Source organism: Dendropsophus ebraccatus, chromosome 4 (genome assembly GCF_027789765.1).
Source record: "Dendropsophus ebraccatus isolate aDenEbr1 chromosome 4, aDenEbr1.pat, whole genome shotgun sequence".
NCBI classification, from domain to species: Eukaryota; Metazoa; Chordata; class Amphibia; order Anura; family Hylidae; genus Dendropsophus; species Dendropsophus ebraccatus.
In genome coordinates, this window is record NC_091457.1 from 162,115,838 (window position 1) to 162,384,210 (window position 268,373).

The following is a 268,373-nucleotide window of genomic DNA, read 5'->3' on the forward strand; positions in this document are numbered from 1 at the left end:
ATAACTGGTGCCTGTGCTGGTTGGCCGTATAACTGGTGCCTGTGCTGGTTGGCCGTATAACTGGTGCCTGTGCTGGTTGGCCGTATAACTGGTGCCTGTACTGGTTGGCCGTATAACTGGTGCCTGTACTGGTTGGCCGTATAACTGGTGCCTGTACTGGTTGGCCGTATAACTGGTGCCTGTACTGGTTGGCCGTATAACTGGTGCCTGTACTGGTTGGCCGTATAACTGGTGCCTGTACTGGTTGGCCGTATAACTGGTGCCTGTACTGGTTGGCCGTATAACTGGTGCCTGTACTGGTTGGCCGTATAACTGGTGCCTGTACTGGTTGGCCGTATAACTGGTGCCTGTACTGGTTGGCCGTATAACTGGTGCCTGTACTGGTTGGCCGTATAACTGGTGCCTGTACTAGTTGGCAGTACAGTGGGAGCTCTGCAGTACAGAATATGTGCTGCCATTTAATTCTGGCATTAGGGAACGGACAAACTAGGAGCCCATCCCTAAAAGTGCCCTCAGAGGGTCCGAGACATTGGCTTTTTTAGAACTGGACTCATTTAGTCATAGAAAACCATGGTACCTCTAATGCCTGGATAACAATGGTCACCGCTTCCTCCGTCACATTGTCCAATCCGTGCTCAAAAGCGGTGACAATCATGCGTCCCTCCAGCTGCCCCCGGGTGGGCAGGGTCATGGTATGAGAACACAGCTTCAGCTCATCGTCCTCCTGAGGATCCCGACTGACAAACTGCTGGGCTCCGGCCAATGGATTCTGCGGCTGGAATCGATGCTGGAAGAAAGTAGGAAAGTATGAAGACGCAGGCGGAGCGCCGAGGCCAGGACGCAGGCGGAGCGCAGAGGCCAGGACGCAGGCGGAGCGCCGAGGCCAGGACGCAGGCGGAGCGCCGAGGCCAGGACGCAGGCGGAGCGCCGAGGCCAGGACGCAGGCGGAGCGCCGAGGCCAGGACGCAGGCGGAGCGCAGAGGCCAGGACGCAGGCGGAGCGCAGAGGCCAGGACGCAGGCGGAGCGCAGAGGCCAGGACGCAGGCGGAGCGCAGAGGCCAGGACGCAGGCGGAGCGCAGAGGCCAGGACGCAGGCGGAGCGCAGAGGCCAGGACGCAGGCGGAGCGCAGAGGCCAGGACGCAGGCGGAGCGCAGAGGCCAGGACGCAGGCGGAGCGCAGAGGCCAGGACGCAGGCGGAGCGCCGAGGCCAGGACGCAGGCGGAGCGCCGAGGCCAGGACGCAGGCGGAGCGCCGAGGCCAGGACGCAGGCGGAGCGCCGAGGCCAGGACGCAGGCGGAGCGCCGAGGCCAGGACGCAGGCGGAGCGCCGAGGCCAGGACGCAGGCGGAGCGCCGAGGCCAGGACGCAGTCGGAGCGCCGAGGCCAGGACGCAGGCGGAGCGCCGAGGCCAGGACGCAGGCGGAGCGCCGAGGCCAGGACGCAGGTGTTGTTATGAAACCACAAGCCTACGATCAGACTTACATCAAACTTCTGGCGGACAGATGTGATTCTCTTCTTTCCCTTCGGTTTGGTTTTGGTCGCACAGGGTAACGCGCCGCCTCCCTCTAAAGCAAGCAGATCATCATGTCACCCATCAGACTGTAGGTAATAAATAAGTATAATAATTCCTTTATGTGAGATGTGAGTTACTCACCAGGAGAAGAAATAAGAATTTGGCATCTGGTAAGAATGGCCAGGAGGAAGTCATTGTGGGAGTGCACTGCAACACAGAAAGATTGCGTTTACCAGACACTGAGAAGGTGCTTCTTCCCTCCATTACACAGTACGTGACCTCCCGCTATGTGTCCATCCCTCATGCAACCAAATCTTAGTAGAAGTCTACTAACCTGGGATATATTATACATAGTGACTAGTGCTGAGGAAGCTTGCTGAGCTGTTCGGGTTCATCAATATTGTCCAAACCCGAACGCTCAGCCCGAACTCCCAGTGGCTGGAGAAGTTGGCTACAGCCTTAGTGAGTCCTGGAAAACGTGGATCCAGCCCTGGGCCATAGACTGTATCCTGGCAGCCCTAGGGCGGCATCCAACTTCTCCAGACACCGGGAGTCAAATGCTCTGAGCGTTCGGGTTCTAAGAATATTGATGAACCCGAAAATTTCCCTCGACACTCCTAGAGACATCTTTGGTCCGGCCCCATCCTGTACATCGTGTGCCCATGTTACCTCGCCTCTTTATGTCTGAAATAATTATTTTTTTTCTCATCATGTCAAAGAACGCTTCCTTTATTTTGGGCTACATTGTACACTTCACTGCAGAGACCCCACTGATCAGGTCACGGAGGACCCCGGTCTTCTGCCTCCTCACACCGGTGGTATAACCATCACACACACAGGGATGAGGCAGCGCTCACCTGTTCCCATGTGTCCCATAGAGTTTATATGCTCAGTCTATACCCCCCCCCCCCAGACCACCATCATGCCTGTTTATACCTGACAGACAAGATGTTCAGATCAAAGCTAGACTATTGACCACACTGGGGGGTAGCAAGCCAGGCCGGGGCCAATGCCCATCACCATACACAGGTAAGGAAGGTCCTTGCCCCCGGACCCCAGGCTCCCCGCTCTCAGGTAATCCAGCTTCTATCTGCCGTCACTTACCATTTTCCTGTGTGAGAAGACGTCGAGCTTCAACATCGAACTCTTCTTTGCTTATTTTCTGCTTGAACCAGAGTTTCAGATTCGCCCAATACCTGAAAGATGAAGAAGTCTATTAACAGGGGTTTGTGGGGAGAATACACATTAAAGGAATTGTTCACTAAAATTTTTCTTCTTTCAGATCAACTGGTCCCAGTAAGTGCCAGAGATTTGTAATTTGTAAAATCTCCAGTACTTACCAGCTGCTGTATGTCCTGCAGGAAGCAGTGTATTCTTTCCAGTCTGACATAGTGCTCTCTGCTGCCACCTCTGTCCATGTCAGGAACTGTCCAGAGCAGGAGAGGTTTTCTATAGGGATTTGCTGCTGCTCTGGACAGTTCCAGACATGGACAGAGGGGGCAGCAGAGAGCACTGTGGCAGACTGGAGAGAATACACCACTTCCTGCAGGACATACAGCAGCTGATAAGTACTGGAAGATTTTTTTTTTTATTAGAAGTAAATTACAAATCTGTATAACTTTCTGAAGCCAGTTAATTTGAAAGAAAAATATTTTTGCCAGAGTACCCCTTTAAGTGCAATATTATAACACTGCGCTAATCCCCAAACTACAACTCCCAATACGGTCAGATGAAAAACATGCTGGGGCTTATCCCTATGACATATCTCTGCATAGGGTGATGTGATGAGACACGGGGGCTCGGTGACGGCTCTGACAATAACAGGAAACATCAGGGGGATCTCTATCTGTCTCTCTGTTCACACTTACATCTCATCTTATAATGGAAACCACAAGACACGGCGGATACCAGCCCTGCCCGACAGACCCCCCAGCGACCATCACACCACCTACCAGCCCTGCCCGACAGACCCCCCCCACCGTACATCACACCCCTCACCCTATGGTCAACGCTTATAGCCTGACCCAGATTCTAATAAAACTAGATACACCTCAGTGTCACTGCTGACGATTTATTCCTTTAGGGCAGTGGGTTAAACTGGCGGCCCTCCAGCTGTTGCAAAACTACAACTCCCATCATGGACAGCCAAAGCTTTAGCTCTGATGAGTCCAATCGTGCGGCATTTGATTACCGGCAGCTGAAGAAGTTGGATCCAGCCCTAGGGAGTCTAGAAAAACAGATACAGCCTATGGGTTCTATTACACAGGCCGATGACGACCCGATCAATAAGGTAAACGAGCGCCGATCTGCTAGATTGGTGCTCGTTTACTGGGCCTATTACATGACCTGATAATCGTTTAGCGAGGGCTGCAGGGACATCGTTACCGATGTCCTTGCAGCCCTTGTTAAACGCCATACTTACCTAAGCATCTTGCAGGTCTTCTCCTGCGCTCCTTCTTTCTCCGGCTCCCGCGTGCAGCAGCTTCAGTGCGGCCTGTCTGAGCTGACAGACTGCTCAGCCAATCACAGGCCGCTGCGGTCCTGGCCAGTGATTGGCTGAGCGGTCTGTCAGTTAAGACAGGCCGCACTGAAGCTGCTGTTGCAAGCGGGACCGGGAGGAAGAAGGAGCGCAGGAGAAGACCTGCAACATGCTAGGTGATGTATGGTGCTTGTCAGATCGTCGGTCGCCCGCCGCGCATCACTATTCCGCGCAGCAAAGCACAGTCAGTGACTGATGATTTTAGGTCTGATCCTAAATAAACGATCAATGATCGGCTGATCGTTGTCTCTATTCCACAGAGGGATAAACGGGCCGATTATCGCTCCGTGGAATAGGACCCTATGGCTCAAGTTGTGCTTGTCTCTAGTGGTCATACATTATCTATTGTTCAGCATTACCAAAACATGAACACTCACTGTGTCCATGTGATCCATATTATAGTGAGGGATAAGCCGCTACCAGGAAGCTCTGACACCAGCTTATCCCTGCAACAACAAAGGAGTCTGGCGGCAAAAATCTAACACCCTTGACCCTTCTCTCTACAAGCCATACACCTTATACAGCAGGTTCAGCAGACCCTACTATAAGGCAAGCTAAAGCTTTGGCTGTCCAGGCATGATGGGAGTTGTAGTTTTGCAACAGCTGGAGAGCCCAGGTTCCTTACCCCTGCATAAGGCATATGGGCATCTTTAGGTGATGCAGCTGCTGGCTTGTTAACGGAGGGCTTGCTGGGAGATGTAGTTTTGCTGTCAGGGGATGCTGGGGGTTGTAGTCTGAAGCACGTAGCTCTGAAAGGTGTCCCCGGTAGCTGTTGTATGATGGATCTATCGCAGTCCGCGATCCAATCGGGAAACAAAACTACAATTCCCAGCACACCATGCATAGTGAGGGTTGTAGTTCTGTAGCGGCTGAAGAGCCCCAGGGTGGGCGATCACTGGTTAACCCCTTAAATGCCACGTTGGAAGATTCATCCCATACAAACCATTGATGATAGATAGATAGATAGATAGATAGATAGGAGATAGATAGGAGATAGATAGGAGATAGATAGGAGATAGATAGGAGATACATAGGAGATAGATAGGAGATAGATAGGAGATAGATAGATAGATAGATAGATAGATAGATAGATAGATAGATAGATATGAGATAGATAGATAGGAGATAGATAGATAGGAGATAGATAGATAGATAGATAGATAGATAGATAGGAGATAGATAGATAGGAGATAGATAGATAGGAGATAGATAGATAGGAGATAGATAGATAGGAGATAGATAGGAGATAGATAGGAGATAGATAGATAGGAGATAGATAGATGATAGATAGATAGGAGATAGATAGATAGATAGATAGATAGATAGATAGATAGATAGATAGATAGGAGATAGATAGATAGGAGATAGATAGATAGGAGATAGATAGATAGATAGGAGATAGATAGATAGGAGATAGGTAGATAGATAGGAGATAGATAGATAGGAGATAGATAGATAGATAGGAGAGAGATAGTTAGATAGATAGATAGGAGATAGATAGGAGATAGATAGTTAGATAGATAGATAGGAGATAGATAGGAGATAGATAGATAGATAGGAGATAGATAGATAGATAGGAGATAGATAGATAGATAGATAGGAGATAGATAGATAGATAGATAGATAGATAGATAGATAGATAGATAGATAGATATACACACCATACAGCTATATACATCACCCACTGATCTCCATGGTGTATACAGCCCTCCATACCCCCATGATAGCCCAATCCCACTGCTATAAGCCGAGCTGTGATGTCATATATATATATATATATATATATATATATATATATATATATATATATATAATGACCAGGGTGGTTATTAGTAACTACCCCCCAGTGACTGTGTACAGGGCCGGGTACAGTGAGCTGGCTCCCCCGGACCCCCCACCACCAGGCCGGGGCGCGCAGTCACTTTAGCCCGGGGATGTGTAGGCCTCCGGTTCTCGGATGGACCAGGCTGCACTCACTGCTTAACGTTCTCTCCCAGCGCCTCACTCAGGCTCTTCTTGGCCGCCTCCAGCTCGCTGACGAAGGTCGCCATTGTGGAGACGCGGAGAAAGAACAGAGATGACGGCTCAGGACCTCATCTGTGCGGGGCCACCACGGGAGCCGCCATTCAGTGCGCCGACAATACCACGAACACATACCAGGGGGCGCGCTCAATACGAAAGGAGGAAAAAGAGACTTTTTTTTTTTTTTTTTTTTTATGAATAAGCTTTATTGGAATAGAGCATGCGAACAAATGAAGCGGGTAAAGGACTGTATGAGCTCCCGGCGGGTCTGACGTCACGAGAAATGTGTAAAAGAAAAAAAAAAACCTGTTGCCTATAGCAACCAATCAGAGCATAGCTTTCAGTTTAGCGGCACAGTGTAAGAAATGAAAGCAGAGTGCTGATTGGTTGCTACTAACACTTTGTTACCCATAGCAACCAGTTACAGCACAGCCTTTTATTTTACTAGAGCGGTTTAAGAACTATAAGCTGAGCTCTGATTGGTCGCTATGAGCAATATGGACGGAACCCATAAAAGTAAACATGGTCGTCTACTTCCAGAAACAGCGCCACTCCTGCCCACAGGCTCTGCCTGGGATTACAGCTCAGCCATATTCACTTCTCTATAATGAAGCGTTTTAGGTTTTACCACACAATAAAATCATTTTTCCATTGGTTAAACCATGTCAGGGCAACTCCTCCCCTGTAGAATGACCTCTATAAAGGTCACTGAGCACACCCAGAAGACTTTTGTCATTTATCTAAACGGGACAGGTCCTGTCTATTGTTGCTTCTGGGCCATGAGGCTTGTTGTAAAGCATATCTCTTAAAGGGGGGAAAAAAAAACATTCTTTCAAATCATCTGGTGTCTGAAAGCTATATAGATGTGTGATTTACTGCTATTAAAAAAAAAACTACTGTCTTCCAGTACTTTCAGCTGCTGTGTGTCCTGCAGGAAGTGGTGTATTCTCTCCAGTGTGACACAGTGCTCTCTGCTGCCATGTCAGGAACTGTCCAGAGCAGCAGAGTTTTTCTATGTGGATTTGCTGCTGCTCTGGACAGTTCCTGACATGGACCGAGATCACCTATTTTGCAAAACTCTAAAAGGTTGAAATTAAAAACTATTGAACTTGGTCTCACTAAAGCCCCTATACCACCGGGCGATGCAGAGGAGCAAACGGGCGCTGTCAACGTTCACTTGCTCCTCGTTCCCTGCTCGCTTCCGGTGCTATTACACGCAATGGCAGCGAATGGGTAAGAGCTGGGGGGGCATGGCGCATGGAGCTGCGGGGGGCTGCCCGGGTGATCGTCCGGGCAGCCCATAGAGAATGGCGGTTGTCTGCTGCCGTCGCTTCTGTTCCACAGAGCGATGGCAGTAGATCGTTGCTATCTTATAGTGCGTTTACACCGAGAGATTTATCTGACAGATTTTGGAAGCCAAAGCCAGGAATGGATGTGAGAAGAGGAGAAATCTCAGTCTTTCCTTTATGACCTGTTACCTGTTTATAGTCTTTTCCTGGCTTTGGCTTCCAAACACACCATTATTCGACAATGATCAGCCGACATTGCTCATGTCCGCTGATCGCTGTCTTCTATTAAACAAGACGATTATTGGTCATAATGGCCGATACCGGCCGAATACAGACGATAATCGTTTTGTGTAATAGGGCCTTTACTTCTAGCTGACTACATTCAGGCCTAAAAAGTAAATGACAAGTAGGCCACCCGCACTCAGCTGTCACATCAGTGTCTGTCTTGTTTCAGCATGACTATCTGGCAGATTAAGCAGACGGTGGGTGACAGTGACGGCCGGCTCACCCTCAGAGACAGATAATAGAAATCAACACAAACAGGAGGCCGGAAACCCTATAATTTAGATTATACCTAGAGACATTTTCATTCAATAACTGAAAAGGCTTAAAGGGATTTTCACATCTCTAATAAGGCTGCAGTTACACTATGTTTCTGCTGTCTGTTTAATGTATATGTTTAAAGGGGAAAAATGCATGGTAAAAACAAAGACTGTTGTATGCCATCCTGCAGGATCCATTCACTGTAAAAAAAAAAAACTGATGAAGCCTGGTAACACTGATCACATGATGAAGCCTGGTAACACTGATCACATGATGAAGCCTGGTAATGGATGATCACATGATGAAGCCTGGTAATGCTGATCACATGATGAAGCCTGCTAACACTGATCACATGATGAAGCCTGGTAATGCTGATCACATGATGAAGCTGGTAACACTGATCACATGATGAAGCCTGGTAATGCAGATCACATGATGAAGCCTGGTAATACTGATCACATGATGAAGCCTGGTAATACTGATCACATGATGAAGTCTGGTAATACTGATCACATTATGAAGTCTGGTAATACTGATCACATGATGGCGCCCAGCAATGCTGATCACATGATGAAGCCTGGTAATGGATGATCACATGATGAAGCTTGGTAATACTGATCACATGATGAAGCCCGGTAATGCTGATCACATAAAATAACTGAACATAATCTTCATTCTCAGTGCCCAATACACTATGGGAACATAACAGAGGGGTAGAGTCTTCTAACCTGCTGTTAGTTTTTAATGGACTATTGGGCGCAGTTTCAGTGTGAGCTCAGCCTTCCCAGCTCTGCCTCTAATTCTCAGACATATAAAACGTGTTTGTCTGCATGAAGTGAGTTGTGTAGGAAGGTAAATCATATAGTGCTGTGAACTTTGTGAATGATAAAGGTGTGCAGGTTATGGTTATTGCTTCGAATGGCACGCCATAGTATATTTATAGTTATATAGGAGATGGAGAACATTTTTAACCTTTTTAGGCAAAAACATTTTCATTGTTCCCTCCTCGCCTTATGGCAGCTTATTTTTTGCAGGGCACTTTGTACTTTTTATTGGATTCCTTTATTGTACCTATAATGGTTTTATTTTTATGGCTTCTGTAAGGATAGGCCATCAATATGAGATCAGCGGGGGTCCGAGTCCTGACACACCTCCCCTGATCAGCCATTTACAGAGGCCAAAGTGCTCATCCACGTACTGCAACATCTTCAGTGTTTGTGCCCATATCATCGCACTATTGGTAGAAGATGCTGCAGGGCAGTGCCATTCACATGAATAGGACAACACTGCAGTACCTTGCATTGCTGTTACTAATAGTGTGCAAATGCAGATACCATTGGGGGATCTATGTAACTTGTAACTTAAAGGGAGACTCTGCAGGAAAAAATATTTTTAAGTCAACTGGCGCCAGAAAGTTACATAGATTTATAAATTACTTCTCTTTAGTAAATCCCCATAGAAAACCTCTCCTGCTCTGGACAGTTCCTGACATGGACAGAGGTGGCAGCAGAGAGCAGTGTGTCAGACTGGAGAGAATACACCACTTCCTGCAGGACATACAGCAACTGATAAGTACTGAAAGACTGGAGATTATTATACAGAAGTAGTTAAGTAAGCTAAATAATTTTCTTCCACCAGTTGATTTTAAAACATTTTTCCTCCAGAGAACCCTTTTAATACCTTTTAATCCATTTTTTAAAGGCACCAAAGTGACCAAAAAGCAGCAGTCTGAGTATTTTTTTACAGGGTCCCCCAAGGATAAATGACGTATATTAGGATTCAGGTCTGGATGCATAATGTTAACGTTCTGTGTGAGGATCAAAAGGACACTAGGGGGCGCTATAAAACGTATATATTCACTGTCTCTATTTTACAAAAAATTACTCCAGGTATGTTGTGGAGTCCTGAGATTTCTAACTCTTTGAGCAGCATTCCATTTTTCGAGAGGTGAAGCGACAGTATTCTTCTCAGTGGAGGAATAAAACCTTTGTTCGAAATGTGTAGTTTTGTTCATTTTTTTAGACAAAGAATTTTACAATGAGAAAAGTTTTTCTTTTGTTAACTTTTAGTTTCTTTTTGTTACCTTGCTTTTTTTAAGAAGTATCACTGACTGACCAGTTCATATATGACATTACATGTTAGAAAAAAATCATATCACTGCAGCATGTAGAATTACATAAGATAGACATACCAAGCGTGCGATCGCTCTATGATCCGCAACAGGGTAACCAGCCTGTGCGGTCTGAAGTAAATGTACTTTATAAAACACACAATAGCTTATATGCTAAGATATAATAGTAACAGCCAAACATCTGTCGCCAGGGTCTCAACGTGTTTCCCCCCAGTTCGGCTTCATCAGGAGACCAGTGATGATCATAAGACACAATCTAGCAGATAAAAGTGCCAATAAGACAACCAGCACCGTGCCAGATGATATCTAGGTTGGGAGGTAACAATCACAATGCAATATTACACTGCATTAATAGAAAAAGATGCCCTGGCACCTGACAATGGTTCCTTATTAGTGGTAGTCCGGACCATGTCGTCAGGGTTATATAGTCTAGATCCAAGCTCCCTTGTCCCTCTAGGAGGTACCCTACCACCCCCACTACCTTTGGTGCTTTTTCCAGTGTAGGGTAAAGTAGGGATAGGTTATGGACAGGGTCACCCTTTTTTGGGTGAGTACTCCGTATTTAGCTCAGTTTTATCTAATAAAGTATATTGATTTTACTTTTACATGCCGCAGTGATATTGCTTTTTTCTAGTCTGTAACGCTGCCGGTCAGACGCACCAGTGCCGTCCTGTTTGCTCTTCTGCTGTGCTCCATCCTCCTCCAGGGGCTGTTGTGTCTTTTTCCTCCTGCAGTGACACCTCTGGCCACTAGGGCGCGCAGGCAGCCACTTGCTCTGGATTTATAGAGGAGGCTTGTCTCCACCTGCTACTGCCGTCTGCCAATCCAGAAACAGCTTGGCCTGCCATTTCCTTTCCTGAGAGTTGTTGGATTCCTGCATTTCCAGTGAAGGTGTCTGCTGTTTCTGCTGTATTCTGTGTATCCTGACCTGTGTCTGTTCTTTGGATTACACCTCCTGTCAGCCCCTCTTCTGTACTGTTTGTCTCTCCTGTTGCCCTGACCCTTCACCTGTCTATGATACCCATCACATCCCTGGTACTGCGGTGACTCTCCGGCTTGCTGACCACATATACTCGGCCTGTTCCCCGGTGCCTTGCAAAGACTCAGCTTGGTCCATTGGAACCAGCTGCTGCTCCCACGGGGACCACACTTGTGGAGCGACCTGGTGTCCTCTGGCTGCAATAGTCCTGCTTCAGTATCCTGGAGTGGGATAAAGGGTGAAGACCTAGAGGGCCCTTAGTCTCCTCTCCATGGTGTGGCTCAAGCCAAACTGGTCAACAAGCACAGTGGGTGCACACTCGTTGTCTGTTATATGGTCCCACTAGGGATATCTTAAGCACTAATATAGTACACTGCAACGCTCCTGTATTGCGGTGTACTATGCTCCTGGCAGGGCCTAATAGTGCAAACTAAGGATGGTCCGAACCTGCTGAGGTTTGGGTTTGTATGAACCCGAACTCTCGGCATCAGATTCCCGCTGTCTGTCCGCTCCGTGCAGCGGGTGGATACAGCAGGAGGACCGCCTGGAAAACTGGGATACAGACTATGGCTATGGCTGTATCCCAGTTTTCCAGGCGGTCCTCCCGCTGTATCCACACTCTCCACGGAGCGGGCAGACAGCGGGAATCATTGCCGAGAGTTCGGGTTCGTACGAACCCGAACCTCGGCCGGTTCGGACCATCCCTAGTGCAAACCCTGGTTACTATTGACTGCAACAGTAGAGGGGTTAATTGGCTGGAATGTGAGTTATCCCAGATCCTGACCACTGCAGCAGCTGTAATATACACTGGTACAGACCCTGCATCATGCCAATCATACTAAATGGACAACCAATGATGAGTTGGGTTATGTTAGTTATGTTTTGCACAATCCAACAGAAAAATTTAATATTTGTAGGTCGACCCATTTACACTACTGAACCCAGACCTGCGGAGGGTCAGTATCCGGCCTCATATACATAGTGTCTGCATGTAGGCTGTACAGTGGCATATGGACTCCTTATATCTCCATAGAGATTCCATATACCATACCGCAGTATACCGCCACACCACTATATTATCCATGCAAAGCTGTACATAAGGAGATAGACTAGTGACATACGTCTGTAAGAATGTAATCACATCCCCCGTATACTGCTCAGATGGATGTGCTGGATGTATATAGATCCTGGGTGTCAGCTGGCAGAAGACACCTGTATGACGCAACATCGTAATGTGATTTCTGCCCTATAAAAACTGAGCAAGCAACATCAACCTGCCGCCTACAGAGATTTACATGAAAGGTTAATAGGCGGCAATGCCCCAAGGATGAGAAATTATCAGTGTGAGCAGCGACATGTCCCACAGCACGAGGGAAGCAGCACGTATGCCAGGTCTCTAGAGACAGACGGTATCATCAGCCTGACTGCAAAAGAGCAAAACATATATAATATAGCTCAAATAGTACAACTACAAGACAACCGGCCAGGTATACTGATATAGTGATATATAGATACAGAGGAGAAAGGAGCCGCACTTCTTCACAGGTGTAGCCGCTGCACTTGGATGCAAATCCCTTGGCAGGGGGGATCCCCAAGTATCACACGAAAATCCAAAGCACTCCAGCATAAGGTGAAAAAAGGTGGTGGTTTATTACAAAAATGCAACGTTCAAGCATGATAATGGTTCTGTGAGAGAACTGAAACGTTGCATACTGTGTTTTTGCACATTTTTGTAATAAACCACCACCTTTTTTCACCTTGTGCTGGAGTGCTTTGGATTTTCGTGTAATAGATAGATAGATAGATGGATAGATAGGAGATAGATAGATAGATAGATAGATAGGAGATAGATACAGTGTCGGACTGGAGTCCTTGGGCCCACCAGGGGAAATCCTTCTTGGGGCCCACCCTTCTGCCACTATACTTATCTATGGTAACATTAATAAGGGTCCAGTTACACGGCGTGATAGGGGGCAGTATATAGAGATGTGCGGCCGACAGCAATGATTATTACACCCGCACAAAAGATCTAATCAGCCGACTATGGGGCATTTGTCAGCTGATCTCTGGCACTGTTACATGGGGCTTCCTAGGAGCGCTTGTTACCGATAATTGGCCGATGTAATTGGGCTATAAGACAATTTTCTTTGCATGATAACACTGTATACTACTGTATGCTACCAATAACACCAGTATATAAAGAGCAAACATCCCCACACATATTACTGCCATACTGTTACTAACCAGATCCTGTATACCAATATTACCAATAATACCAGTATATAGGAGGGAAATATTATCACCATACATATTACTGCCATACTATTACTGACCAGATCCTGTATACCAATATTACCAATAATAACAGTATACAAGGGGGAAATATTACCGTCACACCACAACCAATACCATCTCCACCATATTGTTACTGACCAGAACCAGTATACTAAGACCAATGAACACTGCACCAGATTACAAGTAACAAATACCACCACATACTGACTAATACCATCACATACTGACTAACACCACCACATACTGACTAACACCACCACATACTGACTAATACCATCACATACTGACTAACACCACCACATACTGACTAACCCTACCGCTGCTACTGACTAACACCACCACATACTGACTAACACCACCGCTGCTATTGAATAATCCTCTGTACACAGATCACCATCACCTCATCCAGTCATATAGAGGTAGACGCAGCTCTACACAGGTTCTGTACACCATATACATTACAGTGCAGTTATAGCAGGTGACTCACAGGGGACGTCTTCTCTAATCAGAGTTCTTCCCTCTTCTTCTTCTTCTCCATCTGTCCTGGGCCGTTATGAGAACTTCTATGAGCCACGAATCCACAGAATCTGCCAGAGAAATATATTAGGTTCCTCACTCTGTCACCATCCTCATCTCTATACACACTGCACATCTGTATTGGCCCCTTTATGCCCTCATTTAGTGGGTAGCCCTGACTCTATGTGTATATATCTCCCTTATAGTATATGGTCCCCTCTGTGTAGGCACCTTATAGATGGTCCTTTGTTCAGTCCCCCATATAGACAACTTACAGTGTTGTCCATGCCCCATATAGGTAGACCCCTTATGTTGTCCATCCCCATATATATAGCCCCTCCATGTTGTCCTTCTTCAATATAGATACCCCCTTATGTAGTCCATTCCCCCATATAGCCCCCTCACGTTGTCCATTCCCCCCTATAGCCCCTCATGTTGTCCATTCCCCCATATAGCCCCCCTCATGTTGTCCATCCCCCCTAAAGCCCCCCTTATGTTGTCTATCCCCCCATAGCCCCCTTATGTTGTCCATCCCCCCCATAGCCCCCTTATGTTGTCTATCCCCCCCATAGCCCCCTTATGTTGTCTATCCCCCCCATAGCCCCGTTATGTTGTCCATCCCCCCTATAGCCCCCCCCCCTATGTTGTCCATCCCCCCCTATAGCCCCCCTTATGTTGTCTATCCCCCCATAGCCCCCTTATGTTGCCCATCCCCCCCATAGCCCCCCTTATGTTTTCCATCCCCCCATAGCCCCCTTATGTTGCCCATCCCCCCCATAGCCCCCCTTATGTTTTCCATCCTCCCTATAGCCCCCCTTATGTTGTCCATCCCCCCCTATAGCCCCCCTTATGTTGTCCATCCCCCCCTATAGCCCCCAGTGCTGGCCATCCCCCCTATAGCCCCCAGTGCTGGCCATCCCCCTCCCCTATAGCCCCCAGTGCTGGCCATCCCCCCCCCTCCCTCCCCTATAGCCCCCAGTGCTGGCCATCCCCCCCCCCCCCCTCCCTCCCCTATAGCCCCCAGTGCTGGCCATCCCCCTCCCTCCCCTATAGCCCCCAGTGCTGGCCATCCACCCCCCTCCCTCCCCTATAGCCCCCAGTGCTGGCCATCCCCCTCCCTCCCCTATAGCCCCCAGTGCTGGCCATCCACCCCTCTCCCTCCCCTATAGCCCCCAGTGCTGGCCATCCACCCCTCCCTCCCTCCCCTATAGCCCCCAGTGCTGGCCATCCCCCCCCTCCCTCCCCTATAGCCCCCAGTGCTGGCCATCCACCCCCCCCCTCCCTCCCCTATAGCCCCCAGTGCTGGCCATCCCCCTCCCTCCCCTATAGCCCCCAGTGCTGGCCATCCACCCCCCCCTCCCTCCCCTATAGCCCCCAGTGCTGGCCATCCCCCTCCCTCCCCTATAGCCCCCAGTGCTGGCCATCCACCCCTCTCCCTCCCCTATAGCCCCCAGTGCTGGCCATCCCCCCCTCCTCCCTCCCCTATAGCCCCCAGTGCTGGCCATCCACCTCCCCTCCCTCCCCTATAGCCCCCAGTGCTGGCCATCCCCCTCCCTCCCCTATAGCCCCCAGTGCTGGCCATCCACCTCCCCTCCCTCCCCTATAGCCCCCAGTGCTGGCCATCCCCCTCCCTCCCCTATAGCCCCCAGTGCTGGCCATCCACCCCTCTCCCTCCCCTATAGCCCCCAGTGCTGGCCATCCCCCTCCCTCCCCTATAGCCCCCAGTGCTGGCCATCCACCCCTCTCCCTCCCCTATAGCCCACCCCTCTCCCTCCCCTATAGCCCCCAGTGCTGGCCATCCCCCTCCCTCCCCTATAGCCCCCAGTGCTGGCCATCCACCCCCCCTCCCTCCCCTATAGCCCCCAGTGCTGGCCATCCACCCCCCCTCCCTCCCCTATAGCCCCCAGTGCTGGCCATCCACCCCCCCTCCCTCCCCTATAGCCCCCAGTGCTGGCCATCCACCCCTCTCCCTCCCCTATAGCCCACCCCTCTCCCTCCCCTATAGCCCCCAGTGCTGGCCATCCCCCTCCCTCCCCTATAGCCCCCAGTGCTGGCCATCCACCCCTCTCCCTCCCCTATAGCCCCCAGTGCTGGCCATCCCCCTCCCTCCCCTATAGCCCCCAGTGCTGGCCATCCACCCCCCCTCCCTCCCCTATAGCCCCCAGTGCTGGCCATCCACCCCTCTCCCTCCCCTATAGCCCCCAGTGCTGGCCATCCACCCCCCCCTCCCTCCCCTATAGCCCCCAGTGCTGGCCATCCCCCTCCCTCCCCTATAGCCCCCAGTGCTGGCCATCCACCCCCCCCTCCCTCCCCTATAGACCCCAGTGCTGGCCATCCACCCCTCTCCCTCCCCTATAGCCCCCAGTGCTGGCCATCCACCCCTCTCCCTCCCCTATAGCCCCCAGTGCTGGTAAAAAAACAACAAAACCCAACTCACCTGTCACCACGCTCCCCCGACGGTCGCGGGCCCCTTCTTCTCTTCCCCGACAGACGAGCAGCTCCTGGTCCTGGCAGCATCACCACCAGAGAGCTTTGTGTGCACCGCAGCGGCTGGGACTTCCGGTATGCGTTACGTGAACCGGAAGTCCCCGCTGCCGCACTGCGCACGGAGCTCTCTGGTGATGACGCTGCCCGGGACCAGCAGCTGCTCATCTGTCACAAGAGTGATTGACAGGGCGGGAAGCCAATGGCTTCTCGCCCTGTCAATCGGAACACTGCTACATTTAACTGGAAGCGATCGTTTCGATCGCTTCCAGTTAAAAGGGAAGGTGCGGCAATCGGCGGCTGAGTGGGCCCCCGCTGGGCTTACTGGAGCTTGCTGGAGCACGGGGGCCCCCGCTGGGCTTACTGGGTGGAGACCACATTCTTGTGGTCTCCAGCCCTGTGTCCCCTGACTGGGGGCGGGGCCTACTCCTGCTCGGGGCCCACCGGGGAATTCCCCGGTCCCCCAGTGGCCCAGTCCGACATTGGATAGATAGATAGATAGATAGATAGATAGGAGATAGATAGATAGATAGATAGATAGATAGATAGATAGATAGGAGATAGATAGATAGATAGGAGATAGATAGATAGATAGATAGATAGATAGATAGATAGATAGATAGATAGGAGATAGATAAGAAATAATAGATAGATAGGAGATAGATAGATAGATAGATAGATAGATAATAGATAGGAGATAGATAATAGATAGATAGATAGATAGATAAATAGATAGATACAAGGTAGCAAATAACGCAGCACTCTTCGTAAATGCACGGGTGCCAGCTGTAAACCGGAGATCAGCCGGTATGTATATATCCAAAGCAAAATACTGCAGCACTCCAGATTTCGGTGAAGAAATGTTAAAGTGGTTTATTCAATCCATAAAGCAGGCAATGCGACGTTTCAGTCTCACCATTGAGACTTTTTTCAAGCATCAATGGTGAGACTGAAACGTCGCATTGCCTGCTTTATGGATTGAATAAACCACTTTAACATTTCTTCACCGAAATCTGGAGTGCTGCAGTATTTTGCTTTGGATAGATAGATAGATAGATAGATAGATAGGAGATAGATAGATAGATAGATAGATAGATAGGAGATAGATAGATAGATAGATAGATAGATAGATAGGAGATAGATAGATAGATAGATAGATAGATAGATAGATAGATAGATAGATAGGAGATAGATAGGAGATAGATAGATAGATAGATAGATAGATAGATAGACAGATAGATAGATAATAGATAGATAGATAGAAGATAGATAGATAGATAGATAGATAGATAGATAGATAGATAGGAGATAGATAGATAGATAGATAGATAGGAGATAGATAGATAGATAGATAGATAGATAGATAGATAGATAGATAGATAGATAGGAGATAGATAGGAGATAGATAGATAGATTTTTTTTTCTACTCTCTCGTACGAGCGAACATGGGTACCCCCTATCACCCTATCATGGAAGTCAGAAGTCATTCTATTTAAGGCAAGGTCCAGTTTGGGATCATTCTCGATGATGTGTCGTGCTCTAAGCATTTGACTATAAGGTAATGACTTTATCATCCTCTAGGAAAAATGTAGAGTAGTATTAGTATCAGTGGGTTTTTTGTTATTGTTAGTCAGACAATTAACTGTACGTGTGACCATCACATCTAAGTATTGCATTTCAGTAATTAAAGGGGTTATCCAGCGCTACAAAAACATGGCCACTTTCCCCCCTTTTTTGTCTCCAGGTCAGGTGTGGTTTGTAATTAAGCTCCATTTACTTCAATAGAACTGAGTTTGAAACCGCACCCAATCTGGAGACAAGAGAGGCAGAAAAGTGGCCATGTTTTTGTAGCCTTTAACAGTAAACTGTTGACCTAAGCTTTTGAGTTTCTTAAGCAGAAATTCATGAAAACTCCTGTACTTGTCCAACATTGATTTACCATGGTAGACGCTTATGAATTTGGGGTGGGGGCTTTAAATTAAAAGGGATTTCCAGAAAACGGGAAAAGTCCTACCTCTTCTGCTCTCCGGTGCTCCACTCCCTCTCCTCTGCCCATCCGTGCTTATAACTGCAGATTAGAGGGGGCATGTTGAGGCCCTGTGGGCATTGCGTGCAAGCAAAACCATGCCCATACATAATGTCCACAAGCTGCCAGATGTTGCTGCGACATTGGTAACATTGGGCAGCCATTGATCACTGCGTGCAACATGCAGACGCGTCGCCACGGATAGGCAGATGCAGGGAAAGGAGCGCCGGGGAGCAGAAGAGGTAGGACCTTTCCTGCTCTCCAGATATCCCCTTTAATGCTTTGTGCCTGTTTTTCCTCAAATATTTTCTTCTGCCAACAAAAACTATGAGATTGGTGATCCAGAATGAACAGCCATTTCAGAGAACTTCTCACTTGAGCCAAGATTCCAGCAACTCTGTTCACTGCTGCTAAAGTAAGAGGTATACAGAATTGTCAGAAATCCCATTGACTTGTATTGCACCAAACAAGTCTATGGGACTTACAGCATTTCTGTATTCCACTCAATCCAATGGTGGAGAACACAGTGGCTGGGATCCTGCTGCCTGGCCCACATGAAATTAACCCTTTAAGTGGCACTATTTATCCTTTTATGGTTTTGCATAACTATAATTGTCAGTTTTACCTTTCTAGACTCCACGAAGGCCGATGCTTTTATGTTCTTTGGAGTTTTTGTTTTTCTTGACCTCCTGACCTCAAGCCAGAGGGAATAGATCTACTCAGTGACCTAGGAGGTAAGCAACATTTTGTACCAGGTTCTGCTCCAGTAGAAAAGCTATTTGTTCCTGCTTAAACATGGGGTATTTATTCTGTGTTGTCTTCTCATTGAGGAGTTCCAGGGTCTAAGAAAATATCTTCCCAACATTATTGGTGATTGTCTCTTTCTCGCCATCTCTCTACCTATGTATCTTCCCGTGGTGTTTTTTTTCCATTATAAAACACTTCAGCCCTGATTTACTAGTGTCACCTGCCACAAAAATCTCTAAAAACCAACACACCCATCACTACAGATTTGTAAATTACTTGTATTTAAACATCTCTAGTCTTTCAGTACTTATCAGCTGCTGTATGTCCTGCAGTGAGTGGTGTATTCTCTCCAGTCTGACACACTGCTCTCTGCTGCCACCTCTGTCCATGTCAGGAACGGTCCAGAGTAGGAGAGGTTTTCTATGGGGATTTGCTGCTGCTCTGGACAGTTCCTGACATGGACAGCGGTGGCAGCAGAGAGCACTGTGTCATACTGGAGAGAATACACCACTTCCTGCAGGACATACAGCAGCTGATAAGTATGGGAATCAGCCCCTTTGTGTCTGGCCTTCTGGTGAACTCTGTCCTGTCTGTGCCATCAAGACCTTGGACTCTTCTTTGGATTTCATCACTGATTTACAGCTGGGAGGACTGTCATCTGGGTAGGGACAGATCACTTCAGTCACATGGGTCATTTTATCCCTTTAGCTGTTGTCACTTTAGCTTTACCTTAAAATCTAAAGGCCCCCATACACCTTCAATAACTGACGGCCGAATGATCGTTTAATGGCCTGCTACCTGTCCTTCCCATACACAGGAACATTTGACACGGCTGAGCCCTATCACCAAAACATCCTCTGTCAGCAATGGTTCACAATGGCCCCATAAACACTAGACTGATGTATGGAAGCATTAAAGTGTCACTGTCATTTCTTTTTTTTTTTTTTTGCAGGAATCAATATTCCTGGCGATTTTAAGAAACTCTGTAATTGGGTTTATTAGGCAAATATGCCATTATCTGCATTCAAAAAGACTTTCCCCAGGTCCCCCCCCCCCCTCTCCTTTCTGTCATCCACTGCTCATTATCAGGAAATCTTGACTGTTTTACACCAGTCCAGCCCTGTGTAACCTATGGAGAGGGGAGGGGGGAGGAGGGAGATTAGTCACCAGCAGAGAACAAGGAACACCAGGGAAAGCCCCTATTCAGAGGTCAGAGAGGTCAGTGCTGACCTCAGAGGGGATAGCCTGGTGATGTAGCTGTAAATTAACTCTTTGTTGTCCTGTTTTGGTGCCTTAACCCCTCCCCTCTCCATAGAGAACCATGAAGACAGGGGGGAGAGCTTCAGACTGCTTTTTCATGATAAAAATGCATTTTTCGGCTAATAAACCCAATTACAGAGTTTCTTAAAATCGCCTGAACTGTTGATTTCTGCAAAACTAACTTAAGAAGTTCTTTTTGCACTTGGGAGTCAAATAGTCATTCTCTTCCGCTTTCCATGTTGAGTAAAATGAACGTCCTGAACGTCATACTGTAGACGGTATCTAAGTTGTTATGTGGCCGATACTATTGTGTATTTGCTATAAGTGGCCATCATCATAACTCCTCTCTCTTTTCCATTGTTTGCACCTCTGGTTTTCATCCTCACTTTGGTTCTTTTATTTCTTCTCTGCAGAGATTAGACTCGAATGAACCTGAGAAAATCCCATAATTCCCTGATAGGAGACGTCCTGCCGGGCTTTTATATTCTATAGCTGAGGAGCTGTGGTTTTTTTACCAAATTATTGGTCTCAAATTACCGGCGTCCAATCGTGCTGCACTACATTATATTTAGATACTTACCTGGTGCAGGTGCCGGGGTTATAAAGAGGACGGTGTACCTGGGTATTCTTGTCCATACCGGCTGTTCTGACTCTGCTCTCTGGACTGTTAACCCCTTTTTCTGATGATTTTGCCTTTACCTGCTTTCCTGGCTTCTCACCTCTCTGCTAGAGATGATGGAACAGCGCTGATGTTCAGGTTCATCGGTATTTGACTTCCTGTTCCGTGGGGAAGGTGGAGACAGCCTGAGTCCCACCTGGAAAACAGGAATACAGCCTGGGCCATAGGTTGTATTCCTGTTTTCCAGCCAGGACTCGAGCTGTTACCACCTTCCCCACGGAACAGAAAGTCAAATACCGATGAACCTGAACATCAGCGCTGTTCCATCATCTCTACTCTCTGCCACTACTACCTCTTTATCCTGATTGTGTCCTGACGCGCTCTCCTGATACTGATCGGACTAGACGACCATTCTATTACTATACCGCCCTTCCTGGGATTCCCGTGTAGTTTCGGCCTTATGATCTCGCCCATTATTCCACGTTCGCCCTCTGGAGATGTAAAGTGGGTCCCTGACAGCCAAGTCCGTCCAGTCTCCAGACGCCAGTAAAGTCACAGAGATAGCGGTAGTCTCTGTAAACCAGGGTGTATTATCCTGCTGTAATATTGTACAAAGGTGAAGGATAGGGTGATATAAGACATATACGTAGTGAGACAAGGTCAGTTCTGACACACATGGAATTGGGAAATGATAACCTTTGTGTGTCATCGCTTTGGGAGATTAAAGTGGTACTCCGGAGACTACTAACTTATGTTTAAGACAGTGCTTTAATAAAGTTATTACTTTGCAATATAATTTTATAAAGATGTATAGTTGTTTTTTTTTTTACACATCTAATTCTGTTAACTGGCAGCAGTAAGGGGGCAACACAGCCCCCTCCGTTGCCACCAATGCTTGTGTCTAAGGGCCCTATCCCACGGGACGATTATCGTTCGCATAATTGTTAAACGATAAACGATCCAAACGACCGATATTATGAAAGACCTGAAATCGTTCACCCATTTACATGGAAAGATAATCGTTACTTATGATCGTTCTGCGAACGACCGAATGACGTCTTATTCAGTGCGAACGATTTGCGAACGAGCAACGATAAAAATAGGTCCAGGTCTTATTGAACGGCCAACGATTTCTCGTTCGGTCGTTAGTTGTTAACTGCTATTCAAAGGAACGATTATCGTTTAGATTCGAATGTTTTAACGATAATCTGAACGATAATCATCCGGTGGAATAGGGCCCTAAGCCCTACAGTTCCCTGCTTTGCTCAAGTGTTGATGCACAGTCCTATACAGGGTCCTGTCCCCCCCATGCTCACTATGTTCTTATATACAGTACCTGGGAGGAGGCTGCCTCTGCACAGTGAGAGGGGACTGCAATCACACAGAACACAGAGATCCCAACTGCATCCGCCCCATCGCCCCCTAATTTCACTGCACACTTCTGCACAATTAGAGAAATCAGTGCAACAGCTGCTTCTGGCCGGTCAGAGATGGTGAATCACTCAGGGGATTGGGGGATCCAGCTCCGCCTCTTGTGACATAACACCCTGCCCCCTGTCTGCATCATCAGCCTGTGCTCAGCAAACACACACAATGTGAGACAGAGGCATGGAATATTTGTCTCCTAAGGGGGGAGAGCAGAAGGAGCAGGAGACAATGTGAATTGGCACAGAGGCCATTTTTCTTCACTTCCTGGATTCCTATCAGCTACCAGTGTGGCAGAACCGTACAGATATGGTAATACATTGCATAGACACATCTATATAACTTTTAATGTACTTTTAATAGAAAACAAGTTTTCCTTATCCGGAGTTCCCCTTTAAATCGCAGGTTGCTCAGCCAATCACTGGCCATGGCACTGTCCTGGTGATTGGCTGAGCGGTCTGTCACCTCAGACACTGCGGGGAGTGGGCCGAAGCTACAAGACATCAGGGAGACATCCTTTTTTTCACCCTGTCCCTAACCATCGGCTGCAATGCGCAATCGGCACAAAAGACACGATTAGCCGCTAATCTTTGTCCTTATTACATGGAGTGATGCCTGATTTGACAGATTATGGCTCCATGTAATAGGGCCCTGACTGCTGCCATTCTAGAAACGCATTGTTATTATAGTCTGATACTAATGAGACTGGTGTCTCATATATATTGGTGCGTTTACACAGACAGATTTTTTTAAGCCAAAGCCAGGAACAGACTATAAACAGGGAACAGGTCATAAAGGAAAGACTGAGATTTCTCCTCTTTTCAAATCCATTCCTGGCTTTGGCTTCTAAATCTCTCTGTGTAAACGCACCATAACTGGATCAAGGTTGACCATGAACTGCGCCGATTCCCACAATAATCAATGGGTAATTGAGGAGTTAGGGCGGGTTCAGATTACGGAATTCACGTGGATAAAATCCATAGACACCATTCTATGGGCCGGCTGATTCCGCTATCCGCCGAAAGAATTGACGTGTCAGTTGTTTCGGCGGAATGCGGAATCCGCCCGAGCATAGAATGGTGTCTATGGCAGGGGCGGAGAGGCGCGAGACTGTGAGCTTTGATTTAAGATAACGGGAGTCTGTAGAGTGAGACCGCGGCACAACACTGTAGGATTCCGAGGAAAGTCTCTGGTGTTCAGGATCAGTTGCCCATAGCAACCAATCAGGTGGCTGCTTTATTTTTCTGTTAACTACAAAGTGAAAGGTAGAATCTCATTGGTTGCTATGGGCAACGACTCCACTAGTTCTTTGCGTCACTTGCTACATTTCCGTTACGTGACTGCATCACGTGACACTCAGTATACAGATGGTAGCTGTGCCGATCCTGAACCACACGTCGTCTCTCAGTCACGCCGGGTTCACACCTCAACAAACTCAATGACAGCAATTGACGTCACCATCCAACACGCAGACCGTGACACATCCTATCCCCGCCCCTTTATTATCTGTAGAACACGCCCACACGACAGCCCTATATAGACCACATTGCGTCTAATTTGCATAATTCCCGCCCACCCCCCGCCCCTATAGATGGACTTACCTATTTTGCATAAATACACGCCCCCGTCTCTGAAGCGCTCTTTCGTAATCTACATACCGCCACGCCCCTTTCCCCGCCCCCTCGCTATAATCGGGGCCGCTCCTCCGCTGTCACGAGCCCCGCGATCAGCCGCCGTCATGCCCGGACTACTACTCGGCGAGGTCTTCCCGGATTTCGAGGCCGATACAACAATCGGCAGGATCAAACTCCATGAGTTCCTGGGAGACTCGTGAGTGACCGAGCTGTTACCTGGCCGCATGCGGGGGGATATGTGCTGTATACCGTGTTATTACGGCTGGAGGCTGCCAGACTGGGGCACGCTGGGGGTTGTAGTGCGGTGGCTGGGGCACGCTGGGGGTTGTAGTGCGGTGGCTGGGGCACGCTGGGGGTTGGAGTGCGGTGGCTGGGGCACGCTGGGGGTTGTAGTGCGGTGGCTGGGGCACGCTGGGGGTTGTAGTGCGGTGGCTGGGGCACGCTGGGGGTTGTAGTCTTGTGGCTGGGGCACGCTGGGGGTTGGAGTGTGGTGGCTGGGGCACGCTGGGGGTTGTAGTCTTGTGGCTGGGGCACGCTGGGGGTTGTAGTCTTGTGGCTGGGGCACGCTGGGGGTTGTAGTCTTGTGGCTGGGGCACGCTGGGGGTTGTAGTCTTGTGGCTGGGGCACGCTGGGGGTTGTAGTCTTGTGGCTGGGGCACGCTGGGGGTTGTAGTCTTGTGGCTGGGGCACGCTGGGGGTTGTAGTCTTGTGGCTGGGGCACGCTGGGGGTTGGAGTGCGGTGGCTGGGGCACGCTGGGGGTTGGAGTGCGGTGGCTGGGGCACGCTGGGGGTTGGAGTGCGGTGGCTGGGGCACGCGGGGGGTTGGAGTGCGGTGGCTGGGGCACGCTGGGGGTTGGAGTGCGGTGGCTGGGGCACGCTGGGGGTTGGAGTGCGGTGGCTGGGGCACGCTGGGGGTTGGAGTGCGGTGGCTGGGGCACGCTGGGGGTTGGAGTGCGGTGGCTGGGGCACGCTGGGGGTTGGAGTGCGGTGGCTGGGGCACGCTGGGGGTTGGAGTGCGGTGGCTGGGGCACGCTGGGGGTTGGAGTGCGGTGGCTGGGGCACGCTGGGGGTTGGAGTGCGGTGGCTGGGGCACGCTGGGGGTTGGAGTGCGGTGGCTGGGGCACGCTGGGGGTTGGAGTGCGGTGGCTGGGGCACGCTGGGGGTTGGAGTGCGGTGGCTGGGGCACGCTGGGGGTTGGAGTGCGGTGGCTGGGGCACGCTGGGGGTTGGAGTGCGGTGGCTGGGGCACGCTGGGGGTTGGAGTGCGGTGGCTGGGGCACGCTGGGGGTTGGAGTGCGGTGGCTGGGGCACGCTGGGGGTTGGAGTGCGGTGGCTGGGGCACGCTGGGGGTTGGAAGAACTCCAGCTTCTGCAGAACTACAACTCCCAGCATGCTTTGTCAGGTTATAAGGGTAGTTTTGCAGAAGCTGGGGGCAGTCATGGCATGCTGGGAGTTGTAGTTTTACAATAGCTTCAAGTGGCCTGGGCCTGCTGGGTGTTGTTGTTTTGTGCGGCTGGGGCGTACTGGGAGTTGTAGTGTTTGTGGCCGGGGCATGCTGGGTGTTGTAGTTTTTGCACCTCTTCTAGTATGGTCGGCTCCCTATGTGTAATGTGACCTATCTACCTGATGATGGTTTTGGCCTAGTTGCTGCTCCATGTGAATGAGCGTCTCCTCAGGATACAGGGTTACATGTGGTGCGATGTTACTTCCTGGTCTCCTGCAGATACAATGATTTCTCTGTGTAACTTCCTGCACGGACGCTGCATAGGAGGCACGGACGCTGCATAGGAGGCACGGACGCTGCATAGGAGGCACGGACGCTGCATAGGAGGCACGGACGCTGCATAGGAGGCACGGACGCTGCATAGGAGGCACGGACGCTGCATAGGAGGCACGGACGCTGCATAGGAGGCACGGACGCTGCATAGGACGCACGCTCACCTAATAGATTCTGGAGAGAGGTGTCACCCCCACCCCCCCAGGACTGGAGCAATGGAACATACCGTCTATTCTTCATTATGGGTCTGGAGCAGACCAAGGAATATATACGGGGGAATCCAGTTTTTGATGGATTTTATAAAGATGAGGAGAACAATCTACAGTCCACTGCGTGTACGGACATGGGGATTCCCTGTGTTATAGCGAGGAGACTCCGGGCACAAGATGAAGGCGTAACTGTTGTCTGCTGACTTAATTTTGCCTCATAAGGATCCTGTCCTCAGCTCCGCCATGTCATAATGATGGAGATTAAATGGCGGTATTACCGGCAGAGTCATCTGGCTATTGACCTCTGTGTGCAGCCCCTGACCTTGGGGTCCAGTCCCATACTGCCACATGCGCCACCCCTGCCCACAGGCCCTGTCTGGTATTGCAGCTAGGCCTCATCCTGTTCGAAGTGCCTGACACTACTGGTGGGGCAGGGGGGGGGCGCTGTTTCTAGAAGAAGCCAGCCATGTTTTTCTAGTCTTTGGTGACCAGTTATTATGTGTTGCTGGTCCTATAAGCAGGAGCGCGGCTTGTCTTCTCCTTTGTTCCTATCATCAGTCCCTTTGCTCTTGGGGGAGGTAGCGGTGGGTGTATATACACTGTGCATTACAGGAATGACATAGAAGTTAAATATTCCCCGCTCCGGTATGGCGGTGGTATGTGTGCACGGTCTGGTGGAGGATTACTCAGCTTCTATGTAACCGGTTATGCAATCAATAGGAAAAAACGTCAAGTATCTGGAATGTTCCTCTGAATCCTGTACCTGGTGAATGTGTGGGATGGGGCCCCGGGGGTCTCCTTAGGTGTGTGGGATGGGGCCCCGGGGGTCTCCTTAGGTGTGTGGGATGGGGCCCCGGGGGTCTCCTTAGGTGTGTGGGATGGGGCCCCGGGGGTCTCCTTAGGTGTGTGGGATGGGGCCCCGGGGGTCTCCTTAGGTGTGGGGGTGAGACTGGATGAGAAAAAGAACGGTTACTCGGCCCTGTGAGTAATTACTGGTTACAGAGTCCGTTCTTCTCAAAGCTTTGGCTGTCCGGCCGTGATAGGAATTGTAGTTTTGGAACAGCAAGAGGACCGCAGGGTCCCCATCCCTTTATCAAAGGTTAATGGGGCCTCCCAACTCAATGTAAATAAGCGCCAATCTGCTAGATCAGTTCTCGTTTACTGAGCCTATCACACTGCTCGATAAGCAAGGGCTATATATTCTATATCATTAGCGATGTCCATGCAGCCCTTGCCCTAAACCACTTCACTCTCTTGTGGGAAGATTTATAAAACATGGTGTAAAGTGAAACTGGCCCAGTCGCCCCCGGCAACCAATCAGATTCCACCTTCCATTTTCCAAAGAGTCTGTGAGGAATGAAAGGTGGAATCTGATTGGTTGCTAGGGGCAACTGAGCCAGTCTCACTTTACACCATGTTTTATAAATCTTCACCTTAATTGAATAGACCTTCCTAGGATGGGCTGCTCAGCACGTCATCACCACTGTCACATGACATGATAAATCGTCCCACAAGAGCGTGGAGCGGTTTAGGGCTGCACAGACATCGCTAATCTCCCCTTGCTGTTCTTCAGCCCTCTGCTTCCTCCCCGGCAGCTCCAGCTTCAGAGCGGTGTCCAAGCTGACAGGCCCCTCAGCCAATCACTGGGTGGGACCCTGGTGGCCTGTGATTGGCTGAGCGGCCTGTCAGTTTGGAGACCGCTCTGAAGCTGGAGCTGCCGGGGAGGAAGCAGAGGGCAGAAGAACAGCAAGAGCGTGGAGAGGTAATGTATAACATTTATTCAATCATCAGTCAGCTGCGCATCGCTATTAGACGTAGCTATGTGCGGTCGGTGGCTGATGATTTGGGGGTCAGACCATTGTCTCCATTACATGGCTGAGCTTGTTGGAGGAAAGAAGTTTCAGTCAGGATGTTGTTAATTGTGTGACCGCTCTGTAATTACCAACATGGACCCCAGACTCCAGGCCACCAGTGGTCCGTGCACACAGCCGTATACTGTAAGCAGCATGGTTTGCCTTCCTGTATAAGGGCCTGTTCACACTGAGCAAAAACCCTCATTGCAGGTGACATGTCAATTCTTAGAGCGGCGGCGCGCAAGACATCACATTGAAAGTGTGAAGCAGGCGGGATTCCGAGCAAAGTCCATGGCGCGGGTTCCGCATGGAGTTCCCCCGGTTCTGCTCAGTGTGAACGGGCCCTTAGTCTAGGGGAGAGGCCATACCCTTAAAAGTCCGAGGTTTTACCTCCTGTGTTCTGTAACATGGCGTCTCTGAGAGAAGGAGATGAGGTGACCCGTCTGCTCTGGACTATGCCCGGCTCTCTGACTATAGTCCCGGCAATCTCCATAAGAGCATGCACTTTGTATCCACCGTCTGCTGGAATTATAAGAATTCCTCGCTGTTCTCCCCGGTCGGGCGTAATGCCAGGGAATGTATCATGTGTGCAGAGTTATCACATTGTTACATGATGTAGAATTTGTGTATATTTTTATTTTTTTATGCATTTATGGTTGTGCGGTGTTAATGCAACATGTAGAAGGCAGCAATGGGCCGGCTAATACAGAGCTGTACATGGACCGTAGTATTAGTGTTGGGGATGTTCTGGTGCTCATAGCCTGGTTTAAAGGGGTAGTTTAGCAAAAAAAAAAAAAAAAAATCCAGTACTTTTCAGCTGCTGTATGTCCTGCAGGAAGTGGTGTATTCTCTCCATTCTGACACGGTGCTCTCTGCTGCCACCTCTGTCCATGTCAGGAACTGCACAGAGCAGGAGAGGTTTTCTATGGGGATTTGCTGCTGCTCTGGACAGTTCCTGACATGGACAGAGGTGGCAGCAGAGAGCACTGTGTAATACTGGAGAGAATACACCACTTCCTGCAGGACATACAGCAGCTAAGTACTGGAATAATGGATATTTTTTAGTATTTTAGTAGAAGTAAATTCCAAATCCCTGGCACTTTCTGGCTCCAGTTGATTTGGCATTTTTTTTTTTTTTTTTTTTTTTTTTTTTATATTTTTGCCAAACTTCCCCTTTAAATCTGTAAATACGTCTCCTGTTCCTTTGTCGTCTTTGGTTACCACATATCGTATTTAGGTCGACTTTAGGTAACATTGACCTCATTTAACCTGTATCGCTCTGTTTCAGATGGGGCGTCCTGTTCTCGCATCCGAGAGACTACACGCCGGTATGTACCACAGAGCTGGGACGGGCTGTAAAGCTGGCGCCAGAATTCAAGAAACGAAATGTCCGCATGATCGCCCTGTCCATAGACTCTGTGCCTGATCATCTGGGCTGGAGCAAGGTAACTACTGAGCCGGATGTAGCTGTGATAGATGGTATCCTATGTGGTGAGGAGTATGCTGGGAGCTGACCCTGAGGGGAGTGGTGGCCCCCGGCTTCTCTCCTCAGTCAGGCCACCATAAGGGAGATGTATAACTCTGCTGCTATAATAACTATAACCTTCCTTTCTAGTGTATCACTTGTTGGTCTCACTACTTGCTGCCCTTCAGATGTTGCATAACTACAATTCCCATCATGCCCGGTGTGTAGAGAGGAAACCCACTATGGCTCAGCCGCACATTATGTAACGTGTAGATCAGTGATGGCTAACCTTGACACTCCAGCTGTTGCAAAACTACTATTCCCATCATGCCTGGGCAGCCAAATCCATAGCTTTGGTTGTTCAGGCATGATGGGAATAGTAGTTTTGCAACAGCTTGAGTGTCAAGGTTAGCCATCACTGGTGTACATTGTGCTGTGGAGCTGCAGCCAGATCTGTGCCAGAAATATTCTGCTGTGTAGACCTCTCCTTAGTGTCCCTGCTGTCACTTGAAGAAAAAAAAAAATATATATATATATTTTTAAATTGTCAAAAGTTTTGTTCAAGCTGGGTCTGGTTGTCCCTACCGATAGAGCTGGGAGTAGCGATTGGCTTAACTCTTCACTCTCCATAGACTTACAATGGAGTTGGTCTCTCTTAGCAGGACCGTAGAGGATCTATACACCCAGACCCCAAGTTATCAAAACTTATGATGTCACAGGACCATGTCAAACAAGTTTTATGTTACAGGGACCCTTTTAAACAGCATGCATAATATAATATATATACACACACGTATTAGTAATATATAGAGCTGTAGTGTGTGTATATGTGTAATATATATATATATATATATATATATATATATATATATATATAATATATATATATATATATATATATAATATATATATATATATATTTATACAGTGGTGCCTTGGTTTACGACTATAATTCGTTCTGGGAGCGTGCTTGTAATCCAAATCCACTCTTAAACCAAAGCAAATTTTCCCATAAGAATTCATAGAAATGCAGACAATTGGTTCCACACCCCCAAAATAATGATTTATTTTTCTGAATAACATGTAAAACAGATGAAACATTCAGAAACAGCGGAATATGTGATATTATAAGTTACTGTACAGTAATGGAGAGGATAGGAAACACAAGGGCGGACAGAGACTGCAGGGAGCATGAAGGAATGAGCAGGGCAGATGTGGGCACATACATGCAGCACTCTCTGTCTGGGGAGAGAGGGGTTACAGCTTTACTGGGTTCACACTACGTATATTTGAGGCTGTATTTGTGAGGCTGTATAGCAACCAAAACCAGGAGTGGATTAAAAACACAGAAAGGCTCTGTTCACATAATGTTGTAATTGAGTGGATGGCCGTCATTTAATGGCAAATATTTGCTGTTATTTTAAAACAACGGCTGTTATATTGAAATAATGGAAGTTATTTACCGTTATATGGCGGCCATCCACTCAATTTCAACATTGTGTGAACAGATCCTTTCTGGGTTTTCAATCCACTCCTGGTTTTGGTTGCTATGAGGACCTGACATGAGGACCAAATACAGCCTGAAATATACATAGTGTGAACCCAGCCTTAAGAGATTACCTCCATAGTCCTGTCCCCTGATGCAAGCCCCAGCCTGAAGTGGATCTCCTATGATTTGGTAGATGAGGGAGACTTCCTGGGTCAGAGTACAGTGCTGTAGACCCCGCTATACAGACCATTCATCTCCCCCACTCACGCTCCTACCCAGTACAGGGAGCTCTTAAACCAAAGCAATGCTCTTAAACCAAGTAGCAATTTTGAAAAAAAGTGTGAGCTCTTAAACCAAAACCCTCTTAAACCAAGGTACCACTGTGTGTGTGTATATGTGTAATATATATATATATTTTATTTATATAAGGCTTTTAGGAAGCATATGCTGGGTGTTAGCTGTGACTAGTCCTCAGTCTCTCATTCTGGGTCGGTACACTTGGTTCAGCTTGTGGTTACAGACTCTCATTGTTTCCTGCTCTGTACATTATATCACATTTTGTTCTATCTTCTTCAGGACATCAATTCTTACAACTGCGACGAGCCCACCGAGACCCTGCCCTTCCCCATTATTGCAGACCCTAAAAGGGACCTTGCTATACAGCTGGGTATGCTGGATCCGGATGAGAAGGACAATGCGGGGATGCCGGTGACCGCCCGATGTGTGAGTGTCTATTACCCCATAGGCTGCACAAAGTATGCAACGTTTATTTCCTCTTGGATTAACTTTGGGGCCTACACCAATTAACCATAACATTAGAACCAGTGAGAGGTGAAGTGATAACATGGATGATCTAGTGCCAGTGAAGAGTGGGATATTTCAGAAGAAAGTGACCAGGAAGCATGCCAAATGGGGCAAGTGTAAGGATCTGAGTGAGTAGTCATGTGTAGACGCCGGGGTCGGAGCATCTCCACAATGGCTGGACTTGTGGGGTCCCTGGTATAGAGTAGCTAGTACTGACAGAACATGCTCCACAGTGATGTATTGGGGTGAAGGCTGGGCTATCCGGTCTGTCTACAGCTGACATCTAGCTTCAGATACCACAGGACACCTTCACAGATCTATAGAGTTTAGGCTTCAATGGGTCTTAGTACGTGAGGGAATCACATAATACTAAGGAGGTGGAATCTGCATCTACTGAAGCCCTGTACTCTGCATTTCAGGTGTTCATCATTGGTCCGGATAAGAAAATGAAGCTGTCCATCTTGTATCCCGCAACCACCGGTAGAAATTTTGATGAGATCTTGAGGGTTGTGGACTCCCTTCAGCTGACGGCACACCACAACGTTGCCACTCCCGTAGACTGGAAGGTAAGAGCGGCTGCTGGATCTGGTTGGAGAGATGGCGGCTGGTTAGTATCTGCGGGTAGAAGTAATGTGCGGTAATCGCCAATGTTATTGGTTGGACTCCCAGCACCTCATCCAATAGACCAGAGCGCCTGCGTAGGAACCACCTCCTCTATAATGCTCCTTGTCCATATTGCAGTTGCTGTACTATCTGTAGCTGGATTGCAGCCTTGTCCCTTCCAAGTAAACAGTCTAAGGCTATGTTCACACAACGTAAGTTCTGTACTAATCACAGCCGTAATTGGTACAGAACTTACATTGTGCTGCTGGCCGAGGGAATCCCGGCCAGAGTGTATAGATATGGTATACACTCCGGACGGGATCCCTAGCGGCGCTGTAGAAAACTGACGTGTCAGTTTTCTGCGGCCGCAGATAACCCTGTCAGTGCGCACTGTGGCGTGAGCAGCTTTGGCCGCACGCTCCATAGTGTGCAGTGGGGAGTTCTGATGCGGGCGCGCACGTATGCGCCCACATCAGAACTCTGCGGCCCTAAAGATCATCCGGCGGCTACTGCAGTATCGGCCGGGATGATCTTTTCCGAGACCGGCCGTTCTGTGACCCGGCTCATACGAAGTGTGCACATAGCCTAATGCTGTATTACCGTGCACCACCCTACTAAGGTAAACTCAATAGGTGTTCAAATACAGCCACTCTTTGTTGAGACAATGTATGCAGCCACCTGGTCATGAAAGGGTTTCCCCGGCTGCTCCGTCACAGACGTCCTAGTTACCGACCTCGATCAATACTGTGCAATCTAATCCATTACTATGCAGAACGTAATCCGCTTAATCACATATACTTCCTGCTCTCTGACAGCCTGGCGACAGGGTTATGGTGCCTCCCAATGTTCCTGAGGAAGAAGCCAGTCGGATCTTCAACTGCGGCGTCTTTACCAAAGAACTCCCCTCCGGGAAGAAATACCTGAGATATACAGCACAACCAAAATAAAGACCAAAAGAAGTCTCCCTGTTTTTACGGATGACATCTGATTGTGATCACATGACTACAGATCAGAGGATGGTGACATGTTGTATTTCAGTCCAGACACTTCTGATGAGATCGTTCAGCATTTACCCCCCCCCCCCCCCCCCCCACCCCAAATGTTTGCACTTCACCCATCACCACCAAAGTCTTGAATGTTCAGCCATATGCCAACATCTCGGTGCCTTCCTCACTACAATGTCATTGAAGCCTGTAGTTCCTTAGACACCTATGCACTTATTCTAGTACTCGGCTATGGGGTGTCTGTGTATGAGGTCCTGATGACATCGTTCAGGGATGGTTGCAATATTGTTGAATAAATTCTCTTGAGTTACTCATGTATCTGATCTTATTAGTCGCCTCATAAAATGTGAACCTTAAAGGGGTATATCCATCTGGGACACTAATGGCAAATTATGGCAAGTGTCCCCTAGATATCTCACTCGCTTCATATCGAGGGCTCCCTGACCTCTCTGGCCAAAACAGCTGAATCTGGAGACTTGCACAATATGCATAGACTTTAATGAGCGTTAGGACGCCATAATCCTACTGACACTATCTCAGGGTAGCATAAACTAGTGACAGAGAAGCTGAACAGAATGATGTATCACTTACATTGTTCTGTGCAGCTGATCCAGAGATCTCCTCCTGAATAACACGGACAAAAAGTAGTCCTTTCCATTAGGTGCATGAGCTCAGGATTCCTGGATATTTATGAGAAGCAGAAAACTCCGCCCACCAGCTGCTGATTGGCAGTTATGTATCCATGCTGTGTATAGGCAGTCAGCTGTTAATCAGCAGCTGGAGGGCGGGTGTGGCAATAATACTATTCTCCTGCATATTAGGAGAACGGCTGAACAGAATGATGTAAGTAATACACCGATCTCTACAGTATTTCTCACTAGTTTATGCTGTCCTCATTTAAGGCATTATACACCTAGTGACTGATTCCCTTTTAAGCATGAGCATAGCCTATGAGTTACATGGAACATCAGGTGATATGCAAACAGCATAGTACAGGCTCCATGCACATGATCCATAGACAGCAGTAGAATAAGTAATGCTTTATGATGGATAACATTCACTTTGAAAATACATACATTCTAGGCTAAGGGCACTTTAATTGTTCGTAGAATGACTAAGGATCTAACTTATAATGTAACATTGCCAGATCCGGGTCTCTGATACTGGTTTGTTTCACCAGTCAGATTATTATACACACATTACATTGGTGAGGAAACCTCCATTACTGAACACATGAATTACAGCTCAAGTTACAATAAAGATCTCAACTATTATGTATGGCGGCAGGAAGCGAGGGGGTCTGGATTACAGCCCAGCACTGTGTAATGTCCATATATACAGAGAGATATCTTCTCGGTGAGGTCACGGTTTGGACTTTCCAGTTTCTGCTCCTGTAGGGGGACAAAATAAAAAATAAATAAGTATTGTAAATGAATGGGCGGCACATACCGGATATAAGAGTTCACACGATGGTGTGAAGTGAAACTGGCCCAGTCGCCCCTAGCAGCCAATCAGATTCCACCTTTCATTTTCCAAAGAGTCTGTGAGGAATGAAAGGTGGAATCTGATTGGTTGCTAGGGGGAACTGAGCCAGTTTCATTTTACACCATGTTTGCAAAAACACGGGGGGAGATTTATCAGTCTGCTTTTAACCTAAACGTTTTATGGGGGAAAAAAACGGACGCAATTGTTGTTTTATCACTGACTTCTGTTAAACAAAAAAAATATTATATATATATATTTTTTTTATCGTACACAAGAACCTGGTTGAGGGAAATTGCAGGATCTGGTGTATGAGCGGCTTATTCTTCAGCCTGTGCTATTGGATGTGTCCCATCACACTATGAGGAGGCTACTACTCTGTATGGGGTCGTTCACACGAGGCGCACGCTGCTGTTCTCACAGCGTCTCTCCGTGCTGAAGAATGAACATGTTCATGCTTCAGCGTGGGGAGAGCAGCAGCGTGCGCCTCCCATTATGACAGGGAGGCTAGCGGCATTCTGCTAGTTTTGCTACGTGTGAACGTAGCCTAAAGATGTGTGATGCTTCTTACGTGGGGTATTGAGCTTAGTGAAGATGGGCTGCATGACGTTCTCTAGTTGTTGCTTCTGCTCCATGAAGTCTTGTGTTGTCGGGTTCTTGGCGTTCTGCAGCCATTCATTCTTTGACTTGCAAGCGTTGATCGCCTGATTCTAAAGGGAGCAAAGAAGTAAATCTACATGAGACTTTCACAAAATTATTCACATTTCCTACTTGTTTTGCTCTGTAGTGTCTTCTAAAAGGTGAGATGACTATAAGCAGATGTCTGTGTAAAACATCCCCCCCCCCATATATAACACAGGTCATGTGGGCAAACATTGCAGTGTTTCTCTTCCTGCATTACAGCTGGTGAATGTAATGTGGTTGTGTTCTGGCATTGTACATGGTCGCAACCCAACACTTTCCAGAAAACCATCTGGGGTGGCCATCTTTTAGCAGTTATTTGCGTGCAGCCATGTGACCAGTGTCGTGAAATTCATTATATATACCAAGCCAAGGTTCCCATGTCAGGAACACCCTGATTCACTCAATGGATCATGGTGATTGTGACAATGTTCTCTCGCTATCACTGTCATATATGAAATGTACGCACGGTGTCAGACTGCAAAGAATACAGCACTTCCTGCAGGATATACAGCAGCTGATAAGTACTGAAAGACTGGAGATTTTTAAATAGAAGTAAATTACAAATCTCTGGCACTTTCTGACATCGGTTAATTTTAAAAGATTTTTTTTTCTCTCGCCTGAGTGCCCCTTTAAGGGTTTAAGACTATGTATTTCTTTATGTATTTCTTTAATCCCTCCTGTCTTTTCCCATTCTGTCTGCAGCAGCTATGGTGAGCGCAATACCTCATCCAGACTTGTGCTGTTTGGGGGCGTCCTTCTCAGCCGGTGGTGCTGGCCGGGTTCTGGTGTGGTGTTTTTGGGTCTGGTCCTGTGGCATGGGGGTCGCAGGGCCGTCCCATGGCCCCCGTTCCCTGACTGTGCACGCCTGCGGGGTTGGTAGCCACTGACTGACACGGTGTGGACTTAGTGTAGGGACCCATGTGTATCAGATACCTGCACGATGGTACATGGGGCAGTATGGCTTGATCAATTCATACACAAAATTCTGATGTGTTTTTTATTTAGCCTAGGGGCACTAGTATCAGCCATAGGTGTGAGGTGCAGCACTCTCTTTCTTCCCTGAACCGTATTTCTTTATGCTATCAGCAACTTTTGATACAGTTACAGATGACAGGTTGACTGCATATTTTCATAAACTGCGCCCCTGTTGTCCTCTGTGTGTGGTATTGCAGCTCAGTTTATTAAAGGGAAACTGTCACTAGTTACACTGCCTAAGGTGTTTCTATGCTCCATTTCCGATCACAAACCTTATCGTCTTTATGCATTTTCCCATGAGCCTTTTCGGGGTCAGCGATGATCTGCTGGATGAGGCTGATGTAGGATTTTAAGGCCAATTTAGCTTCTGTAGAAAAAAAAATATATATAAAATCAATAGTAATATACAAGATCATAATACATGAGAAGTGCCCAAAACTCCTGACACACTGCAGCAAAACCTCAGCTATCTGAAACTTCTATTTTTACACAATTTGAAGAAGCAGGAAAGAGTCCAAACTCAGTAACATGTTCCAAGGCTTGTTAGGTAATGGACGGTGTTGCAATGGTCACAAGTCGATCCGCCAGAACAGGAAGTCTCCGCTGCCGCCATTCAAACTGACACCACAGATTTCCTGGTTGCGACATTGTGTTACGCCGTGCAAACATGTATCCCAGTGACGTGTATGATATGGTGACACAAGTAGTGTGGTTATCAGTGCAGCAGCAACTCATAGTAACAGATATACAGTGAAACTGTGCCGCATATGGTGTATACAGGTAACATCTATAATACCGTACACATGTAACTATGTAATACTGTATACATGCAACTATACTTCATACAACTATATAATACCGTACACAGGCAACTATACATTATACAGGTAACGTGTATATAACACACAGGTAACTATAATACTGTATACAGGTAACTATATAATACCGCATACAGCAAACTATACATTATACAGGTAACGTGTATATAACACACAGGTAACTATAATACTGTATACAGGTAACTATATAATACTGTACACAGGCAACTATACATTATACAGGTAATGTGTATATAACACACAGGTAACTATAATACTGTATACAGGTAACTATACATTATTCAGGCAATGTGTATATAACACACAGGTAACTATAATACTGTATACAGGTAACTATACATTATTCAGGTAATGTGTATAAAACACACAGGTAACTATAATACTGTATACAGGTAACTATATAATACCGCACACAGCCAACTATACATTATACAGGTAATGTGTATATAACACACAAGTAACTATATAATACCATACACAGGCAACTATACTTTATACAGGTAATGTGTATATAATACACAGGTAACTATAATACTGTATTCAGGCAACTATACTTTATACAGGTAACTATATAATACCGTACACAGGCAACTATACATTATACAGGTAACGTGTATATTACACACAGGTAACTATAATACTGTATTCAGGCAACTATACTTTATACAGGTAACTATATAATACCGTACACAGCCAACTATACATTATACAGGTAACTATAAGGCCATGTTCAGACCTTGTAAGAGACTGGCCGTTCCGTGATCTTTAGCGCCGAAGAGTTGTGAAGCATCGGAACTCTCCACGTCTGCAGAAAACTGACATGTCAGTTTCTCACGGCGTCGCTAGGGATTCCGGCCGGAGCGTATACTATGTGTTACGTGACGTATATTTTCGTATTAACCACGGCCGTTGTTGCAATCGGCAACAACGGCTGTAGTTTTACGAAAATATATGTAGTGTGCAGCCTAATACTGCATACAGCTAACATCTATAGCGCTGTATACGTGTGACTATATAATACCGTACACAGGTAACTATACTTTATACAGGTAACGTGTATATAATACATAGGTAAGGCTGGGTTCTCACTGCGTTTTTGGAATTTTTTTTTTATTCATCTGTTTTGTGTAAAAAACAGAAGTATTTGTGTACATCTGTTTGATCTGTTTTTCTATTGACTTCTATTATAAAAAAAAAAAAAAAAACGGATTAAAACACATCCATTTTTTTAGCGTACACAAAATCGCAGTCAAGGACTGTATACAGTAATACTATGTGCAGCCACGTCGCAGTCATGTCTGTCAGTATCCGTCTCCTCCCAATTAGCTCCCCCCCCACAGTTAACTTTATTAACAATATAACATCACCTAGAGACAATTTTGGATGATTTTTTTTCAGTCAACTTTATTAACAACACAAGTAAACACACAAGCCATAATAACCACCATCACTCCACTCTTTTCAGTTGGCCCATGGCAGGCATGTAACCCTGTCACTAACTGAACACCAGGGGTCACATGATGTTTCTCATATCAGCCAATCCCAGGGCAGCTTTCAATTTCCAACAGCACTGTGGAAAATGATAGCTGCGCTGTGATTGGTTGCTATAGGCGACAATATCCTCCTTGCTGTAGATACGATGTTTAATATCCTGATGTGGTGCTCAGGTTTATAGGTCATCAGGCCATCCCGGATATGCCGTCCCCTTGTAAGATGACTCGGCCCGGTCCTCACCATTCAGCAGACCCCGGCCGTCCTTTATGGGCGACTATTGGCTACGACTTGTTTCCGGAGGAATTAGAGCGGGACAGTGACGACCCCCGTTGTCTTCTCTCCAATATCTTTACTCACATACAGTGGATGTACAGACAGATATACCCCGCACCCACATCTACAGCCATATATTTTGTATCTTTCACGGCCCTGTTTATATTTTTGCTTTTGGCATGTTATTTTATTAAGCGTTTAACGAAGCGAGAACGCAAGGTGAGATGGTGCTGCGGCGCCCCCTACAGTAAGGCTCTGAGCACTATAAAGGGGGCTTTTTTCCCCATTTTAGGCCCAAAATGAGGTTCTATAAACTTTATAGAAACATAGACGAAGACAATATGGATCCAGTAACATGTTCCAACCTCAGATACCCCCGTATGGTGCCATATATGCCCCTCGAAAGTACCTGACATAAAGATGCCCCGCACCAGCCGCTGCTGCCCCCTCCAGAGCCCAGGCGAAGCTTATTCTCTGCTCCAGGATAGACTTCTATGCTTAAGAAAGTGATAAGAAGGGAAGGAAACTGTTCCATGCCCGGTCTATGACTGCGATACCTATACATAGCATAGCCAGGACGGGCAGATCATTGGTTATAGCTGCCCTGCCATCCTATAGGACTCTCCCCATGGAGGGGTCATTGTCTTGTACAGGGCTTGGTGTCTGATGGTGGCCTACATCTTTGCACTCTTTTGCCCCAGTCTCTGACACTATAATGAACAATTAAATACCCACCTTATGTGATGGCAGTGGTGTCCACTCCATCACTTATAAGACCCCAGTCACATGTATAAACTAGTAGACGGTTTATTGCCCAAATGCAGAAGTAGAATATTGAGTGCCCTAGCCCCGAGTTTGGGAAACCAAACCACTGTGAGAGTACCTAGGGATATGCCAAGGTGAGTGAGGGCTCCCTACCATCACAGGTCTGTAGCTCCTCCCCGTCATCACAGGTCTTCAGCTACTCCCCGTCTTCACAAGTTGGGGCGGGGGGGGGGGGCTGCTTTTAGTGATTTTCATATCTGCATTGGGTCTGTATCTTGCCTATCTATCAATAATGGCACTGCAGTTAGAGAGGATGGCCATGGGTTGTACAATCCAATCCTAGTACAATGCCAGAAGGGCAGTATATGGTATACTAGTATTAATGACATTGCTTTTACAGAAACGACACTTTAGAAGAGAAACAATGGGTACAGGGATCTTGGAAGAACCTTCTATGGAGGACGCCAACATTATCCAGGTATAACCTCCTAAACTGTCACCACCTCTTATGCAAACAATGCCTACAGACTACAGCAATCTCACCCTAAACATGCTCTGCCCTATTCTATCCCTCCCGCCCTCCCAGCACCCAGCCAGTCAGCTTTCTAGCTGTGCGAGGGCTATGCCACATCAATGCTGAAAGTGTGACACGCCCATGCTTATGTTAGGCTCCTCCTTCCTCCTTGTCTGGCCCCCGAGGAAACTCCATTTATCTGACAATCAGGGAAGGACATAGTAGAGGGCTTTAGAAAAAAGGACAGATGTGGAGATATGTGGGATAAATAGTAGGAATCATGGGAACAGGACTGCAGTAGGTATAGCATCATGGGAGTTGTAGTTTTGCAGCAGTTGGAGAGCATTGACCTAAATGAGAGCTCTATAGCCACAGCCATACAGGTGTCCAACCATGAAGGTGTCTCTATACCCTATACACACGCTCCGATCGCACATCCTCTTCACCATCGTCATTGCTGTGACTTCCTGTCTTTATATTACAAGTCATGGTCTAATAATAAAGTAATAAATAGGTCACTATGGCAGAGAAGAGGAAGTGATGCATGCCCTGTATGTAATCTCCATGTAATGTATGTAATCTCTGTGTACTTTACATCCTCTGACAGCGCTCCGCATGTTGCGGTCTTGCTTCCTCTTTGCAGCAGTGAAAGTGAGATGCTCTGCACCATGCCCCCGACTGTTGCGGGCCAGGTACCTACTCAGGCTACATTCACCTGCAGATTTCAACTATGCGTGTGGATGAGATTTTAGCAAATCCTAATTGCATGCTACAAAAATATGCGGAAATAATCAGATATACCTGAAATCTTGTGATTTCTTAGAATTCTGTACAAGCAAAACTGGTTAAAGTGTAAGTTATAACGTCATAGGATCAACAGTTAAAGGGGTATTCTGGCGAAATTTTAAATCCTTTAAATTAACTGGTGTCAGAAAGTTATACAGATTTGTAATTTACTTCTATTTAAAAATCTCCAGTCTTCCAGTACTTATCAGCCGCTGTATATCCTGCAGGAAGTGGTGTATTCTCTCCAGTCTGACACAGTGCTCTCTGTCCATGTCAGGAACTGTCCAGAGCAGCAGCAAATCCCCATAGAAAACCTCTCCTGCTCCGGACAGTTCCTGACATGGACAGAGGTGGCAGCAGAGAGCACGGTGTCAGACTGGAGAGAATACACCACTCCCTGCAGGACATACAGCGGCTGATAAGTACTGGAAGACTGGAGATTTTGAAATTTAAATAAATGAAAAATCTGTATAACTTCCTGACACCAGTTGATTTGAAAGATTTTTTGTACGTCTTATAAGTAAAGGCAGAATGACATTTTAGTGTTTTCATATAGCTCTGGGAGGTACTGGTTCTTATTGAGGAGATCCAACTATGCATTGCACTATGGGATCAAAGTATGCAAATTACCTCTGTTCTATATCTAGTGTAGTCTAGTGTAGTCTTTATATAAATATGAGACTACTTTAAAGGGGTATTCCGCCAAGAGTAAACTGAACATAACAAACAGGCTATTCTCTTACCTTGCCATGCTCCCCTGTTGTTTCCTACATCATGTTTGGGTCCCCAGCTGAGTAATTTGCTCAGCTGGGGACCCGAAGATGATGTAGGAAAACAACAGGGGAGCGCAGAGAGGTGAGAACAGCCTGTTGTGTTCTCTCCAAGGGCAGCAACATATTAAAAGTTTACTTTAGGCGGAATACCCCTTTAATAATCCAGAAACTAAAAATCTGACATCTCTCAGGTTCTATAGATCCTACGTAACATAAAATAAGCATGGACCCGTACATAATACACCATGCATATAATGTGCAGTTATCTCCAGACAGACCCGCTGACTATCTCTCTTGTTCTAGAGCCACATCCGCAGTTCCTGCACCGGGAGCCATGCGCCTGCATTAGACTGTAATATGGACGTGGAGATGGACACAGATGATGCTACCATTTCCCAGATCCCGAGAAGATCATCCGTGACCGAACAGCAAAGAAGACGGGTGTATACGCAGAGGCGCAGGGAGGCGGTGAGGGAACATTTTGGACAATGTTCTTGTGGACACTGACTACAGGAAGGAGAGTCTCTATGTGAATAAAGTATATTCCTGGCAGATAAGATCTCTTACAGCTCTTTAGGTCTGAGAGTCGGAGTTAAAGGGGTTATCCAGCGCTACAAAAACATGGCCACTTTTCCCCCTACTCTTGTCTCCAGTTCAGGTGCGGTTTGCAATTAAACTCCATTTACTTCAATGGAACTGAGTTTCAAAACCTGTACCCAAACTGGAGACAACAGTAGGGGGAAAGTGGCCATGTTTCTGTAGCGCTGGATAACCCCTTTAAATAGGCATCATGTGCACCATGTAACCTGGAGGCGTGCAAAATTGGGGGATGGGTACAACTTTAAAGTGTTTTTCCCACTTTATTAAACATTTGAAACATGTCATCACAGGAGGTCTGGGAGTTCAGATCCCCATCAATCAGTAGAGGGGGGGGGGGGGGGGGAAGCGTGCATCCATATGCTGCCTCTTCCCGTTCTGCACTCATGTCCTATAGACTTTCTATATGTCTCTATTGGTCGCATGGACAGAGTTTAGGCTGGGTTTACACTATGATTTTCCAATCAGGTTTTTTTTTATCCGTTTTTTTTTTTTCTTTTTTTAAATGGATGAAGAACGGATGAAAAAAACGAATGCAACTGTGTGCAATTATTTTTCCATTGACATAAAAAAAACGGATCAAAACGGATCGGTTTTTCTGGACGGACACAAAAATGAGTTTGACCACGTTTTGTGTCCGTAAAAAAAAATGGATCTGTTTTGATAGTTTTTTACTTTTTTTAATAATGGAAGTCAATAGAAAAACGGATTGCAAAAAGGTAGTGTGATGCCGGGCCCCTAGGGGCCACTCTGCTGAGAGGGTGTTGTTGCGGGCAGGAACCGGGGCAGCTGCTAGATGGTTGTCACGGTTTAGGCACAAGGGATCACAGCTGGAAACCGGGCTCCTGACCGAGCGGAGACTAGGCATGCGATTCTTCGTTGTCCTTAGTCAGGGCACCAATTATCACACCAATGCCAAGGCTCAGAAACAACGGTAGTTGTGTATTTATTGTAACGGTGGTAACTAATAGCAACAGTCTCTCCGGATGCAACCGGGTATAAGGCAGACTTGGATAAGGCAGAGTAATGGGTGATGCTGCAATAAGCTATGATGATAGCGTACTGAATGATGGGGGTAGTAGTGATACTGAGGATAAGATGCTGGGTGGAATGGAACTGAGATGAATACTTGCTGTTGATGATTAGAGAAGATGATGAGAGGAACGACTGAAGAACGGCACCCAGATATTGAGAATAGATGAGAATCTTGAGAACTTGAGAATAGAACACAGCCAGGAACACTTCTTGTGGAGCTGGAGTAGCAGAGCACACGTCTCTCTCCTGACAGGGGAGAGAGAACACACACACTTGTCTTCCTAATGGTGGAAGACAAGACTGAGGCAGACAGGAAGTCACATGGTATTCCCCAGCCAAAGCTCGACGGCTATTGGACTTACCATGGAAGCAGGGGCAGTCACGTGACAGATGAAGATGAGGAAAAGCATCCACATCTTCAGGGAGGGCAGATCACACACACTATACGCTCATGTTGCCATCTTCCTGTGTTCAAACAGCCAGTTAGGAAGAATGGACAGTCTTTCACTTCCAACCCCTAAAAAGGGGGGGGACTGGGTCTATTAGGGTAAATCTCAGCAGGGCAGTTGTGTTATGATGTCACAGATGTCAGTGGATACAGTCCAATCAGGGCCAAGAACCCCCGACAAGTAATCCATTGCTATATAAAGAATAGCTGTGACTAAAGTTCCTGTATACCACAGTGATGGTCTGAAGTCACCGGACTGAGAGACACAATGGACGGACCTCACCACTCACTCTGGGTTCCATCAGTTTCTATAGTGGTGTTCCTTATTATAGTAGAAAAAGCTGTATTGTCTGTGGACAATGTGAACGTATACATCTAGAGACACTTTGCACAGATGCAGGCGTGTAACACAATGGATTCACACCCGGGTGTTTCTATAGTTACACAGCGGCTTCTTTGTTCTCCTGCTACAATAGTCGTGGTATGTGACGGCACACAGAGAGCGCGTTACACCGTATACTGTTCAGTGTTACCCTATACCGTAGCCTCTTTTTTCTCTCTCTCTCTCTTTTGTAAAGAGGAGGATTAAACCAAAGCTATTTGTAGTGCGCCTGTATAGATAGAGCAAATACGCCTGATGCATTGCAGAGAAACACTTAAAGGGGATGTTGACCAAAAAATGTTTTCTTTCAAATTACCAGGTGCCAGAAAGTTATATAGATCTGTAATTTACTTCTATTTAAAAATCTCCAGTGTTTATCAGTTGCTGTATGTCCTGCAGGAAGTGGTGTATTCTTTCCAGGCTGACACAGTGCTCTCTGCTGCCACCTCTGTCCATATCAGGAACTGTACAGAGCAGCAGCAAATCCCCATAAAAACCTCTCTGCTGTCCAGACTGCAAAGAATACACCACTTCCTGCAGGACATGCAGCAGCTGATAAGTACAGGAAGGTTTTTTAATAGACGTAAATTGCAAATCTCTGGCACCCGTGTAAAAGTGACAGCGATCAAACGTAGACCGGGAAAATGCCTGATCCTCAGCTGATTGTGTCTTTAGAACGGCCGTACATCGTCCTGTGTAAACAGGGTTACCTGAGGCCGATAACGATAAAAGTATTCAGATCTCCACCATTCTTTAGACAGAGCCAGAAGAGGCGTGCGGCTGTGCGCTTTACTCTTCACCTCTGTCTTACTGCAGGAGACGGTCACTATAGGCTTATTATAATGGAGACATTGCAGCAGGCCAGGGAGTGAAGCACAGAGCCCAGCGCTTCTTCAGGCTCTATGTAACAATCGCTGGAGGTCTGAACACACTTTTCAGATGTCAAAAGTTTTTTTTTTTTAAGTGAAAGGGACAACTGGAGTCCCCCAAAGTATTGGGATCATCATCCAGGATAACTGAAGGGACACAGATTGTCAGGTATAATAACACCGTCCATTATAGCAGGACTATGGCACTATGGCGGGCACTGTACCAACCACACCACTTACCGGCCCATTTCAGGAACTCTGCACATTCTGTCTTGTTGTATCTGGTGGCGATGTCACACGCCTTCTCACCACGGAAATTCTGGAGCAAGATGTCACCTCCTGACTCCACGAGGGCCTTTAGTACATCCACCTGACCCCAGGCTGCCGCACAATGCAACGGAGAGTATCCTGCAATGGTGAGGAGAGAGACATCACAATGGAGTCCTGGGATAACCCGCTCTGGTGAGGAGAGAGACATCACTATACAGTCCTGGGATAACCCGCTCTGGTGAGGAGAGAGACATCACAATGGAGTCCTGGGATAACCCGCTCTGGTGAGGAGAGAGACATCACTATGGAGTCCTGGGATAACCCACTCTGGTGAGGAGACATCACTATGGAGTCCTGGGATAACCTGCTCTGGTGAGGAGACATCACTATGGAGTCCTGGGATAACCCGCTCTGGTGAGGAGAGAGACATCACTATGGAGTCCTGGGATAACCCGCTCTGGTGAGGAGAGACATCACTATGGAGTCCTGGGATAACCCACCCTGGTGAGGAGAGAGACATCACTATGGAGTCCTGGGATAACCCGCTCTGGTGAGGAGAGAGACATCACTATTGAGTCCCGGGATAACCCGCTCTGGTGAGGAGAGAGACATCACTATGGAGTCCTGGGATAACCCGCTCTGGTGAAGAGAGACATCACTATGGAGTCCTGGGATAACCCGCTCTGGTGAGGAGAGAGACATCACTATGGAGTCCTGGGATAACCCACCCTGGTGAGGAGAGAGACATCACTATGGAGTCCTGGGATAACCCGCTCTGGTGAGGAGAGAGACATCACTATACAGTCCTGGGATAACCCGCTCTGGTGAGGAGAGAGATATCACTATGGAGTCCTGGGATAACCCGCTCTGGTGAGGAGAGAGATATCACTATGGAGTCCTGGGATAACCCGCTCTGGTGAGGAGAGAGATATCACTATGGAGTCCTGGGATAACCTGCTCTGGTGAGGAGACATCACTATGGAGTCCTGGGATAACCCGCTCTGGTGAGGAGAGAGACATCACTATACAGTCCTGGGATAACCCGCTCTGGTGAGGAGAGATATCACTATGGAGTCTTGGTGAGGAGAGAGATATCACTATGGAGTCCTGGGATAACCCGCTCTGGTGAGGAGAGATATCACTATGGAGTCTTGGTGAGGAGAGAGATATCACTATGGAGTCCTGGGATAACCCGCTCTGGTGAGGAGAGAGACATCACTATGGAGTCCTGGGATAACCCACCCTGGTGAGGAGAGAGATATTACTATGGAGTCCTGGGATAACCCGCTCTGGTGAGGAGAGACATCACTATGGAGTCCTGGGATAACCCACCCTGGTGAGGACCAGCGCCATCATCATCCCCATGGAGCCCCCCTTCCACAGATTTGGGCTCTTCCTGTTTATTAGTTCTTGGTGTTGTTAGTTTTGTCCCCAACATGATAATGGAGTCCTAGATAGCCAAGGGGGCTGTTACCGCTGCTCTCCATGGTGAGAACCCAGCAGCAGTGACCGCCCTCTCGGCTATTTAGGCCCTCAGATCAATGTCAGACCAGAAAGGAGGACCCTGATTCCTGAGACAGAGGGGGATAGAGGACAGTGAGGATAGAGAGGTCTGGAGAGGACAGAGGAGTCTGGAGAAGAGGGGACAAAGAGATCTGGAGGAGGAGACAATCTGAAGGGGGACAGAGCTGTCTGGAGAGTACACAGGAGTCTGGAGGAGGAGACAGGTGTCTGGAGAAGACATAAAGGTCTGGAGGAGAGGACAAAGGAGTCTGGAAAGGACAAAAGGGTCTGGAGGAGAGGACAGAGGAGTCTGGAGAGAACAGAGGAGTCTGCAGGGGGGCATTCATGGAGAAAGAAGCGGCACATGTTGGTTTTGCCTGGGGCACGATGGTGTAGACACATAAGGATCCTGTTCATCCTGCTGCACTGTACCCGGAGCCTGTTTGCTGTGAAGCAATGTGACTGTAATGTGATACTAGACGCCTCCATTGTCCCATTACTAACATTATAAGGTGCGAAATTAGTGGGAAACACGCCAGCCGGCATCCATGTCACAAGTCTATGATGGTATCATGTGGTGTAATAATATACACAGTACCTGCACAATCACAATCAAGTGTGTAATGAGATCCTGCGGCCCCGGCCGACATCATATCATTGTGTAACATCCAGGACATTGAGTCTATACTGGCGTTACATGGAGACTGTAACAACGGCAACGTGACGGGAACTGTCAGCCCTGCAGTACCTGACATGAACACTGGAGGCAGCAGAGAGGCCTGTGTCACCCCCCCTTACTGCTGCCGCTCACCAGACCAGAAGGGGTTAAATTAACCAAAATGTATACATTTATTTTAATATGGTCCTATTATAAAGTACTCTGTAATATAACTATACTAAAGCAATGTATTATCAACAAAAAGAACATGAGGTATGAATGTACAAGAAAGACAAAAAGCTTTATGAGTTACATGAAATGAGATCCAGGCTCCATCATTATAGAAACACATGAGCGTCACAATATCTCTAGAGAAGAGCAAACTTTTCTCGATTCAGCAGGTTCACCGAACTTTGACATGACGTTCCAGTCTGTCCAGGTCAAACCTTAAAAGTTCACTCATCTATACTTACCTGTCCGTGCCCCCCCTCCAGTGTCTTCCTTCTCCTGTGTCTCCGGTCACCTCCAGCACGCTCAGCCAATCAGCGACTGGAGACACCAGGGACCAGGAGAAGGACACCAGGGGAGCACAGACAGGTGAGCATAGCATTTTTTTTGTTTTTTGATGTGCGGTCGCCAACTTTAAGAACTTGTTCCAAACTTTGCAAAAAGTTTAGTTCGGTACGAAAATCACTTTTTGCAAAATTCAGAACAAATTTCGATTAGGAAGATTTATTTTGAATATCTCTAAATATCTCCTAACAGGAAGAAGGTGGGGATTGCTGTGACTACTAGATAAGGAGGTGGGGGACTGCTGTGACTACTAGATAAGGAGGGGGGGATTGCTGTGACTACTAGATAAGGAGGTGGGGACTGCTGTGACTACTAGATAAGGAGGGGGGGATTGCTGTGACTACTGGGGAAGGAGGTGGGGATTGCTGTGACTACTGGGGAAGGAGGTGGGGACTGCTGTGACTACTGGGGGAGGAGGTGGGGATTGCTGTGACTACTGGGGAAGGAGGTGGGGATTGCTGTGACTACTGGGGAAGGAGGTGGGGGATTGCTGTGACTACTAGATAAGGAGGGGGGGATTGCTGTGACTACTGGGGAAGGAGGTGGGGGATTGCTGTGACTACTGGGGGAGGAGGGGGGGATTGCTGTGACTACTAGATAAGGAGGTGGGGATTGCTGTGACTACTGGGGAAGGAGGTGGGGGATTGCTGTGGAGGTGGGGATTGCTGTGACTACTGGGGGAGGAGGTGGGGGATTGCTGTGACTACTGGGGGAGGAGGTGGGGATTGCTGTGACTACTGGGGGAGGAGGTGGGGATTGCTGTGACTACTGGGGTAGGAGGTGGGGATTGCTGTGACTACTGGGGAAGGAGGTGGGGATTGCTGTGACTACTGGGGTAGGAGGTGGGGATTGCTGTGACTACTGGGGGAGGAGGTGGGGACTGCTGTGACTACTGGGGAAGGAGCTGGGGATAGCTGTGACTACTGGGGGAGGAGGTGGGGGATTGCTGTGACTATAAGTGAATGTACAGTATATACACTCAGCACGTATACAGGCCGGTACCTCGGGCGGTTTGTTGGTTCACGTCCGCTCCGTACTTCACCAGCGCCATCACCACCTCTGTGCGGCCCAGGATACAGGCCAGGGACAGCGGCCTCCTCCCCAGCACATCTTCTTCTACAAGGAATTGGGCGCGGTTCTCATAACGACCATCAGCCGGATCCTCGAAGATGGATTGTAGACCGTCCAGGTTTCCTTCCAGAGTGAACTGCAGCACCGGGTTATCAGGGGTCCGAGAACTCAGCGTCTCCATCCTCTCCTCCTCTACACATTCACAGCTAAAGAGGGAGGAAGAAGAACAGTACAATGGCGGGAACATCAGCGAGGAGTCTGCACGGACACATCTAGTGTACGGAGAATGACCGCTCTATAATGATGGATCCCCCCAAACACAGGGAACATACCACAAACCATACACATGGGGGAGTTTTTTTTTTTAAAGACTGTTCCTAAAGGGGTATTCCAACTTAATTTAAAGGGTTAAATCAACTGATCAACTGATGTCAGAAAGTTATACAGATTTATAACTTGTTACGTCTATTGAAAAATTTCCAGTCTTCCAGTACTTATCAGCTGCTGTATATCCTACAGTAAGTGGTGTATTCTCTCCAGTCTGACACAGTGCTCTCTGCTGCCACCTCTGTCCATGTCAGGAACTGTCCAGAGCAGCAGCAAATCCCCATTGAAAACCTCTCCTGCTCTGAACAGTTCCTGACATGGACAGAGGTGACAGCAGAGAGCGCTGTGTCAGACTGGAGAGAATACACCACTTCCTGCAGGACATACAGCAGCTGATAAGTACTGGAAGATTGGAGATTTTTCCATAGAAGTAACTTACAAATCTGTATAACTTTCTGACATCAGTTGATTTTTTTTTTCTCTGGAGTAACCCTTTAAATTAAGTTGGAATACCCCTTTAGGACCAGTCTTAAAAAAAATCCCCCTATGTGTATGATTTGTGGTATGTTCCCTATGGATTTTTTAAATAGACATAAAATCAAATCTCTGCCACTTTCTGACACCAGGATTTTTTGTGAACAACCCCTTTAAAAAATCCGCTGGCTCCATTCACAGTACCTACAGCCGCCTCTAGGGGGAGCTCCGTGCATTGAAAATATATCCATATCCCAATGAGGCATAAAATCTGCATGCACTGAGCGCCCCTAGTGGTGACTACAGGGAATGTCATGGCTCCACATTAGGAAGCAGGAGGAGCTCGCTAGTCGCACCAGGGGCCCATAGCAGCGGCGCCGTCTACTTCCATAGTGAGTCTGGTTTGACTCTTTATTGCCCCACAATTCCTCCTCGGAGCCCCCATCACCTCACCTCCTGCTCTCCGCTTCCATGCAATGTATGGAGGCCGCTGTAGACGCGTTACCATGGAGACCACTACGCCGCCGGAAGTGCGTGTCAAGCCTCGCTCTGGCAGCCCTGAGTGATTCCCTACAGACGTTCTTCCCGGTGACACAGCCCCGCTAGGGGGAAGAGTTAGACGGCGGACCACTTCCGGTTTGCTGGTAGAGGAAGAGAGAAGGCTCCGTTGAGGAAGCTGCCGCTCCTGGCCGTGCTGTATACCGGTGTGGACACCGAGAGGCGTAGACTAGCGGCAGTGATGGGCGGAGGAGGACAGTAAGCGCCGGTACTGCTGTGTGTGAACGGTGCTTATGCGGCAGCGTGCGGCTCTCTGCAGGTACGTGTGAATGGTTACATGTTATTGGTGATGTGATACATAGACATAGTTATACAGTGTAACCGGTCACATAAGTGTCACACCCATCTGGTGATCGATATCGATGACCGATCAGCTGATATGTGGTGATTATAGTGATGGGCGATCCCCTGATATGTGGTGATTATAGTGATGGCCGATCAGCTGATATGTGGTGATTATAGTGATGGGCGATCCCCTGATATGTGGTGATTATAGTGATGGCCGATCCCCTGATATGTGGTGATTATAGTGATGGCCGATCCCCTGATATGTGGTGATTATAGTGATGGCCGATCCCCTGATATGTGGTGATTATAGTGATGGCCGATCCCCTGATATGTGGTGATTATAGTGATGGCCGATCCCCTGATATGTGGTGATTATAGTGATGGCCGATCCCCTGATATGTGGTGATTATAGTGATGGCCGATTCCCTGATATGTGGTGATTATAGTGATGGCCGATCCCCTGATATGTGGTGATTATAGTGATGGCCGATCCCCTGATATGTGGTGATTATAGTGATGACCGATCCCCTGGTATGTGGTGATTATAGTGATGGCCGATCAGCTGATATGTGGTGATTATAGTGATGGCCGATCCCCTGGTATGTGGTGATTATAGTGATGGCCGATCCCCTGATATGTGGTGATTATAGTGATGGCCGATCAGCTGATATGTGGTGATTATAGTGATGGCCGATCCCCTGATATGTGGTGATTATAGTGATGGCCGATCCCCTGATATGTGGTGATTATAGTGATGGCCGATCCCCTGATATGTGGTGATTATAGTGATGGCCGATCAGCTGATATGTGGTGATTATAGTGATGGGCGATCCCCTGATATGTGGTGATTATAGTGATGGCCGATCCCCTGATATGTGGGGATTATAGTGATGGCCGATCCCCTGATATGTGGTGATTATAGTGATGGGCGATCAGCTGATATGTGGTGATTATAGTGATGGGCGATCCCCTGATATGTGGTGATTATAGTGATGGCCGATCAGCTGATATGTGGTGATTATAGTGATGGCCGATCCCCTGATATGTGGTGATTATAGTGATGGCCGATCCCCTGATATGTGGTGATTATAGTGATGGCCGATCCCCTGATATGTGGTGATTATAGTGATGGCCGATCAGCTGATATGTGGTGATTATAGTGATGGGCGATCCCCTGATATGTGGTGATTATAGTGATGGCCGATCCCCTGATATGTGGGGATTATAGTGATGGCCGATCCCCTGATATGTGGTGATTATAGTGATGGGCGATCAGCTGATATGTGGTGATTATAGTGATGGGCGATCCCCTGATATGTGGTGATTATAGTGATGGGCGATCAGCTGATATGTGGTGATTATAGTGATGGCCGATCCCCTGATATGTGGTGATTATTAGTGATGACTGATCTAAGGTTGTCTGGAAAACATGGATACAGCCAATGACTATATCCATGATTTCCACATAGCCTTAGGGATTTATCCAACTTCAGCAGCCACCGCTGTTAGTGGTTCCGGAAGGCAGTTTGAGAACCGTAGGAAATAATAGGAAATAATGTAAATGTGATTAATTGGTTCCAGCAGCCACCAATAATTCCCTACAATCCTCATTTATTACACTGATAAGTGCTCCGTATAATCACTACAGTACAGAACAGCACTATACTGTACAGGACATTAAACCAGCAATTATAGTACAGTAGTCACCAACTCCTCACCCATCCTTTACTGTATAGCGTCCCCCCCCCATCCAAGCAGTGTAACGTATGGGAGATGGTGGTGCACTGCCTGTACTACTACTGCACTGTATATGCACTCCAGCAGTCTTATACAGTACTGTACTGTATGTGAAGCCTCACCACTGCTTAACTCGCCAGGTACAACCCACCATCCCCGCTCGCAAAAACGTTTGAAAACCGAGCAAAGTTCGAATTCCAAACACTACTTCTGGGTAAATTTTCGTTCGAATACCAAGCAGTTCGAGTTCCAAAGCGTTTGAAAACCGAGGTATTACTGTGTATATATATATATATATATATATATATATATATATATATATATATATATATATATATAAATGCAGAGATGGCGGTGTATATACATAGAGCAGAAAAGATGTCAGTATATATAGAGGAGCAGAGTTGGCTACATATAGGCGCATCAAGTAAACAGTTGTATACCTATACAGTATTGACCCTCCAGCTGTTACAAAACTACAACTCCCAGCAGGCAAACTCTGGGGATCGCCTCTGTATTGTCATTGCATGTTGGGAGTTGTAGTTTTGTAATGGCTGTCTGTAAAGGCACATGTTTAGGAAGATGGCCGACATGGAGGGAGGAGCTGAGGGGCATGCTAGGAGTTGTAGTTTTGCTCTAGCTGGAGAACCACAGGTGGTGGATCTTTGCTGTACAGAGATGTGCCTTATCCAAGTGACCTGATGATTATTTCCGCTGTGAAGGAGTGTAATCCGGGTTTGTTACCGTGGCCTGACCTGCGCTCTTACATATCCATTACTTGGATCAGTGGGTGAATGAGCAAACAGATCAGCAAAAAAATCCCTGCCCACCTGCCTGCTGCTCATCTCCCTGCGTAACAGGATGCGCAGCCAATGGCTGATTGCGGCAGAGGTCAGCTGACTGGGCCACCAGGATCAGTGATCAGCGCCCGGCTACAGAGGAGCTCCGGCCGCCCAATGAGGACGAACCGCAGATTTTATATTGCAGGTTTTCATCAAAAAGGGACTATGATTGTGCAAATCCTAGTGATTTGTTGGTGTATTAATATTGGTTGTATTGTTGGTGTATTGTATTGTATTGAATCGTACAAGTAAACGCGGCGAACGATAGATAAATCGTTCATTTTGATCTTTTAACATGTTCTTAAATCGTTTATCGTTCCGTGTAAACAGTCGTCACGCGATAGTCCGGCCCCCCGCTCGCAGCCCGGCCCCCCGCTCGCAGCCCGGCCCCCCGCTCGCAGCCCGGCCCCCCGCTCGCAGCCCGGCCCCCCGCTCGCAGCCCGGCCCTCCGCTCATCCGCAGCCCCCTGTGCCGGCTCTGATCGCCAACCTCGCCGCCGCCCCGATCGCCACCCCCGCCGGTCTGATCGCATTGATTGGCTGAAGAGGGGAGTCAGGTATTTCAAACGGCTCCTCTTCAGCCAATCAGTGCTGAAGAGGAGCACTGATTGGCTGAAGAGGAGCCGTTTAAAATTCCCGGCTCATCTCTTCAGCCAATCAATGCGCTGAAGAGGGGAGCAGGGGATTTCGAAGACCTGCTACGCGGAGCAGGTAAACTGCTCGTGGCCGGGGCGGGGGGGGTTTGCGATCGCAGTGGCGGGGGGCCGGGCTGCAAGCGCGCGATCGCAAAACGATTTTTCCGTACGATATATCGTACCGTCTAAACGCTGATGGATATAAAAAAAATCGTTACTTCGAAATCATTAATCGTACGATCGGGCCAATTATCGCTCCGTGTAAACTTAGCATTATGGTGCGTTTACACAGAAAGATTTATCTGACACATTTTTGAAGCCCAAACTAGGAACAGACTAAGAACAGAGAACAAGTCATAAAGGAAAGACTGAGATGCATTCAAAATCTGCCAGATAAATCTGTCTGTGTAAACGCACAATTAAGGTCCATTTACACAGAAAGATTATCTGCCAAAGATTTTAAGGCAAAGCCAGGAATGGATTTGAAAAGAGGAGAAATCTCATTACATTACTGATCCTGTATTATACTCCAGAGCTGCACTCACTATTCTCCTGCTAGGGTCACTGTGTAGATACATTACATTACTGATCCTGAGTTATATCCTGTATTATTCTCCAGAGCTGCAGTCACTATTCTGCTGGTGAGGTCACTGTGTACATACATTACTGATCCTGAGTTACATCCAGTATTTTACCCCAGAGCTGCGCTCACTATTCTGCTGGAGGGGTCACTTGTACATACATTACATTACTGATCCTGAGTTACCTCCTGTATCTATGTGCAGACAGTGTATCCCCCTTGGTGCTCAGATACACAGGGAGGTTGTAGATACGTAGTAGATGTTGTTGGGAGAGGAATGTGCAGGATAATTGGAAGCTGCTGCCGGAGCGGCCGTTCTCCTCCTCTCTGGGATCTCGTCCAGCTTCCCCGTTGCCTGTGACATTGCACAATTCCTCAGGACCTATGGATTCTCATTAGGTTTGGCTATGATACCCTCAGCGCCTGACCGCCGCGTCTACTCCTCGTTTCCTATGAATAACGCTGGATTCTTTTTTATAGATGCAGCAAGGATTCCGACACCTGCCAACCCCGAACGCCATAAACTGGAAACCACGTAGATCTGCGAGCGAGAGCGTCCTGGCCACAAGGATCCATAGGGCCCGGAGAGACTCCATGCGTCTAGCCTCCCCAGCACTGGCTTTACACCTTGTGTGAAGGATTCTCTTCACTTTGCATGGACAGAAAGCCAATGCGTAGGTGAGTACCGGAGGAGAGCGGGCCACGCCATGTCCGGTGTAAGGGTATGCTCACACCTGGCTTTTAAGGGGTACTCCAGAAAAATATATATATATTTTTTTAAATCAACTAGTATCAAAAACTTATACAGATTTGGAATTTACTTCTATTTAATCTCAAGTCTTCCAATACTTATCAGCTGCTGTATGTCCTGCAGGAAGTGGTGTTTTCTCTCCTGTCTGACACAGTGCTCTTTGCTGCCACCTCTGTCCATGTCAGGAACTGTCCAGAGCAGCAGCAAATCCCCATAGAAAACCTCTCCTGCTCTGGACAGTTCCTGACATGGACAGAGAATACACCACTTCCTGCAGGACATACAACAGCTGATAACTACTGGAAGACTGGATATTTTTAAATGGAAGTTATTTACAAATCAGTATAACTTTCTTGCATCAGTTGATTTGAAAATGTTCCCGTCCTCTGTCACTTTGGGTTAATCCTGTTGCATTTCCACGGCTGCATGTGAGGAGGGTGGCAGAAACCTCATTCACATGCATGGAATGTGGAATTTATAAATCTGACAAATGTGAACAAGGCCTAAAGCTGTGCTCAGCTGTCTGGTGTGTACACGAGATGTATGACCACCACGCCATATGCAGCTGCATCCACTCCCAATTATTCGACAATGGCAGCCAGCGTGTATAGAGGGCACTAATGCTTCAGCCCCGGTAGTCCTATACATCCAGTAGGTATAAGAAGAAGACTGCTGCGCTCCTTGTACCTGCTTTATGGCAGTGAACACAGTAACGTTTCACCACTGTGTCTTCTCCATGTTGAATGTCGCTGTGTTCAGTACAGGTACATTGCGGGGCTGTGGTTTCCTTCTTATATGTTTCCCATGTTAGGACTTGATCCTTTCTGTATTGTGGTCAACTGCATGTTTCCATACATACCCCCCCAGATATATGCTTAAAGGGGAGCTCCGGTGAAAAATTAACCGGTGCCAGAAATTATTCAGATTTGTAAATTAATTCTTTTAAAGAATGTTAGAGAAACATTATCCTCTCCGCCAGTATAGGTATACTTAGATAGATTTTTTATATTTTTGCACGTACATTTATTAAGCACACTTGTCTCTTTCTCCTGATATGCTGCTCTGCTTCAAGACCAGTGGTCTGGTTGGTATATACATAATCATATATATTATACACAACAGAAAAAGCCGTGGCACTCCAAAATATAGTGAAAAAATTACGTGGTTTATTAGCCCAAATCCGCAACGTTTCGACCTAACGATAAGGTCTTTATCAAGCAGTGTCTATAGTACATATGGCAAAGTGTTACAATTTATATACAACACACAAAATTCACATCAGTGGTTACAAATCATTAATCAGTGTATCACAGCAACGGCTAGTAAACAAAGCAAGTAGTGGTCATAGCAAATCAGGTGTTGTGCTTTCTCAATGTGCACATCTCGGAGTGTATATAATCATCAGAAGGTGGTCACCCAACAGTGTATACAGTAGTGTCCATAGAAAAGTCCAATAAAGTCCTATTTACAAATATCATAAGGAAATTGGAGGATCCTCACTCACCATGATGACAATATCGCCCCAAACACGGAGTAGTAAGCGTGGTGTGAGACCTAATGCTCATGCGCGGAAAAGACCAATAGGAATCAGTGGAAGTCAGTGACGTACACGTTACCCCACGTGATCGGGTTAACTCTATGCGCTACAAGCTCTGACATAGAATCATACTGTAGAAATGAATATCGATGCGTATATTAGAGAAAGAACATACTGGTACTAGAGTCCATGTACACGGCGGGTGTATGTACACCCCATCAGCCTTCTCAGGACATATTCACCGTACTTTACCATATGGTCGGGTTGCCAGGAAACGAGTGACCCTCGCGCCGCAGAAAGCCGCACGTATGGTCCCTCGGTGCTCGGAGACTCCTTGTTCAAGGAGTCTCCGAGCACCGAGGGACCATACGTGCGGCTTTCTGCGGCGCGAGGGTCACTCGTTTCCTGGGAACCCGACCATATGGTAAAGTACGGTGAATATGTCCTGAGAAGGCTGATGGGGTGTACATACACCCGCCGTGTACATGGACTCTAGTACCAGTATGTTCTTTCTCTAATATACGCATCGATATTCATTTCTACAGTATGATTCTATGTCAGAGCTTGTACGCGCATAGAGTTAACCCGATCACGTGGGGTAACGTGTACGTCACTGACTTCCACTGATTCCTATTGGTCTTTTCCGCGCATGAGCATTAGGTCTCACACCACGCTTACTACTCCGTGTTTGGGGCGATATTGTCATCATGGTGAGTGAGGATCCTCCAATTTCCTTATGATATTTGTAAATAGGACTTTATTGGACTTTTCTATGGACACTACTGTATACACTGTTGGGTGACCACCTTCTGATGATTATATACACTCCGAGATGTGCACATTGAGAAAGCACAACACCTGATTTGCTATGACCACTACTTGCTTTGTTTACTAGCCGTTGCTGTGATACACTGATTAATGATTTGTAACCACTGATGTGAATTTTGTGTGTTGTATATAAATTGTAACACTTTGCCATATGTACTATAGACACTGCTTGATAAAGACCTTATCGTTAGGTCGAAACGTTGCGGATTTGGGCTAATAAACCACGTAATTTTTTCACTATATTTTGGAGTGCCACGGCTTTTTCTGTTGTATATACTTAGCACCTGTGGTCGCAAGGGTGCATGCTGGAAGGCACCGCATTTACCCATTTTAAGGAGTGCTGCACTAAAGATTTCATTTACATATATATTATACACTATATTTCTATACATCTACGTTACTGCTAAATATACCCCAGCCTTACTGCTGGTGTTGGAGCAGAGTGGTGGTCGGTAACCTAGACAACAAGCTGTCAGCAATGGGAGAGAGAGCAGCATATCAGAAGTAGACAAGTTTGCTAAATGAACGTATTTGCAAAAATATTTCATTCGAGGAGAACTACAAGTGTAAGTATGTTTGCTGAGACGGAATACCCTTTCAAGTCTTCCAGTACCAGTTGATTTAAAGGAGATAAAAAAAAAAATAATAATAATAATTTTATATATATATATATACACACACACAGTGGTACCTTGGTTTAAGAGTAACTTGGATTAATGGATTAAGAGCATTTTGCAAGAAGAGCTCCCAGTTTTTCAAAAATGTAACTTGGATTAAGAGCATTGCTTTGGTGTAAGAGCTCCGTGTACTGGGTGGGAGCGCGAGTGGAGGAGGGGCATGGTCTGCATAGCGGGGTCTACAGCCCTGTACTCTGACCCAGGAAGTCTCCCTCACCTTCCAAATCATAGCAGATCCACTTCAGGCTGGGGCTTACATCAGGGGACAGGACTGTGGAGGTAATCTCTTCATAGCTGTAACCCCTCTCTCCCCGGACAGAGAGTGCTGCATGTATGTGCCCGCATCTGCCCTGCTCATCCCTTCATGCTCCCGGCAGTGTTTGTCCGCCCTTGTGTTTCCCATCCTCTCCATTGCTGCTATAATGTGCCTGCACTCACCCTGCTATACACACTGCTGCTATAATGTGCCTGCACTCACACTCAGCTATACACACTGCTGCTATAATGAGCCTGCACTCACACTCGGCTATACACACTGCTGCTATAATGTGCCTGCCCTCAGCCATTCACACTACTGTATAGAAAAGTTTCTGTCACTGTCCTTCTGCACAGCTCTGTGATTCTCACTTCCTGATTGGTTCCTGCTGAACCCACACCCCTGCCCATTGCTGTCATGTGACCACACAGACCTCTGACAGCACCCCGGCTCCTCTGTTCTAGCCTGTTGTACTACGTTACTGCATTATGGGGATCTGCAGCTCCATCCTGTATCTACAAACTGCTGCTGTGTTATCAGGGTTATACAGTTACTATACATTATACACCACATGCTGATTGCTATACTGTACAGTAACTTATATATCACATGTCCAGCTGCTGTTATCAGGGTTATACAGTTACTATACATTATATACCACATGCTGATTGCTATACTGTACAGTAACTTATATAACACATATCCAGCTGCTGTGTTAGCAGGGTTATACAGTTACTATACATTATATACCACATGCTGCTATACTGTACAGTAACTTATATATCACATATCCAGCTGCTGTGTTATCAGGGTTATACAGTTACTATACATTATATACCACATGCTGATTGCTATACTGTACAGTAACTTATATAACACATATCCAGCTGCTGTGTTATCAGGGTTATACAGTTACTATACATTATATACCACATGCTGCTATACTGTACAGTAACTTATATATCACATATCCAGCTGCTGCTGTGTTATCACGGTTATACAGTTACTATACATTATATACCACATGCTGATTGCTATACTGTACAGTAACTTATATATCACATATCCAGCTGCTGTGTTATCAGGGTTATACAGTTACTATACATTATATACCACATGCTGATTGCTATATTGTACAGTAACTTACATATCACATATCCAGCTGTTTCTGAATGTTTGTTTCATCTGTTTAACATGTTATTCAGAATATAAAATCATTATATTTGGGATGTGGAACCAATTGTCTGCATTTCAATGGTTTCTTATGGGAAAATTTGCTTTGGTTTAAGAGGGGATTTGGATTACAAGCACGGTCCCGAAACAAATTCTACTCGTAATCCAAGGCACCACTGATAAATAGATAGACATAGAGATCCCCAACTACACTGTGTATTCTGGGCTATATATCTATAGTAATTACATCAAATGTACGCAGCAACCATAGTGTCATCCAGCCTGTGTAGCGGATCATGCAGCCCCAGAGCATTAGTATGTGCCATGATCCCTATCCATTGACTGATATACTACTAAGCGAGATTGATGCCAATTATAAATAAATTCCTTTTTTCTTGATTTGTTATTTAAATAAACCTTGATGCAAAGAGATATTCCCATCTTATGTCCGATCCGGCTGTTGCTAAACTGCAATTGCCATCATGGCTGGACAGCCAAAGCTTTAGTATGATGGAAGTTGTAGCTTTGCAGCAGCTGGGGGTCCTAGCGTTCCCCATCCCTGATCTAATGAAGCATGTTTTTGTGCATGTTCTTGTTTAGTTGCAAAACTGTAACTTCCAGCACTGTCCGTCAGCCTTCAGCCATCAAGGCATGCTGGGAGTTGTAGTTCTGTGACAGCTGGAGAGATCTTGCTGCAAAGCCAAAGAAATCTGCAGCAATCTGTGCAATTTTTTTTGCATGCACAGTTATGAATGGGCCAATTTGCAGCTGTATCTGCGTTGCGTGCCCTCGCCCTTCCGCGTTGCCTTCCCATCGCCCTTCCGCGTTGCGTGCCCTTGCCCTTCCGCGTTGCGTGCCCTCGCCCTTCCGCGTTGCGTGCCCTCGCCCTACCGCGTTGCGTGCCCTCGCCCGTTCAGCGTTGGTTGCCCTCGCCCGTTCAGCGTTGGTTGCCCTCGCTCGTTCAGCGTTGGTTGCCCTCGCCCGTTCAGCGTTGGGTGCCCTCGCCCGTTCAGCGTTGGGTGCCCTCGCCTGTTCAGCGTTGGGTGCCCTCGCCCGTTCAGCGTTGGGTGCCCTCGCCCGTTCAGCGTTGGGTGCCCTCGCCCGTTCAGCGTTGGGTGCCCTCGCCCGTTCAGCGTTGGGTGCCCTCGCCCGTTCAGCGTTGGGTGCCCTCGCCCGTTCAGCGTTGGGTGCCCTCGCCCCCTTCAGCGTTGGGTGCCCTCGCCCCCTTCAGCGTTGGGTGCCCTCGCCCCCTTCCGCGTTGGGTGTCCTCGCCCTTCCGCGTTGCGTGCCCTCGCCCTTCCGCATTGCGTGCCCTCGCCCTTCCGCGTTGCGTGCCCTCGCCCGTTCACCGTTGCGTGCCCTCGCCCGTTCACCGTTGCGTGCCCTCGCCCGTTCACCGTTGCGTGCCCTCGCCCGTTCACCGTTGCGTGCCCTCGCCCGTTCACCGTTGCGTGCCCTCGCCCGTTCACCGTTGCGTGTGCTAGCCCTTCCACATCAGCATCTGGTTTTCTCTTCAGGGAGGTTTATATGGTGCGGTTCCTGTTTGCAGATATAAATCCATGGCGTATTGATTTGTCTCTGAAAGCGAAACCATGTGAAATATTTATTGCGCTTCCAATAATTCTTTTCTTTCACAAATGGACTGCGGCCCCTGCAGCGCCTCCTCCTTTTCCCGTCCACTCTCTCTCTATATATATATATAAATACATTGAATGTTTTTTTTCCTCTGAGTTGCTGAGCCTTCCACCCGCCGGGCTCCGGTTTCACCCTGCAGCTGTTGGCTGAATGATAGGAGAGCCGGAGAGGGCTCGCCTTGTGTCGTCCAGCCGTCCCACTCCTCACTGTCCTCCCCAGCCGCAGCAGAGACTTGTCAGATCCTCAGCACTGGAGGCAGAAGGCTCAGAGATGCCAGATCTCATAGCCTGGTAATGGGGCGCACAGACCAGACATAGGGGGTAGCCTGCATGCTGCATGATGAGGAGCAAGGAAAGACATGTGACGGCTGCAGCGGGAGAGCGCGGAGTGTGATGCATAGATGCTGCATGCTCCTGGATCTGCAGCTTATAATTCAGCACTTTTTTTTTTTTTTTACCCTGCCCTCCAAGAGCCAGAACATTGTCAACTGTCAATCTGCCAGACAGCCGCCATTCATTACTGCACCATAATGGGGGGGAAAACTTTTTAAAACTTTTTTTGTGGAGCAGAACAGAAAACCAATAAAACCATCTTGTAACTCTTTTTCATATTGTGTTTATGGCCTTTACAGGGGGCTGTGTATGATGTGTTTATTCTGTACTGGGATATGAGCTCAGAAATGGATTAAGGTTTTTTTATTATGACTTTGAGAAACTAAAAAAATTCAATTAAAATTTAAATTAAAAATTTTTAGTTTGAAACCCACACCTTATAATAAATGGCCAATGTAGCAATGAATTGTTGTATTTGTTAGTACTTAGTTCTTAGTTGTTTTTTTTTTTGTGCATACAGATTTTTTACTTTTTGTTTAATTTTTGGGGCTGGTAAATTGACCAAAAAACATTAATTAATGCTGTATTTGCTATATATATGTATACTGTATATATACCGTCATTTTTTTTTTCTTTCATACCAACTGGTTTCAGAAAAATATATAAATTTGTAATTGACTTCTATGTAATTGACGTCTTTTTCTTTTTAAAAAAATCTCCAGTCTCCCAGTACTTATCAGCTGCTGTATGTCCTGCAGGAAGAGGTGTATTCTCTCCAGTCTGACACAGTGCTCTCTGCTGCCACCGCTGTCCATGTCAGGAACTGTCCAGAGCAGGAGAGGTTTTCTAAGGGGATTTGCTGCTGCTCTGGACAGTTCCTGACATGGACAGAGGTGGCAGCAGAGAGCACTGTGTCAGACTGGAGAGAATACACCACTTCCTGCAGGACATACAGCAGCTGATAAGTACTGGAAGACTGGAGATTTGGAGATCTGTCCCATTGCAGGTAGATGCACATATTACATATAGAGGGGGTATAACATACAGAGGGGCGCAGTATCACATCGCAGACCTCGGGGCCCATAGAATTATGCTCAATACTGTAAAGATTTGGGATTTGTTACCACTTTATGTGCCGTCACTTTTCATTGTTGTATTTTTGTTTCTTCTTAGGTGTCTCAATACTCGCCCAGGTGAGACTGGAATGGATGTGACGAGCCGTTGCACCCTGGGAGACCCCAACAAGTTACCGGAGGGGGTCCCACAACCGGCCCGCATGCCTTATGTCTCCGATAAGCATCCGCGGCAGACCCTGGAGGTTATCAACCTCTTGCGGAAGCACAGGGAGCTCTGCGATGTGGTCCTCGTGGTCGGTGCCAAAAAGATCTACGCCCACCGGGTCATCCTCTCGGCCTGCAGCCCCTATTTCCGGGCGATGTTTACTGGAGAATTAGCGGAGAGCCGACAGACCGAGGTAGTGATCCGGGACATCGATGAGCGGGCCATGGAGCTGCTCATTGACTTCTCATACACCTCACAGATCACGGTAGAAGAAGGCAACGTGCAGACACTGCTGCCGGCCGCTTGTCTCCTCCAGCTCGCCGAGATCCAGGAGGCCTGCTGCGAATTCCTGAAGCGGCAGCTTGACCCATCCAACTGCTTAGGTATCCGAGCCTTCGCCGATACTCACTCCTGCAGGGAGCTGCTGAGAATCGCTGACAAGTTTACCCAGCATAACTTCCAGGAGGTAAGGGCGATGGAAAATGTGTATGACGGAAAGGTAATACGCTCGGCGGGGTAAGGTTCCCAGCCAGCTGTGTTGTTAATGTCCTTGAAAAATGACGAAAGTGACACGGTGATGACAACGACAGAGCCGCTGCCTCCTCTCACAATGCATGCTGTATTTACAGGTCACAATAGAGGTGATATATATATATTAATATACCCATACTACGTCTGATGACCCTAAATATACATATGCATCCTCAGTTTGGGCTGTCTCCACTACAGATTCAGCAATAGTACAAAGTAATGTAAAAACAATCTTGTAATATATCTTATCAGAGAAAATGACTTTCACCACTTATTAGGCTCCTACCTCCCCAACTCATCACCGACCCTAATAAACTGCTGAAGTCTGATGAGAACAGTGACCTATCAGGTTACAGCTGCCCATAGAAGTCAGTGGAGAGGGGAGGAGAGAGCTGCACATAGAGAAGCTGCTGAAAGTATTATAAGTCACATCAGCTTTGGAATGACAGCTTACGTTATTCAGTACTGATCTATAATGTCCTGTATACTCATATGAGGATGTGCTGTATAGATATAGGTTCCTAATGGGAGACGTCCCAGCCACTAGTCTCAGTCTGCAGCCACTAGCTCAGGCTCCTTGTAGCTCAGGGTACAGACCATAGGCTGCAGCTCGACGTAATCTAGAGCATTTATTACATGTTATATAACTGTAGTCGGAGCGCCCCCTAAGGATTGTTTGCTGTCAATCTTACATTGCCTACAAGAGACTATACATATTATTCGGTACTGTGTCTTTTAAAGAGGGTTATCCAGTGTCAGTAAAATCATAGCTATTTTCTTGCAAAAATAATGCCAGCCGTGTCCTCAGGTTGTGTGTGAGCTGTAACACCACATACCCAACCTGAGGACAGGAGAGCTGCTGTTTCTGAAAGAAAGCGGCCATGTTTTTTCTAGTCCTGGAAAACCTTATAGGAAGTTCAGCTTACAGGTGCCCTCACACTTTAGGTAACTATTAACTTAATGTTTAGCATGTGATTCTGTTCTTACCGTCCCTCCTATAGTCAGTAACATCCCCATTGCTGGTGTGTGCATGTGTTCTCAGTATGGAGAGAGGGATAAGCCGCTGCTAGACACCCCTCATCTCCTGTGGTAGCAATGTATTGGTACACCGATACTCATTATGCCTTTTATTTTAACGTCTGCTGTGACCAGTCTCCTAACACCTCCGTACACATTAGGTATTCGGCCGGTCACACCCAAACCGGTGAGATCACCAAACTTTAAAATCGCAGATATGATTATTTTAGTCCTATTTCGTGCTTGCTGTGGAGATATTACTAAATTCTGTCCTTACAGAGGAAACAAATAGATGGATTTTTAGCTTGACTGAGAGATCAGGTTACAGCTGCCCATAGAAGTCTATGGAAAGAGGAGGAAGGATACTTATTTAGGCTATGTTCCCACATAATGAGTCACATATTGGCCGGTGTCAGAAAAGATCATCCTGGGCGGTACTGCAGTAACGGCCAAATAATTTTTACTGCCGCTGAATTCACATCCGAATTCCCCGCTGCACACAATGGAGCGTGCAGCCGGAGCCGCATGCTCCACTGTGTGCACTGACAGGTTCTGACATGTCAGTTTCTTGCGGTGCCACTAGGGATCCCGGCCGGAGTGTATACTATGTGTGTACACTCTGGCTAGGATTCCATAGAGGGCAGCACTATGTAAGTTCCGTACCAATCACAGCCATTGTTACAACGGCCGTGATTACTACGGAACTTACTTAGTGTGAGCATAGCCTTTAAAGTGTATCTGTCGTTACTAAAAAATGTTGACATGTGATAAAGACATTTTCAAAAGTTTTGATCGGTCCCGGTCTGATTGTTGACACTTGTACCGATCCGAAGAACGACGCGCTGAAAAGAGTCGGGCTCCGCAGAGCTCCATTATTAGCCCAACTCTTACACACAGCGGGGAGAGGATGTGCTGCAGTGCGGTCTTCTCCTGGCCAGTCAGTACAGGTGTGAACACTCTGACATGTCTCTATGACACTATAACCTGTCTCTATGACTTCTCTATGACATGCCAAAAGTTTTTCGTAAGGCCAGTGACCCTTTACGTCCTGCCCCTAAGTGACCAGTAAGTTCCCGCCCTTGGCTCCGTTTGCGGCCCGGCTTTGCTGTCATCAGCCCCGCTGCCAGGTTTACACTCTGTCCATTATTTTATTGCTCTGAATCGATACAATATTTTGTGGAGCCTTTTATTGTCTCTAAATATAAGTGCACATTATAGTTCAGGTTTGTTGTAGCCGTCTGTCCATTGTCCATCAGTCAGTGTGTCCCGGGTCTCCGGCCTCCTCCTCCTGCCGGGATCCCAGGTGGGTTTTGTGTCAGTATCTCGGCCCGGAGCTCACATGCCTCTGTGATGTTCCATGGATTGGGTTTCAGTGTAGATGTGAGTGTCGCTTCCCTCTCCAGCAAATCTATTTACAGATCTAACCAGGATTGTGATCGGCATTTCCAATTCCCCTACCATTTCTGGATGGAGCGCAGCCGGAGACGGTGCAGGCAGCTATGGGGACCCTATGGCTGCTGGTAACTATATTGGGGGGCAGAGGGGTCTCCAGGGGGGACAGTAACTCTATGATACTTGCACTGGCTGCACTTATTGCTGGGTCACAGTCTGTGGCCGCGTCTCTCTTGTTTTTGCAGTTGACTTTATTGAGCGTTTAATTTACGGCCAGTTGTTTTCTTAGGACAAGTTCGCACCGCGCAGATCTGCTGCAGATTATAAATATACTGATTTATGTTGGTTTGGGTGCAGACTCGCTGCTTACCCTGGTGCACATTATAATGCATGCACATCTGGTATAACCTGCAGCTGGATGCATTGCCCAGATCACTGATCACTCGCTGTAAATTTATCAGAAAGGCAAAGATGAGATGGATCAGACTGAGGGATCAGATTACGGCTGCTGCCAATAAAGAGGAGGAGGAGGGAGCAGCTGCATGGAAAGAGACAGTGTGCAGGGAGGGGGGACCCGCTGTCATCACCTATTGACCTCTATGGGAGAATGTGGTGGGTATGCTCTGTAACCTGTGGACGGGAAGGGGGGGAATAACTTAGTGTCACTGTCATTTAAATTTTTTTGCAGAAATCGTTAGTACTTAAAACTTTGTAATTGGGTTTATTAGCCGAAAAATGCATTTTTATCATGAAAAAGCAGTTTGAAGCTCTCCCCCCTGTCCTCATTGTTCTCTATGGAGAGGGGAGGGGTGGAGGGAGATGAGGCACCAAAACAGGACAACAAAGAGTTAATTTACAGGTACATCACCGGGCTATCTCCTCTGACATCAGCACTGACCTCTCTGACCTCATACGACTTTCACACAGCTCCCACTGTGTAATCCTTTGTTCTCTGCTCTCTGCTGCTGACTAATCTCCCTCCTCTCCTCTCCATAGATTACACAGGGCATGACTGATGTAAAAGAGTTGAGATTTCCTGATAATGAGCAGTGAATGAGAGAGAGGAGGGGGGGGGGGACCTGGGGAAAGTTTTTTGAATGCAGATAATGGCAGATTTGCCTAATAAACCCAATTACAAAGTTTCTTAAAATCGCCTGGACTATTGATTTCTGCAAAATAAAAGTATGACACTGACACTTATGAGGTGATCTGGATTCCCTCTTGTCCTTATCGACTATGTAAGTGAGCCGTTACGGTCACCCATAGAAGTCTGTAAGCATTGTGGGCATGCTCTGTGACCTGTATGGAGGTCAGTGTGTAGGAAGTGAGCTGTGACTGTCACCTATTAAATGTAATAGAGGAGTGTTGTGGGCATGCTCTGTATCCAGTGCAGAGGCCATTGTGCTGGGAGCTGTGACCATCACCTGCTGTTAGTAATGGTGGATCCTGTGTTATCCATATATGTGTCACTTATTGTAATCCGGACTGTGATGATAAGGAGGAGTCGGCTGAGAAGTGATCCTTGCAGACCAGGTGGTTTCAGATTGAAGATTTATTTTTTTGTAATGAATGGAGCAGTAATCCAGACTGTGTCCGGCCGTCATCAGTAGGTGCCTTTCCCCGTTTGCAGGCTGTTGTGACCCGGTATTGTGGTTGCGTCATCTCTGTCAGGATACTGGTATACTGGCAGGTCAGCATGGAGACAATGGAGCGCTTGTTTCTGATAATCTTCCACAATTCTGAGCAATTGTATAAGGGAAAAGTTTTCCTGGAGTATACAGCACCGTACTGAGCCCCCATAGTTATCCTGGAGTATACAGCGTAGGGGGGTCCCATTTTTATCCTGGAGTATACAGCATGGAGGGGGGGACTCCCATAGTTATCCTGGAGTATACAGCACCGTACTGAGCTCCCATTGTTATCCTGGAATATACAGCACCGAACTGATCCCCCATAGTTATCCTGGAGTATACAGCACTGTACTGAGCTCCCATAGTTATCCTGGAGTATACAGCACCGTACTGAGCTCCCATTGTTATCCTGGAGTATACAGCACTGTACTGAGCTCCCATTGTTATCCTGGAGTACACAGCACCGAACTGAGCTCCCATAGTTATCCTGGAGTATACAGCACCGAACTGATCCCCCATAGTTATCCTGGAGTATACAACACAGCACTGAGCTCCCATAGTTATCCTGGAGTATACAGCACTGAACTGATCCCCCATAGTTATCCTGGAGTATACAGCACTGTACTGAGCTCCCATAGTTATCCTGGAGTATACAGCACCGAACTGAGCTCCCATAGTTATCCTGGAGTATACAGCACCGAACTGAGCTCCCATTGTTATCCTGGAGTATACAACACTGTACTGAGCCCCCATAGTTATCCTGGAGTATACAGCACCGAACTGAGCCCCCATAGTTATCCTGGAGTATACAGCACTGTACTGAGCTCCCATAGTTATCCTGGAGTATACAACACTGTACTGAGCCCCCATAGTTATCCTGGAGTATACAGCACCGAACTGAGCCCCCATAGTTATCCTGGAGTATACAGCACTGTACTGAGCTCCCATAGTTATCCTGGAGTATACAGCACAGCACTGAGCTCCCATAGTTATCCTGGAGTATACAGCACTGTACTGAGCTCCCATAGTTATCCTGGAGTATACAGCACTGTACTGAGCCCCCATAGTTATCCTGGAGTATACAGCACAGCACTGAGCTCCCATAGTTATCCTGGAGTATACAGCACTCTACTGAGCTCCCATAGTTATCCTGGAGTATACAGCACTGTACTGAGCCCCCATAGTTATCCTGGAGTATACAGCACTGTACTGAGCTCCCATAGTTATCCTGGAGTATACAGCATAGGGGGGGTCCCATAGTTATCCTGGAGTATACAGCACCATACTGAGCTCCCATAGTTATCCTGGTGTATACAGCACTGTACTGAGCTCCCATAGTTATCCTGGTGTATACAGCACTGTACTGAGCTCCCATAGTTATGGGGGGGGGTTCCCATTGTTATCCTAGAGTATACAGCACAGGAGGGTCCCAGAAATCCCATACATTTTACAAGTTTGCTTATGGGCCGTATATCCCGGACGAGATGACAGGGGTTACAGCGAGCGACAGCTGACACCCGCCCGGATCTGTCATTCCTGCGCTGCCAGTGTACAATCCTAAACATGTTTACATAGAACTCTATACGTCGCCCATCCCAGCAAATATCGGGTGTTTCAAAGCCTCTCGGGTTACAGAGATTCCCGAGTGTGCGGACGGTGTATCGGGCCTCAGTAAATGTTTGCCTTAAGCTTGTACTTAAAGGGAATGTCTGATCTGAAAATTATCTAGTGTATAAATAACATTTTTCTGTCAAATTCAAACTTCTGTGAGAACCCCCCCCCCCCCCCCAAAAAAAAATAAAAAATGTCCATCCTATTCTGTATAGATCACCTCTCAGCAGTCGTCACCCATGAAAGGTGACACCAGTGTGTGGATAACACAGACCGTTCATAATAGGTGATGAATACAACTTGCATCCTCAGCTCTAGCATCACATATCACTGAGCATGTCCACAACACTCTCCCATAGAAGTCAATAGCCGATGGTCTCATTCCATCTTAACCTTGCACAGGTGACAGAGCTTGGCCACAACACTCTCCCATTGTCACAGCCCCATCCCTGTAAAGGTCACAGAGCATGCCTATAACACTCTCCAGTAGGAATCAGAAGATGATGTTCACAGCCGCCTTACCCCTCATCCCTGTAAAGGTCACCGAGTATGCCTACAACACTCCTATGTTCCCAGTGAATAAAGATGTCTATGCTATATGGTGGTGCTGCTTACTACTTCATATTAAATTCACAGAGTGTGCCTTCAACATTCCTATAGAGGTCGGTAGGTGATGTCACAGTTCTGTCCCTGTTCTGCACCCTGACCTCTGTACAGAGCATGCCCATAACACTTTTGAGTCCGCTCTAGACCACGGGGGTGGGGGATATAATGGATTTGCCATGTGGATTTGGCCGGATTACGGGACCAACCATGTGAAGGGGATTTCAGTAAGTCCCATCCGCTGCTGAATGCGGCTTTGTTGGATATATGGCATTTCTGGCAGGGTCACTGGGTTTACCATAGATGTGTGTTAGTTTTGCATTTGAGGGGTGAGAACTGCATTTATCTGTAGACAGGAGCCCGTGGGTCATGAGCGCAGACTAGTGGGCTCTCTAACAATGTGTCACACCGATCTCAGGACTCTCGCACATACTGCACGCACCAGAGGAAACCATGTGTAGATCTGTATACCTTTCTGACTCCAATTGAATTTAAAAAAAAAATATATTCTCTGGAGTGTCCCTTTAATGTATATGGCAGAGTTACACTAACCTTGTCTGAACCTGAATATAACTTAAAGGAGAAGTGTAGCAAAAAATTTTATTAACGTATTGTATTGCCCCCCAAAAGTTATACAAATCACCAATATACACTTATTATGGGAAATGCACATAAAGGGCTGTTTTACCTGCACTTACTACTGCATCAAGACTTCACTTCCTGGATAACATGGTGATGTCACTTCCTGGATAACGTGGTGACGTCACTTCCTGGATAACATGGTGATGTCACTTCCTGGATAACATGGTGATGTCACTTCCTGGATAACGTGGTGATGTCACTTCCTGGATAACATGGTGATGTCACTTCCTGGATAACATGGTGATGTCACTTCCTGGATAACATGGTGATGTCACTTCCTGGATAACAGGGTGACGTCACTTCCCGGATAACAGGGTGACGTCACTTCCCGGATAACGTGGTGATGTCACTTCCTGGATAACGTGGTGATGTCTTTTCCTGGATAACATGTCACTTCCTGGATAACCTGGTGATGTCACTTCCTGGATAACCTGGTGATGTCACTTCCTGGATAACCTGGTGATGTCACGATCCGACTCCCAGAGCTGTGCGGGCTGTTTCTGCTGCAGAGGATGATGGCAGGGGGACACATCACCATGTTATCCAGGAAGTGACATCACCATGTTATCCAGGAAGTGACATCACCACGTTATCCAGGAAGTGACATCACCACGTTATCCAGGAAGTGACATCACCACGTTATCCAGGAAGTGACATCGCCACGTTATCCAGGAAGTGACGTCACCATGTTATCCAGGAAGTGACGTCACCATGTTATCCAGGAAGTGACGTCACCATGTTATCCAGGAAGTGACATCACCATGTTATCCAGGAAGTGACATCACCATGTTATCCGGGAAGTGAAGCCTTGATGCAGTAGTAAGTGCAGGGTAAAAAGTACTTTATAAGCATTTCCTGTAATAAGTGTATATTGGGGATTTGTATAACTTTTGGGGGGCAATACAATACTTTCATAAAAATTTTCGCCAGACTTTTCCTTTAATTGACATAGAGCTCAGTTTTGCCATGGTGCTTCTACTATTAAAGTGCTCCATATGGGCAGAAATGATGTATACAGTCCTAAGAGACCACAGAGCACAGACATCCTGGACTGTTTGGAGCAGCTGGGGCACTTGGTGCAGCCGGATTGGGTAGGGTTTGGGGGTCCCTCATTCCAAACATCAGTGTCGGCCCCAGAGGTCTGCAGCCTGCTGTGCGGGTGACGTGCGACTCCACCATGTGTGCACTTACCCTGACAAGCAGCAGCAACAACAAATCAAGGCCGTATCCCCTCTGTGTTTGGGGTAGTGAGAACCTTGCTGGGCTGGGAAGTTGCTGACTGGATGGACTTTAATGCTGGGTGATCGCTACAGGAGTCCCGGGGAGAGGCCGAACAGCTGTGACCAGGAGAGGGTCCGGCAAGGACACGGCCTTATTATAGAGCAGGATGGCCACCACCGGGTTACAGCAGCTGCGGCAGGCCTATGTACACAACTCTATCTCCTCATGTTTTATCCCATTAGATAAATGTTATATATACGTATTTATGTGTCTATCTAGAAAAATATAACGCAGGCAGCACTCAGAGAATGAAGGTGTCTGTATAGATAGATGCAGAAACGACTGCAGCGCTCCCGACCTGATGAGAAAAAACTTAGTGACGGTTTATTTCATACGAACACGCGTCTCTTTCAAGCCAGTGAATACACTTTATCAAAACGGGTGTTTAATATACAACATGCGATCATCAATGAGTGACGTGTGTGGCTGCACGGCATAATTATTATTATTATTTATTTATTTATAAAGCGCCCTTAGTTCCAGAGCGCTAAAGTGATACAAGCAAATATCTCCGGTATACGTGTTACAAATCATATCCAAACTCCAAAGTTATAAGTAAAATAGTATCCAAAAATGATAAAACTTACTGTTTTACCATAATCGGAGCAGTCATGGTCCACTCACACGCAATGACGCGTAGCATCAACCCGGAAGGTAAGTAGTTGGACCACTGGAACGTACAGCCATCTTGGCTATTTGCCTTAGGATTCCAGGGCTGTAATTCATATTTCTTTGCGGTCCAGTATAGCGGCGTTTTCCGCTAATTGCTGATATGCTAATTAGTGGTTTCAGAGCATTTGGGGCGTTCCCCATGCGTCCGAGCACCCGCTCGTCCCGCCCACTATGCATATTCATATATGCATAGCTAGGCTGCTTGTTACGGGCTGCTTCCTGCACATGTGCCGTAACAAGCGGCCTAGCGATGCGTATATAAATATGCATAGTGGGCGGACCGGGAGGAGTCAGGCTAGGGCGCCGGAGCGGGTGCTCGGACGCATGGGGAACGCCCCAAATGTTTCGAAACCGCTAATGAGCACATTATCAATTAGCGGAAAGCGCCACTATACCGGACCACAAAGAAATATGAATTACAGCCCTGGAATCCTGAGGTAAATAGCGGCTGGCTCATATCAGCAGGTTCACTACCTGCTGATAGTGCCGCTTTAAACACCTGTTTTCATGAAGTGTAGTCACCGGCTTGAAAAAGATGTTGAAAATGTCGCTGCTTTTCACCGTGTGTGCTCGTATGAAATAAACCGTCACTACAAGTTTTTTTTCTCATCAAGTCGGGAGCGCTGCAGTGGTTTCTGCATTTATCTATCTATCTACATAGTTGGGTTGTTCACTAAAATTCACTAAAAACTCAGGGGCCACCATGAGCGATGACCTACAGGTCACTCAGACGCTTCCTACTACCATCCATTGTTACAGGACACCCGTGAATTCACCTCTTATCAGGTTTAATACATAATGTGTTCTTCCTCTTCCCATCCAGGTTATGGAAAGTGAGGAGTTTATGCTTCTCCCGGCCAACCAGCTGATCGACATCATTTCCAGCGACGAGCTCAACGTGCGCAGCGAGGAGCAGGTGTTCAACGCAGTTATGGCCTGGGTAAAATACAGCATCCAGGAGCGGAGGCCGCAGCTACCACAGGTGGGGGGTGTATACAGGTGCACAGGTGGGGGGTGTATACAGGTGCACAGGTGGGGGGTGTATACAGGTGCACAGGTGGGGGGTGTATGCATGTGCACACCTCATAGATTGTATGCAGTGCACCCGCACATTCATAGTGACATGAGGTTAGAATTAAAGGGGTACTCCAGCCTCACAGAATGGATGGTAATAGGAGGAGTATCGCCCAGGCTGTGTGCAGTTCAGGCTTACATGACCATTTATCCTGCAGTCTCACATATTTCATGTCACACATCATGTTGGGAGTTTTTCAGGATAACATCTCTTGTATCTAATATTTCTGAGGCTGGAAATTAGGATTTTAGGATGTTAATTTCTGTGTCTGTTCCATTAGGGTTTGTGTAAATGCAGGTGCCTGCTGCCCTGTCTTGTTGCTGGAGGTTGGTTTTGTACTTTTAGGTGATGTTCACACAACATATAAACATGCAAACGGACGGAAATAATTGACTCGATAATTAATTTTGACAGCCATACCAAACAACGGCTGCTGTTCAATAAATTGTGTGATCAACAGTCGTTGTTTGCGTTGACTTCAGTGCAAATCACTTCGCCATGAAAACAACGTCCATTGTTGTCATAAAATGTACGTTGTGTGAACATAGTCTAAGGGTCCATTTACACAGAAAGAGTATCTGACAGATTATCTGCCAAAGATTTGAAGCCAAAGCCAGGAATGGATTTAAAAAGAGGAGAAATCTCAGTCTTTCCTTTATGACCTGATCTCTGTTTATAGTCTGTTCCTGGCTTTGGCTTCAGATCTTTGGCAGATAATCTTTCTGTGTAAATGGACCCTCCGGTTCCTATTAGACAGGCCGATCAATAATGTAAACGAGCGCTGATCGGCCTATAAGGGTTCTTTTAGGGTAGCTTCACACTTACCGCATCGCAGCTGATTTTCTGCTGCGGATCCGCAGCGTATTTTACAGTGCGGATTTAATGCTGTGTTCATTCATTTAGTCAAATCTGCTGCAGATCTGCTGCGGACCCGCAGCAGAAAATCAGCTGCGATGCAGTATGTGTGAGGCTACCCTTACACAGACAAATTTATCTGACAGATTTTTGCAGCCAAAGCCAGCAATGGATTTGACAAGAGGAGAAATCTTAGTCGTTCCTTTATGACCTGTTCTGTTTATAGCCTGTTCCTGGCTTTGGCTTCAATATTCTGTCAGATAATTTGTTAGGTATCTGTGTGTGTAAAAGGATGTAATCGTTTTTATATCGGCTATATCTATCTATCTATCTATCTATCTATCTATCTATCTATCTATCTCCTATCTATCTATCTATCTCCTATCTATCTATCTATCTCCTATCTATCTATCTATCTCCTATCTATCTATCTCCTATCTATCTATCTATCTATCTATCTATCTCCTATCTATCTATCTATCTATCTATCTCCTATCTATCTATCTATCTATCTATCTATCTATCTCCTATCTATCTATCTATCTCCTATCTATCTATCTATCTATCTATCTATCTATCTATCTATCTATCTCCTATCTATCTATCTATCTATCTATCTATCTATCTATCTATCTATCTATCTCTTTAAGCACTTGAAGCATTTGAGGCCTCTCTCATTAGTTTTATATTCCTCTTTCCGCCAGGTCTTACAGCACGTCCGGTTGCCTTTGTTAAGTCCAAAATTCTTAGTAGGAACAGTGGGGTCTGATCCGCTGATAAAAAGCGATGAAGAATGCCGGTAGGTCACAGGTTATATACAGGTATACGCTGAATGGTTTACACCCCCGGGGGTTATTGAACTGTGCCTGACTCCTAGTCAGAGACATTTTAGATTTCACAGTTCTGTAATTGAGTTAAAGGGGTATTCCTGTCAAACTAAACTTTTGGGGAGAACATAACAAACAGCCCATTCTTACCTTTTCGCACTCCCCCAATGTCCTCTGACGTTACCTTCATGTCCCGACTGAGCAGTCCCACCTCCACTCCTGAGACAGACTCGTCTGGAAGTGACAGCCCGCTCAGCCAATCACTTTCTGGGAGGGACAGCACCAATCTTGTCCTCAGGTTGGGTGCGATATTGCAGCTCAGTTCCGTTAAAGTGAATGGAGCCAAGTTGTAATAACACACACAACCTGAGGACAGGGGTGGTGCTGTATTTGGAAGAAAGCTGCTGTTTTTTCTAATCATGGAGAATAACCCCTCTAAGTCCTTACAGTGGAGGTCCAGAGCACAGGTAACTAAGGGTAATATTACACGGGCCGATGGGGGCCTGATCAGAAGTGTAAACGAGCACCAATCTGCTAGATCAGCGCTCGTTTACTGGCCCTATTACACGGCCCGATTGTTACCAATGTCCCTGCAGCCCTTGCTTAAACTGTATACATTCCCTTTCCATGCTGCAGGGCTCCTCTTACGGTCTGCTTCTCCCCGGGTCCTACGCACTCCAGCTTCAGAGCGGCCTCTCTAAGCTGACAGGCTGCTCAGCCAATCACTGGCCGCGGCGGTTCTGACCTGTGATTGGCTGAGCGGCCTGTCAGCTGAGACAGGCCAGTCTGAAGCTACAGCGTGCGGGACCCAGGAAGAAGCAGACCGCAAGAGGAACCCTGCAGCCTGCATAGGTAATGTATTCTGTTTGCAAATCGTCAGCCGCCGGCCACGCACCGCTATTACACGTAGCGGTGCACGGTCGGTGCCAGAAGATTATAGGTGCAAACCTATATCAACGATCAGCCGATGATCGCTGTCATTGGCTGATTGTTGTGTCTATTTCATCTATTAGGGCCCTAACCCAGGTCCTTCAGCTGTTACAAAACTACAATTCCCTTCATGCCCGGACAGCCAAAGCTTTAGCTCTCCAGGCATGATGGGAATTGTAGTTTTGCAACAGCTGGAGAACCTGGATTTGACCTCCCTGATCCAGAGGATGTCCCTGTCCTGAGAGAGTTGTCAAACCAATACCAGGGTATTTCCAGCATAATATGCGGGTTTATAAGAGTGGATATACACATGGTCATTGTTATACAGAGAAAGCCGTCATTTCACTTGTGTTTTCATTTTTCTTTTAGGGATTTGGTGGATGAAGCCAAAAACTATCTTCTGCTTCCTCAGGAGCGTCCACTGATGCAGGGTCCAAGGACGAGGCCTCGCAAGCCCATTCGCTGTGGGGAGGTGCTGTTTGCAGGTACATTGGGCTGATCTTCCTTAAAGGGGGAATGTCTAAAAGAATAAAGTCCAATAGTAATTTATCCCTATCCACAGGGTAAGTGATATAGTATTGGGGGATGGACTGCTGGGAGCCCCAACTCCCTAGTCACAAATTAGAGATGAAAGGACTGCAGCGATGTTTGGTCATCTTTCCGTTCACTCTCCATGTGACCCCTGCCTACAGTTTAGGTCCTCATACATAACCCCTTGTTGTGCCGTTCCTGTATTATTCCTCCAGTAAATTTAGGGAACCCCTGAACCTGTGTAACGCATCCTCATCTTTTCCTTCCAGTGGGCGGCTGGTGCAGCGGAGACGCCATCTCTAGTGTAGAACGTTACGACCCGCAGACCAACGAGTGGAGGATGGTCGCCTCTATGAGCAAAAGGCGCTGCGGGGTGGGGGTCAGTGTATTAGATGATCTACTGTACGCTGTGGGCGGCCATGATGGATCCTCATACCTCAACAGTGTCGAAAGGTATTTTACGTTAATTTTTTTTGTATATCCGGAACGATCTATGTATTTATGACATTGGGTTACATGTATTATTGTCTTCTCTCCCTAGATACGACCCAAAGACCAACCAGTGGAGCAGTGACGTGGCCCCCACCAGCACTTGCCGGACGAGTGTTGGTGTCGCTGTCCTGGGAGGGTATCTGTACGCTGTAGGGGGTCAGGATGGTGTCTCCTGTCTGAACATTGTAGAAAGGTGTGGATGCGTGTTTAATAATTTAAAGGGGTACTCCTGCATAAATCTTTTTTCTTTTAAATCAACTGGTTTCAGAAAGTTTATATAGATTTGTAATTTACTTCTATTTAAAAAATTCTTTCCATATTTATCAGCATCTGTATATCCTGCAGGAAGTTGTGTATCCTCTCCAGTCTGACACAGTGCTCTCTGCTGCCACCTCTGTCCATGTCAGGAACTGTCCAGAGCAGGAAAGGTTTTCTATGGGGATTTGCTTCTGCTCTGGGCAGTTCCTGACATGAACAGAGGTGGCAGCAGCGAGCACTTATATGTTACAGGAGATCATAAAAGGTTTTTGGCTTCTAGATCATAAGTGTCAAACTCAGGTCCTCCAGCTGTTTTAAAACTACAATTCCCATCATGCCTGGACAGCCAAAGCTAAAGCTTTGGCTGTCCAGGCATGATGGGAATTTTAGTTTTGTAACAGCTGAAGGGCCTGAGTTTGACACCTATGTTCTAGTAGATTATGATGGTTCCTGATCATTCAGTAATCTAGAGAAGAGCGAGGAGTTAAACACAGTATGGCGGTTCATTGGCCTTTCTCTATACTAACCTATATCTGTCGTCCGCCGTACAGGTATGACCCGAAGGAAAATAAATGGACTCGCGTTGCCTCCATGAGCACCCGAAGGCTCGGCGTGGCGGTGGCAGTCCTCGGTGGGTTTCTGTATGCAGTGGGGGGATCAGATGGAACATCTCCCCTCAATACCGGTGAGTGCACTGAGAGGCATCAGTCAGGATTATTGGAATCTTCAGTAAATCTGTTTCACGTTCAAGGTAACACATTACAGAGAAGGTTACAAAACACTCGCCCAAACTTTACTTAGTTTTATTTTGTGTTTTTATTTTTTTTATTGTAAAGTCCCTCAGTTAGCTACATGGCAGGTAAATGCAAGGTGTGTCTGATTATTTCCAGGTCCAAGAAATGTTTGACAGCTGTCGCATTTACCTGCCATGTAACTTTACAAGTGTTTAAAGGGGATGTGTCACCTAAGTTATATTTACTGATTAGAGTCAGATACTAAAACTTGTTCTTTTATTCTAATTTTTTTCTATTTTCTAACTTTCATTTTTTTAAAATTTCACTATTTGTACATTGTTATGGGGGCAGCCATATTGCCTGGTCTGTTCTTAACAGCATTTAGTGACATGATTTACAGCAAGACTCATTGACATAGACGACATAGAACCTATCACCCCTCCCCCTTCCCTGTAACCATCCCCTCCTTGGTTGAACTTGATGGACATGTGTCTTTTTTCAACCGTATTAACTATATGTAACTATGACAATACACAGACTCTGTCCCCTTCGGATGAATGTGAGACATTACTGAGCGCGCTCTGTGACCTGTGAAGATTCCATCTGCTATTGTCTCCTCTATCTACTGGTGTCACATGACGCTGCAATGCTGTACAGATCACTTAACAGCAGCCTCCTCTTATCACCACAGACACAACAGGAAGTCTCGGCTTAGTTTTGGATCTCACTTAGGAGCACATGAGGTTTTATTGTTCTAATACAGCTTACATTCTATTTCCACCTATTGTGATCATTATATATTGCAATGACAACACCAACTGGTTGCTGCGATTTATTTTATTTTTTTCAAATTTAAAAATTAGCGCTGCTTTGTAATGTTATGTGAAACTGGTGCGTCAGTCCAATGTGTATAAAGTCTGATTCCCATATATATGTAATGTCTAATTCATATTTTGTGTTCTCTCATTTTTAGTTGAGCGGTACAATCCTCAGGAAAACCGCTGGCACACAATAGCGCCCATGGGTACCCGGCGGAAACACCTGGGCTGCGCTGTGTACCAGGACATGATCTATGCAGTAGGTGGAAGAGACGACACCACCGAGCTGAGCAGCGCTGAACGGTACAATCCCAGGACCAATCAGTGGTCGCCAGTCGTTGCAATGACATCACGCCGGAGTGGGGTAGGAGCACATCTGCTTTACAGTCTGCTAATATGTCTCTGGGTGCAAATGGTTCTTACTAAAGAAATACAGCTGTATATGACATCTTATGGGCAGTTCAGCTTAGAAAAAAGTAGAATAGTAGAAAAATATCCAACTCCAGCAGGTGCAGTAAAATAAAAGTTTATTCCAAGAAGTACAAAAACATGAAGTTAAAAATTACATTGACGTCCATGAAAAATAGAGACTCGTTTCAGAGCAGGAGCTACTTAATCATGGCTGACTTGTGTAGACTAACCACCAGAATATATAAGGAAAATAATTGTAACCCCGGCAGTCCCTGCAGATTGCGGCACTTACATCAGTGGCAGGAGCTGTGCTCCTTTCACTGACCGATCGCTCTCTCTGACTGCCGGAGGTCTCTTGCCTTCCTTCCGGCAGTCAGATCGGCGATCACTGTATAGATATATGGAATGATAGCACAGAAAACACTGATATGCTATGACATAGCAATGATCAGTGTAAGAAATCCAATGTAAAAATGTTAAAGTTCCCTAAGGGGATATAAAAAGTGTAAAAAAAAAAAAAAAGTTTTGAAAAACACACCATAGCCCCTCCCCCAATAAAAGTTTAAATCGCCCCCCTCTCCCATTTTATAAATAAAACACATAAAAATAAATAAACATAATATAGCGTAGCATGCTGATCGTCTGATCTAATAAAATAAATCAATATTGTTCCCGCACGGTAAACGGCGTAAACAAAAAGCGCTTAAAAAACGCCAGGATTGATTATTTATATTACATTTTATTTAAAATAAAATGAATTAAAATTGATCAATACATCTCATCTACACAACTATGGTATTAATTAAAACTAGAGATCATGGCGCAAAAAATGACACTCCAAACAGCCGCGTACGTGAAAAAATAAACGCTAAGAGTTAAAAAAAAAAAGGGCCATTGTAATCACACCTATTTGCAAAAAAAGTTTTACTGTTAATAAAAATAATAAAACATTAGAAAAGCTGTATAACCCGCATATCACTGTAATCAGACCGACCTATAGAATAAATATAACATTTCAGTTTTACTGTAAAGTGCAATACGTAAACACGGAACCCCCCTCAATTTGCAGCATTGTATTTTTTTTCCCCACTTTCACCCCATAAATAATTTTTTGGGGGGTTCCATCATACATGGTAAGATAGACCAAAAGGCGCCTTTACAAAGTACACCTGTTCCTGAAAAAACCAAGCCCTTACAATACCCTGTAGATGGAAAAATAAACAAGTTATGGCTCTTAGAAGGGGAGGAGGAAAAAACGAAAACGCTAAATTGAAAATTGTCCCGGTCCTTTTTGGGCCATTTTGGGCTCCGTCCTTAAGGGGTTAAAGGTGGCTTTTTATTGGCACTGCAGTACCAGCCATAGCCCATGGACAGGAGTGGTGCTGTTACTGGTTAAGAATCAACCCGACATCACATTGGATAAATATGCTTGATGGTAAACCAGGAATACAGAGTGTATACATATATACTGTGCTGTGTTATATAGGTCGGTCTCGCTGTGGTCAATGGACAGCTGATGGCTGTAGGAGGATTTGACGGCACAACGTACTTGAAGACGATAGAAGTGTTTGACCCAGACGCTAATACCTGGAGGTACGTGTCGCCTTCATGGCTCTGATATCAGCTGTATAAAATGGTGATTCCCCATGATACAATATTAATTGTACAACCATAGTAACATGTAACCAGAGCTGTATGTTGGGCTAGTAATGGTCTCCCCCTAAAGCAGGGGTGGGGAACCTCCGGCCCGCGGGCCGCATTCGGCCCCTGAGACATCACAATGCGGCCCGCGGCTCCCCTGTGATGCGCGCTGCTCTGGAGGAGGAAGGAGCCGGTGCACACAGCATCCTCCTGTGTCTGTGACAGCTGGCGGACGCAGGAGGATGTTGTCTGTGCCGGCTTCCCCAGCAGCGCGTGTCTTCAGTCTCCTGCGGGCCTCGCGATGACGTCATTTCATCGCGCGCCGCCTGCAGGAGAAGACCAGCACAGAGGACCTGGGACAGAAGAGGACATGGGCAGCGTGGGAGCGGAGGTAAGGTGAGTGGGATGTTTATTTTTTTTTATTTGGGGGTTAACTAGGCCACCAGGGACATGCCTGATGGGGGTTAACTAGGCCACCAGGGACATGCCTGATGGGGGTTAACTAGGCCACCAGGGACATGCCTGATGGGGGTTAACTAGGCCACCAGGGACATGCCTGATGGGGGTTAACTAGGCTACCAGGGACATGACTGATGGGGGTTAACTAGGCTACCAGGGACATGCCTGATGGGGGTTAACTAGGCCACCAGGGACATGCCTGATGGGGGTTAACTAGGCCACCAGGGACATGCCTGATGGGGGTTAACTAGTCCACCAGGGATATGACTTGGGGGTTAACTAGGCCACCAGGGACATGCCTGATGGGGGTTAACTAGTCCACCAGGGATATGACTTGGGGGTTAACTAGGCTACAAGGGGCATCACTGGGGGTAAACTACAATAGTAGGGGGATCACTGGGGGTTAACTACAATAGCAGGGGCATCACTGGGGGTTAACTACAATAGCAGGGGGATCACTGGGGGTTAACTACAATAGCAGGGGCATCACTGGGGGTTAACTACAATAGCAGGGGCACTAGGGGAACAATACTTTGCCTTGCCCTGGGTGCTGCAAACCCACGCTACTAACTGCCGCGCACGGTATGCGGCCCTCGAATGATTTTATTAATGCCCGACCGGCCCTCAACATTGAAAAGGTTCCCCACCCCTGCCCTAAAGTTAGGAAAACTTCTCTGCGCTCTGCTCTCCTCTGTATAACACTTCTATGGTGGCAGAATCGCTGAGGATTTTCTATCCTCAGGTTGAACAATTTGTTGTCCTTTGATTCAAAGGGGTTTGTGGGTACAACATTTGTTCACAGATGTGAATATGTCACTATAAAACCCTTTTATTTACCTCTTTCCTTCCGAAGTTCCTGCCGATGGAGTCCTAACATTTGGTCCATGAGAAGATAATCAGAATTATTTTGTTAGGCTGACATCTAGTGGCCAGTGGTGGAAACTGCAGTATATGTAATAATCCATCTCCAGGCAGATAGACCCAGCGGTTCAAAGACTCGTTTATAGAGTAAAACTAAAGTACCTCAGTCTGAAACCAAATCTGATGCCCCTGCATATTCCTTACTGCCTAAACGATCAGGGCACATTCAGAGTGGGAAACCCCTAAGCAAAGCGAGAGCCATCATGTTTGGTTGTAGACCTGTAGTTTCGCTCACCTCTGGTCACTGCCTTATTCTTTCTTTGTGATATTTCTTCTTTTCCTCTCCACACCCTTTTCTTGTATATTACATAGATGCACATTACATTACATACAGGTGCAAATATGCTGTTATGTATCATTACCAGCATAGTGTATACGCAGACAGCATTAGACTTCCCCACGCAGCACTGGATGTACATAGTAGTAGGTTACTTCACTGTTTTTAGGGCTTGTCTTTGCATTCTGGTATCTCCAGTTGAATGAGGAGTCCTGCTCCATCGGTCGGTCGGTCGGTCTGTCTCTCTCTCTCTCTCTCTCTCTCTCTCTCTCTCTCTCTCTCCCTCTCTCTCTCTCTATCTATCTATCTATCTATCTATCCTTTTCTCTCTCACTATCTATCGCCCAGCTCCTTGCTGTGATAGCCATTGCTGTATACTGGGATTAGTCTGTTATCACAACCCCTGCCATGTATAAATATATATATTTCACTTGCACAATGTAGACATGTAAGCAGAGCTCGCTATATACGATGATGACTATATTTCCAGTGTCTGCAGGCTGTGACGACGTCTTGACATGAATAAATGGCCACTGTGCAATAGTACAACTACAGTCCACAAGTTTGGAGCCATTGAGAGTAATGTTTTGTGTCTTTCTTTTTCCAGGCTGTACGGCGGTATGAACTACCGGCGACTTGGCGGAGGGGTCGGCGTTATCAAGATGACACACTGTGAATCCCACATCTGGTAGCGTTTCTGACGTCAGACAAAGCCTCCGTCCACGGACACTGCCTGAGACTTCCCTCGTGCTTGGTATCTCCACCAGTAAGACACCAAGGAATATGTTATCGTAAATAATAACCCTCTCTAGTAAATGAAGTTTTGTTCCCGTCAGTACATCCCAGAAAAAATTGCAAGATTTTTATCGAGTCTTCCTAATCTTTTACTTTGGAGGAACCTGTACGGAAGACTTGACTTTGGTTCTGTTCTCACCCGGGACACCAGTTTCTTGGGTTTCAGTAGGTGACATTGATGGGATGTCACTCGTGATGGTGACATTGAAGGTGAGGAACGGTTACTTGCATGTTACCGGGACCGAAATAGATCGGTGCTGATCCAGGAACCCACCTCATCACCCACTGATATCAGTATTCACGGTATCCGCATGGCCAAATGAGAATTTACAGCTTGGGGATGTTGAACAAACAAGACTCCTGAATGGTCTTCACCCCCTCATTGGACGTCCCTGGTAGCCCCCCACATAAGATACACGAGCCTCTTCCTCCCATAGTAAGATGCTGCAGTACACGCTTCGTACAGCCACGTGCACTAGTGTCTCTCCCTGTTTCCTTGTGCCTCTAAAACCTGCTGCACTGAATGCTACCGCGTCTACTGGTCCCGGCCATGACTAGGCTGCTCCTCCTGTAGCATCGCCTTGTGAAGATGTAGCAACAATTGTACAGATTGTGTATAAAATGAGAATATTGTGGGTCAAAAAGCAGTCCGGTCCAGACATTACCGAGTATTACACACCTCATCCACAGCCTGGCAGGGCCGTAAAGGGACTAATACAATGTTTGTGCTCCTTCAAATCATCTGTGCTACGCGGGGTGGGGGATGGACCGTGGTATAAGGTGCTCACATCACATCCCAGGTTTGTATAACATTACTGAGGGCTTCGCCAACATTGTTCATTGAGTCTTCTGCGTCATTTGCGGTCAAGGAAAATCATTGCTCTTCAATGACAAAATATGGAGAGAGTCAGGATTGTTATATGGGAGACTTTCTCCCGATGTGGAGCTCACGTTTTATTGTGTCACAATCAGCATTTATCCTCTATACTCCGGAGAGGGAATAAGTGGCATCACAGGGGTTCAGTAACTTGCCCCCTCTTGTCCCTTCATTTGGCGTCTGTCCCATAGACATGGAGTGTCAGTACAGATGTGACCACCGTTGTATTCTGGAGGCAAATCAGGTCCCCCTATTCCTGTAACAGCAGGGCATCCTGATGGTCGGCCTATCCTGTAGATGGAAGATAAGTGTTCATGGTGGGACAACGCCTTTAAGTAGTGTTGCTTGTCTTACAGGCTTCCTAGATGATCCCATTGATATAGACAATTTGATTCAGCCAAGTTCACATGTAGCGGAAATTGCTTATGAGATTATCTACAGGGAAGTTTGCAAGACAAAGCCGCAAGTTGTGTGGATTATGGAGCAGAGTTCTCTTGGGTTAAGCATCTAATGAGGGAGGGGATACGTATCTGATACACTGACAATTTTGCAAGTTTTCCCACCTATATAAAATGAAGAGATGTGCAATATTTTTGGTCGGTAACTTCACCTGTGAGATACGGAATCCATAGAACCTTCCAGATAATCACATTGTAGGATTTGTAAATAATTATTCTGCATTTTATTCCATGAAATAAGGATGTGATACAATAGAAGGAGAGAAGTTGAGCAGAAACCTTTGTTTGCAGTTACATAGGTCGGACGTTTCCTGGAGGTCCTGGCCAGGTTTGCAGGGATTGTGTCCTCCTCCTCCATACACATCTTCTCCACAGCTTTCAGGTTTTGGGACAACATTGAGTCTCAGCTCCCTCCAATGATTTCCTGCAGGATTCAGGTGTAGGGACTGGCTAGGCCCCACCAGGACCTTGTAATGCTTCTTACAGAGCCGCTCCTTAGTTGTCCTGGCTGTGTGTCTCCTCCTTAGTTGTCCCGGCTGTGGGTTTCCTCCTTAGTTCTCCTATGTGTTTCCTCCTTAGTTGTCCCGGCTGTGGGTTTCCTCCTTAGTTGTCCCGGCTGTGGGTTTCCCGGCTGTGTGTTTCCTCCTTAGTTCTCCTATGTGTCTCCTCCTTAGTTGTCCCGGCTGTGGGTTTCCTCCTTAGTTGTCCCGGCTGTGTGTCTCCTCCTTAGTTGTCCCGGCTGTGTGTCTCCTCCTTAGTTGTCCCGGCTGTGTGTCTCCTCCTTAGTTGTCCCGGCTGTGTGTCTCCTCCTTAGTTGTCCCGGCTGTGGGTTTCCTCCTTAGTTCTCCTATGTGTTTCCTCCTTAGTTGTCCCGGCTGTGGGTTTCCTCCTTAGTTGTCCCGGCTGTGTGTTTCCTCCTTAGTTCTCCTATGTGTTTCCTCCTTAGTTGTCCCGGCTGTGGGTTTCCTCCTTAGTTGTCCCGGCTGTGTGTTTCCTCCTTAGTTCTCCTATGTGTTTCCTCCTTAGTTGTCCCGGCTGTGGGTTTGCTCCTTAGTTGTCCCTTCTGTGTTTCCTCCTTAGTTGTCCCGGCTGTGGGTTTGCTCCTTAGTTGTCCCGGCTGTGTGTTTCCTCCTTTGTTGTCCCGGCTGGGGGTCTCCTCCTTAGTTCTCCTATGTGTTTCCTCCTTAGTTGTCCCGGCTGTGTGTTTCCTCCTTAATTGTCCCGGCTGTGGGTTTGCTCCTTAGTTGTCCCGGCTGTGGGTTTGCTCCTTAGTTGTCCCGGCTGTGGGTTTGCTCCTTAGTTGTCCCGGCTGTGGGTTTGCTCCTTAGTTGTCCCGGCTTTGTGTTTTCTCCTTAGTTGTCCCGGCTGTGTGTTTCCTCCTTAGTTGTCCCGGCTGTGTGTTTGGGTCATTGTCAGCGGGAAGACCCGGCCTCCACCCATCTTCACTCCTCTTACTGAGGGAAGGGGGTTGTTGTATCTGGTAATACATGGCCCCATCCATACTCTCTCCTATACGCTGCAGTTATCCCGTTCCCTTTGCTGAAAAGCCCCCAGAGTATGATGTCCCCCTAATGCTTCACAGTTGGGACTGTGTTCTTGGGGTTGTCCTCATCCTTCTTCTTCCTCCAAACAGGAGTGGAGTTTATATCAGTAAGTTGTATTTTGGTCTCATCTGACTACATTACGTCTCCTTTGGATCATCCAGATGGTCATTGGTGACGTCACACGGGCCTGGACACATGCTGGTGTTAGCAGGGGAACCTTGTTTGCGAGTGTGTGAGACTGTGGTCCCAGCTCTCTTCAGGTCATTGACCAGGTCCTTCCGTATAGTTCTGGGCTAATTTCTGGCCTTTTTCAGAATCATCCTTACCCCACGAGGTGATATTCCAGACCAAGGTAGATTGACAGTCATGTTGTGTTTCTTCCCTTCTCTAATAATTATGCCAACAGTTGCCGTCTTCTCACCAAGCTGCTTGCCTATTGTCCTGTGGCCCATCCCAGCCTTGTGCAGGTCTACATTTTTGTCCCTTGTGTCCTTAGACACTGTCCTCGCCATGGTGGAGAGGTTGGCGTGTGATGAGTGTGTTAACAGGTGATTATTATACAGGTAACGAGAGGAAACATGTGCAGGTAATCCAGGTAATGAGGGCAGAGGAGGAGGAGCTTCTTATAGAGACACTAACAGCTCTGAGAGGAAGAATTCCTGCTGGTTGGTCGGTGACCAAATCCTTTCTTCATGTCATAAAATGGTAGATAATTAATTATGTGATTATCTGGATGTTCTATAGATTCTGACTCTTAAAGGTGAAGTTACCGACCAGAAATATTACCCCCGCTCTTGTGTAGGTGGTCGGGAGCAGATTATATACCTATTAACCTCCTGTATATACCTCCACCAGTACCCTGATCCTATCTGGTCTCCTTACCGGCCTCCATTGGTGACATATTGACTCGTGACCGTTGCAGCTTGTGTTTGACTAAATACAACACCTCATTGAGTCCGGGTGTCTGCAGGCAGGCAGGGGATCAGGGAGACAATAGGATGAGTATAGTGGTTTTTTTTTTTTGTTGTCTGGAGAAAAATTCCTGAATGGCATGGGGTTAAATTGTTTGCATATCATCTGGATTTTTCATGCACAAAATCCATAATCCGCAGCATTTCCGCCACATGTGAACTTTGAGAGAGCAATCGGCCATATACTCACCTTGAATCTGCCACATGGCGGCACAGATCAGGCCTCTTGTTTGTTATGCGGCAATGGTTACCCCTGACCCATCAGTCCCGGCCCCTTCTTATGTGCCTACACAGATGTAAAGTGACTGACGTATAAAGTTCTGTACATTTGTATGAATGTTTTTTAGTTAATTTATGTGTTCTGTAAATATAACTTATGGCCTGTACAACGAGACGCGGCGTCCGCACCTTCATTTTCCAGGATTCGTTGTATTGCGACTTCCTGGCCTTTAAGGGATATAGCGGGAATACGGATTTTGTTAGGATGTTGTCACTTCTGCCTTAAATTTTAGTAAATTGGAGTGAAAATCGATCTGATGAGATGGAATATATTCTGTATGGGACACATGGGGGCAATGCTCATGAGTCGGTAGAGCGGGGTTCTCCCATCTGTAGCCACATGTAAGGAGCTGTGCTGTAATGCATATAGAAGCATGCCGCAATTGGTGTTGGTATTTACTGCAGTGGGGATGAGCTGCAGTACCAGACACAACCCATAGAGCGGTGCTATGAATGGACATCTATTGTAGTTGCAGGAATTGCATTTGGAGCTGTAGATTTGGGGGGAGGTTAAAGGGGGACTCCAGTGGAAAAAAATCACTGGGGTTCCCCTTTAATGTCACTAATCCTGTATTACACTAAGTTCTGCAACCAGCATAAAGACAATGATGTAAGTAAGTTTGTGATTAACACTTAAAGATCACATTTAAAGGGTTTTTCATCTCATCCTCCTCATAAATCTGAGTTTGGGACCTGGCAATGTGTAGAATCATCTATAAGTCTGAGAAGCGTTGTATTTAGCCTCCGTGTCAGGTACGTTGTATTGTCCTATACATCATGTGTATGTGTCATGGCTCCCGCTCACAATCCTATGGATCTGAGTTACCAATGTATTCTGTATGCTACATCTTGTTGGCCAGTGTAGTGTAAGTTACCATTGAGAGGCCGGACTCAGGATTCCATAAAGCCGCTCTGCTATATTGCCTTGTATGTCGGTAGAGATGTTACGTTACGTTCAAGAATCTGAAGCAATGCCCCCCCCTTGAAGTGCCCATAGACTGTAAAGCAGGGATGGGGAACCTACAGCCCTCCAGCTGTTGCAAAACTACAATTCCCATCATGCCTGGACAGCCAAAGCTAATGATGGGAATTGAGGTTTTTCCAAAGCTGGAGAGCCAGAGGTTCCCCGCCCTGCTGTAAAGTGCTGACCTCTGGCATGAAGGCTTGTCACGTGATCCCGGAACACCATGAGATGTACGACAACCGTCATCCCTGTTAGATGTTTACAATCCTCCTCGGCCGTCAGTTTGAACGTCCATTACTTACCACAGTCTTGCACCCCCATAACCCGCTCCTTACCCTGGGAACTACCCCAGTCTGAAATCTGAGAAAAGGTGAAGACGACAACTCCAGAGAATTTGCACCTTTTTATAAAGTGTTGTGTAAATAAATTGTTTACTTGGTTATCAATGATGTTGTTTTTTTTTTGTTTTTTTATATAGCATGTGTAAAGAAAAATTTTGCGTCAAATAAATGTCATTGCTTTTTTTTTTTTTTTTATAAATAACTTGCTGTTCTGTTGTCACTAATCCGACCATGATGTCCCATCGGTGAAACCCAGATACGCAGACTGTATTCTGTTTTACACGGGGCCCGACCACCTCTATAGAAGACCACTTTTGGGTAGGCCCAGGGAGCTTTCACTGTGTAATTCGAAGGGGTCACCTCTATGTGTAAGTGTACCTGTTTGGATGGAATGGCGGACAAGTATGTTCAGTATTACCTTATACACACTATATAGGACTAATAAACATAGCCCAGGCCTGTACTCTGATTTTGGTGGTCCCATAAAGATTGAATAGTGTGCACTCAGAACCGCCATTCTTATGTTTGGTGGGGGTCCCAAAGGTCACAACCATTCCCCATTCCCTCTAGGACTAGAAGACTTGACCTGTGTTCATACTTACATTGAAGGCTCCGCAACTGTAGCTGTATGGATGAAGTTTGTTACCAGCGATAGCCGAGCTTTCTATTGAGAAGATCTTCAATGTTTCACAAACGTTGACGGAGAAGATCAAGTGGCTGCGTTGTAAATCCAGCTCCTGAGGTTGCTATAGATTGTGTACAGTAAGGTCGTGGTCCTCCAGTTAAGAAGATTGGAAATTTTTAATAGAAGTAAATTACAAATCTATGTAACTTTCGGGCACCAGTTGATTTGAAATAATTTTTTTAATGAACAATCCCAGCTTTTACCTTCAAGAAGGCGGAAGTATGTTTCCTCCCATTCTGAGGGTAAAGACAGATCTGACATCCAACAAGTGAAGGTTACTGTGGGCGTCTTCCCGAAAGTCAGAGGATAAAACTTGTAGGACCATTTCCTGATTTAGATTGGAATTCCAGGTATTGTTCTAAGAATAATTGGTGTAATTAAATATGGCGGCTAACATGACCGGGCCCGTCCCTGCTGAGAGGATGGATATACTGCGAGAGAAGACGCCGGCTGCAGAGGGAGCTCAACAAGGATACTGCAGGCCGATGCTGAAAGCCCCTGCTACACAGACGGTTATCGCGAGACGTGTGGATATTACAGCTCCTTCCACAGATAATCGGTCCGTGTAAAAGTCTCAGTGATCAGCCGAGGAATATGTCCGATCTTCGTCTGATCCTTAGTTGATCGCATCATTTGTGTGGCTTCAAAATTCATCGCTATCGGCTGCAGATCTCCCAATGTAATCACTAGCTGGGAGGATGACAGAGACCTGAACTCACCCATCCCCATGGCTCCGATGGTCCGCTCCCAGGTCCCATTCACGTCATCTTCCCGGCTTCACCAGCTGGAATATCACGGCCCGGCTGAGCGATCACCCGGTGTGCCGCCCCACTCACTGATTGGCTGGGCCGACAATCACTCAGCTGGGGTCGGGAGGTTGCAGTTAGCAGAGCTTCATGTCACTGGCTGAACAGGACCTGGGACAGGAGAGTGCAGGTCTTTATTATTTTCCTCCCCCACCAGCCTGCACTTTTTGTCCTTACATGGGACTTCTCCTTTAAATGGCGGCATGGTTAATTGTTCCTTCTAAGGACACTGCATACGAGTGCCGATCCCATTTGTTCCGTCATATGTCTGTATACTGTCAGGTGTAATGACTGTAATAAGCAAGACAACAATGGGATAACAGGCCGGTAGGTAGTAACCATCTGAACGCATTCTACATGGTAGGAGCAGGTATGTCAGTCGTGGTGCAGACCTGTAGGGATCAGCGAGTGGGTCCTGCACCCAGCTTCATGAATGAAACTTTCCCAGCTCTAGGAAATGAATGTGTTAAACTATTGGGTTAGTATGAGGACAACGGGAGCATTGCTGAGTCCAGTCGTTCGGCATTTGATTACCGGTGGCTGAAAAAGTTGTCTGCAGCCCGTGAGAGTTTTGGAAAACATGGAGACAGCCTATGGCTCGGGTCGCACTCATCTCTAATGGCGACTCCTCTCCAGTCCATTCACATTGAGGACTATGAGTTCCACCTTGTAGCAGATAAGCCAGGACTCCCGCAGATCATTCTGCCGTGGTCCGAGGTGCTGAGGTGGTGTTATACAGCAGGTGGGCTTGGTGTTTCTCTGGCTCACTTGTCACTGGCCAGAAGTGGTGATACCCACCCCCTGATACGTTGCGCTGGCACTTGAAAAGGGAGAACAAGGTGCAGGTGCAGTGACCCAAAAATAGGACGGAGTCCAGCACTTAACCAAAGGTCACTTTTACTAGAGGACTTCAGTGCAATGCAAAATAGTAAGGCAGAACACTTGACAGGTGCGGATGACTAGGGTAGAATAATGAACAGAGTTGACTTAGTGCAGGTGTAGGGGCCTTGTCCAATATAGACCTTTACTCTGGCGGGATTAGTGTAGAAGAAGAATACTTGTGCTCACGTATAGATACCTTGTAACTGATCGCCTTCTGCCCAACCAGATCAGAGAGTGCCAGGTTGGATAGTACGAGCCCCAGCCCTTTGGGAGACTGATGTAAGTCAGTAAGATACTTCGGCTTTTACGCTCTTTGTCTTACTAGGGATCAGTTCCTTGCTGTAGTAGCTGTCCTGAGAATAGTGGAGAAGGATCCCTGGCGTGGACAAGGTGTGCCCTAGAGGACGGTTACCGCTCCTGTGGGTTTAGCCCCGCATCTTGCAGAAATCTTTCATAACAGAATAATCTCTCCTTCTGTCTCTTAGTTCCTCCTACACCAACAAACTAGCTGTAAACCTCTTACCAGGAACCAGCTACTCTTATATGGGGGACCGGGTCCAACTATTGATGGGGCTGTGTAAGGGTATGTGCACACTACGGAATCGCGATGGAAAACCCGTTGCGGATTCCGCAGCTCGCACCCACTCGTGGACACAGGTGGCCGCGTGCATTTCTGCCCGTGCCATTCTATGCACGGGCGGATTCCGCTGTCCATCCAAAGAACGAACCTGTTCATTATTTGGACGGACGGCGGAATCTGCGGAAATGCGCGTGGCCGCCTGTGTGAACAAGAGGTTGCGAGTTGCGAAATCCGCAACGGGTTTTCCGTCGTGAATTCCATAGTGTGCATGTACCTTAAGAAAGAGGAAATGTGAGTGGCCAGAAGTAGTGGAAAAGAGTGAGACATCTAGTGGGGAAAACACAAATAGCACCTTCATCCCCTTAGTGTGATACCTGACAGATACTTTATCCAGGTGGTATAAAGATTTAGTAAACCGCGGTCGATGATTTTAGACCTAAAGAAACGACCAGCCAGTGACCGTTTCATTGTCCAATCGTTCTCTCTATTACACAGAGTGATAATGATATAGTAATAGGGCTCTCACTCCTTCACTTCTTTTACTAATGTCGCCAATAATTGGACATATCCAGCTCATTACGTGGCAGAAAAGAGAACATTTTCCATTGTCTTATACGGAGTCACCGACCGCTTCCCATGAATCCCCGTACAGCAGCCGCCGTGCGCCTGATAAAAGGAATTTCAGGGAAGAAAAAGTAATCTATCTCTCTCTCAAAAAAAAAAAAAAAGTAACAACTCCAAACCGGTCTTGTCGTCTGGCACACCCTGACTTACACAATGCTGAGGCCAAATTATACCTCACAGCAGCGGCGGCGGCAGAGTATGAGGATCTGCGGGGATCATGCAGGCGGCCATCTATCTCCTGACTTTACTGTCAGTGCACTGGAGGTTACAGCCTGGACGGTGTCTGCGGCTCAGAGACCACGGCTACCAGGATCTCATCATAGCTGTCCACCCACAGGTGCCCGAAAACCCCCAAATCATCTCCGCCATTAAGGTAAGGGGGGGGGGGGGGGTCACATACATGGAATACACGCACAATTGGCTGTACACAAGTTCTTCACCCTCCAGTACTTGTCAGCTGCTGTATGTCCTGCAGGAAGTGGTGTATTCTCTCAAGTCTGACACAGTGCTTTCTGCTGCCACCTCTGTCCATGTCAGGAACTGTCCAGAGCAGCAGCAAATCCCCATAGAAAACCTCTCCTGCTCTGGACAGTTTCTGACAAAATGTTTTTTTTTCTTCTTCAAATCAACTGGTGCCAGAGATTTGTAATTTACTTATATTAATCTTAAGTCTTCCAGTACTTAACAGCTGCTGTATGTCCTACAATAAGTGGGGTATTCTTTCCAGTCTGGAGAGCAGGAGAGGTTTTCTATGGGGATTTGCTGCTGCTCTGGACAGTTCCTGACATGGACAGAGGTGGCAGCAGAGAGCACTGTGTCAGACTTTCTGACACCTGTTAATATGAAAGAAAAATAGACTAGAGCCTACAATGTATATGTTTAAAATCTATTTTTGAACATAATTATGGGGATAGTTTTTAACAGCATTTAGTAATATACTTTACAGCTAGCCCCATGAACACAGACAACAATGGACAGGGTCTGTCCCATTGACATGTATGGGAACTGGTCATACTCTGTGACCTTTGACATTACTAGACGTCATGCTCCGCCCCTTCAGGCCCTGCACAAACCATGAACACGTCATCAGTCTTCCCTTAGAGTGCTCCTTTAAATATGCACCCTTCCCGCTTATTTAACAATGGTGTGGACTGCTGTCACTGCTAGAACAAAATCTTTTATAAAACAGGATTAAGGTTGGTGACTCACGATATTTTATGAGACATAAAGCCGCTATAATTATAGAGTCCGTCACCTCCGCTCTCATGCGGCTGATGGAACCACTGCAACTAGTATTACAGAGTTTTGTATATCTTTTGCTATTGGTAATCCAACCTTAAAGGGGTAATCTAACCTTAAAGGGGCATTCCGGTGTTAGAAAATAGATTCCTCTGATACGGAATTTCTCACTCACTAATACAGTGTTACTATGAAGTTCTGGCTTCCGACGGTTTTAGGTTGGGTTATCCCTGACAGGAAGTTGTGTTGTTCTCTTATTTTCATTGTGGTCTTGTCTCCAGCTCCAGACTCCTCCTGTTTCCTGAGACAACAAATCATCTGCTCTCTCAGGAGGCTTAAAGGGGTTGTCCAGGATAAAAAAAATCATAGTTAAGCATGTAGCCGGGACTGTGGGGGACATGTAATGTATACTTACCTGTCCTGTTCTCCCGCCGCTGCCTGATCCCTGGCTGCCCGCTCATCATTTTGATAACATACAATGACGTCTTACTCCCACCAGAAATGGCCCCTGAGCCAGGGATCAGACAGCGTCAGGGGGTGGGCAGAGCCAAGGATCAGGCAGCGTCAGGGGGAACAGGACAGGTAAGTATTAAGGATGAGCGAATCTCGAGTCCATCCGAACCCGAACCCGGCATTTGATTAGCGGTGGCTGCTGAAGTTGGATAAAGCCCTAAGGCTATGTGGAAAACATGGATATAGTCATTGGCTGTATCCATGTTTTCCAGACAACCTTAGAGCTTTATCCAAGTTCAGCAGCCACCGCTAATCAAATACCGAACGTTCGTGTTCGGATGGACCCGAACCCGGTTCGCTCATCGCTAGTATACATAAGTATAAGTATACATTACAGACATGTCCCCCGCAGCGGGCAGAGCCATGGATCAGGCAGCGTCAGGGGGAACAGGACAGGTAAGTATACATTACAGACATGTACCCCGCAGTGGGCAGAGCCAAGGATCAGGCAGTGTCAGGGGGAACAGGACAGGTAAGTATACATTACAGACATGTCCCCCGCAGTGGGCAGAGCCAAGGATCAGGCAGCGTCAGCGGGAACAGAACAGGTAAGTACAAATTACAGACATGTCCCCGCAGCGGGCAGAGCCAGGGATCAGGCAGCGTCAGGGGGAACAGGACAGGTAAGTATACATTACAGACATGTCCCCGGCAACATGCTAAATTCTCAATTTTTCCCAGACAACCCCTTTAACTGCCTCTTGTCTCTGAGCTGAAATCCCTCCCCCTCACTGATGTCACCACCTCTGACCGGCCCCTCCAGCCTACATCACCATCTCCCTATAATATACACATATACATACATGTCTTTATTAAGACATTTAGGGAAGAATGAGGAGCGTTTACAACATGCTTTCTTGTGCTCAACAATGCCACAGACAGAGGAGCAAACTGAATAAATACAGAAGCTTTTGTATAATATATATATATATATATATATATATATATATATATACACACTTTAATCTACAAAAGCTGCTGGGGGGAGAGATGGCCTCCAGTCCTGGCTGTTTAACCTCTTAGATGCTGCGGGCAATTCTGACTATGGCACCTAAGTGGGTTATGATGTCCCTGGAGATGCTCTTCAGTGACTGGACCTTTCTTCGTCATTGGGTCCCATAATAAGTCATCAGGGTTAATCCGTTATCTGGACCTATAGTTCAGAGTTGTAGATTTCAGGTTTCTCGATGATTTGTCTCGGTTTTTCAGGATACGGTTTCTGAAGCGTCATTTTACCTGTTTAACGCCACGAAGAGGAGATTCTTCTACAGAGAGGTGAAGATTCTTATACCGAGTACATGGCGGTCGCTCAGCTATCAGAGGCCGCGATATGAAGCACATCAGGAGGTATTCTGCTCTTACGTTTATCCCTTATGTTATATTTACAGGTGTATGTGGATAATGCCGCCATACTGTACACGTCACTAATGCCGTACACAGACATCATTGACATTTAAAGGGATTTTTCAGGCATTATTTTTTTTTTAAACCCTTGGACTAGTTGAATGGTGTGGCAGTGTATAACGCGCGTACCTGTCCTGGGTCTGTGGACGTAATCCTATTCATCAGGACTAAACTGTCTTCTAGGGTATGTAAAGGGGTACTCCAGCGGAAAATAATTTTTTTCAAAAGTTATATAGATTTGTAATTTACTTATATTGAAAAATCCTCAGTCTACCAGTACTTATCAGCTGCTGTTTGTCCTGCAGGAAGTGGTGTATTCTCTCCAGTCTGACACAGTGCTCTCTGCTGCCACCTCTGTCCATGTCAGGAACTGTCCAGAGCAGGAGAGGTTTTCTATGGGGATTTGCTGCTGCTCTGGACAGTTCCTGACATGGACAGAGGTGGCAGCAGAGAGCACTGTGTCAGACTGGAGAGAATACACCACTTCCTGCAGGACATAAAGCAGATGATAAGTACTGCAAGACTGGAAACTCCTAAATAGAAGTAATTTACAAATCTGTATAACTTTCTGGTACCAGTTGATTTGGGGAAAAAAAGCTTTTCCCACGGAGTGCCCCTTTAAGGCAACTACATAAAAGTTAGAGCAGGAAGGTAACCTCCAGAAGTTGTGACATCGCCCCATGTAACATAAAATCCATATAAATGAGGTGATATTATACCAGCATCACCCTTGCACTTCTTGCGGTTTTTTGTGGCCACTGTTCAGTGGGATTCTATGGAATTCTTTGTGTGCACTATATGGCGGTATAATATTATTATCTATTTACTTTACCAGGCGAGTGTGCTCATCAGCAGCCCGAACCCGAGCTATGGGAATGATCCGTACACCGTACATTATAAAGGATGCGGGAACAAAGGAAAATACATTCACTTCACCCCGGAGTTTCTGACGGATGACGGCCTGCTCCCCGTCTATGGGCCCAGAGGTCAGAAATTTGTACAATTTGCTATAAGTATAATTTTAGATGCTTTTTGTATAGATTTCTCTAGGTTCTTGTATACGGGACAGGTATATAGTTTTATTCCCTTCCACCTCTATGGTCTCCATCTTCTTCAGGGAAGGTCTTCCTCCATGAATGGGCCCATCTCCGCTGGGGCGTATTTGATGAGTATAACTACGCGGAGCCCTTCTTTGTCTCGGTTGACAACAAAATTAAAGCGACTCGGTAAGTTGCGGAGGTTTTCTATGATGTGGATGGATGGAGAATAGGGAATTGTTCGTCTCATGGTGATTCAGTTTTCTTTTAGATAACAAATATTAAGCAATTGACATTGGGCTGAACTAGTAACACCCAACACCTCACCGCACAGCGGCAGAAGAGCGTATACTGTATTATTAGATGGAGAGATGAAGAGGTGGGCGTTGGTGAGACATATATATATATATATATATATATATATATATATATACACACACACACACACATATATATATATATATATATATATATATATATATATATATATATATATATGTATGACGTTACTGCTGTAACAAAGTCCCGACATGTTTCCCTATGATTCTCACCTAAATTAATCAGGGACAGAAACACAAAAAAGATCAATACTGTAGAGCCCAGGTGTAAGGGTAGCTTGTGGATATTCGGTATAATGGAAGGCCATCACCATCTCAGTTTATTGTATGTCATGTGTCTTTGTTATATTCCCTGTAATTGCATTGTACCTGCTAAGGATGGTCCGAACCTGCAGAGATTCGGGTTCGTATGACCCCGAACGCTCGGCATCAGATTCCCGCTGTCTGCTTGCTCCGTGCAGCGGGTGGATACAGCGGGAGGACCGCCTAGAAAACAGGGATACAGCCTATGGCTATGGCTGTATCCCAGTTTTCCAGGCGGTCCTCCCGCTGTATCCACCCTCTCCACGGAGCGGGCAGACAGCGGGAATCATTGCCGAGAGTTCAGGTTCGTACGAACCCGAACTGAACTCGGTTCGGACCATCCCTAGTACCCGCACCATACTCTGAAGGGGTTAATATAAAGCGAGCTCTGACACAAGAAGCTTAAAAGCTGGTAGTTTCCCACTGTTGCTGTGAGATAGTCTGCAGGCTGAGTTTCGGGAGGGAAAAAACAGACATGCTGAACTTTTCAATGTTGTTTATTATCTAGAAAGAAACTGCTGTGTCATTCCCATAGACTTGTATGGAAACTCAATACAAGTCTATGGCAGACTAGAGTTGAAACAGTGGGGGAGAGTTATCAAACATGGTGTGAAGTGAAACAGGCTCAGTGGCCCCTAGCAACCAATCAGATTCCACCTTTCATTTTCCAAAGAGTCTGTGAGGAATGAAAGGTGGAATCTGATTGGTTGCGGGGGCAACTGAGCCAGTTTCACTTTACACCATGTTTGATAAATCTCCCCCATTGTACCTGCTAAGTCTGTGCTTTTGCACTCCACCCCGCCCACTAGGAAGTTCTAGTTTTCTCACAAATAATATATAGGGACGGATTAACTTTACCATAGACCCCGGGCTGTTCACCAAGCCTGGGCCCCCCCAACCGCACTGTAACTATGGCAGCACTAGCCTGGTGTTCATAGTACAGGATAGATGTCATGATGCCCCCCTGATTTGTGCAAAATTGCGGGGGGAAAAAGCAGCAATTTTTTTATTTTTATTTTTTATATATCATGGCAGAAGAAAGACAATACATCACTTAAAGTATTAGGCCATGTTCACACTACCCGGCTGGTACGTAAGTTCTGATACGGGCGCACGCCCACATCAGAACCTCCCACAGCACACAATGAAGCAAGCAGCCGGAGCCGCTCGCTTCATTGTGTGAACTGACAGGGTTTCCTATGGCCGCAATTCGCTGACGCAGAAAACTGACATGTCAGTTCTTTGCGGCCCGGCATGGGATCCTATAGAAGGAGAGGCAATGTTCCACACTGCATTAAGTACGTCCGTTGTTGCCGATGGTAACAACGGCCGTACTTTTACATAGTGTGAACATAGCCTTAGGCCGCATTTACACGTTATGTTTTCCGCCTGTAACGGACTTCTCCCCCCACCCGGGCATCTGTGAAAAGATGCTGGGAGCAGGGGAACAGTACAGATATGCGCCACGCTGTAATGAATCAGCCGCAAGGGGCTTTCATTACAGCACGACGCATATCTGTACAGTTCCCCCGCTCCTAGCATCTTATCACTGCCTTGGCTGGGGGAGAAGACCGGTACAGGCGGAACACAGAACGTGTGAATGCGGCCTAAGTCTTTTTGGGTAGCCATGGGCCCCCCAGGAGCTCAGGGCCCCGGACTACCGTCTAAAACAAACCTATTATAATCTGCTACTGACAGTATAGAAGGAAGAGTCAGTCAGTAGCCTGTAGTTTTGCAGATAGATACTAGAGAGGTGAAGAGACTTATAGGCCATGTAATGCTTCACTGGCAAAATATATGCAAAGTAGCTGTCATCCAGAAAGAAGAAAGCCAGCTCTCTGCTGCCACCTATTGGACATAGCATTTTATTTACTTGCAACCTCCACTAGGTGGCACCAGAGATCAGCCTCTCATTGTTCTTTTTCCCAGTGGTGCCTCGCATGGCCTGTAACACTCCACACATCTTTATGGGTTCCTCCCTGGTCTTTTTTTTTAATTTACAGTATATATATATATATATATATATATATATATATATACAGATGCAGGGATCCCACAACACCAGTCCTATTCTAACAAATAAGAGACAACACCATATTAAAGGGGTAGTTCACAACAAAAAATTACTTTCTGTCAAATCGTTTCGTGGCCGAGACCCCAGAGCTTCCATGTGATTGTTTTGCACTTCTTTTTTTTTTTTTAATTCCATTTCTTATTGATAATTTTTACAGTTTTTGCACAGCACTTTCTTTAGGCTCGTGATTTTGTTTTTTTTTTTTAAATGTTTTTATTGTGTTTAATTCTAGTTGTTCCTCTGAGATGGGCGGCATGTATATCTGTAAGAAACGCTCCTGCTCGGATGGAGAATGCATCATCGACCCCCAGACTGGGAACTTAGAAGAAGGCTGCATGTTCTTAGTGAACAACACTCAAGAAGTGAGCTCGTCCATCATGTACATGCAGTCTCTCCCCTCAGTAAGTCACAGCAACGTATGTGGAGGGTTAATACTTACACAGTCTCCTTTCTATCATGTTATGAAATCTCAATTAAAGGGGTTCTCCAGCAAAAACATTTTTCTTTCAAATCAACTGGTGTCCGAAAGTTATATAGATTTGTAATTTGCTTCTATTTAAAAATCTCCAGCCTTCTGGTACTTATCAGCTGCTGTATGTCCTGCAGGAAGTGTTGTATTCTCTCCAGTCTGACACAGTGCTCTCTGCTGCCACCTCTGTCCATGTCAGGAACTGTCCAGAGCAGCAGCAAATCCCCATAGAAAACCTCACCTGCTCTGGACAGTTCCTGGCATGGACAGAGGTGGCAGCAGAGAGCACTGTGTCAGACTGGAGAGAATACAACACTTCCTGCAGGACATACAGCAGCTGATAAGTACCAGAAGGCTGGAGATTTTTAAATAGAAGCAAATTACAAATCTATATAACTCTATAAAGAGTCCCTCTTTAATTCTCTTCATTACTATAAAAAAAATTGGTCACGTTCAGCCGACTTGCTTTCACCTTGGTGGACATGTTCTGAATATACTGTACCAAGGATAAACCACTATATACAGCAATAACACTATATATTAGGACTGAACCAGGGATATATAGTCACCATCCCCTCTCAGGATCCCTTCCGATTAGATAAAAAACAACTTCCATTTAAAGGGGTTGTTCACAAAAAAAATAAAAAAAATTCTTTCAAATCAACTGGGGCAAGAAGGTGCCAGGTATGTAAAGGGGTACTCCAGCGGAAAATAATTTTTTTCAAAAGTTATATAGATTTGTAATTTACTTATATTGAAAAATCCTCAGTCTACCAGTACTTATCAGCTGCTGTATGTCCTGCAGGAAGTGGTGTATTCTCTCCAGTCTGACACAGTGCTCTCTGCTGCCACCTCTGTCCATGTCAGGAACTGTCCAGAGCAGCAGCAAATCCCCATCGAAAACCTCTCCTGTTCTCCAGACTGGAGAGAATAAACCACTCCTTGCAGGACATACAGCAGCTGATAAGTATTGGAAGACGTGAGATTTTTTTTTTTAATAGAAGTAAATTACAAATCTCTGGCACTTTCTGGCACTAGTTGATTTTAAAAGAAAAAAACATTTGGTGAACAACCCCTTTAAAAAGAAAACGAACATAGACTGTGCAGAGGTCGTCATGGCTTTTAGTCTCTCTCTTTTTTTCTCTGCTATCGCTGTGTGTTCTTGTTCCAGCTTTGACCTGGCACGACCTTAAAGCAGATTTAGATTGGTTTAACCCTTCATTGTCTTGTTAGAGTAACCCTTCAGGAACTGTCCAGAGCAGGGGAGGTTTTCTATGGGGATTTGCTGCTGCTCTGGACAGTTCCTGACATGGACAGAGGTGGCAGCAGAGAGCACTGTGTCAGACTGGAAAGAATACACCATTTCCTGCAGGACATACAGCAGTTGATAAATACTGGAAGACTGGATTTATTTATTTTTTTTAATAAAATTAGAAATCTCTGACACTTTTTGACAAAAGATCCCCTTTAACAAAAAAAAAAGTCATATAGGAGCTCCCCGCTTTAATGATCAACAATGTAAAAAAATGAAAAACTAAAAAAAATTGCTTTTTTCCCATTCCCCATTCCCAAAAAAACCCTATTAAAATGAAATGCTGCTGTGTATTTTACATGAAAATGGCTGAAATAACAATGAAGTCCTAGAAAAAAAATAAACCTGACGGACTGTGAGGAGGAGCGCAGTCCTTCGCCCCCTGAGAGATGAATGTTTTGTACATTTTCTCCTGTTTTGCAGGTTGTGGAGTTTTGTTCTGACCGCGACCACGATAAGGAGGCGCCAAATATGCAGAACAGGATGTGCAGCTATCGCAGCACCTGGGACGTTATTAAAGGTTCGGCTGACTTTCTATCCACAGGACCGATGCCAGACACCCAACGTCCACCAGCCCCTTCCTTCTCTCTGCTGCAGCCCAGGGCGAGGGTCATCTGTCTGGTCCTGGACGTCTCTGACAATATGGCCACGGTAATTACCAGCTGGTACTTCTGACCTGTGTGCAGGGGCGTAGCTAGCATTCATGGGGCCCCATAGAAAAAAAACTGTACGGGCCCCACACACGCATGCACAACACAAGGCACTGTATATCTATCTATCTATCTATCTATCTATCTATCTATCTATCTATCTATCTATCTATCTCCTATCTATCTATCTATCTATCTCTCTTTCTCTCTCTCTCTCTCTCTCTCTCTCTCTATATATATATATATATATATATATATATATATATGCCCATTAGCAGCCCTTATGGTTAAATACATAGGTGCAGGAGCAGACTACCTTCTGCTTAAACCCTTATGTACTGCAATAGGAGGGTTATAAGTGACACAAACCTCACTTACATGCAGCACAAAAAAGGGTTAAAAGCAGAGGAGAAGGAGATGGCTAGTGCACTGATAACCTCTGACCTCTGCAGGAGCTTAGAGAACAGAGGTCAAGGGTTATCAGAGCAGTGAAGGAGAGATCTCCTTCTATTCTACTTTTAACCCTTTTTTTGTGTTGCAGCATGTAAATGAACACTGGGTCACTTATACACAGCAGTACATAAGGGGTTAAGCAGAAGGACACAGGACACATACTCAGCCGGGAACGTATGGAGGGACATTTTCCGATTTGAGTAAATCTACATTCATAAGTACAAGAAAACCTGAAATACCCCAAACATCTGGTCCTGGGAAAGTGTAAAAAATGGGGTAAAGGCGGCTTTTCTCACAGTATTATTGCCTTGTCGCACAAACATGTCGGGGTCTAGGTGCTGAGCCCCCCCAGCTCGCTCTATATAACCGGGAGAAGCTCCTGGCTGTCCTATTCACCCCATCTGACTTGTTGGAATGGATAGGCTCCATAGACTTCATCGTTCGTTTGGTGCTGACACCAAAATCATCATTGACCTGTGGGGGGCGCTGTACTATTGACTAAATGTAGCAGCCTGTAGTGTAGTAAGGGAATGAGGCAATGTGTGTACAGTATATAGACGACATTTATACTTTTACTAACTTTCCTAAAACCCTTCACCGTCCTATAAGTAGGGTCAGCAATTCCACCGACTACGACAGGCAGCAGCCATCTTCATCCAGCAGCTGGTGGAGCCGGGCTCCTATGTCGGCATCATCGCCTTCAATGAAACAACAGAAGTGAGGAGCCCCTTACGTCAGGTTGTGAATGACGACGTCCGGTGGAATCTTACATCCAGCCTCCCGGGTACATATAGCGGGGGTCTGTCCATCTGTGAAGGCATCTCAGCCGCTTTACAGGTAAGTATGTCGAAAGTATAAGTGTATCTATGTGACAAAACCAGGTGCCTTTTTTTGCAGTCCCATCTCCATCCAGTTATCTATTAGAATCAATTTTTTTTGGGTGGAGTCAGCAGACCCCCTCAAATTACACTGACAGACAATCTTCTAGAAGGAAGGTCCAGTCAAAGACCATGGCCAGTATCCAAATCTATCTTCTCTAAAAGAGTAGTGTTGAGTGGAGTTGCCGAACTGTTCAGGTCTGGCAATGTTCTCTGAACCGGAACACTCCACATTTAACTTCCACTGTCTGGAGAAGTTGGATGTCGCCCTAGGGAGTCTTGGAAAACATGGATACAGTCATAGGCCATAGGTTGTATCCATGTTTTCCAGGACTCCCTAGGGCAGCATCCAACTTGTTCAGACCCAGGGAAGCGAAAGCTGAATGTTCTAGTTCAGAGAATGTTCCGGAAATTGAACTTGAAGAGGTTTTTGTTGTTTGTCATGTCTGGTTATCACCTATGGTGCATGATCAGTCATAGAAGGTCAGCCGGCTGCCTTTGAACTTGTGCTGCTCCACGCTGGGTGCCTGGAAGTGCTGGGTCCGATCCTGGGAAACTTCTCCCATTGTCCTAGTCCTGAGAAACTGGGAGAAGTTTTCCAGGACTGGATCCAGCTTTTCCAGGCATGCAGAGTGGAGCGGCACAGACTTCAAAGGAAGCCGCCTGACAAGCCGACCGCCAAGCCTAGCGAAGTGCTTCCCTAGTAAATTCACACATTCCTAGCCATAACGTTTCTCCTTAAAGGGGTACACTGGGCTGGGGGGCCTATGGCCGGGGAGGAGGTGGATGAGGGCAATAACGTCTCCTTACCTCCCCGGTTCCATCGCCGTGTCCTGTATCGCGCTACTCTGGTCCGCGCTTCCCGGTCGTTTCCTGATCTCTGCAGGGGCTTGAGACGTGACGTTTCAAGTCCGCTCAGCCAGTCACTGCCGCTGAGCGGACTTGAAACGTCACGTCTCAAGCCGGCGTCAGAGACCAGGAAGGGGCCGGGCAGCGCGGACCAGAGTGGCGCGATTCGGTATACGGTGCTGGAACCGGGGAGGTAAGGAGACGTTATTGCCCCCATTACAGCCATAGGCAAAAAAGCCCCCCAGCCCAGAGTTCCCCTTTAAGGGAAGTGTCAGAAAGACGTGTAGAGAGTTATGGGCCATCCATACCCAGCTGTGAAGAAGGAAATGCAAAGCAGCTCCCTCCATTCAGAAGGTGACATCAGAGAGCTGCTTTGCATATCCTTCTTTTTGGATGTAATATGATGCAAATATTCAGGAATTTTCGTATATATATAGAGAAGTGAGACCTTCACCGATATTCTCTTATTTTTACAGGAGATTAAAGGTCTTGATGGAAACACAGAAGGATGTGAAATTATCCTGGCCGTCAGCGGAAGGGACGTGGGTCTCCGTACGTGCTTCTCCGCCGTGTCAGGGAGCGGCTCCATCGTTCACACCATTGCCGTTGGACCCAATGCAGACCCTGAGCTGGAGTCCTTGGCGGAAAGCACCGGTATGTTGGTAGATACAGATGAGTAGATATGAATGGGCAAAAAGATAATGACGGAATAACGGCATCACCTACATTTCAGTGTAATATATCAGGGAAACATATTATATTAGTTATATGCAGGCAGGAGGAGCCGAGCACATCTATGTATAGTTTTCTGGGAATTAGTTGGGCGTCACTTCTTGTTTATTGATCTAAACCTCTGATTATTCTGAGCTTATGAGTTCAATAGGCGGTCCTACTCAGTGATAGCTGTCAGTCATTGATTAGGACCACCCACTGGACTCCTAAGCTCAGAACAAGCATTTTTTGATCAGTAGACAAGAGCTGGTGATAAATCTTTTCTTACAAACCTGTATATTAACCTGCTCAGCTCCTCCTACTCCATAACCTGGAACCTGTTTATTAGCCAAGTGGGAGCACACCATTCTATGCCTATTATATTCCCTTTACTACACCTACTATGGGCCCTTTTAAGTGGGAGCACACCATTCTACTCCTACTATCATACCTCCCAACTTTTGCAAAGAGCAAAGAGGGACATGTGCGCTGCGGTCCCCATAGCCACGCCCCCATAGCGACCCTCCATAGCCACGCCCCCATAGCTACCCTCCATAGCCACTCCCCTACAGTCACCACATGCTGCTGACTGAATAGTGCCCTATACAGTATCCAATCCCGCCAAAAATGCCCTATATAGTATCCAATCCCCCATTATAGTGCCCCACATAGTATCCAATGCCCCCATATAGTGACCAACATAGTGTCCAATCCCCCACATAGTGCCCAATCCCCCACATAGAATCCAATCCCCCCAATAGTGCCCCACATAGAATCCAATCCCCCACATAGTGCCTCACATAGTGTCCAATCCCCCACATAGAATCCAATCCCCCCAATAGTGCCCCACATAGTATCCAATCCCCTACATAGTTCCCCACATAGAGTCCAATCCCCCACATAGTGCCCCACATAGTGTCCAATCCCCCAAATAGTGCCCCACATAGAATCCAATCCCCCACATAGTAGCCAATGCCCCCATAAAGAGCCCCACATAGTAGCCAATGCCCCCATATAGTGCCCCACATAGTATCCAATGCCCCCATATAGTGCCCCACATAGTAGCCAATCTCCATATAGTGCCCCACATAGTAGCCAATCTCCATATAGTGCCCCACATAGTAGCCAATCCCCATATAGTGCCCCACATAGTAGCCAATCCCCCCCATATAGTGCCCCACATAGTAGCCAATCCCCATATAGTACCCCACATAGCAGCCAATGCCCCATATAGTGCCCCACATAGTAGCCAATGCCCCATATGGTGCCCCACATAGTAGCCAATGCCCCATATGGTGCCCCACATAGTAGCCAATGCCCCATATGGTGCCCCACATAGTAGCCAATCCCCATATAGTACCCCACATAGTAGCCAATGCCCCATATAGTGCCCCACATAGTAGCCAATGCCCCATATGGTGCCCCACATAGTAGCCAATCCCCATATAGTACCCCACATAGTAGCCAATGCCCCCATATAGTGCCCCACATAGTAGCCAATCCCCCATTATAGTGCCCACATAGTAGCCAATCCCCCATTATAGTGCCCACATAGTAGCCAATCCCCATATAGTGCCCCACATAGTAGCCAATCCCCCATATAGTGCCCCACATATTATCCAATCCCCCATATAGTGCCCCACATAGTAGCCAATCCCTCCATATAGTGCCCCACATAGTAGCCAATCCCCCATAGAGTGCCCCACATAGTAGCCAAACCCCATAGAGTGCCCACATAGTAGCCAATGCCCCCATATATGCCCCACATAGTAGCCAATCCCCCATATATGCCCCACATAGTAGCCAATGCCCCCAAATATGCCCCACATAGTAGCCAATGCCCCCATATAGTGCCCCACATAGTAGCCAATCCCCCATATATGCCCCACATAGTAGCCAATGCCCCCAAATATGCCCCACATAGTAGCCAATCCCCCATATATGCCCCACATAGTAGCCAATCCCCCATATAGTGCCCCACATATTATCCAATCCCGCCCATATAGTAGCCAATCCCCCATATAGCGCCCCACAGAGTAGCCAATACCCCCCATTAGTGTGGCCCCAGCGGAAAAAACAATAAACCAGTAACTCACCTGTCCTCCGGTCCCAGTAGCTCCTCTCCCAGCAGAGTGCGCACTCCCGTCATCCTCCGGGGAGGGCAGCAGGGTACAGAGACACTGACTGTACCGGAAGTGATTCATGATGGAGGCTGCAGGTCACTTCCGGTACAGTCAGTGTCTCTACCCCGCTGCCCACCCCGGAGGATGACGGGAGTGCACGCTCTGCCGGGAGAGGAGCTGCTGGGGCCGGCGGACAGGTGAGTTACTGGTTTATTGTTTTTTTCGCTGGGGCCACATATAATGCGGGACACGGGGGGGGCGTTCCGGGACCGCAGGACAGCACCCCAAAACGGGACTGTCCCCCGAAATCCGGGACGGTTGGGAGGTATGCCTACTATGCTCCCTTTAAGTGGGAACACACCATTCTACACCTACTATGTTCCCTTTAAGTGAAAGCACACCTACTATGTTCTCTTTAAGTGGGAACACACCATTCTTCACCTACTATCATAGGTGTAGCTACCATAGAGGCAGGGAAGGCAGTTGCTATGGGGCCCGTGGAGGGAGGGGGGGGGGGGGGCGGGGATGCACAGGGAAGATAAGAGTCTCCTGTGTCCTTCTTCTTAACCCTTTATGTACTGTAGTGTGTAAGTGACCCAGTGTTCTCTTACATGCTGCAACTCAAAAAAGGGTTAATAAGCTAAAGACAATTAGCTCTCTGCCTCACTACTCTGATAACCTCTGTTCTTTGAGCTCCTGCAGAGGTCAGGGGTTATCAGTGCAGGAGTAGTGAAGGAGAGAGCTAATTGTCTTTAGCTTATTAACCCTCTTTTGTGTTGCAGCATGTAAGAGAACATTGGGTCACTTACAAACTGCAGTACATGAGGGGTTAAGCAAAAGGTAGTCTGCTCCTGCACCTATGTATATAACCAGGAGGCTCCTAATAGGCTGTTATAGTTAAAAACAGTGGATGGACAGAACAAGTAGACCTTGGCTTTCTCCTCTGCCATGCCAGTCACTGTTGTGGCTGCACCCAGGATTCTGCCACAAGAGATTTATTTTTTGGCCCCATCACTGAGTATGTGTATACACACACATATATATATTTTTTTTATATATGGCATAGTGTGTAGGGGTGGGGGGCCCCATACAGTTTTTGCTATAGGGCCCCATGAATCCTAGCTACGCCCCTGCCTACTATGTTCCCTTTACTAAACCTACTATGTCCCCTTTAAGTGGGAGCACACCATTGTACACCTACTATGTCCCCTTTAAGTGGGAGCACACCATTCTACCCCTACTATGTCCCCTTTAAGTGAGAGCACACCATTTTACTGCTACTTTGTGTAGAATGGACTTGAAACTAATTTTTGTTTTATATTTGTGAAATTTAAGGAGGAAAAATGTTCTTCGCCTCGGACAGAAATGATTCGGACAATCTGATTGGAGCTTTTACCGAAATATTTCCTGTATCCCGAGACGCCCTGGATCCACTTATAAAGGTGAGATTCCACATTAGTATTGGACCCATTATGTTGTCTTTATGTTATATTAATGGTTCCTTTCTCCGGTTGCAGATAACGAGTGTCCAAAGACTTATCCCGCCGGGGGATCGGTTATCGGGTTCCGTCATTATGGACAAGACGGTGGGAAATCAGACAGTGTTCAGTATTACCTGGCAGGCGCCTGATCCGCCTAATGTTACAATCCAGGACCCATCTGGATACAGATACAGCAATGAAAACCTCGACCATGATGTAATATCCCAAGTATCTTATCTAAAGGTCCCAGGAACTTCAATGGTACGATACCAAAAAATAAAGCAAAAACCAACCCAAAGGTTACACTAACTTAAAGGGGTATCAGAAAATGGCTTTTGTGAAACTTACCCCGGACAGGAAGTTGTGAAGTTCCTTCTTCTTCAATCTGTATTGTCTCCAGCTCCCCGGCTCCTCCCTCTTTCCCGAGACAACACATCCTTCTCTGATGTCACAGGCTGTATCTCCTCTCAGCTCCGCCCTCTGAGGGATGTCACCGTCTTTGACCAGCCCCTCCAGGCTACACCCCCTGTCATATAAACAGATATATCTTTATTGGGACCTTTAGGGAGGGAGAGGCGTGATTACAGCTCGCTGCCTTGTGCTGAATGATGCTACAGAAAGAGCAAACAGGGAGTGAATGCAGCAGGTGCTGCAACCTCACTGATAGTCTGTAGTGTAGGGCAATGGGAGTGCTGTGGGAGGGGAGCAGACAGGGAGGGAGGATTGTTACAAATAGCTGCAGGAAAGCAATGCATTGTGGGGATTGTAGTACTGAGCAACTGCTCAACCAGGAAGTACAGGACTAAAAAATGGATTTTGATCAAAAACATCATCCCCTTAACTTTTTTATGTCTTGGTCTTTTTCAATACATTTTTTTTTTTTATTATTCAGGTTGGCTCATGGTCATATATAATAGAAAACTCCTTAAACAGCAGCCAGGTCCTTGGCATCCTAGTGACCTCACAACCATCGTTGCACACCTTACCTCCCATCACCGTCACTGCTGAGCGGATGGAGGGGAGGATCGCTTTCCCACAGCCGGTGATTGTGTTTGCAAATCTTAAGCAAGGACACGCAGCAGTACTCGGAGCGAACGTGACGGCCGTCATAGAACCACAATCTGGAGATCCGATCATGATGACACTCAATGACAATGGTGCAGGTACTTACATATAGCTATATAAGGGGAGCAAACATTGCAGTCACTTAATGGGGTGTTCCACTCAAACATAACTTTTCATATGTTGCTGCCCATGGTGAGACTAACAATTCCTTCCATACTTGTTATTATCTATTCAGTCTCCTTCCCTCAGTTCTCAGCTGCTGCTTTCTACTGAAGACACAAAAATCTGTGTGTGAGCCTTTCTCTGTGTCTCCCCCTCCTCCCCCCTCCCTTCTGAGACGGCTGATGTAAACAAGTCCCTGGCAGGCTGTATCTGCAACATTTTAGCTCCTTTGTAATACTGGGAGGGTTATTCTGAGCTCAAGTTGACGGTGAACTCACTGCAATTAACATTATGGAAGAATTTTTTTTTAATATTTTTGAGTAGCAGCAGTAAAGGATGAACAGCCTCTCTGCTGCCTCCAATGGCTGTGTCCAGAAATGCAGGGCTTCAGAAGCCCTGGTCCCGAGGCGCCTGTCTGATGAGATGAGCACTGTGCTGTACTATGGCATCAAAGAGGTTGTGTCATCTCTTATTACTACCAGTCAGTGTATAACCGGAAAAAAAAATATATTTTATAAATTTATATAACTTTATAAAAGAAATATTTTTTTTATTTATACATTTTTTTGCCGGAAGTTGTATTGTAAGCCATGCAAGCTGCAGAACACATCCTGTCCAAACTTTTTAATCTAAACTGATTCTGAATGGTTTTTATTAAAATACATACACAGTAATAAAAACTGTTGGCACAGGTGTCCATAGCCTTTAATAGCGGTGGGTCTGGCGCTGTTCACATGTAGCTTTTCTGCTTATAATCTAGGAGCCGACGCTGTCAGGGATGACGGTGTATATTCCAGATATGTTTATCGGTTTCCTATAAACGGCCGATACGCTCTGAAGATTCTTGCCGCGTGGACAGACGCTACGTCCCTGGTGCCTGCAGTGAACAGCCGAGCCATGTATGTTCCTGGATACATAGAGAATGGTGAGCACTGGATGCTTCTGCCATAACCTGGGGTTGCTCCATGTTGTTAGCAGTGGGTGAGGTGTGGTGGTTAATACCAGGCACTTATCACAGTGGTCAGGAGTGGTGATGCCCACCCCTGGGTATACAAGCAATGGGCTTTGTGAAAGTAGGAGCACAGAGTCCAGTCCTTAACAAAGGATATAACTTTACTTGAATACTGCAATACAGCTTATTACTTATCACAGCAATACAATGTCCTTACACTGTCCTTTTGATTTGGGTGCAAAGTGCCAGGATGACTGGTAGTGACTTTGTATAAGTGAAGAAGACTCTTGTACTCTTGGATAGGAGAAGAAGACCGCCTTATGTCAAACAAGTCCACAGAGTAAACAACTGGGCACAGCTAGCCTTTTAAGATTACCAAGCAAAGTTCAATAGAGTACTTCAGCTTATGATATTTGCTCCACTGCAGATCAGTCCCTCCCTGGTGGATTGTCCTGAGTATATAGGAATCCCAGGTGACAGTTACCCCACCTTTGGGTTCAGCACTGCCTAGTTTCTTTCATTCACAAACTCTAACAAAAAAACTTCTGCCTCTCTCTACTACTGACTAGAAGCCAAGACCCTCCCACCAGGAACTAACCTTCCTATATAGTGGTGACCGGGACTAACCTCCTATTGGTGGAGAAAGTGCTAGAAAGAGTGAGGTGTAAGAATATGAAAGTAGACTAGGGAGAGTGGGACACCAAGTGGTGATGGTGTGGAAAGGCACCCATCATCCCAGAGGGTGACACCTGACAGAGATATCGTATACAGATGGAAGGACACAGGACTTAATGGCACATCTATACTGGGACACTACACTATGAACCTTGTTTCCCGATTTTTTTTTTTTTTTTTAGGAAACATTAATTTGGTACAGTCTAAAAGATTTATAAAATCGAGTAAAAAGATCAGATGACTGTGTAACCTGGACACCCCCCTCCCCCACCTATATTATATGTTATCTGTGTTCCTCGCAGGCACCATCAACATGAATCCTCCTAAACCCCTGGTCGGCAGTGAAGTGTTCAGCTCCAATGAATCCTTCAGCAGAATCCACTTTCTTGGTAGTTTCACAGTAACTAATGTCACCGAGAAGACATCGAGTGCAGATGTTTTCCCTCCGTGCAGAATAGTCGACCTCGAAGCGAGGCTGGAAAACGACCACGTAATGTTATCCTGGAGCGCGCCGGGAGACGACTATGACCAAGGATCCGGTAGGTTCTCCTTAACCTCAGTTTTTTATGCTAATTGTATAAATCGGTATATAGGATCTGAGACTAGACAAGACAAGATTTTAGCTACTGTATGTTCCCACAAAGTAAAAATTAGGGCAAATGACGGCCAATATTTGCCCTTATTTTTACATTGTGGGAGCTTAGCCTTTAGGTGAGCAACCATCATAAATGTGTAATAAGGCAAAGTACACTGACAGGGGCGTAATGACCACCATAGCAGCCATAGCGGCTACTATGGGGCCCACTGCATCAGGGGGGGCCCGTGGCCTGTTCCTGCAATACACGGAACCCCCTGAGCCCAGCTGAATACAGTAGCTGATAACCCCCTTATCGTGAGAGGCACCCCCTTTAAACAGAATACTGCTGTCCACCAGTGGTGGCAGTAGAGAGCAGAAAGTGGGTTTAAAGGGAAAGTGTCATCAGAAAATGACTTGTATAAATTATATTTTTATGTAAAACATATTAAAAAAAAAAAAATGGTGACATTTTTTCAAATTTTCCATTTTTCTATCCATATTATAAAATAATCCTGATATCTTGCAGTTCTCATTCTCACCACTGGGGCTAAAACTAAGCTGAGACTTCCTGTTCTGTCTGTGGTGATAAGAGGAGGCTGCTGTAAAGTGATCTGTACAGCATTGCAGAGTCATGTGACACCAGTAGATAGAGGAGACAATAGCAGCTCCCTGTGGAATGACCTCTTCACAGGTCACAGAGCATGCTCAGTAATGTCTCACATTCATTTCAAAGGGACGGAGTCTGTCTATTGTCGTCTATGTCCATGAGTCTTGCTGTAAAGCATGTCACTAAATGCTGTTAAAAACATCCGAGGAAATATGGCGGCCTCCATAACAGTGTACAAATAGGGAAATAAATAAAAATTACCAACACACGTGGACTCCATATTGAATCTCTTTGCTCTGCTTTCAGCATTTAGTTAATCGATATTATTGTATCTTCCCTCGCAGCGTCCGCTTATGACATCCGAATCAGCCGCAGTCCATCAGAATTACATAAAGACTTTTCCAAGGCGGTGTCCGTCAACGCCTCATCTCTACAGCCAAAACATGGCGGCAGCGCGGAGACCTTCTCCTTCCGGCTTCACAACATGACTGCTGACGGCGGTATCATCATTTACATTGCAATCCGCTCGACCGATAAAGTGTCGCAACAATCAGAAATATCCAATATGGTCCACGTGACGAGACGCGTCCTCCAGGAAGGAGATATCAACTTCTCGTATTCATCGTCAGCTGCGAAGTTTAACACGACGTCCGTCGTTGTGATCAGCGTCTCCCTACTTTCGCTATGTGTTATCTTTGGCGCCGGCCTGTACTGCTGGAGGAAGCACGCCGCCCTGGAGACGTATAGACCGATACGCGAAACACAAACCGCCGAAGAGCTGCCACTGCGTGTGATGTCCAAGGGCGATACTTCAGACGACACCATAATAATTCTGGAGGAAAGAACGGACCTGTAAATAAAGTGACCGAGGTGCCGTATACTGGGGGAGTTTGGTTTACAGATGGTTTTCTTACCGTAACACAAACTTGTCCACATAATTTCCTCATTTCATTCGTTTTTTAAAAAATTTTAACTAATTTTTTTAGGCGACATTGTGCTGTATTCAGTGCCCGGAAGACCGTGTTGATTGAATGTAAAGTAATTGCGGAGAGAAACCATGTTACTTATTGCTTTGCAGACGACAACGAACCTGACATCATAGGAAAGAGTCAGAAGACTCAAAACTCGGAATATTGGCCCAAAAATAATAATATGAACGTTATGGATCGGTCAACTTTGGGTTCCAACATTTATCTGAGAATTTTTGGCTGAACCTGAACATAGTTCTTTACTTATAGGCTATGTTCACATTTCCTTGAAATGATGTCTGTTTTTATTGGACGGCCATTATTTAATGGAAAATTACGTCCTTTATATTATAACGACGCCCATTATTTGCTGTTAAATGATGTCCGACCTTTAAAAACGGCCATCATTTCAACGGTTTGTGAACATAGCCATAAACTGGCCATGTACATATGTTGGCTGTCGGATGAATGCTCATTAGGCCAACACATGTATGTGTCCTGAATGGGGAAAGGAGGGAAAGTTGCTGCCAGACACCTCCATCCTCACCAGAGTCTTCTGGGAGTGATTTATCTCCCATAGAACAAAAAATATTGAAATCCAATGTGCCTGACTATTCTCTGACATCAACCATTGGGGAAAGTCAGGGGTCCCAACCCACTTTAGATTGTTGTGTAATCCCACCACAGCTGTCTGGTTCAGTCAACACTTATCTAATGTGTTTGGATAGCTTTAGGGTAGGGTCACACACCAGAAATGCTGCAGCAAAGTGAATGAGAGTCTAAAAAAAACTTAGTCCAATGCTGTGAAAAATTTTATGTAAAAACATACAGCTCAATTAAAGGGCCCAGGCTATGATTTAAAGGGGGTACTGCAGAGACAAAAATGTTTTTAAATCAACTGGTGTCTGAAATAATTTACAAATCTGTATAACTATCTGTTTAAAACGAATATACAGTCTTCCAGTACTTCTCAGCTGCTGTATGTCCTGCAGGAAGTGGTGTATTCTTTCCAGTCTGACACAGTGCTCTCTGCTGCCACCTCTGTCCATGTCAGGAACTGTCCAGAGTAGGAGAGGTTTTCTATGGGGATTTGCTACTGCTCTGGACAGTTCCTGACATGGACAGAGATGGCAGCAGAGAGCACTGTGTCAGACTGGAAATAAAACACCACTTCCTGCAGGACATATAGCAGCTGATAAGTACTGGAAGGCTTGAGTTTGGGTTATCCTACAGCACAAGTGTCATACTGTGGCCTTCCAGCTGTTGCAGAACTACAATTCCAATCATGCCTGGACAGCCAAAGCCAATGCTCTTGCTCTTTTTTCATTGGTCTTTCTCATGTATACGCTGTGCACACGGCCGGCTTCCCCTGTGGCAGCCAAACAGAAATTAAGTGGGTGTTGTTTTTTTTGTTCACAAAGTTTTGATCAATTGAGGTCTCTGTTTTCAGACTGCGAACAATCGCAAACAATCGAGCTGGAAAAAGTGCCAATAAACATGATCTTTTTCCTCATCTTCCATATGACTGAGATGGACTCCTAATGTCAGTCTATTGGACCCTCCTGTGTTGTGTGCACAGACAGAGGGGGAGAAGGGCTTACACTTATTCTAGCAACTGGTCACAGTCTCTACAAGTCTTTATGTTCTAGGGATTGGTCAGGGCTGCTACAAGTCTCTTCTTCTAGTAAGTGCTGAGGTTCTATACAGGTCTCTACATTCTAGCGATTGGTCAGAGCTGCTATAGGTCTCTACGTTCTAGTAAGTGGTCGGGGTCTCTACATTGTAGCAATTGGTCAGATTCTCTACAAGTCTCTACATTCTCTAACGTTTGGCCAGTCTCTAGGTTCTAGTGATTGGTCAAGGTCCCTACATTCTAAAGTTTCATCAGGGTCCCTACAAGTCTCTAGGTTCTAGTAATTAGTCAGGGTCCCTACAAGTCTCTAGGTTCTAGTGATTGGTCAAGGTCCCTACTAGTCTCTACATTCTAAAGTTTCATCAGGGTCCCTACAAGTCTCTAAGTTCTAGTGATTAGTCAGGGTCCCTACAAGTCTCTAGGTTCTAGTGATTCGTCAAGGTCCCTACAAGTCTCTACATTCTAAAGTTTCATCAGGGTCCCTACAAGTCTCTAGGTTCTAGTGATTGATCAGGGTCTCTACAAGTCTCTAGGTTCTAGTGATTGATCAGGGTCCCTACAAGTCTCTAGGTTCTAGTGATTGGTCAAGGTCCCTACAAGTCTCTACATTCTAACGTTTCATCAGGGTCCCTACAAGTCTCTAGGTTCTAGTGATTGGTCAGGGTTTCTACATGTCAGAAGTGTGTATACATGTCTAACAGATCTAACTATAGATGAGAGAAGAGAGAGGCTCTTTATCTGGAGGACCCAGCTTATCCATATGGTACAAGGACGGCCACTTATCTGCAGGGGAAAAGTAAGCACCATTTGTCCTGCTAGGTAGGGATCACTGTTTGGCCCGCTCTCACCCTTGCCATTGTCTTTACCTACTCGGATGATCCACCCTAACTGGCATCCATCAAACTATAGAAGAGTCCTTGCAGTGGAGAACTGGCAGCCATAGTACTACTACTACAGAAGAGTCCTTACAGTGGGGACTTAAACAATACAAGGGATATTAGACAAACCGGGTCAGAATCAGATGACAGAGACAAAATCCAAAACCATAGACTAGGCAAAGTACAAGCTGGGGGAGGGGGGTCAGAATCAGCAGAAAACCAAAGCCACCTAAAAACTCCTCAAAAATCAAGGGTCAAACCAGAAGAATAACGTCAAGTCCCAACAGCAGGGGGGGTCAAGATCCAAAGCAGAGTACTTGGTACTCTTGGTGCAGTAGTAAAGACTGTAGAAAAAGCACCAGGATGCCACGCTGACCCTACCTGACCTGGCACTCCTGCACTCTGATTGGACGCTCCGTCCCAGCATCTGCTCCGAACTTTGGTCCTGATTGCAGAGCAGCCAAGCAGCTAATGCCATATTGCTGGTGGTGCCCCATAGAGGATGGAGTCGTCACTACATCGGGGGCAGGTAGTCCTTTCATTATACACCGAAGCATTAAATGGCTCCAGAACAACTAGGGGTCTGCAATGTATAAATGTGTGTTGTCGTAGAAGTAAATGAACCTCATGTAAATGGCTTCATCATGCAGATACTGTACATCTCCAACACTGTCGCACAACAAAGCTGGGGTCACAAGTGTCCGGCAATCGGTTGCCATGCTGGGTAGGAATAGATAGGAACTCCGGATGCTGCAAGCTGGATCTTTTGCATTTGACTTGTCCTCTGTTGTCCCATTGGGCTATGGTCCACATGACATTTTTGCCATCTGGAAATCATTTGCAGAATTAAATACTTTGCATGCACTTTTTCCCTCCTTTATTTATTTATTTATTTTTTTTATAATTGCTGTACACGTAGGGAAGATGGCAAATATGCCAGAATGGGATAAATAGAATTCAGGCCTAACATCTGTTGGATTAGGATACTGCTCTTCCTAATCAATGCACATTGAAAAAGAACATTTAACACGATCTAAGGCCGGGTTCACACTACGTATAAGACCTGCCGTTGCAGTACTGGCTGGATGATGTTCACTTCTGGTGAATTTGGATGCTGGCACACCCGTGTGTGCTCGCATCCAAATTCACCACTGCACACAATGGAGAGTGCATCCGGAGCCACACGCTCCATTGTGTTAACTGAGATGTCTGTGCGGACGCTTTTTAATGAATAGTGGCCGCAGATAAGTGACATAAGTGCCGGATGGAATCTCGGTTGGAGCGTATACTATGTGTATACGCTCCAGCCGGGATTCCATTCATTCCAATAGACCGTGTGTTTTGCAAATTGCAAAAACGGACATGATTTATACAAAACATACGTTGTGTGAACATGTCCTAAAGAAGAACTTACAATCAATGAAGAAAATATATTATGACAAGACGGATTAGCCATTCACCTGACCTATACGAGGTAAACTAAAACAACCACAGAGTAATAAAGATATATAGCATTAGAACATTTGAAGCTTAATGAGCATTGGTATCACTGTTATGAAATAATAAACTAAATACACAAATATAAATGAAACCACAGAAAAAATAAAATAAAGAAATAAATATAAACCATCTTACATCAATAAGTTACTTGGAAGCTAGAGCGTCTCTTTTGGATATGATTTAGCAGCCATCATTCTCTCCTTGCTAGGAAATGGTAAAATAATAGCAAATATAAAATCTGAACAAATAAATAGAAAAAATAAAATGTGAGAGTGTAAGCCATTTCAGCTTCAATAAGTAACTTGGAAATAAGTGTCGGTCTTTTGGGAAAAAAACGATTTCTCATCCCTACTGAGCAATGTTCCGTAAATATTTCCCTCTCTTCTGTAAAGGAAGATTTAAAGGGCGTTCCCAGGGGCAACTTTTCCTCTAAGGTATCATTGTAAAAATTAACATTTAAACTTAGCCGTATCTCAGCTTTATGTATACTCTCCAGGTATAGGAATATCTACTGCTGGGATCTGAACAAGAAAAGTTTCTGATGGTAACTTCTATACTAAGAAACTTGTAATCAACTGATTTTATAGAAGTTTTACACTAATAAAGGGGAACTATGAGCAAGTTAGACAAATCTAACCTGCTAATAACTCCCTGGTGGGCACGGGGTGCTAAGGAGGAATTTATGTCTCTTAACCTTATGCTCAGTGCCGTTCCTGTACTGTTGGTTGTGGCTGGTAAGCAGTAAGGAGCACTGGGGTTTGGCTACAGCCCCTCTGAGTGCTGATCCGTCCCGCCCCTGTCCACCCCCCTATTGAAAATTATTAGATAGGGCAGGCCAGCCAGAGGCTGTAATGATTGGTGCTGGAAGGGATGGTAGCCACACCCCCTGGAGCTCCTAATGGCTTATCGGGCACAGCCAACAGTACAGGAACGGCACTAAGCATAAAGGTAAGAGGCATACCCCCTCATCCTCAGTGCCCTGTACCAATTAGGGAGCTATCAGCAGGTTAGTCTCTTCCCCTTTAAAGTACTCCACTATGACACAGAAGGAAGACCAACAACTTATATGAAGTCTATCTACCTGTCTATCACAGTGCTGATAAACTGGAGTGCAATCAATAGAGTAGAGAGATCACAACATCTTAGAACTCCATAAATGAATAATACTGCCCAGATAAAGCAATGCTAATAGAAGTATTCAGAGTAATAATAGAAGAATACATTCTGGAGATGAATCCATGCATCTGCCCCCACACTTGCCATCTTCATTGGAAGAAATAGAATTAGGCCCTTTACCTCCACTAAACATTAATAATCATATTAATCATACACATATGCATAAGAACAACAACTATCTGAAATATAGATTTTCACATTAAGGCCATGTTCACACAACCTATGTTCTGCATAAATCATGGTGGTTTTTGTAATTTGCAACAATGGCCGTGATTTATACAAAACATTCATTGTATTTTAATGAGTGGAATCTCGGCGGGAGCGTATACACTTAGTACATACAGAATATACAGTACATACACATAGTATACCCTCTGCCCGCATCCAGACCTAGTGTGGTTGGGGTAAGGAATAGTGCCCTCCTGTCCAAACCTGTGACACTAGAGTAAAACACTTTTACCTAGGTGTAAGAAGAAAAGAAAGACACGTAGTGGGACAATACATACTCCCCCACTTAGAAATAAGCTGTCCCCAGTGTAACAGCGTAACACCTGGGAAAAAGTGGAGACAATACACAATAGCAATATATACAATAAGGCAAAAGTCCATACAATAGGCAATAATGAAATTGTCCATAATGCAGGTAAGAACACCACAAGATAATGGTTAAATGGTCCATATTAGGGCACAGGGAATAGAAGACAACACTACAAGGCAATGGTTAGATCGTCCATAGCAGGACACAAACATATAGAGGGAAAACAATAATAATAACCACATGACGCTGTAGGTACAGGTAGAGTCTTTCTCCATTAAGATGGAGAACACCATCCCACAAAAGCTCTGGTAGTCCTTGATGAGGTAATAACATGGCACCTAGAAGCGGTACCTACAGTAGGGTCCTTCTTCAGTGGCCCACAACACTGCACGGTACAGGCTCTGGGTGTGCCAAACAAAAACACGCCGGGATGCGGGCCGCACTGTTTGTGTATATAAGAGGCTGTGCTGTGTGCACTATGGCTTCCTTCCCCAGCATGCTGCCTGTGTGATGGAGGGACAGACCTAAACCTGACTGAGGGTCTCCCCTCCTGGTGACAGAGTCAGGATTTCATTTGTTTAACATTCTCCCATTTCCTGTCTGGTCTTTTCAGGAACTTCTATTCTACATGAACTATAAGAGAAGAATGATCATATCCTTTATACCAGTGCTTCTCAAATCCAGTCCTCATGCCTCACCAACAGGTCATGTTTTGAGGATATCCCATACAAAGAACAGCTGTGAGAATACCTGAGTATAATTATATCACCTGTGAAATACTAAGGAAATCCTCAAAACATGACCTCTTGGTGAGGCATGAGGACTGGAATTGAGAAGCACTGCTTTATACAGAGAATGCTCTGTGTCATGTTAGTACTTGTAACATACACTGCGTATATAATGTATATACAGTGGTTCCTTGGATTACGAGGATAATTCGTTCCAGGACTGCGCTTGTAATCCAAATCCACTCTTACACCAAAGCAAATGTTCCCATAAGAAATCATAGAAATGCAGACAATTGGTCCCACACCCCAGAAATAATGATTTATTATTCTGAATAACATGTAAAATAGATGAAACAAAGATTCAGAAACAGCAGAATCTGTGATATTATTAGTTACTGTACAGTAATAGAGAGGATGGGAAACACAAGGGCGGACAGAGACTGCAGGGAGCATGAAGGAATGAGCAGGGAGATGTGGGCACATACATGCAGCTCTCTCTGTCCGGGGAGAGAGGGGTTACAGCTATGGAGAGATTCCCCCCACAGTCCTGTCCCCTGATGTAAGCCCCAGCCTGAAGTGGATTTGCTATGATTTGGAAAGTGAGGGTCAGAGTACAGTGCTGTAGACCCCGCTATGCAGACTATGTCCCTCCTCCACTCCCGCTCCCACCCAGTACAGGGAGCTCTTAAACCAAAACAATGCTCTTAAAACAAGTCACAGTTTTGAAAAATTGTGAGCTCTTAAACCAAAAAACCAAGTTACTCTTAAACCAAGGTACCACTGTAATATGTAGCCATGATGCTGAGTTTGTATTTAATGACCATGTGATCCTAGACCCTGGTGCTGCCCACTTACCTTCACTGCTTGTTTTCTATCACTGCTCTTCGCACACTTTTATGCAGTTTTTGTATTTTGTGCAAATGATAATTATATAAATATAGCACCGTAAACGCTTAGTCTGGCTATGGACCAACTGCGTGATTTCACTCAATCGTGAGCAATGCTTCGGATACAGCCAATTCCCACTTCCTTGGCTCATACAACTTCATTCATAGTGTATCCTGTACTGACTTGGCACTTATTTATGTCAGTGTATAGTATATGAAAAACGACAACTCACGTTTAGTAGTCTTCACTTCGACTTGGGTTTATTGTTGCTTGGTCGCAAAGTTTGGCTGCGTGTGATCAGAGCACTTTAGCTCGCTAGAGGCTAGGCGTCCTCTCCCTGCCGCGCAACGTTTCGGAAGGCGTGGCTTCCTTACTCATGCGCACAGGTGAGCGGTACCTGCTCAGCTAAGTACCGACGTCTGAAATCACATGTGACCTCTGACAAAAAATGAAGGAAGATTTGATACAATACTTTGTTAAGTCTACTGATAAGAACAACTTGCTACATCGCACAAGTCACCACCCACCACAAGTATTTGATAGCATTGTAAAAAGTCAGATGCAGAGAATAGAGAGGATAGTCAACACGAAGACAGAAAAAATCGAGTGCCAAAATAAAATGAAGAAGAAGTTCGAACAAAGAGGGTATAAACACAAACAGATAAGCCGAGCAATAGCGAAAAATAAAAGGGTATACCCACAAACATTTAATGAACAGAGACAAATTTTTGTGACAACATATGATCACCACATACCAGTTATACGTAAAGCAATTAAAAAATTTTGGCCAATAATGCAAAAAGAGCCCAAATTTGGCAAACTTTTTCGAAATATACCCATGTTAGCTTTGAAGAAAGGCAGAACCATAGAGAGCAGAGTCATAAAAGGTGACATCAGAAAGAGAAAAATTGAACAAACAAACGTTCTTAAGATCACAAAGGAAAGGAACATATGGGTGTTTACAATGCCAAAACTGTACATCTATCATAAAAGGGGAATATATCCAACATCCCACACAATGTTACAAAATTCCAATTAGAGGGTTCTATACGTGTAGTACACGAAGAGTTATATATATATGTTGAAATGCCCATGTGGCAAGACATACGTAGGGCAAACTATGAGACAAGTGAAGGTGAGGATAAATGAACACAAGTCTATGATCAGAAAACATCTAAAACAAGAAGACATAACAGAATCGAAGTATGGAGAGACGAGTGTAGCCAAACACTTTAAACAGGCAGGGCATCATATGTATGAATTAAAATGGTGTATTCTAGAGGAAATACAGACGACAGGGTCAGAGAGAAGAGACAAACAGCTGTTACTACAACGGGAGACATACTGGATAAGAAAGCTAGAGAGCGTAGAGCCATCCAGTTTAAATGAAGTGTGTAGCTTTAAGGCGTACCTATAACAATAAACATCCCCGAGTAGACGACGTTATGCATATAATAATATATAGTCAATCATGTAAACTGTGGATTTATAGTGTGCCATGTACAGAATAATAATACTCCTGTATTTGTATGTTTATCATTTATATCACAAGAGGTCACATGTGATTTCAGACGTCGGTACTTAGCTGAGCAGGTACCGCTCACCTGTGCGCATGAGTAAGGAAGCCACGCCTTCCGAAACGTTGCGCGGCAGGGAGAGGACGCCTAGCCTCGAGCGAGCTCCAGTGCTCTGATCACACGCAGCCAAACTTTGCGACCAAGCAACAATAAACCCAAGTCGAAGTGAAGACTACTAAACGTGAGTTGTCGTTTTTCATATACTATACACTCACATAAATAAGTGCCAAGTCAGTACAGGATACACTATGAATGAAATGATATAAATATAAACACCTGAAATCATAAGATTTTGTAGCTGACGTGTCCCCTATTGGGATTCTATTCTTCGTTGCACTCACTGTCATATTTGCATTAAAGATTACTGACAGTTTTCAATGTATTTAATTCTTCTACTTATTTTGGTATATAAACATTCTTACAATTGGTTTTAGTTAAAACGGTAGCTCTTTTTTCCCCGCTAAAGGTTGCATGTATTCACATACATTTTAGAATCAATTAAACACAAAAAGGTTCAAAAGCAATAGGAAATCCAGGAATATGCTATACCCCTATTGTGCCACTAGGTGTCAGTGTCTACCGCTTATGTTATAGGAACCCAACTACACATTTACGAAGACCGTTGTACTTATATTAAGCCCCGCCCCCTTTTCCCAGGCAGGATTCGCTAAGAGGCGTACGCCTCTTAGTCAATCCAGCCGGGCACCCGAATCTGTGTTTCCAGATGTCCCAAACAATTGGAAAGGGGATTCATCAGAGAAAATGACTTTACCCCAGTCCTCAGCAGTCCACTCCCTGGACCTTTCCCCCAGTCCTCAGCAGTCCACTCCCTGTACCTTTTGCAGAATATCAGTCTGTCCCTGATGGTTTTTCTGGAGAGAAGTGGCTTCTTTGCTGCCCTCCTTGATACCAGGCCTTGCTCCAAGAGTCTCCGCCTCATAGTGCGTGCAGATGCCCTCACACCTGCCTGCTGCCATTCCTGAGCAAGCTCTGCACTGCTGGTAGCCCGATCCCGCAGCTGAAACACTTTTAAGAGCCGGTCCTGGTGCTTGCTGGTCTTTCTTGGGCGCCCTGGAGCGTTTTTGGCAACAATGGAACCTCTCTCCTTGAAGTTCTTGATGATGCGATAGATTGTTGACTGAGGTACAATCATTCTAGCTGCGATACTCTTTACTGTTCGGCCATTTTTGTGCAGTGCAAGGAGGTCTGCACGTGTTTCTTTAGAGATAACCATGGTTAACAGAAGAGAAACAATGATGCCAAGCACCAGCCTCCTTTTAAAGTGTCCAGTGGTGTCATTCTTACTTAATCATGACAGATTGATCTCCACCCCTGTCCTCATTAACACCCACACCTGGGTTAATGGAGCAATCACTGAAACAATGTTAGCTGGTCCTTTTAAGGCAGGGCTGCAATGATGTTAAAATGTGTTTTGGGGGATAAAGTTTATTTTCTAAGCAAATATTGACTTTGCAAGTAATTACTGTTAAGATGATCACTCTTTATAACATTCTGGAGTATATGCAAATTGCCATTTTAAAAACTGAAGCAGTAGACTGTAAAAATTAATATTTGCATCATTCTCAAAACTTTTGGCCATGACTGTACGCAGGGCCGGATTAAGGTTGGTGGAGGCCCCGGGCAACAATCCCCCCCACCAAAAAAAAATAAAATAAACTATACCGCGATCTATACAGATGGCTGCTTACTGTAGGTGACTTAGCACAGACCCCTCCTCGCTCCTGGCTGTATGGGTGAGCATCCTCCTCTGTTATGCACGTGGTCACTAGAGGCTGCAGTGCAGGGGAAGATGCCAGGCCCTAGAGACAGGAGGGGGGGGGGGGAATTGGACTAAGTATTAGAGTGTATTCCCACATTGTGTATGTGTTAATAACGCAATGTGAGAACACAGCACTTTCTGTGCGCTGTTGCCCACTGTGTTAGGGCCCTATTACATGGCCTGATATCCTGAGTAAGCAGCACCGTTCTGCTAGGGTTCGGGCTGGTGGAGGCCCCGGGGCACGTGCCCCAGGTGCCCTCCCTTTTATCCGACCCTAATGCAGTAAGATGTGTATATAAGAGGCTGTGCTGTCTGCACTATGGGTTCCTTCCCCAGCATGCTGCCTGTGTGATGGAGGGACAGACCTAAACCTGACTGGTGGTCTCCCCTCCTGGTGACAGGGTCTGGATTTCATTTGTACATTGGCATTCTCCCATTTCTTATCTGGTCTTTTCAGTGACTTCTATTCTACATGACCTATAAGAGAAGAATGATCATATCTTTTATACAGAGAATGCTTTGTGTCATGTACCTGTAACATACACTGTGTGTATAATGTATATAATATGTGGCCATGATGCTGAGTTTGTAGCTAATAAATAGGGATTTAGGCCCTGGTGCTGCCCAGTTACATTCACTGCTTGTTTTCTATTACTACTCTTTGCACACTTTTATGCTGTGTGTGGTGTCCTATTACAGGTGTTGCTATTGGTTGCACCCTTCACAAAAGTCTGTACTTATATATGTAAGTGGTAATGTAGTAGTACCAGAGTTACTATACAGAAAATGTTTTGTACTTACCTCTGCTTGCTCCCCAGTGTTCTCCTAGCTTTTCTCCACTGTCAGGAGCCACAGTGGATACTTCTATACCTGTCTCTGCAGTGACAGGCCGCTCAGCCAATGACAAGACAGCACCATGGCCAGTGATTGGCTGAGCAGCCTGTCACTGCAGAAACCGGCTCAGAAGTTCCAGCGACGGCCGCAAGCAGCAGACAGAGGGCAGAAGCCAGGAAGATACCGAGGAGTGTGGACAGGTATGTACAGTATAAATTATGTTATTTTTTTTTTCTTACATAGCCTTCCATTACTATTACACATATTTTTCAGCAGGTTGAAAAACAAAGAACAATAATCTTTCGAATCGGCCTGATATTTATATATGGCATACAGCACCATCCATTCTTACCATCTGTTAATGTATCCTGAAATGCAGCGTAAACCTGGCCTATGGGCTGCATCCATATTCTCCAGTCACCTAGCCATCGGCTTCACACTAACCCAAACTTACTGTAAGTTGGCTCATCTCTGAAGACAACCTAGAACACATAAGTGTTCAGCAAAGAAAATTTTCTTTCAAATCAACTGGTATCAGAAAGTGCCATAGAGTCTCTCTAGTCTGTCACAGCACTCTCTGCTGCCACCTCTGTCCATGTAAGGATCTTTCCAGAACAGCGGCAAATTCCCATAGAAAACCTCTCCTGCTCTCCAGACTAGAAAGAAAACACCACTTTCTGCATAACATACAGTAACTGATAAGTACTGGAAGACTTCTTTATAGAAATAAATTACTAATCTCTGGCACTTTCTGGCACCAGTTGATTTGAAAGAAAACAAAAATTAGCTGAACTACCCCTTTAATCCTTTCATGTTACTGAACTGACTTTTTATGTCATTGACGTGAAGGGGAAGTGTACACTGCGGGTGGTGACTGTTAGGTATAGCTGACACTTACTGCTAATAACTGATACCAGCTATAACACTGATGCCGGTCATTTAAAAGATCTGACATCAGCATTTAAGTCAGGGATGGGGAACCTTTGGCCCTCCAGCTGTTGCAAGCTTTAGCTTTGTCTCTCCAGGCATGAGGGGAATTTTAGTTTTGAAACAGCTGGAGGGCCGAAGGTTCCCCATCCCTGATTGAAGTTGTAGTAGTTCTAAACAACATTGGTGATGTAGTTTGTCATGGAAGCCTGAAGGCTTTTTTTGGCTGCAGTAACTGATCTATACGGTCTGCCATAGGCCCACAGGATACCGATAACATTTCAGTTTTACTGTAACTTGCACAGGGTTCATTTTGTCGAAATGAAAGGTAACATTAGAAAGTGCAAATGGTCCTGTGAAAAAGAGCACTGTTATGTATACAGGAAAATATAAGCATTACAACTTTTATAAGGTGAGGAGAAAATGTTAAAACTGCAATATCAGTTTGCTAAGAAGTGAAAAAAAGTAATATGTCACCTGCTATAAGCTTTCCAAAACAGTGACATAAGAAGACAGCTGCCCTGGGTGTTCACAAAGCTTGCCTCTCCCCACACTCAAAAAACTATGGCCTCACTGGTATCCAGGCAACCACAGGTAGTATCACTGGTACCCAAGTAACTACAGGTACTAGGTCCCACTGGTATCCAGGCAATCACAGGTAGTATCACTGGTACCCAAGTAACTACAGGTACTAGGCCCCACTGGTATCCAGGCAACCACAGGTAGTATCACTGGTACCCAAGTAACTACAGGTACTAGGTCCCACTGGTATCCAGGCAATCACAGGTAGTATCACTGGTACCCAAGTAACTACAGGTACTAGGTCCCACTGGTATCCAGGCAACCACAGGTAGTATCACTGGTACCCAAGTAACTACAGGTACTAGGCCTCACTGGTATCCAGGCAATCACAGGTAGTATCACTGGTACCCAAGTAACTACAGGTACTAGGCCCCACTGGTATCCAGGCAATCACAGGTAGTATCACTGGTACCCAAGTAACTACAGGTACTAGGTCCCACTGGTATCCAGGCAACCACAGGTAGTATCACTGGTACCCAAGTAACTACAGGTACTAGGCCTCACTGGTATCCAGGCAATCACAGGTAGTATCACTGGTACCCAAGTAACTACAGGTACTAGGCCCCACTGGTATCCAGGCAATCACAGGTAGTATCACTGGTACCCAAGTAACTACAGGTACTAGGCCCCACTGGTATCCAGGCAATCACAGGTAGTATCACTGGTACCCAAGTAACTACAGGTACTAGGCCCCACTGGTATCCAGGCAATCACAGGTAGTATCACTGGTACCCAAGTAACTACAGGTACTAGGCCCCACTGGTATCAAAATATCTAAAGGTACTAGGCCTCACTGGTATCAAAATATCTAAAGGTACTAGGCCTCTCTGGTATCCAGGTAACCACAGGTACTAGGATTCACTGGTTTCCAGGTAACCACAGGTACTAGGCCTTACTGATATCTAAGCAATACCAGGTACTAGGCCTCCCTGGTATACAGGCAACCACAGATAGTAAGCCTCATTGGTATCCAAGTAACCACAGGTACTAGACCTCACTGTTATATAGGCAATCACAGGTACTAGGCCTTACTGGTATCCAGGTACATACAGGTACTAGGCCTTACTGGTATCCAGGTAACCACAGATACTAGGCCTTACTGGTATTCAGGTAACCACAGATACTAGGATGGAGCAGGGTGAAGATGCAGACTGTTAGGAGAAGGAGGAGTGGATGGAACAGGGTGGAGATGCAGATTGTTAGGAGGGGGAGTGGGGGGGGGGGAGCAGAGCAGGGGATGCAGACTGTTAGGAGGAGGAGTGGAGGGAGCACACGGGATGCAGACTGTTAGGAGGAGGAGTGGAGGGAGCAGGGTGGAGATGCAGACTCTTAGGAGGAGGAGTGGAGGGAGCAGGGTGGAGATGCAGGGTGATAGGAGGAGGAGTGGAGGGAGCAGGTTGGAGATGCAGACTGTTAGGAGGAGGAGGAGTGCATGAAGCAGGGTGGAGATGCAGGGTGATAGGAGGAGGAGTGGAGGGAGCAGGTTGGAGATGCAGACTATTAGGAGGAGGAGGAGTGCATGAAGCAGGGTGGAGATGCAGACTGTTAGGAGGAGGAGTGGATGGAGCAGGGTGGAGATGCAGACTGTTAGGAGGAGGAGGAGTGGATGGAGCAGGGTGGAGATGCAGACTATTAGGAGAAGTAGCGGGAGGGAGCAGGGTGGAGATGCAGACTGTTAGGAGGAGGAGTGGAGGGAGCAGACAGGGGATGCAGACTGTTAGGAAGAGGAATGGATGGAGCAGGGTGGAGATGCAGACTGTTAGGAGAAGTAGCGGAAGGGAGCAGGGTGGAGATGCAGACTGTTAGGAGGAGGAGTGGAGGGAGCAGACAAGATGCAGATGGTTAGGAGGAGGAGTGGAGGGAGCAGGGTGGAGATGCAGACTGTTAGGAGGAGTGGAGGGAGCAGGGTGGAGATGCAGACTGTTAGGAGGAGTGGAGGGAGCAGGGTGGAGATGCAGACTGTTAGGAGGAGTGGAGGGAGCAGGGTGGAGATGCAGACTGTTAGGAGGAGGAGTGGAGGGAGCAGGGTGGAGATGCAGACTGTTAGGAGGAGTGGAGGGAGCAGGGTGGAGATGCAGACTGTTAGGAGGAGTGGAGGGAGCAGGGTGGAGATGCAGACTGTTAGGAGGAGGAGTGGAAGGAGCAGGGTGGAGATGCAGGGTGACAGGAGGAGGAGTGGAGGGAGCAGGCTGACTGGGGCAGCCGAATGCTAGAGGACAACTGACCCTTCTACGACCAGGAAGGGCACAGTGGAGAGAGCTTTAGCAGAATTAATAGGAGATGAAAGAAAGCACCAAAACACATTAAGATATTAAAATCTCTTTATTATGGATATATCCACATTTTGTATAAATTTTTGACTTCTTAATGTCCCAGAAAAGCCCTTTAAGAAACCTGCCCTACAGGTGACCTGTGGAGTGTGAATGATATATTTGCAGTATTTCAGGTAGATGCTTATGGCAAATACATTGATGATGATGACATAGACATATTAGGGGGGAGGGGATTTATGATTGATTCTAATGGAGCCATGTCACAGAGAGTAAGACCGCGCCACCGGCTGATGGTACATTGGCCATGCGGCATCAGCACTGGAGCTGGGAAGATGAGAGCACGTTATTTCTTTCACCCTCACCCTCCCCGGCACTTTTACAAAAGATCGCCCTGTCCGGAGTTGTCCTTTATTCCTGAAAATGCACTTTATGCAGAATCCACTGCAGAACCGCGACAGAGATCAATCCCCGTGCCACAAATCATACTCCAATGACTTTATGGTGAGCAGAGACAAAGCCGAGGATGATGTCCGAGCGGGTTATTTCTACTGAGATGAGGCACACTGGTTTAGTGTCGGATATCGCTGAGATATCATATAGTCATTTAGAGATCGTATAGTAATGCATCAAACCCCTAGAACGTGAGATGGTGGAGGCGAAACACTATGGAGCCTATAGACCTTCCCGAAGCCAAAAAATGATGAACGAGGAGGCAAAGCCAAAGACTGTACAGGTGTTACGTATCCTCTTTGGACAGCGATGTCTGGAAGGTTGTTGGTCTCTTCTTGGTATGTGGATGACGTTTCTCATGGTATATAGACGACGTTTTTTTATAGCCATTGTAATTCCCCATCGACTTTAGTAATTAAAAGATTGAGTTCTGCTGCGTTTTTCTTGTGGAAAACACTTCACAGAATACTTACACCATCTGAACTGGTTGGCAGATTGCTTTAACAAGATACCACCTCCATGCAGTCGGTGTTCCGGAAGAGTCCATGATGGCGGACGTTACCTTTCATGCTGAGCCTTTCAGGAGGGATTCTTGTTGTTATAGCTGTGAAATTACATAATAGAATGAGAATAAATTATATTATGTTACTATAAAGCTATGATCACAATTATTTATGCAGTGGTATACCCCGGGACATATACCATGGTGTACTGAACCAATGTCTTGTCTACCCCATTTTTTCAGTCCTGTAAGAGATTATACCTGGTGTATAGACCAAACCAGAGTCAGACCGACTTACCGCAGGTCTCTTCTGCGCCATTCCCTTGCTGTTAGCTGTGAAATCCTCTGCCTGGTAAGCCGCTTGGAGCACTGTGGACGTGGCTACCACCCTGAGCACCAATCGGGCCTGGAGGGGGCTGTAGCTTTGCCCCCCCAGTGATCTGCCCCAGCTAGCCCGCCCCCTAATGGTTATCCATGGAGAGGGTGGGCAAGATTGGTGTTGGGGGGATGGTAGCAACACCCCCAGTGCTCCTAATGGCTTACCGCGCAGAAGATGACACAGCTAACAGCATGGGAACTGCGCCATGGATGAAGGTAACAGACATACCGTCATCCTCAGAACCCCGTGCCCACTAAGGAGCTATTAGTAGGTTAGATAAGTAGTTAAGGATCTTCCTGGAGACCCTGGCACTGACTGATTTAAAGGCTGCCTCCTAGTGGTGAAGTGGAGGTTACAGGCTGATTATTTTTCCACCTTCACCCAACAGCTCATAAGTTCGGGTTGTGCCACAGAGGAGGCAGAAGCTTGTGAGGAAAGAGGTCAGAATGTCGGAGGATAGTGTAACCTGGGAAAGCCGGGAGAGGGGAGATTTCTTTTATTTGGTTGCTGTTATGGTTGCAGTAAACCCATTTATATGTTTTTATTAACACTTTTACAGAATAAACAACTTTTCATTGGTAAAAAGGTTTCTTAGGTTCATACCACCTTGAAGGGCTTGTCTGACGTTAGGTAACTTTTAATACGTTGCTGCCAGTATATATATAGAAAACTATAAAGGGCCTATGCTTACCTGTCCACGCTCCCCCGGTGTCCTGGTGTCACCTCCGAAACAGCTCGCTCAGCCAGTTACTGGCCACAGTGCTGTCCCGCCTTAGTCAGTGACTGGCTAAGTGGGCTGTTACTCTAATGATGAATTTGTCTCTTAAAGGAGAAGTCTGGTGAAAATATTTATTGAAGTATTGTATTGCCCCCCAAAAGTTATACAAATCACAAATATACACTTATTACGGGAAAGGCTTATAAAGTGCTTTTTTCCCTGCACTTACTACTGCATCAAGGCTTCACTTCCTGCATAACATGGTGATGTCACTTCCTGGATAACATGGTGATGTCACATCCTGGATAACATAGTGATGTCACTTCCTGGATAACAGGGTGATGTCACTTCCTGGATAACATGAGGGACACAGGGCACTGTAGGGACACAAAGCATCCCCCTGCCATCATCCTCTCCAGCAGCCACAGCCCGCACAGCTCTGGAAGTCAGGTTGTGACATCACCATGTTATTCAGGAAGTGACATCACCATGTTATCCAGAAAGTGACATCACCATGTTATCCAGGAAGTGACATCACCATGTTATCCAGAAAGTGACATCACCATGTTATCCAGGAAGTGACATCACCATGTGATCCAGGAAGTGACATCACCATGTGATCCAGGAAGTGACATCACCATGTGATCCAGGAAGTGACATCACCATTTTATCCAGGAAGTGAAGCCTTGATGCAGTAGTAATTGCAGATAAAAAAGCACTTTATAAGCATTTCCCGTAACAAGTGTATATTGAGGATTTGTATAACTTTTGTGTGGCAATACAATACTTTAATAAAAATTTTCTCCAGATTTCTCCTTTAAGTGGAGGCTCTGCAGTCAGCTGAGCACACCAGTATTACCACAGCAGGACACCAGGGAGCCTGTAGTGGTGTATCCTTGCAGCAATATAGTTACCTTAAGACAGACAAGGCCTTTATTAGTTCATGGACATTGTTTCAGCCTGTGAACTTTTAGCGGGGCAGTCATCACTGTTCTCAATGTGGCACAAACCTCAGGTTCTCCCAGTGGAGACTTGGACAGTGGTGACTGCTCAGTTAAGAGTCTGTAATAAAAAGTGCTGACTGTGTGCAAATAGCCCCCCACCCCCATCAAGGGGCTAAATGGGCTCCAGGCTCTCTCAGCAGTCCAGGTCTTGTCAACACCATTACTTCTCTGCAAACACACGTGGCTAGAAACCCAGACACTTCACGTCACGTGTTCACCCTAAATAACCTCGCTACAACCCTAGCAACAGAGATAGTGGGAAACTGGAACCTCTACCTCATCTATCAGGTTCCTAAACAACACCTAAAAGGCTGGTCACCCAGGTGTCAAGGCCGGAATTCACCTGTCACACCCAGCAGTGCCGGGTTACATAACAGCACCTGTCTGTTCTGTTTTACAAAAGTGCAATAATAAAATATGCATATGTATATTTAAAGGGGAACTATCAGCGAGATAGACGAATCTTACCTGCTTATATGTCCCTATTGTGCAGAAGACGCAGAGAATGAAGCTATGTCTTTTACCTTCATCTTCGGCGGCATTCCTGTCCATTTGGTAGTTTAGCTCATGGTCCAGTGGGACCTTTATTAGCACTGCCCTTCCCTGAGGGCCCACTCCATTGATTATCATTAGAAGGGATGGGCCAGCCGGGGGAGGATCGGGGCTATGGGGAGCGAGCAGTGCTCCTACATGTCTCAACATAACATATGCATCTCCCCAGGTAATAAGCTATGATACTCAATTATGGACATTTTATATACTGTACATACATCAGCCTTAGGTACAATAAAATTTGTGCCAGTTAAACCACATAGCAGTAAAGTATAACATATAATAAACCCAAACCCTTGGGGCACAGGAGCGTGTCCAGCACGTCAGGTGACTAGTGTGCCTCTCTGCTACCTTACAAGTTTATGCCCTTCTTTTACAAATCTGATGCTGAAACTAACAGCGCCATTTGCTAATGAATGGAGACTTAAGACCCTATTCCACGGCCGATATCGGCCGTTACAGCCTAAAGTCGTCCCGTGGAATAGGAGGCAACGATCAGCCGACATGTTAAAAGACAAATGACTGATATAGCAGTGATCTGCTGCCGGCGCTCCGTGAAATAGGAGCAGCGCCAGCAGCGATCACCCGGGCAGCCCCCCCTGGCAGCTTCCTCCGGCCCTCCCTGGACTCACTTGCTTACTGCTGCTGCGTGGAATAGCGGCGACAGCAAGTGGGGAACAAGGAGCAAATGAGCGCTGACAGCGCTCATTTGCTCCTCTATGTCGGGCCGTGGAATAGGGCCTTTAGTGTTCTATTATGGTGCGTTTACACAGACAGATTTATCTGACAGATCTTTGAAGCTAAATCCAGGAACAGACTATAAACAGGGACCGGGTCATAAAGAAAACACTGAGATTTCTCCTCTTCTCACATCCATTCCTGGCTTTGGCTTCAGAAATCTGTCAGATAAATCTGTCTGTGTAAACGCACCATTAAACAGCCCGATCAATAATGTAAATGCTTGTTTATTGAGCCTATTGATGACCCAATGATCGTTTGGTAAGGGCTGTGTGTGTGTGTAATATATATATATATATATACAGCGGTACCTTCCCATCCTCTCCATTCCTGCTATAATGTGCCTGCCCTCACACTCAGCCATTTACACTGCTGTATAGTAAAGGTTCTGTCACTGTCTTCCTGCACAGTTCTGTGATTCTACCTTTCTGATTGGCCCATGCTGAACAACCCCCCTCCTCCCCCTTCCCTATTGCTGTCATGTGACCACACATACCTCTGACAGCAACTATTCTAGCCTGTTTTACTACGCTACTGCGTTATGGGGATCTGTGGCTCCACCCTGTATCTACAAACTGCTGCTGTGTTATCAGGGTTATACAGTTACTATACATTATATACCACATGCTGCTATACTGTACAGTAACTTATATATCACATATTCAGCTGCTGCTGTGTTATCAGGGTTATACAGTTACTATACATTATACACCACATGCTGATTGCTATACTGTACAGTAACTTATATATCACATATCCAGCTGCTGTGTTATCAGGGTTATACAGTTACTATACATTATACACCACATGCTGATTGCTATACTGTACAGTAACTTATATATCACATATCCAGCTGCTGTGTTATCAGGGTTATACAGTTACTATACATTATACACCATATGCTTATTGCTATACTGTACAGTAACTTATATATCACATATCCAGCTGCTGAGTTATCAGGGTTATGCAGTTACTATACATTATACACCACATGCTGATTGTTATACTGTACAGTAACTTATATATCACATATCCAGCTGCTACTGTGTTATCAGGGTTATACAGTTACTATACATTATACACCACATGCTGCTATACTGTACAGTAACTTATATATCACATATCCAGCTGCTGTGTTATCAGGGTTATACAGTTACTATACATTATATACCACATGCTGATTGCTATACTGTACAGTAACTTATACTGTATATCACATATCCAGCTGCTGCTGTGTTATCAGGGTTATACAGTTACTATACATTATACACCACATGCTGCTATACTGTACAGTAACCTATATATCACATATCCAGCTGCTGTGTTATCAGGGTTATACAGTTACTATACATTATACACCACATGCTGATTGTTATACTGTACAGTAACTTATATATCACATATCCAGCTGCTGTGTTATCAGGGTTATACATTTACTATACATTATATACCACATGCTGCTATACTGTACAGTAACTTATATATCACATATCCAGCTGCTGCTGTGTTATCAGGGTTATGCAGTTACTATACATTATACACTACATGCTGCTATACTGTACAGTAACTTATATATCACTTATCCAGCTGCTGTGTTATCAGGGTTATACAGTTACTATACATTATACACCACATGCTGATTGTTATACTGTACAGTAACTTATATATCCCATATCCAGCTGCTGTGTTATCAGGGTTATACAGTTACTATACATTATACACCACATGCTGATTGTTATACTGTACAGTAACTTATATATCACATATCCAGCTGCTGTGTTATCAGGGTTATACAGTTACTATACATTATACACCACATGCTGATTGTTATACTGTACAGTAACTTATATATCACATATCCAGCTGCTGTGTTATCAGGGTTATACAGTTACTATACATTATATACCACATGCTGATTGCTATACTGTACAGTAACTTATACTGTATATCACATATCCAGCTGCTGCTGTGTTATCAGGGTTATACAGTTACTATACATTATATACCACATGCTGCTATACTGTACAGTAACTTATATATCACATATCCAGCTGCTGAGTTATCAGGGTTATGCAGTTACTATACATTATACACCACATGCTGCTATACTGTACAGTAACTTATATATCACATATCCAGCTGCTGTGTTATCAGGGTTATACAGTTACTATACATTATACACCACATGCTTATTGTTATACTGTACAGTAACTTATATATCACATATCCAGCTGATGCTGTGTTATCAGGGTTATACAGTTACTATACATTATACACCACATGCTGCTATACTGTACAGTAACTTATACTGTATATCACATATCCAGCTGCTGCTGTGTTATCAGGGTTATACAGTTACTATACATTATACACCACATGCTGCTATACTGTACAGTAACTTATATATCACATATCCAGCTGCTGTGTTGTCAGGGTTATACAGTTACTATACATTATATACCACATGCTGATTGCTATACTGTACAGTAACTTATACTGTATATCACATATCCAGCTGCTGCTGTGCTATCAGGGTTATACAGTTACTATACATTATATACCACATGCCGCTATACTGTGCAGTAACTTATATATCACATATCCAGCTGCTGATGTGTTATCAGGGTTATACAGTTACTATACATTATATACCACATGCTGCTATACTGTACAGTAACTTATATATCACATATCCAGCTGCTGCTGTGTTATCAGGGTTATGCAGTTACTATACATTATACACCACATGCTGCTATACTGTACAGTAACTTATATATCACTTATCCAGCTGCTGTGTTATCAGGGTTATACAGTTACTATACATTATACACCACATGCTGATTGTTATACTGTACAGTAACTTATATATCCCATATCCAGCTGCTGTGTTATCAGGGTTATACAGTTACTATACATTATACACCACATGCTGATTGTTATACTGTACAGTAACTTATATATCACATATCCAGCTGCTGCTGTGTTTTCAGGGTTATACAGTTGCTATACATTATACACCACATGCTGATTGTTATACTGTACAGTAACTTATATATCACATATTCAGCTGCTGTGTTATCAGGGTTATACAGTTACTATACATTATACACCACATGCTGCTATACTGTACAGTAACTTATATATCACATATCCAGCTGCTGTGTTATCAGGGTTATACAGTTACTATACATTATACACCACATGCTGATTGTTATACTGTACAGTAACTTATATATCACATATCCAGCTGCTGTGTTATCAGGGTTATACAGTTACTATACATTATACGCCACATGCTGATTGTTATACTGTACAGTAACTTATATATCACATATCCAGCTGCTGTGTTATCAGGGTTATACAGTTACTATACATTATACACCACATGCTGATTGTTATACTGTACAGTGACTTATATATCACATATCCAGCTGCTGCTGTGTTATCAGGGTTATACAGTTACTATACATTATACACCACATGCTGCTATACTGTACAGTAACTTATATATCACATATCCAGCTGCTGTGTTATCAGGGTTATACAGTTACTATACATTATATACCACATGCTGATTGCTATACTGTACAGTAACCTATATATCACATATCCAGCTGCTGCTGTATTATCATGGTTATACAGTTACTATACATTATACACCACATGCTGCTATACTGTACAGTAACCTATATATCACATATCCAGCTGCTGTGTTATCAGGGTTATGTAGTTACTATACATTATACTCCACATGCTGATTGCTATACTGTACAGTAACTTATATATCACATATCCAGCTGCTGTGTTATCAGGGTTATACAGTTACTATACATTATACACCACATGCTGATTGTTATACTGTACAGTAACTTATATATCACATATCCAGCTGCTGTGTTATCAGGGTTATACAGTTACTATACATTATACACCACATGCTGATTGTTATACTGTACAGTAACTTATATATCACATGTCCAGCTGCTGTGTTATCAGGGTTATACAGTTACTATACATTATATACCACATGCTGCTATACTGTACAGTAACTTATATATCACATATCCAGCTGCTGTGTTATCAGGGTTATACAGTTACTATACATTATATACCACATGCTGCTATACTGTACAGTAACTTATATATCACATATCCAGCTGCTGTGTTATCAGGGTTATACAGTTACTATACATTATACACCACATGCTGATTGCTATACTGTACAGTAACTTATATATCACATATCCAGCTGCTGTGTTATCAGGGTTATACAGTTACTATACATTATACACCACATGCTGCTATACTGTACAGTAACTTATATATCACATATCCAGCTGCTGCTGTGCTATCAGGGTTATACAGTTACTATACATTATATACCACATGCCGCTATACTGTGCAGTAACTTATATATCACATATCCAGCTGCTGATGTGTTATCAGGGTTATACAGTTACTATACATTATATACCACATGCTGCTATACTGTACAGTAACTTATATATCACATATCCAGCTGCTGCTGTGTTATCAGGGTTATGCAGTTACTATACATTATACACCACATGCTGCTATACTGTACAGTAACTTATATATCACTTATCCAGCTGCTGTGTTATCAGGGTTATACAGTTACTATACATTATACACCACATGCTGATTGTTATACTGTACAGTAACTTATATATCCCATATCCAGCTGCTGTGTTATCAGGGTTATACAGTTACTATACATTATACACCACATGCTGATTGTTATACTGTACAGTAACTTATATATCACATATCCAGCTGCTGCTGTGTTTTCAGGGTTATACAGTTGCTATACATTATACACCACATGCTGATTGTTATACTGTACAGTAACTTATATATCACATATTCAGCTGCTGTGTTATCAGGGTTATACAGTTACTATACATTATACACCACATGCTGCTATACTGTACAGTAACTTATATATCACATATCCAGCTGCTGTGTTATCAGGGTTATACAGTTACTATACATTATACACCACATGCTGATTGTTATACTGTACAGTAACTTATATATCACATATCCAGCTGCTGTGTTATCAGGGTTATACAGTTACTATACATTATACGCCACATGCTGATTGTTATACTGTACAGTAACTTATATATCACATATCCAGCTGCTGCTGTGTTATCAGGGTTATACAGTTACTATACATTATACACCACATGCTGCTATACTGTACAGTAACTTATATATCACATATCCAGCTGCTGTGTTATCAGGGTTATACAGTTACTATACATTATATACCACATGCTGATTGCTTTACTGTACAGTAACCTATATATCACATATCCAGCTGCTGCTGTATTATCATGGTTATACAGTTACTATACATTATACACCACATGCTGCTATACTGTACAGTAACCTATATATCACATATCCAGCTGCTGTGTTATCAGGGTTATGTAGTTACTATACATTATACTCCACATGCTGATTGCTATACTGTACAGTAACTTATATATCACATATCCAGCTGCTGTGTTATCAGGGTTATACAGTTACTATACATTATACACCACATGCTGATTGTTATACTGTACAGTAACTTATATATCACATATCCAGCTGCTGTGTTATCAGGGTTATACAGTTACTATACATTATACACCACATGCTGATTGTTATACTGTACAGTAACTTATATATCACATGTCCAGCTGCTGTGTTATCAGGGTTATACAGTTACTATACATTATATACCACATGCTGCTATACTGTACAGTAACTTATATATCACATATCCAGCTGCTGTGTTATCAGGGTTATACAGTTACTATACATTATATACCACATGCTGCTATACTGTACAGTAACTTATATAGCACATATCCAGCTGCTGTGTTATCAGGGTTATACAGTTACTATACATTATACACCACATGCTGATTGTTATACTGTACAGTAACTTATAATATCACAGATTCAGCTGTTTCTCATTGTTTCATCTGTTCTACATGTCATTCAGAATAAAATTTGCTTTGGTTTAAGAGTGGATTTGGATTACAAGAGCGGTCCCGAAACTAATTATACTCGTAATCCAAGGCACCACTGTGCATATATATCTTTAGCGATGTCCGTGCAGCCATTGCCCTAAATTGTTACACGCCATCTGAAAAGCCACTCAGCCAAGCACTGCTCCTGACCGCTGTGGCCTCTCAGCTTGGACAGACCAATCTGAAGCTGCCGCCGCGGCTCCGGGCAGCGAGCAGAGGGAAGGAGCGGGGAGAGGTATAACAGTTTATTCACTCATTAGCCGGTCGGCAGCCGATGATTTTAGGTCTGGACCTAAAGACACGATCAGCTGATGATTGTTGTTATCGGCTGATCGCTGTCTCTATTACATAGAGAGATAATCGGCCTGATTGGTCCGATTATTGCTCCGTGTAATAGGCCTCTTAGCAGAATAGCGTCCAAATTTGGCAAAGCAGTAACTTTATGCCAGTGGGGACATTGCTGGATTTTTACAGAGTCTTAAATATTTATGAATCCCCACTATGGATTGTCACAGTGATCTATTCTGATCATTGGAAGAATGCTTAGATTACCAATGTATAATAGTCTGTCAGTAGGAACAGGAAATCCATAATAGTCATGGCAGGCCTTGATGCCTTTCTTAAAGGGGTTATCCAGCGCTCCACAAACATGGCCACTTTATTCCAGAGAAAGCCCCACTCTTGTCTCCAGCTTGGACAGGGTTTTTCTGCTCAGTTCCATTGAAGTTAATGGAGCTTAATTGCAAACCGCACCTGAACTGGAGACAAGAGTCGTGCTGTCTCTGAAAGAAAGTGGCCATGTTTTTTTTTTAGCACTGGATAACCCCTTTAAGGCCTTTCTTGCCATAGCAGAGCCCCATCATTGTATTGACCCATATACTGAACCACTAGGGATCGTCTGAACCCGATCGTGCGACATTTGATTACCAGTGGCTGAAGAAGTTGGATGCTGGAAAACATTTAAACGAACCTGAGTGTGCTCATCTCTATTAACCACTTAGATGCTGCAGCAGCTCCCTGCCCCCTGCCCCCGATGATCCCCCCACTTACGGCCGATGTCCATGTACCATATATACTGAAAAACATTTTGTCTCTGCCCTACCTTTGGCTTTGGTCTGAGTGTTACGAGTGAAGATTCAGTCGGTACAAGTGACCTAACATACTGACTTAAAGGTGTCACCAACTTTCACTTCCTCTTTCCTGTCTATTCCATTGGAGATGTGCTCCACCCCTTCACTACCACAAGCCATGAAAGATGGGCCCCTATAAATCAGAGAGGTTTGTTATTCATATATATATATATATATATATATATATATATATATATATATATATATATATATACATGTTTTTGTTCCGGGGGCGGAGGAGGATTTCATTGCTCACCGCAGGAGTCAAGACGCACACTGACCACGGCTATGTTCACACTACATTCAAAAAAGTGAAAAGGCGTCGACTGACGGGCGGCCAAAGAGCAAAATAACAGACATAATTTTTTCTTTGAGGGTGTGTTCACACCTACAGGATCTGCAGCAGATTTGATGCTGTGTTCAGTTATTTAAATGAAATCTGCTGCAGAAAATCAGCTGCAGATCCTGTAGGTGTGAACGCACCATTAAAAAACGCAGAGGAAAAAACTTAGTGTGAATATCGCGCACCAAAGTGTTACATACGTGGCACAACCCGCTCATAATTTTACGAGAAGGAAAAAGAAATAATTATAAAACACAATACTCACAAATTATAACCTCTCCTCCACTTCCTTCTTCAGGTCTTTGGTCCTGGACAGCTGTAATGTGTCGACTTTTTCCTCTCGTTTCACGTTCTGCCATTTTCTATTGGTATGGCTGACATCTTTGTGAGAAAGGTGCCGAGAGATTTTGCGGGCTAAGCGGGCCAGCGTTCCATCCTTGGCGGTGTAATCCTGTTGTAATTCTTCCAGTGATATTTCAATGTTCCCTGTGTACCAGAATATCCAGCCGATGAGACTCAGGAAGACCAGGATGGCTCCGGTGTAGATCAAGAGGTCGCCGAAATCCTGCCCATTCAGCTGCAGTTCTGCAAAAATCCCAACAAGCAGGGAAGTTATACCAACTAAGTCCATAAAAACAGCAAAAAGAAGAGCGAGCCGGCAGCGCTCCAGAGCCATTTGTTATTGCACCTAGGAAAATGGTGAAGCTGCAGGAGGGCTGGGCGCAGAGAAACAAGCCCCATTCGATTGTGAAAAGTCAAACAGAACTAGTCCGACTGGTTTCAGGAGGGAGACGCAGGATGTCGGAGATCAGTTTTCATTTTGCCTTTGTTTTAACCTCTTCCTGGCTTTATAGGTAAGCTTAGGAAAACAACTCAGTGTTTGTATGGGAAAACCAACGTTTTTTTTTTGTTTTTTAACAGTGTTTTTTAACAGTTTAGTGTTTGGATCATAAATTAGTCTAATACAAGTAAAGATAAAAGATCCGAATATTTGTCTATGATGATTTAAATGTGACAGTCCTTGTGGAAAGTTGTTTCTGCATGTTTTGCATGAACTATAACTTGCACTAACCAGTCCGGCAGGTAACCCTATTCCCATATGTTTTCTCAAAATGCCCCCCACACTCCTAATCACCTTTAGCCTATAGTCAAAAACTACTGTTTTTTTTTTCTCTATTAAAAATAAACTACTTTTTTATTTTGTATTTTAGCTGTATTTTCAATTATAGCAAAAGCTTAAAAAAAATTCTTTTTTAATTTGATACTACAGGAACAAGCAAAGACAGCGCTCCATGGTGTAAAAGTATCATATAGAGGAGTGCAAATGGAAGTAAAGGTGGACTTCCTCACCTGGTGGAGTTGTGTAGATCGAGGAACAACGCTCACTACAGCCTATGCGGGACTATGGGACTGCAGCCGTCCTCTGAACCCACGATGGGGAGAAACAGCAACCACACCTCCAATCCACTTGATCCAAAGCACAGGTGAGTAGGCGCAGGTCATCTACCAAAAGGGCCAGATATTATAGGATATAAAATTTAATTAGCAAAACAATAAAATACATAAAAGGGTAAAATCACAACGTGTTTCCAGGCCGGACCAGCGTCTTCCTCAGGTGCATGAGATGAGGGTACTGCACTTTCACACTCTATATTTCTCTGAAGGAAAATGTGATAGGTACAGATAACTAATAAATAGAGAGACATACTGGATTTTCAGATTGTGCACACTAGCTCCAAATGGTCTCAATGAGACCACTGAGAGTATAAAATAAAAATTGTTTAAAGAGGATGTATCATCAGGTACACTCTCTTTAAAATTACACATGAATCGTGCCGGCTCCACTGTCCTCTTTTTTAACCGCGGCCCGGTTCCCGCATGTGGCGCCGCTGTATTCATGGTTATCGGGCCGGGGGTGAAGCACTGGTGGTGAGCTGACCCGTCCCCAGTGGGAGGAAACCCCCGCCCCTCCATGACGCAGCTCCATTGATTGTAATGGGGGTCAAAAAAAGGACCGCGGCACTGGCTTCCCCGTGGCGGCGCCATTCCATTCATGTGTAATTTTAAAGAGAGTGTACCTGATGGTACATCCTCTTTAACATGTCCAGAATTAGTTACATATATTGGTTTAGTCTTACATTGGTTATCCTTATGTTCGTTATATTGTAACTTTTGTTATTTGTCAGGTTGTATATATATATATATATGTGTGTCAGTATAGAGTGTGAAAGTGCAGTACCTGAGGAAGAGGCAGGCCCAGGCCTGGAAACACATTGTGCTTTTACCCTTTTATGTATTTTATTGTTTTGCTAATTAAATTTTATATTTTATATTATCTGACCCTTGTGGTGGACGACCTGCGCCTACTCACCTGTGCTTTGGATTAGAGGTGTGGTTGCTATCTTAATTTGGGGCATACACTCCTTAACACGATCCATAAGGTTATACAATCTGAGGAAATAGCAGGTGGCGCCAAGGTCTACAAATGATCGCATTCTCAAGCATTGAGCTCCAATTTGTGGCTTCGTGGATTGAAGGCCCATTTTGTAATTTTGCCATATGTAAGACCAAGCCTAGGGCCTCGAACAGTCTACACAAACCATCAGAAGACGCTTGCACAGCATTGGGCTGTGAGCCAGATGTTCAGTTCCAGCTGTTACATTCATCCCTCACGCCTTATCATGGACAATGGAATGTAGGTCGGTCTTTTTTAACCCCTTTACATCAGCAATAAGTAGATATACATTTCTGCTGCTCATACTAAGTTCAGCAGGAATGTATATGCACGTTCCTGACACTGAAGGGGTATGATGTGTGCGGGACCGCTGTAGTGAGAGCAGTCCCACACATATCAGTGTCCTGGGAACTGAAGGTAATGAGAGGTAGCTGCCATCCCGAAGCTGTGTCTCCTCAACTCCTTAAACGCGGCAATCTATAGCGATCGCGGCATTGAAGGTACTTAGTAACAGGACAAGCATCTGTCACTGAGTGATCGGAAGGGGGCCCCCGATCACATGTACCGACGGGCGGGGGTAAGCCTCTTACATCCATCCTATCGGTTCGGCGATCTGTGCATAGAGTCTGCTCTCAGGCTCTATATGTAGATTGTCTGCTCTCAGGCTCTATACATAGATTGCCGATAACACTGATCTATGCTATGCTATTGTTATGCTATCTTATGATTGCATGTTTTACTGTGAAAAAAAGTGTAATGAAATTTTTTTTTTAAAGTATTAAAAAAAAACCTTATATCCCCACCCCCAAAAAAAGTTTAATATACCCCCCTTTGCCCATTATAAAAATATTTTTTAAAAAATAAAATAAACAAACATAGTATATATCATAGCGTGCCGAGTTGTCTCATCTATTAGGATATTACATTATTGTTTCCGCTCGGTGAACGGCGTAAACAAAAAAAATAAAACACACACCAGGATTGCTGTTTTTTTCAATTACATATCAGAAAAAAATTAATAAAAAACAATAAAAAAATTTCTGTTACACCAATATGATCTTAATAAAAACTAGAGCTCATGGCGCAAAAAAGACACCCCGACCAGCCCTGTAGGTGGAAAAATAAAAGCGCTATGGCTCTTAGAAGGTGGGGAGGAACATTGCATTAATTTGACCTGGACTTTTGTGCATCAATGGGCTTGAAGGGGTTAAGAAAAAGTCCGGCGACCATGTGGGCAACCCCATGAAGAGGCCTTCACAAGGAAATGACACACCGGTCCTACAGCCGGGATTATAATGGACAGTGGCCAGACCCCTGGACCAAGTGGTTATTTATTCAAAAAGTGCCAGAAGCTTTTTTTTCAACCTGACAATGAAGTTCGCATATTTCTCCTGTTATTGTGAGCAGCCTACACGGCCTAAACATGCCGCCCTGACCCGCAGCCACTTCAGACATGTCTCCCATCTAGAACGTCATTGATCACAATTGGAAAGAAAGCTGCCACCAGTGGATCTTCAGCGTGGCAGAGCATTGCTCAGACAACCATTAACTCACTAGTGTGTGAGGGCTTGTACACGCGTGTATTTCTGAGCCTGATGCTCATACACAATACTGAACACATCAAAATGTTTTGCATATTGTTTCCATTTTGTATCACTTGCATATATTTTGCATGTCTACCGATCCTGTGATTTCCATAATTCCACAACTTTACCTTCTTAGTGTTACAATGTTGAGAAGTGTATTTTGGGCATGACTTTATGGCGTGTGTTTAAACAAGAACTCAATAGTAAAAAAGAAAAAAAAAAACTAGTACACTGATGCCGCCCCTGTACCAGTCACACACTGATGCCCCCCCTGTACCAGTCACACACTGATGCCCCCCCTGTACCAGTCACTACACTGATGCCCCCTCCTCCTGTACCAGTCACTACACTGATGTCTCCTCCTGTACCAGTCACTACACTGATGTCTCCCCCTGTACCAGTCACTACACTGACGTTTCCTCCTCCTGTACCAGTCACTACACTGACGTTTCCTCCTCCTGTACCAGTCACTACACTGATGCCTCCTCCTGTACCAGTCACTACACTGATGTCTCCTCCTGTACCAGTCACTACACTGATGTCTCCTCCTGTACCAGTCACTACACTGATGTCTCCTCCTCCTGTACCAGTCACTACACTGATGTCTCCTCCTGTACCAGTCACTACACTGATGCCTCCTCCTGTACCAGTCACTACACTGATGTCTCCCCCTGTACCAGTCACTACACTGATGTCTCCTCCTATACCAGTCACTACACTGATGTCTCCTCCTGTACCAGTCACTACACTGATGTCTCCCCCTCCTGTACCAGTCACTACACTGATGCCTCCTCCTGTACCAGTCACTACACTGATGTCTCCACCTGTACCAGTCACTACACTGATGTCTCCTCCTCCTGTACCAGTCACTACACTGATGTCTCCTCCCCCTGTACCAGTCACTACACTGATGTCTCCTCCTGTACCAGTCACTACACTGATGCCTCCTCCTGTACCAGTCACTACACTGATGTCTCCTCCTCCTGTACCAGTCACTACACTGATGTCTCCTCCTCCTGTACCAGTCACTACACTGATGTCTCCCCCTCCTGTACCAGTCACTACACTGATGTCTCCCCCTCCTGTACCAGTCACTACACTGACGTTTCCTCCTCCTGTACCAGTCACTACACTGATGTCTCCTCCCCCTGTACCAGTCACTACACTGATGTCTCCTCCTGTACCAGTCACTACACTGATGCCTCCTCCTGTACCAGTCACTACACTGATGTCTCCTCCTCCTGTACCAGTCACTACACTGATGTCTCCTCCTCCTGTACCAGTCACTACACTGATGTCTCCCCCTCCTGTACCAGTCACTACACTGATGTCTCCTCCCCCTGTACCAGTCACTACACTGATGTCTCCCCCTCCTGTACCAGTCACTACACTGATGTCTCCTCCTCCTGTACCAGTCACTACACTGATGTCTCCCCCCTGTACCAGTCACTACACTGATGTCTCCTCCTGTACCAGTCACTACACTGATGTCTCCTCCTGTACCAGTCACTACACTGATGCCTCCTCCTGTACCAGTCACTACACTGATGTCTCCCCCTGTACCAGTCACTACACTGATGTCTCCTCCTGTACCAGTCACTACACTGATGCCTCCTCCTCCTGTACCAGTCACTACACTGATGTCTCCTCCTGTACCAGTCACTACACTGATGTCTCCTCCTGTACCAGTCACTACACTGACATTTCCTCCTCCTGTACCAGTCACTACACTGATGTCTCCCCCCTGTACCAGTCACTACACTGATGTCTCCCCCTGTACCAGTCACTACACTGATGTCTCCTCCTGTACCAGTCACTACACTGATGCCTCCTCCTGTACCAGTCACTACACTGATGTCTCCTCCTCCTGTACCAGTCACTACACTGATGTCTCCTCCTCCTGTACCAGTCACTACACTGATGTCTCCCCCCTGTACCAGTCACTACACTGATGTCTCCCCCTGTACCAGTCACTACACTGATGCCTCCTCCTCCTGTACCAGTCACTACACTGATGTCTCCTCCTGTACCAGTCACTACACTGATGCCTCCTCCTCCTGTACCAGTCACTACACTGATGCCTCCTCCTGTACCAGTCACTACACTGATGTCTCCCCCTGTACCAGTCACTATACTGATGTCTCCTCCACCTGTACCAGTCACTATACTGATGTCTCCTCCTCCTGTACCAGTCACTACACTGATGTCTCCTCCTGTACCATTCACTACACTGATGTCTCCTCCTGTACCAGTCACTACACTGATGTCTCCTCCTGTACCAGTCACTACACTGATGTCTCCTCCCCCTGTACCAGTCACTACACTGATGTCTCCTCCTCCTGTACCAGTCACTACACTGATGTCTCCTCCTGTACCAGTCACTACACTGATGACTCCTCCCCCTGTGCCAGTCACTACACTGATGTCTCCCCCTCCTGTACCAGTCACTACACTGATGTCTCCTCCTGTACCAGTCACTACACTGATGCCTCCTCCTGTACCAGTCACTACACTGATGTCTCCTCCTGTACCAGTCACTACACTGATGTCTCCCCCTGTACCAGTCACTACACTGATGTCTCCTCCTGTACCAGTCACTACACTGATGCCTCCTCCTGTACCAGTCACTACACTGATGTCTCCTCCTGTACCAGTCACTACACTGATATCTCCCCCTGTACCGGTCACTACACTGATGCCTCCTCCTCCTGTACCAGTCACTACACTGATGTCTCCTCCTCCTGTACCAGTCACTACACTGATGTCTCCCCCTCCTGTACCAGTCACTACACTGATGTCTCCTCCCCCTGTACCAGTCACTACACTGATGACTCCTCCCCCTGTGCCAGTCACTACACTGATGTCTCCTCCTGTACCAGTCACTACACTGATGTCTCCCCCTGTACCAGTCACTACACTGATGACTCCTCCCCCTGTACCAGTCACTACACTGATGTCTCCCCCTGTACCAGTCACTACACTGATGTCTCCCCCTCCTGTACCAGTCACTACACTGATGACTCCTCCTCCTGTACCAGTCACTACACTGATGCCTCCTCCTGTACCAGTCACTACACTGATGCCTCCTCCTGTACCAGTCACTACACTGATGTCTCCTCCTGTACCAGTCACTACACTGATGTCTCCTCCTCCTGTACCAGTCACTACACTGATGCCCCCTCTGTACCGGTCACTACACTACAAGTAATTTTATGATGACACAATCGGCAGCTCTGTATTATCAGTATCTTTTGTTCTGGAGAGGAAGCGGACCGCACACACACCCTAGGGAACATGAGGGGCAGGATGACTGGAGAGCAGGGGAGTAGTGCAGGCCCTGATATCAGTGGCAGCAGAAGAGAGAGGCAGCCATGGAGTGCACACACAGGCATAGATGATCGGAGAGGAAACCAGGGGAAAGACAGGTCTGTCGGGGGGAACATTGCGGGCGAACCCCGTGCCTGGACTGTGGTACTGTCCCCTTTTCTATCTTGCGGAAAGGGTTCACCAAAGCATAGGCTGATTTTCCATCTCACCATGCATTTTATGGTAAAATAAAAGGTGTAATTACAAAGTAAATTTAGTTTTGCAAAAATAAGTCTTTGACTTTTTTGATGAAAAAAATTAAGGTGTTATGAATTTTAGAATGCAAGGAGCGAAAACCAAAACTGAAAAATTGCTGTGTCCCCTAAGGGTTAACAAAACACAGCAATCACTGAGCTCAGGGAGATCAAATCCCTAACAAAGTCCAATAAAGTACTCACCCTGGAGTCTCCACTGATACATTGCCCCCTATCAATTTTAAATGTGCAAAAAAAGGGATTCTTGGGTCCTCAGTTGCGAGTCTCAAAACTCGGGAATAGCCAGATATCCCTCCAGGGAAGGAAAACCTGTTGCCAAGGGGGAGGAGATCACCAAACCACCCTGATACATTGCAACATGACAAGGGTTCACCAAAGACATCCATCCACAGACAGCTGTTCCAGGGTATTTGCCCCTCATCAGTGTGGAGCTTATTGATTATTGTGTTTTGTTGGTCTACTTTTCATTGCCTCCGTTAGCCAGAATCCTGCTCCACACTGTCGAGGGGCAAATACCCTGAAACAGCTGTCTGTGGATGGATGCCTGTCTTTGGTAAACCCTTGTCATGTTTCAATACTCACTACAGAGTTAGACTTTGACACAAAGGGGGCCACACTGGTATTTCCCTATTTATGTTCCAATACTCACAATCAATTGGGACTGGGAGGCAACAGGTTTCCTTCCCTGGAGGGATATCTGGCTATCCCCTAAGGGTTAAGTACAATTTTTAGATACTGGAATACCCCTCTAATACTTATATACACTTATTATGCGAAATGCTTATAAAGTGCTTTTTCCCTGCACTTACTACTGCATCAAGGCTTCACTTCCTGGATAACATGGTGATGTCACTTCCTGGATAACATGGTGATGTCACTTCCTTGATAACATGGTGATGTCACTTCCTGGATAACATGGTGATGTCACTTTCTGGATAACATGGTGATGTCACTTCCTGGATAACATGGTGATGTCACTTCCTGGATAACATGGTGATGTCACTTCCTGGATAACATGGTGATGTCACTTCTTGAATAAAATGTTGATCACTCCCCGACTTCCAGAGCTGTGCGGGCTGTGGCTGCTGGAGAGTATGATGGCAGGGGGATGCTCAGTGTCCCTCCAGTGCCCTGTGTCCCTCAGTGTCCCCCTGCCATCATCCTCTCCAGCAGCCACAGCCCGCACAGCTCTGGGAGTCGGGTTGTGACATCACAGTGTTATCCAGGAAGTGACATCACCGTGTTATCCAGGAAGTGACATCACCATGTTATCCAGGAAGTGACATCACCATGTTATCCAGGAAGTGACATCATCATGTTATCCAGGAAGTGACATCACCATGTTATCCAGGAAGTGAAGCCTTGATGCAGCAGTAAGTGCAGGGAAAAAAAAGCACTTTATAAGCATTTCCCGTAATAAGTGTATATTGGGGATTTGTATAACTTTTGGGGGGGCAATACTACACTTTAATAAAAATGTTCGCCTGACTTCTCCTTTAAAAGCTCCATCTGTCCTATCAGTCCACAGGTCAGAGAAATCCCCACAATTGTGCTGCTAAGAGTATGTAAGGGAATAATGTTGGTTTAATAAACTTCGACAAGTCCCTCTTGTTTTTTTTTTGTATGTGAAAGCAGAAGGATACTAAGCTTTTTTATATATTAAAAATCTTGTTCTACATACCCTTGTGGTGTAATTAGCAGATTCAGCCTCAAGATGTCGCTGTGGTGCAGTAATATCATTTCTACAAAGTCTGGTAGCCTGGTAAGCAAAGAAGAGACTGAGATAAGCACTGCTGTCCCTTTAAAGAGCACCTGTGGTTCGTAACAAAAAAATGTAAAATTATAAAGGTGCTTTAAATTTGTTTTTATGTTCCCTGACATATTCCAGAAACATTTCAGAGTTTCAGAGTGTTGTGTAATACCTGATTTATATTAAAAGCCACAGAGGGACCTGAACAACTGCAGCTGTACTGTCATTTGTCATCAGACATGTCAGTAGTTACTGATCGTACCGACCGTATGATACCACCGGGGGAGTGAGTGACAGCAAGCATCTCTCCTTAGTAACCAATCAAATCTGTCTTATTCGCTCCATAGAAAATAATGTTGGGATCAAAGCAGGTCTCAGGAGTGAGATCCTATGCGATCAGTAACTTTTAAAAGAAATGATAACTACAAATGACATTAATGCCTTAATAAAAGTAAAGCAAAGGAGACATCTCTGTGATGTGACAAAGGGGCAATTGCGTGTTACTTGTATAAAGTGGTTGAAAAAAGACCCAAAATACATTACATCTATTGTCAACTACTTTTACTTATCTCAAGAGCCGGTTTACTTTCACTTTTGTGTTTTTTTTTTTTTCCTCACACTTTTATGTTTCCACCTATAGGGAGCTTGTTTTTTGCGGGACTATTTGTACTTTCCCATCACCCCTTTCATTTTACCATAAAATGTACAACAAACAAAGAAAAATATTTGTAGGATGAAATGTGGGTATTTGGAGGTTGGGGCAGTTTGCTCCTGTGTTATGGAAGTTACGGTAAATTGTGTTATCCGTAGTCTATGGGTCAGTGCGATTACAACAATATGCAATATTTATAGCTTGAAATTGCTGCATTTTGACACCATCATTATCGTGTTATCATGTAACTAAAAATCGGTAATTTTGTTTTTGTTATTGATTCTATTCACTTTGCAGGATATTTTTAACATTATACAGGTAGTGGCGCCCCCTACAAGCAGAATCCTGCAACTATCTCTACCCAACAGATCATCTTCTACCTGCAGTTTCTGATTAGGGAAGAACATATGAAACAAACTCAATAGCAATATAGGGCAGCAAGACACAAATTTTCTTTGCCTTTTTTTTTCAGGCCACCAAAAAACTGCACCTTCTTTTTTCACCGCTGTTAGGCCGGTTTTACACATGGCAGTTTTTGTGCCAAAGCCAGAAGTAGATTCAAATGTGATCAAAAATAAAAAGGGAGGTTCTTCTCTTTCCTGTTGGATCCTTTTCTGGTTTCCCTTTCTCAAACACTGCAGAGACATTTAAAAAAAAAAAACTAAATAAACCTGCCATGTGTGAAACCAGCATCATGCAGTTTTTATGGTGTTAGTTCCAGAGAGATGTATTAGTATATATGTTTATTTTCTTTTATTACCCCACTCCAACTTACAAAATTAAGTGATTCTTTCTTCATGTAACGTAAAGCAAGGCTATGTTCACACTGCGTAAAAGTACGGCCGTTGTTGCCGATGGCAACAACAGCCGTACTTTTGGCGCGGTGGAACAATGCCTTACTTTCAATGGGATCCCGTAGGGGGCCGGAAATAACTAACATGTCAGATTTCTACGGCCGCAATTCAATGAATTGCGGCCATAGGAAACCCTGTCAGTTCACACTATGAAGCGAGGGGCTCCGGCCGTTTGCTTCATAGTGTGCAGGGGGAAGCTCTGATTCGGGGGGGCGCGCTGATGCGCCCGCATCAGAGCTCTGCGGCCGGACAGATCATCCGGCTGGTTCTTAAGTACCGGCCGCGATGATCCGGGCAGAGACCTGCCATTCCGTGACCCGGCCGGGGTCACGGAACGGCCGGTCTCTCATGCCGTGTGAACATAGCCCAACTCTGTATTCACCAAACCACCCCACCGAAATACTAGTACCATCTGTTTGGTGAGAGTAAATCCTTAACGGTCCTTTTAAAATGTGCCCGAGGCCTTGGTTAAAGTAAAAAAGATCACTTAAACTTGCTGCCCTGTGTCATACTGGCGTGGCCTAGAGTGTCTGTGTCCCAGGTCTGCAACGCCTCTCCTTTCTTCGTCCCCACCCTCCTCATCATTAGGGATGCCCCCCAGCAGGATTTATTGCTGGTCTAAACAGTGTACCTGTGTCGCTGTGTTTAGATAGGTGATGAATAGAAATCTTGCTTGGGGGAGGAAGATGAGGAAGGAAGTAGAGGAGTCGCAGACCTGGGGCACAGACACTCTAGGCCAAGTCAGTATGGCACAGCGCTGCAGATTAAAAGATTATTTTTTGTTCTAACCAAGGCACGGGGCTCATTTTAAAAGACACAACCAGTAAGGATTTACTCTAATCAAACAGATGGTACTAGCGGTTTGGTGGGGTGGGTTGGTGGATACAGAGTCGCTTTAAGCATTTGTATTGAAGCATTGGGAAAAAATGTTTTTTTTTTTTTATAAAATCCATAGCCAGAGCGAGCTGTGATTCTGAAAACCAGTCACTGAGCCTGAAAAGAACAAATACCAAGAAACAACATATGGCTATGTTCCCACTATGCCTTTTTTTCACAATCGTGACTGTTATTTGCCGTGAAAATGACGGCCATCATTTTGACGGTGTGTTAACAGCCTATGGGATCGGCCTATCATAGCTCACTGCTAACACACTCTCATAGAGCAGCTTCTGCATTACCGGCAAAGTCCACAAGATGGCGACCAGTGTCCGCACTATACTGCCAGGAAAACTGGACCATGCCAAAGCCAACCATGAGTAAAGTTTTGTGCAGTAAACTACACTGCCGTAAGCAATATGTTTGGGTGGGTGGGTGGGTGGGAGCGAGTTTCTACAGAAGGGTCTAGTTTAACTAGACTGCCTAAATGTCTACTAGAAACAGAAGAGCTGCATAGATTACCACTAACAACACTGAAATAAATAAATGCATTGATTTAAGCATGTTCTTATACTGAATTAGAATTATTGTTTTTGTACCTTACAAGGTACTCACCTGTTCCTTGAGAGCTATATAGGAACATACGTGAGAGGGCGAAGGAGTGTCTGAAGAATCACGCATGCGCGTGGGAAACAGCTGTCACACAATCAGTTGCTGAGCGGCGTCCCCGCCTGACTGCTACACTCTCTGTATGGTTTTTAACGAAGATTACGAATAAAGAAGATTTTTACACGGTGAGTGCCTCCACCATTCTTTTCCTTATGATATGCTATGATTGCTCCTATTGCATTTTCGCGGAAGAGCACCCGAATCTTACCGCATGATCTAGCCCAGATTCACCATTGTATGCATGTTAATTGTGCCGCTCTGCTGTGCCATCACTGGGACTAAAATAATTGCAGTTGGAAAATTTTAGGTTTTTTCACGTTTCACGCAAGTTTCGTGAGTCCACAACATACAGGGTCAACCAACCACAATGCCAAAGCTGCCATACCTAGTGACTACCACCCTCAGCTGCCTTACTACTCTACCTATCACCCGTCTGAGGGTACCACACTTAGGGCTCCGTAATTTACCGACCTTACGGAGTGTGAAGCTGCGCAGTAGACTCGGCGTCGTGTATCAATATGATTCCGGAAGAGCCAAAAATCAGGACTGTAGTGTCCAATGTTATCGCTGGGGTCTTTATTGGTTAAATCTTTCCTTGCTCGCTCGATGGGTTTTGGGTGGGCACTGTCTCTTGCCAGGTTTGTAGTTGTCCCATAATTTTTTGCTTTTTGTTATAATTGATTTTATATTTCTCCATTGTGTGGATAATTTTTTTTCCCAAATGGACTTTGATCTGTACTCTGCCGCAACTTTGGGTACTATTACATGAAGCGATTTTTCGACGATCAACGATAAACGAACGCTATGGCAAACGACCTGAAATCGTTCACACAATTACACGGAACGATGATCGTTACTGCGTTCGTCCTGTCGTCGCTACTGCGAACGACGTCTTATTAAATGCGAACGATTTGTGAACGATCAACAACAAAAATAGGTCCGAATTCTATTAAATGACCAATGATTTCTCGATTTAACGATTTTTCAGTTGATAATTGTTCCGTGTAATACCACCCCTTTTTCTCAGATGTTTGAAGGTTCTGGTAATTACATATGAGGTGTATATATAGAGAGAGGTTGCTAAGGGCCCCGTCATACAGTCAAATGTGCATCCGTGTATGGCCCAAATGGGCAACAATCCGTGAGATCGATACTCATTTGCTTTGCTTCTACAAGGCTCGATCATTATGCGGCCAACCTGCACGAAAGACCTCTAGATTGTTCGTGCAGCCATTTGGATACATTATCAGATGCACATCCCTGTTTAGACAAAGAGATGTGCAGCTGACAATGATGTCACCGGCAGCATAGAGGAACCATCATTAACTATAATTATAAAGAGACTCTCTCAGCAGGTGTATCGTGTATGATGTCCTATCTCAGGGTGGTATAAACTAGTGTAAGAGAAGCTGAGCAGAATGATGTATCACTTACATTGTTCTGTGCAGCTGATCCTCCTGAATAACATGAACAAAAAGTAGTCCTCTCCATTATGTGCATGAGCCCAGTAGTCCTAGATATTCATGAGAAGCAGAAAACTCCGCCCACCAGTGCGGGTCAGTTGCAGAAAAAATCGGAACTACTTTACTATGTTCATTATTATTATATCATAAAAATCTAAATGATTCTACATCTTTATTCTCAGCTGTAATGCAACAAAACAGAAGGAACACCAAAGGGGTGAATACTTTTACAAGACGCTGTAGTTGCCTTTTTATATTTCTTTAGCACTGTTACAGATATAACTTTATGGTACTTTACAATATCAGTTTGTACAATACATACTATATTTCTGCAGTATGTTTTATATCGGCATTCACCTGAAATGGTCCTCGTAACATGTTCACACCTCTCACAGCAAATCTATGGCAGGAAATGTATCATCCATTTTTCATTTATATTTTCCAATTGTACTTTTTTTTTTTTTATTCAATATTATGTGGGCGGCCATCTTACCTAAGCTGTTTTATCAACATTTTATGATATGCTTTACAGCAAGAGCCATGGACATAGATGGCAATAGACAAAACCTGTCCCACTGACATGAATGAGAAATGCATACTCTGTGACCTTTGTAGAGGTCCTTCCACTGGGAAGGGGAGGCTGAGCTGTGAGCTTCATCTATTTTCTCTTCTGTCTCCTGGTGTCACATTTAACTGTGAAGCGACCGGGCAGCGCGGACCGGTGTGATGCGATCCAGGACCCGGTGCTGAAACAGTGGAGGTAAGGGGATGTTGTTGCCCTCATCCACCTCCTCCCTCAGTCCGGAGTACCCCTTTAAAGAATGATTCCCTAGTGCACAATCTTACGTAATAGAGGCCATTTGGAGTTCACAGCAGACCCCAGTTTTCGGAGATTGCATGATCCGCTTAATTTTGTTCTGACCACTTTGGATTGCCTCCACTCCTTGCTCTGGTGTTACCGTGTTGTTTTACAGTTTACAGTTTACAGTTTTGTACATTGTTTTATGTGTATACTGTTTTTTATTAGATTATTTCTGGGATAGGTGGTGTATTTGCCATCGCCTTGATTGCCTTGATTGCCCTTATTCTCCAGGTCGTTCTAGTACAGAACATTCTCTGAAACGAAAGGAAGTTTCACTGCCATAAAATCCTTTAAAGGGAATGTGTCACCTAAATTTTCTTTTACTGATTAGAGTCAGATACAAAAACAAAAATTTCTTTTATTCTAATCTATTTTCTGATTTAGATTTTTTTAATTTTTTTTATTTCACTATTTGTACATTGTTATGGGGGCGGCCATATTGCCTGGGCTGTTCTTAACAGCATTTATTGACATGCTTTACAGTAAGACTCATGGACATAGACAACAATAGACAGACTCTGTCCCCTTGAGATGAATGTGAGACATTACTGAGCGTGCCCTGTGACCTGTAAAGAGGTCATTCCACAGGGAGCTGCTATTGTCTCCTCTATCTACTGGTGTCACATGACGCTGCAATGCTGTACAGATCACTTTACAGCAGCCTCCTCTTATCACCACAGACACAACAGTAAGTCTCAGCTTAGTTTTAGCCCCAGTGGTGAGAATGAAAACTGCAAGATCTCAGGATTATTTTATAATATAGATAGAAAAATGGGAAATTAGAAAAAAAAAAATCACCAAATTTTTTTTTAAAATACATAAAAACATTAATTATACAATAAGTCTGATAACACAAGTTTCAACCAGTGCAGCAGAGTACTAAGATATTTAGTAAAGAGGAGAGAATATATTTTAAAACATTTTTTTTAGGTAAATTCGCCCAAATTGGGTGTCTGATGCGCAGTAAGGTGTTCCTCCCCGCCTTCTAAGAGCCATAGAGCTTTTATTTTTCCACCTACAGGGCTGGTTGCGGTGTACTTTTTTTGTGCCATGAACTCTAGTTTTTATTAATATCATATTGGTGTAATAGAAAAATTTTGATCGCTTTTTATAATTTTTTTTCTGATATGTAATAAAAAAAAAAAAAAAAAAAACAGCAACCCTGGTGTGCCCCCCCCTTCCATTTACGCCATTCACCGCGCAGGAACAATAATGTTAAATTTTAATAGATCTGACAATTCCCCACACTACGATATGTAATATGTGTATTTATTTATTTATTTTTTTTTTTTTTGTAATGGGCAAGGGGGTATTTTAAACTTTTATTAGGAGGGGGGTTATAAGGGTTTTTTAAATACTTTTTTAAACACTTTTAAACACTTTAAAACATAAAATCATTAGATTGCATATACTGATCTATGCTATGCCATAGCACAGCATAGATCAGTGTTATCGGTGATCTGTGCATGGAGCCTGCCTGAGAATAGACTTTATACATAGATTGCCCATCCGACAGGACGGAGGCAAGTGACTACAGGGGTCCTGATCACTCCTTAAACACCATGATTGCTATAGATCGCAATGTTTAAGGAGTAAATGGCAAGTAGCTGCGGGATCAAAGCTGCCTGTCATTATACTGGGCTCCCCGGACACTGATGTATGCGGGACCGCTCTCACTGCAGCGGTCCCGCACACATCTACAGCCCCTTCAGTCAGGAACAAGCATATACGGTCCTGCTGCACTTGGTATGTGCAGCAGGAACGTATCACTGAGTATTGCTGATGTGAGGGGGTTAAACATAGGCCTATAGGCCATAAGTCATATAAATTTTTATCGCATGATTACAAAATTTCTGTTGAAGAATTCAGGCAAAATGGCAGTGTTCATACAGACATGACTTTTTTCCCCCTGACATTTTTACCCCCTATAGAAGTCTATAGGGGAAAACAAAGAAAAAACTGAGACCAAATAGTTTTCTGTTAATGTTAAAATTTATAGATCTCATATCGGCAATCACATGGGGGATTGTTTAAAATGATGGCGAGCATTTAATCGGGTTATCCAGCGCTACAAAAACATGGCCACTTTTTCCCCTCTCTTGTCTTCATATATATATATATATATATATATATATATATATATATATATATATATAGTACAGCATATATAAATAGCAGTAATTGTGTGTGTCAAGCCGTTCCCTTAGAGACAGTGCTGTATTATGCCCTAAATCTGACCTTTATAGACAAAACTCTAACTTTATAAGTATGATGACTTTAATATGTAACTAAAGTATCTCAAGCACAAAAAGTGCTATAACAGACACATAAGTCATCTCTATGGGTGAAGAGAATAAACAATGGAAATTACCATCCGAGCCCTCGGCCTTGTCGTCATGCTGTGGCTGATTTCTATTCCTAGACATATAAAATTCTGCAATAGGGAACTTCCTGCACAATCCTATAAGGTCGCTGTCACACACAGAGTTTTTTGGAAAAATTGCACATTTTTGTGTTTTTTTTTTGGTTCAGTTACATCACCAGTATTTTTATGCACTGATTGTTAATTAGATATTTGTACACAGACATATTACTATAACCAGCAGCTAATATCCAGAATAATGTAATGTGCGGCACGGACAGCAGCTTGGCGGATGGGGAGTGACTCCATAAGGTCCCGGTAGGTGTCACAGGTATCTGAAGCCATGTTGACTGCATCCCACAGCTGCAGGATGGCCCATACAGCCAACAACACTAGAGATCAGGGCAAATAGAGCATCTTGAGCATCTGTGGGACCATCTTGATTGTTCAGCATTTGATTACCAGTGGCTGAAAAAGTTGGATGCAGCTCTAGGCAGTTCCTGGAAAATATGGACATAGCCTATGGCTGTATCCATATTTTGCGGGACTTCTAGGGCTACCTCCAACTCCTTCAGCCATTGGTAATCAAATGCTGAATAATTAAGATGGTCCCACAGACAGGGCCGTCTTAACAAAACTATGGGCCCCTAGGCACAGCTGTGAACTGGGCCCCCTGACCCAAGATCAAGTCCCCGCATCCCCCTCCCCCCGACCTCCTAACGATCACCTCAAACATTGCTCCCCAGCTAAGTCTTCTTCCTTCAGGAGCTCCGGTGCCCAGCAGCTGCGATGGCTCCTGGATCCTCAGCGGCACGTCCAGGAAGTGACGTCAGTCGCCGAAAGGGACGTCAGGGAAGCAGACGTCCCTGCGTGTGGCACGCCTGCTAGGAATTTAAAAGTCAGTGGTCCATAAGTGTCAGGGCAGTTTCTAGGTCATTTTGACAACAGGGCGAATATTGATAAAAGCGCCCCCCCCCCCCCCCCCGGTCAGTTCAGCCCTGGGGAAGGAAGGGGCGGGTTACTCGGGCTACTAGGAAAAATATAGTAATAATGCTGCTTACTGCTGTACCCTCCATATAGTAATAATGTCTCCTGCTGTGTGTTTCCCCATAGTAAAACAGTAAAATGCCTCCACTGCTGCGCCCTATGCCTGTATAGTAATAATGCGCCTGCTGTACCCACCATAGTAATAAAGTTCCCCCCCTGCCTGCAATAAACCTACCCCCCCCCCACACACAAACTATCCCACCTGACCCCCCCTATACACATTATCCCACCTGCCCCCCCCCTTCAAACACTATCCCACCTGACCCCCCTATACACACTATATCCCACCTGACCCTCCCATACACACTATCCCACCTGACCCTCCCATACACACACTATCCCACCTGACCCTCCCATACACACACTATCCCACCTGACCCCCCTATACACACTATCCCACCTGACCCTCCCATACACACTATCCCACCTGACCCTCCCATACACACACTATCCCACCTGACCCCCCTATACACACTATCCCACCTGACCCTCCCATACACACTATCCCACCTGACCCTCCCATACACACACTATCCCACCTGACCCCCCTATACACACTATCCCACCTGACCCTCCCATACACACTATCCCACCTGACCCCCCCTACACACACTATCCCACCTGACCCCCCTCACACTACCCCACCTGACCCCCCTACACGCACTACTCCACCTGACCCCCCCCCCTCACACTACCCCACCATCCCAACAGACACACTACCCCAACAGCCCAGCCTTACAAACGGCCCTGAGTCACGTCTGTGCACAAGCCGCTCCACAGTATCAGGAGATAGAGATATACTACAGGGTGGCAGATGTAGCAGAGCTCAACTCCCTGAGACCTGCAGTCCCATGGAACACCACAGATAACACAGTAATAACTCTGAGTACAGATAATGTAGTAGATGTCCCCTGCAGTCCTATGTAACAGCACAGATAACACAGTAATATCTCTGAGTACAGATAATGTAGTAGTCACCTGCAGTCCTGTGTAACAGCACAGATAACACAGTGATATCTCTGAGTACAGATAATGCAGTAGTCACCTGCAGTCCTATGTAACACCACAGATAACACAGTCATATCTCTGAGTACAGATAATGTAGTAGTCACCAGCAGTCCTATGTAACAGCACAGATAACACAGTGATATCTCTGAGTACAGTTAATGTAATAGATGTGTCCTGCAGTCCTATGTAACACCACAGTGATATCTCTGAGCACAGATAATGTAGTAGTCACCTGCAGTCCTATGTAACAGCACAGATAACAGTGATATATCTGCAGTCCTATGTAACACCACAGATAACACAGTAATATCTCTGAGTACAGTTAATGTAATAGATATGCCCTGCAGTCCTAGTAACACCACAGTGATATCTCTGAGCACAGATAATGTAGTAGTCACCTGCAGTCCTATGTAACACCACAGATAACACAGTGATATCTCTGAGCACAGATAATGTAGTAGATGTCACATGCAGTCCTATGTAACACCACAGATAACACAGTGATATCTGAGTACAGATAATGTAGTAGTCACCTGCAGTCCTATGTAACACCACAGATAACACAGTGATATCTCTGAGTACAGGTAATGTAGTAGTCACCTGCAGTCCTATGTAACACCACAGATAACACAGTGATATCTCTGAGTACAGGTAATGTAGTAGTCACCTGCAGTCCTATGTAACACCACAGATAACACAGTGATATCTCTGAGTACAGATAATGTAGTAGATGTCACCTGCAGTCCTATGTAACACCACAGATAACACAGTGATATCTGAGTACAGATAATGTAGTAGTCACCTGCAGTCCTATGTAACACCACAGATAACACAGTGATATCTGAGTACAGTTAATGTAATAGATGTGTCCTGCAGTCCTATGTAACACCACAGTGATATCTCTGAGTACAGATAATATGGTAGATGTCACCTGCAGTCCTATGTAACACCACAGATAACACAGTGATAAATCTGAGTACAGATAATGTAGTAGCTGTCACCTGCAGTCCTATGTAACACCACAGATAACACAGTGATCTCTCTCTGGGTATAGTATAGAAAATGGGGACAGGAGCACAGTATGGGGGACACCCTGCACGACCCCCTTAGTAAGAGACCTCCTGCACTGCCTCAACACAAGAAAACAAAACAAACCAATATACTCACCTAATCCTGGCCCCGGTCTTCCTCTCTTCTCCTTTCTCCTTTCCCGCCTGTCAGCTGCCGCACGGATCCTCCAGCAGGCCCGATGACGTCATCACTGACCTGCTGCAGGATCTGTCTGGGAGAGATGCTAGTGAGATCCGCGCAGGGGGAGAGGAGGCTGGCAGCTTTCAGGAGATCATCAGTGAGGTCTGTAGGGGAGGCGGAGGAGGCGCCAATTACTTGGTCAGGGCAGGAGCTGGGCCTGGAAACGGCCCTGATAAGTGTTCATGGGGAGAGGGGGGCACAGCGTGGCTCATCAGCTTCCCTGAACATGACATGTCTGCAGAGTAGCAGAATAAGCCGCGGCCCATAAGTGTGTGTTTGGCTGCGGGGTACGCGACTGCCACAGGGGCCCCCCATGAGTCATGGGCCCCCGGGCAGCCGCCTACCCTGCCCAATGGGAAAGACGGCCCTGCCCACAGATGCTCAAGATGCTCTATTTGCCCTGATCTCTAGTGTTGTTGGCTGTATGGACCATCAATGATGCTCAATTGGATTCAAATCTAGCAAATAAGGGGGCCATGGTCATGGTCATGCTCTCCCAACCAAAGTCAGACATTTCTAGCTGTGTGACATATCACATTGTCTTGCTGGAACATCCAGTCCACCTCAGGGAAGACAGTCAGCATGTACAGGATAGATACATAACCCAGATCAGCTGAGAGCGCCTCCATATAGATAAGTGTCCCAGAGAACACCACAAGAACATCCCCAAGACCATAATGTTGACCCCACCAGCTTGTGTTCTTTCAGCTGGATGTTTGTTCTCTGATGTCCATCGCCACCGAGCCACTCAACACACCATCTTGTTGACCTGTCATGGCTTTTGTGGCCTGGAGGCTGGAGCCTCTTGTCTATGATATGAGAATTTTATGTGAGTGTATTGTCAACCTTGGAGAGGATAGCCCTTGGGAGAATAACATAGTCCCAGAGGGAACTAGTGAGGGGTGAGAAATGGTCTCCTCAATGCCAGGGAAGCTGTGCTGAGGGCTTAGAAGACTTTTAGAACTGGAAAGGTCAAGGTTGTAGAATAGCTGAGGAATGGTTACCCTTGAGGACTGAAATGGGGCTTGTTTGGTTATTTCTGAAGAATCGACTGGTTCTTTGTTGTTGAAGTGTAAGGGTCCTTGTAGACAAACCAACTCCATTCCCTACACAAGTAACATGAGTGCTGGCAGAGAACCACAAATCATCACTGTATTATTTGTGAAACTCTTCATTTTCATCATTGTCAACTGCACATCCCATTAAAATGATTCGAATGGCTACCAAGCAGGTGTTCTCTCACTGATCACTGGGCTTATTACACGGGCAATATCAGCCTTATTAGCTTGGAATAGTCCTATGTAACACGGCCCTAACAGAGTCATCTAATTATGTAGTCAGAGGGGTGGAAAGTGGTAGTCCTTGATAGCAGGACCCAAGGTACAAAGTCAACCCCCTGATCAGATAGATGGGCCTTGAAGTCAAGGTATGGTCCAGTAAAGGTCAACTTTCAGAGCAGATAGAGAGTCCCTTAAAGATAGGGTCTGGGGTAATGGAGGTCAACCTCCTAATCAGATAGAGCGTCCTTTAAGGACATGGTCTGGGTTAATGAATGTCTCTTGATCAGGGTCTAGGCTAATGGATGTAAACCTCCTGATGATAGTACGGGGCCTATGAGGTCAGAGACTGGACTAATAGAGGTCAACCTCCTGATCAGATAGACCGGCCTTTTAGGTCATTATCTTTGCTAAAATATGTCAACCTCCCAATCAGATAGCTGGGTCTTTGAGGTCAGAGCCTGGAACACAAAGATTAGTGTGTTTCCCTAGAGGTGAAAGAGTTCTATTAAGAGACCTGTGTAAAGCAACATGAGCACAAGGTTGGGATCTGTTAGGGTATGTGCACACTATGGAATTTGTGAGGATAACTTCCACCGGACATTGACATGACAATTCTTTGGGTGGACGGCGTAATCTGCTTGCGCATAGAATGGGGTCTATTGGACCGGCGGAACTTCAAGTGGGAGCGCAGATGGGTGAGTATTGAAATCTGCTGGAAGTTATCTGTGCAAATTCCGTAGTGTGCACATACCCTTAACCCCTTAACGACATCGGGCGTAAGTGTACGCCACCGCAGGGTGGGCTTTAACGCAAACAGGCGTATACTTACGCCCGATGTTTCCCCGATCGCTGTATATCGGTGATTAACCCCCCCCCCCCGTGCCGACGATCGCTGCTATATGCTGATCAATACAGATCAGCATATAGCAGCTAAATTCAGCTTTCCGGTTCATCGGTGACCCGGTGACCCGGAAAGCAATGGCGATTGGTGCTGTCCGAGATGGCGAAAGATGCCACCCCCATGTCTTTGGACAGTGGGCGGAATCCGCCCGTGCATAGAATGGAGTGTGACACGAGCGGAGACGCGCGCCTCCATCAGTCCGCCGGCGGGTACCAGCTGCGGAATGCACGAAGGGTTATCCTTCTCCATTCCGCAGTGTGCACGTACCCTTAGAGTGTATGAAGGAAGGGACACCCGAATCCAGCCCCCAGATGCCTCCCCCCATCCTCCGAATTAGTGGGAAGGTTGTTCGGGAACTGATCTTCCCACTGCTGGATAAAGGTTACCACCTGTACGGGGATAACTTTTATACCAGCACCCCCTCTTCCGGTCCTGGCTGCCCGAGCTACTGTAGCTTGCGGCACAATCCAAAAATATCAGAAGCAGTAATAAAGCCCTAATATTTAGCAGCCATGGAGCGGACCCAGCACTTCTGGATGTGAGGGACCCCGTATCGCACCAGGACAACATTTTCCAGGTGACGTCCCCCACACTGGAAAACAGGAGACCCCAGAAGAAGTGCAGAGTGTGGCGTAACAGGGGGATCAGGAAGGACGCCATTTTCCAGTGTGACAACTGTCCTGATCACCCCGGCCTCTGCATACTGGATCGCTTCAAGGCGCACCACACGTCATCGGAGTTCTACATTTTCTAAATTCTGTCCCTTATTCCTATTTCAGGGGTCACGTTGATCCAGGGATTATTCTGATCGCCATTATGGAGTCGGGAAGGAATTTTTTCCCTGTGATGAGGCTACTGTCGTCTGCCTTACGAGGGTTTTTTGCCTTCCTCTGGATCAACACAGGTTGAATTTGATGGACACCTGTCATTCTCAACCTTATAAACTAATAATTGCCCTAATACCCCTAAATAAATTAGAATTGTCCCTTTTCCCCAGCTAAATAGCTATGGCCACCATTCCCATTAGAGGATGCCATGATGCAATTACAAAGCCTCTGTGCGGCCAGGACAGTGGAAACCACAAGTGACCCCATTCTGGAAAATGGTATTTTTTATTTTCACGGCACATGTTCTACATATGTGCCCGTCACCAGTGGGGTCCATATGCTCACTGTACCCCCTTGTTGGATTCCTTATGGGGTGCAGTTTACAGAATGGGGTCACTTGTGGGGGGTTTCTACTGTCCTGGCAGCACAGGAGCTTTGTAATTGCGACATGGCCTCCATCCTCCATTCCAGCCTCTAAATGGCGCTCTGTCCCTTTGGTCGCTTGCCCTGTGCCCATATGGCACATTATGCCCACATGTGGGGTATTTTCGTACTCAGGGTAAATTACCCTACACATTTTGCATTCATTTTCTTTTTGCAACCCCTTGTGGAAATGGAAAAAATCAAGGCTAGACCAACATTTAGTGTAAAAAATGTTTAATTTTTACACTAAATCATTGATCTTGTCTTGATTTTTTCATTTTCACAAGGGGTTAAAAGATAAAAAAAAACACAAAATGTGTAGAGCAATTTCCCCCGAGTCCATAAATACCCCACATGTGTACATAAAGCGCCATGTGGGCGCAGGGCAAGCCTCCGAAGGGAAGGAGCGCCATTTGGATTTTGGAGGCTGGATTTGGCCAGAATGGATGATGAACGCCATGTCGCATTTACAGAGCCGTCGTGCTGCCAAAACACTGGAAACCCCCACAAGTGACCCCATTCTGGAAACTACACCCCTCAGGGAATCTAACAAGGGGGGCAGTGAGGATAGGGACCCCTTGATGACGGGCACATTTGTGACGTGAAAATGAAAAAATGAAAGTTTTCACTTTCACGTCACATTGTTCCACATTTGTGCCCGTTACCAGTGGGGTCCATATGCTCACTGCACCCCTTGTTAGATTCCTTGAGGGGTGTAGTTTCCAGAATGGGGTCACTTGTGGGGGGTTTCCAGTGTTTTAGCAGCACGAGGGCTCTGTAAATGCAACGTGGCCCTTGAAATCCATTCCAGTGAAATCCAGCTTCCAAAAGCCAATTGGCGCTCCTTCCCTTTGGAGGCTCGTCCTGCGCCCGCTTGGCACTTTATGTCCACATGTGGGGTATTTCCGTACTCGGGAGAAACTGCGCTACACGTTTGGTGTTTTTTTTTCTTTTATGCCCTTGTAAAAATGAAAAATTGAAGGCTAGAACAACGTTTTAGTGTAAAAAATAGAATTTTTCCTTTTTTACGCCACATTGTACTGAAAATCTGTGAAGCACCTGTGGGGTCCAAATGCTCACCGCACCCCTTGTTACATTCCTTGAGGGGTATAGTTTTCTTAATGGTGTCCCTTTAGGGGTGTTTTTTAAGTTTTGGCACCCCAGAGCCTCTGCCAACCTTAAGTGGTACGGTCAAAAATGACCAAATATAACGGAGCCATTGAAATTCACTAGGCGCTCCTTTGTATCTGAGGCTTGTGGTTGCGTCAAACAATGCAATAGGGCCACATATGGGGTATTTCTATAAACTGCAGAAACGGAGCAATCAATATTGGGGTGCATTTCTCTGCTAATGGGTTTATTATTATGAAAAATATTGGATTACAATACAATCTCTGCACAGAAAATTAAAATTTTCAAATTTCTTACACACTTAGCTTTTATTTCTGTGGCTCCCCTAAAGGGTTAAAAAACTTTCTGGATCTGCTTTTGCAGAGTTTTGGGGGTGCAGTTTCTGAAATGGGGTGCTTTGTGGGGCTTTCTAACATACAGTCTCCTCAAATACACTTTAACCCCTTGCCTCCGCAGCCTGTTTTGGCCTTAATGACCAGGGCCTATTTTTCAAATCTGACCTGTCTCTCTTTATGTAGTGATAACTCTGCGGTGCTTTTAACTATTGCGGTTATTCTGAGATTGTTTTTTTCGTGACATATTCCTCTTTATTTTAGTGGTATACTTTGGTTGATACACTCAGTAGTTTTTTGTAAAAAACACTATTTGCGCAAAAATTTGAAAAATGTACGTTTCTGTATATTCAAAACTCTCTTTTCCTAAGAAAGATAGTCATGCCACATGAACGAATTACTACTGCAACATCTACAACATGTCTGCTTTATGGTGACGTCATTTGGTGAACGTCCTTTTACTTGTTAGGATGTTAGAGGGCTTCGAAATTTTGCAGCGATTTTTCAAATTTTCAGGAAAATTTCAAATTCTGATTTAATTAGGGACCAGTTCAGTTCTGAAGTGGATTTGTGGGGCCTGTATGTTAGTTACCCCCATAAATCTCTCTACTATAAAAACTGCACCCCTCAAAGTATTCAAAGTAACATTTCATAAGTGTATTAACCCTTTAGGTGTTTCGCTGAAATTTAAGCAAGTTGGAGGGGAAATTTAACATTTTTTATTTTTTTTGGCAGATATTCCATTTTAATCCATTTTTTTCCTCTTACACAGCAAATACTAACCGAGAAATACCACTCACTATTTATTCCCCATATTCCAATGTTTCTAGAAATCCCCCATATGTGGCCGCAGTGCGTCACCTGACTCAACCACAGGCCGCAGACATGACAGAGACCTGGGGAATTTTGGGGTTCTTTTTTATTTCAGAGTTTTTTTTAGCCATTATACCATGTCACAGAGGCCTTGTGGTGCCAAAATATTTGTGTAAGACAAGTTGACATTTCCATCGGTACCATTCTGGGGGACATGTGATACCCTGATCATTTTTTAATTATTTTTTTATGAGGTGGTATGAATAAAAAACACAATTTAGCAGCTGTTTTTCATCATTTTTTTTGTACGCCCTTTACTATACGTCACATATGACATGTTATCATTATTCATCAGGTCGGTACGGTTACAGTGATATCCATGTTATATAGCTTTTTTTTTTTATAGTTTATGGCATTTATACTATAAATACTGTTTGTGTCTTGCATATTGTAAGAGTGGTAATATTTAAATTGGAGTTATGTGAGGGCTTTTTTTTTTGCGGCATAAGCTGACATTTTTAGTGGTACACCTTTTGGGTACATGTGACTTTTTGATAGGTTTTTCCTTAATTTTTTAGGGGGCGGGATTAACAATAATTAATTAATTAACAATAATTTATTTATTTTTTTATATCGTTAATCGGGTGGAATAATTAATGTAACGGGTTAATAGACGGTGTCATTACGGACACGGCGATACCAAATATGTGTATCTTATTTATAGGGGATCATTTATAAAGGGGGGATGGGGAATGTGTGTAATATATATATATATATATATATATATATATATATATATATATAATTTATTATGTATTTATTTAATTTATTTATTGTAATTAATTATTTCTTTAATTATGTATGTATGTGTTTGGTGTTTTTTTTTTTTTTTTTTTTTTTACTTTCACTTTTTCACATCTATAATGCATTACAGCACATGATCAGTGCTGTAATGCATTATATATTGAATGATCTGTCAGTGTTACACTGACAGATCATTCAAATGATCAGGTCCCTGCCTCAGTGGCCTGATCATTAGAAATCATAGCAGCCCAGACGCACTGGAAAGCGTCTGGGTTGCTATGGATACCCTCCCGTAGTCGCACGATTGCTCACGCGGCTCGGGGGGGGGGGGGGGAGATTGCAGAGGGAGCCGGGGGAGCACGGGGAGGGGGCGGCCACACGGGGGGGCTCTACAGCAGAGAAGGGGAGCCTGGGGGAGCACAGCAGCATGTGCCGCAGCCTCCCCCCAGGCACCCGATTGGCAGGAGGGGCCGGCTAAGGATGGGGAAACATGGGGGGGGGTGGCCACATGGGGGGGCTCGACAGCAGAGAAGGGGAGCCTGGGGGGAGCGCAGCAGCATGTGCCGCAGCCTCCTCCCAGGCACCCGATCGGCAGGAAGAGCATACCTCCCCATAGACGCAGCGTCTATGGGGTTAACTGCTTGGGGGGAGCGCGGCTCCTCTCTGGGCAGTGGCAGCAGGAGGAGGCTGTGTGACACAGCCTCCTCCTGCTGCTCAATCTCAACTAGGGACAGAGGGGGGAGGCAGGAAAATCATGACGTCCCGGGACGTCATGATGCGTTCTGGCACTGCTTTTCATGACGTCCCTGGACGTCATATTGGGGGAAGGGGTTAAACCTGAACAGGTCCCTAAAAATATCTGATTTTGAAATTTTACAGAAAATTTGGAAAATTGCTGCTAATGTTTTAATGCTATTTAATATATAATTTATGTGGCATAACCATTTTCTGTATAAGCAGAAAAGTTTCAAAGTTGGAAAAATTCAATTTTTCACATTATTTTGTTTTTTTTCGTTATAAGTATCGACTCCAATTTACCAGAAATGTAAAGTACAATATGTCACGAGAAAACAATCTCAGAATCAGCCGGATAGATAAAAGCATCCCGAAGTTATTAATGAATAAAGTGACACAGGTCATATTCATAAAATTTGTCTCTGTCCTTATGGCCATTTCAGGCTCTGTCCTTAAGGGGTTAATATAACTAGGACCTGGGGCAGTAGGAGTCAGTTTAAGCACATTGTGGACTCAACAGATGCTTGTAGAAAGGATTGGTAGGGAAAGGGCTCTTGACATCAGGGCTGTCATGTTGTGTTCCAGAAGGTTCATGTGTCATTAACGCCAGATATGACCAACAACCACAAAGCTTTACTGAGCCACCTAATGTGAACTGCAACCATCACACTTTTTATGCCTTTTAAATTTAAGTATACTCCTCATGCTTTCTGTGAAAAAGAGAAAAAAGTAAAGAGATTAAAGAGGTTGTCCAGGGAAAATCAACTTGTCCCCGATCCACAGACTAGGGGACAAGTAAGAGATTGCGTCCAAACTCCGTACCCCCCACGATCTCCATATCGGGCCCCCGACTACTTTGGTTTGAATAGAGCCACGGGTACGGCACGTAAGAATCTGCTAACTACCTAAACACCATGTTAAACGCTGACATAACTTCTACTCTGGCTATTTTAAGTATGTTTTATAATCTTACATATTGTGTAAAATCCTTAAAATAGAAGAGGTTAACGTATAGACACCATTGGAAAAGCTAAACTTTTGTTTATTCTTGAAGATAATTAAAGAGCAGGATAAAAAAGTCCATATTATGTAATATTCTATAAAGTTGTTTGTTTAGATGTCCCATAACCTCATGAACCAGCGTTATAAAGGGATACGTCCGCCTTCGTGTTGTATTCACCAGTAGCCAAAGGCAGGAGTCATCACTTGTGCAGAAGCCGAGCAGCGGGAAGCACTTCCACTGTGACAATGAGGAACACGTTCAGGTTTATCTTACTCCTTCACCTCGTCTCAGTAACGGTGACTTCATTCATCCGGCTGAATAATGGCAGCTATGAAGATATTGTCATTGCCATCAACCCTGCACTACGAGAAGATGTTGGGCTTATTGAAAAAATTAAGGTAGGATGGATATTTTGGATAGAATTTTGGAAGAAATCTTTTGCCACTTGGGCAATCTGCTCCTGATTCTGCCTGCAGAGCAGAAATGAAAATGCAAAATTTTAAGTAATGTAGAATGCCCATCGAAGTAATTCTACAGCTCATTTGGGTGCATGCCTCATTTTTAGCTAATGAACGGCAGCAGTGATCACAGAACCCACCTCAGCCAGGTCAGGGTGCATTTAAACGGGCAATACTGTAAAAAAAAAAAAAAAAACTTTTGAAATGTCAAAAAGTTTAATAGTTCGTGGGTCTCCATGGATCAGGAGAATAAGCCTTTAGAAACTCCACCTATGCAGCACTATGATAAGTCTATAGGGCTAGCTGGACCAAGATGTTTTTTAGGGGGGAAGTACAGTGTGCTGCCACACTGCTCCCCACTCATTCTCCTAATGATGGGGGTCTCTGTAGTGTCTCATTTTTTATTTTTTTTTAATGATGGGTGAACTTTAAAGGAATTGTGTAAAGGAGAAACTCCCTTTAATAGAGTCAAACTGTCTATGGCTACTAGGGCCTATGGCGAGAATGTATCAAAGCATAAAAATTGCACATTTTTGTCCAAATGTTGCACAAAAATAGTGCAACTTTTTAACATTCCGTGTCCTTGATGGAAGACTTCAGCATTTTACCAGGTGCCCCTTACTCGACAGAGTGGAGGGTGCCTGGTTGACATGGGAACAATGGTTCTGAGTTATATTTCAATTTTTTTTCCTAATTTTTGTATATTTCTTTTTTTCGTGTGTGTGTGTGTGTGTGTGTGGGGGGGGGGGGTGTTTAAACAAAATATACAAAGATTAGAACAAAAAATGTAATGGCCGGCAATCCAGCTGAACTTCTAATGTGTTTTGCAGAAAGCTATTACATTTTTTCGTTCTAATTTTTGTATTTTTGTTTAAATATTCCATGGAGGAACAAAATATACAAAAATTAGAACAAAAAAAAAAGAACGATCATTTGGATGTTATTCGAGCAGCATCCTAGCGTGCTCGCCCAACACGCTGGAAGATATGTGCAACAATAAAAAGTTTTCAGTAAAAATAAAAGTGGACATGCACATGTTCTATAGGGGTGAAAGGTGAGATCTCTGAATTACTGCATGCTCTATGAAGCTGGCCATACATATAAGACAGCTGTAGGACACATGCTTGTCCCTATCCAACCATACGCATGCACACTTGGTTCGGTCAAGCTTGCATGTGATCTCCAAGGGCAGATGGGAAAATATTGCTGGCAGACTTATTCTGAAGACAGCTAATCTCCATGAAAACAAGGCATCTGGCAGTGGAAATTGATCATGTCTGAGCTGGGACATCCACCAGATCAGGGGTACTCAACAACTTTCAGTAAAGGTCCACTTTCAGGGGTATTGTCAGGTGAAGGTCCGAGCTGAACATCAGTAGTAAACGTGTTTTGTTAACTTTTCACTGTAACGCCCGGAGTAGTGGATCCACTGGACCGGCACCAGCGATGGCACAAACCTCACCAGGGAGCGGAGTCTAAGGGGCCGCTGGTTTTCACCAGAGCCCGCCGCAAGGCGGGATGGACTTGCTGCGGCAGGCGACCCCCAGGTCGCTACCCCTGGCTTGGTTGCTGGTGACGGCAGGCGAGGCGTGACAGGAGCAGGTACTGACAGTGGCGTGTAAGCGTACCGCAGGTGACAGGCTGGGCACAGGAACAGCAGAGAGACGGGAAGCAGGAACCAGGGACTAGGAGTAGGGACCGGGTAGCGGACAGGAATCAGGAACAAGGACTAGGGACCAGGTAGCGGACAGGTATCAGGAACAACAGGGAGCTGGGCCAAACGCTATGGGAAGCATGTAGAGGCTCCAACACTAAGGACAGGGCATGCTGGGATTTATAGGGGAGTGATTGGGTGCAACTACCAATTAGGAGCGCACTGCCCCTTTAAATCTGAGACAGCCGGCGCGCGCGCGCCCGAGGAGGCGGGGACGCGCGCGCCGGCCGGCACAGCGGGAGACAGGAGCGTGGAGAGGTGAGGCGCCCCCCGGGGCCGAGGTGACAGCAGCGCCGGGTCCCCGACTATGGACACCGGCTGCTGCATAGGGCAGGTAGCGGTCGCGGCGGCGGCCCGGAACGCGGGACGCCGCCGCGGCCGTAACAGTACCCCCCCCCGTTGGCCTCCCCCTCTTTCTTGCCTGCAAATGGCACAGGAAGCCACAAAGTCTTTGACATCTTGGGATAGGCTGGGCCACCAGTAGTGGCGAGAGATCCGTTGGCCGGTCTTACGGACTCCCGGGTGCCCGGCCTCCAACGAGGAATGTCCCCAGTTCAAAATACCTCTTCGAAGCGCAGGGTGAACATGAGTCTTTCCGGGGGGTACTCTCTGAAGAGTGGAGGTGACGACTGGTACTAGGCGATCAGGCGGTATAACGTGGCAAGGGACCTTCTGTAAGTTCTTCCGGTGGTGAGAGGATACGACCTTAGTCTTGGGTACGGGGAGAGGGTACACCTCGGCAGAGAAGGCATCCGCCGAGTCTTGGTCTTCTGCCGGTAGGCCGGATAGAGGCTTGGCCGGGACAGGAAATGACATAATACACTTGGTCTGAGGTGACTTGAGACACTGGTGGGAACAGTCCTGACCCCAACTGAGAATCTCCCCGGTTCTCCAGTCCAGCTGAGGGGCATGTTTTTGTAGCCACGGGAGTCCCAGGAGGACCGCGGGGGAAGAATGGGGCAGGACGTAGAAGGATATCTCTTCTTGATGTGAAGGACCCACCTGGAGGACTAAAGATGCGGTCTGGTAGTACACACGGTCGGTAAGAATTTCGCCTGTGACCGAGGAGATAGTCAGGGGCCTGGCTAGTCGGGTCACGGGTAGCCGCCATCTTTGGACCAATGTTGCCGCAATAAAACTGCCTGCTGACCCAGAATCGAGGAAGGCAGTAGTCTGATGATTTTGTCCAGAGGGAGTCCGGATGGAAACTGGCATAGACAGACTTGGAATGGTGGCATTCACACCTAGGGACACCTGTCCCACCGGACCTAGGTGCGAGCATTTTCCGGATGTTTGGGGACGTAGGGGACATCCCAGCCGGAAGTGATCGGAACCACCGCAATAGAGACAGAGATTCTGCTCCAGGCGCCGGATTCTTTCATCAGGCGTCAGGTGAGCCCGTTCCACCTGCATAGGAATCTCAGGAGAGGGTTGGGACATCGAAAGGTCAGGATTCTGGAAAACTGGCGCCAGCTGGGGATGGCGACGGGAACGGGTTAGTAAATGTTCATGCCGAACCTCCTCCTCCCTCTCCGAAAAACGAGTATCAACTCGGGTGGCCAGTAGAATGAGTTCGTTCAGGGAGGTAGGCAGGTCTCGGGCAGCGAGCACGTCTCTCACACGACTAGACAGGCCCTTCTTGAAGGTGGCCAATAGGGCGGCCTCGTTCCAGTCCAATTCGGCTGCCAGGGTGCGGAACTGGATGGCGTAGTCACCAACAGAGGAGCTGCCTTGAGAGAGATTGAGGAGAGCAGTCTCGGCTGAAGAAGCACGGGCAGGTTCCTCAAAGACGGAGCGAAACTCAAATAGGAAGGCCCGGAGATTGGCAGCAACTGGATCATCACGGTCCCACAGTGGCGTGGCCCAGGCCAGGGCTCTACCCTCTAATAGGCTGATGATGAAAGCCACTTTAGAGCGCTCGGTGGAAAACTGACTACTCAAAAGTTCAATGTGCATGGTGCACTGAGTCAGGAATCCTCTGCACAACTTAGAGTCCCCAGAGTACTTGCTTGGGAGGGCCAGTCGGAGTGAAGAAGCAGCGTCAGGAGATGGTGTGCGCTGGGCAGTAGTCTGCTGCTGTAAGGCGGCAGTGAGTTGCTGGATCTGCTGTGACTGTTTCTGGATTTGTTGAGCCTGTTGCGCGACCACTCTGGCGACGTCACGGAGATCTGGCACCTCGCCGGGATCCATGGTTGGAGCCTACTGTAACGCCCGGAGTAGTGGATCCACTGGACCGGCACCAGCGATGGCACAAACCTCACCAGGGAGCGGAGTCTAAGGGGCCGCTGGTTTTCACCAGAGCCCGCCGCAAGGCGGGATGGACTTGCTGCGGCAGGCGACCCCCAGGTCGCTACCCCTGGCTTGGTTGCTGGTGACGGCAGGCGAGGCGTGACAGGAGCAGGTACTGACAGTGGCGTGTAAGCGTACCGCAGGTGACAGGCTGGGCACAGGAACAGCAGAGAGACGGGAAGCAGGAACCAGGGACTAGGAGTAGGGACCGGGTAGCGGACAGGAATCAGGAACAAGGACTAGGGACCAGGTAGCGGACAGGTATCAGGAACAACAGGGAGCTGGGCCAAACGCTATGGGAAGCATGTAGAGGCTCCAACACTAAGGACAGGGCATGCTGGGATTTATAGGGGAGTGATTGGGTGCAACTACCAATTAGGAGCGCACTGCCCCTTTAAATCTGAGACAGCCGGCGCGCGCGCGCCCTAGGAGGCGGGGACGCGCGCGCCGGCCGGCACAGCGGGAGACAGGAGCGTGGAGAGGTGAGGCGCCCCCCGGGGCCGAGGTGACAGCAGCGCCGGGTCCCCGACTATGGACACCGGCTGCTGCATAGGGCAGGTAGCGGTCGCGGCGGCGGCCCGGAACGCGGGACGCCGCCGCGGCCGTAACATTCACAAACGTTGTTGAACTATTTACATACAGAATTGATGCTTATTAGTTGGAAAACTGGAATTTTTTCTCTCCCATCAGCCCTTATATAGTCCCCCTGTGCACTCACCCAGTAGTATATAGTCCCCCTGTGTGCTCCCCCAGTAGTAACCAACAAAACACACGAATTACTGAACTCAAGGAGAACAGTGAAAAAAACCAATGGAATACTCATTTACGAGTCTCCGGATTGCCCCCTACAAAATTTGAATATGCAAAAAAGGGGTCGGTGGAGCCTCAGTTGTGAGTGTCAAAACACGGGAATAGCCATATATCCCTTTCTCCAGAGAAGGAAGCCTGTTTCCAAGGGGGGCCTCCTAGTGGGGAGAGCACCAAACCACCCTGATACGTAGTCCCTCAGGCCCTCTTTGTTGCGAGCTTTGGGACCTAAATAGGGAAACAGAGGCATACTGTATATGTTTTTCATTACTGTAACTGGGTCATGTGATCACCAGCCTGACCCACAAAAAATGACTGTGTTTAATGTGTTAGAGGAAGTGGTCTTTCCTGGGTCAGCTGACTTCCTGTGAACTACAGGAAGAACTATGGCTCTGTCTATGAGATCTATAAAATCAGGTGTGCAAATCACACAAATACATGTAATTTATGCAAATATTTAAGTAAATATATAAAACAGAGAGATTATTTAAAAAAATTACATCTATCAATTTCACATCGAATACTGGTTCATAAATACCACTTAGATAAAAAAAAATGGGCGCAACCAACACTTATTCACCGAAAAATAGGCACAAAACCCTTGATAAATATAGAATATAATTGTAAAAAAAACGTGTGCCCAGACTGACATTTTTTCCATAGTCTTTATTAAATTCACACACTTTATTAAATTAAAAATACAGCTGCGTTTTATACCTATTGTGCTGTCTTATTTTATTTTTTTGTGAGCATACCCTATAATAATAATTAAAAAAAACTTCAGTTCACTTCTGATGTGCATCGAGTTTCTTTTCTGTTGTTTGCTAGGAAATGGTGAAAGATGCATCGATGTACCTATTCAATGCTACGGAGAAGCGTCTGTCTATAGGAAATGTGAGGATTCTCATCCCATCAAACTGGACAGCAAACAACTATAAAGCTCGAACAACAGAAACTTATGAAAAGGTAAGAATAAGAAACACTGGCCTCATCCACGCTAGATTCAGACTTATTTTTAACAGGTGGCTATGTTGCGCACGTTATTACCAGCCATGTTTTACCTTTGATCTGTTTTTTAAGTTTAAGGGTATGTTCTCACTAAGGAATAGGAGAGGAATTGTAAAGGAAAGTTTTTCTGCTTGAAATTCCTCACCTATTCAGCTCTGGCAGAATTTGAGCGGAATTTGAGTGCAATACAAGCGGAATTCAAGCTGAATTCAGCAGAATTTAAACCCCAATTGACTTCTATAGGATTCCTCTAGCATTCCTATTCCTCAGTGTGAACATACCCTAATAGTTAAAATAAAAATTATCAAAATACGGTGTGAGATCATAGCTTAATGATAAAAAAAAATAAAATCTCTATGGAGGGAATTTAACAGTGTCTTTGCCCTTACATTTGGAAAAGTTCCTGATAAATAACATCCCGCGGCGTGGTTTGCTGGTAAACAGGAAAGGAAAAGTAATTTTTTTGTTTTTAGAAAGATAAATTACAGCTAACAGTTTTTCAAAAATGTTCAAGCAGTGTGTAGCATTTTTCAGTCACCCCCCCCCCCCCCACACACAGTTTTTTATGGCTCTTTTTTTTTTTAAGAAAAAAAAACATGTGGAGAAAAATTTCAACCTTATGCATTATTATTAGAGAAGACTGAACCGAACATCACAAACAGAGATTCCTTCCTGAACTATTTGGTTCAGTTTGTAACCAGTTCATATGTTCATATTTTCATTCCAATGTTACTGTTTTTGTTTCCAACACCAACATTGGAACAAAAAACTAACTGAATGCCACAGCATAATCCTCTGAAATAATAATAATTTATTATTATTTCAGGGGGTTAAGAAAAGTTTAGGTTTGCTTAAAAGTTTGGCGAACCCGCCTTTTGATAAGTTCGCTCATATTTATTTATTTTGTTAACTATTCATTAGGGTACAAACACACACACCGTATATGCAGCAGATACGCAGCAGATTTGATGGTGCAGATTTGATTCTGTGTTCAGTTATTTAGATTTAATCTGCTGCACATCGCAGCAGTAAATACGCTGCGTATACGGTGTGTGAGTTTGCACCCTAAGGAGCATTTTTCTAAAGGATTTTGTAGAAACAAATTTGTTCCTTAATACGGAGCTATTATTTCTGAAGATTAGCATTGCTGTCAGGAGTCGACCAGCTCCCAGAACCTACAGAGTGTGCGGTTGGTCTCCTGACTATGGTTTCCTTGACAACCGAATCGGCTTGGTGCAGGGAGCGCTCCGATGGCTTCCTTAGCTACCGGCTGGCCAGGTTGCTAGGAGCACGTTGGTGCCTTTTGATCATGCCACATTCAGGGCTGACTGCCTCCGGCTGAGCGGTGCAGGTGCACTGAATTTTATTATAGTGAGTGGTGGCAGCCTCCGCCAGTTATATGGTGTTCTGTGTCCTGGGGTTGGAGTCTCAGCCCTAATAACGCCTGGGGCTGGGACTCCCACCCCCATAAGTATTCTCCCCTGTGCTCAGTTCCTTGCCTGCAATAGTGCCTAGTTTACTAGTGTATCTTGATATAGCATTTATCCTGCACTCTATTTCTGGTTATCTGGCTTCTGACTTTTTGACTACCCCCCCAGGACACATTTTTGTACTGCACCGCTCGGCTGTTATTGACTCGGATTTCTGACTGCGCTTCTATTGTGTTGTATCTGTCTTGTTTTGTTCTGTGTTGCACTTTGGTACAATCAGGGACTTCCGTCCAGTTGTCTGTTGCCGCTTAGGGCATCTGAGGCAAGTAGGTAGGGGCAGCGGGTGCCAGGGTCAGGACTCACCTGTCCTTGTGTTACCCTGTCCCTGTCCTAACAATTGCTGTGTGGTGCACCAAACATTCCATAAATGCCAAATAATAGAAAACATTGTCTACTCTGGCTCCTAAGTGGAGCAGTAAAGAATAGTAAAACCCTTGAGCAGCACTGAAATATAACGTGACTACTAAAAGTGCAATAGTAAAAAAAGAGACTGATAAAAGGCACAGACACATTACAATCACATACTATATATAGAAGTATATAAACATCCAGCGTCACCAGCTTCATAACAAAGATATAAAAAACATTCATACATTCTTGCCCTACTCGGCTGCTGTTTGGTGAAAATGTTTATTCTGTTTCTTAGTTACACCGGCTCCTGTTTACCAGTAAGCCAATTCCACGGGATGTTATTTATCAGGAACCGAGCGCAGCTTGTTACGACGGGTTGTACCTGTGGAACGTTTGAAGTGCAGAGTAAAATACAACCACAAAAAAAGCAAAAAAAAAAATGTTTTGAATCAAAAATTTGATAGTAAGGTAGTTTTTGAACACTTTAATCCACTTCCTTCTTCATGGGGAAATCTTTTACTTATCATTGGCAAATAAAAGTTCAGTTTTCAGCAATGGTTCCATGTTCCATACCCCATTGGGATCATTTTTTGCAGGATGAGATATACTTTTTTATTGATACTATTTAAGTGCACATTAGACTTTAGAAATTTTTTTCAGATTTTTTTTTCCATAGATTTTTTGAAGGGGTATTCTGTCTGACAAATTTAACATGAAAAAGTGGCAGGTGTAATATGTAAGTTTCATCCCATCCTCACATAAAAAGGGGTATGTGACAAACTTTCTGGTTGTCACCTGACTTTTCCAAGTACAAGTAAATATAACGACAAAGTAACGGAAAACCTGCAAAGACGCCTCAGAACTCCTCCACTAATCATCGTTCATGTATATTGTGTTCCAACAGGCGGATATTATCATCTCCAATCCTAATAAGAAATATGGTGACAGCCCATATACCGTCCAGTACAGAGGCTGCGGGGAGCCAGGAGAATACATTAATCTAACACCCAATTATTTGCTGAATACAAGTCTGTCCTCGGTGTACGGACCTCCAGGTAATGTCCCCATGCACCATGTGGTTTGTTTTTTGCTCTGATCTCATATTTTGCAATAATAAGAATCAGTATCTGGATGGGCAGTACTAGGCTATTATACTCCATAGTGTAGCTGCTTTTTGTCACTGCTGTAATTTTCCCAAAAACACATCCCCAGAACTGAATTTGACTATACAATCCCTGACATTCTATGAAGCTAATCTGTCACATATGGGTTGATTTAAAGGGGTTGTCCAAGGCTCTAAAACCTCACTCTCTTCCAGTTCTATGTTTATATTGTCTAATTCTCTTCCAAATACTTGATGGGAGCAGACCGTGTTGTTGTGGTATATGAGGAGGTTTCTAGCTGCAATGTCGGCATGGAGGTGGAAGGCTGGGGATCCCTTTGACAACTCTTTCAAAGGGTCATTAAGTTTAGAAAAAAAACTTTGGACATGTCCCTTTGATAGGATACATGTAGTCCAGCAGCATTCGGGTAGATCAAGTCTTTATTGAGAAACCACCCTAGCTCGTCAGGTTCAACACTGGAGGGAAGTCACCCAGTGGCATAGAGAGGCTGTGACATCAGGCGGGTGATCCATGTGGTGAGCCTCCCTAAAGTGACAGGCCGCTGCTGGGACCATGGTTGTCATGGTGACTAGGATGATGATGGAGCTGTCCTAGTGACTAGTCCACACTAAGCACCATCACTTCCGTCCCTGTACCGGCTGACAAAGATGGGATTATAATGTAATTCTATGGGATTGTCAAGGGTCATGTATATAGAGTGGGGAGAAGCAGCGCTCAGCTGCACCCTTCAACGTCTAACAAATTGCCCCCAGCTCCATTCAGTAGGGTTTTTAGGGTCTCAAACTTAAAGAAATCTGTCACTAGGTATATATAGTGGAGAAAAAAGAAACAGGCGACAGGCAGTGCCTCGTGTGATACCGTACAGTAAGGAAAAGGAAGGTGAGGTTGGTAGGAGGCTCACCTTGTTGCCCCTTGGGCTTAATGCATATCATCCCTGAAATGGGGTACCGATGTAGAGACCGAATAATCCTGGTGCCGAAGACTGCAAGCTAGTATGGAGTAGCATGCCGGGATGCTCCCTGAGCGGGCGCCCGTGTAAAATTGCATCTGTATCTGATAAAGAGAGCTTAGGCTCTTGAAACGCGTTATATATTTGTGCTATCCTAAATAAACGCTTTCCATTTCTTTCACCATAAAACTTTGGTCCCATGACTTTGTGAAGACAGCGTTGGTGTTTCCAAGGAATTTGGCAACTTTTTCTTTTTTCCGTTTCACTAGGTTTATGCCACCTTAAATAAGGGAAGCATAAACTATTGACAGAAATGCTGGACAGATCGATGTTTTATTTGTTAAGCTGCTCTCCTATTATGCAGGAGAATAGGATTCTTGCCACACCCCCTGCCCTCCAGCTGCTGATTGACAGCTAACTGCCTATACACAGCATGGATAGATAACTGCCAACAGCAGCTGGTGGGCGGAGTTTTCTGATTCTCATGAATATCCAGGACTACTGAGCTCATGCACATAATGGAGAGGACTACTTTTTGTCCATGTTATTCAGGAGGAGATCTCTGGATAAGCTGCACAGAACTATGTAAGTGATACATCATTCTGTTCAGCTTCTCTGTCACTAGTTTATGCTACCCTGAGATAGGACGGCAGAAACCTACTGACAGAGTCTCTTTAAGACTATTAGTTATGTCTCCATACTGTGGATATTGTGGATAGGGCTTAACTTGTCCTTCAATTAAATGAAATTTAAGGATGGACACATCTGTAAATTGCATGTGGGGTAACCCATTCAATTATCTCTAACTATATATAATTATATATGACTTTTATTATTTACAGAGTTTTACTTTGTCTAAACTGATATTTGCACTGCAGTATTTACCCAGCATGCCTCAGTGAACCTCTAGCAGTCACTCTGGGAGCCTATATCACTAATGCCCAGACCACAAAATACAAAGCTCCCTGTAGATTGCTCAGATGTAATCCAGGATCCAGGTTCCATATTCATAGGGTTTTTGTTTATTTATTTAGGAAGAACGTTTGTCCATGAATGGGCGCACCTCCGCTGGGGGGTCTTTGATGAATACAACACTGAGATTCCCTATTATATATCTGGAGAACTAAAGGTAGAAGCTACCAGGTAATGCTAAGGACATGTTCACACAATGAATTCTGTTACGGATTTGCATGTTCTGCAGGTTTGGGTGTAGATTAGCCCTATTTCCTTTTATTATGAACTATGGCTGGGTTACCATTAAAATGTGGATTATAAGTACTATATATACTGTACTGTATATGTAAATACTATATATGATATATGTTGACTACGTCTATATCATTCAGTATAGACCCTTGTTCAATAGACGAGAATATTTGACGGATTACTTTATTATATCCAGAGACAAAACTTTTCCACATGTTGAACTAAGAGAAGGACGTTTGTGTCCACACCCTCAGCTAGTGTTAGATAAATATACAATGTGAGAATTATAAGCAAACACCATGTTCTTTTATAGAGCATCATATTTTATCACTGGTTTCTTCGGGAATGTTTTAGTTAAAATACAACTAACAATGAATCCTCATGTACACAATAGAGTCACGTGACTCTAAGTACGACAACAAACTGAGCTCCTACATCCATGGTGGGGAACTTGCAGCGGTCCAGCTGTTGCATGATGGGAGTTGTAGCTTTTCAAGAGCCTAGAGGCCACAAGTACCCTACCACTGCAATACATATTCGTAATATCAGTACATAGACAATCCTAGAGCAGCCATATTGTGCATCTCTATGGTGCCATATTGTCAGGAATGTGCCTTTGCGCTCCTCTGTTAGGGGCCTAAAGCGCAGAAGGCGCTGAACATGGTGTGATCAGGGCTGTTTTATCTGTTTAGCCACATCTGTATTGCCTCTCTGGCTCTGGAAAGGATAGGGTTACTCTGTTCTCTGCTAGCTGATTCCTGCAGCTGAGCAGTCTTGTGTTGTTTGCTATCTGAGTGCCAGTCCAATGGGGATCTGGACCGGACTCCTTCATCTCATAAATAGTCTGTGTGGTCAGCAGCAAGGCTATTAGTTTGTCTTGACAAAGCATTTTCATAATGTTTCAAACTATCCTTGACCTCTGCTTGATTCATTCTATTGTTCTGTCTGACCTCGTTTGCTTGACTCTTGTGGTGTCCCACCATGGGTGTTGCTACTGGTTACACCCTTCGCAAAGGCCTGTACTTTTAAGCATCAGTGGTGATGTAGTAGTACCAGAGTTTTACCACAAGATGTCGTTATTGCAAGTATGTACTGTATACTCAGTTATTGCACAGCTGTAGTACTCAAAGGGTTATTGTTTATTTGTGTACCACAAGGATCTGTACGCCAATGAGAGTTCTTTATTCTTCTCTCCTCTCATCTCTCTCTTTACTTCTCACATACGCACTCCTCACTCACTCCCAGCACACCTTACATGTGCTGTAGGAAGGAGGTCACATGGGTAGAGGAAGTGTAGGGTCTTTTGTCTTTGGACTCTGTAGAGGAAGGACACAAGCCAGAATTCTCTCTACAGTGGTCCAGTTGGGCCCTGGCCAGGTCCCCAGTCTAAGTTGTGGTCTAGATGCAGTACACAAGTTCCTAGACACAGTTTTTTCTCCAGTCACTCCACTCAACACTACGCAATGTTAGGCTTCCACTAGAGAGGACAAGTCAGGGATCATCCTAACCCACGCCGTGGACAAGGAAAGACACAGTGCAGGACAGTATCCATAGAAAGTAAAGGAACTGATTCGGATAGAGCAAAGTTGCTAGACGCCTAGGAACTCTATCTCGCAGCGCGGGTGTAAGCAGGGAAGGCTATATCTTGGCCAACAACCATACAACTGGCGTCACACCTAACCAGCTGGCAAGTGACCCACCGTGCATCCACATGAGGGGTGTACACCACACTCTGACCATCCGACTGTAATCCGATCTTGTACCTTTGCTGTCCGCTGTTATCAACCCGATCCGATCACTTTGGCTTATTGTATTGTCTGTCTGTCTCCGTTGTGTGTATTCACTTTAGTAGATAGGGACCATCACTGTGGTTGCCCGCAGGTGTTTAGGACTGTCTTGAGGCAAGCAGGTAGGGACAGTGGTGGGGTCCAGTTCAGGGCTCACTGTCTTGTCCTGTCCTCTACCTGGCTAACCGTCCCTGACATATATTGTGCAAACTTCTTCCACACAAAAATATATATAGTGGTTTATAACCAGGATAGAGCAGATAAAAGTTTATGCACCAGATTGACTAGAAACTAGAGGCAAATGTATTGTGACCAGTAACCAGGTAATCCCCACTGTAAGGGGTATACGTTTTTGATGATCTTGCAAAACAGTGGCTAAGGTGTCACTGTCGTTTCAAAAAACGTTTGGTATGTTATAGAGACACGTCAAAGGTTTCGCTTGGTCCAGGTCTAAGGGTTTAGACCTGTACTGATCGAGAGAATGAGCCGGGAGAAGATGCACTCCAACTCTTCTTTTCTTACACAGAGCGGGTCGTTCTTCTGATCGGTACAGGTGTGACATGTCAAAAGTTTTTTTGAAATGGCAGGTACACTTTAAGCCTAAAGTGATACTCCACCGCTCATAGAAGTTTTTATTTACCAGTCTCCAACATTTTTTGAATTTTCTCAACCCAGGTGCTCTGTGAGTCTTAAGGGCAGTGATGTGATAGAAGAATGTCAAGAAGATTCCTGTTCATTTAGAGACTGCAACATTGATCCTTACACTGGTCTCTATGAACAAGGATGTCTCTTTTTGCCTGAGAAGGTCCAGAATGTGCAGGAATCCATTATGTATTCTGCAGCCTTTCCTTCTGTAAGTATCTAGACTGTATATACAATGTATTGGTATATATTAGGTAATTTGGAATCCATACATCTAAAACCATGTGTCCTAGTATCTATGTGTTCTAATACACAATAACCAACATATATAGATACTTATTCTTCACCATTTACCTCCAGGGTGAACGTATACATCTTGGTTCCTCATTGGTTACCCATAATCCCTTTGTTTCCTATTGTAGATAACGTCTTTCTGCAATGACAGCAATCATAACGTCGAGGCTCCGAGTCCACAGAACCAAATCTGTAATGGTCGCAGTACATGGGACGTTATCATGAGCTCTACAGACATCATGTCTACACCTCCAAGATCTGACGCTGATCTGCCGGGCCCTACATTCACACTACTGCAGGATAAGAGAAGGGTCATAACATTGGCGTGTGATATTTCTGGAAGTATGGATAATGTACGTGCATTGTCGAAAATAAGGATTATTGATATTATTATTTATGATGGGAACATTAAACCTCCTCCAAAGTACTGTTGTACCAAAGAGACAGATTTATCATCTACTGGTGACCCCAGAAAGTCCATATAGTTCCGGCTACAGAGACCCAATATAGTATCAGCCACAGAACCTCTATGGTACCACATACAAAGATACCATCTATCTCTAGCCACAGAAAGTTTACTGCCAGCCAATGAGCCCTCATTGCCAGCCATGGTGCCCGATTGCATGAAATTCTCACACATGAAATTCTCACACATGGCCACAAAGTCTTCAAGCCAGAAAAAGAAACCCCATATAGTGACAGACCCAGAACCCTCATACAATACCATATACATGTACCATGTAAATACTTTGTTGCAAGCAAAGGCCGAATTCACACGCTGTAAAACACTGGCCGTTCTGTGACACGTGTTATCTTTTTTTTTTTTTTTTTTTTTACCCTTTAGTACAATCGTATTGGTCGGTTACACCAAGCAGCTGAATTTTTCCTCTCTCAGCTTGTCGAGATCGGCACTTACGTCGGGATGGTTGAGTTTGGTACTTTAGCATTTCCCCTTTCTAATCTTGTTCGTATAAAAGGTGAAGAGGACCGTGCAAAGTTAATCTCAGCCATTCCCTCAACAACCATAAAGGATGTTGGGGATATCTGTCAGGGAATTCTCGAGGCACTAAAGGTATGTTACATTACCAACAAGGCCAACGTAATACCTAAGTCCAGAAGCCTCGTTGTACATGGTGGGATTTGTCCTTCTTGTTGTAGGTAAATAAAAAGTTGGACGGCTCGGCTGTCGGCACTGAAATAGTATTGGCCTCAGATGGTGAAACAAACTTTGCAAAGTGCATTAGGGAAGTCTCAGCTAGTGGAGCAATTATCCATACAATATCACTTGGATCTGAGGCGTCAATGGAACTCCAGCAGATTGCAGACATGACCGGTAGGTGCAGATCATTGATGCTCTCAAAAGGTTGCATTGGAGTCTTCTAGTTAAGAAAATTTTGCCTCTTTCTAGTAATACTGATGCCAGTCTTGTAGTGCAATAACTACATAGTAGTGTTCTAATGCAATGATCCCCAAATGTAAACCAGAGCTCATTTACAAATAAGGTTCAACCTGATGCTTTTTCTGGAGACAACAGCTGAGAGAAGCCAGTGCTACAATCAGATGTTTTAGGAAGGGTTTTTTAGAGGGAAAAACTTTTAGGGTGCGCGCACACTACGGAATTCCTCTGCTTGAAGTTCCCCCTGTTCCATAGACTGAATAATATTTGCCGGCAAATTCTGCCGTCTGCCCAAAGAATTGACAAGTAAATTCTTTGGGCGGACAACGGAATCCGGTGTCAAATATCATTTAGTCAATGGATCAGGCGGAACTTTAAGAAGAGGCCACCTGGTGGAATCTGCCTAAAGTCTCTGCAGAAATTCTGCAGTGTGCACGTACCCTAATTGGGTAAAAGTCATGTTGCTGGGACCTTTTAAATTTGTATCCCTGGTCCTTGGCTGGTGCGACCAACTCTGGTTCTCCTTCTTCTGCTCCCCTGCCACTTTTCTCTGCAGCCTGGGGGCATGTCCTAATGCCACACCATTCTGAGATAATGGGGCCCCAGTGGTGGGTCCCTCCATTCCTGAGAATAGACACTCATCCCTTATGCTGTGGATAGAGGATAGTTGTTAAAGGTAGGATAAAGGAGTCTTTACTTTAAATCATAGGAAGTGATAAGTGACACTGTTAATGGGATAAAGTATCAGTGTCAATCACATGATATGAAGGATGTAGGGTTCCTCTTCCTTAAACACCAGGAACACCCCTTTATTGATTGGTGAGGGCTAAAATATCTAAACATAGAATACTAAACGAGTCCACCATTATCTTTCAGGAGGACAAAAACATTATATAACTGATAAATCTATTGGAAATGACTTACTCCATGCCTTCAGTGCAATCTCCAGTCAGAATGGTGATGTCAGTGAACAGTCTATCCTGGTGAGACACGAGATACTTGTTATTTGCTATTTTTGCTTTAATGGATAGTGATCAGAAAAAGAATAACTAACTTTACACAGTATATGTCCAAGTGTTAACAACATCCTTTCTGCTCGGCTCTCCTTGGAGAATTGAGCAACCAGTTTAAAGGGAACCATTCACCCCGTGGCCCCCGGCAGAAACTGACATACAGTGACATAAAGTTCAATATACTTACCACATCGCTCCCGGTCCCGTCCCGAAGCCCGTTGTTAACACGGAGAAATCGACGATTCTTCTTCTCGCGCCCATTATGGTAATGAGCGCCGCCGGGTCCGAAATCCAGCCTTCTCCCCGCCTCCGGCACTTGATTGACGCCAGGTCCTCTTCCTCCTCGTCTTCTTTCTTCTCGCCGAGTCCCGCGCAGGCGCCGTGACAGTCGTTTTCGGCGCATGTGCAGTTCACAATTGAAGCCGCTCCGCAGCTTCACTGTTTACTGCGCGTGCGCCGATTGGCTCGAACACGTATCCTGTTTACCGCGCAGGCGCAGAAGAGGTGACGAGACCATCGCAGCGGCGCCTGCGCGGGAATTCGGCAGAAGACTGAAGACTGAAGACGTCAATCAAGTTCCAGGAGGCGTGGATGGGCGGCGACGAGAAGAGGACCTCATGAATAAGTTGGACTCGTCTGTCGTTTCCTATGGACGTTGGACTCATCTCAGCTCATTACCATAATGGGCGGGAGAAGAAGAATCGGCGATTTCTCCGTGTCAACAACGGGATCAGGGACGGGACCGGAAGCGATGTGGTAAGTATATTGACCTTTATGTCACTGTATGTCAGTTTCTGCCGGGGGCCACGGGGTGAATGGTTCCCTTTAAAGCTTCTATACAATTTCTGTGATTCTGTACACCGCCTGCTTTACTCTCTTAGTGTATGTGCACAGTAAAAGGTTCATTCTTTGGATGGACGGCGGAATCTTCTCGTGCATAGAATGGAGTCTATGAAGACACGCGCAGCCGTCAGAGTCTGTGAGCGGGTGCGAATCACGGAATCCGCAACAGATTTTCCTTCAAGATTCCGTAGTGTGCAGAAACCCTAAAGAAAGATTTGTTTCCTTAGATTCCAATAAGTACAATATAGAATATCCAGTGTATTTTCAGCTAAAACTTTATTTTATTTTTAAAAAAAGCCACTAAAAACACCCAAGTTTCATCCAAGTGTCTTTGCACACCAACATGTTTTGAATGCCATCTGCGCTCTTGGGGACCTTGCGGTGATAGAAACATGCTGGTGTGCTAAACATATCTGAGGTAGAATTTGAATGTTAAGTGGCTTTTTGAATTAAAAGTAAAAATTAAAAATGAAGACGTGCTGGTCATCATTTTCTGTAGTTACTTGCATTGAATAAGTCTTCTCATTTGACTGTCCTGTAAAATTTGCCGGTAACTTTTTTTTTTTTTTAATTGCTTATTGGTGCTGCAAAAAAAAAAAAAAAACAACAACAACAAAAAAAACTTACCTGTCCAGATCTATGCTGCTGCATTGAAATTGCTGGACAACTCCTTTAATTTTAAAAGTTTTAAAAGTCTCATCTATGGTTTAAATCCAGATTATGGCTATGTTCACACTACGTAAAAGTACATCCATTGTTGCATCGGCAACAACAAACGTACCTTATGCGCCTGTGAACACTGCCTCTACTTCAATGGGATCCCGGCCGGAGTGTATACACATTGTGCGGCGCCCCGAATAACTGACATGTCAGTTTTCTGCGGCTGCAATTCAGTGAAACCCTGTCAGTTCACACAATGAAGTGAGCGGCTCAGGCCGCTTGCTTCATTGTGTGCAGTGGCAAGTTCTGATGCGGGCACACGCTGATGCGCCCGCATCAGACCACTACGGCCAGAAAGATCATCCGGCTGGTATTACAGTACCGGCCGAGATGATCCGGGCATAGACCGGCCATTCCATGACCCGGCCGGGTCACGGAATGGACGGCCGTTCACGTAATGTGAACATAGCCTAAGTGTTGATATAAATGAGTCACTTTGAGTTGTTGTCTATTTAACACTTTTTAATATGTTCTTTGGTTTATTACTCTCATGTTGTAACAGCTGGAAAGTAGAAGTTTAGACATCGTGCCCGGAGGTTGTGTGAACAGCACCGTTTTTATTGATGCCACAGTTGGCACGTCCACTTTTTTCCTGGTAACATGGCAAACTACCGTACCCAGCATCCATCTACAAGATCCCAATGGGAATACTTACACCGAGGCTCAATTCGCCAATAATACAATTTCAAATTCGTCTAGACTTCAAATCCCAGGAAAGGCAGAGGTAATATACACACTGGAGATGATAAGGATGGCGTTGTATATTGATGCATAACTCATCTATATACAGTTTATTTACTTAACATTTTTGTGCATGCAATTTTGTTACAGTTTTGTATATAAAAACACATTAAAAATCACAATTAGGTTGAACCTAAAAATAAGTGTTCTCTCCCCTTTGCCTGCATGTAACCCCCCACCCCTTGTGAACATTGCTGGACTTTTGCATCCCAGGGGACACCCTGTGAGCTTTATATGCTAATTTGCACAAAATTCCAAAACTTATAGCTCAGCACTGGCACAACACATGAAAATAAGAGTTATATCTCCTGATTCATGGTAAGAAGCCCTCCATGAGAAACTCCATGAGTTTTACATTGGCAGCTATTTACACAGAAGCATTGCAGTGTCTTATACCAGCAATCAAAATATACAGATGTTTTAGTCCTAAAGCTATCAGATCCCTTATCAATTTAGTTGTTAAAAGGTTAGAAAGGTTTACTTATAAGTAATCACTGTGTCAGTGATGAACAAAAATAGCAAGTTGGGATATTCAGTGAAGACCTAAAAAAGAAATAATATTTTTAATAAATAATTCCCAGGAGACAATGCACCTAAGTTTTCAATGTCTTGAGCACTTTTACTAGCACCCTACAGTGCTGGTCTTTAGCTGGCCTGCCTGAGATCAGTAATTGTTTTACTGTGCTGGTCTACAAGGTGCTGCCTACTCCACACTGATGAGGGGCAACTCCCTGAAACAGCTTGTAAATTATGTTGAATATTAACTGAAAGGAACACTTAATATGTTGGTTTTAGTCCTAGTCCCGTGTTTGAGACTCTTACATGAGGCTCCATAGACTCTTTTTGCAAAAAGTTAAAAAGCTATGCTAATAAGCAATCACTGTGTCAATGTTAAACAAAAATATGAAGTTGTGATATTCAGTGAACACCGGAAAAAAAGAAATAAATAAAAAATTAGAATTGTTTTTTTGTAACACTGACCAACAACAAAAAAGAACAAAGGAAAACTTGCATGTACCTCAAAATGGTAGGGGCAATGCATCAGTGGAGACTCTTCAGTAAGTACTCCATTCGATTTTTTCGTCGCTGTTCTCCCTGAGCTCAGTGATTGCTGTGTTTTGTTGGTCTATTTTTCATTGCCCCTGTTAGCCAGAATCCTACTCCACACTGACGAGGGGCAACTACCCCAAAACGATCGTCGGTGGATGGATGCCTGCCTTGGTAAACCCTTGTCATGTTGCAATACTCGGCACAGAGTTAGACTTTGACGTAAAAGGGGCCACCCTGGTGTTTCCCTATTTAGGTCCCAAAGCTCACAACCGAGTGGGACTTAAGGGGCTACGTTTCAGGGTGGTTTGGTGATCTTCCCACTGGGAGGCACCCCCTTGGCAATAGGCTTCCCTCCCCTGGAGGGATATCTGGCTATTCCTGTGCTTTGAGACTCGTAACTGTGACTCCACGGACCCTGTTTTTGCATATTTAAATTTATAGAGGCAATGTATCAGTGGAGACTCTTCAGTGATTACTCCATTTGATTTTTTTGTCGCTGGTATCCCTGAGCTCAGCGATTGCTGTCTTTTATTACCTCAAAATTGTACCAATCAATATGACAAATTACATTCACTCTTATTACCAGTGGAAATCCCAGTGGTTAGACCCCCCCCCAATTGATCAGACACTAATCACCTATTCTGAGGAAAAGGGGATCACCCTTTTAAAGCTTAGAATAAGAAGGCCATTGAGAGGTTAACAAGGCAAGCATCTTTGACCAAAAATTACAATGTTAACTTTCTTTATTTTTTAATTTGAATGATTTCTTTATCCTATAGACTGGGGCCTGGATTTACACCATTTGTAACAGCCTAAAAACCAATCAGGCAGTGGGTATGATCGTGACATCCAAGGCCGCGGCTGATAATGTGGCTCCAATCACCATAACTGCCCATATGAACAAGGACACCAATGACTACCCCGACCCAATGATTATATACACGTCGGTGCGCCAAGATCTCCTTCCTGTGACCAACTTACATGTGACGGCAATTGTTGAAGCAGAAAGTGGCCGCTCTGTGACTGTAGAACTTCTCGACAATGGAGCAGGTAACGTAGACCTTTTCAAGGAAGCCTTTGGCATTCTGTTTTTTTTTAACATTATTCATAAATAGCAATGGTTTTTGTTTTTTTTTAATCTTTGAAATCATGCCTTTGTTATATCAGGTGCTGATATCTTCAGGAATGATGGTGTCTACTCAAGATACTTCACTTCTTTCTCTGGAAACGGAAGGTACAACTTAAAAGTGCAAGTGGAAAGTCAAGAAGAAGAAAACAGATTAGCGCTGCCAAGAAATAGCGCTCTTTACATCCCTGGATATGTGGAAGATGGTAGGTCATTTTATATGTACAATTTGATAGGTAACTTACTTTTCTTCAGAGTAAAGAGAGCTGTGTACAGGAGGCTGTATGGCTGCACATGGAAGCTCTATGAAGGTACATGGAGGCTGTATGGCTGCACATGGAGGCAGTATGATGGTATATGGAGGCAGTATGATGGTATATGGAGGCAGTATGATGGTACATGGAAGCAGTATGATGGTACGTGAAGGCAGTATGATGGCACATGGAGGAAGTATGATAGCACATGGAGGCAGTATGATGGCACATGGAGGCTGTATGATGGTACATGACGGCAGTATAATGGTACATGGACACAGTATGATGGCACGTGAAAGCAGTATGATGGTACATGAAAGCAGTATGATGGTACATGGAAGTAGTATGATGGCATGTGGAGGCAGTATGATGGTACATGGAGGCAGTATGATGGTACATGGAAGCAGTATGATGGTATATGGAGGCAGTATGATGGTATATGGAGGCAGTATGATGGTATATGGAGGCAGTATGATGGTACATGGAAGCAGTATGATGGTACATGGAAGCAGTATGATGGCACATGGAGGCAGTATGATGGTATATGGAGGCAGTATGATGGTACATGGAGGCAGTATGATGGTACATGGAGGCAGTATGATGGTACATGGAAGTAGTATGATGGCATGTGGAGGCAGTATGATGGTACATGGAGGCAGTATGATGGTACATGGAGGCAGTATGATGTTACATGGAGGCAGTATGATGTTACATGGAGGCAGTATGATGTTATATGGAGGCAGTATGATGGTATATGGAGGCAGTATGATGGTACATGGAAGCAGTATGATGGTACATGGAGGGAGTTGATGGTACATGGAAGCAGTATGATGGCACATGGAGGCAGTATGATGGCACATGGAGGCAGTATGATGGTATATGGAGGCAGTATGATGGTACATGGAGGGAGTTGATGGTACATGGAAGCAGTATGATGGCACATGGAGGCTGTATGATGGTACATGACGGCAGTATAATGGTACATGGAGACAGTATGATGGCACGTGAAAGCAGTATGATGGTATATGGAGGCAGTATGATGGTACATGGAAGCAGTATGATGGTACGTGGAGGCAGTATGATGGTACGTGAAGGCAGTATAATGGCACATGGAGGCAGTATAATGGTACATGGAAGCATTATGATGGCACATTGATGCTACATGATGCTACGTGGGCTGTGTATGAGGGAACCTGGTGGCTGCATGAGAGCAGGTGAAGCCCTGTACTATAACTCTGCTGCTGTATCATTCTCCTTTTAATGTATCCCATGGGAGATATTTTGAAGAAGAAACCCAATGTATTTCAGCTTCCAGTGGAAAAGGCCCATGACTTATGGCCCTATTCCACGGGTCGTTTTAGAGGAGCAAACGAGCGCTATTAGCGCTCGTTTGCTCCTCGTTCGCCGCTCGCTGCCGCCGCTATTCAACGCGGCTGCAGCGAGCGGGTGAGTGCGGGAGGGGCGGCGGGGAGCTGCGGGGGGGCTGCTCGGAGGATCGCTGATCGTCCGGGCAGCCCATAGGATATAGCAGCATCTGCTGCCGACGCTCCTATTCAACGGAGCGACGGCAGCAGATCGCTGCTATATCAGTCGCTTGTTTTTCAACATGTTGAAAAACAAGCGACTGCAACGATCAGCCGACATGAACGATGTCGGCTGATCGTTGCACTCTATTCCACGGAACGATTATCGTCCGTAGCGGTCGATATCGTCCGAAAACGAACGATAATCGTTCCGTGGAATAGGGCCATTAGTAGAAGCTGCTGTGCACAATGTACAGCAGCAGAGACTAAACAAATCTGAACTGAATCACAACATTTTGGATCCTAACAAATCAATTTTTTTTTATGCAAAATTTAGACTTAATGTAATTTGTTGCCAATTGTTTTGCTCATTTACCCATAATACCAGGGTAACCCAGGACACAAGGCAGCAATGGTAACCACATATCCGCCACACCCAGTGCTTAAAAAGTTTTTATCAAAAATAGAGAATAGAACTTTTTAAGAATTTTGTGCCAATATATCTATAACCAAAATAATTCATTGTCCTGTTTCACAGGCAGAACATCTCTGAATCCTCCACGATCATCGGTTAATGCTGCAGATCTCCGTATTACTGTCGGGCACATTAGTAGGACAGCTTCGGGAGGGACTTTCATGGTCAATAAGGTGCCAGCCTCCCCACCTACCATCACCCACAAACCTAGTAAAATAACTGATTTAGAAGCAAATGTTCAAGGAAACTCGATCATCTTGTCTTGGACAGCAAGTGGTGGTGACTTGGACCAAGGCCGAGGTATGTTCTCTGCTTGGGGACTATGGAAGTTAATTGGATGGCAAGGACTGTAAAACTATAAAACTTTGAAATAACTTACATTATTACCAATACAATTCCCTACCGTTTAGTCATCATCGCTAAGTAAAGCGAAACACAAACCAACAAGGCTACTGCCTTACCCCTGTTTATTGATGACTATGAGCTTCTGTAGCTGATCCTCTCCTATAAATGGTAGAGAACGTGACACACTGTGCAATGTTCTGCCTGCCAATCCCATTCCACTTTTATCTCAGTTCCAAGTAGTAAAAGCCGATGCCAAATAGGTGCGCTCACTCGTAATATTTTTGTAGTCTTTGATGCCAATGTTAGTAGGAGATCTTCAAGGGAATGTGTCAGCTAGAATTGCTTTTACTGATTAGATACTGGAACATGGTATCATTTCTCATCATTTTATTTTTTCCAATTATAATTTCATTTCACATTTAGTACATTATTATGGGGACTGCCATCTTGCCTAAGCTTTTTTTCTTTTTTTAACAGCATTTATTGACATGCTTTATGGCAGGCCCCATAGACATACACACAATGAGCATCTCTACGTCCAATTTTTTTTGTATAGGATACATTCGAACCTGAACCCGGTTCGCTCATCTCTAGTAAAATAGAAAATTAGAATAAAAAAAAGATCACCAAAGTTCATAACGTAACATAAAAACTTGATTTAGACAAAAGTTCATTTTCTGATAGTAAAATGAAGTGGAATTAGATACGAGAGATTCTACTTCTCTCTGTTTTTAATTCACTCCTAGTTTTGGCTTAAAAAATTGCACCAAAAAACAACAACAACAAAAAAAAACACCATCAAAGGGGCTCTTGGGAGAATAACCTTGGGCTGCAATTACACATGAAGTTTTGACTTGTCCCTGAAGAGACCTCAGAATAGACACAGAACCAAGATCAGATCTCAAAATAGACCTCAGAATGATTGCAGATATCAAACCAAACTCAAGCCTAAAAACAGCCCCTTATGAAACCCCAAAGTAAATATTGACCCCATAATAGCTACAGACCAGTGACTAGACACTCCCTGGCCATAGTGGAGAATAAATACTTACTCCAAATCCTTAAAACCTCAGACTGTGCTGTTCTGATATATACCAGACTGATAGTGGCCAAAGGGACCCTCTTCTGGCCTCCATCAGCTGAATGGAAACCTATGGAGGTCTACTACTAAACACTGTTATAGATGGGCTATAATTCTGAATTTGCTCGACCCTCTCATGTAGCTATCACAGTCATGAGTAATAACTGTAGGTATATTCACTCTTCACGAGTATGTACTATCTTAGGTTCCAGTAGGATGATTCTCCTATTCTTGTGATGTCCCTATATCCTGCACTCGGTTGGATACATTAGGATCCATGCGCCGGGGAGAACACACCACATGGCCAACCTTTCTCCTAAAAAAGAGTTTGACTTGTGCTGAATGTTCTGTCCTGAAGACACCTCCATACTTTTTTACACTTCTAGGTTATAAAGGTCGTATTGTTAAGAAATCAGATGACACATTGCAGTTAGTGCCTGATAGCGTTAAGGTTTTATTGCAGCTATTCTATCCGCAGGTTCTCAGTCCTTATATAACCCACGTCCACATGTTTCCTTTCCAGCTGCAAGATACGACTTGCGGATGAGCACGAACCCGAGATATCTCAGGGACAACTTCACCCATTCAGCTCCAATAGATATCTCTAGCCTGACGCCACAACTGTTTGGATCCCGGGAACAATTCACTTTTCAGCCAAGCAGTATAGCTGCCCAACATGGGATGGTTCTTTTTTTTGCTATGAGCGCCATTGGTCAGGACAATCAAGAGTCGGATGTTTCTAACATAGCACAGACTGTGGTCTTCAACAGCACTACTCCAGAAACGTCCACGACTACTGACAGTACTACACTTCTGACTAGTTACACAGTGCCAAGCAGCTCTCCGTCATCTGTAAGCAAAATCTCTACCACTGAGGATAAGCCACCATTCACTGGAACAACCATGCCACCAACTGGAAGCCCATCATCACCAACTCCTAATACTAACCAACCAAACCCTGGCACAGGCACGTCAAATGTCACCCCAACATATAGTACTATGCTCCCCACAGATAATACATTGTCCCCTGGTAGTGGTAAAGTGCCATCTGTAAGCATATCCTCTACCACTGACAATAAACCACCATTCACGGAAACAACCATGCCACCAACTGGAAGCCCATCATCACCAACTCCTAATACTAACCAACCAAACCCTGGCACAGGCACGTCAAATGTCACCCCAACATATAGTACTATGCTCCCCACAGATAATACATTGTCCCCTGGTAGTGGTAAAGTGCCATCTGTAAGCATATCCCCTACCACTGACAATAAGCCACCATTCACTGGAACAACCGTGCCACCAACTGGAAGCCCAACATCAACACTTTCAATTTTTTCCCAAACAATTCCACCATCTAACCTCACCCAGCCACCAGATGGACAAACCCCCACGACGACTGACAGCTCTGTGACACGAACAGACACCACAGCTGGCCAAAGTGACTCGACTAAGACCCCGCTAACGAACAGCACAATCACCGTTCCCCAAGTTACTACAAGTAACTCGTCTCCTACTAACATAAACGTGACTGTTGTAGTAGTGGTGGTGTGCGTGGCCGCAATCATAGTCTTTATTGCTATATGTCTTACCGTCTACTTTACCAGATATGTCAAAAGAGGCTCATACTCATCCACCTTAGCTTAAAATTAGATAAATCGTGTGAAATGATAATCTAAAAAACCAAAGTAGCAATATGTTAAAAAATCGATTAACCTCTGAAGGATCGGGAAAATATTTATTTTTCAATTTTTGTCTCCTTGTCTCTTAAGAATCATAATTGTATTTTCAAATGACTTTCCCTTACCATAAACTATACTGTGAATTCAAGAAGTTTTTTCATAAAATATGCTGTGAATAAAAAAATAAAAATAAAATAGAAGTGAAATTGAAAAAATAAATAAATAAAATGTGATTAGGTAATTTAAACCACATTATGGAACCAGTCTGTTTACAAGAATAGTGGATTTACATTGTTTTTATATTTTAATAACTAAAGAAAAACTTGCTTTGAGTTGCCCTTTTCTGACCTCCATAACCTTTTTTTTTTTATTTTTCAGTCCATAAATGTTTTTTTTTTTTATTTTTGTAGGGTGAAACTTAAGATTTAATAATGCCATTGTGGGGTGGATGCATTTTTTTTTATCACTTTGTAATCTGTGTTTTTATTTATAGCTAATTATATTATACATAACATTATATCTTATTTGGGACATTCATAAACGCTGTCATTTTATGTTTTTTTTTTTCCGTTTCATATGAGAAATAGGAACAGTACAGGAGTGTTGTGACTTTTTATTTATTGTGTTTATATAATATTTTCATTAATTTTAGTCGTGGTGGAGACTTGTACAACTAATCGCTTGATTGCTTTCATGGTACACTGCAATTCTAATGTATTGCAGTGTATAGCAATTTGCCTTCATGCTATTCACTGTGCAGTAAAATGTACATGTTATTTGTATAGTGCACAATTTGTATAGGTTTTTTTTATATTTTCATATTTTATAAAAAGGTTGAAATAAAAAAACTAAATATAATAAAATCACCATTTTCTCACCCTTTTATCTTTTTCACTTTTCTCTCTATGAAGTTGTGTGAGGGCCTGTTTATTTATTTATTTTTGGATATACTATAGTTTTTATCAGTATTATTATTATTTTAATTATTGAATATGACCAAAAACTACAATAAAAAAGTAATTTTTTACATTTACACTATTACTCTGATTACTTTTGATTTATATAATATATAGATTATGTTATATTTGTTCATCATCTTTACCACCAGAGAATTGATGGTACACTCACACATATTGCCACGCTGTGTAATTTCATTTTATTTGTATAAGTGTATATTTGTACATTGTATAAATTTAATTTGTTCATTTTGAATGAAACTTTATTGCAAAATAGAATGTGAATCCTAGATTTGAAGGATGTGACCCCAGGAAACTATGTGACAGAGCAAAGGGGGGATTATTACTATGGGGACAGCACAGGGGGGATTATTACTATGGGGACACAGCACAGGGGGCATTATTACTATATGGAGACAAAGCAGGGGGCATTATTAGTATATGCGGGCACTGCAAAGAGCAGGGCAGGGGTCATTATTGCTATATTGGGATTCAGCATGGGGCATTATTACTATATGGAGAGCACAGCAGAGCAGGGGACATTATTACTATAAGGGGGTACAGTAGGGGACATTATTACTATATGGGGCACAGCAGGGGACATTATTACTACATGGAGGCACAGCAGGGGACATTATTACTATATGGGGCACAGCAGGGGACATTATTACTACATGGAGGCACAGCAGGGGACATTATTACTATATGGGGCACAGCAGGGGACATTATTACTACATGGAGGCACAGCAGGGGACATTATTACTATATGGGGGGCAGAGCAGGGGACATTATTACTATATCGGCACTACAGGGGATCCTACATCCTGCTTTACTGCACATGACACAAAAAAAGTGGAAGGAAGCGCGGAGCCTAAGATGTTTGTCTGGCAGGTTCAGAAGAGATAAATTGTAGCTGCAAAAAATCTTCCTGGTGGTTGGGGTCGGATGGAGAGGAAAGTGATGCCTCGGGTAAAAGAAAAGGTCACATGTGAGTGATTAAATGACTTTTTTTGCCTCAAGTTGAAAAAGGTTGGGTAGCACTGCTTTATGCCATAATACACACACAGTTTCTTTGTTGCAACAATCCCTTTTATCAAGATTCACCCTGTAATCAAAATGACGTAGAAACGGCCCTGGTTCCCGCTGCTCTCCTCCATCTGACATGTATTCCTTCCCATCTACTAGAAGATGCAAAACAAACCACAACAGGGAAGGATGGAGGAGAAAATAGGTCACAGCGAGAAATGTTCCTATAAAAACTTGTGCAAGAACCAAAGATTTTTATGATTTGTTGGTTTTGCGATTTATAAAAAGAAAACCTGCTGGGAAAGAACCCGATTAACTATTAGGCTAAGTTCACACAATGTATGACAGCGGCCATTCTCTGACATGGCCGTGTCAAAGAACGGTCGCTGTCTGTGAAGTGGATAAACTTCATTTCTTTAAAACTGGGCACATTGAGGTGTACATATAGGTGCGCCCGCATTCCAACATGCCATAGCTGCCAAAGTAAAGTGCGCCGGAGCCGGACTTTACTCTTTCAATGAATAGCAGCTGCACAAAACTGACATGTCAGTTTTCTGTGTGGCCGCATGGAATCCCAGCCAGATTGTATACACTGCAGCTGGGATTTCAAAGAAAACAATGCAATGTATTTTTTCAATAAATCTGCAACAACGGCCATAAGTATTTAAAAAAATATGTGGTGTGGACCTGGCCTTACACTAAAATATGGCGTTAAGCACAGAACAGGTTACAATAGTGGTGACTACTTCTCTATTCTCTGTGGCTATTTGTGTTGGCAAAGACTTCAAAAGAGAAGGATTTAGGGGTAGTGATTTCTGACAGCCTTAAAATGAGTCACCAGTGCAACCAGTCGGTGGGGAAAGCAAATCGTATGCTGGGCTGTATAGCTAGAGGCATAACCAGTAGGAAGAGGGAGATTGTGATCCCGCTGTATAGAGCTCTGGTGAGGCCACATCTGGAATACTGTGTCCAGTTCTGGAGACCTCACCTAAAAAAGGACATTGATAAAATAGAAAGGGTCCAAAGACGGGCTACAAAAATGGTGGAGGGTGTGAGGCATAAACCATATCAGGAAAGTCTTAAGGATTTGAATCTGTATAGTCTGGAGGAAAGAAGAGAAAGGGGGGACATGATGGGAACCTTTAAGTATGTTACAGGACTAAATAAGGTTCAGGAGTAGTGATGTCACAATATCAGAATATTGAGTTAGATACCAATACCAACTTTTTTTTTATCAATGCTCGATACCAATTCGATACTGAATAAATTATATAAAAAAATAGAAATGCCCCCCCCCCCCCGTCAGGTCCCTACAAACCAATTCACAATCCTTTAATTTTATTACTTTTTAAAAAAGTTTCCATTATTTAAAATAAATGTGCTTTAAAAAATTGCCCTATTCTCACTCCTAACACTGTTATCTTTTAGCCTGTCTGGCTGTGGTGTGAGGAGTCTTTTTTTTGTGCCATGATCTGTAGTTTTATTTAGTACCATGTTTTTATGTGCTACTGAACTTGGTGTTTTTTTTTTTGCGTTTGCACTGTTTACCGTTTGTGATCAGGAAGGTGATAATTTTATAGTAAGGACAATAACACTCCAACTATTTGGGGACAATGGGTTGTAGTCATGTAACACACTTCATCTATCAGTGGGATGATATGGGTTGTAGTCATGTAACACTTCAGCTATCTGGGGGATGGTGGGGGTTGTAGTCATGTAACACACCAGCTATCAGAGGGATGATATGGGTTGTAGTCATGTAACACACACACACACACTTTAGCTATCAGGAGATGATTGGGAATGGAGTCATGTAACACACACACACACACACCAGACATCAGGGGGGTGATGGGGGTTGTAGTCATGTAACACACACACACACACACACACACACTTTAGCTATCAGGAGATGATTGGGAATGGAGTCATGTAACACACACACACCAGACATCAGGGGGGTGATGGGGGTTGTAGTCATGTAAAACACTTTAGCTTTAAGGGGATAATGGGGATTGTAGTCATGTAACACACACCAGACATCAGGGGGGTGATGGGGGTTGTAGTCTTGTAACACACACCAGACATCAGGGGGGTGATGGGGGTTGTAGTCATGTAACACACACCAGACATCAGGAGGGTGATGGGTGTTGTAGTCATGTAACACACACCAGACATCAGGGGGGTGATGGGGGTTGTAGTCATGTAATACACTTCAGCTTTAAGGGGATGATGGGGATTGTAGTCATGTAACACACACCAGACATCAGGGGGTCGATGGGTGTTGTAGTCATGTAACACACACCAGACATCAGGGGGGTGATGGGGGTTGTAGTCATGTAACACAGACCAGACATCAGGGGGTTGATGGGGGTTGTAGTCATGTAATACACTTCAGCTTCAGAGAACATGGCCGGCGCTCACATAGCCGCTGACCATGTTCTCTGTATTATACTTTATGTTAAACTGCGCTATTATGCAAATTAACATAAAGTATCGATACCAAAAAATCCTCGTATCAAAACGTTTTTTTGCTCCGGAATATCGATAGTAGTATCGATATTTCGGTGCATCGTGCATCCCTATTCAGGAGGGAAGTGATTTAAGTAAAAAAAAAAAAACTGAGCTCAAGAACAAGAGGGCACAGTGAGAGGTTATCTGGGGGAAAGATCAGAAGCAATGTGAGAAAATATTATTTTACTGAAAGAGTAGTAGATACTTGGAACAAACTTCCAGCAGAGGTGGTTGGTAAATCTACAATAACACAATTTAAACATGCCTGGGATAAACATATATCTATCCTAAGATAATAAGAATGGAAATACTAAAAGGGCAGACTAGATGGACCCAGTGGTCTTTTTCTGCCGACAATCTTCTATGTTTCTATCTGCGGGGCAGCCTTAAAAGCCAGTGTGGTGCTGGAGTACAGTACAGCATCATGCATACTAGCAAAGCAGAACTGTCTTTTTAGGCTGTTACAAGGGGCGTGGCACTGCGTCTGTAGGGAGACCATCACCACTGTAGGTCTATATCATTTTAGCAGTGTTCTCATCTATTCCACTCTGCATAGGAACCAGGTAACTTCTGCAGGTGTTTCCTTCATCCTGGACGCCGCATGAGCCAACTGGTCGGGGTGATGAGTAGTAATACAAGATGCAAACATTATGGCTAGCCGGCTGTATGCTGGGGTCTGGTCCAAACCTGGCTTCAGGGCCCATAAGACTATATGGAGCCGTCTATAGCATCAGCAAGGTATTATGGACTCCTATCACAGAGCTAAATGTTTCAATGATATTTTTTGTTTCATTTTTCTGAAAACAATAAATATCAACAGTACAAGCGATTTTAAGAAACTCTGTAATAGGTTTTATGTACTAAAAGAGTTTCCTTCTGTAGTGAAAAAGCAATCTCCCAGCCTCCCCCCTCACATCAGATGAAGCAGGATTTCTGTCTCCATTATGTGGCTATGGAGAGGGGAGGGGCTGTTAGGAGTGACTGAGCACGGAGCAGTCCTGCACAGCACAACACCCTGCAATCTTCTCTCAGTAAGTTCACAAATAAGCACTGACCTTTCTGACCCCAGAATCCAGCATCTTAGGTGCCCAGAGAGTCTACAAACAGCTGACCTTCATGTCACCTCTTCCTGCTCCCTCATCTCCCTCGGCCCCTCCCCCCTCCATAGGCTTACAATGGAGAGAGCAGAACCCGTCTTCACTGGCTTCTCTGTAATGAAGACGTGTTTGCCTGATAATTCACAGATAAGAAGTCAGGGGGGGAGGCTGGGAGATTGCTTCTTGAGGACAGAAGGAGGCTTTTTTGGCTGATAAAACCTATTACAGAGTTTCTTAAAATCGCTTATACTACTGATTTCTGCAATAAAAAAAAACATGACAGTTACGCTTTAAATTATCCTTGTGGTTACCGCTGCTCTCCTCTATAAAACTTGTGCAAGAGCTGAAGATTTTTATGATTTGTCAATTTTGCCATTTATAAAAGTGGGTCAAAGGGATAGTGACTCTCCTTAAAGCGGCACTATCAGCATGTTCTTCCCAGAGGACCTGCTGATATGCCGCGGTAGCTGTGTCCCTCAGTAGTATATGGCAGTTAGTTTCACCCCTCTCCTCCCCAGCATTGTTTCTAAAATCGCTAAAGGCTCTTATGCAAATTACTTGATTAAGAGCATTTAGGGAGTTGCTCGGGCCGGAGAGCATTGCCGCGCCCCACCCAGCCTGCCCCCTCCCGTCCTGCCCACCATGCATATTCATACATGCATAGTGGGCTCTATACATAACGGTTGCACAGGGAAGCAGTCCCATCGGACTGAATCACCGGGCCACTGACGATCCTCCCGGACGTCCATCGGAATGTATATATAAGATAGACTTTATACTTACGTCTTGAGGGACCTCCGGGAGGATCGGCGGCGACCCGGATTCATGCATGTGCGGGAAGCAGGCAATCCCTGACAGGACTGTTTCCCTGCGCAGCCGCCGTGTATCGAGCCCTCTATGCAGTTATGAATATGCATGGTGGGCAGGACAGGAGGGGGGGCAGGCTGGGCGGGGCGCGGCAATGCTCTCCGGCCCTTGAGCAACGCCCTAAATGCTCTTAAGCAAGTAATTTGCATAAGAGCCTTTAGCGATTTTAGAAACAATGCTGGGGAGGAGAGGGGAGAAACTAACTGCCATATACTTCTGAGGGACACAGCTTCTGCGGCATATCAGCAGGTTCTCTGGGAAGAACTTGCTGATAGTGCCGCCTTAAGGAGAGACCGTCATAAAGACATGTGGAGACTTACAGACCAGATTTTCCATCTGCAGACAGCTGGTTTTGCCCCTCATCAGTGCAGAGCAGGGTGTTGGCTGGCTAGTGAGAGGTCTATCCACGTTGGTCAAAGGGGTAGTGACTCTCCTCTCCAAGAGGTGTGAGAGCTATTTTTCATATCCTTTCTTCCTGCCATTTATAAAAACATTGCAAAGAAGAGCGCTGGGAAACAACCGGAGTGTATACACATAGTATACGCTCCAGACGGGATTCCTATGGGCTGCAGCAAAAACTGACATGACAGTTTTGTGCAGCCGCTATTCATTCAATGGCAACCGCACAACCCTGACAGTGCACACAATGTAAAGTGCAGCTCCTGCTGCACTTCTCATTGTGTGCTATGGTGATTTGGGATGCGGGTGGACATGAATGCGCCCGCATCCCAATTCAATAGAAATTAAGCTTAAATAAACTTCTCCCTCCCCGTCAGTCACTCTTCTGGCAGCAGCGGTCGCAAGAGGCCGATCTGTTCTGTCTCTGGTTTCGGCGCTCGAGTGACATCACTGGAGCGCCGGCACCAGGAGCGGCCTCTTGTGACCGCTGCAGTGCGGCCACAAGAGAGAGAAGAGAAGAGGAGACGCCTGTGTTTTATTTTTTATATTATATGCTATATGGGAGAGGGAGCACAGGTGGCTATATACAGTAACTGGGAGACAGAGCGCACAGGGAGGCTATATACTACTGGGGGAGCACAGAGGGACTATATACTACTGGAAGAGCGCACAGGGGGGCTATATACTACTGGGGAGCACAAAGTGGGGGTCTATATACTACTGGGGGAGCACAGAGCGGGGGGCTATATACAACTGGGGAGCACAAAGCGAGGGTCTATTTACTACTGGGGGAGAGCAGGGGGGGCTATACGGGAGGGGGAGAACACAGGGGGTCTATATACTACTGGGGAGCACAAAGCGGGGGTGTATATACTACTACTATACTACTATTATGTAAATTATTTATAAGATGGTGCTGAGATTTACTGAAGCATTTTGAGAACCATGGATGGAGCCTTCTTCAGTCATCAAGTATTTTTCTACCTTGATTTTATCTATACTATTAGAGACAATACTACTGCAGTGCCGTCCAGTTATGTTAGTACGAGATGCCCTCTAGTGGTTAGAGACAATACTACTACAGTGCTGTCCAGTTATGTTAGTATGAGATGCCCTCTAGTGGTTAAAGGCAATACTACTGTTGGGCCACATAGTTATAGTAGTTATAGAGATGCCCTCTAGTGATTAGAACAATAATCCTATTATAACTCATAGGTTTGCATGGAAAATGTAGGGGAAATAAGTGTCAGGATATTTCGATTATATTAGATTGTATTGGTGAAGTCTGTGATTTCAGACACCACAGATATCCAGATCAATAAGGGTCTATAGAAAACTATAGGGTCACTGTTACACCCACTCCCCTCTCTGTGCTATAATGTTCTGCTGCCACTAGAGGGTGCTGTGCTGCAGAGAGAGACACAGGCTGGGGAGCTGATAGCCCTCACTGAGCATACACCGCTATACCCTAGAGGTGTCCTTGTTGGGCTCCTATTAGCGGTAGTAGAGAGGTTGGTCACTGTGCATATAGTAAAGTACCAGGACATTCGTGTTTGCTGGCTGGAGCGCTCTGCCATTGTATAGTATATGTGTCTTCCATAGAAAGGTGATAGGGAGGAATTATAACCCAATGGATGAGCAGCATTAGTGGCTGTGCTGGGGCCCCAGGAGATGACACATACATCAGACTTTGCACAGTCATAAAACTAACTACATTACAACCTACTCCAATCCTACTGTTCTATTTATTAGAGCCGGAATATTTATAGACTCTCACCAACAATGATCACCGACGTCTGTGAACGGACAGATACAGTAATAGGACATCTGGGGTGTGATGTACAGTAGTAAGGATTTCTTCTCTAACAATAAAAAACCGGGGTAAAGCACTACAGAGGTTATAATTTGTGAAACTACAGCTCCCAGTATATTACCGCATACTGTGACCTCTGAATATAATACTGCCACATACTGTACTCCCTGATTATTATACTGCCCTACACTGTACCCCCTGATTATTATACTGTCCTACACTGTACCCCCTGATTATTATACTGCCCTACACTGTACCCCCTGAGTATTATACTGCCGCACACTGTACCCCCTGATTATTATACTGCCATACACTGTACCCCCTGATTATTATACTGCCCTACACTGTACCCCCTGAGTATTATACTGCCGCACACTGTACCCCCTGATTATTATACTGCCATACACTGTACCCCCTGATTATTATACTGCCCTACACTGTACCCCCTGAGTATTATACTGCCCTACACTGTACCCCCTGATTATTATACTGTCCTACACTGTACCCCCTGATTATTATACTGCCCTACACTGTACCCCCTGAGTATTATACTGCCACACACTGTACCCCCAGATTATTATACTGCCACACACTGTACCCCCAGATTATTATACTGCCATACACTGTACCCCCTGATTATTATACTGCCGCACACTGTACCCCCTAATTATTATACTGCCCTACACTGTACCCCCTGATTATTATACTGCCCTACACTGTACCCCCTGAGTATTATATTGCCACACACTGTACCCCCTGATTATTATACTGCTGCACACTGTACCCCCTAATTACTATACTGCCCTACACTGTACCCCCTGATTATTATACTGCCCTACACTGTACCCCCTGAGTATTATACTGCCACACACTGTACCCCCAGATTATTATACTGCCACACACTGTACCCCCAGATTATTATACTGCCATACACTGTACCCCCTGATTATTATACTGCCGCACACTGTACCCCCTAATTATTATACTGCCCTACACTGTACCCCCTGATTATTATACTGCCCTACACTGTACCCCCTGAGTATTATATTGCCACACACTGTACCCTCTTGCGATGCCCTGGCCCCTGGGGGCCACTTCCGCAGTGCTGGTGTTATGAGCGGGCAATGACCGGGGCAGCTGCAGGGGTTATACTTGTCACGGTATAGGCCTGAGGGCAGCACAGCTGTAGGGCCGGTCTGTGGAATCTGCGGGTGATGATGGGCATGCGATTCTTCGCTGCACTTAGTCAGGGCACCAGTTAGTGGACACCAATGCCAGGGTTCAGTAACAGCGGTTTTATTATAGATGAGGTAACTAGTAGCAACAGTTCTGTCCGGATGCAACCGGGTATATAGCAGGCTTTGACAAATAAAGCAGGAGTGGTGCTGCATAGGCTGTGAGAATACGTGCCGGATGATGGGAGTAGGAGTATGAGAGAAATAGCGTTGCTGGGTGGATTAGCTTGAGAATAATACTTGCTGTGAGTCCTTGCAGCGATGAGGAGAGATAACGGAATGACACCCAGATGAGAGAGAAGAATCCGGTCATTCGAGCAGGCAGATACAGCCGAAGACTTGAATACTGCAGCAGACTCAGTCACTCTTCTGAGGGAGAGGACAGAACAACACAACCTCCTTGCTTGAAAGCAGGGGCTGAACTGACTTGTCAGCAGGAAGTGGGAGGTCACATGGTTGCTCCTGGCCAGAGCTAGTCGGCCATTGGAGGAACCATGGTTACAGGTCACGTGATCAACAGCCTTGCATACCACTGTACAATGCAATAATACACAGGAATACATGAGAATACACATGAGAATGCACATTACTAGAGAATACTAGGGGAAAACCAGCAGCAGTTGCAGTGCAAACACTTACCAGAACAGGCATTGACACAGCAAGAGAAATGGGCATAATAGGAGTAGTAGTCTGCATGTTCTGGGACACTGCATACCTCCCTAGCAAATTTGAGCCGACCTCGGCGAATCTAGAAGGCAGCAAACATGAATAGACTGGACAATCAAACAACAGGAATGAATGATGAGAGTGTGTGTGATGAGGTGTGTGTTTCCCACGCCCAAGGCACAGGTGAGAAGAGAGAGAGGATGAGAAACCCTAGTGGCAGGACTTCACCTAGGGGTGCCTAACGTACTCTGGCGACCAGGTAGCTAGTGCGTGAACCATCTGACGTGTAAGCCAGGACAACTTAACTGCTGGCGGGTGACCCTCCATATTCCAGCCAGTTAGACAGTAGGTTTTCTGTTAAATGTGTTACCCTACTGGAGGAGAACGTGAAGACCTGTGTACTATCTTGGCGTGTTTGTGAAATGTCTTGGATACCTGAAAGAGAATAGAACAAAATAATAAAAGCAAGCATACATCTGGGCGCCCATGCATACGGGTCAATCATACAACACAATTACTCAATAGGCCAAACACACGAAAGGGTATCCAAGGTGCAATATGTATGGACCAGTGTGAATATTAGGTAAGACTATGTGTGATTACTACTGTGTTGGGACAAGACAGAGGTGAACAAATACTGGAAAATAAAAGGAAGGGAAACACAAGGGACAACAAATACTGCGAGGTCTTGAGGAGAACTGGCTCACATGAATCTGAATGAAAATCTGAGAAAAATCTGAATGAAAATCTGAGAAAAATCTGCATACGAACTGGCTCAACTAAATCTTTCCAGCTATAGATACGATAATAATACACAATACTGAGACTGGATGAGAAAATACACTCCTACATAAACTGGACTTTCTCTGAGGTATATGTAACCTGACTTCTCTTACTCAGAGGAGGAGCTATCTGACTTAGACACTGGAAAATATACTGTTTTACAAAAGAGGCGCTCTACTCTGAGGCAATCTATGTAACCTTGTGCTTACTCAGAGGAGGAAATACAAAGACTTTGATAACACTGGAATACAATAGTACAATAAGTGCAATAATGAAATAAGTGCAATAATACCCTGTGTGGAACACACAATCAAAGGAAAGTGCATTAGGAAGGAATGGGTTAAGTGTCTCTGTTAGGTAGAGTCTCTTTTAGGCAATAAGAACATCGTCCATGTAAAAGGCTCTGGGACAGGCACTAGAGAACTTTTTGTTATGGTAAGTGTCCATCAGCTCATGGCTGGTTAGTACAGGGAACTTGGTCAGGAGGACCAGGCACGAACCTTGAACGTTGCATAGCAGGAACCTGAAACAATTAAACAGTCAGTTAGACAACAGAAACAGTTTAAGGACTCTGGTCTCTGTAAGGATACTTAGCAGAAATGTCCTGGAGGACCCTGAGTAGGCTTCTTCTTTTTCTTCTTCCACGGATAGCGATAGCGTGAAGGGCCTGGAGCAGAAGCATCACTGGATGCCGTAGTGACTACAATGCTGGGCGTCACCGTGGTGATAGGAGAGATAATGGGGGCCACATGATAGGTGACGGTCGTGGTAGAAGAGGCAGCCTTAGCCACAGCAGTGGGGGCAGTAGAGGGGACTGCGGTAGTAGACGGGCCCGCTGTAGTGGAAGCTGCAGGAGTAGCGCTAGGCATAGCGGTGGCAGCTGTAGTGGCAGGCGACAGGGCAGCGAGTGCCTGCTGAATGTCCTCGATCAGCTGCATAATCTTAGGCCCCGGCCCGAGCATCCATTGCGGCAGGGGCGGCGAATCACGCCCTGGAGGTTGCCACAGACCCGGGGATATGAAGGCCTTAGCAGAGTTCTCCCCTTTAGGGCCAGGGACTGAGGACAACAGAGTCGGTCCACTTACAATCTGTTCGCTGTCCGGTGATGAGGACTCTCCGGTACAAGAAGCGAGGTCAGCGGTGCTGGAGTGACCGGGTCCCGGAGAAATGCTGGTCTCAGGTATGGGCCCCTCATTCTGATCAGCAGAGGCCGGGATGAAGGCCCGGCTAAGACGTCCGTCGTCCGACGGGGCAGCGGCCCAGCTGGTGTCGCTGTAGGATGGGAGCGGTGCTAGCAGGCAGGCAGGATTGCTCTTCGGCAGCTCCGACATCCCTGGTGCTGCGGCTGCAGGCAAACGTTTCTCGGGGGCCACCATCTTGCCACGCTCTGGCCGGAACTTGTAGCAGGAAGGGGAGGAGCGCCAGGCTGGAGGATCAGGTTCCAGAATCTGCCCAGCAACAGTGACGTCATCCGGCCCAGGCAGCCAATCAGGAGCAGCCAATGGAAAGTCTATGGCGCCGGACGATTCCCGCGCTTTGGCAGCATGGCTGTTAACCCCCTCCTCTCCGGGGTATGGCGCAGCCAGAAATTGAAGAAGACAGCGGCCATCTTGTGTACTGTTTAGGGCCCGAAACACCTCAATCACCCCCATAGTAATCGGCAAAGTCTCTGGGGGGTAGCAGTACAGTTCTGGGGACACTGACAGTTGGCACAACACAGTCTGTATCCTGTTCGTGATGCCAAGAATGCGATGCCCTGGCCCCTGGGGGCCACTTCCGCAGTGCTGGTGTTATGAGCGGGCAATGACCGGGGCAGCTGCAGGGTGTATACTTGTCACGGTATAGGCCTGAGGGCAGCACAGCTGTAGGGCCGGTCTGAGGAATCTGCGGGTGATGATGGGCATGCGATTCTTCGCTGCACTTAGTCAGGGCACCAGTTAGTAGACACCAATGCCAGGGTTCAGTAACAGCGGTTTTATTATAGATGAGGTAACTAGTAGCAACAGTTCTGTCCGGATGCAACCGGGTATATAGCAGGCTTTGACAAATAAAGCAGGAGTGGTGCTGCATAGGCTGTGAGAATACGTGCCGGATGATGGGAGTAGGAGTATGAGAGAAATAGCGTTGCTGGGTGGATTAGCTTGAGAATAATACTTGCTGTGAATCCTTGCAGCGATGATGAGAGATAACGGAATGACACCCAGATGAGAGAGAAGAATCCGGTCACTTGAGCAGGCAGATACAGCCGAAGACTTGAATACAGCAGCAGAATCAGTCACTCTTCTGAGGGAGAGGATAGAACCACACAACCTCCTTGCTCGAAAGCAGGGGCTGAACTGACTTGTCAGCAGGAAGTGGGAGGTCACATGGTTGCTCCTGGCCAGAGCTAGTCGGCCATTGGAGGAACCATGGTTACAGGTCACGTGATCAACAGCCTTGCATACCACTGTACACTGTAATAATACACAGGAATACATGAGAATACACATGAGAATGCACATTACTAGAGAATACTAGGGGAAAACCAGCAGCAGTTGCAGTGCAAACACTTACCAGAACAGGCATGGACACAGCAATAGAAATGGCCATAATAGGAGTAGTAGTCTGCATGTTCTGGGACACTGTACCCTCTGATTATTATACTGCCACACACTGTACCCCCTGAATATTATACTGCCACACACTGCACCCTCTGATTATTATACTGCCGCACACTGTACCCCCTGATTATTATACTGCCACACACTGTACCCCCTGATTATTATACTGCCATACACTGTACCCCCTGAATATTATACTGCCACACACTGTACCCCCTGATTATTATACTGCCACACACTGTACCGTCTGATTATTATACTGTACCCCTGAATATTATACTGCCATACACTGTACCCCCTGAATATTATACTGACACACACTGTACCCCCTGATTATTATACTGCCCTGCACTGTACCCCCTGATTATTATACTGCCATACACTGTACCCCCTGAATATTATACTGCCCTACACTGTAAACCCTGATTATTATACTGCCATACACTGTACCCCCTGATTATTATACTGCCACACACTGTACCCTCTGATTATTATACTGCCCTACACTGTACCCCCTGATTATTATACTGCCACACACTGTACCCCCTGAGTATTATACTGCCACACACTGTACCCTCTGATTATTTTACTGCCACACACTGTACCCTCTGATTATTTTACTGCCATACACTGTACCCCCTGATTATTTTACTGCCATACACTGTACCCCCTGATTATTATACTGCCACACACTGCACCCTCTGATTATTATACTGCCGCACACTGAACCCCCTGATTATTATACTGCCACACACTGTACCGTCTGATTATTATACTGCCCTACACTGTACCGTATGAATATTATACTGCCCTACACTGTAAACCCTGATTATTATACTCACGCACACTGTACCCCCTGATTATTATACTGCCACACACTGTACCCCCTGATTATTATACTGCCACACACTGTACCCCCTGGATATAATACTGCTACACACTGTACCCCCTGATTATTATACTGCCACACACTGTACCCCCTGGATATAATGTTGCGACACACTCTACCCCCTGAATATAATACTGCCACACTGTACCCCCTTGATATAATGCTGCCACACACTGTACCTCCTGATTATTATACTGCCGCACACTGTACCCCCTGATTATTATACTGCCACACACTGTACCCCCTGATTATGATACTGCCACACACTGTACCCCTCTGGATATAATACTGCCACACACTGTGCCCTTTGGATATAATACTGCCACATACGGTGCCTTTTGGATATAATACTGCCACACACTGTACCCCCTTGATATAATGCTGCCACACACTGTTTCTCCTGAATATTATACTGCCACACACTGTCCCCCTGATTAATGATACTGTTACACACTGTACCCCCTGATTATTATACTGCTACACACTGTACCCCCTGATTATTATATGTTCCAGTCATCTCATGGTGAGTAGTTATCCTTCCTCACCTGATGTTGTTGTGCAAGTCCAAGGCACAACTCTCTACAAAACATGGAAGGAAACTCCCAGGTACACCCACGCCAGGAGCCTCAATGTCCAGGGAAAGACAGGCGCAACTCCTCCAATAGTAATAAAATCGATTTATTGGAAACATAAAAATATATACAGCAGGGCATTAGCACAACATGTTTCCAGGCTGACCCGGCCTCTTCCTCAGGTGTTTAATTAGTGTCAGTTTGCAGCCACATTTAAATGCCCATTTGACCTGTCCTCTGGCCTCGAGTCTACAGAGGCCGGAAATCACAGTGCTCTCTGCTGCCACCTCTGTCCATGTCAGGAACTGTCCAGAGCAGGAGAGGTTTTCTATGGGGATTTGCTGCTGCTCTGGACAGTTCCTGACATGGACAGAGGTGGCAGCAGAGAGCACTGTGTCAGACTGGAGAGAATACATCACTTCCTGCAGGACATACAGCAGCTGATAAGTACTGGAAGCCTGGAGAAGTAAATGACAAATCTATATAACTTTCTGACACCAGTTGATTTAAAAGAAAACCATATTTTGCCCTTTGAATAACTATTCATACTAATCTATATTAAAACGAGAACGGATTGTCCTCCAGCTGTTTTGTTGAAGTCTGATGTGGCCGGTACAGAACATTATATTACATGGAGGACGGGAGATGATAAGGAAGACTGTAACCGATGGATAACAAGTGAACTATTGCCCCAGTTAGTATGACAGGTCCCCGGGCTGATAACTTTCCTGTATATCAGAAGAAGACAAGGAGCAGAGAAGGAAATAGGTGAGAATATTCCCTTACTGTCATGGAGTTCTCATTACTAGTGTAACCTCCCTGCACAAAGGTCACAATCTGTCTAGCGCCATTTCAGCACTTTACAGATGATAACTCGATGAGTCAAGACCCAATATCCTGGCAGGTTTAGGATTTTCAGTCTTGTGAAATCACAGCTTCTGCCTTCTGTCTTCTGCATTTCTCCAGAGAAGCATTGGTGTTTTCCCCATAGATGTCTATGGGGGGGGGGGGGTTCCAGATCACACAGCAGCACCTACTTACCATACGAGCTGCTTGTTATACGGCATCTGCGTCTGCAGTCCACCAGCCACTGCTGTATCTTCAGACTGCCACCTCCTCCAGAATGATTGACAGCCAGAGGAGGCGGGGCCAGAAGACTTAGCGGCTGGACGGGAGAGCCGGAGAATAGGAAGCCAGAGCAGACAGCAGCACACTTGGTAAGTATGTACTGCTGTGTGATCTGGAAACTGACATCACAGATATAGGTATATCCGTGCGGGCAGTTTCCATGGCTGCATAAAGGATACATGGATCGTTCGTGCAACTCGGCCACTCAATTTCTCATGTTATGCAAAGGCACTGCAAAAAGTAGAGCAGTTAAAAAAAAAGCCATACGCACAGCAATGGCATTTTTGGGACAACTAGAACAATCCTACTGAAGTAGTCTATGGTAGAAAAAAATGCCACCCCTCAGCATGTTGTGTTTTGGAAAAACTGCCACAGAGGAGAGAAAAACGCCAGAAAGGAAAGAAAAATGCCATCCCAAAAAATAGCACGGGGGTTGGGGGGGGGGGGGGGGGGTCACGCTTTGAACCTGTGCCTGCTGTACCGAATCTAAGATTTGGATCATGATTTACACGCCTCCTCCCCACCTTGCCCCCGGGGCCCCACTGCACATCCAACGGGTGAGCTGGGGATACGGAAGACATATGCTAGGGAGAAGGGGCGAATCTGTACCTTCTCCCTGGCCTACGCCCCTGCCTGACCTTTCATAAATCTTCCCCTGTATGTAAGCAGGTCATAAACTTTCGTTGACCTCCAACTAACATTTGGCCGCTGATGTTTTTACAAGATTTTAAGGCAGTACGAAGCCGCCTTATGCTGTCTGCTCCAACCAATCACAGCTCAGCTTTCAGTTCTCATATTGCCCTGGAAAAATGAAAGCTGAGCTGTAATTGGTTGCTATAGGCAACAGAGGGAATCTTACTTGTAAGACAGCGCCATAAATCTCCCCCAGAGCTCTTATAACAATATATCAATAAATGAATGACTACAGACTTTTGAATCGCAAAAACAACACACGATAATTAAAGGACAACTCCGGCGAAATTTTTTTTTGGCTTATTTAACACACATTACAAAGTTATATAACTTTGTAATGTGGTTAAATACCCGGTCTGGCCCCCCTCCCCCACTTTCCGACCCCCGACCCCCCACCCCGGAAGTTAAAGCATGTATACATTACCTATTACGGTCGTCACGGTCCTCTTCTCTGGTGTCGGGTGACGTCAGAGCCGAGGGGCGGTCCGGGTCTTCTTCCTCTTCGGCGTCTTCATTGAGAGTGAATGGGAGAGAAAAGGCTGCTGGTGCACATGCGCACCAGCAGCCTTTTCATTGGCTGGAGCGCATCACATGGCTTCCAGCTTGCTCAGCCCTGATTGGCTGAGCTTGCTGGAAGCCATGTGATGCGCTCCAGCCAATGAAAAGGCTGCCGGTGCGCAAGCGCACTGGCAGCCTTTTCTCTCTCATGGACCCGGAAGCAAGAGACATCGCTGGACGGCGGACGCAGGTGACGGTGAGGCGGACGGCGGGCGAATGGAGTGGCGATCGTCACCGGAGGGATGGTGAGTATGGTGTCTGTGTGTGTCTGTGTTTTTTTTTTGGGGGGGGGGATCCCGCCGGAGTTGTCCTTTAAGAAAAGAAAAAAAAAAATTATAGGGAGAGATCACTGTCTTTTTTTTTTTTTTTTTTTGCCCACAGCAACCAGACACAGCTCCCATAGCAACCAGTCACAGCTCCCATAGCAACCAATCACAGCTCAGCTTATAGTTCTCACATTGCTCTGGTAATATGAAAGCTGAGCTGGGATTGGTTGCTATGGGCAACAATGGGAATCTTACTATAACACAGCGCCATAACCCCCCCCCCCCCCTTCCCCCATGTGAGGCATGTATCTATTAGTGAGAAGGAACATGGTATACATTGCACCTTTCCATTATTAAAATACACTTTCATCCCTGAATACAGTGCCATGCTTTTCCTAATCTACATCTTATGTACTTAGTCCCCATTACTTATCACTATTGTTAATCACTTGGCCATCGAGGGTAATGCAGTGGCTGCGTCTAATGTCGGGCACCATCGTTCTAGCACAAGTGCCCTGTGTTTATGGCTCATGGCCTTTGCGCTATTACGGCACACCAGGTATAATACCATATGAGCGCCATTCCTCTGCTCCATTCATTCGGGGGATAGTTTTCCTGTCCTAGTGATTCATGGGGGGTCCCGGCAGTCGGATCCCCATCAATCAGCTTTTTATCCCCTATCGTTAGGTTTGCCCATACAGTATACAGTATAGTGCAAGATATGGAAACCATATATTTTATGACTGTTTCTTCCTATCAGATCTAGATTGACCTGTTTCCTTATTACAATTACGCGCTGTCACTTACCGTCATTAATAAGTTACAAAAAAAATGTTCCCTACCGTAACAAAGTCCATAGGGATCTGATAAGAAGGAGCAGTATATGTATATATGGTTTTGCAAGAAGACGGCGTAGCCTTAGCGTTTAGTGTAAAGGAAGAAGATGGGACTCGGCCCCCTCCTACCCTTATTCTTACTACTCCCATTGCTTGCTATAAGCAGCAGTTCTCAGGTGAAGCTTAATAATGGAGGATACCAGGATATCGTCATTGCCATCAATCCTGCCGTACCCGAAGATCCCAAAATCATTGAGAATTTACAGGTAAGAATCAATTAATATTACTTTACTGAAAGAGTAGTAGATACTTGGAACAAACTTCCAGCAGATGTGGTTGGTAAATCTACAATGACAGAATTTAAACATGCCTGGGATAAACTTATATCTATCCTAATAGATATATAAGAATGGAAATACTAAAAGGGTATAATAACACCGATCTGTATATAGCGGCAAGGTAGTCTACCTTCTCTCATACATTGCTGGCCGTTGTAATGGTGCGTTTACACAGACAGATTTAGCTGACAGATTTTTTAAGCCAAAGCCAGGAATGGATTTGAGAAGAAGAGAAATCCTGTTCCCTATTCTAGTCTGTTCCTGGCTTTGGCTTCATAAATCTGTCAAATAAATCTGTCTCCATAAGGCTATGTTCACTCACAGTATTTCTGTCAGTCTTTTTTTTTTTTTCAACCAAAATTTTGCCCTGCCAGTTGTAATCCTGGTTTTGGTTGAAAAAATACTGACCAAAATATATGCAAAAATTCTATGGGGGACATTTATTCAGTCCGGCGTTTTTTACGGCGGACTTAAAAATGTCCCCGCATCACCGGCGCTACGGAGATTTATGTAGAGGCGGACTGCCTCTACATAAATCCCGTGTGCTCCGGTGCGCACGGCCGAAAACCTACGCCAGCTGAGGGCTGGGGTAGGTTTTTGGCTTATCTTTAAGAAACAAAAATAATTAATCCCCTGTTCCGCCCCTCCACACCCCTTCCTCGCCCCCCCCCAGCGCACCCGTCGGCAAGTGCAGATTTGCGAATATCTTATTCGCAAATCGCCGATTTGCGTTTAAAATCATTCGCAAATCTGCGCTTTCCGCCGAAAATACACATTCTGCCACATCATACATGTGCCCCTATGTGTGAACATAGCCTAGGCCAAAAGAATCACAAGCCAATTAAAGGGGTTATTCAAGATTAGAAAAACATGGCGGCTTTCTTCCAGAAACAGCACGACTCTTGTCTCCAATTTGGATGGGATTCTACAATTAAGCTCCATTCACTTAAATGGAACTGAGTTGCTAAACCCAAACTGGATCTGTATCTGGAAGAAAGACGCCATGTTTTTCTAACCCCTTTAAGACCAATCTGCATTATAGTTAAAAGAAAAAAAAAACTTAAACCAAAAATCAAAGAGTAATAGAAATCAGTTACATCTAGAGGAATTATCGTCATTAGCGCTAGCAAATGACCCCCGGCCAACAAGAAGAGACAAAATACGGGGCGTCATAAAGTCTCAGCCTGAGGTAAATGTGTGCGGGTGTCCAAGTAGCCAGCTCAGTGACACTTGAATTTATTTAATTATTTATTTATTTATTATTTAATTTATTAATTTGATTGCAAAAAAAAAAAAAAAACTAAACCAAAATATTTCTTTCACATGGTTTCTGCAGTCTCAGTTTTTCATATGTTGCAGGCTCATCTGTCATTTTCACAGTCAAATCTGACAGAGATGCTGCCTGACTGCTCAGTCTCCAGCCCCTCTCTCTCCTCTCCTGATGGATCAGTCTCCAGCCCCTCTCTCTCCTCTCCTGACTGCTCAGTCTCCAGCCCCTCTCTCTCCTCTCCTGATGGCTCAGTCTCCAGACCCTCTCTCTCCTCTCCTGATGGATCAGTCTCCAGACCCTCTCTCCTCTCCTGACTGCTCAGTCTCCAGCCCCTCTCTCTCCTCTCCTGACTGCTCAGTCTCCAGCCTCTCTCTCTCCTCTCCTGATGGATCAGTCTCCAGCCCCTCTCTCTCCTCTCCTGATGGATCAGTCTCCAGCCCCTCTCTCTCCTCTCCTGACTGCTCAGTCTCCAGCTCCTCTCTCCTCTCCTGATGGATCAGTCTCCAGCTCCATAATATATTATGCAGCCTTTTGCTGAATAATGCCACAGCAAGAGGAGCAGACAGAGAATGAATACAGCTGGTGCAATGTTCTGTAGAAGCTCTGGACGGGGAACTGAGTGCTGTGGGAGGGGAGTGAATAGTCATTAGAACTGTAACAGTCATTTCCTATGAGCAGAGGCGTAGCTGGGATTCATGGCTCCCCACAGCAAAAAAAAAAAAAAAAAAAAAACTGTACAGGACCCCCTCAAGTAGGCAACCTCCTGTGTAAAAAACTAAATAATAAACACATACTTACCTGGTATCTTCTTCTCTCTGCTCTGCAAGCACATGAGTGATGTTACTTGTGGCCGAAGGCAGAATGCTGCTTGTGGCCATTAGAGAGGTTGGCAGAGCGGGGAGCCAATGGCTCTTCGCTGTGCCAATTATGGTGCAGTTTTTAATTACCAGTGTGGTGCAGCCCCGGTGTGAGGCTTGACCGGTCACCAGTCGTGGTGAAGTGTGACTCCACTGCAGTAGTTGTTGGTCGGGGAATAGCTCAGCCAGGTGTTAGATTGTCGTGGCGCCATTGCTGGTTGGGCACACAGGTATGGTCGCACACCTGCTTTTATTTTAGGGAGGCTACCCTTTCCCCTGTGGTCGGTGACCTGCTGGGCTGTAAGAAGGTCCCTTGGGCACTTATCATGGTGATCCGGAGTGGAGTTGTGACCCACCAGGACTATCAGTATCACCACCCACAGAAAGGGGAGATGACCCAAGGAAGGTGCAATTACTGTGTCGGTGCTTGCTTAAAGGGGTTGTCCAGCAAAAAAATGTTTTCTTTCAAATCAACTGGTATCAGAAAGTTAAATAGATTTGTAATTTACTTCTATTTAAAAATCTCAAGTCTTCCCATACTTATACACTGTTGTATGTCCTGCAGGAAGTGTTGTTTATTTACATTCAGAAACAGTGCTCTCTACTGACATCTCTGGCGGAGTCAGGAACTGTCCTGAGCAGGAGAGGTTTTCTATAGGGACTTGCTGCTGCTCTAGACAGTTCCTGACTCCGCCAGAGATGTCAGTAGAGAGCACTGTTTCTGAATGTAAAAAAACAACACTTCCTGCAGGATATATAGTAGCTTATAAGTATGGGAAGACTTGAGATTTTTAAATAGAAGTAAATTACAAATCTATTTAACTTTCTGAAACCAGTTGATTTAAAAGAAAAAAAAAATTTACTGGACAACCCCTTTAAGCAATATTCACTGAATCCCGTTACAATAAATAAACTTTTCTTTACTCCAAGAATACTTGATACAGTGGTACACAACAGACTTCTGACTTGACAATAAACTTTGGACTTGATTGACAAGACTTGTGCTGAGAGCTTGAGAGGTAGGATAGCCGTGCTGGCTTCCTTGCGTGCAGAGAAGAAGAGTAAGTTCAGAGAAGTGGAGAGGAGAATGTCGAGAGAGTCCCAACCCAATGTAGTACTGTGCTCTGCCGGAACTTTAGAACTAGAATAAGTAGAATACTTGAGAGTAGAGAGAATACTTGTGCCTGCGTTTTGACTTCTTTGGTCTTTACACCACCTATTGCCCACCAGTGTCGGTTGACCCATCCTAGAGGGTGACACAAGCCCCAGACCTTGTTACCTGGGTTGAGCAGAGTGGCCAAGGTTTCCTGTTGACACCTATGCTGCGAGATAGAGTACATAGGCTTCTAGCAACTTTGCTCTATCTGGATAAGTTCTTCTTTGTTCAGGATCCCAGACTTATCCTCTCTGTGAGTGTCTAACACTGCATAGTGTATAGAAGTGTTGCTTTCAAGAAACGAGTGTCCTTGTCTCCCACTTGTGTCTGTTCACTACCACACCTCAGACTACACGGGATACACACATTGACTACGTGTGTCACGCCTACTCCTCTTCCCATGTTACTACCTTCTACAGGGTATGTAATAACTGCTGCGAGTGGGTGAGAAGAGAGTGCAGAGAAAGAAGAAGAAAAGGGATAGGTAAAGAAAATAAAAGAGCGCTCATGGGTGCACAAATCACAAACAACAATAACCCCTTCAGTACTACAGCTGTGCAATACTTAAGTATACAATATACATACTAGTGACATCTAGTGGCACAACTTAGGTACAACTACATCACCACTTTTACTTAGAGTACAGGCTTTTGCAAAGGGTGTATACACTAGCAACACCCATGGTGGGATACCACATCAGCACTCAGGAGTGCTTACAGTTAAAAGGCCCACTGCTCAGTAGACTGATGTGTGAAGGGACCCCTGGATAAGCGGGGGTTTCTGTGAATATGGAAAATAAGGCCATGGGCTCCCTGGTCGACTGAACTGCCTGTGTTATAATACGCCACTGGTCGATTGGGCCCCCCCTTAGTGCATGGGCCTCCTAGCAGTTGTGTGGTCTGCCTTCATAGTAGCTACGCCATTGCTTGTGAGGATTCCTTGTTTGGGCCCTATGGTTCAGACACTCAAACTCATAATGGGACTCTCCCCCAATCTAACTGTGGTCTAAAGTAGAGCGTGCTGTAAGTATCCTCAGCCATATTTTCTTCACATCCTAGATACAGGGGATAAGTTGCATAACAAAACATATTATATAATGTAATAAGTTATATAGTGTCAGAAATTTTAACACGCATTTGTCTTAAAAGGGCATGCTGAAAGAGGCCACAAGTTATCTATATTCTGCCACGAAAAACAGAGTCTTCATACAGAGTGTCAAGATCCTCATCCCAATTACCTGGAAAAAAAACGCCGGCTATCTCAAAACGAAAACTGAAACCTACGACAAGGTAAGAAACTAGAACCACTTCCCTGGTTGTCAGGGGTGGAACTACCACTGTAGCAGTCATAGCGGCTGCTATGGGGCCCCGGGTCCTGCTCCTGCAATACACTGGGCCTCCTAAACCATTGCAGCACCAGATGGCCAAGCAGGCCACCCAGGATCAGCAAATGTCCCCTCAACTGAAAGCACCCGCTGATGAACACTTGCAGTTATGACTACACTTAATGGCTTAGTGGTCAGTCGGGAAGGGGGCAATCAAATATTTGATATGGGGCCCAGCCATTTCTAGTTACACCCCTGCTGGTTGCTGTAATAAATGATACCTATCATTCTACTCGCCAGTGCCATGGTCCATTTTTTCAACTGCGCCTGGTTCCCGCACACGTCACTGGTCTATTACCAAGCACCAGCTCAGCATGAAGCCTTGGGGGCGGGCCCACTGGCCTCCAGTGTTATGAAACCCCCTCCTCTCTATGAGGCGACTCCATTAGAATCAAGAAGGGAGGGGAGATCGTCACAATGGGTCTAGAGGGACCTCCAATGCTTCTTGCCTGGTCGGTGCGCGGTAATAGACCGGCGGCGTGCGTGGGAACTGGGTGGCGGTTCAAAAAGGGGCCGCTGCACTGGTATCCCCGCACCGACACTGGTCTGTTTATTAAACTTTTAATATGTTGCTGCCCTGGCACTGAACATGACAACCAGGTTATTCTTACCTTTCCACAATCCCTTGGAATCTCCTGCATCATCTTCGAGCTAAACAAACCTGTCTCAGCAGTGACTGTCTGCTCGGACTCAATGGCCGTGATGCTGTCTGTCTCAATCAGTAATTGGCTGAGCGGGCTGTCACTGCCAAGACCAGTCCGTCTCGGAACTGGAGGTGGGGTCGTTCAGCCGAGACTACCTTTTAGCTGCTACTCGAAGATAAGTCAGTCAGAAACTTACAGATCTTCTGGTCTCTCAATGACATTACAACAGAGGAGGAGTTGCACAGCAGCCCAGATAGAAAACAGGGGGGTGAGAAACCCTGGAGGACAGCTCACACAGGCTGGTTAGAAGAGAACAGATACAGGGAAGTCCACAGGGGAAAACTTTATAGATTGTACAACAAGCTGCAAAGGCTGTAGAAACAGAACTAAGAAAAGTCTTTAATGGAGAAAAAAATACAAGTACAAAGCCAATAATAAATAAATGCAATTCTGTTCTCACTTTTTATTTGTATGCTTTGTAAAATTAGGCGGATGTCATTGTTGCCAGACCCCACCTGAAGTATGGAGATGACCCCTACACCTTACAGTACGGCCAATGTGGGGAGAAAGGCGTTTATATTCATATGACCCCCGAATTCCTGCTAGATGATAAACTACTGCCAGTGTATGGACCCAGAGGTAAAAAAATATCAAAGATTATTTCTGTGTATTATATTCTTTGAACACTTGTGTAAGCAAATTCATAAAGTGCATTGCAGGTACATATATATATATATATATATATATATATATATATTAGACAAACCTGTCAGCAGTTCTGGCTATCAGAGGTCTTGGAGGGGAGCCTAAACACACCTCATTTTATCAGGTAATGCATGACAAATATGTACAGTACTTTGAAGTTCTTAAAGGGGTTATCCAAAAAAAAACACATCTCCTTTTTTGCAAAAGCATCACCACCAATATTTTCAGGTTGATATTACAGTTCAGCTCTTTTTACTTTATGGGAACTGAGCTGCAAAACCCGCACCCAACCTGAGCACAAGAGAGGTGCTGTGTCTGGAAGAAAGAGACCATGTTTTGGGCCAATATTCGAAATAAATACATAGTACACAGATCTTTCTAGTGATCTCTTTATACCAAAACCTGTAACCATGATGAGGTGGCATCCACTACGTATAGAGAGGGAAAAAAATCACAGAGGTGGATTCTTGGAGCTTTGAGACAGGATAATTTTTTTCCCGCTGGTAGTTGGCGTCCACTCTATGAGGGTTTTCTGGATCACAGTACAGTTATAGGTTGAACTTGATGGACTTTTATGTTTTTCAACCTTATCAGTAGAGATGAGCAAACCTTTGAAAAGTTTGGTTCAGCAGGTTCCCCAAACTTTAATGTAAAATTCGGTTTGTGCCAAACCAAACTTTAAGGAACCGCAATAAATCAGCTAAAGGCCTTTAGGTTTTCAGCTGTTTTAATGTGGTTTCTGAAGGCCGCTCCTTATACTTACATGTCCGCGCTCCCTCTGGGTCCTTCTTCTACAGTAAAGGCTCGCTCAGCCAATCACTGGCTGACAGGACAGCATCGCAGCCTGTGATTGGCCAAGTGGGCTGTCACTCTAGAGACAAAAGTGACAGCCCGCTCAGCCAATCACAGGCTATGGTGCTGCCCCGTCCTAGTCAGCCTGTGATTGGCTGGCAGGGCCTTCACTACAGAAGTTGCTGGGACGGGACCAGGAGACACCAGGTGACCGCAGACAACTGAGAATATGTTTATTTTTAAATTTATTTATTTTACATGAGCAGCGTCATCTTCCCAAACCCCTCTGAACTTTACAGAGAGTTGGGTTTGATAGTGAACCAAGCTTTTTGCAAAGTTCGAAACAAATCTGGGTTCAGGTGGCTCGGTTGGCTTCAGCCATAAAACCATAGCATATCTTTATTTCTCACATGGTAATATTGATGATTCGTTAACGTTTGACTTTTCTGATCCAATAGATCTGTATATAATACCCAGGACACTTCCATGTCTGTGGTTGTTTTCCTTTAGTTCTCATGACTCTTGCTTTCTTGTTACAGGAAGGGTCTTTGTCCACGAATGGGCTCACTTCCGATGGGGGGTCTTTGACGAATACAATTCCTTGTCACCATTCTACATTGATAATGGTGGTAATCCAGAAGCTACACGGTACAGAAACCTTTGTTACTTTTATTATGTACCAGTAGATAAGTTATCATCTGATTAACACATACACTAGTTACAGTAGTTGTCCCACTCCTCTGCTGTCAATCACAAAACTAAAAACACGATTAAGTCTGGGGCAATAAAAAATGTTCAGTATAGAGAGGGGGTAGGGGGAACATAGTTAAAAATCTATACTTACTGGTGCCTGTGCCCTCGCAGCACAGCACCCTGCTCCTGGATGGGAATCTCCATCTTTTCCCCCCCAAATTGTCATGACTCGGCTGATTGATGCCATGCTCACTCAGTGACTGGGGCAGGACACAGCTGCAGTCACTGATTGGCTGAGCGGGCTATCTTCTACCCTTTCCCACCGAGTTGTGACATATCGAGAAAAGAAGAGAAGATGGCATCTTCTGAGGCCAGTTTATGCAGCGGTATGAGCTTGGATGGTTTTAGATACCCACCCTCTAAAACAGGCCATAAATGTCGAAGGTCCAGAAACTGGGCTAGAGGACCTATAGGTTCTTTATTAATTCCCCCCGCCCCCCCCCCCCCCCCCCCGGCCGCAGTGTTATTTTCATTTTTGCTGGACTTCTCCTTTAAACTGCTAGGGAAGGGTGGGTGAAAGTGCTGGTGCCTACAGTGCCGGGCTCTGGTCCCTGGCTGCTTCCTGATCTGAGTGTGGTCCTTGGACGTGATGTGTTAGGTTCCCTTAGCCAGTCGGTGGCAGATGTGGGACATTGCTTCAGCCGCTGACTGTCTGAGTGGGTCTAGAACATTACGCCCAAAGGTTTGGCTCTAGACCAAGAAGCTGATGGGGGCGAGAGTGGACTGTGGGCGCCAGAGCTGGACCGGGGAGGTAAGTGCATGTTCTTTTTTTCACACCTCCCCTCCCTGGCAGTTTTGAAACAAAATGTTCATATCCGGAGATCTCCTTTAAGAAGGCTACAGTAAAACAGTATGGTAAGGCTTGGGTCACACATACTCTTCTATAAGCATGTGATGCACAAGAAATACAGTAGGTAGCCAAATGTTTGCCTCGGAAAAAACATGAAGTACAAAACACTAAAGATGAGCGAATACGATTTGATTGAGATGGTACTCGATTGAACATTGCGGTATTCGAAAGATTCGAATTCAATCGAATAGTGTGGCGAATACGCGGGAAACATTCGAAAGCCCTCCCATCGCAGTTGGCGCTTTTTTTTTTTTAATCCAATCACCATGCAGGGAGGCTGTGAGGGACCCTGGGAGTTGGATGGCTGAACCACATGACCTCAAATCTTTAATACTTGACTTTCATTTCTCGACCGTAGATGCGCTTTCAAACTAGCCAGGGAGAGATCTTGGAGCAGGGAGAGATAGGTTTTAGTAGCATTTTGGTCAGGCAGGATTACTACAGAACCCAAATGTCCTCTTCAGGGCTAAAATCCAGCGAAAAAGTCATCTCTGAATCCAAAGCTCTTCTCAGTGCTAAGACATAGATGATATAACAGCATCAGCAGGTGTATTCATTCCAGTACCCTGTGTGTACAACTGACTTATAGTGTCACTGGTTTAGCCCACTAAGGGCACGTTATACATATTGTTCCAGTAGCCCAGAAAAAGGCAAGTCATACATACATTCCAGTAGCCCACTAAGGGCACGTGATACATACTGTTCCAGTAACGTTCATACACGCGATACGCGCGAATAACATGACGCTCTACGGACGCACATTAGAATCATGTATGTAACGCTGCTTAAGAAATACGAACGAAATGTGTGAACATTGCCGTAAACGTTTGTAAAGCGTTCGCAAATATTTTTCCTTCGCAACTGCGGAGAGGCACGCTCGCCCTGATGTCCCAGTGTCATTCAGGAGGTGTTGGCATCATTTAGGGAGGTTTTATGGGGGACTTGGTGACCTCCAAGTAGTCGAATTTGGATTTCCAAGTGCCGAGAATTTTTTCCCCATAGACTATAATGGGAGAGAATATTCGTTCGAATAGTCGAATCTCGGTGACTATTCGGGTTCAAACCCACTTGGCGGGTCTGCAGCGAGTCTCCTTGCTGCGTTTTTGCAGGGAGACTCGCTGCAGATCCCGGCCCTATACTTTCATTAGCAGAGATGTACATCCCTGCTGCGATTTTGTCTGCAGCCCTCCCCATTAACCCCCTAGCCTCCGGACATTATACATTACCGGGTCCCCGTTCCTGCTTGCTTCGGGGCTCCCGGTGTCTTCACGGCCCGCCCGGCCAATCAGTGCGCTGCGGCGGGGCAGCGCACTGATTGGCCGGGCAGAACGTGCCGGGAGCCGCCGAAGCAAGCAGGAGCGGGGACCTGGTAATGTATATCCTGCCCGCCCTCCCTGCAGCCCCGATCGCCCCCGGCCGCATGATCGCCCCCCGCACCCCCCGGTCGTACGATCGCCCCTCGCACCCCCCGGCCGCATGATCGCCCCCCCCGCACCCTCCGGCCGCATGATCGCCCCCCGCACCCCCCGGCCGCACGATCGCCCCCTGCAGCCCCGATCGCCCCCGGCTGCATGATCGCCCCCCGCACCCCCCGGGGGATGCGGGGGGCGATCATGCGGCCGGGGGGTGCGGGGGGCGATCCTGCGGCCGGGGGGTGCGGGGGTGCGATCATGCGGCCGGGGGCTGGGGGCGATCGGGGCTGCAGGGGGGGCGGGCAGGATATACATTACCAGGTCCCCGCTCCTGCTTGCTTTGGCGGCTCCCGGCACGTTCTGCCCGGCCAATCTGTGCGCTGCCCTGCCGCAGCGCACTGATTGGCCAGGCGGGCTGTGAAGACACCGGGAGCCCCGAAGCAAGCAGGAACGGGGACCCGGTAATGTATAATGTCCGGAGGCTAGGGGGTTAATGGGGAGGGCTGCAGACAAAATCTCAGCAGGGATGTACATGCTGCGAGTTTCTCTGCTAATGAAAGTATAGGGCCGGGATCTGCAGCGAGTCTCACTGCAGATCCGGCAAGTGGGTTTGTACCCTTCAAGTCGAATATTTCACTATTTGCTCATCTCTACAAAACACCACAAAATGTAAATTCAAACATTTTAAGTAAATTCAACATTTTAAATGTTTGCAGTTCCCTGAAGACTAATATGATTTAAAATAAGTAAATCTGGGTCAGTGAAATTACTTTAATCCACAAAGTCTAAGAAGTCAGATCTTGTTTTCCTTGCACATGTAGTATTAGGCCTTCTCTGTACCCTCATATAGAAGTTCAGTCCCTTTGTACACCCATAAAGTAGTTGGGCCCCCTTTATGCTGCCATATGGTAATAAGGTCTCCTTCTGTGCCCCCATATAGTAGTTAGGTTCCTTCTGTGCCTTCACAGAGTAGTAAGGTACCCTCTGTGCATTTACATAGCAGTTAGGCCTCTCTGTGCATCCATATAGTAGTTAGGCCCCACACAGTAGGTAAGTCCCCAGTATAGTAATAAAGCTTCCCCTGTGCATCCATATAGTAGGTAGGGCCCCTCTGTACATCCATATGATAGTAAGACTTCCTGTGCTCCCACATAGTATAAGGCCCCTCTTTGCCTCCACATAGTAGATTCCTGGTTTCAACGGGTGCTGATGCCTGCCCTGACTGTGTCTATGGGCACCGGCGTTGCAGGAATAGTGGTCGCTGCCTCGAACTAATGCGATGCCCTGGCCCCTGGGGGCCACTTCCGCAGTGCTGGTGTTATGAGCGGGCAATGACCGAGGCAGCTGCAGGGGTTATACTTGTCACGGTATAGGCCTGAGGGCAGCACAGCTGTAGGGCCGGTCTGAGGAATCTGCGGGTGATGATGGGCATGCGATTCTTCGCTGCACTTAGTCAGGGCACCAGTTAGTGGACACCAATGCCAGGGTTCAGTAACAGCGGTTTTATTATAGATGAAGTAACTAGTAGCAACAGTTCTGTCCGGATGCAACCGGGTATATAGCAGGCTTTGACAAATAAAGCAGGAGTGGTGCTGCATAGGCTGTGAGAATACGTGCCGGATGATGGGAGTAGGAGTATGAGAGAAATAGCGTTGCTGGGTGGATTAGCTTGAGAATAATACTTGCTGTGAATCCTTGCAGCGATGAGGAGAGATAACGGAATGACACCCAGATGAGAGAGAAGAATCCGGTCACTTGAGCAGGCAGATACAGCCGAAGACTTGAATACAGCAGCAGAATCAGTCACTCTTCTTATGGTGAAAAGGCTGCAGAGAAGAAGCCCAACTCCTCTGAGGCAGGAGAGGGACGACACACATCCTCCTTGCTTGGGAGCAGGGGGAAGACTCACTTGTTAGGAGGAAGTGGGAGGTCACATGGTTGCTCCTGGCCAGAGCTAGTCGGCCATTGGAGGAACCATGGTTACAGGTCACGTGATCAACAGCCTTGCATACCACTGTACACTGTAATAATATACAGGAATACATGACAATACACATGAAAATGCACAATACCAGAGAATACTAGGGGAAAACCAGCAGCAGTTGCAGTGCAAACACTTACCAGAACAGGCATTGACACAGCAAGAGAAATGGCCATAATAGGAGTAGTAGTCTGCATGTTCTGGGACACTGCATACCTCCCTAGCAAATTTGAGCCGACCTCGGCGAATCTAGAAGGCAGCAAACATGAATAGACTGGACAATCAAACAACAGGAATGAATGATGAGAGTGAGTGTGATGAGGTGTGTGTTTCCCACGCCCAAGGCACAGGTGAGAAGAGAGAGAGGATGAGAAACCCTAGTGGCAGGACTTCACCTAGGGGTGCCTAACGTACTCTGGCGACCAGGTAGCTAGTGCGTGAACCATCTGACGTGTAAGCCAGGACAACTTAACTGCTGGCGGGTGACCCTCCATATTCCAGCCAGTTAGACAGTAGGTTTTCTGTTAAATGTGTTACCCTACTGGAGGAGAACGTGAAGACCTGTGTACTATCTTGGCGTGTCTGAGTAGTGTCTTGGATACCTGAAAGAGAATAGAACAAAATAATAAAAGCAAACATACATGGGGGCCCCTTACATACCGGTCAATCATACAACACAATTACTCAATAGGCCAAACACACGAAAAGATATCCAAGGTGCAATATGTATGGACCAGTGTGAATATTAGGTAAGACTATGTGTGATAACTACTGTGTTGGGACAAGACAGAGGTGAACAAATACTGGAAACACAAGGAAGGGAAACACAAGGGACAACAAATACTGCGAGGTCTTGAGGAGAACTGGCTCACATGACTCTGAATGAAACCTGAGAGAAATGTTAATGAAAATCTGAGAAAAAATCTGCATACAAACTGGCTCAACTAAATCTTTCCAGCTATAGATATGATAATATAGACAATAATGAGACTGGATGAGAAAATACACTCCTACATAAACTGGACTTTCTCTGAGGTATATATACATACTGACTTCTCTTACTCAGAGGAGGAGCTATCTGACTTAGACACTGGAAAATATACTGTTTTACAAAAGAGGCGCTCTACTCTGAGGCAATCTATGTAACCTTGTGCTTACTCAGAGGAGGAAATACAAAGACTTCGATAACACTGGAATGCAATAGTACAATAAGTGCAATAATGAAATAAGTGCAATAATACCCTGTGTGGAACACACAATCACAGGAAAGTGCATTAGGAAGGAATGGGTTAAGTGTCTCTGTTAGGTAGAGTCTCTTTTAGGCAATTAGACATCGTCCATGTAAAAGGCTCTGGGACAGGCACTAGAGAACCTTTTGTTATTGTAAGTGTCCATCAGCTCATGGCTGGTTAGTACAGGGAACTTGGTCAGGAGGACCAGGCACGAACCTTGAACGTTGCATACACTAGAATGGTGAAACAGTTAAGGACTCTGGTCTCTGTAGCGAAGTGGAGGAATTCCTCTGGTAGAGCGCTCAGACCGTCTCAGCGGAGGATCCTCTTCAACAGTGATTGGTGCAGGTACAGGTGGAAGATCACGCCCAGTGTCTGGTTGTAGAGCTGGAGTTGTTGGAGGCACAATTGGAAGTGGAGGGGCCACTGGAATGTGTACAGGGACCGCTGGATAGCCTATGGCCATGAGGAACGGTTCAACTTGGAACATTTCTTCCAGAGAGAGAGGTTTAGCTGGAGCTGCTGGGGGAGCCGGAGGTGTGGATGCAGGTACCGGACACGGTGCTGTAAGGCCCTGTAGGTCCTCCTTAGTGCAACGTTTTATCCTATTCCGGTGCACCGTCTGCGGGGCTAGCCCTGGTTTTTTTACTTCATACACATCAGTCTCTGGGTAAGGGATAGAAGAGATGACGTAGGGCTCAGGCTCCCAAAGGCTTTCAAGTTTGTGAGAGCGATGATATTTCTTTAGCCAAACTTTATCTCCCACTTGTAGTGGTGTGGCATTCGCCCTTTGGTTGTAGGCATCCTCTTGGCGCTGCTGAGCTTCCCCCATCCTCCGGTCAACAATTTCCCGGGCATCCTGGATTCTCCTCTGATGCTCCCGAACCCAGTCAGTTTCAGGTAGGGGGTTGAAGGTGTCAGGAGCTTGGACTCCCAGAGCACGGTCCTGAGGAAGTTGGCCTTGGCGGCCGAACATCAGGTAGAACGGGGAGTAGCCAGTGGAACAATGAGTGGTATTGTTATAGATCTCCACTAGTTCATCCAACAAGTGGGGCCACTCTACTCTCTTCGTCACTGAAGCCGTTCGGAGCATGTTGATAAAGACCTGGTTAACTTTTTCACACAGACCATTCCCTTGAGGGTGATAGGCCGTGGTACGGAGCTTCTTACATTCATGGTAGGCACACAGCTCCTGGAAAAGTTGCGACTCGAAGGCCGGTCCCCGGTCCGTCAGCAGAGACTCTGGGCACCCATAGTGCTTTACATACTCCTTGTAAAAAGTAAGGGCGGTGGTCTTGGCGGTCAAGTCCCTGACAGGTACCACGACTACCCACTTGGAGTAATGGTCGACCATGGTGAGGGCGTAGGTATACCCGCATCTTGTAGGGGCCAGCTTCACATGGTCCAGGGCGACTAGCTGATTCGGCCGGTGGGAGGTGATTGGATGCAAAGGGGCCCTGACTTCTCTTCCCCCAGCTTTGGAGATATTACAGGCAGGGCACTCGGCACACCAGTTCTCGATGTCAGCCCTCATCCCGATCCAGTAGAACCGCTGTCGGATAGTGGCCTCCGTCTTGTGTACCCCGAAATGACCGGACCGGTCATGGTAGGCATCTAGCACCATCTTAGCGTCTCGTCGGGGAATGAGGATCTGGTGGCACCTCTCCCCGGAGACCGGGTCAAGAGAGTTCCGCAGGATCAGTCCCTTCTGTAGGAAGAGCCTCTTTCTTTGCCTCCAGAGTCGCCTTAGCTCGACATCAGGATAGGGCCTCTTTATCCGCATGGGGACCCGACCAGTAGAGAGGTAGTCATAGATCTCCCCCAGGATGCGGGACTCTTCCTGGATGGTCTGCCACCTGGCCAAGTCTTGCGGGGCCCTAGGTGGAGGCGAAGGCGTTTCAGGCCTAGCTGCATCAATAGCACTCTGGGTAGCGAACCTTTGGTAGAAGGGAGGCATTTCTACATCTTCCCAATCGCTGTCCTCTGGGGCCTCTTCGCCCTTGGGTAGTCGGGACAGGAGGTCTGCATTGACATTAGCCTTGCCACTGCGGTACTTAATTTCAAACTGGAAATTGGCCAGTCGAGAAGCCCACCGCTGTTCCAGGGCGCCCAGCCGAGCAGTGTTGAGATGCGCCAACGGGTTGTTATCCGTATAGATGGTAACAGGGGTGGCAGCCAGGTAGTCCTTGAACTTTTCGGTGACGGCCCACACTAGGGCTAGTAACTCCAACTTGAAGGAGCTATAATTGTTGTCGTTCTTTTCAGCGCCCCGAAGACTCCGGCTGGCATAAGCTACAACTCTCTCTTGGCCATCTTGAACCTGGGACAGCACAGCTCCCAGGCCTTGGAAGCTGGCGTCCGTGTAGAGCCGGAAAGGAAGGTTATAGTCCGGGTAGGCCAGGATAGGAGGCGTAGTCAACAGGCGTTTCAGGGTTTGAAAGGCAATCTCCTGCCGTTCGGACCACTCGACGGGGAGCCGTCGGTTGTAGCTTTCTCGAGGGCAACCCCGGAGTAACTCATTGAGGGGCTCGGCCACTTGGGCAAAGTGGGGAATGAAGCGGCGGTAATAGCCGGCAAATCCCAGAAAACTTCTCACCTCCTTGACTGTCTTAGGGGTATCCCAGTGTTCCACAGCCGAGATCTTCTCTGGATCGGGTTGTATCCCCTCAGCACTCACAACATGCCCCAGATAGTTCACTTGGGGTTTGAGAAGGTGGCACTTGGAAGGCTTGATTTTCAGGCCGTGATCGATTAGGACCTGGAACACTTCAGCCAGATGATGGACGTGATCTTCGTAGGTACGTGAATAGACAATCACATCATCTAGGTAGAGCAGGACACTCTGAAAGTTGAGATGGCCGAGACACCTTTCCATCAACCGCTGGAAGGTAGCGGGGGCGTTGCACAGACCGAAGGGCATGCTGGTGAATTCAAAGAGCCCCATGGGGGTGGTGAAGGCCGTCTTCTCACGGTCTTCGGGTGCCATGGGCACCTGCCAGTACCCACTGGTGAGGTCCAAGGTGGAGAAGTAGGCGGCTGACCCCAAAGCAGCAATAGACTCTTCGATCCGGGGCAAAGGATAGGCATCCTTGTGGGTGATTGTGTTTATCTTCCTATAGTCCACGCAGAACCGGATGTTACCGTCTTTCTTTTTCACAAGGACAATAGGGGCAGCCCACGGACTCTGACTTTCTTGGATAACGTTAGAGTCTTTCATCTCCTTGAGCAGTTTCTTGACCTGCTGATAGTTGGCAGGGGGGATTGGCCGATGTTTCTCTTTGATAGGCAAATGGTCCCCAGTGTTGATCCGATGCTGGACCAGATTGGTCTTTCCGAAATCGAGAGAGTGTTTGCTGAAGGCCTCGTGATACCTTTTGGCCACCTTGAGGATGCCGTGGAGGTATTCAAGTGGGGTATTGGCATCGCCAATATGGAGCTCGTCCCACCAAGGGGCGAGAGCCCTGTTTGAGTCCCTTTGAGTGCCACGGATGGATCTCTGATAGGCAATGGTCTCCTCACAGACGATGTCCTCAGGATCGAGTTGGTATAGCATGGCCACGGTGGTGAACTTGGGTAGGTCAGCTGGGGAGTCTCCAAGGTTCACCAGACGGACAGGGACCTGACCATTGGAGACGGTCACCAGGCTTCTAGCGGCCCTGACAAGAGGTTGCCCCTCAATTTCAATAGCATCCAGAAGGGCCACATAGTCAGCATTGTTAAGGCCCGGACGGACCCTGCACCAGATGAGGAACTCACTGTTAGCTGGGATGATGATCGGACGAGCATCTCTAGTGCGGACACGGCAGATTTCTCCTCGAGGATTGGCAAACTTCCGCTGAGCGGTGAGCACTTTAATGGTCTTCTGGACGGCTTGCCTGTACTGAGGAGAAGCACAAGACATAGAGGCATTCAAGGCATCCAACACTTCAGTGAATACATGACGGATAATATTCATGCCTAATACCACGGTCCTACTATCTCCCTGAGCCTCAGTAACAATGATACCCTGACGTGCTAGCTCTTGCTTCCCTATGCAGACAGTGGGTTCCCAGTAACCTAGTTGCACAATAGGACGACCATTACTAGCAATAAGTTTCAGACGGTATTTCTCAACTGGACCTAGGGTTCTCAGATCCCAATGTTCTTCAAACACATGCCTCGGGATAGTGGTAACCTGGGAACCCGTATCTACCAGAGCCTCCAGGGGGACTCCGTCCACCCAGAGAGTCACATGCGGGCATTGTGGGAGGAACCTTGAGAACCACTGTGCTTCCTGCGGGCCTGGATCTCGACCTCCTGGGTATTGGCCCTCGGACCCAGGGGTAGCCCCGTTTAACTGATAGCATTGGGAGCGGTAGTGTCCATGTCGCCTACAGTGGCGGCAATAGGGGCGCTCAGGGGATCTAAGTCTCTGTGGAGGAGGCCGATCGGGAACTGCATACTCAGGGCAGGGGTCCTGTGGTGGTGGAGGTGTTGGATAGGCCCCTTGTAGCCCCCTTAGGGCTTGGCAGAGAGAGTCAACCACTTGCGTAAGGAGAGCAAGGATCGCTGGTGAGCTAGCCGGGATAGACTGTTGGGCAGCTTGTATAGCGGAAACCGGCGGAATCATATTGGGCACTGGAGGTGAGGGTATAGATCCCACCGGGTCCGGGCAATCTGAACCTGGAGTACAGCCGGCACAGGGATTGTCAATGCCAACCACCCTCAGAGCCAGAGTCTTGAAGTCCAGGAAAGGCATTGTAGGGTTTTGGGCAGCTAGCATACGCAGTTGGCTCTGGATGAGTCTAGAGTCCACCCCCTCTATGAAGCGGTCAGTGATCATACTCTCCACAGCCGAGGGGGCTATGGTATCAACCTGTCTCAGGGCCCGGTAGGCAGATTGGAGGGCTAGTGCATAGTCTCTGAGGGTCTCACCTGGCCTTTGTCGTCGGTCATAAAACTTAAGGCGGACCTCCGTGGGTGACTGTACCTCAAATTCTTTACTCAGCCGGGCCAGGATCTGTTGTACATTAGCTTTCTCCGTAGCTGGCCACGACCGCACCTCCTCTGCAGCGGGACCCTCAAGTTGTCCTAGCAGCAACTGCACCTGCTGAGTGGGAGAGAGTGAGACAAGTTCAAGGGTGCGGGAAATTTTTTCCTTGAAATCAGCCAACGTGTGGGGTTCCCCTTTATAACTAGGAAGATTGTTGGGCCCAATGAAGAACGGGACCGCTGCGGTAGCCATAGCAACGGGAGCCGCGGGAAGTCTTCGCCGGGCCATCGGCGGACTGCCGGACCCGTCAGAGTCACTGTGATGGCCGGTGGACATGATGAGGGGTTCTGGAAGAGAGCAGAGGTGAGGAGAGCTTGCGGGAACAGCAGGCACCGATAGGCAGGGTGTCCGGGACCGGAGAGGGATAGGGCGGAAGTCAGCACCAACACTTCCGGCGGTCCGGGCACAATCTCCTTCCCTCCTGCAACAGAGGCTTGGATACTGCAGGGCCGGGGCGGAGCTTGAGTGGAGCGCGCGCGCGCGAAGACAGTGCGTCACAAGCTGACTTGACCCCTTAGCAGGCCGCAGCGCGGCAATAGCAGAGTCTCTGAGGATGATGAGGGGTAGCAGTACAGTTCTGGGGACACTGACAGTTGGCACAACACAGTCTTCAATCCTGTTCGTGACGCCAAAAATGCGATGCCCTGGCCCCTGGGGGCCACTTCCGCAGTGCTGGTGTTATGAGCGGGCAATGACCGAGGCAGCTGCAGGGGTTATACTTGTCACGGTATAGGCCTGAGGGCAGCACAGCTGTAGGGCCGGTCTGAGGAATCTGCGGGTGATGATGGGCATGCGATTCTTCGCTGCACTTAGTCAGGGCACCAGTTAGTGGACACCAATGCCAGGGTTCAGTAACAGCGGTTTTATTATAGATGAAGTAACTAGTAGCAACAGTTCTGTCCGGATGCAACCGGGTATATAGCAGGCTTTGACAAATAAAGCAGGAGTGGTGCTGCATAGGCTGTGAGAATACGTGCCGGATGATGGGAGTAGGAGTATGAGAGAAATAGCGTTGCTGGGTGGATTAGCTTGAGAATAATACTTGCTGTGAATCCTTGCAGCGATGAGGAGAGATAACGGAATGACACCCAGATGAGAGAGAAGAATCCGGTCACTTGAGCAGGCAGATACAGCCGAAGACTTGAATACAGCAGCAGAATCAGTCACTCTTCTTATGGTGAAAAGGCTGCAGAGAAGAAGCCCAACTCCTCTGAGGCAGGAGAGGGACGACACACATCCTCCTTGCTTGGGAGCAGGGGGAAGACTCACTTGTTAGGAGGAAGTGGGAGGTCACATGGTTGCTCCTGGCCAGAGCTAGTCGGCCATTGGAGGAACCATGGTTACAGGTCACGTGATCAACAGCCTTGCATACCACTGTACACTGTAATAATATACAGGAATACATGACAATACACATGAAAATGCACAATACCAGAGAATACTAGGGGAAAACCAGCAGCAGTTGCAGTGCAAACACTTACCAGAACAGGCATTGACACAGCAAGAGAAATGGCCATAATAGGAGTAGTAGTCTGCATGTTCTGGGACACTGCACTAAGCCATGTAGGCAAGGGACCCATTAAATCACATGGTCATGAAGTGGCCAGTGTACTTGTGCAGTTTGATCAAAATGTATAGAAACTCCTTAAGTTAGTTATTTGAATTTTGCAGAGAAGCATAAGATCAATGTGTAATACATGAATACGTGCCCATTACTTTTTTTTTTCTAAATTTGTGGTCCATACACAGCTAAGATGGATAGACATTCAGTATATACTTGCTGACTTTTCCCCCTTCTTTTTCAGGTGTCCGGCTGGACTACCAGGTGTGCATAGGAAAGAAAAATGTACAGAAGGCGACTGTCAGTGTAACAGGGATGTAGACACCGGACTGTATGAAGACGGATGTGTGTTTATTCCTGACAAAAATGCTGCCGCCGCACAATCCATTATGTATCTCCAGGCCGTGCCGAGTGTAAGTCACCATCATAGATTGCATGGGATCCAACCTCAAACCAGCATAGGCTGCCAGAAAAATTCATATTAGTAAAAACATTTCCGTGTGTTTGCTGCTCCTTATTGTAATGACACGTGAGGAATCACACAGGTTTTTCCATGGAATTTATCACAGGTTTGCCATAGATTTCCCACATTGCAAAGTGGGAATTCTATGGAGAAAATTATAATATTTTGGGTGCGCAAGTAGAGCTTTAAGAATTACCAGAATTGCTGATCTCAATATCCCACAGAGATCCATGCAAGGAAAAATGTGAAAGTAGATGAAATACTGTGAATAAATAAAAAAAAAATTATATATATATATATATATATATATATATATATATATATATATATATATAAAAATTTTAATAAACAACAACAAAATAATAATAATAATAATAAATTAAATGACACATTTGACAATACAGTAAAATAAAAAAAATCCTTAAAAAAAAAGCCCTCATTCAATTTTGTAGGATACAATGTAAAAAATTACACACACACACACACACACACATGCACGCACACATATATACAGTGGTACTTCGGTTTAAGAGTAACTTGGATTAAGAGCGTTTTGGTTTAAGAGCTCACAGTTTTTCAAAATTGTGACTTGGTGTAAGAGCATTGCTTTGGTGTGAGCTCCCTGTACTGGGTGGGAGCAGGAGTGGGGGAGGGGCATGTTCTGTATAGCGGGGTCTACAGCCCTGTACTCTGACCAAGGAAGTCTTCCTTACTTTCCAAAGCATAGCCGATTTGTCAGCCCTTGTGTTTCCCATCCTCTCCATTCATGCTATAATGTGCCTGCACTCACACTCAGCTATACACACTGCTGCTATAATGTGCCTGCACTCACACTCAGCTATACACACTGCTGCTATAATGTGCCTGCACTCAGACTCATCTATACACACTGCTGCTATAATGTGCCTGCACTCAGACTCATCTATACACACTGCTGATATAATGTGCCTGCACCTACACTCAGCTATACACACTGCTGCTATAATGTGCCTGCACTCACACTCAGCTATACACACTGCTGCTATAATGTGCCTGCACTTACACTCAGCTATACACACTGCTGCTATAATGTGCCTGCACTCACACTCAGCTATACACACTGCTGCTATAATGTGCCTGCACTCACACTCAGCTATACACACTGCTGCTATAATGTGCCTGCACTCACACTCAGCTATACACACTGCTGCTATAATGTGTCTGCACTCACACTCAGCTATACACACTGCTGCTATAATGTGCTGCACTCACACTCAGCTATAAACACTGCTGCTATAATGTGCCTGCAATCACACTCAGCTATACACAGTGCTGCTATAATGTGCCTGCACTCACACTCAGCTATACACACTGCTGCTATAATGTGCCTGAACTCAGATTTTCTCGAAAGCATTTTGTTTGAAAGCATTTTGTTACATTAGAGAGCACCATGGACCAGTTGTCTGGGAATGGATGAAGTGTCTGAATATAAATAACTTCCGTGCTAAAAAATGTGAATATTCTCAGGTAACTGAATTCTGTGACGCTACAAACCACAACACAGAAGCTCCAAATCTACAGAACAGAATGTGCAACTATCGCAGTACCTGGGAGGTCATCATGGACTCAACTGATATCAAGAATACTCCATCATCTACTATTAATATCCCGGAACCCACCGTCACTCTTATTCGGGCATCAGACAGGGTGGTCACCTTAGTGTCTGATATCTCGGGAAGTATGGCGGGCGTAAGTGTTTTGATCTTCTCTGTTGTCTATGTTATATCGCCTTTCCCCTCTTTCACCACATATACATTTTGGCCAGAATTTTGAACCAGGAAGAGATGGATGTAAAATATTATAATCTCCATTCTAGTTTTTCTCTGATTATCATCCACTATGCAAAAATTACCCCCAAAAAATGACCCCAAAACTGCTATGTGAACTGGAAAAAACACCGATATGCATAAAGGTATGACTTTTTTTTCCCTGCCATTTTTTTTTTCCCCCTTTATAGAAGTCTGTGGGGGAAAAAATACCAACGTTTCTGTGTAAAAAATGTGAATTCAGGCCACGATTTCACACAACTGTATATGCACTAAAAAAAGCCAAACTGCCTTAAAGCGTCACTGTCGTTTGGGAAAACTTTTGACATGTCATGGGCACATCATATAGACATGCCAAAAGTTTTGATCAGTCTGGGTCTGAGTGTTCACACCTGTACCGATTGGGAGAATGAGCGGGGAGAAGACCGCGCTACATCACGTCCAATCCCCGCTCTGTGTAAGAAAAAAAGAGTTGGCTCCATAGACCCTTATTATAGACCATAAATTATGAGCCCAACTCTTTTTTTCTTACACAGAGCAGGAGAGAACGCTCTGCAACATGTTCCTCCCCCGGCTCGTTCTTCCGATCGGTAGAGGTCTGAACACTCAGACCCGGACTGATCAAAACTTTTTTCATGTCTCTATGACTTTTCCCAAACTACAGTACTTTCATAGCAAAAAACATCCAGTGGGCATTGCATTTATTTTGTCCACATTGACATCTGGCTGGAACATTTTCGACCCCCCCTTAAAAAAAAAAAAAAACAATTTGGTATTTTCAGATGTTTTTATTCCAGAAAAATGTCTAGTCTTACAGTTGTAGGTGTGACCCCTGATGACTGACGCCGTAGCTTCTGCACCACCATCAATTTCTAGCTGCCTGTTTCATTACGTTTTTTTTTATTTAATATTAAACCTTTGCAATAACTGATTAATTTTTAGAGTGAACGAGATCTGCGTCTGGTCCAGGCGGCAGAAGTCTTCATCATGCAGATAGTTGAAGATACGTCGTATGTTGGACTTGTGGAGTTTAGCAGCGCTGCTACAGTCATTTCCCCCCTGGTGCAGATATACAGCCCGGCCCAGCGGCAGCAGCTGAAAAACCTCCTGAAAAGGAAAGCCAGCGGAGGAACAAACATCTGTGCCGGAATTCGGAGAGGGTTTGAGGTAATGAAAAGTTTTTCCATATATGCGCTATGTTCACGCATAGTATTTCCGTAAGACTTTTGGTTGTTGTTTTCTTAATCAAAATAAGGAACTGACAGAGCAAATTGTAATTGGTGCCCATATTTTGGCTATGTTCATATACAATATTTCCGTCAGTCTTTTAGTCAGTTTTTTTTAACCAAAACCAGAAGTTGGTTGAAAATACAAAAACTGTGCAGATGGTTTTTGTTATAATTTTGATTTTGGCTGAAAAAATACTGCCCAAAATACTGAGTGAAATACTGTGAGCATAGCCATAGAGTGCACTGTATTTTTATTTTATTTAATTTTTTTTAAGTACTTCTTTATTGTATTGTTACCAGATGAGTTTATTTCAGAATATTAAAGTGTCTTATTGATGTAATGAGAAGGAATGTATTATTTTAATGTCTTGTGTACGTGTGTATGTGTGTGTGTGTGTGTGTGTATATATATATTATTATTTTATTTTTTTTATTTTTTTTTTCTTTTGTATGGCTATGTGTGTAGAAGTCATTGTAGTTGTGTGTGTGTATACTGTCACACCTATGTCAACTGTCCAGCCATATACCTTCACAATAGTGTAAACATTGGAGGATACAGTTGTTTGTTGCTATTGTTGTTTGGCTGAAAGAACCTTGTAGCTGTAGTTGTAAAACTGGGTCCCCATTGTGCTTGGTAAATATGTACAAGGCCGGGGAAACATCAGATAACTTCCATTCATAATCATCAGTGGCCTACACAGACATTTCTAGAAGCACATCACCCCCACCCAAACTTGCTATAAAGGGTCGGGGTACGTAGCTTCTAGTCAGCCTCAGCTGGGACCATGGAAGGAAGGTGCCCAGCCCCCTTATGGTCATCGAGGGAGGTGGGGTATATTAGCGCATAATATATCGTTTTAAGATTGCTTAAGCCTATCTCACACATAGGGTGAATCGGTGAAAGACTGTTTACACAAAGCGATCTGCAAATTTTTAGCAAACGACCAATGACGATTTGAGAACATGTTGAAAGATCAAAATGAACGATTTCTCGCTCGTCGCTTGATCGTTCGCTGTGTATCGTTCAAATGCGATAGAAATTTGAGCGATAATCGCTCCATGTAAACGCACCATTAGTTTTGCTTATCACAAAAAAAACCCAAAAAAACCTGGAAGACCGCATAAAATATTTTTGTATATATAAAAGAAAAGAAAGAAGTCGGAGCATCTCATAGGCTGCATAGTCCTTCTTACCTCCCTGTGGAATAGCGGTTACTCTCCAGTCACTCTTCTGGACGGCTTTCATGTTTCATTCATTTGCATTGTCCTCTTGTTGTTGTTTATTTTTGCTGAAAAATTCTTGAGCAAAAAATCGCAAGCAATGACCACTCACACGATAACGAATAAATGTACCTAATTTCAGGTAAACCAAGGGACCATCGATAAATCGACATATGGCACTGAAATAGTCTTACTGTCAGATGGAGAGGATAACAGTTTCCCCTCAGCTTGTTATAATGAGATAATAAACAGCGGCGCCATCATTCACGTCATCGCTCTGGGACCGAGTGCAGCAGCCGCCCTCGAACAAATTGCAACAGCAACAGGTAAGTCGTATTTTATATATATATATATATATATATATATATATATATATATATATATATATTTTACATCAAGATATCAGGAGTTCTCAGCACCATGTTAAGCCTATATTCTGGACATTTCATATCTTACCGTATAAAGGATTTCTTGGCGGTCTCTCCCCTCAAAGATTCATGATGTTATTGGTGGACAGTGCCGTATGGGCGGGGCTTTGAGGTCGCCATGGCCCATATCCCCGCCTAAATTGGCCCTGTAGATACTGCCTGCCAATGATGTGTTTATATCAGTCGTCTTGGAAGGGAGGAGGGACAAGGGGAAGACGAAGAAAAAAACTCAGACAGAGATTCTTTGTCTTCAGCAGCTGAGAACTGGGGGAAGGAGACTAAATAGATAATAACAAGTATGGAAGGAATTGTTAGCCTCACAATGGGCAGCAACATATCAAAAGTTATGTGTGATCAGAATATTCCTTTAAGCTAGACAGCCGCTCTGGACACAACCTGACTCATGGACCAACGGAATATAGCGCAATGCCCAATATAAGTGGAAAACATTTCAAGAAACTTACATAGTTACACAGTGTGGTTGAAAAAAGTCTTATCCATGAAGTTTAGCCAAGGGAGGAGGGAAGATGATGATGAAATGCAGTGGGGTGGGGAGGGGGGTATCTAGGCTTATTTAGTGCAAGAATTGTATAGTTTTACATAGATATTAATATTATTGTTTAAGTATTATTGCAATCTAAGTATTGTCCCTTTAAGGGCCCTATTAGACAGTTCTGATCTTTTAGATCAGTGCTTGTTTAAAGTGACTTTATGCTGCTCCTGCATCAGGTGTGAGTATGGGTGTGTGGGGGGGGGGTTCTTGGGCCATTTTCTGCAATTAACTCTCGTGCCTCATATTAACTAGTAGAAGGAGAGAGGTGCTTCCATATTGGGGAAACCATGGAGAGATGGAGATATATTGCCATGGACGTGGAGGCCTCTGGACCACAAGGGTGTTGATATACAGGGGTGTAGTTATATGGGTTCCACCACATAAGAAGACAGCAGTATTATACATGTGAGGTCTTTGATCATCTACAGTAGACAGATTACCAATACATATTGTAAATATTAATATACCAGTATACGATCACTTTCTTCACTGCAATATTATAGTCCTTTATCCGACCCAACCTCTATTTTCCAGGCGGCTTAAAGTTTTTTGCTACAGACAGCTTTAATGCTCAAGGTTTGCTGGATGCTTTTGCCTCAATCCCATCTGGAAGTGGGGACATCAGTAAGCAGACTATTCAGGTATTGTATTACTCATTACTGCTTGATGAGTCCTTATTACGTGTGATTTTTGTTGTATATCTGTATTCTCTTTAAGTCTTACTGACATTTGCAGTAGGTTTTGACATGTCTTCAGGCACGCTAAGAGTAGAGATGATCGAACAGCGGAAAATCTTAGGTTCTATAGAACTCAAACTTGAATTTGATTCCCGATGCCTTCCCGGTCCGTGGGAAAGGAGGAGACAACCCGGGTAACGCCTGGAATTCCGGGATACAGCCCATTACCTAGGTTGTATCCCAGAATTCCAGGCGGTACCCGGGCTGTCTCCTCCTTCCCTACCGACCGGGAAGGCATCAGGAATCCAATGCGGAAGGTTTGACAAGGTTCGAGTTCTATAGAACTGTTCAATCATCTCTAGTTAAGAGTAACTGATCATTTTGGGTCTCACTTGTTTCAATCTAAGATACCTGCAGACGTACGCACACTGACTTTAACTGTCCCATCCTGGCAGCAGGGTACAGTCAGAGTCAGCTAATGCAAGCTGCCATCTGATTGGGCCTGGGGGCATCAGTCAGACACTTAGCTTACCCAGCCAGATAACAGTGAATGCTGGGCCCCCTGTTCCTGGAGCCCCACTCACCGGCCAGGTGCTTCACCCAATATCTTTTTTACTGTATGTAATCCTGATAACTGCATACAGTTAAATGTACCATAGTGAATGACAGGGCAAGGAGCCATTCACTGCCCGTCCTGTCGCAAACTCTTGTGGCCACAGGCAGCATTAAGGCTCTGGGCATAACAGGCCACTCTTTTTCCCTCCACCCTGATGCATGAGGGATGTCGCTTGTGTGCTCCCAAAGTGGGATGGGAAATGAGATGGAGTGCTTTATCTAGGTGACTGGTTTTTTTTTTTTTTTTTTTTCTTATTAACTTTATAGGGATGGGAACACTAACTACAGGGACCTACAGAGGGCTACCTACTACATGGAGGATACTATCTATTGGGGGACTATCAGAGGGAATATGTAACAGAGGGATTACCAGCAGGGCATACTACCTATTGGGGGGGGGGGGGGTGGGGGGTGGAACTACTGAGGGGCATTTCCTACATGCGGATGCCTAAAATGGAGGATACTATCTACTGGGGAAGAGGGGGGAGTTGAGGATGGATGCACAGAGGGGCACCTAACTACTATATGGGGGCGCAGAGATTACGACTATATTGTATGAGTGAGAAGCCTATAATCTCTATCAGTTTCATAAGTGTAGGGCATTCTGAGTGTTGTAGTTTGACTGACTCGGTCAGTATGTTGTTTCTCACAGGTTGGTCATTTTCTATGGTGGCCCCCTAGGTACCCCAGTCTAGAGACTCCAGAACTGGGGTAATTTCTGAACCTCTTGTCCTACAAAAAAATGTGACAACCGGCCCATTCATAATGTTTCCAGTTTGATTGTCCTTGTATGATGACCGGCTTTTATGTGTTTTCCCCCATATACAGCTGGAGAGCACGGCGTCAACGCTTACCAGCAAGAACTGCTTAAACGGCACGGTTTTCTTTGATAAAACTGTGGGGAATGACACCTTCTTCCTGGTCACCTGGCAATCCGCCGTGCCCAATATAAACCTGGAGGATCCGAAAGGAAAACTCTATACACAAGCACAATTTACAAGTGACTCGGCCACCAAATCCTCCCGACTTGAGATTCCAGGGTCTGCCGAGGTAAGTCATTGTGACGGCCACAAATATAACATAAAGTATGGACGGTTGGATTAAAATGGCTTTCTGTAATCTAAAATGACGAGATAATATTTAAAAAACGCCATCACTTTGCATCTATAGCTTCTGTGCACACCTATGCATCTCCATGACAATCCACCTCTTATCCTAAAATCATACTCTTACCCCTTCATAGGCAATACTTAAGTAGGCAGCCCCCCTTTTATGTAGGCATCCCCCCCTGAAGGCAATACCCAATGGAAAGCCCCCTCCATGTAGACATCCCCCCCTCCATGTAGGCACCCCCCTGCAGGTAAACCCTCTGTTAAAAGCCTCCCTCCATGTAGGCATCCCCATGTAGGCAGCCCATTTCCCATGTAGGCATTCACCACCTGTAGGCAGACCCCTCCTTATGTAGGCACCCCCTTACCATGTAGGAATCCCCTCTGTAGGAAGCCCCATCTCAATGTTATCATCCCCCCGTAGGCAACCCCCTCCTCGTGTAGGCCCCCTATGTAAGTAAAAATCACTCATGCACTGCAGTGCTGGGGGAGGATGTAGCTTTTTGTGGCTGGAGGCAGAAAGCTGCCTGAGGCCACAAGGGTTATTGGCAGCACAATGGGCCGATGGATCCTTCTACTGCTGCTTTAACTGTGAAAACTCCTTGCGAGTGCTCATAGTTAAAGAGCTAGATAGTTAAAGTGCTGCCGCAGCTCCTGCCGCCCCCGTTCGAACAGCATGGGGCCACGTATCAAGTGTTCCATGGCAGAATCGCCCCTTTGTCCTCCTGTCTCTATACTATATGCTTTGGGACAATAAGAAGCATGTGGCTACATAAAATGGACAAAAAGCTAATACATCTTTTTTCATTGAATATATAGATTGTCCAGGATCAATGAGCCTTTATGTGAAATTCAGAACTGGGTTACTTTTTATGGCAATGTATTATCTTAAAGGAGAAGTCAGGCGAAATTTTTTATTAAAGTATTGTATTTCCCCCCAAAAGTTATACAAATCACCAATATACACTTATTAAGGGAAATGCTGATAAAGTGCTTTTTTCCCTGCACTTACTACTACATCAAGGCTTCACTTCCTGGATAAAATGGTGATGTCACTTCCTGGATAACACAGTGATGTCACTTCCTAGATAACATGGTGATGTCACTTCCTGGATAACATGGTCATGTCACTTCCTGGATAAAATGGTGATGTCACTTCCTGGATAACATGGTGATGTCACGACCCGACTCCCAGAGCTGTGCAGCCTGTGGCTGCTGGAGAGGATGATGGCAGAGCGATGCTCAGTGTCCCTCCAGTGCCCTGTGTCCCTCAGTGTCCCTCCGCCATCATCCTCTCCAGCAGCCACAGCCCACACAGTCGGGAGTCGGGTCGTGACATCACCATGTTATCCAGGAAGTGGCATGACCATATTATCCAGGAAGTGACATCACCATGTTATCCAGGAAGTGACATCACCATGTTATCCAGGAAGTGACATTACCCTGTTATCCAGGAAGTGACATCACCATGTTATCCAGGAAGTGACCTCACCATGTTATCCAGGAAGTGACATCACCATGTTATCCAGGAAGTGACATCACCATATTATCCAGGAAGTGACATCACCATGTTATCCAGGAAGTGACATCACCATGCTATCCAGGAAGTGACATCACCATGTTATCCAGGAAGTGAAGCCTTGTTGCAGTCGTAAGTGCAGGGAAAAAAGCACTTTATAAGCATTTCCTGTAATAAGTGTATATTGGTGATTTGTATAACTTTTGGGGGGCAATACAATACTTTCATAAAAATTTTCATCGGACTTCTCCTTTAAGAACGGTCATTTGAAAAAATATTTATCCGGCAGGGGTGGAACATCACAAACTTCCTTCTCCCCATGCCATAGCTGCAATGGATTGCTGCTCCGGGACCCCCGCTGGGCTCTGGGATCTCCTGCACTGCCAATGTCACAACCCGGTTGATGCCCAGCCAGTTGATGTCAGTAACTGGAGTGGGATACCAATGCAGTCACTGATTGGCTGAGCGGGCAACCATAAGCATTTTTCCTCAAGTTGTGACCTCATCAGAACTCAGGGGATAATGCCTGAAACCTGTGAAATGGCACTTTGCGGGCCGGAGGAGAGGTAAGTAGTAAATGTCTGTTTTTTCCCCCCCTCCCCCTGCAGGCTGTGAGATTTTTTTTAAATGGCCGGACTTCTCCTTTAACTTTGATTAAAGCTCTTAAAAAGACTTTACAGAGTGTCCTTAATCTTTCCTTCTAGACGGGAGCCTGGCAGTACAGTCTATGTAATGGTCTGTCATCATCCCAAGCAATAGGAATCACTGTAACCTCCAGGGCTGCGGCTGCAGATATTCCACCAGTAGTGGTAAATGCCCATATGAATCAGGACACCATCAACTATCCCAGCCCAATAGTGGTCTATGCCTCTGTTACTCAAGGACTGGTGCCAGTGACTAATGTAAAGGTGACCGCCATCATTGAAGCAGTTAATGGACAAACGCATACCCTAGAACTGCTGGATAACGGAGCAGGTAATGTGGTAATAAAAATATATATATATACAGCTCACTATAAAAGCACATAAAGTAAATGATGTACAATAATCTAACACAATATAATCAATGTCACCCCTTTAAAGTGTCTCTGTCATTTGTTGTTGTTGTTTTTTTTTTTTTTGCAGAAATCAATAGTACAGGTGATTTTAAGAAACTTTGTATTTGGGTTTATTAGGCAAATATGCGATTATCTGCATTTAAAAACACTTTCCCCAGGTCCCCCCCCCCCTCCTCCCTCTCATTCACTGCTCATTATCAGGATATCTCGACTCTTTTACATCAGTCGGGCCCTGTGTAACCTATGGAGGGGGGAGGAGGGAGACTAGTCAGCAGCAGAGAGCAGAGAACAAAGGATTACACAGTGGAAGCTGTGTGAAAGCCGTATTCAGAGATCAAAGAGGTGCTGACTTCAGAGGAGATAGCCCGGTGATGTAGCTGTAAATTAACTCTTTGTTGTCCTGTTTTGGTGCCTCATCTCCCTTAACCCCTCCCCTCTCCATAGAAAATCATGAAGACAGGGGGGAGAGGTTCAAACTGCTTTTTCATGATAAAAATGCATTTTTCGGCTAATAAACCCAAATACAAAGTTTTTTAAAATCACCTGTTCTATTGATTTCTGCAAAAAAATAAATAAATTAAATGACGGTGACACTTTAACCCTTTAAGGACATGGCCCATTTTCGTTTTTACGTTTTCGGTTTTTCCTCCTTGTGTTTAAAAGGTCATAGCACTTGCATTTTTCCACCTAGAAACCCACATGACCCCTTATTTTTTGCGTCACTAATTGTACTTTGCAATGACAGGCTGAATTTTTGCATAAAGTACACTGCGAAACCAGAAAAAAATTCGAAGTGTGGTGAAATTGAAAAAAAAAAACGCATTTCTTTTATTTGGGGGAAATGTGTTTTTACGCCATTCACCCTGGGGTAAAACTGACTTGTTATGCATGTTCCTCAAGTCGTTACGATTAAAACGATATGTAACATGTATAACTTATATTGTATCTGATGGCCTGTAAAAAATTCAAACCGTTGTTAAACAATATACGTTCCTTAAAATCGCTCCATTCCCAGGCTTATAGCGCTTTTATCCTTTGGTCTATGGGGCTGTGCGAGGTGTCAGTTTTTGCGCCATGATGTGTTCTTTCTATCGGTACCTTGATTGCCCATATACGTCTTTTTGATCGCTTTTTATTAAATTTTTTCTGGATTCGATGCGACCAAAAATGCGCAATTTTGCACTTTGGGATTTTTTTGCGCTGACGCCGTTTACCGTACGAGATCAGGAATGTGATTAATTAATAGTTCGGGCGATTACGCACGCGGCGATAGCAAACATGTTTATTTTATTTATTTGTTTACTTTTATTTAAAACCTGGGAAAAGGGGGGTGATTCAGACTTTTATTAGGGGAGGGGGCTTTTTACTATTAACAACACTTTTTTTTTTTTTTTACACATATACTAGAAGCCCCCCTGGGGTTAGGGTTATTCCCCCTGGGGGACTTCTAGTATATACACTTGGATCTCTCATTGAGATCTCTGCAGCATAGATATGCTGCAGAGATCCATGAGATCGGCACTCGTTTGCTTTCGGCTGCTGCAGCCGAAAACGAACGAGTGCCGAGCCGAGGACGGCGCCATCTTGGACGCGTCCCCGGCCGGCATCAGTAACGGAGATCGCTCCTCCGGGACAAGGTCCCGGAGGAGCGATCTCCCCCACTAGACCCCAGGGAAACGTTGCCTCCGGTAATCGGAGGCAGCTGTCAACTTTGACAGCTGCCTCCGATTAGCTAATTAGCTAATAGCGGCGGTCCCGGGCTACACGCGGCACCCGGGATCGCGGCACTTCAAAGCGGGGCCGCCGCGCGGCCCCGCTTTGAAGTGCAAGTGAGGACATAGGACGTACCGGTACGTCCTATGTCCTTAAGAGGTTAAGTCATTATCAGGATTGACAGTCATACTGGATGTAAGGTGCAGGTGAATGAGTGACAAATAGACTTAGAGGGAGTTCACACTTTCCGTGCACGGTCCATAATTATGGACTTGCTATTTGGACAATGAGTTATTATGGACAATGTGCTGTTTAAGTGTTCACACGACTGTACTAACATGCAGTGTCAGTACAGTTGCGCAAAGATCTAAACAAAGGTTAAGTCTGCATCGGGTCTCAGCCCTTAGACCCATGTGATTGTGATTGTCTGGCTTATGACACATGATTGCAGTGGGTCTCAGGACTGAAGGGAAACAACAGCTAAAATGGAACTCAGTAACTCATTTTCCCCCGGGTTCCAAAGTCGTCACTTCCCTGGTGAAAGTATCCAAACCCGACAGATTGCCCACTTAGCCAGTCCAGTCCGCAGAGCAGGAGAGGTTTTCTTTGGGGATTTGCTGCTGCTCTGGACAGTTCCTCACATGGACAGAGGTGGCAGCAGAGAGCACTGTGTCAGACTGCAAAGAATACACCACTTCCTGCAGGACATACATCAGCTAATAAGTACTTGAAGACTGAAGATTTTTTAATAAAAGTTAATTACAAATCTCTGGCACTTTCTGGCACCAGCTGATTTAAAAGAAATGTTTTTGATGAACAACCCCTTTAAGTGATGGAATGGGGTTTTCTGTGACAGCTTTTCGTCACAATATCATGCAAACAGAGCAGTCAAAATTGTCAGGAGTGGAAATAATGGAAACCCTACACATCCAAGATGGATAGCCTATCCCAAGTATAGGTCATCAATATAAAAGTCACAGAGAAAAACCCTTTAAACAGCATTAGTATGGACAGTTCTATACTTAGATTTATTATGCTATAAATGTTCTGTATTTTCCAAGGTCCTGATATTGCTATGTATGACGGCATCTACTCAAGGTACTTCACAGCTTTCACACTTAATGGAAGATACAACTTAAAAGTGCGAGTTGAAAGCAGCAAAACGAAGGCTCGTCTGGCTCTTCCCAGGAATCGGGCTCTCTATGTACCGGGATATGTGGAGAACGGTAGGAAACTCTATAAATATTACCAGATCTTTGCTAGTATTCTATGTATTTTTATATATTTTGTTGGAAAGCATGTATTGTTTGCCTCGCTGCTCACTGAACACCCACTGGGCCAGGTGCAGAGTTTCCGATCCAGCCAATATATCCAATAATGCTTAAACGATCCCTGAATTTTCAAACAACCTACCCCCCTGTGATTCCTAACGTTTCCTAGAGTCCTTACTACAGGAAAACAGCTAAAAACCGTGGCCACTAGGTTCCATCCTTCCCTGCAATCTGCCATCAAAAGTCAGGGGATTTCTGTCTCTAGCAACAGAGATCAGGACAGAATACAGGAGCAGGACTTGCCCACAGCTTTGTTCAGGAGAGGGAGGGAGAAAGACTGTGTACTTGCAAGCTGTGTCCATTCTCCAGAGACACTGCACTGTCCCGGAAAGGTAAATCAGGGGTTCTCGTCATCTCAGAAACAGTGGCAGCTTCAGCACTTAGTGTAACTCCCTCCTTACTGTGCTGCTGCTCTACTGTATGTAACAGTCCTGGCTTGGCCCCTACCATCCTCTTTTAGTTTGCAGACTTAGTGTAACCTCTTAGGGGCCAAATAATGGCAGTAGGAGGACTAAAATTGCTTTGTCGCCACTCTAAAGGGCTAATGTAACGAAACCATGCAGATTTTTAAAGGGAAACTATCAGCAGGTTAGACGAATCTAACTTGCTCATAGCTCCTCAGTGGGCACGGGGAGCTGAGGATGAAGTTATGTCTCTTACCTTCATCCTCAGCGCCATTCCCGTGCTGTTAGTTGTGCCTGGTAAGCCCTTAGGAGCACTGGGGGCGTGGCCACTGCCCTTCCGGGCACTGATCTGGCCCGATATTTGGATTGCCTGGCCCAGCCCTTCTATTGATAATCACTAGCTCCCACTAGGGAGCTATCAGCTAGATTAGTCTAATCTTCTGATATTTCCCCCAAGAAACTGTTTTAGTTCCCTTATCCGTGTTAAACACCAACATGGCCACTACCAGATTCCATAAAAATACAAATACAGTAAATGAACTGCAAAGACCATTCCTACAATGTGCATAAGGGGGGCACTAACACAAACACCATAAAAACAATGTAACCCATAGATGTATTCTTTGCTTTCTTTAGGAGTGGTCTCCATGAATCCTCCAAGACCCGTAATCGATGAAGAACAACTGGTGGTGGATACATTCAGCAGAACTGCATCGGGGGGAACGTTTGTGATATCTAATATACCGGCGAGCCTTCCCACAGACATTTATAAACCAGAGAAAATAACTGATTTAGAGGCAAAGATCGCCGAGGGAGTTGTTGTTTTAGCCTGGACCGCCACCGGAGACGAACTGGACCAGGGAACCGGTGAGATATTACTGTGCAATATATCTGTTGTGTAACAAAGCTAATATTCAAGTCACCTAGGCAAATAAATGTACTCATTTTTTTAAAATATACTTAGTAAAATAGTAAATTAAAAAACAAAACTATGATCCATTCCCTTAGGGTGCCTTCACACGCTTTCACAATTCCTCAGCGAAATCCACTGCGATACTGTGTATTGTTCTCCTTTGCCCCCTTAACCCACTGCTGCCCCTTAATACATTACCCGTTCGTGCTTCAGCCTGCTTCTCTGGCTCCCCCTTCCCTGATGTCCTGCTCAGCCAATCAGTGCGCTGTCACGCCGCAGTTACTGATTGACGGGTACCATTTGTTATTTTCCTCTTCCCTCTATGAAATTTATAATTCATACCTAAAGAAGTAGCAAAAAGTTTCTTAAAGTGATACTGCCATCCTCCTTAACCCCTTCAAGACTGAGCCCATTGATGCGCGGATGTCCAGGTCAAATTAATGTAATGTTCCTCCCCGCCTTCTAAGAGCCATAGCGCTTTTATTTTTCCACCTACAGGGCTGGTTGAGGTGTAATTTTTTGCGCCATGATCTCTAGTTTTTATTAATATCGTATTGGTGTAACAGAAAAATTTTGATCTCTCTTTTTTTTTCCTGATATATAATTTAATAAAATCAGCAATGCTGGTGTGTTTTTTCCCTCGTTTACGCCGTTCACCCTGCGGAAACAATAATGTTATATTTTAATAGATCTGACAATTCCGCAAGCTACGATATGTAATATGTTTATTTATTTATCTTTATTTTTACAATGGGCAAGGGGGTCTTTTAAACTTTTATTGGAAGGGGTGGGGGTTATAAGTTTTTTTTTAATACTTTAAAAACCTTTTTTAATTAAACTTTTTTTAACGCTTTTTTTCGCTGTAAAATATGAAATCATTAGATTACATGTACTGATCTATGCCATGCCATAGCAAAGCATAGATCAGTGTTATCGGCGATCTATGTATAGAGCCTGCCTGAGAGACAGCATGGCTGCGGGGGTCCCGATCACTCAGTGACAGAAACTTGTTCTGTCACTGAGTAGCTTAAACTCTGCGATCGCTATAGATTGCGGCATTTAAGGAGTTAATGAGACGCAGCCGCAGGGTAGGCAGCTGCCTCTCATTACCTCCGGCCCCGTACGCACTACTGTGTGTGGGACCGCTCTCACTGCAGCGGTCCTGCACACACCAGAAGCCCCTCAGTCAGGAACATATATGTACATTCCTACTGCAGGGGGTATGTGCAGTAGGAATGTATACATACATGTTACTGACGGTAAGGGGTTAGAAAAAATTTTAACGTTAGACAAGACATGTCCTCAGGATCACAATGACTTCTGACTGCACATGACGGACATGGGATCTAGATGAATATTCCAAGAGTTTTAGAAAATGCTCCCTCCAATGTAAATGGTTTGCACTGAACAAGAAGTTTTGAGATTGTTTTGAGAAGTTTTGAGAATATTTGACTAGATATATTGTTATATTTCTGTCCCCAGCTACGAGCTATGACCTGAGGATGAGCGTCAACCCTAAAGACCTCAGAGACAACTTTGATGGATCAACTAAAGTGAACATTTCCAGTATTTCCCCGCAAGAGGCTGGAAACCGGGAAACCTTCTCCTTCACACCAGAAAACGTTGTGATAGAAAACGGCACCATTCTTTTCTTTGCTTTAGTGGCTACTGATAAAGCCGATAAGAGATCAGATGTGTCCAACATAGCCCAGGCCGCTCTGGTCATCCCACCGACACCGGCTCCGACAACACCGGCTCCAACAACAACACCGTCTCCAACAGTTCCAACAAATGGACCTATAGGTTCAGATGGGGTGGATATAACTGTAATCACATTGATAGTGTGCTCATCGGTAATCCTCATCTGCATCATTATAAGTATCACTACCTGCATCGTCAGCTGCCAGAGGAAGAAGAGCAAAGAAATCAGAGTATGAGAGCATGAGCATCGTGTGGGCTAATGCGTTAACATTAAACCCACAGAAAGTTATAGTTGTTTTTCCCTCCTCTCCATCAAAGAGACATAACTCTTTTCATTTTCCCTCTACAGAGGCTTGTTTTTTGATGGGCCAATCGTATTTGGTTTTGACATTATCATAAAATACACAGCAAAACAGTAAAAAAATGTGTAGGGGGAATAAAAACAAATTTAAATTAGCAAATTAGGAGGGAGTGTGGTACAAATTTTTATACCATTCGCTGTGTAGTAAAATAAATGTACTGTACGTATTCCGGTTTGCACAATTACAATACCCAATGTGTCTACATTCCGTCATCTTTTACTACTTTTAGAAAAAGAAAACATTAATAAAATAACAAAAATTGTAATTTTCTGACCCTTATAACTTATTTTTTTTTTTAATTCATGTTCTATGAAGCTGTATGGAGGCTCCTTTTTTTGCATCATCTGTAGATTTTATTGATATCATTTTGGTATTAATCAGAGTTTTGTTGTTTTTTTTTTTTTTTAATGGAATGTAGTGTGAGAAAACAAAACAAAACACAATTCTGACTTTTTTAACCAGCTAAACACCTGCAATAATTTAGATACTTGCTGTTTTTAAAAGCTCTGTTCGGATGAACAAAAACTTTGCTTTAAAGTTCAGGGAATCTGCCGAATTAAACTTTTAGTTTGCTCATCTCTAGCCCCTATAATTACAGCGATATCAGATGATTTTGTATAGATTTTTTTTTAAAGTGACACTGTCACCCTCTTTTTGCATTATGACTTCTCTACACAGGGTAAATTTAGCAGTTTTCCAAAGCACCACTTAGCCACGCCCACATCGCCACTGTAAGGCCCCGCCTCCGTCCCGTGACATCATCTGCGCATAGGCTTGGGACCCAGACCTTTAGGCTGGCCTATACCAATGGCCATTGAGTGTGCGGGACCTATGGGCTGATGACGTCACAGGGGCAGGCCTACGGTGGTGATGTGGGTGGGGCTAAGTGGCGCTTTGGTCGTGAAGCCCCGCCCAGGTAGCACAATCTACAGATAAAAAAAGATCACCTTTTACTAGAACATGCACCATGATTTATGATATAAAGTATGGTATGAAAATGGCAAAATTTGCCCTTTACACCTGTGCAGAAAAGTCATAATGCAACAAGTTCTTATAGTGACAATTTTTACATATATATATATATATATATATATAAAATATATATAACATAATTTACATATAAACAACAAAAAAACAACATACCAGTATTACCAACTCTCCATCTGAATCCAACCTGCTGATAGCCTCCTAGTGCACAGAAGATGCTGAGGAGGAAGGTATGTCTCTTACCCTCCTCCTCGGCACCGTTCTTGTGCATTCCGGAACTTACTCAATGGTCCGGCAGGACTGTTAGGGGCTCTGAGGGGCCCTTAGGAGCACTGCCCTTGGCAGGCTGCTTCTAATGATAATCAATGGAGTGGGGATGGGCCGAATTGGCACTATGGGGGGCAGGGCAATTCTCCTAAGGCCCCCCCAGTGCTCCTAATGGTCTTTTCTTGGAGCAAGCGCTGAACTGCTCAGGAATGGTGCCAAGGAGGAAGATAAGTGACATACTTTCCTCCTCAGCGTCTCCTGTGCAATAGGGACATATCAGCAGGATAGATTGGGCTAACCAGCTGATAGTTCCCCTTTAATAAATATTTTATGGCTTACCTTGTGCTGTTAGCTGTTAGATGTGCTGTTAGCTGTTCTGCATCCTATGGGCAATGTGTCCCATTGTGTGTGTCGCTGTTTATTAGATTAAAGGGAATAAAAAAATATATAAAAACAAGTATAGGTAACTGGGGCACCTCGGACACCTAGCTACACCCAGAAAACCACCTGCTGGGACTTGTACTACCCTACTGGGACAGGTTCGACCATACCAGGGGGCAAAAGGTCGTCAGACTAAGTCTATATACAAGTAAAAGTGGCACTTTGATATTGAAGATACCTCCAGGTTCCGGCAAAGTACATAACTACACTGGGTTAGGGCTCCTCTCACAAACTCCTCTCCTATACAAGCACTGCTATAACTACCTATCTCTCTTGCTACTCTCCAGCACAAAGGTCAAGCACACGAGTGTGTAAAAATGGATTTACTTGTGAAAATGTGTACTGTTATATAAAAGCCTTACAGTAAAACTGTTATATTTCTTTACTATCGGGACTCTGTCAACTTCTATATGCATCGGCACCTATACACACACAACCGCACACCTATGGTTAATTTCCCCCCTTTTGGGTGGGTTAGTTGCCACTCAGGACTGCCGTGACAAGAGCCCAAGGGACAATCACAGCCCGGCAGGTTACCGACCATTTGGGGAACACAACCAGCCACACAACAAGCACTGGAGTCACGACACTAGCACCTCCAGCTGAGCTGACACAAGCGAGCCCAACACACATGCAGCTTGGAAGTAGATGAGATTGATCCAATGAGAGAAGATAGTTCTCATGAGCAGGAGACTGGAACAAGTCACAATACTCAAGAATTATGAGAAAATGCCCCAAACAGGAAGCAAGATGGCTTCCACACGATTCACAGTGACCATCTTGGAAAAGGGCAAGGACAAGGGCAAAACAGCAGCATCCAGCCCTAGGGTGTGGAACTGCAGCACCATTATTCAAAGCTTCAACTGGCGGCCTCTAGTGGTCAAATAATAAAATATCAGGGTCCTGACCAGTGTTAGTGTTATCAACCAGGAAAAAAAATGCTGTAACAATTGTAACAACACTAGTTGGTCACAAGATGGCAGAATTCCACTTCACCTAAAGCATTCACTTTTCCATGGCTCCTGATAGTCAAATACCCCCAGGACTTAGAGTAGGCCTAATTGAGCAAACACTATAACCTAAAATATGCCCCTGAAAAACGAGTCAGGGATAGAAGTGTGACTGAACAGTTTAAATCATAACTTTTTGAATATCTGTCCCTCAGGTATAGGTGTTTGGTTGTTTTATGTACTATGGTCTATGCCCTGATGTTTATACAATGCCTGAGGAGAAGTAAACTCACCCATCCCTGTTTCTCATTGTGCAGCTCCAGGATCCTGTTGACAGACGCCGGTTGTCATCCACAGCTGGAAACCAGATACATCACGTACCTGGTTTTCTTAGCTGAAACGTCATGGCAATGTCCCACCCCAGTCACTGATTGGCTAAGAGGACAATCATTTAGTTGGGCACGTCACTGGCGGCTATCAATGAGATGCCAGAGCAGCGTTATGGGGCATGAGGATACGTAAATCTGCTTTGTTTTTTATTACACACACACACACACACACACACCTACCTTCCTGCTGTTTATCAGTTTGGTGGGACCTTTAAAGGGGTACTCCAGCGAAAAGCTTTTTCCCAGTAATTGAAACACATTACAAAGTTATATAACTTTGTAATCTTCCCCCCTTCCCAATCCCCCCCCTCATATACTGTATAGTGCTATTTCCCTTAGTATAGTAGCTCAGGCAGGCTTCAATTTTTCTAAGAAAAATGTGACGTCACGACCCGGTCTATACCTGAAGGGTCCAGCAGGGGGTGCAGTATATATAGAAATTACATGGAATGTAATGTGCATTTCCCATAATTAGTGTACATTAGGAATTTGTCAAACTTTGCTTATGAAATAACATATAAAAAAATTGATTTTGTCCTTTAATTCTATCTGTTATAACTGCAGCCATCTTTATTACATTCCAGGCATTATGCATAGTACAGCCAGTGTCTCTCTTATTTTGCACAGTCAGCTTGTTTGAGGGTTAGCTGCCATTATTGCTGCTCCTTATCTCTATTTCCATTGTAAACTTATGCCATCAGCTCTTGCTTCACTCACATCTATCGTAAACGTTCCCGCATCCACCTTCAGTATTATTGCCGTCTATCATCTTCCACCTTTTATACTCCTCTCCCCCTGATCTCTCCTCTTCCCCACCCTCCATCCTTCCTGTGTCATTGCACAGAGTACAAGGTTTCAGTTCTCCCGACCGATATCACAATGCCTTTTATTAGTACAAATCCTGGAAAGCGGATAATGTTTCTCCATAGATATTTCTCACTTCCAACATCTATAACACTAGACAAATGACATGGAGGGGAATTTATATATATATATATATATATATATATATATATATATATATATATATATATATATATCAGGGGCGTTGCTAGGGTCCTAAAACATCCGGGGCCCGGGCCCTCTGAGTGCCGTCATAAGCGCTTATCGAAGGAGCCCGATGCAGAAGCTAGTAACCCCAATGACTGCTCAATTAGTCCTGCTCTATTGCCTCCACTCTTAATAACTGTGGCTAAGCAGGCACAGACAGCTCCTTCACAGCTCCCCCTGTACACACAGCCTCTGGGAGGTCTGCCCTAGCTCCTATCCTCTAGGCCAGTGTTTCCCAACCTTTTCTACCTCGGGGAACTCCTACCAGATAACGTTCTACAAAATGCAAAAACCTCATTCAGTGACTCACAGGTGACGTCTTCTTTGATCTGAGTTGTTCTCTTTCCCTTTTCCTCTCCATCCGGCCCGAACCACCATGATGATTTCTTTCAGTTGCAATTCATCTCTTCAGAACCTGCCAGACAAACATCTCAGGCTCTGCACTTTTCCTTCAATTTCCTTCCCTTTTCCCCTCCTATAGGCTCCCAAATGTAGTAATTCCACTACCTGGTGTCAGTGAGTAGGTAGGTAAGTATGTTGCCCCCTGTAGGTAGGATACTCTGCTGTGCCCCCAAATAGTAATAATGTCCAGTGTTGTGCCCTATAGTAACAATGCCTCCTGCTGTATTACCCCACATTGTAAAATGTCCCCCTGCTGTGTACCCTTATATAGTAATAATGCCCTCTGCTGTGCCCTATATAGTTATTATGCCCCCTGCTGTACCCTCCATATAGTAATAATGCACCCTCTGCTGTGCCTCCTATGTAGTAATAATGCCTTCTGCTGTACCCTCCATATAGTAATACCCCCTCTGCTGTGCCTCCTATATAGTAATAATGCGCCTGCTGTACATACCATAGTAATAAAGTTCCCATCCTGCCTGCAATTAACCCGACTGCCATCCCCAAACACACTACCCCACCTGACCCCTTCCACCCACACACACTACCCCACCTCACCTTCTCCACCCACACACACTACCCCACCCGGCCCCCTCTTTTCCCCATGCTTCTCCCCCCCCCCCCCGCTTCTCTCCCCTATGCTTCTCTCCCCAATACTTCTCCCCCCTGCTTTTCTCCCCCATACTTCTTCCCCTTGCTTCTCTCCCCATACTTCTCACCCCTGCTTCTCTCCCCCATACATCTCTTCCCCGTGCTTCTCTTCCCTGCTTCTATCCCCCATACTTCTCCCCTGTGCTTCTCTCCCCTGCTTTTCCCCCCATAATTCTCCCCCCTGCTTCTCTCCTCTGCTTCTCTCCCCCATACTTCTCCCCCCACTTCTCTCTCCCATGCTTCTCCCCCCATATTTCTCCCCCATACTTCTTCCCTGCTTCTCTCCCCCCTGCTTTTCCTCCCATGCTTCTCTACCCTGCTTCTCTCCCCCCATGCTTCTCTCCCCCATGCTTTTCTCCCCCATATGCTTCTCTCCCCCATGCTTCTCTCCCCCATGCTTCTCTCCCCCCATGCTTCTCTCCCCCATATGCTTCTCTCCACCATGCTTTTCTTCCCCCATATGCTTCTTTCCCCCCATGCTTCTCTCCCCCCATGCTTCTCTCCCCCATATGCTTTTCTCCCCCATATGCTTCTCTACACCACGCTTTTCTCCCCCCTTGCTCCTCTCCCCCAGATACTTCTCTCCCCCGTGGTCCTCTCCCCCATACCTCTCTTCCCCCATGCTTCTCTCCCCCATGCCTCCTCACCTCCACAGTCACCTCCACCTCACCTCACCTCCACCGAGTTTCACCTACTGGCCGCTCGTAGCGGCCGCCGGATGTGCTGCGCTGCGGCGGGCCGTGGTGTACGCATCCAATCAGCGCGTGCGCCACGGCCCGCCGCAGCGGCCCCGCACTTCCGGTCTCCGCTGGATTGGAGCAGCATGCACGGCGGGCGCTACGGGTGGGCAGTAGATAAGATGAGCAGCTGGCGAGGCGGGCAGCAGCCGCGATCTGCGAGCCAGATGCGGCCATCAAAAGAGCCGCATCTGGCTCGCAAGAGCGGGGCTGAAGAAATCCGGGGCAGCAGGCATTTTATTCGGGGCATGAGCCCCGAATAAAACTGCCTAGCGACGCCACTGATATATATTATAATATATATATAAAAAAACTCTTCTGACTTGGACCCCACCGGCCGTCACCTAATATTATATGACTCACTGTTCCATATCATCATAACCCTCGTTTCTTGAAGAGGTTGTTCACCGATTTTTTTTTCTTTCAAATCAACTGGCGCCAAAGATTTATAGTTTACTTCAATTAAGAAATCTCCAGCCTTCCAGTACTTATCAGCTGCTGTATGTCCTGCAGGAAGGGGTGTATTCTCTCCAGTCTGACACAGTGCTCTCTGCTGCCACCTCTGTCCATGTCAGGAACTGTCCAGAGCAGTAGCAAATCCCCATAGAAAACCTCTCCTGCTCTCCAGACTGGAAAGAATACACTATTTCCTGCAGGACATACAGCGGCTGATAAGTACGAAAAGACTGGAGATTTTTTTTTTTTATAGAAGTTAATTACAAATATCTGGCACTTTCAATTGATGTGAAAGAATTTTTTCTTTGTGATCTACCACTTTAATACTAAAAGCTACATGACTTTTTCTGTTCTCACTTGCTTTTCCAGCTGTCATCTATCCCCCCCCCCCCATTCTCCTCAAAACTTTTTCTGATTTATTACAACTCTGCACTATAATCTAAATGTAGGGACAGATTTCTAAAAAAAAAAAAAAACATTAAAGCGGACATTTTAATTTCCTGTATATTGACTAAAGTAAAGGTGGTGTATAATATGGCTTTTTATCTGTAATCAGGCGATATAACTACTGAGAGATGAGAAAACTTTCAAAAATTTCGGTTTCTCAACCTTGCCAAATTTTAACATAAAGTTCTGCTTCGTCCGAACCTTAACTTACCTGCACTAAAACAGCTACTGTAAATGTTCGCAGGTGTTCAGCTGTTTTAGTGCTGTTCAAAAAATGTGCTCATCAGTACTTACCTGCCTATACTCTCTTCTTCTCTCCATTAATACTTACCTGCCTATACTCCCTTCTTCTCTCCATCAATACTTACCTACCTATACTCCTTTCTTCTCTCCTTCAATACTTACCTACCTATACTCCCTTCTCTCCTTCAATACTTACCTGCCTATACTCTCTTCTTCTCTCCATCAATACTTACCTGCCTATACTCCCTTCTTCTCTCCATCAATACTTACCTGCCTATACTCCCTTTTTCTCTCCTTCAATACTTACCTGCCTATACTCCCTTCTTTTTTCCTTCAATACTTACCTGCCTATACTCCCTTCTCTCCTTCAATACCTACCTGCCTATACTCTCTTCTTCTCTCCATCAATACTTACCTGCCTATACTCCCTTCTTCTCTCCATCAATACTTACCTGCCTATGCTCCCTTCTTCTCTCCATCAATACTTACCTGCCTATACTCCCTTCTTTTTTCCTTCAATACTTACCTGCCTATACTCTGTTCTTCTCTCCTTCAAAACTTACCTGCCTATACTCCCTTCTTCTCTCCATCAATACTTACCTACCTATACTCCTTTCTTCTCTCCTTCAATACTTACCTACCTATACTCCCTTCTCTCCTTCAATACTTACCTGCCTATACTCTCTTCTTCTCTCCATCAATACTTACCTGCCTATACTCCCTTCTTCTCTCCATCAATACTTACCTGCCTATACTCCCTTTTTCTCTCCTTCAATACTTACCTGCCTATACTCCCTTCTTTTTTCCTTCAATACTTACCTGCCTATACTCCCTTCTCTCCTTCAATACTTACCTGCCTATACTCTCTTCTTCTCTCCATCAATACTTACCTGCCTATACTCCCTTCTTCTCTCCATCAATACTTACCTGCCTATGCTCCCTTCTTCTCTCCATCAATACTTACCTGCCTATACTCCCTTCTTTTTTCCTTCAATACTTACCTGCCTATACTCTGTTCTTCTCTCCTTCAAAACTTACCTGCCTATACTCCCTTCTTCTCTTCATCAATACTTACCTGCCCATACTCCCTTCTTCTCTCCTCTAATACTTACCTGCCTATGCTCCCTTCTTCTCTCCATCAATAATTACCTGCTTATACCCCCTTCTTCTCTCCATCAATACTTACCTGCCTATACTCCCTTCTTCTTTCCATTAATACTTACCTGCCTATGCCCCCTTCTCTCCATCAATACTTACCTGCCTATACTCCCTTCTTCTTTCCATTACTACTAACCTGCCTTAACTCCCTTCTCTGGTGTCCAGTGTCACATGCAGCTGCCAAAATCCTGCTCAGCCCATCACTGACTAACTGAAATGGGACAGTGTTGTGACCAGTGATTGTCTTGGCAGGCTAAAACCAGGGGAGTGCAGAGAAAGGAGATAACCATTTTTTTCTGTTTGTTTTTTTTTAGATGCGAGGCCACCATCTTGCTGAACGTGTTCCAAACTTTGCAAAGAGTTTGGTTTGGTAGCAACCCAAACTTTTTTGAACTAATTTCAATTTGCTCATCTCTATTTCTGAGATATAACAAGTGGATGCCAGATCACCTACCTGTGCATAGCAGAAAGTGCTCTGAACTTGTAGTCCTCCGATTTATATATACTATATAAAGATGTTCAGAAATAATGGCCGTTGTTTTTACATAGTGTGAGCATGACCTTAATAAAGAAGAGGATTTTATGATAGGAACACTCTTCTCACATATAACTCTTATTACAATCTGTCTCTCCAGTGCTGAGATATAAGCTTTAGCATGGTACCTTGGTGGTTAGCACTGTTGCCTCGCAGCGCTGGGATCTTGGATTCACCTCCCACTGAGGACGACATCTGTGAGGAGTTTGTATGTTTGCGTTGGCTTCCTCCAGGTCCTCCTGTTTTCTCGAAAACTCTGAAACATACAAACAGGTGAATTTAGAATGTGAACCCTAATTGAGGCAGCAAGTGTGTGACTTATATTGCACAGTCAGTTAGTTTGAGGGTTAGAGGTCGGATGTGTCTTTATATGTTGCTATTTATATTTATCTTCATTGTAAACTTATGTCATTATGCCGTCTTTCAGCCGATTCCACCCCCCCCCCCCCCACACACCTTTTATCTTCTCTCGCCTTATACTCACTGTTCTCTCATCCTGACCACCCTCCACCCTCGGAGTGTCCTCTGTACTTAATAACTTATAATACAATTGCACAATGTACAAGATTTCAACTCTCCCACAACCCGTATTACAAAGCGTTTTATTATTACACATCCTGCAAAGAGTTTCTATCTCGATTTCTCACTTCTGTCTTCTATAAAGCTCAGTTGACTCAATAAGAACAAGTTAAAAGCATCATCGGGATCATGTTAACAGCATCTAAAGGCAAATTATAAATATAAGAATACTCTCCAGCTCACTTTAAAAAGTTTTTAAACCTTTATTTGTGCAATGTTTAAAAGGCCGACGCGTTTCGGGCTCTCTTGCCCTTAATCATGGCTCTGTATCGGATGGTCCCAAGACGACTCGTAAATTAGAAGGTCGTCACCCAAACTATAGGGGGGGACTATCCCTGTCCATTCCCCACAGTGATAAGTACAGCGAGCAAAGTGGCGTCAGTAGCCACGCCACAAGGCGCCTTGTGGCGTGACTACTTACGCCACTTTGCTCGCTGTACTTATCACTGTGGGGAATGGACAGGGATAGTCCCCCCCTATAGTTTGGGTGACGACCTTCTAATTTACGAGTCGTCTTGGGACCATCCGATACAGAGCCATGATTAAGGGCAAGAGAGCCCGAAACGCGTCGGCCTTTTAAACATTGCACAAATAAAGGTTTAAAAACTTTTTAAAGTGAGCTGGAGAGTATTCTTATATTTACACTTTGTTGGATGCCCTTGGGTCCGGGGATCATTCTCGCGTGCTCCTAAAGAGGCACACAGCCTTAACAAGAACACCACACTTCAATCTGAGGAACTTTGGGTCTAGAGTGCTGACCATCTTCCTTTTTTCGTAAAGGCAAATTAGGCTGGGTTCACACTACGTTTTTGCAATTTTTTATTTATTTTTTTTCATCTATTATTGCAAAAAATGGATAGAAAAAAACAATACATTTGTGACTATCCGTTTTTCCATTGACTTACCAAACAAAAAAACCGGATCAAAACGCATCCTTTTTTTAACGTACAGAAAAATGAGGTCAGCTACGTTTTTATCTACGTTTAAAAAAAAAAAAAGGAAAAAAAGAAGTCAAGGGAAAAATGGATCAAAACGAATGCATTCGTTTTTCCATTTATTTTTTGCAAAAATGGATGAAAAAAACGTATTACAAAAAAAGTAGTGTGAACCCAGCCTTACATGGAGGGAAGCTGTTAAAACAACAGGGACCAAATCATTAAAGTGTCCCTGTCATTATAACTTTCAAAATCTAAATAAACAGTATATGTGATATAAAGCAAGTTTGCAATATCTATTCATTATTTTTTTTTATTATTATTATCATGCTGTAAAACAAAGCTGGACTTACCAGAAATCCAGGTCCAGTCTCCTGAAGGCTGCTATATAACATCTGTACTTACTGTATCTAGGTCCACTCTCCTGAAGGCTGCTATATAACAGCTATACTTACTATATCCAGGTCCAGTCTCCTGAAGGCTGCTATATACCAGCTATACTTACTGTATCCAGGTCCAGTGTCCTGAAGGCTGCTATATAACAGCTATACTTACTGTATCTAGGTCAAGTCTCCTGAAGGCAGTTATATAACATCTGTACTTACTGTATCTAGGTCCAGTCTTCTGAAGGCAGCTATATAACAGCTATACTTACTGTATACAGGTCCAGTCTCCTGAAGGCTGCTATATACCAGCTATACTTACTGTATCTAGGTCCAGTCTCTTGAAGGCTGCTATATAACAGCTATACTTACTGTATCCAGGTCCAGTCTCCTGAAGGCAGCTATATAACAGCTATACTTACTGTATACAGGTCCAGTCTCCTGAAGGCTGCTATATAACAGCAATACTTACTGTATCCAGGTCCAGTCTCCTGAAGGCAGCTATATAACAGCTATACTTACTATATCCAGGTCCAGTCTCCTGAACGCAGTTATATAACAGCTATACTTACTGTATCCAGGTCCAGTCTCCTGAAGGCTGCTATATACCAGCAATGCTTACTGTATCCAGGTCCAGTCTCCTGAAGGCAGCTATATACCAGCTATACTTACTGTATCCAGGTCCAGTCTCCTGAAGGCTGCTACAGTATATACCAGCTATACTTTCTGTATCCAGGTCCAGTCTCCTGAAGGCTGCTACAGTATATACCAGCTATACTTACTGTATCCAGGTCCAGTCTCCTGAAGGCTGCTATATACCAGCTATACTTACTGTATCCAGGTCCAGTCTCCTGAAGGCAGCTATATAACAGCTATACTTACTGTATCCAGGTCCACTCTCCTGAAGGCAGCTATATAGCAGCTGTACTTACTGTATCCAGGTCCAGTCTCCTGAAGGCTGCTATATAACAGCTATACTTACCGTATCCAGGTCCAGTCTCCTGAAGGCAGCTATATAACAACTATACTTACTGTATCCAGGTCCACTCTCCTGAAGGCTGCTATATAACAGCTATACTTACTGTATCCAGGTCCAGTCTCTTGAAGGCTGCCATATAACAGCTATACTTACTGTATCCAGGTCCAGTCTCCTGAAGGCAGCTATATAACAGCTATACATACTGTATCCAGGTCCAGTCTCCTGAAGGCAGCTATATAGCAGCTGTACTTACTGTATCCAGGTCCAGTCTCCTGAAGGCTGCTACAGTGTATACCAGCTATACTTACTGTATCCAGGTCCAGTCTCCTGAAGGCTGCTATATACCAGCTATACTTACTGTATCCAGGTCCAGTCTCCTGAAGGCTGCTACAGTATATACCAACTATACTTACTGTATCCAGGTCCAGTCTCCAGAAGGCTGCTACAGTATATACCAGCTATACTTACTGTATCCAGGTCCAGTCTCCTGAAGGCTGCTATATACCAGCTATGCTTACTTGATCAAGGTCCAGTCTCCTGAGGGCAGGTATATACCAGCTATACTTACTGTATCCAGGTCCAGTCTCCTGAAGGCTGCTACAGTATATACCAGCTATACTTACTGTATCCAGGTCCAGTCTCCTGAAGGCTGCTATATAACAGCTATACTTACTGTATCCAGGTCCAGTCTCCTGAAGGCAGCTATATAACAGCTATACTTACTGTATCCAGGTCCAGTCTCCTGAAGGCTGCTACAGTATATACCAGCTATACTTACTGTATCCAGGTCCAGTCTCCAGAAGGCTGCTACAGTATATACCAGCTATACTTACTGTATCCAGGTCCAGTCTCCTGAAGGCTGCTATATACCAGCTATGCTTACTTGATCAAGGTCCAGTCTCCTGAAGGCAGCTAAATAACAGCTATACTTACTGTATCCAGGTCCACTCTCCTGAAGGCAGCTATATAGCAGCTGTACTTACTGTATCCAGGTCCAGTCTCCTGAAGGCTGCTATATAACAGCTATACTTACCGTATCCAGGTCCAGTCTCCTGAAGGCTGCTACAGTAAATACCAGCTATACCTACTGTATCCAGTTCAAGTCTCCTGAAGGCTGCTATATACTAGCTATACTTACTGTATCCAGGTCCAGTCTCCTGAAGGCTGCTATATACCAGCTATACTTACTGTATCCAGGTCCTGTCTCCTGAAAACAGCTATATAACAGCTATACTTACTGTATCCAGGTCCAATCTCCTGAAGGCAGCTATATAGCAGCTGTACTTACTGTATCCAGGTCCAGTCTCCTGAAGGCAGCTATATAACAACTATACTTACTGTATCCAGGTCCAGTCTCCTGAAGGCAGCTGTATACCAGCTATACTTACTGTATCCAGGTCCGGTCTCCTGAAGGCTGCTATATACCAGCTATACTTACTGTATCCAGGTCCAGTCTCCTGAAGGCTGCTATATAACAGCTATACTTACTGTATCCAGGTCCAGTCTCCTGAAGGCAGAGTTTCTGACTTGTGTTGGTTGAAAAAAACAGACTAAACACAGGATGAGTGTATACTGTAAACTTGCTATATATCACATCTACTTTTAGTTTAGATTTTGAAAGTTACAATGACAGGGGCACTTTAATAACCATAAGCAGCGGCTCCACCTAGTAACTGGTCAACTGAGAACTGGATGCCACTTTGGATTGCTCTCTATTCCAGCCATCATTTATTTTTCTATTCCCTAAAAACTTTTTCTGATTTATTTTGATTCCACAATCCGATATACAATATGGCTTCTTATTTTAAACCAGGAGATTTAAATCCATGGATTTGAAGCCGTATTACACGGCAGGATTTGTCGGGGAATACAAGCACCGACCTGTGAGGTCAGCGCTGACTTCCTCCTCGTATTACATGGGTAGTGTCCTACTACGGGTTTCCCTGCATACACCCAGGTAAAAGCAGTTCTTTCAGGTGCCACAGCTGCAGGGTAGATAGTTTGCAGTGCACTCCTCCAACCACTAGGTGTCCCACTTCCCCAGGACACAGCTGCAGTTCAACAGGAAGGTTAGCTACACACACACCGATGGGCGGACTAGGGGAGCGTGACAAGGCTTTATATGTTGCTATTTATTTTTATCTCCATTGTAAAGTTTTGTAATAAAGCCATCAAACTCCCCCACCGGAGATGCTCCCGTATACACCTTAGTCATTATAACCATCTATCTTCTCTCGCCTCCTACTCACTGTTCTCGCATCCTGACCACCCTCCACCCTCGGAGTGTCCTCTGCACTTAATAACTTATAATACAATTGCACAATGTACAAGGTTTCAATTCGTATTACAAAGTGCTTTATTTACAAAACCTACAAAGAGTTTCTATATTCAGTCCTCACTTTTGTCTTCTAGAATGATAGTCCCCTTTATTGGATCAAACAAGACGACACATAATATGATCTCATCCACAACTCATCCACTTTTTTTCTAGATTCCTTAAAGCGACTCTGTACCCACAATCTGACCCCCCCCCCCAAACCACTTGTACCTTCGGATAGCTGCTTTTATTATTCCAAGATCTGTCCTGGGGTCCGTTTGGCAGGTGATGCAGTTATTGTCCTAAAAAACAACTTTGAAACTTGCAGCCCCGTGCCCAACGGGCGTGGCTTAAAATATCTGTGCCCTAACTTTGCACCACCCCTCCCTTTTCATCATTAGGAATGACACTGGAACATTTTCTCCATGCTGAACATTGCACAGGTGCCTTAACGATCCAGCCCATGTGCCGTGCTGACACAGGTGAGGAATAGGAGACAATCTGCCTGGAGCATTCCTAATGATGAGGAGGGTGGGGAGGAGGGACAGAGAGGGTGTGCCAGCCTAATGCAAACACAGTCTAGGCCACTCCCATTGGGCACAAGGCTGTAAGTTTAAAAGTAGTTTTTTAGGACAATAACTTCATCACCTGCCGAACGGACCCCAGGACAGATCTTGGATTAAAAACAGCTATCCGAAGGTAGAAACGGTTTGGAGGGGGGAAAAGATTGTGTGTACAGAGTCACTTTAAAGTCATTGATGAACATAAGCAGAGCTCCTTTTAGTTATTGAGATATTGAGCACTAGAACCGAACCTAAATGAAGGAAAACAGCTAAATGATTGCCGGCAGTGATTTCAGGCAGTGCTCCCCCTGAGTCCCCTGCTGAGCCGCCTCCACTTCCTGAAAACGAGAGTAACAGCCTGCTCAGCCAATCGCTGGCTGCTGCAATGTCCTGTCTCAGTTAGTGATTGGACGGACGGGCTGGAGGCGGCTGTGATCAGTGGGGAACACTGGAGATCTGTAAGAGGACACAGGGGGATGTGTGTTAAATTGTATGGCCGCCATCTTTATGAACTCATTATGAACTTTATCGGTTTGCACAAAAAATGTAGACTTTTTGTGCGCCTCTCAATAAATCTGGTGTGAGACATGTGGATTTAGCTAACACAGGCAGGCATACATATACGCCAGTCTTTATAAATCCCGCCCCTTTATTCTGACTCATACAGAATGGCATCACATCACCTTTAGGAAAAACCACTCCCACTTTCCAGTAAGCCATGCCCCCTTGTCAAAGGAGACAAAAAAGTGTCATACTATAGTATTAGTATTTTTTGGTGCATTTTATTTTTTTAGTCCATTGTTTTACAAACAATTTAGTGTGGTATCCCCCCGCCCCCACACCAACATTACAGAATTGTACTGTATACTGCTATTACTTGATATAAGTGTACTGTATACAGGGCCGTACTACTAGCTACTGCTGCCCTAGGCAGTAAACCTGAAGACGCCCCATCTTGACGCACCAGTTAGCATCACGAAGAAATGGGAGCGTGGTTTCGGCCATATGCACTTCTCTACATGTAAAATTATTGTCTGAATCACATTTTTCATGGTTTTTAACTGCTTAAAACATCAACAAACTTCACCACAAGATTGGTAGATTGGTAAGTGATAGCTCCAGGCATTATATTTAGCACCTCTACACCAGACCTAACCAATATCACTATACCCCAAACTCCCACCCCCCTTTTGAAAAACACCAGATTTGCTGGAAAGTCTAAACAGGATGTGGGGAAAAAAAAAAAATTGTTTTCTTCCCCCTGCTCCCTTGTGCTGCCCCCCTGCAAGGTGCTGCCCTAGGCACCGGACCACAGGTGCCTAGTGGTACATACAGCCCTGACTGTATACTGCTATTACTCTGTATAATTCTACTGTATACTGCTATTACTCTGTATAATTGTACTGTATACTGCTATTACTCTGTATAATTCTACTGTATACTGCTATTACTCTGTATAATTATACTGTATACTGCTATTACTCTGTATAATTGTACTGTATACTGCTATTACTCTGTATAATTATACTGTATACTGCTATTACTCTGTATAATTATACTGTATACTGCTATTACTCTATATAATTGTACTGTATACTGCTATTACTATGTATAATTGTACTGTATACTGCTATTACTCTGTATAATTCTACTGTATACTGCTATTACTCTATATAATTGTACTGTATACTGCTATTACTATGTATAATTGTACTGTATACTGCTATTACTCTGTATAATTATACTGTATACTGCTATTACTATGTATAATTATACTATATACTGCTATTACTCTGTATAATTGTACTGTATACTGCTATTACTATGTATAATTGTACTGTATACTGCTATTACTCTATATAATTGTACTATATACTGCTATTACTCTGTATAATTATACTATATACTGCTATTACTCTATATAATTATACTATATACTGCTATTACTCTGTATAATTCTACTGTCTACTGCTATTACTCTGTATAATTATACTGTATACTGCTATTACTTGATATAATTGTACTGTATACTGCTATTAATCTGTATAATTGTACTGTCTACTGCTATTACTCTGTATAATTATACTGTATACTGCTATTACTCTGTATAATTATACTGCATACTGCTATTACTTGATATAATTGTACTGTATACTGCTATTACTATGTATAATTATACTGTATACTGCTATTACTCTGTATAATTGTACTGTATACTGCTATTACTATGTATAATTATACTGTATACTGCTATTACTTGATATAATTATACTGTATACTGCTATTAATCTGTATAATTGTACTGTATACTGCTATTTACTGCTATTACTATGTATAATTGTACTG

General features: G+C 45.3%; 8 protein-coding genes and 1 long non-coding RNA gene across 10 annotated transcripts in view; 6 read left to right on the forward strand and 3 right to left on the reverse strand.

Moving 5' to 3' along the window:
• The window catches only part of TADA1 (transcriptional adaptor 1), a 17,550-nt gene extending 11,330 nt beyond the window's left edge, over window positions 1-6,220 (reverse strand). Inside the window, exons 1-5 of the mRNA XM_069969065.1 lie at window positions 6,030-6,220; window positions 2,618-2,709; window positions 1,655-1,720; window positions 1,483-1,565; window positions 578-787 (exon numbers count right to left, since the gene is read on the reverse strand). Coding sequence (XP_069825166.1) covers window positions 578-787; window positions 1,483-1,565; window positions 1,655-1,720; window positions 2,618-2,709; window positions 6,030-6,103 — 525 coding nt within the window. The 5' untranslated portion in view covers window positions 6,104-6,220. The remainder of the gene's footprint in view (window positions 1-577; window positions 788-1,482; window positions 1,566-1,654; window positions 1,721-2,617; window positions 2,710-6,029) is intronic.
• A 17,842-nt stretch (window positions 6,221-24,062) lies between these two features.
• Window positions 24,063-33,534, forward strand: PRDX6 (peroxiredoxin 6). The gene is made up of 5 exons (XM_069967620.1): window positions 24,063-24,218; window positions 29,148-29,304; window positions 31,390-31,536; window positions 32,037-32,183; window positions 33,036-33,534. Exons 1-5 carry the CDS (start codon window positions 24,127-24,129, stop codon window positions 33,165-33,167), a joined length of 675 nt encoding a protein of 224 aa, XP_069823721.1. The 5' UTR covers window positions 24,063-24,126; the 3' UTR covers window positions 33,168-33,534.
• Window positions 33,535-34,209: 675 nt separating this feature from the next.
• On the reverse strand, window positions 34,210-50,572 carry ANKRD45 (ankyrin repeat domain 45). 2 transcript variants are annotated; one of them, XM_069967624.1, is made up of 6 exons: window positions 50,470-50,572; window positions 49,147-49,421; window positions 45,381-45,548; window positions 36,638-36,732; window positions 35,278-35,416; window positions 34,210-34,615 (listed from the first exon to the last, which is right to left on the reverse strand). In XM_069967624.1, exons 1-6 carry the CDS (start codon window positions 50,487-50,489, stop codon window positions 34,587-34,589), a joined length of 726 nt encoding a protein of 241 aa, XP_069823725.1. In that variant the 5' UTR covers window positions 50,490-50,572; the 3' UTR covers window positions 34,210-34,586. The 2 variants fall into 2 exon arrangements, with proteins under 2 accessions (XP_069823725.1, XP_069823724.1); XM_069967623.1 differs by having other exon boundaries at window positions 34,211-34,615; window positions 50,465-50,484.
• Window positions 50,565-83,550, forward strand: KLHL20 (kelch like family member 20). Its single transcript, XM_069967622.1, has 12 exons — window positions 50,565-50,833; window positions 55,136-55,333; window positions 63,018-63,591; window positions 73,329-73,487; window positions 75,140-75,234; window positions 76,562-76,677; window positions 76,993-77,176; window positions 77,265-77,408; window positions 78,025-78,158; window positions 79,181-79,389; window positions 80,923-81,029; window positions 83,342-83,550. The coding sequence occupies exons 2-12, from the start codon at window positions 55,311-55,313 to the stop codon at window positions 83,424-83,426; spliced, it is 1,830 nt and encodes a 609-aa protein (XP_069823723.1). The 5' UTR covers window positions 50,565-50,833; window positions 55,136-55,310; the 3' UTR covers window positions 83,427-83,550.
• A 9,159-nt stretch (window positions 83,551-92,709) lies between these two features.
• On the forward strand, window positions 92,710-114,371 carry LOC138789075 (calcium-activated chloride channel regulator 3A-1-like). The gene is made up of 14 exons (XM_069967625.1): window positions 92,710-92,913; window positions 95,502-95,639; window positions 96,532-96,682; window positions 96,814-96,922; window positions 99,681-99,849; window positions 101,653-101,880; window positions 102,945-103,169; window positions 104,536-104,713; window positions 108,229-108,335; window positions 108,411-108,635; window positions 109,267-109,537; window positions 110,362-110,526; window positions 111,531-111,767; window positions 112,757-114,371. Exons 1-14 carry the CDS (start codon window positions 92,758-92,760, stop codon window positions 113,266-113,268), a joined length of 2,871 nt encoding a protein of 956 aa, XP_069823726.1. The 5' UTR covers window positions 92,710-92,757; the 3' UTR covers window positions 113,269-114,371.
• Window positions 114,372-128,938: 14,567 nt separating this feature from the next.
• LOC138790104 (transmembrane protein 238-like) lies at window positions 128,939-141,324 on the reverse strand. The gene is made up of 2 exons (XM_069969066.1): window positions 140,823-141,324; window positions 128,939-129,748 (listed from the first exon to the last, which is right to left on the reverse strand). The coding sequence occupies exon 1, from the start codon at window positions 141,231-141,233 to the stop codon at window positions 140,826-140,828; it is 408 nt and encodes a 135-aa protein (XP_069825167.1). The 5' UTR covers window positions 141,234-141,324; the 3' UTR covers window positions 128,939-129,748; window positions 140,823-140,825.
• LOC138790105 (uncharacterized) lies at window positions 140,307-142,046 on the forward strand. The gene is made up of 3 exons (XR_011362840.1): window positions 140,307-140,362; window positions 140,856-141,411; window positions 141,828-142,046. It is a non-coding gene; the product is annotated as an uncharacterized lncRNA (long non-coding RNA).
• Window positions 142,047-169,467: 27,421 nt separating this feature from the next.
• Window positions 169,468-195,558, forward strand: LOC138789374 (calcium-activated chloride channel regulator 3A-1-like). The gene is made up of 14 exons (XM_069967986.1): window positions 169,468-169,620; window positions 175,319-175,456; window positions 178,244-178,394; window positions 180,447-180,555; window positions 183,081-183,258; window positions 183,470-183,694; window positions 184,186-184,413; window positions 184,500-184,674; window positions 185,614-185,720; window positions 187,816-188,037; window positions 189,884-190,154; window positions 190,272-190,436; window positions 192,546-192,782; window positions 194,432-195,558. The coding sequence occupies exons 1-14, from the start codon at window positions 169,468-169,470 to the stop codon at window positions 195,556-195,558; spliced, it is 3,486 nt and encodes a 1,161-aa protein (XP_069824087.1).
• An 18,801-nt stretch (window positions 195,559-214,359) lies between these two features.
• LOC138789076 (calcium-activated chloride channel regulator 1-like) lies at window positions 214,360-251,485 on the forward strand. Its single transcript, XM_069967626.1, has 14 exons — window positions 214,360-214,757; window positions 219,261-219,401; window positions 220,629-220,779; window positions 222,177-222,285; window positions 234,703-234,871; window positions 236,428-236,649; window positions 237,669-237,893; window positions 239,319-239,502; window positions 240,692-240,798; window positions 242,278-242,499; window positions 244,782-245,052; window positions 247,909-248,073; window positions 249,219-249,449; window positions 250,978-251,485. The coding sequence occupies exons 1-14, from the start codon at window positions 214,599-214,601 to the stop codon at window positions 251,430-251,432; spliced, it is 2,811 nt and encodes a 936-aa protein (XP_069823727.1). The 5' UTR covers window positions 214,360-214,598; the 3' UTR covers window positions 251,433-251,485.
• The last annotated feature ends 16,888 nt before the right edge of the window (window positions 251,486-268,373 follow it).

What these genes read in the sequence shown, in the direction of transcription:
- PRDX6 (XM_069967620.1), top strand. Translation starts at nt 24,127, where the DNA reads ATGCCCGGACTACTACTCGGCGAGGTCTTCCCGGATTTCGAGGCCGAT. An exon ending in TGCCGGTGACCGCCCGATGT is followed by an intron (nt 31,537 to 32,036) that starts GTGAGTGTCTAT and finishes TCTGCATTTCAG; the next exon opens with GTGTTCATCATTGGTCCGGA. An exon ending in CCACTCCCGTAGACTGGAAG is followed by an intron (nt 32,184 to 33,035) that starts GTAAGAGCGGCT and finishes GCTCTCTGACAG; the next exon opens with CCTGGCGACAGGGTTATGGT.
- ANKRD45 (XM_069967624.1), bottom strand. Translation starts at nt 50,489, where the DNA reads ATGGAAGCGGAGAGCAGGAG. An exon ending in AAATGCATAAAGACGATAAG is followed by an intron (nt 35,417 to 36,637) that starts GTTTGTGATCGG and finishes TGCTCCCTTTAG; the next exon opens with AATCAGGCGATCAACGCTTG. An exon ending in CACTAAGCTCAATACCCCAC is followed by an intron (nt 34,616 to 35,277) that starts GTAAGAAGCATC and finishes GTCCCCCTACAG; the next exon opens with GAGCAGAAACTGGAAAGTCC.
- KLHL20 (XM_069967622.1), top strand. Translation starts at nt 55,311, where the DNA reads ATGGACAGAAAGCCAATGCGTAG. An exon ending in GACAGAAAGCCAATGCGTAG is followed by an intron (nt 55,334 to 63,017) that starts GTGAGTACCGGA and finishes GTTTCTTCTTAG; the next exon opens with GTGTCTCAATACTCGCCCAG. An exon ending in TGGGGAGGTGCTGTTTGCAG is followed by an intron (nt 76,678 to 76,992) that starts GTACATTGGGCT and finishes TTTTCCTTCCAG; the next exon opens with TGGGCGGCTGGTGCAGCGGA.
- LOC138789075 (XM_069967625.1), top strand. Translation starts at nt 92,758, where the DNA reads ATGCAGGCGGCCATCTATCTCCTGACTTTACTGTCAGTGCACTGGAGG. An exon ending in ACATGCAGTCTCTCCCCTCA is followed by an intron (nt 99,850 to 101,652) that starts GTAAGTCACAGC and finishes CCTGTTTTGCAG; the next exon opens with GTTGTGGAGTTTTGTTCTGA. An exon ending in TCCTGGATACATAGAGAATG is followed by an intron (nt 110,527 to 111,530) that starts GTGAGCACTGGA and finishes TGTTCCTCGCAG; the next exon opens with GCACCATCAACATGAATCCT.
- LOC138790104 (XM_069969066.1), bottom strand. Translation starts at nt 141,233, where the DNA reads ATGGCTCTGGAGCGCTGCCGGCTCGCTCTTCTTTTTGCTGTTTTTATG.
- LOC138789374 (XM_069967986.1), top strand. Translation starts at nt 169,468, where the DNA reads ATGAGGAACACGTTCAGGTTTATCTTACTCCTTCACCTCGTCTCAGTA. An exon ending in GGCTTATTGAAAAAATTAAG is followed by an intron (nt 169,621 to 175,318) that starts GTAGGATGGATA and finishes GTTGTTTGCTAG; the next exon opens with GAAATGGTGAAAGATGCATC. An exon ending in CAACAGAAACTTATGAAAAG is followed by an intron (nt 175,457 to 178,243) that starts GTAAGAATAAGA and finishes GTGTTCCAACAG; the next exon opens with GCGGATATTATCATCTCCAA.
- LOC138789076 (XM_069967626.1), top strand. Translation starts at nt 214,599, where the DNA reads ATGGGACTCGGCCCCCTCCTACCCTTATTCTTACTACTCCCATTGCTT. An exon ending in GGTAATCCAGAAGCTACACG is followed by an intron (nt 222,286 to 234,702) that starts GTACAGAAACCT and finishes CTTCTTTTTCAG; the next exon opens with GTGTCCGGCTGGACTACCAG. An exon ending in AGATTCCAGGGTCTGCCGAG is followed by an intron (nt 242,500 to 244,781) that starts GTAAGTCATTGT and finishes CTTTCCTTCTAG; the next exon opens with ACGGGAGCCTGGCAGTACAG.